We start from the raw sequence: 288358 nt of genomic DNA on the forward strand, positions 1-288358 counted from the left end.
CTTCCTCTTCTTCTTTGTTGTTATTCATTGCTAAGTTGCGTCCGACTCTCTGCAACCCCATGGACTGCAGCACATCAGTCTCCCCTGTTCCTCACTATCTCCCAGAGTTTGCTCAGATTCATGTCCATTGAGTCAATGATGCTATCTAACCATCTCATCCTCTGCCACCCCCTTCTCCTTTTGCCTTCAATCTTTCCCAGCATCAAGGTCTTTTCAATGAGTTGGCTCTTCACATAGGCAGCCAAAGAATTGGAACTTCAGCTTCAGCACTAGTCCTCCCAATGAATATTCAGGATTTATTTCCTGTAGGATTCACTGGTTTCATCTCCTCAAAGTCTAAGGGACTCTCAGCCTTCTTTATGGTCCGACTCTCACATCCGTCCGTACATGACTTCTGGAAACACCATGGTTTTGACTCTATGGACCCTTGTCAGCAAAGTGATGTCTCTGCTTTTTTAATACACTGTCTAGATTTTTCATAGCTTTCCTTCCAAGGAGCAAACATCTAATTTCTAGCTGCAGTCACTATCTGCAGTGATTTTGGAGCCCAAGAAAATAAAATCTGTCACTGCTTCCTCTTCTTCTTATAGCTCACTAAACCCCTAATGGGAAGGTATGCTGTAATTTAAAAATTATTGTAACTTAAAGTTTGAAATAAATTGTGGAGTGGAATTCCAAAGTACAACTTAGATGACCATACATTAAATAAAGCATTTATGGAAATTCCATATAATAAACAGAGAAAATGGAGATGCTGTATTAAAAACATTACAAAAGGCTCATCTTGATTTCCCTTTAAAAAAAATTCCCTAAAATATTATGATGTGTATTAGCCCAGGTTACCTAGAAAACAGAGTTTGAGACAAAGCTGATGTGTTATTAAGAAGTGCAAGCCCGAGTAATAAGAGTGAAGGAAAAAAGAGAAATGAAATCAGGAGGAAGGAAAGCAAATAAAAATCATTTGTTAACTAGTTGACTACAGATTCACGAAAAACATGGGCAGCTGTTCAGTCATGAGTGGATTCGTCTCCTGAGATGATGTCTGGAATCCCTGTGCCTTAAAATAATGATCAAAAGGAGAAAAGGAATGGGTTTATTTGTCAGCTCCTAGTTACTCCTGTATCTCTTAGTCAAAATTCATGCCATGGACACCTAGGTCATAATGTTTATGGGATGTGTTACCTGGCCATTTGAGCATCTATTGGAGAAATCCAGACCACATGTTTCTTAGTGTGGTCTGGTTGAACTGGACAGGAGCAGGCAAACTTGCTGTGCTTTCTCCAATGACAGGGGTCATTGAAGTGAGCCTAAATCCAGATTGCACTCTAGGGAAGACTGAGAGAGTGGTATTAAATTAAAGTGATGTGGCAGCAGCCAGGATTCCATTGTCAAGTGCAGAAGACCATGGAGTCAGTTAGTGCAGAATGAATCTAGGGAGTTTCATAGCCAGGTTCACTTAGAAGGTTATTCACATTTTAGAAATGCAATTTGTATGCCTCATTAACATTTCACAAGCCTTACTATTTTGGTTGTCTGTTATGACTTGAGTGAGAGATAGCCAGAAGTACTAATACCGATTAATTCATGTGCTTTGCTAATGCTTGGGCTAGGTGATCTGAGACTTGGAAGGCATAGAAAAGGAAGGTTGTTAACAAGCAAGTCTGGTGAACTTCTTGAAATGGGCACACACTGTGAAGATATTTGTTTTCAATGTTAATATCCACTGAAGAGTATTCGTTGTAGTGGCCAGGTAGACAAGATGACGTGTGCTATAATGGTGGGTCAGCTTCTTTCCCCAGCTGTTCTACTGTTTGTATAATGGGCCCATGGGAGTTTTGCCTCCTGTTCCTGGAACTTTGAGCTATGCTTCTTTGTAAATCTTAATCACCATGATATCAGAGGTAGAGGCTGTGCAAGGGCTCAATGTCATGGTGTCCCCTTACCAAGGCTGACCCGATGAATACAACTGCTGTGAGTACCTAATCTGCTGGTAGTGGAGACCAATACTGAGCTCTTGATTTGGTGCCATTTCTCATGGTTACCAGCTAGACCCTTCGTGGCAGATTAATTACGTTGGATCTTCCATCTTAAAGGGGGCAGAGATTTGTCTCTTGGAATAGACATCCTTTGGATATAGACTTACTGTTCCTGCCTATAAAGTTTCTTCCAGCACTGGGCTAACATAATGACTTGTCTTCTCTGTGGCATTACATACAGGATTATGTCTGAGCAAGGGCTCATTTGAAAGCAAAGGGAATGTTAATGATGGGCTCATGGTGATGGGATTAACTGACCTGACCTCACCCCCCATCACTCAGAAGTGACTGGCCTAATTAAGTGGTGAAACGGCTTAGTAAGCCAGTCAGTTATGGTGTGAGCTGCGAGACAGTACCCGGAAAGAATGGGGTTCTGTTTTACATGAAGCAGGATATGTACACAGTCAGTCAGAGACCATTATATGGGACTCTTTTCTACTAATAATTTATTCACACAAGTTTTGCCTCCTGTTCCTGAAACTTTGAGCTATGCTTTGTAAATCTTTTTTTTTGGGGGGGGGGTCCTTTTGTTTTTTATTTATTTATTTTTTTGCTTATTTTTTAAATTTTATTTTATTTTTAAACTTTACAATATTGTATTAGTTTTGCCAAATATCGAAATGAATCCGCCATAGGTATACCCGCGTTCCCCATCCTGAACCCTCCTCCCTCCTCCCTCCCCTACCCTCCCTCTGGGTCGTCCCAGTGCACCAGCCCCAAGCATCCCGTACCGTGCATCGAACCTGGACTGGCGACTCGTTTCATACATGATATTATACATGTTTCAATGCTATTCTCCCAAATCTCCCCACCCTCTCCCTCTCCCACAGAGTCCATAAGATTGATCTATACATCAGTGTCTCTTTTGCTGTCTCGTACACAGGGTTATTGTTACCATCTTTCTAAATTCCATATATATGCGTTAGTATACTGTACTGGTGTTTTTCTTTCTGGCTTACTTCACTCTGTATAATAGGCTCCAGTTTCATCCATCTCATTAGAACTGATTCAAATGTATTCTTTTTAATGGCTGAGTAATCACCGAAGAGCTTGAAAGTTAGGAGTGAGGAGTGGGGAATGCTTCCATTTGGGGGAATAATAATGATTCCCTTAAATTAGAAGATATGACTAACTCTTGATCATCTGGGCATTCTTAATCTACTGAAAAAAATAGATAAAGGGAAAAATGGATATTACTTTTCTGGTTAAGGTGACTGATTCCAGTCATCAAGGGGAAATAGGGTTGCTGTTGTACAATGCAGGTAAAGAGGATAGTGTATAAAATTCAGTTGATATCTGGGGTGCCTTTTAGTACCTTCATGCTCAGTAGTAAAATTCAATGGAAAACTACAGCAGTCACAAAGAGAGAGGACGCTTGAGAATTCAGAATCCTTAGGAACAGAAGCTTAGATTACCAGGTAAGGAACTATAACCAGCAGAGGTTCTGGCTCAGGGCAAGACAAATAAGGAATGAATAGTGAAAGGAGTCATAATATCAGTTATAGCTAATGATTAGTTACAGAAACAAGGGTCACAGTATCTTTATATGTTTTCTTTGCTTGTAAAACTTTTACATACTGACCATCTTCTCTATCCTTTCCATTTAATTTCATACAAGAGTTGGTGGAGATTATAATTTAGTCTTTGAGTAAACAGCATATGTAGTGGAATTATGACAGAACTTGAGGAATAATTGATATGGCCAGCAATGGATATGGTGACTGTTAGGAGTATGTCTCTCCTTATTTTGGTGTGTGTATACATGCTCAGTAGTGTCCGACTCTTCGTAACCCTTTGAACTATAGCCCACCAGGCTCCTCTGTCCATGGGATTTTCCAGGCAAGAATACTTGGGTAAGTGCCATCTCCTCCTCCAGGGGATATTTCAAGCCCAGGGATTAAAACCACGTCTCCTGCAATGCAGGCAGATTCTTTCCTTGCTGAGCCATCAGGGAAGCCTCTCCTTGTTTTGGGGGAAGGGTTAAAAGTCATCACTTGGATAGCTGCATCTTGTTAGGTAGAAATATAGAGTTGTATTCTTGTTGTATGGACGTTCAAATGCATTAGAAGAGTGCATGTGAAAACTGAGTAACTAGAAGGGTGGTCTGATGGTCTGTGACAATGGTCAATTTTTGCTTCGCAGTTTGAAATCCATCCTTCATTGCCTGCTTTGTGATAATGGAGATGGAGCCTCTAAGCATTTATCTTTTGCAGCAGATATATATTAAAATTTATCAGTAGAGGGCACTAGAGGAACATAAGCAGGAAGAAGGGCTCCCCTCCCTGGTTCTAATATGCCTTCAGATGCTGCTACTTGCTCCTAATGCTGGTTGCCAGTGGCACATATGGGAGACATCTAGTGGTACTTATTCCCATTGGCTTCAGGGGCAGTCTTGGGACGGCTTCTTGTCAAGTTACATAGGCACGTTCAAGGATAGACTCCTGTGAGTTTTGTAAACACTCCAGCAGTCACATTTCATACCTGTGGTTCACCTGTACCTTGGAGTGACATTTCCTGCTTGCTGGTTCCAACTATAGTTCCCTGCTTGCCAGTATCAGCTCACCTGCACTCAGGAAAGGTATTTTGGCTTGACAATATCTGACTGCAGTTCCTTGTCTGCCAACTTCAGCTCCCTTGAAACCTAGAGGGGTGTTTCCTGATTATCTAGCAATCATGGATCAGCCTGGCCTGGGAACACTCAGTGAACATCTCTGGGGTTCAGTGGTTTCCAACCATACTTTTTTGGACAAAGTCTAAACTCAAATTCAGAGGCTCCTCTTGCAAATTGTTTCCTTCAATGAGTGACCTTCCTTATCAGGTATTTTTTTTTTTCTTTCACTTTTTATCCTGTTATAGTTAATTCTGGTTATAATCCTTATGTTAAACTGTCCCTGTTGAAATTACTTTGTGTTTCCTGTCTCATCACTCTGTTGTGACTAATCCACTACCTTATCTGTTAGATTTGAAAGAACTTTTGTATGTCTAGGAAGTTTTATTACAACTATCTTAGTGAATGTCATCCACTTGGGGATTCAATTCTTACTCCTGAATATGAACCATATGTCAGGGATACAGTAGAACTATAGATCAAATGGTATTCATCTTATAGGCACCACCAGGCTGGGCAACCACTGATCTGTGAGATGGTTTTCAGGAAGGAGAAAAGATTAAAATTCCCTTTAGCCATTTTATTTATAGATAAGAATTAGGTTTTGGATAGTTTGAGGAATCTTACTGGTTACTAGGAGTTTCCCAGGTGGTTTAGTGGTAAAGAATCCATCTTCCAAGGTAGGAGACGCAGAAGACATGGGTTTGATCACTGGGTTGGGAAGATCCCCTGGAGGAGGAAATGGCAGCCCAGTCCGGTATTCTTGTCTGGAAAATCCCATGGACAGAGGGGCTTGGAGGGCTACAGTCCATGGGGTCACAAAGAGTTGGACACAACTGAGCAATTGAGCATGTTTACTAGACCCAGTTAATGATGGGATTTCCTCTAATCAAGAACCTCAGGGATCACATGTTTTTTAGGTTATCCACATTGTTTTATGGAATTTGACAAGTTGAAAATCTCTGGGCAGTGGTCTGAGATTGATGCAAGTCTCTTTCTGATGTATCAGTGGTTAAGAGAAAGCCCAGGAGTACAACCCACCACATGAAAGATGTTCACAGGTTCTGAAGACCACAGGATCCCTCCATTGACCTTCATATCACGGTCTTTGTCAGAAAAGTGCTGTCTTGATGGTTACTCATGTCTCAAGAAGCTTCAGAGAAGACGAAGAAATCATGGAGATGGTGCTCCCTTTACCAATTATCTAAGAAAGATCTTAGGAAAATTGTCATGGGAAGCTTAGACAGAAAATATATGGCTCATGTCCTTCCCCCCTTAGACACACTTGTATAGATAATATTTGAAAAGTGGGTAATAGGGAAGTAATTTAATCTTTCAAACTATCTTGTTCTCTTTTTTTAATTGCATGTTTCCCACCCGTCCCCTCTTCATTAAATTATAAGCTTCATGAAAGCAAACATCTTTTCTGTCTTGTTCAGCAGTGCATTTCTTATAAGCTTATTATTTTCTCTGTGAGACAGGTTAACTGATATTCCACCAGTCCTGCTCCTTTAGGCTACTTCCAATGGTACTAAACCATAAAATATCAGTATATGTCTCTTGAATGATGACAGATATATTGTCCAACTTTTCATTTCATTGACTTTGTCGATTTAAATACTTAGTATTTCTCCATATCTGTTTCTTGGTAAAATATTATTTAGAGCACTGAAATTGTGATAGCTTGTTCCCATCACCGTGATACATTTCTAAGACAAAATTTTTAAATTAATAATTTTACCCTTCCATTTAAACATTCTATTGTTGCTCTTTAAAAATATAATGTAAGCAGTTTTTTTTTTAAAATAGGCTCAAAATACTAATTTAAAAGAATCTTTTAAAATACAATTAAGGATTTAAGCTAGATGGACATGTAAAAAGAAAACTTTACTGATATCTTTGGGGAAAAAGAAAGAGTAATTCATTTATGAACAGTAGGTAGCAGTTAAATCTTTAAAACAGACTTACTTAACGTGTTTTGAAAAACATAATTAAATGCATCAGTCGAACTTGCTTACCTATTGCTGAGGCAGTTTACAGTGTAGTAATAATCACAGCATGTGCTAGATGATGAGCTATGCACTTACCATGCATTCCTTCATTTGATAAATTAGTATACTTGTATAAATAATGCAAAAAGACCTTGAATGTGACTAAACTCACTAATCATTGGCTTATAAATTTATTACAGAGATTCACTTAGAATTCAAATTCCTCTGATCTAGAAATTTTGGGGTTTTTTTTTTCCTTATATGTCAGAATCACCCACTCTCAAGATAATCAAGGCTGGCTCAGTAGGTGCTACCTGAGTGACTGGGACCTGGATTTGGTTTCCTGAGGCAGAAGTAAGGCAAGAAGATTCCCACAGAAGGTCATGGGCTCTAGAGATCTGCAGTCACAGTCAAGTCAGGGGTATTAGAATGTTCAAACACCAATTACCCTGGTGCAGAGGTCAAATCTGAGGCTCTGATACTAAAGCCAGGAGTTCACAGGTGAGTATGGTTTAGAAAGCAGTGGAAAACAGATTATGAACAAGTTCAGGCCTGGAAATGTTTGGATTGAGTATTGCAACTATCCATAGGTGTTTCAATAGTTCATCTGAATAGGTCCAGGAGAGAGTGGTGATTGTCTAGCTTAGGAAGACACACACAGGGAAGATCACTACTAGATGTGTACATAAGCATTTGATTGTTCACTTATAGGTCTTATTTTTTATAGATTTTCCTTTTGTCACCACTGAATTTGGGGGAATTTTACAACCTCCTCCCTGCATCTACCCCTCTCCCACCAATTTTTCATTCCAGTTTTCCCTGATATGGCTTCCTCACAATCTACATGTCCCAGTTTCTTTTGCATTTGCCATATTCTCCCAAATATCAACTTCGTAGGCAATTGTAACCTCCCTGGTGGCTCAGTGGTAAAGAATTCTCCTGCCAATGTAGAAGATGCAGGTTTGACCCCTGGGTTGGGAAGATTCCCTGTAGAAGGAAATGGCAACCCACTCCAGTATTCTTGTCTGGGAAATCCCATGGACAGAGTCCATGGGGTCACAAAGAGTTGGGCATGACTTAGCAACTAAACAACAACAACAAGTAGTTCTTATAGGAGACAACACTTCATGACTTGGAACCAGAGCATCTGAAAATAAGAAGGGACCTTACTAGATTATTCATCACCGTATTTTAATTTTAAAAGTCCACTCATTCAGTACTATTCATCGAGCACCTAAATGCACCAAGCACTCTTTCAGAACTGGGGAAATAAAGGTGAACAAAAGAGATTGAATCCTTGTCTTCATGGAACATACATTTGTGGAGATAATAAACAGATAAATATAGAAATGCAATATAAATTGTAGGTAAACAATACAAAAAAGTACAATAATGACATAGAGAATGATGGAAGGAAAGACATTGATTAAGAAAGACCTCTCTAAAAAGTGAAATTTGAAAGTGTGTGCATGCTAAGTCATTTCAGTCGTGTCCGACTCTTTGTGACCCCATGGACAACAGCCCGCCAGGCTCCTCTTTCCATGGGATTCTCTAGGCAACAATACTGGAGTGTGTGGCCCTCCTCCAGGGGATCTTCCTGACCCAGGGATCGAACCCATGTCTCTTATGCCTCCTGCATTGGCATGTGGGTTCTTTACCACCAGTGCCACCTGGGTAAAGTGAGGAGAAGATACTCACATTGCAGCTGTGAGGGAGTAGCATCTGAGGAAAAGGCGACAAATACAACATTGTAAAGCAGGAAATTATTTGAGGATCAGAAAGGGGGCTGGTAAGACTGAAAAGGAGTGAGAGAAGTGGAAAGAGGTGACATTAAAGAAACAGGGGCCAGATCACACAAGGCCCTAAAGGTCATGGTGAAAGATTCAGAATTGATTTGAGTGTAATAGGAAACCATTAAGATATGTTTATCAGGGAAAGATGTGTGACATACACTTTTAGAAAGTACATATGAATGAATAATGTACTGAAGAAGGGCAAGAGAGAATGCAAGAAGGCCTATTAGGAGGCTCCTGACATTGTCAAAGTGAGAGACGATTGCTTGGAAGAAGATGATGATACTGCAGTAGAAGTAATGAGAAGCAGTCATACCTGGGATGTATTCTGAAGCTGAAGTCAACAGGACCTTCAGCGGACTGTATAGAGAGTGTAGTAGGAATAAGAGAGGAGTCAAGTGTGGATGCAAGGTTTTGGACATGAGTGGCAGGATAGGTAATGTTTGCTGAGCTAAGAAAGACTAAGAAATAAAACATGTTTTGGTGGAAAGGACAGTAGTTCTAGTTTGGATGCCTCTTAGACCTTCAAGCAGAGTTGTCAAATAGGCAATGAATATAAAAATATGGGGGCTTCCCCAGTGGTGGTAGTCATAAAGAACCTGCCTGCCAACCCAGGAGACTTAAGAGACGTGGGTTCGATCCCTGGGTGGGGAAGATCCCTTGGAGGAGGGCACGACAACCCACTCCAAAATTCTTGCCTGGAGAATTCCTTCCACAGAGGAGGCTGAACAAAGTATCCATAGTATCACATAGAGTCGAACACAACTGAAGTGACTTAGCATGCACACACGCACGCACGCACGCACAAAAATATGGAGTTTGGGAGAGGTGAAGGATGGAGTTACCAAACTGAACCATTTGTTGTATGTTAATAGTATTTAAAACCATTGTAGAATCTGTTGCAAGTTAATAGTATTTAAAGCCACTGTATGTTAATAGTATTTTATCTGTTAAATTCTATTAACATATAGAATTTAAAACCAGAGGAAGAGATCACCTAGGGAGTAAGTGTAGAGAAGAGAAGAGGCTGAAGACTGAGTTCTAGAGCACATAAGTGTCTAGCAGTGGAAAAAGAAGAAAAACAAGCAAAGGAGATTTAGAAGTGGTCAGTGAAGTGGGAGGTAGACCGGTTAGTTTTCTAGAAGTGAAGTGAAAGTGTTTAAGAGAGAGATGAAGAACTAAAGTTTGGTTATTGGGTATGGCAAGGAATATGTTGTTGATGACCTTAAGTTAACATAAGTCATTTCAATGGAGGAATGAAAGTCTGACTAGACAAAATTCAAGAAGAATTGGGAAGTAAAGAAATACTTTAAAAAGTAGGAATAGTAGCCATAGATGTCAACTCTAGTAAGTGGTTTTTTTTTAAATGAGATATATTAGAAAATAGACTGACAGGAGTGATCTGTCATGGCTAGGCCTTTGAGTTTGAGAGGAGGATACATTGTCAGACTTTTATTTGTCAAAACAGATGAGCTTTGTGTCAGAAGAGGAGGCAGTTTTCTGTTGACATCTTCATTAGAATCAATAGCATTAGATATGAATAGCTCTAGACTTCCTCTTTTAAAGCAAACATAAATAACTTCCCAGGGCTTTCTCTGCCTTACACAGATTCCCAGGCATCTAGGCATGTGGCAGACCTGCCAAGCAGTATGTCTGGTCCTGTGTGATGGATTAGTGGGCTTTGATAAATAGCCCATGCCAGGCAGCACCATTAGAGCTGACTGACTCCGGCAAGATTAATTGTTTTAGATTGTACAGACATCTTTCAAGAGGGAAGTATTTCTGTTTATCTGTCTTCCGTCCATCACAAAAGGGTCCTTTGTAGCTCGTCATAATCCGTAAAAAGGAGCAAAACATTTTCATATACATCAAGGATACATCAAGGGTACTTTCAACTATTTCCTCAGTTCCTTTTACATCCTCAGTGTCAATACAAATATACTGATTTTCATTTGTAGTTTGTTAAACTTTCATTCTAAGTTATCCTTAGCACTACAGAAGAATGAAAATTAAAGCTAAAAATTTAAACTAAAAAGTCTAAAGAACAAAGTACACCATGAATCAATTTAGCTTGTTATCATGTAGCAACAATCTAATTTGCTTTCACACAGTAATTATCATATTGTAAATACTTGTCTGTATGTGTTAGCTCACTAGAGAGATACCATAGGGCCTGAAATGCATTAAGTATTCAATAAATGTTTGTTAGATTAATTTATGAGTGAGATACATAACACTATTTTAGGATTAATAGAACTTTAGAAGCATGTTAAGAAGACTGACATTTTTCTTAGAAGGAACAAATTGATAAGATATATTTCCAAGTGATATATATACTTGTTTAGTTACTCAGTCGTGTCTGACTCTTTTGCAGTTCTGTGGACTGTAGCCTGCCAGGCTCCTCTGTCCATGGGGTTTTCTAGGCAAGAATACTGAAGTGGGCTGCCATATCTTTGTCCAGGGGATCTTCCCAACCCAGGGATAAGACTCAAATCTCTTGCATTGTAGGTGGATTCTTTACCACTGAGCTACCAGAGAAGCCTGATGTAGATACACTTATTTAGTTATTAGTCAAACATTTATATGACAGGCCCAGTACTAATTGCTTTACAACTATTAATTCATTTAATTTCTTAAGTTGATATTGTTACCATTTTACACATGTGGAAACTGAGGTATGGAGAAATTAAGGAAGGTTAATAGCTAACAAAGCACAGAGCTGAGATTCAAACATAAGCATTTTGACTTCAGAACTATAAATTCAACCATATGGTTTTGCCAAATCATAATATTTGGCAGTTTCTTTAATGTAAAATATTTTTCAGAATCATTACTCTTCATTTGTTTTTTAGACTCTATGTATAAGTGAGATCATACTGTATTTGCCTTTCTGTGTCTGACATTTCACTTAACCTTAGTCAACCCATCTTGCTGATCTTGGAGATCCTCTTGGAGAGGCAGGAGGCAGGTAGGAATCCCCTTGGGAATGGAGACTCTAGTGGCAGTGATTGTTGGGAGGTTGTTATATTGCAGTAACCCTGGCACTTTGAAATGCCATTCTGGAATCCTCCTTCTAGCCTATTGGCACTGGGAGTCCAACCTTGCCTATTAATGGGCTAGAACCACCCCAAATCCCTGTCAGCCATGAAGCCTTCTTGCAGGAAGCCTACTCTGATCTGCAGTGGGCCGAGCATCCACCATACAAGGCAAGGCCTCTTAGCCAACCAAAGTGGGGGTGAGCCCTGCCTACCAGTACACCAACTGTAGTCAGCCCCACCATATCAGAAGAGCATACACAGTCCACATAGGGGGACCACTAGCTCTGGTGACCAGAAGAAAGCATGATACTGGGCCCCAAGGGATTTTTCCTACACAAGGCCGCTTCTCTAAGATCAGGAGACATAATCAACCTTCCTATCAAATAGAAATAAGCACTGAGGACTGGGTGAAATGAGGAGACAGAAGAATAAGTTCCAGATGAAGGAACAAGAGGTAACCTCTGAAAAAGAGCTGAATGAAGCGATCCATGCAGTCCATCCAATAAAGAGTTTAAGGTGATGATTATGAAGATGCTCACCAAACTCAGGAGCAGGATGGCTGGACACAGTCAGAAGTTCAACAAAGTTAGAAAATACAAAGAAGGACCAGACAGCCAAACATAAGAATACAATAAAATTAAAAACAAAACAAAAACGCCAGAAGCAATCAACAGCAGATTAGATAATGAAGAATGGCTCAGCAAACTGGAAGACAGAAAATCACCCAAGCATAGATTAAGAGAACTTTGGTACAACATCAAACATATTAACCCTTTCATTATAGGGGTCCCAAGATGACCATGTTTGCCATCTTTCTAGAATATGGTGCTATTTTAAATCAGCTTCTTGAATATCCAAATTCCAACAAGGAACACTTGATTGACACCTGACTAGACCATCCCTGTAGCACAAGGTAGGATGAATTTGGACATTAGATATAATATACATAAGGTTTCTGCTTTGACTGTGTGAATACATACTATTAATCCTCTGGACTACAAAGCCATATTCAAGATTATAGCCAGCTGATTTTCATCTCTGCTGAACACTGATTGAGACTAAGGAAGAGAAGTCATTCAAACACAGGAGGCCTGAAGATAACCCCTAAGGAGAGGGTAGGAAAACCCAACTCCCTCCAGAACTCTTGAGTTCAAATCCTGATGATGCACCTATTAACCTGTTTAAATTTGGGGAAATTATATATACTCATTGAACTTTAGTCTTTTCACTTCTAAAATACTTTTTTACTTGACTAGAAATATTGGGAGAAAAAAATACAAAAAATGCAGTGTTTTGGAGAGTTCCTATACAACTAGCAAATCACTTATTTAAATTATTTTTATTAAGTCTTTTCTAAATGTTACTTCTGTGGGGCTATGAAAACCAGTGGTGGATCTTCTTTGACCTTAGGGTTATATGCCACTGTTTAAAACTTTATCAGCAGGCCTTGAAGTGAAGACAAAAGGGAGAGGTCAGAAATACATTAGAAAGCACATTGTTGTATGATTGGAATAAGTATATTTTTAAATTGCTAAAATAAAATGACAACAAGACACCTGAGGGTTCTCTGACAAAGGAATGTAACAAAGATTTCTCTAACAAAGGCATAATAAACAGCCTAGTTGTTATTTCTTTTAAGGCAGACTTTTGTTGATGACACTGGTTCATTGTGGCTTCTATATTTGAGATGGCCAGACAGCCATCTGTCTCGGATGCTTCAGGTGTCATTTCGGCTGAATGGGAGACCAGATGACCTCTGAAACACCTTCTATGACTCCACTATTTTGTTGGGAAATAGCCTATCTTTAGAAAGTTGTATTATACTATTATATATTCACTATACTTTCCAAATAACTTTGTATATAATAGAATCTAAGAGTCAGTGGAATGGAAAAGCTCAAGTGGTCAAGACTTTCATACAAAAGTATATCACTGATGTAGAAGAGAGAGTGATAGAATAGGATATAAGGGGGTACAAGGTGCTGATATTTCTGGACAAGAGCTAAAGCCTTGTAAATGGATCAACTGGGAAATAGATAACCACTCAAAAATTCACCTTTGAAGCAGATAAGCTTTGGGGGAAAACTTGGGGCAAAGGGGTTGAAGCTAGGTAGTATAATTGTGTTCTACACCATTTTCACTCATTTAAGGTCCTTAGTCCTTGGATCTTGAACAGAAATAGGCACCCAGGTGTATAAAAATATCTAGAGCAGCATTCTGAAAGGTTTTCCTTTAAATATTGATTTTACAAAGAGCCCTCTGAAAACATAAATCATACTAAATGTTCAGTTCAGTTCAGTTGCTCAGTTGTGTCCGACTCTTTGTGGCCCATGAATCAGAGCACGCCAGGCCTCACTGTCCATCACCAACTCCTGGAGTTCACTCAGACTTACGTCCATTGAGTCAGTGATGCCATCCAGCCATCTCATCCTCGTCCCCTTCTCCTCCTGCCCCAAATCCCTCCCAGCATCAGAGTCTTTTCCAATGAGTCAACTCTTCGCATGAGATGGCCAAAGTACTGGAGTTTCAGCTTTAGCATCATTCCTTCCAAAGAAATCCCAGGGCTGATCTCCTTCAGAATGGACTGGTTGGATCTCCTTGCAGTCCAAAGGACTCTCAAGAGTCTTCTCCAACACCACAGTTCAAAAGCATCAATTCTTCGGTGCTCAGCCTTCTTCACAGTCCAACTCTCACATCCATACACGACCACAGGAAAAACCATAGCCGTGACTAGATGATCCTTTGTTGGCAAAGTAATGTCTCTGCTTTTCAATATGCTACGTAGGTTGGTCATAACTTTTCTTCAGAGGAGTAAGCGTCTTTTAATTTCAGTAATAACAAATAAATCATGTTAAATATGTTAAAAACACTGCAGGCTATAATATCCCTCTTGGAGGGTTGATGGGATATTAGTACAAAAAAGCGCTGATAAATACACAAAGCTTAGAAACCTACAAATTAATCCATAATCTGGTGTTTCTAGGTGACACTCAACCTTATCCTTTCATTTGCAAAAAGCTAACAATATGTTAGAGATAACTGGATATCTGACGTGAACCCAAGGTCTTTGAATCTAATGGTATGGGGTGAAAGTTAGTGCATCTAGAGGTGTCATGGATTCGTGTCCAGGTTTTAAGCAATTCTAATAATATTTGAGTGCCTGAAACTGGATAATCAAGTGACCAGAAGTACAATTTCCAATTATGTTAATGAATACAAGGTAGAACTAGAACCCCTGTTTAAAATCATGGAAGGATAAACTTACTAAACGTGAAGAGACAGAAAACTAAAAATAGAATTACCCATATGATCCAGCAATCCCATTCCTGGGCATATACCCAGACAAAATTATAATTTAAAAAGATACATACACTAATCATGTTTATAGCAGCACTATTCATAATAGCCAAAACAGAGAGACAACCTAAATGTCCATTGACAGATGAGTGGATAAAGAACATGTGTTGAAACTGTTAGTTACTCAGTTGTGTCTGACTCTTTGAGACCCCATGGACTGTAGCCCGCCAGGCTTCTCTGTCCATGGGATTTTCCAGGCAAGAGTACTGGAGTGTGTTGCCATTTCCTTCTCCAGTAAAGAACACATACATACAGGGGAATACCTACTGAGTCATAAAAGAGAACAAAATAACACCATTTGGCAACAACATGGATGCAACTAGAGATTCTCATACTAAGTGAAGTAAGTCAGAAAGAGAAAGGCAGATACCACATGATATCATTTGTACATGGACTCTCAAATATGGCGTAAATGAAACTATCTGCAAAACAGAAATTGACTCATAGACATAGAGATCAGACTTGCGGTTGCCAAGAGGGAAGGGGCTAGGGAGAGGTGTGGACTGGGAGTTTGGGGTTGGTAGATGCAAACTGTTAAATTTAGAATGCAGAAACAAGGTCCTGTGGTACAGCACAGGGAGCTATATCCAGTCTCCTAGGATAAACATAATGGAAAAGAATATTTTTAAAAGAATGTATATTTGTATATAACTGAGTCGCTTTGTTGTACAGCCAATATTGGCAGAACATTGTAAATCAACTATGCTTCGATTAAAAAATTAAATAAAACAGGAGCAAAGGAGTTTCATGTGTGAAATATAGCATTGTGTGATGTTTTAGAGTAAAGAGTTGTGCAAAGAATGAAAGAAGGGGCTTCCCTGGAGGCTCAGTGGTAAGGAGGCACCTGCCAGTGAAGGAGACACAGGTTTGATACCTAATCTGGGAGGATCCCACATGTCATGGAGCAACTAAGCCTGTGTGCCACAGCTACTGAGCCTGTGTGTTAGAGCCTGGGAGCCTTAGCTACTGAAGCCAGGGTACCCTAGAGCCTATGCTCTGAAAGAAAAGAAGCCACTGCAATGAGAAGTCTGCACACTGCGATTAGAGAGTAGGGAGCCCTTGCTTGCTGCACCTAGAGAAAAGCCCAGGCAGTAATGAAGACCCAGAGCAGCCAAAAAAAAAAAAAAGTGAATGAGTTTGCTTGGAAGAAATGAGCTAGACAAATGTTATCAACAAGCACATATTTCGTTAATGCAATTATTCTTAATTCCCTGTGCTACCTGTTACTATGGAGGCTGAAGAAATCGAAAGAATCTCTTTTCTAGTTTCAGTTGTATATTTGGCATTGATGTGACAGAGTAATGGCTAGTGAAATGTAAGGGGCAGTTGGGGAACTCGTGAGAAATATTTTACTGTTGTTCGACAGTAGAGAAAGTCTTGGTCTCTTGCAAATACTCTCTAGTTTTGCATCCTCTCTAAATGAGGCTTGCTACCAAGAAGTGAATAAACCAAGGACAAAATGATGATGGAGTCTCTGTTCTTGAGTGGCTGAATCAGTTACTAGTACTGCCTAAATATGATCTTTTATTAAAATAAAAACAACTTTAAGTTATTCTTAGTTAAGTTTCTGTTATTGAAGCCAAATACATCCTAATTAGTAAAGTGAGCATATTCTAAAGGTCATAGTATTAGACATTCTGTGAATGCTACAGTTTTTAATTTTTTTGAAAGTTGCTGAGTCATGTCCAACTCCTTGAGACCCCATGGACTGTATAGTCCATGGAATTTTCCAGGCCAGAATACTGGAATGGGTAGCCGTTCCATTCTCCAGAGGATCTTCCTAACCCAGGGATTGAACCTGGGTCTCCCGCATTGCAGGCATATTCTTTACCAGCTGAGCCACAAGGGAAGCCCATGGCCAGAAGAGCCTGGCAGGCTACAGTCCATGGGGTTGCAAAGAGTCAGAAATGACTGAGCAACTAACACTTTGACTTTGTTTATGTATTCTATATCCAGCACCATTCTAAAGATATAAAAGAAACGTAAGACTGTCTCTAGTCCTTAGAAACTTACACAGTAACAGGGATGGCAAGATTTAAATAAATAGCTGGAGAATCCCTAAGATATCAGTGTGTGTGTGCATGCATACAGAGTTGCTAAGTTGTGTCAGAGTCTGCAACCCAGTGGACTCTAGCCCGCCAGGCTCCTCTGTCCATGGGATTCTCCAGGCAAGAATACTGGAGTGGGTTGCCATGCCCTCCTCTAGGTGATCTTCCCCACCCAGGGATTGAACCAGTGTCTCCTGCATTGGCAGGCGAGTGCTTTACCACTGAATCACCAGGGAAGCCCATATTTATAGTATTTATAGTTTAAAACCCATATCCATGCTATAAACTATCAATTCTATAAACTTTCAGAAATGAGGAAAAAGTTTGTCTGGATCAAAAAGAGAGCAAAGAAAATCAAGATCTTTTTATCCCTTTTTCTTCTATAGAGCAGTGGCTGATGCTTAGTAGACATTCAATAAAAGTTTATTACATTGAAAAATGATTTCTGCAATCTTGAAGGAAGTGTAGAATATGGATGACATATAGAACAAGAAAATCATTCCTCTGGGGTCATATGAAGGTCCATCTAGTCAAAGCCATGGTTTTCCCAGTGGTCATGTATGGATGTGAGAGTTGGACTATAAAGAAAGCTGAGTGCAGAAGAATTGATGCTTTTGAACTGTGGTGTTGGAGAAGACTCTTGAGACTCCCTTCGACTACAAGGAAATCCAACCAGTCCATCCTAAAGGAAATCAGTCTTGAATATTCATTTGAAGGACTGATGCTGAAGCTGAAACTCCAATACTTTGGCCACCTGATGCAAAGAACTGACTCATTTGAAAAGTCCCTGATGCTGGGAAAGACAGAAGGCAGGAGGAGAAGGGGATAATAGAGGATGAGATGGTTGGATGGCATCACCGACTCAATGGACATGAGTTTGAATAAGCTCTGGGAGTTTGTGATGGACAGGGAAGACTGACATGCTGCACTCCATGGGGTCACAAAGAATCAGACATGACTGAGTGATTGAACTGAACTGAATATCAACTGGGTGTTGGAGAAGACTCTTGAGAGTCCCTTGGACTACAAGGAGATCCAACCAGTCCATCCTAAAGGAAATCAGTCCTGAGTATTCATTGGAAGCACTAATGTTAAGCTGAAACTCTAATACTTTGGCCACCTGATGTGAAGAACTGACTCATTGGAAAAGATCCTGATGCTGGGAAAGACAGAAGGTGGGAGGAGAAGGGGATGACACAGGATGAGATGATTGGATGGCATCACCAACTCGATGGACATGAGTTTGAATAAGCTCTGGGAGTTGGTGATGGACAGGGAAGCCTGGCATGCTGCAGTCTATGATGTTGCAAAGAGTCTAACGTGACTGACTGAACTGAACTGAACTTTAAATTCATGACCCCAGATCTGAGGTCAGTCTTAGTGCTATTTGGGATTCCTACTACATTTCCTTAGTCAATGTCTACTCTCATTCTTCTAAATACATTCTAATTTTCTCTCTCTTCAATCTTCCAACATGCCATACACTGTCTTCACTCTCGCTCTGTCTTCAGACATGAAACAGAAGGCAACAGAAAACAACCTCCACTTCCTCCCAGCAGTCTACTTTTCTACCCTAATCTGAGTTCATATACTCTGCCTCGCCAACACCTTACTTTAGATGTACTGTTCCTTCTCTTAAGTCAACACGTCTCATGCCCTAGATCAGCCCTATTTAAAGTGCAAACCACGGGCTGCTACTGGTTATGAACTGTTACCTGTTTGTGATGACACAAGTATAGAAATAGAGAATAACTGTGTATAGTTTCCGTAGAAACTTTTAGAACAACTTACAGAGTTGATTTTACATTTTTTGAATCTCAGACTTAAAAAAAAATGGGTCATATATAATGTGACTGTGTTTTCTAACTTTGTGAGTTTGACAATGCTTTGTATGTATTTTGTAAAAACACTGGACTTTGACAGTTGAAGGGGAAAACATGGTTTTTCGTCACCAGATAGGTTGAGAAACACTGAACTTCATCTTGTTCTCTTTGTCTCTCCTGCGATTGTCCCCTCTCTTGGAACATAAAACTTTTCCTTAAATCTGTATCATTTCCATCATTATACAAATAAGCTGTCCTAGCTCCCATGTGGAGAAGGCAATGGCACCCCACTCCAATACTCTTGTCTGGAAAATCCCGTGGACGGAGGACCCTGGTAGGCTGCAGTCCATGGGGTCGCTAAGAGTTGGACATGACTGAGCGGCTTCACTTTCATTTTTCTCTTCCATGCATTGGATAAGGAAATGGCAACCCACTCCAGTGTTCTTGCCTGGACAATCCCAGGGACGGGGGGAGCCTGGTGGGCTGCTGTATATGGGGTCGCACAGAGTCAGACATGACTGAAGCGACGCAGCAGCAGCAGCAGCTCCCATGTTAAAGTAAACTTCCCTTACCCTGTCATTCTCCTCATCTCCTACTCTTTCTTTGTTCCTTTTACAGCAAAACTACCTGAAAGTTTTAGTCCCTCAGCCGTGTCCGACTCTGCAACCCCATGGACTGTAGCCTGCAGTTCCTCTGTCCATGGGATTCTCCAGGCAAGAATACTGGAGTGGGTTGCCATTTCCTTCTCCAGGGGATCTTCCCTACTCAGCGATTGAACCTGGGGCCCCTGCATTGTAGGCTGATTTGTTACCACTGAGCCACCAGAGAAGCTCCTAAAACTGCCTGAAAGACTTGTTTTAATCTACCTCCCACATACTTTCTATTGTCTTTGCATCATTTCAGTGAGGCTAATCCACATCACTCCAAAATGCCTGGCACTGATCTTCACAAGGCCAGATCCAATGTTTAACTTATGTTTCTTGTATTTCTTAATCTATCATCAGCATTTGGCAACATTGTTAACTCCTCTTCCTCCTCTTCAAAACACCTTCAGTATTTAGTGGAGCAGTATTGATGCCTTTGAACTTGGTGTTGGAGAAGACTCTTGAGAGGCCCTTGAACTGCAAGGAGTTCCAACCAGTCCATCCTAAAGGAGATCAGTCCTGGATGTTCATTGGAAGGACTGATGTTAAGCTGAAACTCCAATACTTTGGCCACTGATGAGAAGACCTGACTCATTGGAAAAGACCCTGATGCTGGGAAAGATTGAGGGCAGGAGGAGAAGAGGATGACAGAGGATGAGGTGGTTGGATGGCATCACTGGCTCAATGGAGATGAGTTTGAGTAAACTCTGGGAGTTGGTGATGGACAGGGAGGCCTGGCATGCTGCAGTTCATGGGATCGCAAAGAGTTGGACACACTGAGTGACTGAAATGACTGATTCTTGTTTCTCTTGCTTCATTGGCCATTTCAGTCTCCTGTAATGGACCATTCTCACCTTTCTCTAGATGAGAGGACTCAAGATTTGTTTCACGGCTCAATCTTGGAACTTTTTCTTACCTACACCCACTTTCTAGATGATTCCATCCAGTTCCATGGCTTTTCTGACCATCTCTAGTCTGATAAGACCCCAGCCCCACCTTCTAATTGCTGGATCCCACTGATAAAGCCTCTCTGAATTCTGAATTTCATATTCATATATCTAGTTGCCTATTCAGCTTCTGTTTGAACATCTAATTGAAATTTCAAACTTAAAATATCTAAAGTAGGCTTCTTTTCTCCTCTAAACCTTTTCCTCTTCCAGCCTTCCTCATCTCAATGAATAGTAATCCCACCTGTCTAGTTGCTTGGGTTAAAATCTCTGTAGTCATCTTCATTCTTCTCCTTTTTAAAAACCATTGTTTTTGTTGTTCAGTTGCTAAGTCATGTCAACTCCTTGCTGAAGGAGTCCTTGGGCCTAGAAAAGAAAATAACTGTCTCAAAGGCCCTTGCTGAATCATCTAACTTCGGGAAAAACAAAACCGAACTTTAAGTCCTGCCCTGATAGTCCGGGCTGGTTGCATCTACCTGGGACTTATCACTCCCTGCCCAGAAACCTCTCACCCCCTACATCTGCCTAGGACTTATCACCCCATGCCCAGGGGACTTATCAACCCCTGCCGAAAACCTCCCACCCCCGTTTCAACTACAAATGCCATCTCAACTAAAGATTACCCAAAACGTCAGGCCTGACTAACCTTTCCCTTATCACTCCCACAAACCTCCCTTTAAATATGAAGCCTCCCTAATCCCTCTCACACTCAGCCTGGTCCTTAGGCCAACTGTCGCCCCTCCTGCCAAAAGAAAAGTAACCTTTCTCCATTGAGGTCGTCTCGCCTTCTTTTTGAAATCTCTTGGCCTGAACTATAGCTTACACTTGTGACCTCATGGACTACAGCTCGCCAGGCTTCTTCATCATCTCGCAGAGTTTGTTCAGACTCAAGATCATTGAGTTGGTGATTCCATCCAACCGTCTCATCCTCTGCTGCCTTTTTCTTCTCTTGCCCTCGGTCTTTCCCAGCATCAGGGTCTTTTCCAGTGAGTTTGCTCTTTGCATCAGGTGGCCAAAATGTTGGAGCTTCTGCATCAGTCCTTCTCTACATCCAATTTATCAGCAAATCCTGTTGGCTTTACCTTCAATTTATATTTCAAGTTGACCATTGTCCTCTACTTCTGCTAGTCTAACACCATCACCTTTCTTCTGGATTTCTTTGATAACCTCCAAACTAGTATTCTTGCTTCCGTTTTTGCTTCCTTACAATCCTTTCACCACACAGAAGCAGAACGGTTTCTTTTAAAACCTAGGCCAGCTAAGTCAACCCTCAGTGCAAAACCCTCCACTGACACCCCTCTCACTCAGAAGAATACTTCAAGCTGGACCATGGACTCCACCTGATCTGACCCTGCTCCTGCCAAGACTCACACCATCTCTCTCCCTCTAGCTTATTTTGTTCCATCCACAGGGCTTTTTTGCTGTTCCTGCACACACTAAGCCCTTTCCTGATTGAGCGCCTTTACATGAAGACCTCAGGTCCTTTGCATATGCTGTTGCTTCCGACTAAAATGCTTCTTCCAGATATATGCAGGGCTTTCTCCCTTACCTCATCAGATCTCAGCTCATGTCAGTTTATCAAGGGATCTTTCCTGACCAGGATTTACAAAACAGCACTAATCCCGCGACATCACTCTCTGTCCCCTAACCCTGCTCTGTCTTTCTTTAGAGCACTTTTCACCTACCTACTAAAACATCTTGTGTTTGTTCATTAATTGTTTCTCCCTTCTAGATTTTTGATTGTTATGATTAAAATCCATGTAAAAATTATCTTTTGTCCTTTAAATTAGTTGGGTCCATGCTTGTCCTTTTGCCTGTTGGGCTCACATTCCTCTCCTCCCCTTCTCGAGTGTCGGATGTGCCTTTCAGACATGACTCTCTCCCACCCACCTGCCCTCATCTCCACTTCTCCTGAGCATCCATTACACGGGCATTCAGTTTTATAACAGAGTGTGGGACTTGCAGGGCCTCTGCCAAAACCCTGCTCATCCAGAGTCATTTAGTGAAGGAGTCCATTATGCTCAGCACTTGCAGAGAGAAATCCCCCGCGATGGAGGCAGCTCGCAGCAGCAACCGTTCTCCACATAATGGCATTCTGCTCTGCCTGGCACGTGTCCTGATGGGGACTCTGCCCCCCTGGAAAAATGCCAAATCATATCGAAACATCCGATAATGACAACAACTGCTGCAATAAAAACTGAGTGTTCACAGGATGGCCTAAAGAGAGACAGAAAAAACAGGTTTTCAGTGGCTGTGGTGGTTTGGGTTTTTGCCCCCAGCATGGACCCCACTGCTGAGTCAGACACTTCAGGTCCTATGTGCTTTTGCAGTTGAGTGTGCTGGTTGCTCCAGACACCACGTTCATATAGAAACTGATGGTTTTACACACCCAACACTCAAGAATCCTTTTGTGTGGGGAAAAAAGAAATGTAAAAATACTTTCTTTCAGCTGAAGGCATCTGGGAAATTTTTCCAACAACCAGAGCAAGTAGTTTACATGTCTAGGCTGTAGGATGACCACAGAGGACCCCTCCCTTCCTGTTCTCTGTTAGCTCTGTCAGGTCATCCTTCATTTGGGAGTAGAAAGCAGGGACCAAGAGGAAGGGAAGTGTACATTTACTGAGAGCAAAATTAGGACTTCAGTCTTTCAACAAAGAATTATTCTATTGAACCAGTAAAGTGTTTTGGAATAACATATTCCAAAGATGATGAATTTCAAAACGCTTGAATAAAAAGCATATGAAAAGACAAAAAGCATCTTTTGTTAAATTATATGATAGAATAGCTAGAGTGGGAATAATTCAGTCACATATAAGGAAGCTTATATATTTAAATAAATAGGAATCCTTTGCATGCATGTTCAGTCATGTCCAACTCTTTGTGACCCCTTAGACTGTAGCCCACCAGGCTCCTCTGTCTGTGGAATTTTCCAGACAGGAATACTGGAGCAGGTTGCAATCTCCTACTCCAAGGGGTCTTCCTGACTCAGGAATAGAACCCATGTCTCTTGAGTCTCCTGCATTGGCAGGCAGATTCTTTACCACTGCACCACCTAGGAATCCTTTGAGTAGGTATAAATAATCAAAAGCATAGACCTATATCCCAAACTTCTTCCTGAAGAACTACTATTTATGTATTTTGACTTGGGGAAAGCTGTGAAAAATTTTAAAATAGACGTTTAAGAAGATGCAAAGTTATTACATATTAAGTGTGCTTTTATGCCACGGAGAACAGAATGAAGAAAATGAATGCCAGAAGTGGAGATTTGATCTTCGCTTGTAGCTCAGTCGGTAAAGAATCTGCCTGCAATGCAGGAGACCCAGGTTCGATTCCTGGGTCAGGAAGATCCCCTGGAGAAGGAAATGGCAACCTACTCCAGTATTCTTGCCTGGAAAATCCCATGGACAGAGGAGCCTGGCAGGCTACAGTCCATGAGGTCGCAAGAGTAGGACACAACTTAGTGACTAAACCACCACCAGTGGAGATTTAGGTAAAAGCTGGGTGAATTTTCAGAGAGTTAAGATTATTATTCTTCAGGAGAGACTAATAATAAAAGATAAACTGCTTTCTCAGTGGAATTCTAGAAATGCTGAAAGCCTTAAACATTCATTCAGACTCAACATTTGGACAAGTCATGGAATGTTTCTGAGTTTTTTAAACTGTAAAATAAAGAGGTAGATCCTTGTGCATGCCTAGGTGCTAAGTCACCTCAGTTGTATCTGACTCTGCGATCCTGTGGACCCTCTGTCCATGGGATTCTCCAGGCAAGGAGACCAGAATGGGTTGCCATGCCCTCCGCCAGGGGATCTTCCCCACCCAAGGATCCAACCCGCTTCTCCTGCGATTCTTCCATTGCAAGCGGATTTTTACTGCTAAGCCACTGGGGAAGCCCACAGGTAGATCCTTATAGATCCTATTATATCTAAGCATATACTTGCTTGGTGGCTAAGGGCTAGACTCTTTGAATGGTTGAGGTTTTCCCGGGTAGAAATTTCTTTATGAGAAATACCATAACTAGCTGGACCCTGACACAGCAGCTAGAGGGATAACTTCCGGTTTTGCATCCTTCTCTTCTGAGTGAAACAGACTTTAAGCGCCTCTGGTTGCTGGCATGACACCACATGAAAGGTTTATTTCCCCATCCCAGTGACTGGGAAGTGGCATGTGCATTAAGCCCTCAACAGCACTGAGGAGTTTTGGGGTGTGTGTCTTCAATACTGTGGGAGCTGACGTTTCCGTTGCTGTTTCCTAGGAGGAAACAGCAGCTTCTGCCTGCCATATGTTCATATAACACTGCATGCCAACTTGCATGCCATATCATGCCAGCCTGGAAACAAGTATGTTCACCAGTACTATATTAGCATCATTCTACTTGCAATCTAATTAATAATTAGCTGTCTTCCTGCAGCCCTTGAAGACAAATGTGAGAGCAACTTTGTCATGTTTATTAAGAATGTACTTATCTTATGGTCTTTTCATATGGACAGTGGCAAAGGAAAATTTCAGAATCTGTGGAACTTCGGTAAATCTGAGTGGAAGGTTCAAGGGACTCTGTATTGTTTTTGAAACTCCTAGGGAGTTTAAAATCATTTCAAGATAATTTTTTTTTTTAATCTATGATACCAACTCAAAGCTGCCTTCATGTATCAACAGAGTAATCAATAACATTTATAGTATCATTTCAGACATTTACAAAGTCCATGTCAGAAATGAAAACTCTGATTCCATTAGATCCTTACAGATCACTTTAATGCGGATGAGAGACTGAGTGAAAAGTTATGAGAAAGTGAATGACGAAGGTCAAGGATGTTGACCTTTCTCTACTTTTAATCCCATCCAAGGTTATCTTTAAATAATTTTTAATTGTACTCAAGATTGGGCTGTTGGTGAGTGAAGGCTCTGTGTTTTACTCCAATATGAATAATACATTGGACCATTTTGCAATTTTAAAAGAAAAACTAAAATGACTATTGGAGAAAGACATGGCAACCTACTCCAGTATTCTTGCCTGGAGAACCCTGTGGACAGAGGAGCCTGGTGGGCTGCTGTCCATGGGGTTGCACAGAGTTGGACACGACTGAAGCGACTTAGCAGCAGCAGCAAAGTAGCTATATATCTTAGATAGCTTTGAAGGTCTCTCAATGTAGCATTAAATAATTACATTATTCCTCTAAATGGAGCTATATTCATGAATAATTAAGGACTGAATTTTTCTCTGTAAAGAGAAAAAATGTTTCCTTCTCCACACCAAATGGTGTAATTTCTTGATATTTAAGAAAACTTAGGCTATTGCTAAATAATTGAATTTAATTAGGGGAAATATTCCTTTTCAACTTCGAGAGTGAGTTAATATTAGTACTTTAACATATAAAGTTATTATTAAGAGGGAAGTAGCTGGCTGTTTCCTAATTTAGCTACAAAATTAGACTAAAAAAAGAAAAAATATTATTTTAGTAATATTTAGATGTTAAATTTCTTATCAAGAATGCTGTGAAATAGGATTTAGGCCATATAAGTCCATTTGGTTAATGTGAAAGCAATAAGGAAGGTAAGAAAATATGGGAAGACTATATTAGAAAAATAAATTTTAGAAATGAAAGCAAACTCAAAATGTCATGCCAGTCTTTTGAGAAATAGGTAGCGGATAGGGTCAGGAGGCTGGAAAATCCAGAGTATCTATGTTCTAATGCAGTGAGCTTTTTATGACTGTTAAGCAGATATAAAGTGACTGGAAGAATGCGATCCATTTTTTAATATATATTATACTATTCCTCACCAAGCTTATATATATATGTGTGTGTGTGTGTGTGTGTGTGTATGTGTGTGTGTATAAACACGACATGACTGATGTGACAGCAGCAGGAGCAGCAGTGTATATACACACTTAAGTATATAATTTATGCTATATATACACATTTGTATCATAAAAGCAACATCTCTGTAAGCAGTACAAGCACTTCCTAAGGCTTCAGAACTAGTACTTTTCCTAATAGCTGCTGCTGCTAAGTCGCTTTAGTTGTATCCAACTCTGTGCAGCCCCATAGATGGCAGCCCACCAGGCTCCTCCGTCCCTGGGATTCTCCAGACAAGAATACAGGAGTGGGTTGCCATTTCCCTCTCCAATGCATGCATGCATGCATGCTAAGTCGCTTAAGTTGTGCCCGACTGTGTGCAACCCTATGGACAGCAACCCTCCAGGCTCCTCTGTCCACGGGATTCTCTAGGCAAGAATACTGGAGTGGGTTGCCGTTTCCTTCTCCATTTCCTAATAGCAACTACAGACTTACAACTGATGTCGTCAAAAGAGAATCTGTACAGTTTCCAAAATTTGTTGGAGTTTTATTAAAGAACCAAATTTCCTGGAAAGAAGTGATGACTTTATTCTAATTCAATCCAGCCTGTTGGATATATATTTAGATTGGAAAGTGAAGTGCAGTGATTTGAATTGATAACCCATGCAGTGGCAGAAACCTAAAATACATAACTGCTTATTTTATGGGCAAAATAGTAGAATAAAGCCCTCACTGATAGTGGAGTGAGACATGGATTCAATGAAAAAAGGAGTATGGTGCATTTTGAGCACTTACCTTTCTTCTTTTTGTTTCTTTTGATTAGAAACTACAATGATGTTTATTATATGACCTATGATTTCAGAGAAGGACTTCTCTCTTTATGTCATCTGTGTTGTGGAATGATGTTGAAGTATCAGAGATTCACGGCAAGTGGAGTGGGATGTGTTCCACTTCTAGCTGCCAGCTGCTGTAACATTTTTAAAAATTTGTTTATTTTTAGTTGAAGGATAACTGCTTTACAGTTTTGTGTTGGTTTCTGCCATACATCAGTGTGAAACAGCCATAGATACACATATGTCCCCTCCCTCGTGAACCTCCCTCCCACTCCACTAGGCTATCACAGAGCACCAGCCTGAGCTCCCTGAGTCATACAGCAAATTCCCACTGGCTGTCTATTTTACATATGGTAATGTATGGCAGTTGTTGTCAGTGGCTCAGTTGTGTCCGACTTTTTGTGACCCCCATGGACTGCAGCATACCAGGCCTCCCTCTCTTTCACTATCTCCCGGAGTTTGCTCAAACTCATGTCCATTGAATTGATGATGCCATCCAACTGTCTCATCCTCTATCACACCCTTTTCCTCATGACCCTAATCAGGTATTGTATGGTAAAATGGTAAAAAATTATTATGCTTATAATTCTGTAGGTCAGTAATTCAAGGACAGTCTGTCTCTACTCCATGGTATTTAGAGCCTTAACCAGGCTGGCTTAAACAGCTAGAATTGTTTGGAATGGTTGAGATCCTGGCATGTCCAAGTTGTTCATTTGCTCATGTGTCTGGCACCTGGATTGGGGTGTGTGGAACATCCTAGAGGAGGCTGTTAGCATCTTCTCTCCTTACAACCCCTCCACATAGCTACCCTAGGCTTCCTTCCAGCATGAGAATCTCGGGATCATAAGGGTTCTTCCATGGTACTTCCCTCAGAGCAAGAGTTTCAAGATAAGGGGAGCAGAAACTGCCAGTCCTCTTAAAAAATGAGGCCCAGAACTGGCCAAGTATCACTTCTGGCATAGTCTGATGGTTGAAGCAATTGGAAACCATCTCAGTTTCAAAGGACTCCAAAGATTTCACCTTGTGATGGGACAGTGGCATACAAATACAAGGATGGGGGGAATTAATAGCTCTAGAGACAAAATATCACAGCCAAAAGGAAATTCTTCAGTTTACATAGTTTTGTAGATAATCTGTTGTAGTTTAGTTGCTCAGTCGTGTCCAACTCTTTGTGACCCCATGGACTATAACCCACTAGGCTTCTCTGTCCATGGGATTTCTCAGGTAAGAATACTGGAGTGGATTGCCATTTCCTTCTCCAGGGGGTCTTCCCCACCCAGGAATCAAACCCACATCTCCTGCTTGGCAGGAAGATTCTTTACCACTGAGCCACCTGGGTGTCATGTAGCTTTAAATATTGGGTTGGCCTAAAAGTTGGTTGAATTTTTCTATAACATCTTATGGAAAAACTTGAATGAACTTTTTGGCCAACTCAATAGCTGATATTCTTATTTTTGTAGGTTGAAAAACCCATGGGTTAAAAAAATATGTATTTGAATGTATGAAAGACAATTTTAGATATAAATTCAGAGGTAGCTGGAAACAAAGTTGTATTGAGACACTGATAGAGTCTCCATGGGAAAGAAAAAATAGTAGAGACCAATTGCCTGAGTCACTTTAAACTAGGCTGGAAAAGGAAATAAACAACAACAATAAAACCCCATGTAGTATGGATCAATGTTGCATTGGCAAGGAGGTACTATTGGTGTTTTTAACTCCAAATATCTATGATGTGTTGTAATATTTGTATTCTTTTGTGCCCAATAAAACTATGTCATAAAGTTCACTGAACTGTTAACACTGTCTGTCCATTTGGGGGTATTATTTCCAAGCACGTGACCAGGTCCCCGGGATGCTACTGAATGTATAATCTGTCACCCAATGCAATGTGTTGGCGCATTAAAGGAAGTTAAGTACATTGCAGCTGCGAAACTCCTCTAAGCAGAACACTTCCTCCTCTTCTGTGGAAAAAAAAAAAAAAAGTGCAAAAATTCTTTCATCAGGCTATTTGCAAGTCCCCTGCTCCTCCGTGTCAGCTGCCCTTGGCTGCAAGATAACCATAAAACATTTACTGCAAAGCCATGAAGAATCCATATGTCCATTTGATGTGTCAGGCCACCAAGAAGCCAGAGCTTGTGGGGTAGCATAAGGATATCTGAAGGTGACACATGCTGTCAGTTGATGAACAGAGATGCAGAAGGGGTTTCTGGCAGCCTCTATCTTGGCCTTGACAACTTGTGATGGTGACCAGGTGGGGTGTGTTATCTTAATAGTCTGGAGCTCTTGTGAATTATTTGCTGATAGATGTAAACAGCTGTTATTCTTGGTAATGGAAAGCAATTAGAAACATCTGTACTCTTGGCTATGAGTAATGCCTCCTATCCTCACTGCTCCCAAGTGCCAATTGGAAATAACTACATCATCGGGATGGTGTTGGCAATTCTACACTGCATTATGGGCTGATGATTAGTACTGAGCTGTGAAGAACAAGAGGTGAAGTGCGGGAGAAAGAGCTTTTACCTGGGATTTACAAAGCAAGAGAGGAAACTTATTGCTTGATCTGTGCAATAGAAGGTAAGCGCCACAACTTTGGAAAAAGTATATTTGCATCAATCTCAGAACTATATCAATATAAACAGTCCCCAGTTCCTGAAGGAAACAATGTTGGTTTGTTCATGTGGCAAGTTTAACATAGTGAGGAAATATGGGGGACATGTTTGCATCCCAGCTTTGCTACCTATGTGACTTTGGGCAAGTTACTTAACTTCTCTTACCCTCAGTTTTTTCATCTGTAAAATGGGTACAATACCTACTGTATAGCATGGTTGTGAGAATCAAATGAATTAGTGCTTAGAACAGTGCACAGAAAATAATAAGTACCCAACCATCTTAGCTCTGAATGTTATTGGACATCTACTATGTGTTCGGCACTACTCAGCTCTGGACACAGCCTTGAGCAACACATTTGAGATTTGAGATGACTGTTCTCTTAGTGGTCACAGCCTTATGTAATATTAGTAAAAGTATTTAATCTGCAGCCCAGTACATAGAAGAAACTTAGCATAGTTTATTTCCCTTTTATTTCCCTTTCTAGGAAAAAGCTATATGTTAATTTCCTAAGGACTGAAAACTAGGACCAATGATGGATACTTGGTACTACTGCAGGGCCTAATTGTTGATGGTTTGAAAGAAATAGAATCTGTAAGTAGCTACCTTCAGGGTAGATAAGTTACTTAGAAGAATTTGGTTGCTAGATTTAAGTAATTATATTCTAATACTCATCCTCTGCTGCCCTTTTCTTCCTTTGCCTTCAATCTTTCCCAACATCAGAGTCTTTTCCAATGAGGTGGTTAGATAGCATCACTGACTCAATGGACATGAATTTGAGCAAACTCCAGCAGATAGTGAAGGACAGGGGAGCCTGGTGTGCTGTAGTCCATGGGGTCACAAAGTGCTGGACATGACTTAGCAACTGAACAACAGCAACATTCTAATATTCTCTCCTCACGGAGATTTCTGTAGATTTCTTCTGTCCAGTGCTCATTGTTGTACAGTACACACACATTGTCAAGTTGATATATAGTCTCATCTGTATCCTTCATCATTTGGGAAAGATAGAGACCAAGTTCTGTCCCTGCATACAATTGTCACAGTATATAGTTTAATGATGGAGATTTCTGAGGAAGATAAATGTTTGTCGTAGGGAGAGAAGATGAAGAATTTGAATGAATTCTATCATAAGGAAGGGAAACAATATTCTTCTACAAGTTGAGTATCATTTTAGGAATGATAGTCTACCAGACAGAGACTTTGTCTTAGGGTAAGATAATACTTAACTCCTTCATTTAATTAAAATATAATCAGCTTCTCTTTTGTCATGTACACCATAAAATGAATAAGATATAGACTTTGCAAAGTTACATTGATTTTTATACATTTTACTGATTTAGAATTTATATTTGATGTTTGCATAAAGATAGCAGATTCTCCTGAAATCTAAGCATGCAATCACAATCTCAAATTGTGAAAATATACTAGGATTCTAGTTTACTATGGACAAAGATTATAAAATTGAGATGTTTGAAAACCAATGGAAAGAAGTGAAAGGATTTCAGTAGAAGTGAGGAGATCCTCAAAGCTAGGTGATTTAGGATTTAAGAGGATATGCTATAGTAATATGTTATATTTACAGTAAGTCTGGCATTCTGTTCGATACTAGCAAATGCTTATTAATTTAACTAAGTTTAAGAACCTTGCAGTATAGGAAAAGGAGACCTTAAACCAATGCTTAATCACCTTGAGAATACATTAGATAGGTTTAAAAAGGACTAGAATATTTTATTACTTTTTTTGTCTTTTGCTAAAATTCCTTCAATGTCTTACTCAATTGTTTGTAGGAAGGGAAGACATTGAATTTTCTATTCCCATTTATCAGCTATAGAAACTGAGAGTTAGGGCATCTAATCCATTTTATAATAATTAATTAAAACGTTGACTTCCAATTTTCTTGCTTCTGCTGGGAAATCTTGCTCCTTTGATTTTGTTCTTGCTTGTAAGGAGAACATATTTAAAGTGCAAAAGTTGACTAAAAAGACAGTAAGAGTCAATGGAGGCTGGTAAGTTCTCAAAAACATATCCACAACCATCATGAAGAAAGAGACAGGTATATGACACCATGAGAGCAGCTAAGAGTGAACTCTTGTCTCGCCAAATATCCTGGACTGATTTATCTGCAAACTTTTCTGAGAGAAATTTGGCGGGCAGAAGCTTCCCTTTCTTTTGTTTCCATTTCTTGGACACCCCATGGCCATCTCCCCTACTAGCTTCAACCTGAACCCTATCCAGTTAACCATTTCTAGGGATTTTTCTTAGACATCTCCCAGTCCACTGCCTTATTTTGTCCCTTATTGTCTCGCACTTGGACTCTTGCAATAAGACTTCAACTGAAATCCCTATTCCTATTCTTATACTCTTCAAATTCATCTTCTACTCAGCTGCCAGGGATCTAGCCAATGGACATCTGATCACACTGTATTATTTCTTAAACACACCCTATTCATTCCCAGTGCTGCACTCAATATGCCAGCAAATTTGGAAAACTCAGCAGTGGCCACAGGACTGGAAAAGGTCAGTTTGCATTCCAATCCCAAAGAAAGGCAATGCCAAAGAATGCTCAAACTACCGCACAATTACACTCATCTCACACGCGAGTAAAGTCATGCTCAAAATTCTCCAAGCCAGGCTTCAGAAATATGTGAACTGTGAACTTCCTGATGTTCAAGCTGGTTTTAGAAAAGGCAGAGGAACCAGAGATCAAATTGCCAACATCCGCTGGATCATGGAAAAAGCAAGAGAGTTCCAGAAAAACATCTATTTCTGCTTTATTGACTATGCCAAAGCCTTTGACTGTGTGGATCACAATAACCTGTGGAAAATTCTTCAAGAGATGGGAATACCAGACCACCTGACCTGCCTCTTGAGAAATTTGTATGCAGGTCAGGAAGCATCAGTTAGAACTGGACATGGAACAACAGACTGGTTCCAAATAGGAAAAGGAGTACGTCAAGGCTGTATATTGTCACCCTGTCTATTTAACTTATACGCAGAGAACATCATGAGAAACGCTGGACTGGAAGAAACACAAGCTGGAATCAAGATTTCTGGGAGAAATATCAATAACCTCAGATATGTAGATGACACCACCCTTATGGCAGAAAGTGAAGACGAACTAAAAAGCCTCTTGATGAAAGTGAAAGTGGAGAGTGAAAAAGTTGGCTTAAACCTCAACATTCAGAAAACAAAGATCATGGCATCAGGTCCCACCACTTCATGGGAAATAGATGGGGAAACAGTGGAAACAGTGTCAGACTTTATTTTTCTGGGCTCCAAAATCACTGCAGATGGTGACTGCAGCCATGAAATTAAAAGACGCTTGCTCCTTGGAAGGAAAGTTATGACCAACCTAGATAGCATATTCAAAAGCAGAGACATTACTTTGCCAACAAAGGTTCATCTAGTCAAGGCTATGGTTTTTCCTGTGGTCATGTATGGATGTGAGAGTTGGACTGTGAAGAAGGCTGAGCACCGAAGAATTGATGCTTTTGAACTGTGGTGTTGGAGAAGACTCTTGAGAATCCCTTGGACTGCAAGGAGATCCAACCAGTCCATTCTGAAGGAGATCAGCCCTGGGATTTCTTTGGAAGGAATGATGCTAAAGCTGAAACTCCAGTACTTTGGCCACCTCATGCGAAGAGTTGACTCGTTGGAAAAGACTCTGATGCTGGGAGGGATTGGGGGCCAGAGGAGAAGGGGACAACAGAGGATGAGATGGCTGGATGGCATCACTGACTTGATGGACGTGAGTCTGAGTGAACTCCGGGAGTTGGTGATGGACAGGGAGGCCTGGCGTGCTGCGATTCATGGGGTCGCAAAGAGTTGGACACGACTGAGAGACTGATCTGATCTGAGCTGAACTGATTCGTTCCCATTGCCAAAAGACGAAGGTTCAAATTTCCTAACATACGAGGCCCTGAATTACCCCATTTCTATTTGTTCAACCTCATCTCTCAAAAACTGCTTATAATCACCCTGTGTGTATGTCTTTGTGCATACCATTCTCTTCGATGATAATATCCTGTTCATATTTCTTTGCCTGAAAAACTCCTAGATAATCCTATGGGATGTGTCCAGTTATTTCTGCTAGGAAGACTTCTGGACCTCTCAGGGCATAATAGAGGTGTTTTCCCTGTGGTTTTTGGTCTTATCACTACTATTTATATCTCATTGTTTTTAATGTATCTGCTTGAGATCTAGACTGTCAGACCCCAGTTTGATTCCTGGGTTGGGAAGGTCCTCTGGGGAAGGGATAGGCTACCCACTCCAGTATTCTTGGGCTTCACTTGTGGCTCAGCTGGTAAAGAATCCACTTGCAATGCAGGAGACCTGGTTTCAATCCCTGGGTTGGGAAGATCCCTTGGAGAAGGCAAAGGCTACCAACTCCAGTATTCTGGCCTGGAGAATTCTATGGAGTGTATAGTCCATAGGGTTGCAAAGAGTAGGACACAACTGAGCAACTTTCACTTTTTTCACATCCTTTATAGCATTAGTATTGATAGGTTCTCTTCTTTTCACAGCTATTTGTAAGGCCTCCCCAGACAGCCATTTTGCTTTTTCGCATTTCTTTTCCATGGGGATGGTCTTGATCCCTGTCTCCTGTACAATGTCACGAACCTCATTCCATAGCTCATCAGGCACCCTATCAGATCTAGGCCCTTAAATCTATTTCTCACTTTCACTGTATAATCATAAGGGATTTGATTTAGGTCATACCTGAATGGTCTAGTGGTTTTCCCTACTTTCTTCAGTTTAAGTCTGAATTTGGCAATAAGGAGTTCATGGTCTGAGCCACAGTCAGCTCCTGCTCTTGTTTTTGCTGACTGTATAGAGCTTCTCCATCTTTGGCTGCAAAGAATATAATCAATCTGATTTCGGTGTTGACCACCTGGTGATATCCAAGTATAGAGTCTTCTCTTGTTTTGTTGGAACAAGGTGTTTGCTATAACCAGTGCATTTTCTTGGCAAAACTCTATTAGTCTTTGCCCTGCTTCATTCTGTATTCCAAGGCCAAATTTGCCTGTTACTCCAGGTGTTTCTTGACTTCCTATTTTTGCATTCCAGTCCCCTATAATGAAAAAGACATCTTTTTTGGGTGTTAGTTCTAAAAGTTCTTGTAGGTCTTCATAGAACCATTCAACTTTAGCTTCTTCAGCATTACTGGTTGGGGCATAGACTTGGATTACTGAGATATTGAATGGTTTGCCTTGGAAACAACAGAGATCATTCTGTCATTTTTGAGATTGCATCCAAGTACTGCATTTTGGACTCTTTTGTTAACCATGATGGCTACTCCATTTCTTCTGAGGGATTCCTTCCCGCAGTAGTAGATATAATGGTCATCTGAGTTAAATTCACCCATTCCAGTCCATTTCAGTTTGCTGATTCCTAGAATGTCAACATTCACTCTTGCCATCTCTTGTTTGGCCACTTCCAATTTGCCTTGATTCATGGACCTGACATTCCAGGTTCCTATGCAATATTGCTCTTTACAGCATCGGACTTTGCTTCTATCACCAGTCACATCTACAGCTGGGTATTCTTTTTGCTTTGGCTCCATCCCTTCATTCTTTCTGGAGTTATTTCTCCACTGATCTCCAGTAGCATATTGGGCACCTACTGACCTGGGGAGTTTCTCTTTCAGTATCCTATCATTTTGGTACTCTTGCCTGGAAAATCCCGTGGATGGAGGAGCCTGGTAGGCTGCAGTCCATGGGGTCGCTACGAGTCAGACAGGACTGAGCGACTTCACTTTCACTTTTCACTTTCATGCATTGGAGAAGGCAATGGCAACCCACTCCGGTGTTCTTGCCTGGAGAATCCCAGGGACGGGAGACTGGGGGGCTGCCGTCTATGGGGTCGCACAGAGTTGGACACGACTGAAGCAACTTAGCAGCAGCAGCAGCAGAGAATAAGGGAACAGCAAAGGAGTGGCCAGGAAGGACAGGGGGAAAATTGAGCAGAGTGAAGTATCTTAGATTAAAAAACAGAGAGACTTTCCTGGACAGAATGGTCTGATGCTCCTGAGTGGGTATAAAGATGAGAACAGAAATGTTACTGCTGGATGAGAAAGCATGTGAATGACTGTTGATCTCAATGTGCAAGCTCAGTGGATGATGGCAGAAAGCCTGCTGGAACAGGATGAGGAAGCAAATGGGAGGTGAGGAAATAGAGGCAGAGAATATAGACAAATTTTTTAAGAAATTTTGCTGTGAAGGGGGTAGAATACTGGGGGAGCAGAGAGCAGAGTGTTAAGACTTTTATAATACACAAGACTAATGGTTCTTTGTATGCTAATGAGAACGATCCCAGGGAGATGGGATAACTGATAATGCAATCTAAAGAGAGTTCTAATAGCAGGAGGAAATTTTTTGAGAATCCTAGGGCTGAAATATGAAGGGTTCAGTAGAGACCTGGCTTTTGATCAGAGGGATCAGAGGTTCTGGTGAACTGGCATCACTGACTCAGTGGACACTGAGTAAACTCCAGGAGACAGTGAAGGACAGGAAGCCTGGTGTGCTGCAGTCCATGGGGTCACAAAGGGTCAGACACAACTGACTGAGCGACTGAAGAACAACTGGTAAACTGGTAGATTTAGTATTGGAAAGATGGAATTGTCTCACTGCTTCTATTTTAATCAAAAAAGCTGAGGCATGATTTCAAATCTGGATACTAGGAACACTCAAGAAAGTAGAAAATCGCCATGGGTATATGCAAACTTCCAGGATCTATGGAGAGAAACAGAGGCCTCAGAATAGACTTACGGTCATTTAATCTGTGTGTGATCAAAAGTGACCTCACTAGCTATGCATAATTTCCAAATGGTGGGACTTGGGGGTGAGGACACATAATTTTGTAAAATCTAAAAAGATTGGTTTTAATATGAGTACTAGGTAACTGGTTACAGTGGCATATTTGTATTTTTTGTAGAACCAGGGAACATATAAATAAATATATACTTAATCCTCAATTATGTTCATTGGAATCACGTTTTTTACTTACCATTGCAGCCCCATTAACTGCCCTAAAGCCTAGGGGCCTTTCACCAATATTTGTTGAATGAATGAGTGATATGATTTGAAGGACTTGGAAAGCAACGAATAACCTTTTCCCAGGATAGGTGGGATAGTACTTGAAAAAACAAAGCTTTCACAAATGTAATCTCTTGTTCCTGAACTTAAAATCAGAAAAGCTCAATTGAGAAGGAACAGAGCTAAAAGAGAAGCTCTTAGGATATTTAACTTGACTTTTATATCTCTCTGGAAATCACCAGAGTAACTTAAAAGGTTTCAGGAAAAGTTGTAACCCTAGGTTCCAATTTCATATCCTTTTCCTGGCAGTAGTATCCTCCAAAGTAATGAAAGGCAATATGAATTATTATAAAGGGGCCTCGTTCAAGAAGTATCTTTCTAGTTAGTTCTAAATAGAATCCTGACTGACATCAAGTATCTTTGTCTGTGGCAGGGCATACACCAAGTCTGAATCCGCGGTACCAGGTTCATTATGTGAAAAAATCTGTACTTAATCACTATAGGTAATAACATATAACCACAGATTCTAGTTATTTTCTTGAGGAATGGTGAATGCCTTTAAGAATGTGGAAATAACAAATTATTGATTAGAAAGTAAGAGACCAGTTTAGTAAATTCTTTGCAAGAGTGTAGATTTTTCAGTGGGGCACATTTAGAATCAGTTGCTTATGACACTGAGAGCTTTTGCAGCATTGGGCAGAGCCAGTAGATGGTGGTCTTAAGTTGCAAGTTGCTTTCACAGCAACACCTGTCAATATGGGAAAGAACAACCGCTCTCCACTAAATGCCAAAATTCACTTTCCACTCATCAGATACTGTAAATTGGAAGATGGCACAAGAGAGCTTTTTGAGGTAATGTGTTAACTGTTGTTTATTTTTCAAAAAGCATGCTTTTCTATTAAAAAGAAAAGTCATGACAGTACTTTAAAATTATGAAATGTTTTTGTCAGAATATGATATAAAGAACTTTATCCATTGTTTACTTCTTCTCAAGAATGAAAGAGCTTTTTAATTCCTTAATTAGAATGTTGTCTGTTGGGGTGCTGAAGAAGCAAGACCAACTCTAAGCTGCAGTATCTAAATAAGATATCCACTTAACATTCTCTATTGTTCAATGCACTTTAGAGATTCAATTGCAAGTGTATTATAATACCTTGTAATTATGCAGACTGACTAGAATTAAAGACTTTGGAAATTAATTTTGAGTTGAAATATTAAATTAAGTAGAATGTTTTATCATTATGGCATAATTTAAAACTAACTAAAAATAGCATTAATAATAATCATGATCACCCTCCTTTCATTAAAAGAAGAGATTTAGCACTAAATTATTAAATGATCAAATTTATGGTGCCCAAGTTAGTAAAGATTTTGTAGTAGTGTAAATCATGCTACATGATTTCTGTCCAGTGACTATGGCAAATTAGTCACTATAGTAAATTTCAGAGGGTATTAATAATACAAACACTTCAGTGTTGAAGGCTTTGGTTGAATGATACTGCCTGCATCTTTGGGCATTCAAATCCAAGCTCCATTTTTTTCCTTGCCGTAGTGTATTATACAACTGCCATGGGTAGTAGCAGGGATGGACAGTTATACCTTGAACAAAAGAAAAGAGTTAGCCTTTTATTTTTATAAGGCAACAATTTATGAGAAGTGATTTCTGCTTCCCAGTGTTAACCTTTGGCCTCTTTCTATTCATTAGTCTTCTGATTTTACTCTGAAATTATACTGTCTGTGTTCTAAGCAGAACATACGTTGCTCATTTTCTTTAATAATTCTCGGATCAACTCAATTTAACTCTACAAACTAAAAAAGGCAAGAAATGATTTGCTTTTAAACTTACTTAAAATCACCTTTATATGTGTGTGTGTGTGTATATTTTCATGCAGATTTTTTCATAATTAAATTAGCTGTACCAACATACCAGTTGCAAAATGAGTTCAGTTCAGTTCAGTTGCTCAGTCATGTCCGACTCTCCACAACCCCATGAATTGCAGCACAACAGGCCTCCCTGTCCATCACCAACTCCCAGAGTTCACTCAAACTCATGTGCATCGAGTCGGTGATGCCATTCAGCCATCTCATCCTCTGTCATCCCCTTCTCCTCCTGCCCCCAATCCCTCCCAGTATCAGGGTCTTTTCCAGTGAGTCAACTCTTCGCATGAGGTGGCCAAAGTACTGGAGTTTCTGCCTCAGCATCAGTCCTTCCAATGAACACCCAGGACTGGTCTCCTTTAGGATGGACTGGTTGAATCTCCTTGCAGTCCAAAGGACTCTCAAGAGTCTTCTCCAATACCACAGTTCAAAAGCATCAATTCTTTGGTGCTCAGCTTTCTTCACAGTCCAACTCTCACATCTGTACATGACCACTGGAAAAACCATAGCCTTGACTAGGCGGACCTTTGTTGGCAAAGTAATATCTCTGCTTTTGAATATGCTATCTAGGTTGGTCATAATTTTCCTTCCAAGAGCCAGACATCCTGGAATGTGAAGTCAAATGGGCCTTAGAAAGCATCACTACAAACAAAGCTAGTGGAGGGGATGGAATTCCAGTTGAGCTATTTCAAATCTTAAAAGATGATGCTGTGAAAGTGCTGCACTCAATATGCCAGCAAATTTGGAAAACTCAGCAGTGGCCACAGGACTGGAAAAGGTCAGTTTTCATTCCAACCCAAAAGAAAGGCAATGCCAAAGAATGCTCAAACTACCACACAATTGCACTCATCTCACACACTAGTAAAGTAATGGTCAAAATTGTCTAAGCCAGGCTTCAGCAATACGTGAACCATGAACTTCCAGATGTTCAAGCTGGTTTTAGAAAAGGCAGAGGAACCAGAGATCAAATTGCCAACATGTGCTGGATCATGGAAAAAGCAAGAGAGTTCCAGAAAAACATCTATTTCTGTTTTATTGACTATGCCAAACCAAAATGAGTAAGCAACCTAAAATATAAAGCAAATACATACTAACCTCTTGGGTGATGAGGGTGGAGTTAGTGATAAGGTAAAGAGGGGTTGGCTTTGTTTATTTTATCTGTTTCTTAAGGAAAGTTTTTGTAGATTTCCAAAGTATTTTCTAAATTTGTCTGTATTTAATATCTTTGAATGTTTCTTTCCTCTTTAGCCACAGATATGATTTTTAGTGGGCTTTCCAGGTAGCGCTAGTGGTAAAGAACCCTCCTGCTAATGCAGGAGACGTAAGAGATGCAGGTTTGATCCCTGGGTTAGGAAGATCCCATGAAGGAGGGCATGGTAACCCACTGTAGTATTCTTGCCTGAAGAATCCCCAAGGACAGAGGAGCCTGGCGTGCTATGGTCCAAAGGGTTGCAAAGAGTTGGATATGACTAAAGCAGCTTAGCATACACACATGCATGGTTTTTAACCCGTATTCTAGAAAGTTATCAGATATAGAAGTCATGTGATATTGTGACTGATTGTTACAGGTGTAAATGTGACTTATCCAAATCATTCTTTAGGACTATGCTTCTTTTCTAGTCTAAATATCAACCTCTATGGGTGTTTTGTACTATAAATACTGTGTATTACATACCTGTTAATACACAATTAGAAAACTGTGGGTAAATAAGTCACCTCACTAAATATACCATTATGGATTAATTTTTGAGAATATTAGCAGTATTTTGGGCCAAGAATGCTAATTTATCATAAACCAACCACTTGCTACTTTTCTTTTATATAGTGACATTTTGACTGTGAGTTTAGCCCATGTCTTGCTGCTGCTGCTGCTGCGTCACTTTAGTCATGTCCCACTCTGTGCGACCCCATAGATGGCAGCCCACCAGGCTTCCCCGTCCCTGGGATTCTCCAGGCAAGAACACTGGAGCGGGTTGCCATTTCCTTCTCCAATGCATGAAAGTGAAAAGTGAAAGTGAAGTCTCTCAGTCGTGTCCGACTCTAGCGACCCCATGGACTGCAGCCTACCAGGCTCCTCCGTCCATGGGATTTTCTAGGCAAAAGTACTGGAGTGGGGTGCCATTGCCTTCTCTGAGCCCATGTCTTAGCATTACCCATATTATTTTGGCCAAAGGGAACACACAGTGCTGCAGCAGATTCGCCTTGAAAACATGGATTGAAAATGGTGCAAAACCCAGATAAACATTCTCCTTTGCAGAGCTGTGGGGTATTGTTCACGAGAGTTATTAAGGTAGACTGTTCATTTGGTGGTTTGTGTAGCATGCTCATAGCATTGTAAAGTAACAGGTGAATGAAATGAACACAACTGGTATATCTATAGTCTCAATGTCACTATAGCTTAAGATAATTGTGCATATATATTTTTAACATATTCATTCAACAGCTGGGATATTCAGTAGAGAACTAAATACATCGATCTAAGACATTTAACTAGACTCAGGAGTCAGACACATCTGAAAACATCTATCGACTCATTAGTATTGTTTTAGTAACTGCTTTGGCTTTTATATAACTCAGGAAATAGGATATCATAACATCGTAAATAGTATTAACCTGAACCTATCTATGTAGCCAGAGCAATTTTAAGCCAATCATTTCTCATTAGGCTAATGCTAGTAAAGTTTCTTATTCAGATAAGTTTTTTTTAATTCTTTTTTCTTCTTTTGGCTATTCAGTGGCCAATGAGGTGTAATAAGTTTTAGCAAATTGGGGCCGAGGTCTCTTAGGTTAGTTTTATTCTTTGCTGTAAATTACAGCAGTTTTATAACTGCTTAACACAGCTCTTGAATCAAGAAATGTCACACCTGAATTTTTTTGTTCAGGCTGAATGACTGACATTAAGGGGAGAGAGAGAGAGAATGCTCAAGCTCTTAGAATTCAGGATTAAAATTGCTCCTTTCAGATTGTCAAACTGATTTATATTTTAACCGTTGAGCAGCTGAAATGGCAACTAAATAAAATTTGAATATACTAGCTTCTTATATTTTTCTCTTTGCAGATGATAACTTGGCAAAGTATTAAATTTTTGAATTGCAGTATGTGTACCTTCTTTTGTTAGCATTAAGACTTTGTATTTTAGATTTTATTGTGGAATTCAGGCTCAAAACAATGATATGACTTAGATTACTTGTTTCTGAGACTTCACATCTGTTATTTTAAGCACAAGAAAGCCAGTCATGGCTTATGAGAAGGGTCTTCCTTAGTAAGCAGCAGGCTTGCTTAAGAAGGTGCCGTGACAACAGAAGGGTTTAGAAGTATCTCTTCTCTGAGGGGCTTTCAATAGATCAGCAAATGTGACTCCTTTGCTGTTTTTCTGTTTTCCTCATTGACAGTTCACTACAAAATGAAGTAGGTGATTTTTTTTTTTCTGACTGGATGTAGCAAAAACAGAAAAGTAATTAATACGTAAAGTACCAAATATGAAATATTACTCTGCACAGAGACATTTCACACTTCATTGGTTTCATGAGTAGGCCAGAGGTGCCAGAACAATAATTAATATGTTGTAAGGGGAAAATTATTATGCAAGGTCAGCAGCATTTCAAGACTTTACAAAGAGGAGACATGAAAAGTTATTCTGAAACTGTTTCTTAAATTGAGTTTAAAATTGGTAGTTTTAAGGGAATATTTGAAGAAATACACACTTTTTTAATGAAAAGTCAGTAGGACTTTTTCATTTATTACTACAAGTATGCTTCTTTATGTAAATATATTGTATATTAATATACTGGCATTTGGGGGGAAAATATGAATAAATAATGTGTGGGTAGGTACGCGTGGACTTATACTTAGGTATATGGACATTATTATTTACATGTCCAAATTTTCAATGAACTAGAAAAAATTAGAATTCAAGCAAATTCACTTATATTTTTAAAAATTGCCAACCAATTCATATTCTGCAAAAAAAAAAATCATAATTTAAGTCTCAAAAAAGCAAAAGATAAACATAAAAATCAAATAAACCATTTGTGCTTCTATAAAGGTATTAATCTTTTGGCATGTATCCTTTTAATACTTTTTCTTTAGGAAATATATATATATATTAACATATTAATATATACATGAAGGAGATACTGAAATGTTGTTTTACTTTGTAGTTCAGTCTCTAAGCTGGTCTCTTTGAAAACCCGTGGACTGTAGCACGCCAAGCTTCCTTGTCCTTCACCATCTCCTGGAGCTTTTTCTACAATATTTTTAATGGCTACATAATGCTTCACTGTATATATTATAAAATATATATTTAAGCTATCTTCTCAGGATGCATACACATGCTTTCCAATTTTTAAAAAATTTAATTTTTTATTGGAGTATACTTGCTTTACAATGTTGTGTTAGTTTCTGTTGTGAATCAGTGAAGTGAATCAGCTACACGCATACATATATTCTCTCTTTTAGATTTCCTTCTCATTTAGGCCACCTCAGAGCATTAAGTAACGTTCCCTGTGCTATATATCAGCTTCTTATTAGTTATCAATTTTATAGATATTAATATATGTGTGTCAATTCCAAGCTTTCTAACTTTTAGCAAACTGCAGTGAATATCATTAGAGCCATATCTTGATCATGCCTTTTGGACTCATCTCTAGAAATGGAATTCTGATTGCTTTACAAGTATTATTACCAAATCATCCTCCAGAAAGGTCATCTCAGTTTACTCCCAACACAGTCTGTTTCAAATTCACTCTCAACTGTGATTTTTTAAAGCTCTTTCTACTCTGATGTCATGTAGTAAGTAATGGATTTTCCAGGATTAATTGAAGATTATTGAGAGAAAATCTCCTGAAAGAATTTCAAAAGCAAAATATTTCCAGCGATTATCTTAAGAGCAAAATAAGCGAGATCATTTAATATCATATTTTTATCCCAAATAGAAAACTACTAATAGCTATCATTTACTGAGAGCTTACCATCTATTAGTAATAACTTTGCAACAATTCTGTGTACTTTAATCAATCATGTCATGTTTCGTCATTTTACAGTTATTCTGTGAAAAAAGATATTTATGCTCCTTTTTAAAAAAGATGGAGCCCAAACTCAGGCAAATTATAGGTTGTCTAAAGTCACAGACCTAGTTGGTAGGTAGCCGAGATTTGAATCCAGAGCGGTATGAGTCACAAGATTATATTTCATCTACTATAGAAATCAGCAAAGATATTAAACTTGTGATTCTGAAAATATTGTAGCCCATTTGTAGATTTACAACAACTACCTTTTATCTCCTTTTATTGTCATTTTCATATTTTGATTGAAGGTGTCTACTTGGATAAACTATAGATTTTTACCACCTGGACCTGTGGAAGGAAACAGTGGGTCTCATTTCTGAAACCTGAGGTGCCAGGAAGGCTGGTGCCAGGTTGGCAAAGGAGGTTCTCACCCTTTCTTAGTGCATATGGCTCTCTAGTTTAGGAAGCCACCACTAGCCCTCTCCTTTTCTCTCCTCTGCCCACAAACTGGAGTCCACGTGATAGTATAACAAACCTCCCTTCTGTGGGTGAGTTTGAGGTGATGTAAAGAAGGAAAAAGGCAGAGCACGGAGAGCAGGGCAATTTTGAGTCTTCCTTGGGAAACTTTCCTTGGCATCAAAATATTGTTCCAAAATTGGACCAGCAGGGAGCAGCCTCTCTGATAGGATGTCTGTCTGATAACACAGTTCTGGCAGGGATAAGATGGGAAGAAGATATATTCCAGACAGCATCCAACCCCAAATGTAGTGGGAGTTTGTAAAGAGAAAGGACGAAGGTGTTCTCTGTTCTGGATATGAAGCTCCACCAAGTAACATAATTCGGGCCGGAAACCGTCCTGTTGTGGCCTTCCAAATGTATCCCGAGCCTCTGTCCTGCTCATTATGAATCTTTATCCTTTCCTCTCCCCCTGCTCCCTCGCTCATCAGCAGGCTAAAGAGAGGATACAACTCTAGCTTAAGCTTGGGGCTTTTTGGCACGAAGCTTGATTGTCTCGGTTTTCTCTTGGCAGATTTAAATTGTTAGAGAAATGAAACTCGTTTGAAAACAGTAGGTCCTGGCAGGCACTCTCCCAGGCATTGCCCAGGACTCCAGGAGCAGTTGTCGACTTGCTGCATGGCATTTGTCTAGGTTGGGTTTGATCTTATTCTCAGATCCCATATGGTAAGAAATAATTCAGTTTTAAAGTTTCGTGGGTTTTATGATTAGGGACTGAGGTCAGAAGAAAAAGAGAGGTTGCTGCATATGGAGTTTGCAAGTATTTTTTATATTGAGACTAAGATTTAATGAAGATGGAAGATTAAGGAAAATTGTTATCTTGTGTGCGTGATTATAGAGACAAAACCAAACAAGATATTTTTTGTTTTCTTTGAATATAAATCTCTATTTGATTATGGTGCCCTTGATGTTAAGGTATTTCTGTCATTATGGAAGGATAAGAGTGTTTACAACTAAGAGACATATATGGTGGGTTGGGGATGAGTAGCACATCATGCACAATACTTGGCTTGAAAAAGATTTTAGTATATAAATGGAGAAACAAAAGCAAATGGTACCATTTCTAGTAGTATTAGTTCTCATATGATCCAAGTTTTCCATTTACTTTGTAAGAGCATATACAGCACTATATAAAGAATCTACCGGTAGATAATTATATGATACTTGTACTGATGAAACACTTTCCAGCATATTTACAAGTTTTTCTTTAGATTTCCAACAGAACAGAGTAATAATAAATGGGGCAAAAGCAGCCCTCAAAATACTTGGGGTAAGTTTACAGATATGCATAGTTTTATAATCAATTCCTAGTGACCCCAATACCAATAATTATATAATTATGAATTTCATCTTCTTTCCTCTGTCTTTATACAACCACATGGGAAAAGAAATGAACACTTAACAGCTGGAGCTGTGAGCACAGAATGGATTTCAGAGCAACTCAATGTGTCTGCTGCTCCAAAGAACATTTTAGGCATCATAAATAGCCAGTGTTTTAAACCACTAAATCTTCTGTCTGCTACCTCTGTTTACATTGGCCACTCCACCACCATCAGTCCTTTGACACACAGTCTCTTCCTATTATTTCTGCATCTCACTGTGCCAAACATGAGGCACATTTCAGACTCATTCAGATGACTATTATACATGAAGATATGGGCTTCCCTGGGGACTCAAATGGTAAAAAATTTACCTGAAATGCAGGAGTTCAGATCAGCTCAGTTCAGTTGCTCAGTTGCGTCCGACTCTTTGTGACCCCATGGACTGCAGCATGCCAGGCTTTCCTGTCCATCACCAACTCCCGGAGTCTACCCAAACTCATGTCCATTGAGTCGGTGATGCCATTCAACCATCTCATCCTCTGTCATCCCCTTCTCCTCCTGCCTTCAATCTTTCCCAGCATCAGGTCTTTTCAAATGAGTCAGTTCTTTGCATCAGGTGGCCAAAGTATTGGAGTTTCAGCTTCAGTATCAGTCCTTCCAATGAATATTCAGGACTGATTTCCTTCAGGATGGACTGGTTGGATCTCCTTGCAGTCCAAGGGACTCTCAAGAGTCTTCTCCAACACCACAGTTCAAAAGCATCAATTCTTCAGTGCTCAGCTTTTTTTATAGTCCAACTCTCACATCCATACATGACTACTGGAAAAACCATGGCCTTGACTAGACGGACCTTTGTTGGCAAAGTAATGTCTCTGCTTTTGAATATGCTGTCTAGGTTGGTCATAACTTTTCTTCCAAGGAGCAAGTGTCTTTTAATTTCATGGCTGCAGTCACCATCTGCAGTGATTTTGGAGCCTAAAGAAATCAAGCCTATCACTGTTTCCACTGTTTCCCCATCTATTGCCATGAAGTGATGGGACCAGATGCCATGATCTTAGTTTTCTGAATGTTGAGTTTTAAGCCAATTTTTTCACTCTCCTCTTTCACCTTCATCAAGAGGCTCTTTAGTTCTTAACTTTCTGCCGTAAGGGTGGTGTCATCTGCATATCTGAGGTTATTGATATTTCTCCTGGCAATCTTGATCCCAGCTTGTGAGTCATCCAGTCCAGGATTTCTCATGATGTATTCTGCATATAAGTTTAATAAGCAGGGTGACAATATACAGCCTTGATGTATTCCTTTCCTGATTTGGAACCAGTCTGTTGTTCCATGTCCAGTTCTAACTGTTGCTTCTTGACCTGCATACAGATTTCTCAGGAGGCAGGTCAGGTGGCCTGGTATTCCCATCTTTTAAAGAATTTTCCAGAGTTTGTTGTGATCCACACAGTCAAAGGCTTTGACATAGTCAATAAAGCAGAAGTAGATGTTTTTCTGGAACTCTCTTGCTTTTAGACCTGGGTTCAATCCCTGGGTCAGAAAGGTCCCCTAGGGGATGGAATGGCAACCCACTCCAGTATTCATGGCTGGAGAATTCCATGGACAGAGCCTGGGTTCACAAACTGTCAGACATGATGGAGCAACTAACACTTTCACTTTCGCATGATGATACACACAAAACTATAAATGAAAACTTTGTCTTTAGTGTTTCATGGAGTTGAAATACAGTTTATCATTTGACACTTCAATCCTGAGTTTTGACCTGGATTTATTCCTTATATATCTGACCATGTACTTTAGTTAACCCAAGTTAGTAGAAGCTAAAACGGGATTGACTAGACCAGGGGTAGAGTACCAATCTGATTAAATCTAACAATTTGTACATCTGTGTCTGACTGTCATCACTTCTTATGATTGTATGTAAAGTACCTGCTGTTGAATGGGGGATTAAGCCCATTCCAATTACTGATGCTTTTTAACATTACAGATGTCAAAGGCATTCCTTCAAACCTGTTCATTTGCAGAGCAAGGCTTTTCCAGATGGGAATTAGAAAGCAAGATTTGACAAAATCTGCTTCTCTATTACTCAATACAAAGGAATATTACAGTAACGCTCCTGTTTCTGCTAATCCATTCATTTCAGGTTTGATTTACCTTTTTTGCCTTGATCTAAAAGCTCTGGGGCTTTATAGGATTATATATTGCTATATTCAGGTTTTGAATGAATCATAGAGTACGCATTTTAATATGATTTCTCAGATTCCAAAGCCAGGATTAACCTGTTGTTTTGATTAAAAAGATTTTATGTTTATATTTTAGAGGAAGAGTGTTAAGTTTCTCTAGTTATTCACTGATTTCCTTATTCATAAATAGAAGAAAGTATATCTGTTGGTTGTATTGATGAAAGGAGAAAATTATAATTTTATAAGGAGTTTAAAATATGAATACTTAATATAAACTGTTACATAAATGAATGTAAATTTTCTCAGTACTGAATTTTCTATTCCCCATGTTGATATCTTGCAAAGTTGAGACTACTGAAGTAGAATTAATTTGAACTATAGTAAAGAGAAATGTTGGTAGCTGGTTAGGTCATAGAAATTGGATGTAAAAAACTGGTTACTTTGGCACTTTAAAATATAAAAAGGTGCTGACTTTTTTGTTCGTTTCTGTAAGAATGGTCATGGAAAGTAGGAAAATGCAGTAGGGGTTCCTGATGTTATTTTGAGGAACAAAAGTATAGTAATAGCAAAGTCTCAGAGATCCTTAGAATGTGACAGGCAGTGTTCTATTAAAAATCCTTTACATATATAAATTCAGTTCATCTTCACAGTAGCTTTATGAGGTCAACACCATTATTTTCATTAAATAGACAAGGAAACTAAGATGAGAGGTAGAGAGGTGAGCAGAATTGTTGCAGCTTAGACGACTGGTAAATGGCAGAACCATGGTCCAAACCTGGGAAGTCCAGTTCCAGTGCATGTTCTTAAACTCTATACTAATTGTGTTTACATGGTCATGTGTCTAGATTCTGGCCCTCCCAAAAATTATGTAAAACAAATTGAAGTCAATCTAATGAGAACATGGTAAAGACCAAATGAGAAATTGAGTAAGCAACTGTTACATTTCTCTCTCCTGTACAGACTTCCTTTTTCAATGTAGAAATTCCAGATATACGCTCTACATCCCTAGATTTTAAGCACAGTCCATGTGCCATGTTGCTAAGGTTTTAGCCCATGATCCATAAGCCATTTTGGACTCATTACTGTGTAGTTTCCCTTTGATCTTTCCCTACACTTGGAGAATAGACATACAGAGTGAAGAAGAATTTAGTTGTTAAAACAATACCCAAACCATTGGTCAATGTTTGTGGAGGATAGACACCAATTTTCCTACATCTGGGATTGGGGAAGGTTTGAAGTTTATGTATTCTCAGACACTCAGTCATGTCTCAGTCGTGTGATTCCATGGACTTGCCCGCCAGGCTCCTCTGTCCATGGGGTTTCCCAGGCAGGAATACTGGAGTGGGTTGCCATTTCCTTCTCCAGGGGATCTTGCCCACCCAGAAATCAAACTTGGGTCTTCTGCATTGCAGGCGGATTCTTTAAAAACTGAGCCACAGGGAAGCCTTGAAGTTTATATACACATTGCTAAATAAAGGTAGAGACAGTATACTCCCAAATTGAATTTTGGCAAGCAGAAAAAGGGAACATTTATTGTACAAACATGTCTAAATGCAAACCAAGTAATTATTCTTTATTTTTAAAAAATGAACTTCATTTCATCTTAGCAATTTCTATTTACAGAAAGACTTCTTTCTTTTGCTTATATCTGGTGGCTTCATTCGAATCACTTTCTAAGATTCTTTTTTTACACAGTTTTTTCTCATTAAAAAATCAGATATTAATCTCTATCCTTAATGAAAGAGGATTTAAAGTTTAAATGTAAGCATTTCAATGTATCTGCAAAATAAAAATGAAGCTGAAGTGAAAGATTACAGGTCATAGATTTCTAGGGATACACAGTTCATGTACTCCTGTTTGCGTTTTCAGCTAGATTCCGAACTCCTCAAAGAAAATGCTTCCTATTGACTGCTGCTGCTGCTGCTAAGTTGCTTCCGACTCTTAGCGACCCCATGAACTGCAGCCCACCAGGCTCTTCAGTCCCTAGGATTCTCCAGGCAAGAACACTGGAGTGGGTTGCCATTGCCTTCTCCAATGCATGAAAGTGAAAAGTGAAAGTGAAGTTGCTCAGTCGTGTCTGACTCTTTGCGACCCCGTGGACTGTAGCCTGCCAGGCTCCTCTGTCCATGGGATTCTCCAGGCAAGAATACTGGAGTGGGTTACCATTTCCTTCTCCAGGGGATCTTCCCGACCCAGGGATCGAACCCGGGTCTCCCTCATTGGAGGAGACACTTTAACCTCTGAGCCACCAGGGAAGCGATGTGCATATAGTAGGTACATAATATTTGCTGTGTGAATCAGTTACTTTCCATCACTGAAGCTATTTTGAGGCTTGTTTCTCAAACAATAAAAGGGCTTATAAAAAATACAGGAGACAAGGTTTGAAACAGGATTTGAATGTAAATCAAGCATCTGTCTCCAGGTCTCTGATTTTCACTTCCTCCTGTTCGACTGTAGAGCAAATAGGCATGTCAGTGCTTCTTCTGTTGAAGGGGCTCAATAGGTGTCATGAGAAAGAAGAGGTGAGGTTGGAGCTTGCTTTCTGGCTGCAAGCGTTGCCTTTCAAGCACTAACTGAGCTGCAGCATAAGGTGTGAAATTAGGACAAATGTTCCAAGTCCTAGAAAACAAATTATTTTGTTTAACTCCATCCTGCTTAGAAAATTTGTTTCAGGATTACAGGCTTTCAGGAGACATTGGTGACTATGGAATATTCATTTGAAATGGAAAATCTTTGACAATGAAAGCTAAAATAAATGCTATAACAAATAGGCAGCTTTGATAATGATTTTTGTGTTTAGTTTCAGACCCATAAGGACACAAACTCCTAGGAGTTAGTTTATTGCCTAAAATTGAAAGGTTGTTGCTGAACCACGAAAAGATGCTGGGATTATTGGCCTCCAGAGGAGAAGAATTCAATCCGGGGCCATAGATGAGGCTTGATCGCTCAGAGCTTTTGTGTAATACAGTTTCATTAAAGTATAAAGGAGATAGAGAAAGCTTCTGACATAGGCATCAGAAGGGGACAGAAAGAGTACCCCCTTGCTAGTGTTAGCAATGGAGTTATATACTCTCCAATTAGTTATTACAGCAAATCAAAAGAATGTCTGGAGGTTGTAAAGACCTCAATAGACCTACTCCCATAATTTACATTTTAGGATCATAGGATTAGCCAGAAGGTTTTTTCCAGAGGCTGTCTTCAAGCAGGATACATTATTGTTATATAATCCTATGGAATGTAGAGGGGAAAAAAAAGTTTGTCCTTTCTTCTTCCTTGAAAATTCCAGACCCCTCTCTCCTTGGAGACCCCTGGACTTCTTATCAACCTGCCTAGAAAATGACTCTCTCAAAATCATAATATCCCCACTGTTAAACACTGGAAGTCTGTTACTCCAAGTTTCCAGGTTCTGTGGGTAAATTCAAGGTTTTCAGTATTGAGAAAGAGGCAACTCAGGTAGTATAGAGGGGGGCGATATGAGAGAAAAACTACTTGAAATGTTAGATGTTCTATGAATAGTATATGTAATCTTCAGTCGTAAAAGATCTTTCTTGTTTAATCAAAAAGGATGTTAGAAAAACTAGATAGTTGAGGATTAAATATTATGCTTTTCATCGTATTTTCTATCTCTGTCACTGATAAAGTAATGCAGAACAGATTGAATTATTACCACCATGAACTCTTGTTATTGATTTAATATAAAATATATAATTTGTTCTTCTGAGAGTTCTATTTCCCTGAAAGATAACATGTCTTTAAATTATTGCATTAGATGAAAGATCTAGTTGCTTGTACTCAGTCTTAAGCTGAGCTAATATTTCCAGATGGATTCTTAAAAGCCACTTTTAAGAGACTCCTTTTTCTTCTTGCTATTTGATTTTTTTTTAATTTTAATCAAAATTCCTCCTTTTTTTTTTGTTTGTTTTTAATTTTATTTTATTTTTAAACTTTACAATATTGTGTTAGTTTTGCCAAATATCAAAATGAATCCGCCACAGGTATACATGTGTTCCCCATCCTGAACCCTCCTCCCTCCTCCCTCCCCATACCCTCCCTCTGGGTCGTCCCAGTGCACCAGCCCCAAGCATCCAGTATCATGCATCGAACCTGGACTGGCAACTCGTTTCATACATGATATTATACATGCTTCAATGCCATTCTCCCAAATCTTCTCACCCTCTCCCTATCCCACAGAGTCCATAGGACTGTTCTATACATCAGTGTCCAGAATGGCTGCGATCCAAAAGTCTACAAGCAAAAAATGCTGGAGAGGGTGTGGAGAAAAGGGAACCCTCTTACACTGCTGGTGGGAATGCAAACTAGTAAAGCCATTCTGGAGAACAGTGTGGCGATTCCTTAAAAAACTGGAAATAAAACTACCTTATGATCCAGCAATCCCACTGCTGGGCATACACACTGAGGAAACCAGAAGGGAAAGAGACACGTGTACCCCAAAATTCCTCCTTCTAAAATTAATTCATTTTGTGTAATTTTAGGTAAAAGTATAAATAGCTACATATTGAATCTTTTGTTATATGGCAGGCAGAAAACGAAGATCATGGCATCCGGTCCCACCACTTCATGGGAAATAGATGGGGAAACAGTGGAAACAGCGTCAGACTTTCTTTTTCTGGGCTCCAAAATCACTACAGATGGTGACTGCAGCCATGAAATTAAAAGACGCTTACTCCTTGGAAGGAAAGTTATGACCAACCTAGATGGCATATTCAAAAGCAGAGACATTACTTTGCCAACAAAGGTTCATCTAGTCAAGGCTATGGTTTTTCCTGTGGTCATGTATGGATGTGAGAGTTGGACTGTGAAGAAGGCTGAGCGCCGAAGAATTGATGCTTTTGAACTGTGGTGTTGGAGAAGACTCTTGAGAGTCCCTTGGACTGCAAGGAGATCCAACCAGTCCAGTCTGAAGGTGATCAGCCCTGGGATTTCTTTGGAAGGAATGATGCTAAAGCTGAAACTCCAGTACTTTGGCCACCTCATGCGAAGAGTTGATTCATTGGAAAAGACCCTGATGCTGGGAGGGATTGGGGGCAGGAGGAGAAGGGGACGACAGAGGATGAGATGACTGGATGGCATCACTGACTCGATGGACGTGAGTCTGAGTGAACTCCGGAAGTTGGTGATGGACAGGGAGGCCTGGCATGCTTCGATTCATGGGGTCGCAAAGAGTCGGACACAACTGAGTGACTGATCTGATCTGAGGCAATGTTTGGCCACCTGATGTGAAGAGCCAACTCATTGGAAAAGACCCTGATGCTGGGAAAGATTGAGGGTAAGAGAAGGGAGCGACAGAGGATGAGATGGTTGGATGCCATCATCGACTCAATGGACATGAGTTTGAGCAAACTCTGGAAGATAGTGAAGGACAGGGAAGCCTGGTGTGCTGCAGTCCATGAGGTCACAAAGAGTTGGATACAACTGAGCAGCTAAAAAACAAATGAACTCACTTAAGCTTCATGGTAATGCCATGAGGAATGTTACTAACTATCCTCATTTCACAGATAAGGAAACTGCAGCATGGGGATTTTTAAAATTAACTTTTATTGGAGTATAATTGCTTTACAATTGTGTTATGTTAGTTTCCACTGTACAGCAAAGTGAATCAGCTATATGTATACATATATCCCCTCTTCTTTGGATTTCCTTCCCATTTGGGTCATCACAGAGCACTGAGTAGTTCCCTGAGCTATACAGTAGGTTCTTGCTGGTTATCTGTTTTATACATAGAGTCAATAATACATATAAGTCTGTCCCAGTCTCCCCATTCATCCCACCCCCCTGGCACAGGGATATTAAGCTATTTTCCCAGGGCCATATACTTTCTAAGTGTGAAACTGGGCTTCAACTTCTGGTGGTCCTCCTTTTAATCAATAAACTACATGCCATTCCTTTGTATTCCTATACCTTGGTACTCAGTGCTTAGTGTATAACAGACACTTACAAAATATGTGTAAAAGTGAATACTTCTGAGCTCTAAAATGTCCCTCTCATCATTTCCTTTCCTTTCCTTTCACTTCACTTCAGTTCTCATCTCTGCAGCCAGACCCATATCTTGTCCCTTTGTGTCTGGGTAAGAGTGCCTCATGAATATCCCCTATTCAGCCTTCAATTGACATCAAGGTAACATACATTTTTAAACTTTTCATTTCATTCTCTTGCTCAAAAATCTACCAAGGATCCTCGTTAGTTTTGAACTCCTGTGTCTGGCACTTAGGGCTCTCTATTCTTTTTCCAGCCTCCCTTCATTCTTTCCTCCCCCAGCCCTCCCCATGCATTCATTATGTCAAATTGTGCTACCCAGTGTTGTCATAGGGGACCCTGAGATTTAACATTGGTCCCCACCCATAGACTAGTGAATATTCCTCCTTCGCTATTGTGTGCCCCTGAGACTTTCACCCTCATCTAATTCTTCATCTATGATTACGGCTATTGATACTTCAAGGTCCAACTCATGTTAACACTTTAGTAACATGTTATATTCACTGATTTCCCTTAACTGTATTTCTTTCCTCTCTTGAACTCTCATAGTACTTTATTACATTCTGCTTTATATTAAATGTTTTTATCTTTTCCTCTTTAAAAATATATTTCCTTCTTTCTTGCTAGCTTATAAACCTTTGGAGATGAAAAATTACATCCTGCTCATCTTTATTAAGAACTGAGGGTGAAATAAACAAGAAAATCGGTGGATATAACTGACATACAGTCACCAATTTATCATTTTTCTTTCTTGAGTTCTATCTCAAGCAATTTGCGATCACAGAATCATTAAATTTTATACACTTGCAATGATTTCTTTACTTGACTTATTTTACCAATAAGAAAACTGATCTGTGGAGAAGTTGCATGCCACACCTAACCCTCATGATGACTTTAACTCAATCTTGAGCCCTATGTGTTCAGTCACTCAGTTGTGTCTGACTCTTTGTGACCCTATGAACTGTAGCCTGCCAGGCTCCTCTGTCCATGGAATTTTCCAGGCAAGGATACTGGAGTGGGTTGTCATTTCCTTCTCCAGGGTGTTTTTCTGACCCAGGGATTGAACCTGAGTCTCTTGTATCACCTGCATTAGCAGGTGAACTCTTTACTACTGAGCCACCTGGGAAGGCCTATCCTCTATATAATGTTGCCTCACTAGATTTTTGAAAGGTGAACAGTTTTATAACAACAGGATAAAGGACTTTGGAAATGTCCAGATGACCCCAGCTTATCTTTTCATAGACCCTTCAATGATCTGTCAGCAGAAAAAAATTGCAAAGTGTAGTAAGAATACTAAGGCCCCAGTGTAACTATGGTTAGAATTTTTAATCAAACTCTGATTAATGGTTTTTATAGAGATTAGTTATAAAAGATTTCCTTATGTTGAATCTTGGTTTATACTTTGACTTTTTATTTATCATTTTCTTTTTTTTTTTTTTTTGATCTTTTTATTTTTTATTGAGGTATAGCCAGTTAACTATGAGGTAATAGTTTCAGGTAAACCACAAAGGGACTCAGCTGTACATACACATGTATCCATTCTCCCCCAAACAGCCCCTCCCACCCAGGCTGCCACATAACAATGAGCAGAGTCCCATGTACTATACTGTAGGTCTTTGTTGGTTATCCATTTCAAATATAGCAATATGTACATGCCCATCCCAAACTCCCTAACTACCCCATCCCCTCATTCTTACCCCCAGCAACTGTAAGTTTGTCCTTTAAGTCTGTGAGTATCAGTTCAATTCAGTTCAGTTGCTCAGTTGTGTCCGACTCTTTGTGACCCCATGGACTGGAGCATGCCAGGCCTCCCTGTCCATCACCAACTCCTGGAGTTTATCCACACTCATGTCCACTGAGTTGGTGATGTCATCCAACCATCTCATTCTCTGCCATCCCCTTCTCCTCCCACCTTCAATCTTTCCTAGCATCAGGGTCTTTTCAAATGAGTCAGCTCTTCACATCAGGTGGCCAAAGTATTGGAGTTTCAGCTTCAACATCAGTCCTTCCAATGAACACCCAGGACTGATCTCCTTTAGGATGGACTGGTTGGATCTCCTTGCAGCCCAAGGGACTTTCAAGAGTTGTCAACATCAAAGTTCAAAAGCATCAGTTCTTCAGTGCTCAGCCTTCTTCACAGTCCAACTCTCACATCCATACATGACCACTGGAAAAACCATAGCCTTGACTAGATGGACCTTTGTTGACAAAGTAATGTCTCTGCTTTTGAATATGCTGTCTAGGTTTGTCATAACTTTCCTTCCAAGGAGTAAGTGTCTTTTAATTTTATGGCTGCAGTCACCATCTGCAGTGATTTTGGACCCCCAAAAATAAAGTCTGCCACAGTTTCCACTGTTTTCCCCCTGTGACTATACTTTAACTTTCTTGATATGCAGTATATCACTTGACACTCTCTTCCTTCAAAAAACAAAACAAAAACTGTCAGATGTCTTGTATAAGCATGGTTTACCATTTGAGTAAAGAAACTCAAAGGGAACAACTCTGTCAATATTAGGATTGTGACCTTAGCCAGGACGCTAGCCAGGAAGGATGCTGCTCTGACTGTGGACACCAGAGCATGCTTCTTCCTCATACCATGCTAAGTTGCTTCACACGTGTCAATCTCTGTTTGACACTATTGACTGTAGTCTCCCAGGCTCCCCTGTCCATGGGATTCTCCAGGCAAGAATACTGGCGTGGGTTGCCATTTCCCCCTCCAGTGCTTCTTCCTCAAGAGAAGGTAACACGAACCTCTGGATGTGACTCTGTGATATCCCATGTATAATTTTATTAGCAATAGAAACTGCAGGTGACTGGTACTAATAAGTCTGAATCCACACTACAGAACAAGCCATCACTACCAAAGAGCCGTGATGAGGTTGAGCTGGTTTCCCAATGCACTTTCAGGTGATGGAGATACCATGCTTTAACATGCCCAGTTATGCTACAAATGGCAATCTGTTGTACCTTCTTAAATGAGGCATTGATGCCCAGAGGAGCAAGCACTCCCAGAAACGGAGAGTGTAGAACTATTTTGGGAAGTTGTGATAATGATGTGGAATGACATTGAAAACTACTTCCCCTGAAAGATGTAGGCAGATGATTTTCCTGAGGTTGTGTGCAAACTATGTGCCCGTGATTATGTGTGGAAAGAAAATTTGCTATAGAGGAAGCAGTACAATAAAGTCGGGTTTCATAGCTTGCTGTATACTTCAACACGTGTTTCAGCACAAAGAGCATTTCAAGTTACAATCCAGACTTCTCAAGCTGCTGTCCAAGGTGCTCCCACAATCTTGCTACCTACCTTGGGACTTTGTCACCTGTTCCTTTCACACTCCACCAATTCAAGTAAACACAACATTGTTCAATGTTTACTATATGCTTGGAATTTTACTAGAAGCTAAATAAGAAAGGAGGAGGAGAAGTCATTGCTCTGTCCTTAAGTATTTGGAAATCTAGTGAGAAAGATAAGCAAATACATAAATGAAGCTGATATAAAATAGAATTAGCAATAGGGAAGGCAAAGCATGGAAAAGTAAATTGAGGTTATATGAGGACTTTAAAGAATTTGTTTAAGAAACAGATTCACAGACTTAGAGAATGAGATTACAGTTACCAGGGGGAAGGATGAGAGGGAAAGATAGTTAGGGAGTTTGGGATTGACATGTACATACTGCTATATTTGCTATATTTAAAATGGACAACCAACAAGAACCGACTGTATAGCACAGGGAACTCTGCTCAATGTTATGTGACAGCCTGGATAGGAATGAGTTTAGGGGAGAATGCGTACATGTATATGTATGGCTGAGTCCCTTTGCTGTCCACCTGAAACTATGGCACAATGTTAATTGGCTATACTCTCACACAAAATTAAAGGTAAAAAAAAGAGTTTGTGTGAGTGTGTCTGTTTAAAACAGTGGGAGTCCCTGAAAGATTATGAACTGGGACTGAATGATTAGAACATGGATGGGTGTTATGAAGATTAAAATGGAGAGACAGGTATTAAAATCAGGGAAACCACATGTTAAGTTGTAATAGCTGTTCATGTACGTTATGATAAGGACCTGAAATGTGATCACCAGCAGCAGAAGTGAGATGGAAGAGGTGGATTCCAAAAACATTGCAAAACATGGAAGACATGGTTTGCATCTTGTTCTGGCTGTATGTTAGCTTTGTCCCATTAAATGATGATTCAGTACCATCAGTAAATGAATCAGTAACATCATTATCCTTATAAATAAAATGATCTAGGCATCTGAATGAGAAGTGTGTTTTGAGTTCAATGAAATAATCCTTGAAAATGCCTGGCACAGAATAAGCACTCAATAAATGTTAATGATATTATTACTGTGGATGAGTTTTAGGGAAGATGGCTGAAGAATTTGACCAGAATATTCTCCTCCAACAGTTTTAACTTTAAAGTATTTCTGTCTACTTTCCTCTTTGCTTTGATGGAATCTGCCGAGCTCCATGGCATTTCCACCATGAGTTCCTTGAATAGTCCTGTGCATAGGGATCCTTCCTGTGTCTGAGTTCCTAAAACATTGATTATCTGTGCTAGTCATCATTTACCTACCATGCACCCTATTATGCTATTAAATATTTTGCTTTCTTCCTGATTTCAGTTAATTTATAAATTCCTTAGAGTTGGTGCTAGTTCTAATATTTGTGTCCTTCATTGCACCCACATCAGCTTACACTTTGACCATTATTAGAATTTGTTTATTGATTTTGACTAATATGTCAATTCCTGTCTATCAAAATTCAAATAAATTATAATGTAGATTAACCAGAGAAAGCAGTTTCACCTCAGGTCCAACTCACCTCTAGGTCCTCCACTCTAGGTCTTTAAAAGGATAGTAAAAGAAATATACTTCTGCACGGAGTGATGGTAAAGACTGGGTAGCAATGGAAAAGCAGAAGGGCTCTAACTTGGAGCCTTGCAGGCATGAAGGCTTGAGCCAGCTGATGGACAAGCAGGAAGCAGTTGTCTGAGGTCTGTTCTATAATAACCCACAATGAATATGTAAATTTGATTCTACTTTGTAGGACAAAGATACCCTTTCAATAGCAGTTAATTTTCATCCCATAACTTACTGTATTCTACCAGGCTTAAAATTAATTTGTCTAGAATGGGAAGACAGTCTCACTTTAAGGAGTCTCTAATTTCTTTGGAAAGTGGCAGATGCTAAGATGCTATACGTAGCAGACCTAGAGAAAAATTAAAGGTTGGCTGAACTAATTTCCTCTCAATCTATTGAGTCAGTTTATTTGGCCTTATACTAGCAGAACTACATATGTAATTTTACAAAACAACATATGGAATATGTTGAGAGCAGGAATGTGTATGTGGGCTACAAGGGTATGAGAGGAATTTTGCTTTGAAATATGGACTTTAATATAGATTGACAGCATGGAGTAGCATATCTTGAAATTACATTGCAGATGTCTGCTTTTAATAACCTGATGAAATTGTCACAAAATGATGTTAAGCATCATGCTTAACAAGTTATCGATGATGTTCTGTTGTTGTTCAATGTAGTATCTTTCTTCTATCTCATTTAGCATCTGTATTTTAAGACTCATTTGTAATTGTATAAGGAAGGATATCACATAAAAGGAATTCCATGTAAAATTGAGCTAGCATGGCTCCTGAGGTCATACTGAAATATCTTTCTATCTCCACTCTTCTGTCGGGCTCCCAATGTACTAATTTCCTATCCTATGAGAAGTGCTTTTAGTACTCTGATGCAACAAGATCCAAAGAAAATATGACTGACTTACTCCTGTTAAATTTGGGTTGCAAATGCCAAAAATCTAAAAACAATCAGAACAGTGGTAGGCCAAAATGAGAAGGGAAAAGCAGTTGATGACCAATGTCAGATTTAACAAACTTTAAGTATATTTCTATAAAAACACTCAAATACTTCATTACACCATACTACAGTCTCATTTTAGTAGTGTCATTGCATCATCTGGGATTATATAAATATATGTATATATAACATATATATCATTATATGTTTAGTATATTTGTATTGCATATGTGCATATATATGTGTGTATATATACACACACGTATATATACACACATATATATCATATGCCATATATCTCATATGTCATATCTATGGCATCGACTATCTCATAATAAGTGTTATGTGCAACTTCCAAATAACATGATTAAAGGAAGAAATTGCTTGCCTGCCACTTCATCTCTTCTTCTTATAAGCTAGAACTGGGACTAGATCCAGCCCTACCCAGTGCAGAGAAGAATATCCTAGGAAGTGGAAGAGTAACTGTAAAGAAACAACTTCCCCACTAGCTTGGAAATGGACACTGGACCTTTAACTAAGAAATAAATAAAATTCAATTTTGTTTGAGCCATTAAAATATAGGATCTTAATATATATATAGCTACTTAAAATATACCCAAAGTAACATGTCTGCCATCTTGACTTTTATATTTGCACACATTCTTCTCTTTTCAGTCCTGTTTTCTCAACCCTTTTTTCATATGCACCTTTCATCATTTTTTTTAAACATGCAAAATCATCCCTAATTTGTAAGGAGACAAGAGAGGTAAATTTATAGGTTAATTATTACTGATGACATAGATTACTGAAAAATCATTCCAAAGTCACTCAGTTTTCTCAAACTTTATTTTCAGATTTAAATCTGGTCATTTCTTCTTAACCTTAATTAATCAATGATGATGCTAAACATAATGTAGGAGGGAGCTTGTTGAAGTAGGACCTAATTTAAGGGAGAGGAAAGGGAGAAGATGGCTATTTAAATGTAGCTAGCCATTCTGTCTCTACAACTGAATTCAGGAAGGCTTCTTGTAGGAGGTAGACTTTGCTCTGAGAAAAATCATTTGGATGACATTTTAGAATTAAGTCAATAATGCTATCTCAACTGTTTTGGGGGAGAATATAATTGATGTTTTTTGACTTGGATAGTGAATGATACCTCTCTTTCATATTCCTTGCTTGGTTTAAAACTTGCTGGGGATAAGTTGGAAGATTTGCATAGAAATCAAGTAGCCTTTTAGGAGTAAGAGTATGATAATGCAGACTTTTTCACTCTAAGGATCAAAATGATTGAAATGTCTCTAATGAACCTAGATTGCCCAGACTAGAGGGAAATCTTCATATCTTCCCTGAGCTGTTTTATCTCCACATTATGATTTTGTTTTTAAGATATGCTCATTTATTTTTTTAAGTTTGTACTGACATATATGGTCATAATTGTCTTCTCTCCATGACATATTAGGGCTCCCCAGGTGGTGCTACTGGTGAAGAAGTCTCCTGCCAAAGCAGGAGACATAAGAGATACAGGTTCGATCCCTGGGTTGGGAAGATCCCCTGGAGAAGGGCGTGGCAACCCACTCTAGTATTCTTGCTAGCATCTTTTCTAACTAGAGTTTCATCTTTTCCAGATATACCATGGCATATATTTTCTTAGTGGGAGTTCTTCATCTATCATTCTCTTTTTCCCATTCTTATTTCTATTTTGTCTTTCAATTGTTAAAATACTTGGACTGTGATATTTATGTTTCTTGTTGTTGTTTAGTCGTTAAGTCATGTCCAACTCTTTTGTGGCCCCATGGACTGTAGCCTACCAGTCTCCCCTGTCCATGGGATTTCCCAGGAAAGAATGGAGTGGGTTGCCATTTTGTTCTCCAGGGGACATTTATATATTTTAATACAATTAAAATTGAGGTTTTCTTCTATTTATTAGAATTTTCTCAGATCTTATTGTCTCAGTACCTATAGATAGATAGTATTTTCCTGACTAAAAATATTATAGTCTATAGAGGAGTCTTGTTGAAAGATTGTTCACATCTTCCAGAAAAGCCAGCATGGAGCAAGCAAATGAACCTTCTTCCTAAGATGTACATCTGATTAGGTTGCTGGCCCGTGTTTGTTTCTTGTGAGTGATGTCCTGGTTTCCAAAGACTTTATTTCACTTTCTGTTCTCAAATGCTAGGAAGCAGTGAAATGGGGAAGCTTTTCATACAACCATAAAGACAAGGAGATGTGATATTATCATTTATTTATTCATTATAAGGACATTTAGGGAGATAGAATGTTTGATGGAAAAAAAAAGTCATTCTTCTTATGTGGATCTCAAATTAGGTCCCTTTCATTATTTTTTAGGTACTAGTGAAAGAATGAGGGGATTCTGTTGTGGATTCCATTCCAGTGTGGCTCAGTGATGAAGAATCTGCCTGCCAATGCAGGAGACACAGGAGACATGGGTTCTATCCCTGGGTTGAGAAGATCCCCTGAGTAGGAAATGTCAACCCATTCTGGTATTCTTGCCTGGAAAATCCCATTGATAGAGGAGCCTGGTGAGCTACAGTCTGGGGGGTTGCCAAGAGTCAGACATGACTGACCAACTGGGCACGTTAAAAGACTCTGAAATGTCACAACCCTGTAATCCTTGAAAAGCTTTTTTCCATCATTTTTTCCCTAGTAAGTTACACTTATCTCTTCTTTACATCCACTTTGAAATCAATTAGCATATACTACTTATATGTCTATTTCTTCCATTAGCTCATTGGTAACAGATTTTTTTTTTATGGGGAATACGGTTTCATGCTTTCTGTGTGCCCCACTCTGGCAAGCTCCTTTCCAACCAGTGACAACATTTCACTCTTCTTAGTAGAGAGCGTGTGATGGCAGAATATTCACAGCCAAAGTTTAAGCAATTAAGGGAACGTTGATTTCCATACGTAGCCACAGAAAGACGATGTTTACAGCAAGTGTCAGAATTTTGTCTGAACAAGGTAGAGGGAGCTTCCCTTGGGCCTTTCTGTCTTCATTTCTTTATTTACTTTTAAAAGAGAGCAGTGTGTTTGCTAGGTTTGCCACAGACTGGGTACCACAGGCCGGGTAGCTTCAACAAGGGAAATTTATTTTCTCACAGTTCTCAAACCAGAAGTGTGAAATCAAGGAGTCCTCAGGTTGGTTTCTTCTAAGGTCTCTCTTCATGGCTTGCAAATGGCCATCTTCTCCCCATGTAAGTCACCCAGCCTTCTCTCTATTGTGTCTGTGTTCTAATCTCCTCTTCTTACAAGGATTAGGGCACAGTCATATCAATTAGAGACAATTCTAATGACCTCATTTTAACTTAATTGCCTCTTTAAAGACTCTGTGTATAAACAGATTCTTATTCTGAGGTACGGTCATTTAGAATTTCAATATATGAATTGGAGGAGGGGGTGCATAATTCAGCCCTTAAGAGGAACCATGCCTATTGGCTTTTATAGTTCAATAACAGTACTTTAAAAAATGACATTGTTTCTCCTTCTTGCGCTTTAAAAGTAATGGAACATGTCTAAGATCGTAGGACATCTACATAGGTAAGTATAAATCTTGTTGGCATTTTAATTTTCTCACTGGAAATCTTGTTTCCATGTGCAAGTACTTAAGGTTCTGGGAGATTTTTTTCATTATTGCTCTCCTTATGAAAGCAGCTGTTCAATGAACACGGCATATTTTGTTACCTCATCAAGAAGCAGAGGAAGATTATGCTGTGATCGGGTTTTGTATGGCTATCGTCAATGCTGTTCTGATTGTCTGAACCCCAGTGATTGATTTAATAGGTCTACTCCAGGGCAGTTACTCATCTCTGATATTTGTCCAACTCAAAGCTCCATGTTATTTATGTAAACGATGCTTTATATGCCTTCCATGAAGATAAATCCAAGTTGCCAGAACTGTTTAAGAGATGAGTGTGCCTCCCAATTGGGATTACAGTCGCAGAATTTATCTTTATCAACTTTCCTGTTACTTCACTGGCACATTGGGAGCTTTGAAAGATAAGAGGATAAGATATGACTAGGAGAATCTATTTTCTGCTCTGAAGGTAGTATTTTGACATTTCAGGAGACTGTGCATCTAGGAAGATCTCAGAACACAAATAAAGAAAAACGGGCTTAGGAATGGATGATTTATCTTTGAAAAATGAAAACCCCTCTAAACCATAGGAGAAATCTGAAACCAGAGTCCTTTTAGAAGCTCAGCACTTGGAAAATATTTGTATGTGTTATGCGTTTTTAGCTTTGGCTAGGGATTTTTTTTCTTTTACGTGCTAGAACATGAGCATTAAGTGTTCTTTATATATGTAGTTGTTGGAAGATTAAAAGGGTATATGTGATTTCTGGTTTGAAAATGATGGAGTGAGGTCTGTGAATTCTTTTATAAGAATGTGGTTAGCAGCGCTGCAGTTTGCCAACCAAGAAGATGGGCACGGGCAACTCTGTCATTAGAATTGCTGGGAACCCGCAACACAGCCTGATCCACTCTGCCACCCAAACCTTCCTCAAATGGCTGATGGGGAGGTTGCTCATTTCAAAGATGAGGGATCATAATAGGAACAAGTAGAGGATTCAAACAAAGCTGTTACAGAGGGGGAAACAAAAGAGGTAAAGAAACAGGAAATGCTAATATCAAATGATGAAATTTCACCAAGAAAAATATTCCATGGAGGAGATAAAAATTATAGCCATATATGTCATCAAGAATTATTAAAAAAAAAAACACCTTAATGAGATGATTATAACTGAAAAAGAAAGGGGCACAGTACAGCAGAAGAGGTCAGGAAAGATACCCCTCCAGACCCACTCCTTACTCTTCTCTACCCTGATCCATCCCAGGAGGCTGACCTCTGAACCATTCAGTTCAAAAGGTTCTGTTTTCTGGCTTCTAGTTGGGCTTTGCCACTTGAGAGTACCAGCAAAAGAATGGAAAGGGAGAAGAGGGGTCAAGTTATTCTTTCTCTTGGGGCCCCCTGTGGGGTCATTCTGGGCTGGTTGGGTCCCTTGACTAAGGAAGGGGAGGTGTTTAAATGGCTCTCTCTTTGGGTTCCAGTTGCCACTCCCTCCCATTGTCCTTTTAGACCTACAGTGACCCCCAAGGGGTCCTGTACTCAGCCATGTGAGTTCCCTATATTCTGCCTTCACCTTTGTAAACAGTGCCTATATTAAAGCTCTTCAGTTTGAGTGTGCCCTCGATGTTCTGCCAAGATCCTAACTAAGATGATGAAACTGGCGAAGCTCAGAAATGAAGTAGAGGGAGAAAAAAATTAAATACTCTAGAAATGAACCAGATTGGAAACAGCACAAAGGAAAATAGGTTCTTCTGAAGACACAGGCACAATTAATGGTAGAAATTAGAAAAGATGTAACATAAAATAAAAATAAATAAGGCTTAAAAAGGCAAGAGAGAAAAGAATAGATATAGAAGACAGGCAAATCAGTGGCAGGGTCAAAGAGAACCAAAATAATGTAACCAAACAAATATTTAAAGATATAATTTGAGAACTTACCAAAAAAAAACCTTGAATCTATACATGGTATACATAGTCCTTATCCAAGAGAAAAAAATAAGAGAATGATCAACACCAAAATCCATCCTAGTAAAGTTGCATCGATTCGATATATATGGATATATAGTCTGCATCCAGATAAAAAGATCAAGAGACTTAAGGGGGAAAATGCAAGATAAACTCGCTGATGTTGTTCAGTCGCTCAGTCGTATCCGACTCTTAGCGATCCCACTGACTGCAGCACAGCAGATTCCCTGTCCTTCACTATTTTCCGGAGTTTGCTCAAACTCATGTCCATAATCTCAGACTTCTCTATATCAGTACTCTAAACAAGCTGTGGAACCAATGATGCCAATTAAGTCTTGAAAAAAGAGTGACTCAGGAATCTTTACACCTAGACAAACTGCAGTTCAACATAAAGGTAACAATTTTGAACACATAAAAATTCAAGGAATATAGTTTTTTGAGTTCTTTTTTAATTTCAACCTTCCTTTGATGAATGAAGAAATTAACAGCAAAAAGACTGTTTATGAGAATTGAATGCATTCTCCCTGGAACTAAGATTGAAACAGATGTGAAAATTATAGTCAAAGTTAGAAGGCAAATGTTAAAAATTGGCCAATATAAAAATTATATATCCGACCAAATGAGATGAGAAGGAGAGCAGTAAGAGGTGGAATAAACATACTGATCTCTTTTTATCGTAAGATGGATAACAATATTATTTAAAGCTTATATAGTAATAGAGATATAAGGATATCTACAGATAAAAAAGTGAATTGATTTTGGTGGTATCAGGGAACAGATAACACACTCGAGTGACGGAAGACAGAGAAAGACAAATACCATATCATATCACTTATATGTGGAATCAAAAAAAAAGATGCATGCATGCTTAGTCACTTCATTCTTGTCCCTACTCTTTGCAGCCCTATGGACTATAGCCTGCTAGGCTCCTCTGTTCATTGGGTTCTCCAGGCAAGAATACTGGACTGGGTTGCCATGCCCTTCTTCAGAGGATCTTCCCAACCCAGGGACTGAACCTGTATCTCCTACATCTCCTCCACTAGCAGGAGGGTTCTTTGCCACTACTGCCATCTGGGAAGCTTATTTACAGTTTGGAAACTGACTCACAGACTTTTGAAAACAAAATTATGGTTACTAATGGTGGGAGGAAGGGATAAATTAGGAGTTTGGGATTAAAGTATAAACATATGACTATATATAGAATAGATAGTCAAGAAGGACCTACTGTATAGCACAGGGAACTGTACTCAATATTCTGTAATGACCCATATGGGAAAAGAATCTGAAGCAGAATTGTTATATGTATGTATATAGCTGAATCACTTTGCTGTACAACTAAAACTAACATTATAAATCAACTATACTGCACTATAAAATTTAAAAAAAAAAAAAGGGTAACTGAAGAGAGTTTGTTGAGGGTCTGATTATAAAAGCCTGAGAAGAAAGAAAAGAGATGAACAAGGGACCATGTAGTAACATCAAGAAGCTACTACCATCCGTGGACATAAAGAGGCAAAGGGAGGAAGTTACTGTCAAATATGAAGAAAGAAGCACTGGTGGGGAGAGTGTCTGCTGGACGAGATCTGTCTCCATCAGTTCAGTTCAGTTCAGTCACTCTGTCGTGTCCAACTCTTTGTGACCCCATGAATCGCAGCACGCCAGGCCTCCCTGTCCATCACCAACTCCCAGAGTTCACTCAGACTCACGTCCATCGAGTCAGTGATGCCATCCAGCCTTCTCATCCTCTGTTGTCCCCTTCTCCTCCTGCCCCCAATCCCTCCCAGCATCAGTCTTTTCCAATGAGTCAACTCTTCGCATGAGATGGCCAAAGTACTGGAGTTTCATCTTTAGCATCATTCCTTCCAAAGAAATCCCAGGGCTGATCTCCTTCAGAATGGACTGGTTGGATCTCCTTGCAGTCCAAGGGACTCTCAACACCACAGTTCAAAAGCATCAATTCTTCAGCACTTAGCCTTCACAGTCCAACTCTCACATCCATACATGACCACAGGAAAAACCATAGCCTTGACTAGACAGACTTTTGTTGGCAAAGGAATGTCTCTGCTTTTCAATATGCTATCTATGTTGGTCATAACTTTTCTTCCAAGGAGTAAGCGTCTTTTAATTTCATGACTGCAGTCACCATCTGCAGTGATTTTGGAGCCCAGAAAAATAAAGTCTGATACTGTTTCTACTGTTTCTCCATCTATTTCCCATGAAGTGATGGGACCGAATGCCATGATCTTTGTTTTCTGAATGTTGAGCTTTAAGCCAACTTTTTCACTCTCCACTTTCACTTTCATCAAGAGGCTTTTTAGTTCGTCTTCACTTTCTGCCATAAGGGTGGTGTCATCTGCATATCTGAGGTTAATGATATTTAAATCAATCAACCCTCCAAATTTTGGCTGGAGAAGAAGGATTGGGGAATAGATACCCTGGTCTCTTTTCTCTTTCTACTTGGTTTCATTGGCCCATCTTAACTGGAAACTAAAGAGCAAACCAATCCAGTTAAGGTTATCCATAGGGGGTCAGCCTCCCATGATATAGAGCTGCCCATCTTAACCAGACACTCTTACACTATCCTCCTGTTTCCCTCTGCTTATCCACAGCAGGCTGAGTGCTTTACCTGGTTGTTGTTGTGTTCAGTTGCTCAGTTGTGTCCAGCTCTTTGTGACCTCATGAACTGCAGCACGCCAGGCTTCCCTATCCTTCACCATCTCCCGGTGTTTGCTCAGATTCATGTCTACTGAGTCAGTGATGTTATCTAACCATCTCATCCTCTGCCGCCCTGTTCTCCTTTTGCCTTCAATTTTCCCCAGCATCAGTCTTTTTCAGAGTTGACTTTACCTGGTAAGATGACTCAAACGTTTATGCTTGTAAGATCTGAGTCATTAAGTTACTGCAGTTTTGGGCTAGTAGTATTAAGCAAGAGAGTACGATGATTTGTCTCAGTAAAACTCCTGGGTTCTAGACATAGTCTTCTTTGCCTCAGTATGTGACAACAACTCGATTTTCCTTCTGGAAAATAGCATCAATCCTCCAGTTCAAAATGACTTCTAGTTTAGAGGCATGAAAGTGAGAAGTAAAAGTGTTAGTCGCTCAGTTGTGTCCGACTCTTTGTGACCCCACGAACTGCAGCCCACCAGGCTCTTCTGTCCATGGGACTCTCCAGGCAAGAATACTGGAGTGGATTGCCATTCCCTTCTCTAGGGGATTTTCCTGACGCAGGGATTGAATACAGGTATCCTGCATTGCAGGCTGATTCTTTACTGTCTGAGCCACCAGGGAAGAACTTAGAGGCATGAGGAACCCAAAATGGCCAGGGGCAGTCACAGGTTCTGATTTAAAACACCTGGTATAAACATTCCTCTCTAGAACACTAGGACTATTAAACCCACTGAAGCAAGACGGCAGGGTTGAGAAGCAGAAATTGCTTAAGTGAGTTATTAGGTGTAGTTGGTATGGACTACTACCACCCCTACCTCCTAGCTCCCAAACCTGTACATTTTGACTGTTGGAGATGTAACACTGTTTGCTGGCTCCTGGTTTAAGGCATATACTGTTTCTTACAAAAAGTTTTCCAAGGTTGAATACCACTGAGCTTTCAGTTCAGTTATTGTTTTATAGCAACCATATCTAGAAGCAAGGCATAGAGTAAAAACAGTGATTCTGCAGATAGGAGCCCATTGCTACATCTCCTTTGTTGTACAATGGGTTTCTTGTTCAGGGTTCCTCATATGTGTAGCAATGAATGCCTTGTTACTTGAATGAACAAAGAATTCTTAAGTTCACTAATAATGGTATTGGCAGAAGTGCTGCAGACTGGAATTGAAATTCCTATCCAGAATAAGTTTATATAAAGGCAAATTGCTACACTCTCCATGAGAGAAGGGATCCAATGTGATTAACGTGCTACCATATTGGGTGCTTGGTAATGGTGGGTGTCAAGTCAGATTTGGGGAGAGGAAAACTGTCTTGTTGAACTCATCCACAGCCTCCATCTCTGACACTATGAACACTTTGTACATGTACCTATTGAACATGTTTTTAGGTTACTGGAGAAATAGGCTGAATGACATAATTTAAATATATAATCCCTGTACGCAGCATATCACAACATTTTTGCATGTGAATTCAGTCTGATAATCCAGTTCTATTTATTGTGATATGTTGCATATTTGTATTTTTTTCTAGAAGGAATACATGTTCTGTTTGTGACCTTTGTTGTCTGTTTATATTAACTTTTTGTTTACTCTTACCACCCTAATTATTTGACATTAATGAATCTGCCTTCACACAGTCAGTCTCCAAGAATAGAAGAAGTCATTCCATCCAGCTATACCAAGCCTTACTATGTGATGTCTTGGCTTGGTTTCTAGGCCTGAGATTGAAGTTCCAGGGAAATTCTTCGTTTCCTATCATCCCAGAGGAAGCTTGTCTGCTACTGTCTGCTTCCGGACCTGTGGCTCATGCCTTTTGAGTTTCTGTCTTATTTTGGTCCACAAAGATATTTATCTTACCCCTGAGCCTGGCTAAGTTGTTTTGGTAATTCTCTCTTTTTATTTTTCAATTAATTTCTTTCGGAGTATAGTTGCTTTATAATGGTGTGCTAATTTCTACTGTACCGAAAATAGAATGAGCCATACCTTTGCATATATTTCCTCTTTTTGGGATTTATTTCCATTTAGGTCACCGCAGAGCACTGAGTAGAGTTCTCTATACTATATAGTAGGTTCTCACTAGTTACCTGTTTTAAATATGGTAGTGTAGACATGTCAGTCCCAATCTCCTAATTTATCCAAGCCCCCTTCACCCTTGGCATCCACACATTTGTACTGTATGCTTGTGTCTCTGTTTCTGCTTTGCAAATAAGATCATCTATACCATTTTTCTAAATTTGACATATAAGTGTTAATATACGATATTACTTTCGAAGGAATGATGCTAAAGCTGAAACTCCAGTACTTTGGCCACCTCATGCGAAGTTGACTCATTGAAAAAGACCCTGATGCTGGGAGGGATTGGGAGCAGGAGGAGAAGGGGACGACAGAGGATGAGATGGCTGGATGGCATCACCGACTCGATGGACGTGAGTCTGAGTGAACTCCGGGAGTTGGTGATGGACAGGGAGGCCTGGCGTGCTGCGATTCATGGGGTCGCAGAGTCGGAAACGACTGAGCGACTGATCTGATCTGATACGATATTTGTTTTTCTGACTTACTTCATTCACTCTGTATGATAGTGTCCAGGTCCATCTGCATCCCTACAATGACCTTATTTCATCTCTTTTTATGGTGGAATAATATTCCATTGCATACATGTACCACGTCTTCACTAGCAATCCCACTACTGGGCGTTTACCCAGAGAAAACTACAATTCAAAAGGGCGCATGCATTCTGTTGTTCATTGCAGCACTATTAACAATAGCTAGGACATGGAAGAAACCTAAATGTTCATCAACAGAGGAATGGTCATTCTTTTTTTTTAAATATATTTTATACATCCTCACTATCTATAGAGGAGAGGAGTATGCCAATAAATGAAACCCACTTTTAATGAATAAATCTTACCACTATCTACCAGTCAATGGTTAAAGAATAAAGAGATATATCTGAATATTTAAATATTTGTATTTATTGAACTTAAGAGCTACTTTAACTATCAATGATCATTGTGTATTGCATGTCCTCTGTTCCTTGTATTTAATTGCTATTAAAATAAAAAAATATATTGTTCACAATAATAATACTGTATTCTCCTATTTTGGCAAATTGTATACTGAATCGTATGTAAGATTTCTTGGTACTTATTACATGGGGAAGTGATGAATTAAAGTAATAAACTTAAATGGGGATAAAAGTAATTTTCTAGATTTTGGTTCAAAAATCCATGTACAGTAATAGAGGACAGCAGAGATTTGGCTAAATGGGAGCATACGTGGCAAGGACTTTGGTATTTTAGCAATAAAAGTTCTGTATGACTAACCAATATATGTCTGCCAAAAAATCTAATTCAAGTTAGACACAATAATAGAAATATAGTGGTGAGGAAAAGGTGGTTGAATATTCTCTCCCTGCTCACTACAGGTCATACTCTGTTGCTGTGTTAGTCACTCAGTCGTGTCCAAGTCTTTGTGACTGCGTGGACTATAGCCCATCAGGCTCTTCTGTTTATGGAATTCTCCAGAGAAGAATACTGGAGTGGCTTGCTATGCCCTTCTCCAGACAGGTCATACTAAGCATAGACTATTACTTTTGGTTCCAAATGCCACCCTATAAAAGGAACCAATTTGGTGCTTACCAGGAGAATAGAAATCAGGCCTTTAAAAGTTTTGAAAACTCTTATAAAGAAGGAGCATTTTTAAGCAACTGAGTTTTGAAGGACTTTATAAATGTCCTCAAATATTTCAATTAACATGAAAAGATTAATCATACTCTGTGCAGTTCAAGAAGACAGAACTAGAATGGATCAGTATATATGTTTTCTAGTTCAAAAAAATTAAAAAATTTTAGAAATATTCCAAACATGAGAATTTTGAAAATAAATTCAGTCTTTCATTGTAATGAGTTTCCAGTCATTGAAGTTGTTCAGGTAAATGCTAATGGATGTGATATTAGAGATTCAGGTGGCTCAGAGGTTAAAGCGTCTGCCTCCAATGCGGGAGACCAGGGTTCGATCCCTGGGTTGGGAAGATCCCCTGGAGAAGGAAATGGTAACCCACTCCAGTGTTCTTGCCTGAAAAATCCCATGGACAGAGAAGCCTGGTAGGCTACAGTCCACAGGGTCACAAAGAGTCGGACATGACTGAGCGATTTCACCTTCACCTTCAACTAAAGATTGTATCAGTATCTTTTCCTTTGAGGGTCTGCTACTGCTGCTGCCGCTAAGTCGCTTCAGTCATGTTTGACTCTGTACAACCCCGTAGACGGCAGCCCACCAGGCTCCCCTGTCCCTGGGATTCTCCAGGCAAGAACACTGCAGTGGGTTGCCATTTCCTTCTCCAATGCATGAAAGTGAAAAGTGAAAGTGTAGTCGCTCAGTCGTGTCCGACTCTTAGCAACCTCATGGACTGCAGCCTACCAGGCTCCTCTGTCCATGGGATTTTCCAGACAAGAGTACTGGAGTGGGGTGCCATTGCCTTCTCCCTTTGAGGGTCTACCATTTACCAAATAACACTTGGCCAGACTCATTCATTTTTGTAAACCCTTGTGAACTCCATTCATGTATTATGTGTCAAATTCCCTTTCATTTGCTCTGCCTTTACAAATGTTGTACTATCCCATTTTATCCATCACTGTCTCAGCTTTGCAAACCTCTTCATATCTTTAAATCTTAGCCTCAGTGTCCCTTCTTCCTGGAGGCCTTCTTGGGTTTGGGGTTTTTTTTTTTTTTGTTGTTGTTGTTACAAGTCTATCTCCCTACTAAGTCTGAATTTCTGGAGATAAAATACTGCATATCCTATCAATATATCTGCCACTCTACATAGTGCATAGTGCAGTGGATAGATGGATGGGTGGATTCATTAGTTAAGTATCATTCTAGCCTAAACAGAGACAAGACATATGGCAGCATTTCTGCAAAAGGAGGCAAGGTATGTAGAAAGAAAGTGGTGAATGTCAAGGCATATTATTTTTGGATCAGGAAATAAAGTAGCTGTAGAACAATAACAAAATAACAAAAGGACAACTTAAAATTTTTAAATGGAAAAGAAAAGCTGTAGAAACATTACTTGAGAGAAAAAAATGTGTGCTTATGAACAAATAATTTCCCCTCTGTGTATTACTTGTTTTCTTTGGTCAATTCAGCTCATAGAGTCTTTGATTATAATTTTGCATGAAGATTCAATTTTACTTATGATGTTAAAGACTAGAACAGTCTAGAGAGAAAATTTAATTTTATTGCTATATTGCTAAGATATATTGCTAGCATATTCAGTACAAGAGCTCTTACTTCTTTTACAATGTGAAAAGCATCTGCATTCTATATTGGAAATGTATGGGCCCGGTTTCTTTGTGACCAAATAAATCAGCAGTACGTTCTAGTTTGATAACCTTGCCCCTGTGTGATCCTACGGATAAGAAAGTATATATGGGAGACACCAAGATAATTGTTTTATGAAGGGAAACTAGTGTTCTCTCATGCCCTGTAGCCTTTAAAAAGATTAAAAAGAAGGGAAAAAAACACCTTATAATGCATGCTTGGAAAACAATTGCAGTCATTTTCGGGGCTGAAGATTAAATTATTGTACATTATAGTGTGCATGTCTATGATAAGTAGATTACGATAGATCATTCCAAGAGAACGTGGAGGGAAGATTGCACTAACATTAGCTTCTCTGGTATTTGCAGGTTGTAAATTTCTGTAAATGATAGATGTAAAGATGGAAGACAGATGGATAGAGGAAAAGACAGAATCAGATACTGAATGAATTAGTACTGCAGCCCGTGCTCCAGTGCTGTCTTATTACCATCAGGCCAGCAAGCATCAAAGTCCCCACATCCCCCACTCCCTCCCCCTGAAATGTACCGATTTATATGAAAATTAAGATTACAAATTAAAGCCTGGCTATCCTGGAGTTTTCCAGTTCATCAGCCATCCAATAAAAATGATGTCAAGCCTGTATGCATAATTCCCAGAAGATTACTTTGTCCTTACAGCTAAGCCCTGTCCCTGATATGAAAGATCTCTATCCACTTTTATTGAAATAAAGAACTAACATCATAATCCCAATATTGAGGTATAATCTTCATTATCTCCTGACCCTCTTGAGGTTCCCCCAATCTATATTACTTCAGATTTGTTTATTTATAATCCTTATGTATTTACCTTTATTGAGATAAGATTAAAAACTGAAAAAAACAAGCTCCCCCCCAAAAATCCTTATGATCTGATGATTGAGTTTCAGTTCACCAACAATCAACTAATGTGTTAGGCTGAGTTATTTTTTTTTTAAAGTAGCTCTTATAGTTGTCTAGCCTAAGCTTGAAAAGGCATTAATTGGTCCCCTGAGTGTCCCTGTTTCATTAAATGAATTATTTCCAATCCAACCTGGTTTGTGAAATGATGGCAGCATCCTCTTTTCCTGTTTACTAAAAAAGGTTGGGGAGGGGTATATAAAAAGATAGAATAAGCCAGAGAAACTTTTATCTCTTTTCTTAGGAAGTTTTGCTTCATAACTATGGTTAATTACTGGTAAACCACAATCCCCCAACCTTTTTTCCCCCCAAGAGCCTTAATGGCCTCTGGCTATGCCTCGGGCTGTTAACTATCACACTAGTCATTAATGCTGGTCAAGATGATTTCTTGGAGATTACTGCTCATTTATTAATTTTTTTTTTAAATAGAACAGACTGTTCTGCACAAAGAATGAAATGGTAGTCATTTTTTCCCTTTTCCAAAAGCATAAACACCTATGAAAACCACATTTTACTGTGATATTTTAAAAAACATTTCACATATCATTTTAGTTTTATTTGCAAAGTTAAAACTGGGTATGCAATGTCCTGGTTTTCACGAATTATCATGCTTTCTTACTTTTAATGAATTTTGGTTGTTGTATTTGGAGAAACACATCTTGAGGGATTTGCTAAGTGTTCTCAGTTATTTGCACCTCTTATTTTACCTTTTGGGGAAAGAAATATTAGGATAATATTATCTGGCTTTCAGATTTGAAAACAGAGGGAAAATAGAAATATTTTACTATTGGCATAGAACTGCACTGGAGTAGTTCTTCTTAAAATAACATTTATTCTTTGATTGCAAAGGGTTCTTGTCTTACCATTGTTTGATATAAAGTGGGGTTTTGTATGGGCTTCCCTGGTAGCTTAGCTGGTGAAGAATCCACCTGCAATGCAGGAAACCCGGTTCAATATCTGGGTCAGGAAGATCCCCCGGAGAAGGGATAGGCTACCCACTCCAGTATTCTTGGACTTCCCTGTTGGCTCAGAGGGGAAAGAATCTGCCTTCAATGCGTGAGACCTGGGTTCAATCCCTGGGTTGGGAAGATCCCCTGGAGGAGGACATGGCAATCCACTCCAGTATTCTTGCCTGGAGAATCCCCATGCACAGAGGAGCCTGGCAGGCTACAGACCATGGGGTCGCAGAGTCAGACATGACTGAGTGACACAGCACAGCACAGGGTTCTGTATAACCTTCATTGGCTCAGTTATTCCTCATCTGTGAATCCTTTCACTTCATTCATTCATGCCTTGAGCATCTGCTATTGCCTGGGCACACTCAGAGGTAAATCAGTAGAGAATGGAGAAGACACTGGAAGACAGAAACAGCTTATGATCACTAAATAATTTTTTGCATAAAATGATACTCAAATGTAAAGTCCTATATTAGAATTAAGGCTTTATTCAAATATTTATGCACAAATTAGAAGGGAAATAACTGGTACCGATACTTACTGTGCACCTGGGTGGGTGGGCACCTGGATGAATTTTTTACTTAACCCTTGTAATGACTTTGTAGTCCTTATAGCAACCCTACAATGATTTCTATTTTGTAGATGTATAAATTGGGATGTTAAGATTGTTGAAGATGTGGGAGAAAAAAGAATTGAAGGAACAATGCAAAAAAGAAAGCTTCAGGTCATAAAAAAACATTGTTTCTTAGTATTTCATTTGCTCATAAGTAAGAAATGCATTCTTCCTTTTTAAACAAAAACTGTGGCCCAAGGTGGCAGGCCACCCTGTGGAGCTCCAGTTTAGATCTTCCAGTAGATAAGATGAGAGTATCAATGAAGTAGGTTTATCCTACCAGTCAGATTCATTTGCATTAAATATAAATATTCTTTAGAGAGCAAGGCTGCCAGTAATGAATAATTTCATGTGAATTCTTAAAAATGCTTATTACCAGCCATGATGTAGGATCTATTTATCAATCTATCTATGGGAAGTGGGGACAGAAGGGGCAAAGGAATTTAAAAAGTGATATGATATAGGTTATTTTGAAGGAATTCCAGCATCGCTTAAGGGTGGAACTTAAGCCAGGAAAGAATAATAGGATATTGGGTATGAGGGATGAAAGAATAATTCAGGGTGGAAAAGGGAAAATTCATTTATGCCCTTGGATTATCCTAGCCCTGTCTGACATAAGACAGGGTGTACCATGTGCTGGAAAATGTTTATAACTTATAAAGCTTTGAATTCTGAGGGATAAGCCATGAATGACAGAGTGGTTCTAAAAGCTGTACATTCTGTGATAAGCCCTCTCTCTCTCTTTTTTTCTCATCAAAGACAGGAACCTATATTTTCACATGACTGACCAAGATATTTTAGAATCAGAATTGTACTGGTATACATAATTTTAAACTATAAATACAGCCTTCTTTCTTTATTCAGGGTGTCCAGTTATTCTGAAACTACCTCCTTTCATTGTGTAAGTTTTAGTAACAAACAAACAAAAGAACTTACTGGATACAAATTAATCTATCCACCCTGCTCCCTCTGACTCCCCAATTATAAAGAAGAGGATAAAATTAAAGAACATGTATGAAGTGGTGGAAAATATATCATGGATCATTGCTTTTCATCCTTTAGTACTTTATAAGGGATACACAGGCATTGAGTAATTTTCAGGGACTCAAAATCTGTTATCAGTTTCCAAGTGTACATTTTCCTAGGCTGATCTGCCTAAGAACCCTTCTGTTTTGTTGGTTCTTTTCTCAACTTCCCTTCACATGAATTGTTTTGCCACTTTTAAAAGAAAGGCATACCTCCAACTAACTGAGAATCTTACTAACTAGGGCATACTTACCAAGGATTTCCTGGCGGCTCAGATGGTAAAGAATCTGCCTGCAATGCAGGAGACCTGGGTTTGATCCCTGGGTTGGGAAGACCTCCTCCTGGAGTAGGGTGTGGCAAACCATTCCAGTATTCTTGCCTGAAGAATCCCCATGGACAGATGAGCTACAGTCCATGGAGTTGCAAAGAGCTGGACATGACTGAGTAACTAAGCACAGCACTTATACCAGTAGGCACAAAACTGTCTTGAATACCAAAGGAACAATAGAAATATTCATTTCCTAGAAGGCTCTTTACCTGAGGGAGTCCATAATTTTCCAAGATTCTTTACAACATCTATTATTTAACAAGCTTTAACTTTTGTACCTTCTTTCAGTAATGAAAGTAATGTACCTTGGGACTTGACACAGCTTTTTGCTCTGGTGATGCTTCAAAAAGTAGCCAGATTTAGATGCTTGTCCTAATGTATCACCATAGTTTACTTAAGATTTTGAATATGTGAAAACTTTGGTGATTTTTTTTAAGTCTCCTTTACTCAAAACCATGCAAATGGGAAAACAAGTACAATTTGATTCACACAAATAATCTTATTACATATGAATGCTTGGGTCATAAAGAGCAAGAGATAAACAACTTTGATTAAGCGTTTCCTTTTAAATGGATACATAGAGATTTGACTTGCTACATTTATAGGAATTCACTCCATTCGTCATACTTCATTCCTTAAAATCTTCACACACATGCACACAGTCATCACTGCAGAAATGCTGTTTTTTTTTTTTTTTCTGGATGGCTAGAGAGGAAAATTATCAATATTTCACACCAGTTTGAATCTGAGGATAAAAATCTCTGAAAGTAAAAACGTTAGTAATAACATTTACATGTCTTCTTACAAATTACAGTGCAGTTTTCCCTACAATACCTCATTACACAATAACTCAGAAGGTATGAAAGTTATTTTTCTCTATTTTATATATGAGAAAATTGACATGCCAGAGGATATCCAGGTAGTAATAAGCCAAACTAGGACTAAAATTTAAGCCTTTGGACTCAGGTCTGTGATTTCTCACTCTATTAAACCACTTCTTGTGACAATTACTTGCTAAGGACTGTGTTCTCTAAGTAAGGTCTTAAAATATGCAGTTGAGGTGATGACCTTACACAAAATCTATCTTAATTTTGGTGTGAAAGCAATATATGTATGATTTATAATGAAAGGACTTTTTTTTTGCAGAACTTCACAAAATTTAATCTTTATATCCATATAAGGGAACAAGCTGTTTAAATTACCTTTCAAGTGTGCCTCAAGGAAATGATCTGTGTCTTTTAAGATTTCAAAGAAGCATTCATGTCTAGGAAAAAGTATTAAGAAGGGCTGTGATAAGTCACTTGGTCTGTTTCATCAGGTTTTTGGCCAAGTACCGTTAATAACAGTTCTGACTCAGAATACCCAGATGATGAAAGGCTATGAGGAACGAATGACACAGGAGTAGAAGAGCCTGTGATTCCAGACTGGCCTGGTATCTGACTTGTAACTGGACATTGCAGTATTTTAGCTTCTTGTTCTGGAAAGAAATTAAGAAAATTTCAGTGAGAGTATCTGTGAATATTCTGATTCTGCACGTCTGTGCTATATGCCACTACTGCCAAACTACAGGTTATTGTTGGCTTGGAGACAAAAAACAAAGATAAAACTAGGAAAAGGGAGGGGACACTGATGTTGAAAAGGGAGGACTGGGGAAAGGATGGGCAGGCAAGTAATAGAAAGACAACAGCAAAATGCTTCTTTGAACAAATTAACTTAAATTTGGAGTGTCACCATGGGAAAATTGCCCTTCAAATTACCTTCATGATGAATTCAATGTCTTACTGCTGCTGCTAAGTCGCTTCAGTCGTGTCTGACTCTATGTGACCCCAGAGACGGCAGCCCACCAGGCTCCTCCGTCCCTGGGATTCTCCAGGCAAGAACACTAGAGTGGGTTGCCATTTCCTTCTCCAAAGCATGAAAGTGAAAAGTGAAAGTGAAGTCGCTCAGTCGTCTCTGACTCTTAGTGACCCCATGGATTGGAGCCTACCAGGCTCCTCCAGCCATGGGGTTTTCCAGGCAAGAGTACTGGAGTGGGGTGCCATTGCCTTCTCCACAATGTCTTACTAGTCAATGATTTTCAGGTGGCAGCATACAAAACAATCACCTGGAGGCTTGTTAAAAATACACAATCTGTTTTGTAAATTTGAGCTGGAGTGAAAGAAACTGTGTTTTTAACATAGCACCTGGGTGACTTTGATGAATTGTACTTTGAGAAAACCTGGGCTAGAAATTCTTATCCCTGGATGAGAAATTTTTTCTTGAAATTGTTTCCCACACCACTTCAACCCACATAAAGATCTCATATTCTCTTTTTTTAATGTGTTCATGTTCAAATTCTATGTCAAATATCAGCATGGGAAACATTCTTAGTGTCTGGAGTAATCTATGGATCAACAAACACAATAAATTGAGTGACAGTTCAAAAGTCTCATCTACCCAGTCATTTGTTTGGAAGTCAAAGATGAGGAAGGAAATATTAACATATCAAAGAAAGTGAAAGTTAGTCTCTTTGAGACCGTTTGACCCCATGAACTACACAGTCTATGGAATTCTCCAGGTCAGAATACTGGAGTGGGTAGCTGTTCCCTTCTCCAGGGAATCTTCCCAACCCAGGGATCAAACCCATGTCTCCCACGTTGCAGGCAGATTATTTACCAGCTGAGCCATCAAGGAAGCCCAAGAGTACTGGAGTGGGTAGCCTATCCCTTCTCCAGCAGATCTTCCTGAACCCGGACTTGAACAGGGGTCTCCCGCATTGCAGGCAGATTCTTTACCTGCTGAGCCTACCTTCTAATATAATAGAAGATGTCAATTATTATCACTATAGCTCATATACTGTATATATAAATTTTGCTTTACACATTTTGATGAAACAGGTTTGAAATTTTTATTGAAATCATTAGGTCATCAACCTCATATGACAAAATTCCTAAGACAAACAACATTTGCATGTGTATTTAAGAATGAGATTCTAAATTATTTGGAGTCTAATACAAACCAACCTACAGGCCAGTCACAGGTATTCTGGACTAGTTCCATATTTCGAGATAACTGTTAAGACATCTACAAGTCAAGGTGTGATACCTAGATCAGCAACATCAGCATTGCCCATTGTCCAGGAGCTAGTTAGAAATGCAGACACTCAGCATACCCCCGACCCCCACTTACGGAAACAAAATCTTCATTTTAACATGGTCCCCAATGACCCATCTGCGTGTAAAAGCTTGAGAAAACTTTCTTTCAGCTATTTCAGAGTCCTTATCCTTTCCTAGTTTACTCAGCTTTGGACTAACTTCCAGCACCCCTCTCTGCTCCTCCCACATATCTACTTCCCCATTATTGTTTCAGTCACTTTCGGTTCCTTATTCTTATCTCCAAAGGGAAAACACAGATTCCAACTAGGAAACTCACAGACTTCATTCACAAGTTTCTATTAGCCAGAGAAAACCCTGCATCTTGATGATTAGTGTTTCTGAACAATATGCTCACAGACCTTAGCCCACCCAGATAGTTTCTTTAAAGCAGCAAGTACAGGAGCCAGTGTGGGTCATTTCCTACAGCTAGTCCAAGGGTGTTCACCACGGACTCTCCTACATCCTTGTTTCAATGTCCTGCTTTGGCCTCTCTCGGTTTGTACGGGGTTGGCCAAAAAAACTTGGGTTTTTCCACAGCATCCTATGGAAAAACCCAAATGAAGCTTTTGGCCAACCCAATACTTAAGTAAAAAGCAGTCAGCCCATTAAATAATAATAAGCCCCATGTAAAAAGAACAATGCTATTACACAAAGCAGTATCCCAGGCTCCCACATTTTCTGTTGCAGAAAGCTATTGCTCCTGCTAAACCACGGTGATTACCCTGGAACCACCTGGGAATATGCTAATTTATGCCCAAAGCGATATTAGTTATTATTATTTTACTTTCATTATCTAAGTAGGCACAGTGCGAACCAGGTAGGTTGCTATAATTCTGTCTTCTCTTGGTATGAGACTGGGAAAAAGGATCTAACAGTAACATAAAAAAGCTGCCAACAGTTTTGGTAAACAACACTGCAAAAGTCAGGCATCATTTCTTATCTTCCAATTACTCCAGTTCCTATCATCAAGTTAGTAGAGACAGTCATGTGCCGGGTGCCGGAGAGAAATCATTCAGGTAAGCTGAGGCTACTCCTTCTGTTTCTCCATCTGCTAAGCTGTTAACACGAAGACATATTGACAAGGGCTCAAGGAAAACATGGAATATTTCACCAGTAAGATTATGCTGCCCTAGAGACAGATGTTAGAAAGCTGTAATATTTAAAAATAAAGAGATAAATACATGCTTGAGAGGAAGGAATAAAATAGTTTTAGAGTTGGGAGAGAAAATTAAAAAGAAAAACAGTAAAAATGGAAAGATGGATGAGAGGTTTGTATTGTCAAATCCTCATGTAGGAAAAAACTTTTATGTCTGCCTCAGGCAATCATTTCCTATTAGGCAGGCATTCTTTTTTTTCTTTTTTTTAGGCAGGCACTCTTAAGAGTACATTCTTAGAGTAGATTTGTAAGAAGAGCTTAGAAGGGCTAATTATGACTACAGAGAACAGATTTCTCTCTTGTCATCGGATGGTTAATGTCAGGGCTTTAACTTTAAACCATACACACTAGTTTTCATAAAAATTTAAACATGAGAAAAACTACACGCTATGGTAATTCACAGTGAATAGAAAAACATTAAGTAATGATAACTGGATTTTATCTGGTGACCTCTGCTGCACCTCATCACAAGTGGTCAAAATGTTTTGCCTTTACTTATTTTTACTGGGGAAAACAGTAAACAGGATTATAACAGTGGGTTATATAAATATTTACAAAAGACATATAGTTGTCACGTGTTAACACATTTTAAAACTCGATTCTCCCTTTTTTTTTGCTACTGTTTTCACACTTTTGTAAATAAAATGCAAAAAGGAGCAAGAGGAAAGTGAAAGGAATTTTGGCTTTGAATTCAAATAACTTGAGTTCAGGTCCTAGAAATTTACTTCGCCTCCTTGACTTCAGGTTCCCCATCTATAAAATAGGGATAATAATACTTACCTCCCACTTGCTGAGAGGATTAAATATACTGGTAATAAAGGCCCTAGTACTGTGCCTAAACATTATAGGTTCTCAATAAACAGCAAGTTATGTCACTAACCAAAAAAAAAAAAAAAAGACACTAACAAGCATATTAGATATTCCAATTTAATTACTGGTTGTCCTTTTCTTAAAATCTCCAAGTTCTGACTGCATAATAGAAGCCCTTACCACTTCTTCCCCCTGGGAAGGAGGAGAATACCTCTTCAAGAAAGGAGAGGACATGAGAGCGGACAGGTTCCTGGAGAAAGGAAGAGGAAACAGAATACTTCAACGAGAAGGGGTGAAAAAGGAAGAGGAAGGGGGCATGAGGTCTGACTTGATGGTCCTGACCACCCCTTCAAGAATGAAAACCCAGAGGAACAATGGCAAAAACTAAAAGCCTAGGAGCTTTGGAAGTCTTCCCTGTTTCCTGTTCTGTATTTTAGGAAGGGACAACCTTACAAGACAACCACACCCAACAAAGGACTACTACAAACACAATAAAATGGCAGGCATGGTGTGAGCAGGCCAGGAAAGGTTCGGTGATGGCAGGCCTCAAACTTCCTTGGCACTTGCACAGCAGGCTCTTGTGTCCACGTATTCCGTCATGATCCTGGTGGGGTGTGTGGAAGGTTGAGAGTGAGAAGCCATTGGAGTTGGCCTGAGATGACCCCAGAGCAGATGCTACAGAGTTCACGGGATAAGCCAGGACTCAGAGAGCAGATGTGGTTGAGACACGAGGACCTGCAATGCTGTTGAGAAGTGAAAAGAGAGCAAGTGAGCAAAGGAGGGCTATAGACTCCGAGAGAATAAAATCAGGGTTTAACCAGTAACAGATTCTGGCAGCAGATCAACAAGGCACTAACAGACAGTTTAGACTCGCTATATCTCCATGGGGGCCAGTGAGAATTCAGATGACAGCACAAAGAGCCACACGTGAATCTGAGGCTCTCTCCCCTCTCTGTGGTGAAGACACATGAACTTTTCTTGACATCTAAGTGAGGAGAAGGGGATGACAGAGGTTGAGATGGTTGGATGGCATCACTGACTCAACGGACAGGAGTTTTAGGTAAATTCTGGGAGTTGGTGATGGACAGTTAGGCCTGGTGTGCTGCAGTCCATGAGGTCGCAAAGAGTCAGACATAACTGAGCAACTGAACTGAACCGAAAAGCCATTTCTGCCAGGAGAGAGGGGAGTGGGGAGAACAATGAAAGGCTGAGATCTACCCCAAAGATCTTATTTTAAACCTGAAGAAATTATGACACTTTTGCTTGCCATCTTCAAATTCTACCCCATCCTACTCCACTCAAAAAGATACTTATCTCAAAAAAAAAAAAAAAAGAGAGAGGGAGAAAAAGGAAATTTATCTCAATTCAAATGAAATAGAAAGCCTTTTTAGCTCTTGATAGCTAGATGCAATGTGTCCAATTCTAGAAGTCATATTTTCTTTCTGTGAGACCTGGATATGAAAGCAAAATACCCATTATGTCTCTCTATTCATAACTTAAAAGCATTCTAATTACAATAGGTAATAGAAGGTAGTGCCTTAAGTACACTTTCTCTCCTTTTCATTTTTAAATTCTACATTGGTAATTTGGGCGGGTCCTTCCTTCTTTCAATGACTATATACTGAGAACTTACAATGAAGGAATAATGTGTCAAGAGTTAAGGAAATGAAGATAAATGGGACATGGTGGTTGTTGTTCAGTTGCTAAGTAATTTCTGACTCTTTGCAGTCCCATGGACTGCAGCATGCCAGGCTTCCCTGTCCTTCACTATCTCCTGGAATTTACTCAAACTCAAGTCTATTGAGTCAGTGATGCCATCCAACCATCTCATCCCCTTCTCCTTCTGCCTTCAATCTTTCCAATCATGAGGGTCTTTCCTGAAGAGTTGGTTCTTTGTATCAGGTGGCCAAAGTATTAGAGCTTCAGCATCAGTCCTTCCAATGAATATTCAGGATTGATTTCCTTTAGGATTGACTGGCTTGATCTCCATGCAGCCCAAGGGACTCTCAAGAGCCTTTTCCAGCACCACAGTTTTAAAGCATCAATTCTATGGCGCTCAGCCTTCTTTACAGTCCAATTCTCACATCCGTACATGACTACTGGAAAAACCATAGCTTTGACTATTTTTTAATCCACTGCCTAGGTTTGTCATAGCTTTTCTTCCAAGGAGCAAGCATCTTTTAATTTCATGGTGCAGTCACTGTCTGCAGTAATTTTGGAGTCCAAGGAACTGGGACATGGGCCCTATCCTTAATAAGGTAGAAAGGTTTGTGTGATATGTGAATGGAATATATAAGTTAAAGAAAAGCTAGTGGAGTATTGCTTCCCATTACTGAGTAGCTGCAAATAAAACAACAGCACAACCTTTAAGTTGTAAAGATGCATTGTTTTCCCATCTATCAGATGCACACAGAAGTTGTAAGATAAAGGCTATTAGGCACAGGCCAGTTAAAAAGCATTTTTGTACAAAATCACAATTTTATTAGAGAAGTCAGTTCCCAAAATAACAACAGTGAATCAAGCAGGACAGGCAGAGGCATATAATACAAAATGTTATTTTTGAAAAAAAGTGTATTTGCTGTCATGGAAGATGTGGGAGAATAGGCCAGAAAGTCTATCATCATTACCTTTTTAAATTTGTTTCAAACACTGTTAAAAGAGGCATGCAAAAGAAGTTATATAAAAACCAATTCTATAGTTCTTTTAGTTTTCTCAGTAAATATTGCTTGATACAATTAAGACGTTAAGATAAAATATGAATATTATTAGTCCTTAACTTATTAGCTTATTAAGTTCAAATTCTTACACTACTGGGATTACTTAAAGACAGGCAATGGCAGCCTGAGAAATAGGTTAATTGTTGACATGACTTTTCGAGAACAAAACAGAATTTTATGACGTGGAATTAAAAAAAAATCCTATGATAGTCTGAGGACTTCAGTCTTAGAACAGCACTGCAGAATATTTCAGGAAAGCTCTTTGAACCAGAGCCATTCACAGAATAACTGTTGTTATCGTCTCCTCCTTACCTCTTCCACCATAGAGCTCCTTAGCATGAAGGGTGTAACATTTAGGAAAAGCCTCTGTTTTTGTCAGTTACCTCTAACAAAGTTGGTATTTCAGTCATCCTAAATATATACATGGCACACTGACTGAAAAGTGACATTGTTAGAGATTATAAATAATTCAACAAATGATATCTATCTGATTAGTATTTCAAAACAATATTTTATCTCTTCCCACTTCCCCTCCCCTCTTTATCTTTATACAGTGCAGCAGCATTTGAAATCTATGGTTTCTGGCATATCTGGGGTAAGGTTATACTAGGAATTTACCAGACCTGTCAGTCTCTAACTTTCTTCCATATTTCATTATATCATTCCAGTTATAATTAGTTGTCTGGTAAAATTAAGAACAGTCTATTTCAGTGAATGCTCATGTGAACATTTAACAACTTTTTGTTAGGATGACAGCTTAGCGACAGAAAGAATAGACCAGAAAGGGAGAGTCACTCAAGTAACCTTGGTTAACTCAATATTGCCAGCTCAATGGAAAATTCTAAGATTCTGCATTTTTTCCCTTTTTGTTATTAATCATCCACATATTTCTTGTCAGGAGCATCAATTTGATGGCATTCCTGCCTTAACTAGCATGTTTTGAACTGACCTGTCTTCATTGCTATGGCTCCTTAGAAACTCTGCTGTTGACGAGCATTGATTCAGCTGAATGCTTTGACATTCAGCTTGTCAGTGAAAGCTATTTTAATCATTAAGATGCATCTCCCTTCCAAGGCTGCAAACTGTTGCTGCTCATACACAACATTCTATCACTTGATTACTGTGGAGAAGAAAAAGAGGCTGGATGGTTACTATCACTGCAGTTTGAAAGCAAAAATTTATAGAATAAGTAACTGTGTGTGAAGCATTGGGCTAAGCAATTTTCAGGCATTGTCCACTTAATCTTCACCCTGGTGGAGTCCCAGCATCTGAGTTTGCATCCCTGTTTTCCACTTACTGTCTGAATGACAGGCACTTCTCATCTGTAAAATGGAGCAATGCATTTTGCATGTGTGTGTGTGTGTGCCAAGTCACTTCAGTCATGTCTGACTCTGTGTGACTCTATGGATTTTAGCCCGCCAGGCCTCGCTGTCTGTGGGATGGATTCTCCAGGCAAGAATGCTGGAGTGGGTTGCCATTTCCTCCTCCAGGGGATGTGCCCAACCCAGGGATCGAACCTGCATCTCTTATGTCTCCTGCATTCGTAGGCAGGTTCTTTACAACTAGCACTACCTGGGTACCTACTTTAGAGGGATTTTAGGAGGATTAAGTGAGACAATTCACAAGTAGTCCCTATAATCGTACCTCTGACACAGTGTTCTCACAGTGTTCTCAGTGACTTTTATTACCATTTTGTAGAGGAAGACATCCGGTCTCCTTCACCAGCTGCCCTATTCACCATCATTTCTAAATCTTCTAACTCTGTCTCCATTGCCCAGACGCAAAATAAGATAAGGGAAAATGAAAGGTTATTTCTTTCAGGACTTTCTTCTGTAGGTATTCTAACTCCAGTTCCACAGGGGGAATGCCACAATTGTGGCTGGATAATACTTCTGTTGTATTAACCTTTTAATTTTTGTCTCTATTCTTTCTTTCCTCACAGAAGTCTTTTCCCATTCAGGCAGCTAAGTGTATGTCCTAATAAACCCCTGCTGAATGGGACAAAGGTGAGGGATGGTAAATGCAGCTTTAGACAATTCGGGGGATTTCCATGTAGAGGGGTCAATTCTTCCAGGCATAAAGGCACAAGAGGCATAAAGGCAGCAAGGTGGCAGGGTCCCAGTGTCCCATGCCGAGGTTTGTGCAGAAGACATGTGTGTCGTGTGACTAAGCAGACAGCTCAGACAGCCTGGCAGAATTTTCTGTGCCACGTTATGGAGAGGGAGGGGGCAGCAGAGAGACCCCAGGCTCCTAGCCGGGCATGGAAGCAGAACTTCTCAAAGTCCAGAGCACCACTGGGGTGGTTCCCACTGTTGCAGAAACGATATTGTGTGGTTACCAGAACTCATTCCTTTTCCTCCCAGGCATACAACTACACTGCACTATCTAATCTCCCCTGCAGGTAGTTAGGAAAATGAGACTGACTTTTAACACCTAGATAAACCTCCATGTGTATTATCTTCCCTTATCTGCAAGTTGAATGTATATGAACAAGTGGAGGACATATGATTCTAGAAAATGGCACTGTATCAGGGGTTTTTAGCCTGGGATCCATTAACTGAATTTGGGAGAACCATGAACTTGGATTTGGAACAACAACAAAAAATTCTGGATTTTCACTAGCCTCCAACTGAAGTTTAGCATTTCCTTCAATTATGAATATAGGCACTAAGGCACAGTAGTGTCTTACAGACCTTGTGACTTTATCACCAATACAAATCACAGGTTTTCATATTACACTACAGCTGCTGGAGGTATCTCCAAATTGCATTTACACTCAATTTTCCTTTAAATACATAAATAACACAAGACCCTGATGCTGGGGAAGATGGAAGGCAAAGGAGAAGGGGATGGCAGAGGATGAGATTGTTAGATTGCATCACCGACTCAATGGACATGAATTTGAGCAAACTCTGGGAGACAGTGAAGGACAGGGAAGCCTGGCATGCTGCAGTCCATGGGGTGGTAAGGAATCAGACACGACTTAGTGACTGAACAACAAAATAAGTTTATTTTAAAATAATTTGATAACAGTATTAATAAAAATTGGTTTCCTTTGCAATCGCACAGATTTTCAAGCCTTTAAAAGGCAGTTTTCGAGGTGTCCTTAGGTTTCACCAGATTCTTAAACAGGGCTAAGGAGCAGATAAGAGTCCTGAATGACTTCATGGAGAAGGGCCTTTCTTTTCCTCTCCCCTCCACATCCCTACCACATCGCTGACTCATACTGGACCGTGATGTGAGAAAATGTGTGTTACTGTTTTCAGTTATTGAGATTTGGAGATGAATTTTTAGAACAACTAGCCTACGCACATTAATACCCTTGCTACCAAAATTGCCCAAACATGGCAGAGAACACCTGAGACCTGAAGAGGACTCTGACTGGAAAGGACCCAGAAGGCGCTCATAAGGACCAAAGATTAGATGGAGCCAACGGAGCTGTCACAGCAGGTTCCAACATGGAAGGACACTGATGCTAAGTACAGGGAACACCTCTTTCATCTTAGAAATAAAGTCCGATTACAGTAATATAAAGAAACATTTCAGTTATTCCTGAATTTGGACACTGAGATTTATAACTGCCACACAATAATTTTCTTACAATTATTTATTATTTTCTCTTCCCCTGCTAAAGTGACAGTTATTTTTGTTTCTCATATCAGATATTAAGCAATCTCCAATTATCTTTGCTTACTTAAAATCTTACTCAGGTATACTATAACAACTGAAGAGAAGCTGATAACCACAAAGATAAGATGCTATATAATGTAAACATCAGCCTGTCCTAATCACTGGTGTATACCAAGCTCCAAGTCTCATGCCACGCATATACAAATTTTTACCAATGAGTAAATGAATCCAATGGCATTTAATTATATGCAGTGTGTCACTCATAACTGGACTTTGTTATGTGAAAGTTGCTGCCTTTTTCATATATAAGGGTAAGGTGACTAGAAGTTAAAGCTTCTAAATTGACCCTTCAAATTGTTAAGGTGTTACAACGTTCTTTAAGGGAAATTAAATAGTCTTTTAAAACTACTTTTCAGTGACTGATTAATGGGTAGTATGAAGAACAGTAATTGTTTTGTTCTTTGACTTTTCATGTTGATTTTCACACATTATAGAGTGAAAAAAACAGCATAATACATCCCCCAAGTACCCATTACCCAACTTCAACAATTATTACATGTCGTCATTCTTATTTTTTCTATTTCCCCCTCCATGACCTCTTTTGTGTGTGTGTGTGTGTGTGTGTGATTTTGCTGGAGTATTTTGAAGTAAATCCAAGGCCTCATATTATTTCAACTCTAATTACTTCAATATATATCCTTAGAAAAGACCCTGATGCTGGGAAAGACTGAAGGCAGGAGAAGGGGATGACAGAGGATAAAGTGGTTGGATGGCATCACCGACTCAATGGATGTGAGTTTGAGCAAGCTCCGGGAGTTGGTGATGGACAGGGAAGCCTGGCATACTGCAGTCCACGAGGTAGCAAAGAGTCGGACACGACTAAGCGACTGATCTGAACCAGTATCTTTAACAGATGAGGGCTTTTTAAAACAATACTACAATATCATTTAGCTCACTTAACCAAATTATTAACAATTCCTTAATAGGATACAATCTGTGTTCAAGTTCTGCCTAGTTGTGTCAAAATGTCTTATATTTAGTTTGTTTAAACCAAACAACCTCCATAACAGTTGTATATGGTTAGTATACCTCTACAACTTGTTTTAACTGATAAATTCCTCCTCTCTTTTTAAAAATGACATTCATTTGTTGGAGAAACCAGATCATTTGTTCTGTAGAAATTTTCTCATTCTGGATTTGGCTGATTGAAATTTAACATGTCCCTATGTTTTTTTTTTTCCTTAAAAAAATGTTAGATCCAGGGTCTTCTTTGGATTCAAGATACATTTTATACAGACACACAATATTTTCTTTGGGCAAGAATATTTCATAGCTGTCACTGTGCACTTCCTATTGGATTAGGAGGCACATAATATTTGTCTCCCTTATAGTGATGCTCAACCCTTGGTTGAGAAGATCCTCTGAAGGAGGGCATGGCAACCCACTCCAGTATTCTCGCCTGGAGAATCCACATGGACAGAGGAACCTGGTGAACAGTCCATGAGGTTGCAAAGAGTCAAACACCACTGAGCAACTAACCACAGCACAGCACATAGTGATGCTACACTTGACCAGTGACTTCAAGTGTTGCTAGCTTGATCCATCATTGCAAACAGTCCCAACTTTCACCTAATGGCATCATTCATTGATGACAACTGCCTGATCTATTGTTTCAAGAGTTTCAAAATGGCAACTTTATAATTCTAGCATTCTTTCTGCTTTTATTAGCTGTCATTCTATAAAGAAGAAATTTATTTCATAAACTATGTGGATATTCTGAAATACAATTGATATCGAAGACAGGATGTTGTTTATTTTACTGAATTTAATCTACTTTCAGCATGGAATCCTATTAACTTCCTATGATGAGCAATGAGTTTCCCCCAACCCACTCTACACTCCTATCCAAGGTCAACAGGGTGTTTTCACAGTGAAATCCATTGGGGCTAGAATGGGATGGACGCCGGCGACCCAAGTATGGTGCAGGAATTCAGGGGAGATAGGAACTGGGTCGAGGAAGTGAGAACACTTACCTTAAGCAGGCTCTAGGAGGTGGAGTTGGAGTCTTCTGAACTGTCCTGGGCATCGGGGCTTTCCGTGGATTCACTGGGTTCCTTGCTGTCACTCCCGCTACCATCAGTGGCCGGGTTCTTCTCTTGACAGGCCATTTTAGAACCAGGAAGTGTGCTACCCTGGGTCTCTTGGTTCTCCCTGGAGCCCAGCACCACATACCCGCCCTTCTTCAGCTGTAACTGCCTCCTCAGCTCATCTGCCATCTGCGACAAATCCCGCTTCATAGCATAAGCATCTTCTCCATCTGCATAGTATCTGGGTTCCACCTCACTAATCTGAAAGTTAAGAGTGTTAGAATAGAGGTGCAAGGCTGCCCGGTTACTCTTCCTGACATGCAGGGACACGTACTTGGCGCTAAAGTTCTCAATCATGGCCCTGGAGGCCTGGTCCATAAGCTTCTGGGCTAGGCCCAGGCGCCGGTGGGAACGCTTCACAGCCAGTGAGGTTATGTGTCCGTGAGGGACATCATCTGGGTCTTCCTCCATTTTGGCCAGGACGTAGCCCACAATCTTCCCGTCCTCGTCCTCAGCGATGTAAGAGAGCTGGGGCCAAGAAAGGCCATGGTAGAAATAGTATTTCATCTGGTAGTTCTCGGGAAGGCAAAGGAGGTTGCAGTGTTGCATGTTCATCAGGTCGTCTGGCCGAGCATTGCGGATGTTCATGATGGCGGCAAGCAGCGAGCCAGTTCTGACGGAGAAGACTGTGAGACAGGCTACAGCCGCCAAGCCCTGTTTGCCTTGGTGGAGTTTGAGTCCACGGGGCGGAAGCTGCCGGGCTGGCGAGTGCGGAGACTGGTTGGCGGGAAGGCGGGATGACCAGCAGACGGAAGGGGCGGTGCTAAGTGCTTCCGGAAGTGCGCACCTAGTCCCAGCCAATGAGGTTTTTCACTTCACTGTGCATGTGTGCACGCGTGGCTTAGGGGGTGGAGCAGTAGAGTTCCTTATGACCTCAATGATTTTAATACAATGTTTAATGTTTGATCTGTTGCTGACATTATTCTCTTATTTGTTCCAGCTGTAACTTTTTAATTTGGATATATCTGTATAAATATTCACAAACTGGATAAGCCCATGTAACCAGAGTTTAGAGCAAGAACTAGAACATTTTGCAATTGCAAGCACCCCAGGACACCTTGACACCACCCCTTTCCAGTTCTCCCTGTCCCATGTCCCAAGTGTAACTATGACCTAGATTACTAACAGTCTTTATATACATGAACTCACAGTGCAAACACTGTTTTTGTATCTCCCCCCCACCCCCACCCACCCCCACGAGCTTCCCTTGTGGCTCAACTGGTAATCCGTCTGCAATGCGGGAGACCTCAGTTCGGTCCCTGGATTGGGAAGCTCCCCTGGAGAAGGGAAAGGCTACCTGCTTCAGTGTTCTGGCCTAGAGAATTCCATGGACTGTATAGCCCATGGACTCTCAAAGAGTCGGACACGAGTGAGCGACGTTCACTCACTTTTTTTCCCCACTCAATACTTGTTTCAGCTATCTAGTTGTGTATAGTTGGGAGTTCCTTATACTTTTTCTTGTTTTATCTTCCCTTGCTCCAAAATATCACAGTTCATTCACCCATTGGACTGTTGCTGGCCATTTGTATTATTTTTAATTTGGGAATGGTATGAATAGTGTAACAAAATGTTTCGGAGCATGTTTTTTGTTGACACCTGCACATTTACCTAGGACTATAATTATTGGGTCAGAACAGACTGTGATGTTCAACTTTTGTATAAATACTGCCAAGCCTTTCGATATGGTTGCTGTACATTTTCATCAACGTTTGGTATTTCCCCATCTTTTTCATTTTAGCCATGGCATAGTGGGGTGAGGGGCTGGAGTGGAGTGGAGGGGCGGTTGGGTGGGGGGTGGTGGGAGGGTGGTAGTATTATATTGTTTTTTATTTTGCATTTATCTAATGAAGTTGAGCACCTTTTTTACATGCTTATTAGTCATACATTTTTTCTGTGAAGTGGTTGTTCAAGTCTTTTTTTTTTTTCATTTTTCTATTGGGTTGTGCATATTTTTCTCAATATTAAAGAGTTTAAAAATATATATATTATGAATATAAATCTTTTGTCAGAGATATTTATAATGAATAGCATCCTCCCCTATTGATTGATTTTTCATTCTCTTGTTATTTCTGACATCAAGTAGGAACTTTAACACTGTCTAATTTTCCACTTTTAAAATTTCATGGTTAATGCTTTCCATGCCCTGTTTAGGAAACTTTGTTAACTCCAAGGTCACAGAGACACTCTTCTGTGTTTTCTCCTGAAAGCTTTATTGTTTCACATTTTAGGTTTAGATAGGCAATCTATGTGTATATGTTGTGAGGAAGAAGTTCAGCTATTTTTTGCTTGCATGGATATTATATCCATCTAGCACAATTTATTGAAAAAAGTCACCTTTCCTCCACTGTGTTGCATTCCTGCCTTTGTCATAAATCCTAAATTGCATTTCTAAATAGACTTAAAAATTCTTATACCACCTTGATGTAGCAAGATTTGGGAGTACTTAATAGTGCAAAGAAGTCACATTTTATTAGTACCACTTGCATGTAACATGACTATAAGCCTTAGAATTATCTATGTACCTTATACAATCTTCCTTTCCCATTTCCTGGCATATCATTACCTGGACACTCAAACATTAGAATGTATTCTGTTGTGATTAGGTAGTCTCTTTTCTTATAGGTCATGGTTATACTCTAACTTATCTAGAAAATGTGTGCAGCATTCTTTCCAATAAGGATTCATACTCATTTACTAGTTAAAGTAATCTGGAGCCATGTGGTTTGTGTAACATAGCTTGAATAACTACTATTTTTTGTTGTAATTTAATAGTTGTGTTTTATTGATAAATTTTTAAGATTTATTATAATATTTTACATCCTTGATGTTTTAAGTGACTCTATCCATTGAAAAATTACTTCCTGGTATTATTTCTGTTCATAAATTTCTCTTTTATGTTATACCTCAGTCTGTGAACAAGGATGTTTTCAGATGACCTATCTCTAAAAGCATAATGCAGAGAGTCTATAGTTCTTCTGCAATAGGTTCTTCCTAAAAAACATGGACTACCAGAATTTGAGTTCCTTGTGTTCTTCTGTAGGAACACTGTATCTTTACTGGACTTGCTAAAGTATAGGCTTGAAAAATGGGGCAGGTGTGACAAAACAGATCAACTAAGAAGAACTCAGAACTCACATATCAATTATGTATCCATCACTTGTGTTGTCATTACTTTTGTTCAGGGCTTCCTTGCTGGCTGGTGGTAAAGAATCTGTCCGCCAATGCAGGAGATGAGGGTTCAATCCCTGGGTCAGAAGATCCCCTGTACAAGGAAATGGCAACTGATTCCAGTATTCTTGCTTGAGAAATCCCATGGACAGAGGAGCGTGTTAGGTTGCAGTCCATGGGGTCGCAAAGAGGCGGACACGACTTAGCAACTGAGCACATGTGTACATACTTTTTTTTTACCTTTTTCATTCCATAGGCCATGAAAGCAAGAAGAAGAAGGTCTTTGGGCCTGTACAGATGTGAGAAGAAGAGGCACCCTATGAGTCAGTAAATTTTGTTTGTTATTTTGTTTAATCTTGAATCTGAGAGGTAACAACACAAAGTTTTCAGAGGCAACTAGTTGGATCCAGAAAGTGAAAGTGGCCGTTGCTTTGGCTGTAGTGTGAGCCAAAGCATTTCCCTGTGCAAGTCATTTAGAGAACAAAACCCTTTATGGCAGCAATATGATAATGTATAGGAGGAGTAGTAGTAGTAGCAGTAATGCTCAGTTGTGTTTGGCTCTTTAGGACGACATGGACTGTAGTCTGCCAGGTTCTTCTGTCCATGGGATTTCCCACGCAAGATTATGGGAGTGAGTTGCCATTTCCGCCTCCTCCAGAGGATCTTCCAGACCCAGGAATCAAAACTGCATCTCCTGCATCTCTTGCATTGGCAGGCAGATTCTTTACCACTAGCACCACTTGGGAAGCCATGATAATGTATAACAGATCATAAATGAACAAATAAATGTTTTTATACTTAGGTGATGAACTCTTGTTTCCTTCATTGTCCATAACCATAAATAAGACCAAAAATAATAAATTCAGTCATGTGGGTAAGCAAGAATAGACAATAAGGAGGAATTTCTACTTCCCCATATTGCTGCATATTCTAAACCCACCTTTTTCTGGCCATTGACAGGGCATATCTACCTAAAGTATGAGGTAAATAGTTTGGGGGATAAAAAGGTTTTGCAGTTAGTAATGGGTTTGAACAGTGGGCAGGGGCTGTAAGACAGTCATGAAACTCCACTTGTATTGAAGTGGTAACAAACAGGTTGAGTTTACTATGAGCCCAGCCTTCTCTATTTGCAGAGAAGAATAAAATTGCATATTTTAAAGACACATTAGAATATGTCTTTAGGAATGCTGTGACCCTGTGGGGAATAGCTAAGTCAAAGAGATCTGGACAGAACTGACGCATATTAATGAGTGGGCCAGTCTTTGTCTTCATGAAGCTGTGTTCATACCTAAAATAGTTTCTTTTTCCTCACAACAAAAAATATATAGACTTACATTACCAAGAACACAGTTCTATGTTTCTCTACAAGATTTGTTTAAATCAGAAAAAAGATTATTTGGCTTCTTGTGACAAAGATCATGGCTCTAGGATGTTCATTTAAGCACGATGCAATAGAAGCTTTGGGCTTCCGAGGTGGCGCAGTGGTAAAGAATCCACCTGCCAATGCAGGAGATGCAAGAGATGGGGGTTTGAGCCCTGGGTTGGGAAGATCCCCTGGAGGAGGAAATGGCAACTCACTCCAGTATTCTTCCCTGAGAAATCCTATGGACAGAGGAGCCTGGTGGACTATAGTCCATGGTGTCACAAAGAGTCGGACATGATTGAACACTCACATACACACAAATAGAAGCTTTGAATAGAAGCATATTTGATATGCTATGTAAGCAATAGCTAAATATATCTAAGAGGGTGGACATTAGTGAAATTCAAGTGAGTCTTGGGACACTGAAATTAATTTTTATCCTAAAAGATGACCTCACTCCTATTGGTATAAACATGTCATGTCCTAAGTAATGAATCTGAGACAGGTGTCACCATGCATTTTTAGAGGCTTTGTAACATACGGTCTACAAAAGTGGTAAGATTTCAGTGAAGGAGTAGCTAACAGGTCATCAACATCTTGAATAAGGGCAGAATTTCCAGTATGTAAAATGTTATCCAAATCCCTTTCTGAATGTGGAAGATCAAGCAAAACCTTTCAACATCATCTCAAGGAATTTGGGTCAATGTGAATTGCAGGTCTATATGGTTCTTGGCTTGTACTGGAAAAGAAAGCAAATTAGAACAAAGTTCCACGGCTGTAAAATATTCAGTAGTATGTAGGAAGCAGGAGAGGATAGCAAGGGGACAGGGTTGGGAATGATGGAAAAAGAAGGTAATATCGTAGCATGCAGTGCTTGAAGATCTTTAACATTAAGATTATTTCTGTTAGGTTTCTTGCAATGCCAAGTGGATAGAAATGTTAGGGATTCTTCTTAGGCATTTTCTTAAAGTAAGCAGATGATTCAGCATTGTAATTGATTTGGACTGTGATATGTAAGCAATGCTTGTAATGATCGATGTGTCCACAGGCAAAAAGCCTGGGAAGACTTCAGACAAACATAGCATTTGCTTTGATTTTTTCTTATCTCTTCAGATTTGGCTCAAATATCCTCTCTTTTATTGATTCCTATCCTCCTGGGAAAATGAACTACTTTCTTATTTGTGTGCTCCTCTCAATCTTATCTATGTTTTATGTGTATCATTTATTTTTAGTTTCTGTCTTCTTTGTTTCTTGAAGATATGACCCTATCTTATGGAAATAGTTTTCTAGGAACTAGCCAATTATCTGCCACATAGTAGGTCTTGAGTGGATGCTTATATAATGAATATGTAATTAGAGGTATAAATATATTAAGACAAGCTAAGTGAATCTTTTCTTTGTGCAGTCTAACTAAATTGTATGATTATAGTACATATTTTTGTGTAATGACATCCATTATTGTTGTTTAAGTGTGTAATGAGAAAATATGACAGTACTTATGCTGCATCAGCTTCTATACTTAGCATTATTTTCCCTAACCAACTACATTATGTACCAAATGCTCTAATGTCTAGGCTACTCAGAGATATGCAGATCATTTTCATTATGTAAAAGAAAAGTAAATTGAACATAATTTAGCAATCAGTTTACAGCTCTAGATTTCTCTTTCATGCTTTGGGAAGTGGGTTGGTCATTGTCTATTGTACTAATGTTCATTTTGACCCCTCACCCATAAATCATGTGTCTCAGACTTGCTTTCCAACTAGCTTCCAGATAGATTTGGTCCATAGGCAACCTGGAAAGGGGTGGGTGGAGGGAGGTGGGAGAGAGGGGGGATAGGAGAAGCCAGAGTATTTGTCCCCTACTAGCTGATCCTCAGGAGAAGGCAATGGCACCCCACTCTAGTTCTCTTGCCTGGAAAATCCCATGGATGGCGAAGCCTAGTGAGCTGCAGTCCATGGGGTTGCAAAGAGTCGGATGGGACTGAGTGACTTCACTTTCACTTTTCACTTTCATGCATTGGAGAAGGAAATGGCAACCCACTTCAGTGTTCTTGCCTGGAGAATCCCAGGGACGGCGGGCCCTGGTGGGCTTCTGTCTATGGGGTTGCACAGAGTCGGACACGACTGAAGCGACTTAGCAGCAGCAGCAGCAGCAGCAGCTGATCCTCAGGTGCCATCTTTCTGCAGTGGCTGGTTTCCTCTGGGCTTTCAGCTCCCTGCTAGACAGCCTCTGCTTTTCCATCAGGCAATCATGGCTTCTAGTCTAGGGTAATAAGACTTCCCCCTTTATCCCTCCAGCTCCAGAATTGGTAGTGGTTTCCTGCCTTTGCTAATTTTTTGATTGCTTCACCATCCCCTGTTGGCTTCTCAGCTCTTCCCATCACTCAGTACCATGCATTAAATTGCCTCATTTTAAATTACCTGGAGTGGTTTGCTGGCTGGTCCCTGACTGACAGAAATTGTAGCAATCGACTATGTTTTTAATGTAAATTTAAATTTTATGTTATTTTTCTCAGTCTGACATATATTAGCTAAATACTGAAGCCACTTAGAATGATAATAAGGTGAAATACTCGGAGACAGTCATGGATTCACTGTTCTCAGATATGAGATGGGAGGACCTCTTTGCTGCTGCTGCTGCTAAGTCGCTTCAGTTGTGTCCGACTCTGTGCGACCCCAGAGACAGCAGCCCACCAGGCTCCCGTCCCTGGGATTCTCCAGGCAAGAACACCAGAGTGGGTTGCCATTTCCTTCTCCAATGCGTGAAAGTGAAAAGTGAAAGTGAAGTCGCTCAGTCGTATCCGACTCTTAGCGACCCCATGGACTGCAGCCTACCAGGCTCCTCCATCTATGGGATTTTCCAGGCAAGAGTACTGGAGGGAGGACCTCTTTAGATTAATAGAATTCCTGCTGGCAGAGATACTAGAAACCTATTCCATCAGTTCCACATTATTACCATGTAAGTGTCCCAGTTGTCTCTAAGTACCATTAGGAAGTCAAGCACTATAAGGGTTTGGAGATTGTCAGAAGTCACTTGTAGTTAGTACTGTGTCAGCAGCAATTTGTATACAAGCTTATAAACATCATTCGATGGAAATAGAAGTGGGAGTGAAGAGTGGCAGTAGAGGAGTAATGACTAGAGAATAGCTGATTTATCTAAAGAGAAGAGCTCTTTAAGAAATCATGCTGCACATAGTGAGAAGAAGCTTGACTTTCATTCTTGATTCAAGTATTTCTTTAGCTGTGATTTTGGTCAGGCCACAGGAGATTTTTCTATTCTCCTCTAGAGGATAGAAATCTGTATATCAACCCTGCTACTTTATTTTGAGAATGAAATGGGATAATGTATGTGAGACCTTCTTGCAGTAGACTATATGGAATAAGTTATTTTGAAGCCCTGAAAGTCCTGGCTGGTAGATACACTTGAGGAGAACAAAAATTGAGACAGGATGAAGGAAATACAGCAGATGCAGAATGACAGACATTATGAATAGGTTTCAAAATAATTAGAATAAGAAAAGTAATACTGGATTGACAAAAAAGTGTGAGAATACTAGTCCATAGGTTTTGAAAGGATACAGGAGGAAAACCTAATTTATCTCACATTTTCCCATTTAAATCTTGTAATATGTTCCATTGTTAGTTATAGAACTAGCCTTTTTTAAAACCTCACTGACATATTTTATTCCTTGATCCCTTTGGAGCAGTGGATACAACCAAATGCTCTCATCTGTATTGTGAAGCAGGAAGTAGAGTAATTAAGTAAGAGGAATAAAACTACTTGAGAAATTAGTCATAGAATTTTACAGAGAACTGAGGATGCCAAACTCCTACATAAATTGCTTTTGGTTTCCTGGTATACAACTAGTTGCCAACATTTATAAATGTCATTGCTTTGTAATCTCCATGCTGCATGGTCTGGTCACTTTGAAAGTAGCTGATTTAATTATTATTGTGTGTGTGTGTGTGTGTATGTGTGTGTGTGCGTGCAAGAATTCAGCTGCTTAAAGATGGAATTTTTCCTCAAACTCAAGGGGCTAATAAGCCTTCTCAATAATTATCTATGGGGACAGCTCAGTTTTAATTTTCTAATGTTTCTTTCAAAAAGAAATTTTAACAACCATGCCAAGTGTAGTTTTATCTTTGGGTTGAGCCACACGGTGTGTTAAATCTTGTCTGGTTCTAAAATTCTGTGACTTTAGTCTAGTACAGATGAATTTTTCTGGAGGAGTGGGCTAGTGGGAGTCAAAGAGGAGAGGGATGATGTGGTGACATGAAACTGATATGAAACTGAAATTCACTAAATGAAAATAATTTCTTCTAACCTATCAGGAATAACTATTCAAATGTTTGCATCAAAAGGGGAAAACTGAATAGATAATCTTTTTCTCCTTGTTAGTGAAAAATTTTTGTAGTAAATAATCTGCTGTATTTTTCAAACCACAACAGTACCGTATAAACAGTACCACCCTATTTACAACCAGTTCTGTAGTTCTAGGCTACAATTAATTTGTGAAGTAGAATATGTTAGAAATGTTCAATAATTTAGAAATTCTTTCTAACCAATTATGATAATTAACACTTTGTGGAATCTGATTAAGCATCACTTTGTTATACGTGATAAGTGTGTAAGAGACATGAGTATATCTACACAAAGTCTTACTGAGACGTGTAGTTCCCAACATAACTCTAGGAGTAATAATTGGCTTTAGCTACTGTTGTCATCAAATTCAGGACTAGCTTTGGAGAAGCAGAATTAGATTTTGAAAAACTAGTGTAAAATCAGAGAACTGGCTTACCTTTCAATATTTCACCAGGAAAAATCATAATTTCAGGTTTGATGAAGTTTCTCAGGACTCTTTGGTAATTTCCCTGATCCACCATTCAAGATGTGTAAGCAAAACAGCTCAATATTAGGAGCATAGGTTGTATGTTTCAATTGGATAAATAATTCATCCCTAATCAAGTTACAAGTTTAACAATGGTTTATGACTCAGTTTCTCATTAATTCAAGAAAAGTGAAACATATTTAGAATTTTTTCCTCTCCCTCAATTTTCTACCTCTGTGTCTTCCTCTCTCACTGTTATTAGCACTTGGGTTTTTCTCAGCTTCACTCACCCAACACAGCACAGATTGGACATGCAAAGCACACAACACAGAAGAAAGATGACACCTGGGTCATGAGTCTCCTGGCTCACTTCGCTGATCTGCCTCAACTGCCATCACTAATTAGGTTGAAGAGATGATGACGACCATGGCTGTTACTGCTGTTGCTGTATTTAAATGCACTTGGAGAGCCATACATAATTTTTTTCCACTTGATGAAATTATTACTCAATTTCTAATCTAGGAAGACAAGAGATTAACTTTCTAGAATTTGGGCACCTTTTTAAAGGATTATGTACTCAATGGTGAGTTATGTCTTCCATTTTAAAAGAGTGTTTATAACACATCTGGAGTTTGATAGATAACAAAATAAATACTCAGATACTCACTGCAGAACCTAAGAAGTAGGTTAGTGCCAATACCATTGAAACCACTTTTATAGTCCTCTCAAACATCTTTCTTCCCCAGAGGCAATCTCAACCTTAAGTATATAACATGAACAATTCCTCATTTATATCTGTCCTTAAATGACATATTATTTGATTTTTCCTATTTTAATAATTGTATTAGTAAAGTTGTAGTGTGTATACTTCTGATTTGCAATTTTTTTGCTCAACAAGTTTTTGAGATTCATCCATGCTGGTATATTTTATTTAATTTTATCATGGTCTACTATAATGGGCTTCCCTGGTGGCTCAGATGGTAAAGAATCCACCTGCAATGCAGGAGACCCTGGTTCTATCCCTGGGTCAGAAATATTCCTTGGAGAAGAGAATGGCAACCCACACCAGTATTCTTGCCTGGAGAATTCCATGGACAGAGGAGCCTGGCTGGGTCCCATATCTTTTGGGACCATGAGGTCCCAAAGAGTTGGACGTGACTGAGTGACTAACACTTTTACTTTTTCACACTGTAACATTGTATGACTACACTGCATTAATTTATTAATTCATTTGTATTAATTTATTCATTTGCCAATTTATTGACTATGCCAAAGCCTTTGACTGTGTGGATCACAATAAACTGCAGAAAATTCTGGAAGAGATGGGAATACCAGACCACCTGACCTGCCTCTTGAGAAACCTGTATGCAGGTCAGGAAGCAACAGTTAGAACTGGACATGGAACAACAGATGGTTCCAAATAAGAAAAGGAGTACATCAAGGCTGTATATTGCCACCCTGCTTATTTAACTTCTGTGCAGAGTACATCATGAGAAATGCTGGGCTGGAGGAAGCACAAGCTGGAATCCAGATTGCCGGGAGAAATATCAATAACCTCGGATATGCAGATGACACCACCCTTATGGCAGAAAGTGAAGAACTAATGAGCCTCTTGATGAAAGTGAAAGAGGAGAGTGAAAAAGTTGGCTTAAAGCTCAACATTCAGAAAACTAAGATCATGGCAAATAGTCCCATCACTTCATGGGAAATAGATGGGGAAACAGTGGAAACAGTGGCTGACTTTATTTTTCTGGGCTCCAAAATCACTGCAGGTGGTGACTGCAGCCATGAAATTAAAAGACGCTTTCTCCTTGGAAGGAAAGTTATGACCAACCTAGATAGCATATTCAAAAGCAAAGACATTACTTTGCTGACAAAGGTCCCTCAAGTCAAAGCTATGGTTTTTCCAGTAGCATGTATGGATGAGAGAGTTGGCCTATAAAGAAAGCTGAGCACTGAAGAATTGATGCTTTTGAACTGTGGTGTTGGAGAAGACTCTTGAGAGGCCCTTGGACTGCAAGGAGATCCAACCAGTCCATTCTGAAGGAAATCAGTCCTGGGTGTTCATTGGAAGGACTGATGTTGAAGGTGAAGCTCCAATACTTTGGCCACCTGATGTGAAGAGCTGACTCATTTGAAAAGACCCTGATGCTGGGAAAGATTGAGGGCAGGAGGAGCAGGGGATGACAGAGAATGAGATGGTTGGATGGCATCACCGACTCAATGGACATAGGTTTGGGTGAACTCTGGGAGTTGGTGATGGACAGGGCGGCCTGGTGTGCTGCAGTTCATGGAGTTGCAAAGAGTCGGACACAACTGAGCGACTGAACTGAACTGATTCATTTGCCACCCATAGACATTTGAGTTATTTCAAGATTTTTGTTGTTTCTTGCTATTACAAGCTGTTATTTTTCTGCAACTGCATAAGAAATATCCACAAACTTAGAGATGTAAAACAGCATAATTTGTCACAGTTTGTGAGCCTGAAGTCTGGGCACAGCCTGGCCCAGTTGGTTTTCTTTGCTTAGGATCCCGTAAAAGCAAAATAAAGGTGAGGGCTGCAGCCTCAGAGGCACACTGTCTTCTTCCAAGCTTATTTCAGTTGTTGTTGCAATTTAGTTCTTTGCAGTTGTTAGATTGAGGTCTCCACTTTCTTGCTGCCTGCCAATTGCAGACCTTTATCAGGTACAGGGACCACCCCTCCTTCCCTGGCATGTGAACCATTCAACAATATGGCATTTTGCTTATTCAAGGCCAGCAGACTTCACATCTTTAGTTTTGAATCTTTTCTACCTCTTGCCAAGGCTCCCTGATTAGGTCAGACTTACCAAGAGTGGCATTCATTTGAATTAACTCAAAGTTAACTAATCAGAGACATTAATTACTTCTGTGGAAGCCTTTCTGTCATATCACATAACATAACCATAGAGGTGATATATCATCATATTCACTAGTTCTACTCACACTTAAGGTGAGTGCTTTATACAGGAAACCAGAGAATGGAACTCTTGGGGGCCATTTTAGAATTCTGCCTACCACACAAACAATTCTGTATGTGAATCATCTTGAATATGTCTCCTTGAATATTTTCTACAGAAAAATAAATTTTCTGTAATTGTAGACTTTTTTTAAAATATGTTTTCTACCTCTTCTAAGTTTGGCTGAACTGTTTCAAAATGATTTTACCATACGGGGCCCCATTAAGAGAACTTCTTTTGTATACATGCTCAGTAACAATTCGAATTTACCAACTGAGCTATCAGAGTTATGCTTTGGTTTTTTTGGCCCCAAGGCATGTGAGATCTTAGCTCCCTGACCAGGAATCGAATCTATAGCCTCTACATGGGAAGGCAAAGTCTTAACCACTGGACCACAAGAGCAGACCCCCTAGATCATTTTTTTAATTGATATTATAATTCATGAATTACATTTACTAAATCTTTCTTACTAAAAACTTTTATGTATTAATAATATTCAGAGAACTCATTATATTATCTTACTCTTTTAGTAATTTGTAGGTTTTAAAATTTTTCCTATGAGGACAAATGTGTCATTTAACTAATAAAGACAAAATTTCCCCCTTTTTTATCCTGTTTGGTATTGCCTTTTCATGTTTTATTTAGCTGGGTATGTCCTCCATACAATGTGAGTAGAAGTAGTAATAAGCATTATCTTTATGACTTTGGAAGTAAAGCTTTTTTTAATACTAAGCCAACAAGTATAATACTTACTATGTTTGGGTGGATATCCTTTATCCTTGTCTTTGTCTTCACAAATTGATGTAAAAATTTAAAGGAATTCTAACAAAACCTCAATACAGACTTGGAGGAATTTGATAAGACGATTGTTAAATGTATATGAGCAAACAAAACATTCAGAATAACCAAGATATCACTGAAGAAAAAGAAAAATATGGGGGGACATGACCTACTAGATACCAAAACTGCTCATCAGACATAAAGAGGGCCACTTTATAATGATAAAAGATCAACTCATCAATAGGACAACAAGATAGAATTTCACAGGTTTATGCAACTAACAACAGAGCTCCAAAATGTATACATGAAGCAAAAACTGATAGAACTGAAATAGTTCTAACTGAAGATTTCACGATCTGGTCTCAGTAACTGATGAAACATACAGACAGCAAATCAGTAAGTATATAGAACACTTGAACAACTGCTGCTAGCAATCAATTTTAATTGAATTTATGGAACAATTTATCCTCAAACAGCAGAATTATAGTGCACATGCATAGTTACCAGAATAGGCCATGTTCTGGGCCATAAAACAACTCAATACATTTAAGAAGATTTAAAGTGTACAATGTATATTCTCTGACCATAGTCAAATTAAGTCAGAAATAAGTCACAGAAGATACTAGAAAATACCCAAATATTTGGAAACTGTACAGGATATTTCTAAATGTCTTACGGGTCAAGGAAAATATTACAAAGGCAATTAGGCAGTATTTTGAATTGAAAGTTTTACTACTTACAAAAACAGAGATGTCAATGATATTTGTAATGTTATTGCTAGATAGGGTGGTGGGTTCACAAGTGTTTGCTTTGTTATTATTCTTTAAGGCTTTAACATATGTTACATATATACTTTAGTTTATTAAAATTTTACAATTAAATGATAAATGTAAGTTTGTCTAAAATAAACATGTGGAAGATACTCTGAAGAAAGACTGTATAGACACAATTTAAAGTGAATTTAGTCTAGATATATCCATATGATAAATTCCAAGCTTTAAATAAAGAGAACATTAAATCTCAGGCTACATTACATGAAATCACTTGGTTGTTAATTGTTGCTGCTGTACTTCTAAAAACATTTGACCTTGAATAACACTTAAGAACATACCACATCCCATGCTTGTTGCAAGTTCAGGTTCTCTATAGTCTTTGTTGGGCTTCCCTGGTGGCTCAGAGGTTAAAGCGTCTGCCTGCAATGCGGGAGACCTGGGTTCGATCCCTGGGTTGGGAAGATCCCCTGGAAAAGGAAATGGCAACCCACTCCAATATTCTTGCCTGGGAAATCCCATGGATGCAGGAGCCTGGTGGCCTACAGTCCACGGGGTCGCAAAGAGTTGGACATGACTGAGCGACTTCACTTTCACTTTCATAGTCTTTGTTAAAGAACAGAAAAGGAACATATGTGCTCTGTGCAGTTGCTTGTATCATTAGGAAAAAAAAAAAAATCCACAGCATCTGCAATTCCTTGTTTAATTAGATCCTGAAGCAATGGCTGCAGCTGAGCCATTTATTGCTTCTGCAAACCAAAGCCAAAATAGGGAAGATGTTTTTCTGGAGATCACTTTTGAAAGGGGAATATGATGGTAACAGCATAGGTGGGACAACTCTGAGTAAAGAACTTAGGCTGACCTCTGCTGTAATGGCAACAACTACAGACAGGCGGCATGTTCAACATCTGGCAGCAAGGCATATGCGAGTGGGGACCAAAACTTACAGTGACATAAAAGCAGGAGAAACTCAGACTTTACTACAGTGACCAACCAAAGGATAACTGTCAGTAAATGTCAGCTCCTGTTTCAGTTTTTATCTTAATATGAATAAACACTTTCATTCTTAAGCCATATTTCAATTTAATATGAGCTATTTTTTGGAATTATGTGTATAAAAAATTTTCCTGAGGTACGCTCAATACAGGCTTCCCAGTTGCTAGTGGTAAAGAACCCACTTTCCAGTACAGGAGACAGAGGTGTGGGTTCGGTATCTGGGTGGGGAAGATCCTCTGAAGAAGGAGGTGGGCAACCCACTCCAGTATTCTTGCCTGGAGAATCCCATGGACAGAGGAGCCTGGAGGGTTATGGTCCGTGGGATCCCAAAGAGTTGTACTCAACTGAAGGGACTTAGGACAGACAGATGCTCAATACAAACACAGATTGAATTGTTGCGAGTTTATTAGATTTTCCCCTTGAAATGAATGGTTACATGTTTTCTGTTATTAATAATTTAAAATTATTTTTGGATAAAAAAATACAGCCTTCAGATACTAGGTTGGCCCAAAATTTTGTTGAGATTTTTCTATAATGACAAACAAAAAAAAACGAACAAACTTTTTGGCCAACACAAGAGCTATTCTTTCCCCAGGCAACTATTTACCATAACAAAATGTTTGTTGCTCAAAGTCGTTATATACATTTTCTTAGTCCTTGAAGATTAAAGTGTAAATAATCCTTCCTTCTCAATGTTGACAAACTTGTTTCTTAGATTCAAAGGTTGCTTTTTAGAAAAGATTATATCATAAAGCTTGTATAGAGTGTTTTCACTATTGGCCGTAAAATATATCTTTAAAAACTTTTAATTTTCACCGTCCCTCAGAACAACGACATTTTTATAATATTAAATGGGACCAGGAAAGCATGTCAGATTTATAAAACTGTTTGTTCCCACAAAACTATAAGAGTGGAAGGCTTTTAAAAAGGGCTGGCATAAGGCACTTCATTATTTTGAATGCCCGATTAATGTTCATAGTTTTCCGTTGCTCACTTTATGTGGGGGTTGGTCTGAAAAGCAGTATATTATGCAATGGTTTTGTCATGTATCAGGGATGATATTAACAGTCTAATGCTAAACAGGTTCTGAGGAAATGAAGAGGGAAAAAAATGACTTACTATATTTACCCTGAAACAAGATTCAATCTGCCACTGTATTTAATGCTATATTTTTCATTATCTCACAAGCATATGTTGAAACCGCTACAGATGATGAAGTTAGCTGCTGGGCAGAGTTATCATCAATGCTTTCCATCTTTATTTTAATAAGAGGAAGGAACAAATTGTTTGTGACCTTTGTCAAGGGCTTCCTGGAAGATAGGATACCTAGCCGCAAAATCACTAGCCTGGAGCCCTACTGAATATTCAAAACCACTGTTCCTAGAATAAAACATCTTATAACAAAGCTGCGTGTTGTTTCTGATAGAGTCTTGTCTTGAACAAAAGGTCCAGAAGCTAAAGGTAAAATATATTTTCTTTTTTCCTTCTTTAAAAATAATACATGTGTAATATTTGTTAGTGGTTATATTGGGTCTGTAAGGAAAACCCATTTCCCTAAGGTCAACACACCCTTAAAAATAATGATGCCTGCTACCATGCAGGACACTGGAATCTTATTTAACCTTGACACATTTTGAAAGCCAAGCCTCTGAGGTTAGATGGAATCACCATATCTAAATAGCAATACGTAGTAGCATCTATTGAGTGCTTACCACTGTTACTGTGCTAAGCGCTTTACTCATATAATCCTTACTCTGGAGATAAATCCTGTGATTATCTCTGTTTTATAGATTGGTAAACTGCACAGAGAAAGACCAAGTAATTTGCCTAAGGTTACCCAGTCATTGTTGGAGATCAGACAATAAAGCTGAGACCCAGTGCATCTGATTCTGGGTGCCTCATTACTGTGCTTGGAGAAGGAAATGGAAGCCCACTCCAGTATTCTTGCCTGGAGAATCCTGTGGATGGAGGAGCCTGGTGGGCTGCTATCCATAGGGTCGCACAGAGTCAGACACAACTGAGGTGACTTAGCATGCATGCATGCATTGGAGAAGGAAATGGCAACCCACTCCAGTGTTCTTGCCTGGAGAATCTCAGGGACAGAGGAGCCTGGTGGGCTGCCGTCTATGGGGTCGCACAGAGTCGGACACGACTGAAGCGACTTAGCAGCAGCAGCAGCGTTACTGTGCTACACTGGAGGCTCCTGAATTTCTCAAATTGCTGTCTTTTAGGATGATCACAGTTATTATTTAAACGATATATGGGGTATTTCTGTCAATTAAAGGATCAAAGCGTGTGAGAAGTCTTTGGCTTCTGTGGCACACACTCAATTATCCTACTAAATTTGAAAGAGCAATGGATAACCTATGTTTCCCTGTAGGACTACTGCATTTCCGTCGTATAGTTATCATAACCCACCTCTATCTTCAAAATGTTTTAGTCATATATTTAGTCCTATCTGGAGACCAAAATATCTTAAAAAATGACATTCATTTTATTGCCATGGACTAAATGTCTCCTCATCTTTGGAAAGTGATTAGGTTTGATGAGGTCATGAGAGTAGAATCCTCATGATGAAATTATTGTCTTTGTGAACTAAGTCTCTGTGTTTCTCCCCCTCCCCCTCTCTGTATCATGTGAGGAGGCAGCTGTCTGCAAGACAAAAAGATGACCCTCACTAGGCAATGAGTCTACTAGCACATTGATTTTAGACTTCTCAGCCTCCAGAACTGAGAGAAATAAATGTTTGCTCTTTGAGCCACCCATCCTATGTTATTCTGTTATAGCAGCCTGAACTGAATAAGACAAATGCCATTCACTTTATTGTCATCACACAAGCGAGAAAATCTGAGGTAATATAAGCAGGGATTTACAGAACTGACTCATTGGAAAAGACCCTGATGCTGGGACAGATTGAAGGCAAAAGGAGAAGAGGATAGCAGAGGATGAGATGGTTGGATAGCTTCACCAACTCAATGCACATGAACCTGGGCAAACTCTGGGAGAAAGTGAGGGACAGGGAGGCCTGGCATGCTGCAGTCCACGGGGTCGCACAGAGTCAGACACAACTGAAGAACTGAACGACAACCACAGGCTAACACTAAGAACTCTGAATGAGGCGTCCCCAAGACATGACTTGGTTTCTTCTTTCATTGAAGAGCCATGTATTGCTCACTCAATTTCCTTATGAATTGATTTCTTAAAAAAACAAAGAAGATCACTTTTCATTTAAAGAGTAAATCATAGTAATTTCTTTTTTAAATATTCACGTAAAATATCCTTTTAAATGCACTGAACACTTTCATATCACTGTTTCATAGAAACTCCACTCTCTCATTATTAAATAAATATTTCAAGAATTATATTATGAACCAGTGCCTTGAATTTGCCCAAACTAAATGACTAAAGCCCCTGACACTGAATTTCAATCATATAATTTTATGTACGTACATCTGTTAGTTGAAAAATTGAATATACACTGTCAAAATTTTTAAACTGAAAGCTGTTTTGTAACATATTTTAAATGGAAAAAATGGAATACAGTGTTATTCTCCTAGCTTGTTTCATTCTTGTTTGTTTTTTTTTTTTTAGCTTTAGCAAAGAATTCTTGTCACAACATTAAAGAAATATGGACAGTCTTCAGCAATGAAATTGATAATGAACAAAAATGAAAATAAAACCATGGTTAATCATAAAAGAGTGAGAAGAGCAAAATTAGGGTTTGGAAGTGATGAAAATCTTTAAGAAGCAACTTTTTAAGAGTTATATAATTAGAACAACGTTGTCTACTCCAACATGACAATCCTTTAAGTGATGACATGTCAGTGCTGCCTACTGATTCAGGTCCTCTTTACAGGGTTAGTCCTGAATGGCTTGACCTAATTTGAACATGACATTGCTTTTTAGCTGTCAAATCTCTCCGATCAATTTTTTTTTTAATTGATAATTTATTCAGTTCTTATCTGGCCTAGCCTCTTAGGGGCTACACATGAATTTTTCTTCCAGTGACCTCACTCTCAGGAGCACATTCATGGAAGAACAGGAAAAATATCTGCCCTAATATGAACTGACTCACAGGGTGGCATGCCCACATGCTTTGCCTTGAACTGATGGTCAGGACTCAAACAGATGTGTTAGGAATTCTCATTGCTGTTTCATTGATTGATGCTGATTGATTTAATACCATGTGTCTGCTATACGAAGTTTGCAAGGAAAATACGTTTTTGAAGATAATAATATTCATGGACTCTAAACTTTCGTAAGAAAAATTTGAGAGAAGGAATGTTACCTAAAAGTGGTCTCCTACTTGTATGTCCTTTTTTTTTTTTTTAATTGAAGTATAGTTGACTTACAATATCAGTTTCAGTTGTGTGTGTGTGTTAGTCACTCAGTCGTGTCTGACTATTTATGACCCCGTGGACTGTAGCCTGCCAGGTTCCTCTGTCCATGGGATTCTCCAGACAAGAATACTGGAGCCGGTTGCCATTTCCTACTCCAGGGGATTTTAAGACAGAATTAAACCCATGTTTCTTGCGTCTCCTGCATTGCCAGGCCATCAGGGAAGCCCATTCAGTTGTACAAGAGTGATTTAATATTTTTATAGCATACAGTCTTTGTTTTCCTCTGTCTTGCTTATTACATATCATACAGAGTGATTACAATGCTATTGACTGTATTGCCTATGCTGTACATTACATCCTTGTGACTTACATATTTCATCACTGGTAGTTTGCAGCTCTTAATCTCGTTCACATATTTCCTCCCTCCCCCACCACCCTTCCCTCTGGCAACTGCTAGTTTGTTCTTTGTGAGTCAGTTTCTGTATTGTTTTGTTTGTTCACTTGTTTTATTTTTTCAATTCCACATGTAAGTGAAAAATTTCACTAAGCATGATACCCTCCAGGTCCATTCATGTTGTTACAAATGTCAAGATTTCATTCTTTTTTATAGCTAATATTCCATTGTATGTATGTGTAGCCCGTATATATGTATATATGTACACATATATATGTATGTATGTATGAGTGACTGAGTGACCATGTGACCACCAGGGAAGTGCATGTGTGTGTGTGTGTATATGAATATAATTAATAATATAAAATATATGTTTATATGTAAAAATATGTGTATATATATAAATCTATACACACATGGGCTTCCCTGGTGGCTCAGTGGTAAAGAATCTGCTTGCAGTGCAGGAGAAACAGGAGACATGGGTTTGACCCCTGGATCAGGAAGATCCCCTGGAGGAGGGCATGGCAACCCACTCCAGTATTCTTGCCTGGAGAATCCCATGGACAGAGGAGCCTGGTGGGCTACAATCCATAGGGTCGCACAGAATTGGACGCAACTGAAGCGACTTAGCATGCATGCAAGCATGCATATATACACACGCATATAAGTTTGTATGTGTGTACATACACACATATATATTTGTATACAAATATATGTGTGTCTGTGTGTGTATATATATTTATCTCTCACAATGTTTTATCCATTCATCTGCCTTCTTCTGTTATCATATACTTAACTAACTCTGTCTTTCGCTGTTGGGATTGTAGTTTGTTCACACTAAGTTAGAAACCATTATTAAAGAAGTTAAAATGATGTAAAAGAAATGGAGTGGAATTTGGAGTAAGGAAGACTAATTCCAGGCTATCCATTGGGAAGGCACAGAAAAACCTCTCTCTGAGATATTCATGGTTAGATGTCTGCAAAACAGAGTTCTTAATCCCTATTTCACAATATACTTTTTAACATTAGAAAAAAATACATTAAAGACAGCATAGATCTTAATAGACATTGAGTAATCAACTAATGCTTGAGAATGTTTTCATCTAGATGCAAATGTATTTATTCTTATTTTATACATGTAATCCTGATTTCCTGTAATATACTGAAACCACTGCTAATCCTAAAATGAGGGTCACACCTATTCATTCATTCATTCACATTGCATATTCAGAATATATGAAAAGTGTGCATAGGAACACCCACATCCATATTTGCCTCTAAATTAAGATGCTTTATGGAGTCCCCGAGCCCATTTAGTTTTTTTCTCTTCTACGTCCACAAATCCTAGGATAAGACATTGTGATTCAGAGCCTCTATTCCATGGCATTTGTTTGGATGATTAAATTGGTAGAGCAGCACTAATAATGCTATCTGCCAAATGGTTCTGCATTCCTTTGTCTTCTTTGATTATGCCACTGTTGGCTAAAGAATCAGGGAAGAAACTTCTAAAATTCGATTTTCTTTTGTAGAAGCTGATTGGCTGTATTCCAAGGGAACAAAGCCAGATTGTCTTTGGAAATTGAAACCAAAACCCTGGACTTGAGATCAGAGACCTTAGTGCTATCATTCATTAATACTGTTTTGATATCCAGCTCTTGAAAAATCCTCTGTATGAACAATTGGGGAGTCTAGCAAAATAGTTTTGACATTTTGCTAACATTAGTGCTTCAACACTGAACCATCTGCTGGAGAGTTCTGAGTCTGAACGAAAGGTGTAAACCTGGATTAGCATCGATATGGTTTTCTATCAAGTTTGGCTTATTCTCATCTCACTGGATGTTTTCCAGGTCCCTTTGGAAGCCAAGATTGCCACTGTAGAGTGTAATGCCATATGTTAAGATTCATATGACATATTACCTAAAAGTCATGAATTATCATACCGTGTCTCTTTATGGAGCTGTGATTAGAAATGTTTATGTAAATGCACCTCCAAAGAAAAATGGTACCCACTGTTAGGTAACATAATGCATGGTAAAAATGACAAGATTCTCTGACTCAGTATATATTGAAAATAGTCTAATCCTGAGATAATGAAATATCAAAATCACAAGCCTTTTCCCAAATATACTGATCTTAAAGGGGGGAAGATAGATCAGAGAAGTCCTTGGGAATAAGCCAGAAACTTCTCTGAAACAATAAAATCACCAAGAATAGTGATTCTAAATGACTCTAAAAGCTAAATGCTAAATTATATGTCTGGGGTGTGTGTGTGTGTGTGTGTGCACGTGCACCATTGTGTCCGAAAATTCTTTGCAACCCCCTGGACTGTAGCCTACCAGGTTTCTCTGCCCATGTGATTCTCCAGGCAAGAATACTGGAGCGGGTCGCCATATCCTACTCCAGGGGATCTTCTTGAGACAGAGATCAAACCCACATTTCTCACATCTCCTGCATTGGCAGGTGGATTCTTTACCATTGTGCTACCTGGGAAGCCTTAGCTTTATGTCTAAGGGCAAGTTAAAAATTGCAGAACATACTGTGTTTCGCAAGAAAACATAAAGATGAATGTTTTGTTCTGTTGACTATTTCAAAATGTTATATTTATATATGTATGTGTATATATATACGCACACATATTTATCCACACATTCAAACATACACATAGTATTTTCTGGTTGTTAATAAAAGATTCTGCAGGTTACAAGTAGACCTTGACACTCTTTTCTAATGCTATTGAAGAAATGGATAAATGGAGCTCATCTTGGGATCTAAAAATATGACACAATATTATGACTTTTAAGACTTTGGAGCTAAGAGCTGTGTATTTCTTTGTGCACAAATAGAAAGTAACTATGTCAAGCTACTATTGCTACTAGTAGAAACAATAGACTTCGAAAGCTTCAATCATATCTCCTATTCTAGTCCCTTGCTGTGAAACTTATTAAGGCATAAGGATTAAACTAACTTTGAGCATAGAGAATGCCTCTATATTCTAACCAATGTTCTGTATTTTATATTTTAACTAATTAATGTTCATAGACATTTACTGACAGACCTACATTTATACTTTTCTTAGGGCATCTGGAATAGTATAGTTTTTTGATTAATGCCAAATGTTAAAATACCAATCATTGTAAGAGACAAAGATAAATCCTTGAGAACAAAAAATCAGGCTTGTTTAACCTCTGGATGTATAACATTGATTTTTTTTTCTATACATGAATTAATCATGAAAGATTAATTAAGGTTGGTAATTCTCTATATCAGCTGTAGAAGAGATATACATTTCTGAGGAGTTAGTCACTCAGTTGTGTCCGACATTTTGCAACCCTATGGACTGTAGCCCACCAGGTTCCTCTGTTCATGGAGTTCTCTAGGCAAGAATACTGGAGTGAGTAGCCAATTCCCTTCTTCAAGGGATCTTTCCAACCCAGGGATTGAACCCAGGTATCCTGCGTTGCTGCTGCTGCTAAGTCGCTTCAGTCGTGTCCGACTCTGTGCGACCCCATAGACGGCAGCCCACCAGGCTCCCGTCCCTGGGATTCTCCAGGCAAGAATACTGGAGTGGATTGCCATTTCCTTCTCCAATGCCTGAAAGTGAAAAGTGAAAGTAAAGTCGCTCAGTTGTGTCTGACTCTCAGTGACCCCATTGACTGCAGCCTACCAGGCTCCTCCACCCATGGGATTTTCCAGGCAAGAGTACTGGAGTGGGATGCCATTGCCTTCTCCGATCCTGCATTGCAGGCAAATTCTTTACCATCTGAGCCAGCTGTAGGAGAAATATACATTTCTATATATAACAATAAGTAGTTAATTTTGTCCATAACATTTTCTAGGTATATTTTAAGTGATCTAATAAATTTGACATTCAAATGTAAGGAATGTTCCCACATATAACTAGTCCAAATTCTAAAAGTCCCAAATCTTTAGGGAATTGTATGGAGCAAGATATTCGTATACAAACATGCATAAAAATACACGCATTTCATGTAGTTACAAAATGAATAGCTACCCCAAAACTTGCTGGCCCATATTTTCTTCGCTCCAATCAGACTTAGTGGGCATATACTCAGGGTTCAGTGTCACTGTGGGATCAGCATGATCGGCTGTCACTGGTTTCCCTGACATCTGTCCCTACAGTGAGACAAGCTGCAGCATGAATTATTGAAGACATACGCATGCAGATCTGTGTCATGATCACGCCAAATAATACACGTTGCCACACTCAAGAGCTGAAAGTAGTCATGGCCGACATCGTCTTTAACCTCTTTGACAATCTGCTACTGGGTTACAGATTTAAAAGAAAATCACATCATTACGTTTCATGATTGGCTTTTCAGGTTAAGTAAAAAAAAATCTTCTCCCCTGCCCCACCAAAGAGTTTTTATCTGCTCTCTTCAGCAGATATTTGCCAAATAGTTTGAACATGCACATTTTGTTAAATCTTTCTGTTTCATCAGATGATTAATATTCTATAGTTAAATGATAAAAACAGAATTAGTTTCCTCATTTGTAAAGAGATTTCAATTTGGCAGATTAGTACATTTCTTCACTAACAAGGTGTCTTTAATAGGGGGATCTTGAAGCAGCTTACGAAAAATAATGCCTGTATTGGTCATCTTTTCTAAAATTAATGTGGAATTTAAACAAGAACTTGGTTGATATTCTTATCCAACACAAAATATACTCCAGAATAACAGCTCAAGGGTCCTTCAGTTGAATATTTTATACTGCAGTGAAGGAGTGCCATTATAATACAACCCCCCAAATCCTCACAAAATTATATCTAGCTCTCACATTTTTATGTATTATTTGTTATAGCTTTATGTTTATCTATTAAAGGCTGAATGATATATAAATATTTATAATTCTGGAGCAAATGTTATTGCTATATTACTAATGATTTTACTGTTTAATTGAATGATTCAACTATAACTCATGTTGTTATGTTTTAACAAGTTGCTTAATCTCTCTGTGTCTCAGATTCATTGTTATTAAATGGCATACTTGCCTGCTGTGCAGAGTTGTTATATAGGTAGAATAAACCAGTAGATCTAAAAATGCACTTCACAAATTGAGAACACTGCTATTGTATTTAATATCTATAATAGCTGTTTATAAGCTAAAGCTGTTATGACATTCCTCCAGATATATTTATTTGTATTTTAACAAGAAAATCTCAGAAATGTCTCAATAATTCTAGCCATTCTGTCTTACTTTCTACTCCATTCTTATTTCTGTTTCCAAGTTGATTGTCAACCACTCAGGAACTCATATGGTGTCTGTGGCTCTCAGAAATAAATTTCTGGAATGCTGCTTGTATGTGTGTGTGCTTAGTCACTTCAGTCATATCCAACTCTCTGCGACCCTATGGACCATGGCCTTCCAGGCTCCTCTGTCCATGGGATTCTCCAGGCAAGAATACTGGAGTGGGGTGCCATTTCCTTCTCCTGGAATGGTGCTTAGAAGATTGGAATTGGATATCACTGGGAGAAAATTCCTATTGGTTCTCTCATGTTTCTGCACATCTTTTGAGAAGAGGAACTGACTGCCTTTGTTCTGGACTATTATTTAAAGTATATTTCCACAGTGAACAGACTTGGAAGATAACATTTTCCTCCAGAGCAGTGAACATACATACTAACTGTCTAGTGTAAAATATTTGGGTTTTCTGAGCTCAGAGTTCCTGTCTATAATGCGTCCAACTGCACATGAGGGTATCATCTGGCCCTTTTGTTGTGGCCCCATTGGAACTGGGGTTCAGCACAAATGATAATTCTATGACTACTGCTGTGGTTGTAATAAACCATTCTTCATCTTTGACCGAGAATGCTTTTGCTAGTATGCCTGAAACTGTAGTGAGCTAACTTGTTAGACTGCAAGGACAGTAAAATCTCAGACCCTTCACAATTCTTGGTAGATACTTCTAGGAAAAAATCCCCGCTGCATCCCTGTTCCAAAGTATTTATCTCTTTCATGATGAGAGTAGAGCGGCCAGGGGAACAGGCAAGCAGGGAAACTAACTTTGAAATAAAGGAATTACAAGGCAAGAAAGAAAGAATGGAGAGAAGTTCACTACTCATTCCTGCTGGTGCCAGGTTGTCAATAAAAGAAAGTTTAAATGTAGTGCAAACCTGATGATATTGGAAATAGCTGTTGCTTGTGGATAGGTATGGGTGATAAATTCCTGAATCTGTACCTTTAACCTGTCTTCACCCACCACATGGTCAATGCCTTCTGACCATAAACCAAAACAGCTCCGATGCAGTTCACAGCTGTTGCCCTGAAAGTTGCTTGTTCCGCTCCTGACCTTCTCCCATCCAGTTCCTAGATCTTGACATTATTATCTAGTTAATTTCCTGTTTCTTCAGTTTGAACCTGGTTTTTCTGACTGTGAACATCAGCATATTTTGGTTAAGAAGGGAGCTTTCATTTCTTTCTTGGATAAAAGGGTAGAAATTGTTGGGTTTTGTTTTGTTTTCTTTTTTATGTTGTTTGTTTGTTTTGATAGCTGGTATATTTTTCTTTGTGCAATTCTCTCTCTCTCTCTTTAATGGTAAAAATACCACAAAGTTTCTTCTTATTCTCAACATCATGGTTGCATCAGATCAGTTCTGTTCCAAGTTCCTTTGGTGAAATTAATAAGCATATTTTACCCTTCTCGTTCTACACAAGGATTTCCCTTGTGGCTCAGCTGGTAAAGAATCCGCCTGCAATGCGGAAGTCCAGGGTTAGATCCCTGGGTTGGGAAGATCTCCTGGAGAAAGGAAAAGCTACCCATTCCAGGATACTGGCCTAGAGAATTCCATGAACTGTATAGTCCATGGGATGGCAAAGAGTTGGACATGATGGAGTGACTTTCACTTTCACTTTCTTTCACCCTTTTCTACACTGATTTCAAGATGGACACATAACTTAACCTGTCCATTAATCTCAAGTATTTTGCTGGTTAGTCTAAGTAGGATCTTGATGGATCTGAACAAGGAGACACAGTTTTGGTTGCTGCAGCAGCCATAAACAGACATGAAGGGACAGAGGAGACAAATAGAAAGAGATTTCTCGTTATATAGTTTTTTATTCCGGATCAAGGCCTGTTGTTTGATGCTATTGATGGACTTTTCATTCAAATAACATCATAGCATTCCTTTTTTGGGGGATTGGGTTTTCTGATAAAAGCAATGGGAAGTATCCTAAGAAAGAAAATATACACTGCCCTGGATTAAATCCTTTGGGACTCAGTTGTTAATATTGGCAGAATCATTGTTCTGGTTGTGCTTATATAGATCCTTCTAAAAAGGTATTCACAATATTCTGGAGAAAGTTTTTTTTATAAAATGGAAATAAGAAAAGAGTATTGGTAAAAACTTGTTTGGGAATGCAAGTTGACCCAGTCAATTCATGTTGCCTCTGACTGGTTTGAGTAAAATTTTGAAGCCAATTAAGTTGGTCCTATGAATTCAGTATGTTTTTTATGTGTCCTCTTTGTCTCTTAGAATTATGGAAACTTTGTCTCCTGATACCTTGCTTAGTTGCCAGGAACCTTATATGCTTTCTTTTCAGATCCCTGTCCAATCCTGTTTCAAAAACTTCACTCACACTGAAGTGTTTGTATGTGTGTGTGTGTGTATATGTGTGTGAACTCCCTAGAAAATATGCCAAAATCGATGAATCCTTTGCCCCTAAATGTTCACACAAATTCATTTAAACAAAAATGAGCATCTAGTTTAAGAGGGTTTATTATTTTTCTAAATCTTGTCTAGGTTCAGGGGTCCTAGGTTAAGGATCCATTCATTAAGTTATAAATAACAGATAATAGCTTTATGGACTAACCCCTGCCCCAAATATATTTATTAAGCAACAGTTAAAAATCTTAAATAAAAGATACATTTCTAATTGTGTGACTCTGTGCACTGGTGGTTGGTTTTAGGTAATTTGGGTGAAGGCATCTTCCTGTCTTTCCTGAAACTGCATTGGGTCAAGACCTTATGTACTTTATTCTCACTGGTCTAGCTGAATAAACTGGGCATTAATGGGAATCAGGGAGCTAGTTTCTAGTCATTATACTAGAGTAATAGTCTAGTAATAGTAGTAATAGTAATGCAGTAATGTAATAATGTGCTACATTAAGAATGTAATAATGCTGCCTCTGCAGCCAGCAGGTTTGACAGTTGTCTACTGGGAGTAACTATCTCATTGTGCTCCATTATTCCCAGGGCTAGTTTCAGGCTGAATAAACATTGGAGAAGGTTAGTTCCCTCTCAAACTAAAAGAGCTGAGGCACACAGTTAATTAAATTAAAAAAATCATAATGCACTTCTAAGTACTTGACTGGAGTGTGTGAATTACCAAATTCGCATTAAGTAAGGTTACTAAAATTGCAGAAAATTGTTTTGTGCCAGGGTAAGAGAAAAAGATTTGGATCTACCTTACTCTATATGTCTTCATATGTCTTATAATCCAGGGTGCTGTGCTGCGCTTAGTCACTCAGTCATGTCGGACTCCTTGCAGCCCTGTGGATTGCAGCCTGCCTGGTTCTTCTGTCCATGGGGATTCTTCAGGCAAGAATGTTGGAGTGGGTTGCCATTTCCTTCTCCAGGGAATCTTCCTGACCCAGGGGTCAAACCCGGGTCTCCCACATTGCAGGCAGAATCTTTACCATCTGAGCCACGAGGGAATCCCTGAACTACCAGGGAAGCCCATAATCCAGGGTATGCATCTGCAACTATAAAATTTCTTTTTGAGTCTATCATATATGGCTCACTTTCAACATTATTTACATATAGCTCCAATGTAGTTCATTTCTGAATATTGAGACAATTTGGGCTAACTTTGGATTCCTGAGGGCAGGATAAAGAAAACTGAGAGGGAAAAATATTTATAAAGAATTCATAGTCTCATTTAAAAGGTGATTGAATGGGGAAAACATTGTTTTTCAAAAAAATCTATAGTTCTCTGCTCTAAGCCAATTATAAAAAAGATATACAGAAAATACTTGCATTGTTTGCAGTTGATATACTTGTCCCCCCAATGTTAACTTATTTATGAGTATGCAAATTTTATGCAGATTAGGATACTCCCTGGGGGTATAGCATTCTTCTGTCAGCAAGATATTCCAAAAACAGATGTTTTAATATAGTTCTTTAGGATTTGATGAGGGAAATTATGAAGTGCTATGTGAAGTCAGTTTTTGTAATCTGAAAAATTTTCAAAAGCATATTGATGCAGTCTTCCTTAGAGCAGATATACAAGCCCTTTTTACTAGTAGTCAGAACACAAAAGGATTTAGTATGGAAAAAAATAATAAATATGTGCCATCTGAAAGGACTTTTCAGAATTCAGGCATTTCTTTTCTTTTACAACTATGATTATATTCAGCTTTTGGGGTGTTCTGTACCAAAATTCTGTACAAATTTGAGCTTTGTGAGAATGGATTATTTGTTAAAACATACTCCAGACAATAGTTTAGCTTGCATAAAGAAAGTTAGAATTACAGACTCTTCATAATTTTCAGAGACTGAGAACGTTTGTATAATTACTGTTAGTTTAACAATAGAATAAAATCATTTCTTTAAAATGGAACAGAAAGCCCACTGATTTGATATCTCTTTCTCTAGACCTCACTTAATTATGGAAATAAACAAAAAGCTTTTCTCATTTCATTTCACAGAAATTCGTAATAGTGGCTTGACATATGGCATATCAGGTGTGAGGGACAGTTGCCACTTCACCTTCTATTCCCATTTCCCACCCATCCATTCCCTACCTCTCCAGCTAATTTCTTAAAGGTACAGAAATATGTTCAATAAGGCGAATTAGGTCAAATACACCAGAGTTGCTAATTTTTGTGAGCTTCTCTAGCATGAAATATATAATGTTGTATTGGTATCATTTGTAGCCATAAAATTCTGATAAAGAAATGAAGACTCTTTTAAAGAGCTACAGCACAGTAGGCTTGTGAGAAGGACCTTTTCCCCCCAACTATATATTTCTGTTTAAAAAAAAAAATCTGGGCTTTTGGCTCTCAATACCAATTTGCATACTGTTTTGCATATATTTACATATGACATTCCCAAGACCCTAATTCCAAATATGCAAAATAAAATAAAATAAAATAGGGTGCATGACTACAGTTGAATTCCAACTCAATGGGAAGGGCATGGCGCGTGCGCGCACGTGCTCATGCACACACACACACACACACACACACAATACATAACAGATTTAAAAATCAATCATTCTAATTTCATTCCAGATGAAGAGGCAGTAACCCTGAAGCTGAAGAGGGCTATGCCTCAGCTCTTCTTGGCAGAGGGTTTGCCTGGGACTCCTTTGGCTTATCTTGCCTTTCTGATCCTCCTAGTCACACTTATTAGAGGTCACATCATCATCATTATCATCAGTCTGCATTTTTAACATTTGTACATCTACATAGGTGATGTCTTTTGATGCTCACAGAAACCCTCTAAGGGAAACAAAAAGAAATTGTTCTCCTTAATTCAGAAATGTAGAACCTGAGGGCAGGAGAGGTTAAATCATTTCCCTAGCAATATATTTGTAGCAAGCAGCAGTGAAAGTGAAAGTCATTCAGTCGTGTCCCACTCTGTGACCCCATGGATCATAGCCTGCCAGGCTCCCCTGTCCATGGGATTCTCCAGGCAAGAATACTGGAGTGGGTAGCCATTTCCTTCTCCAGGGGATCTCCCCAACCCAGGGATCAAACCCAGGTCTCCTGCTTTGCAGGTGGATTCTTTACCAGCTGAGCAAGCAGCAGAGCTGGGGGGGGGGGCGGGGGTGGAAATCTGAGATAGTCTACAGTTTACTCCAAATTTAATGTTCTTTCCTCTACTCCAAGATGCTTTCCTTGTCTCCTGCATCCTAGTTTTATAAATTAGATCATAGCTGCTTAGTCTTTCTTTTTGTATTTATTATCCCTTTCCCCAGGCTCTTCTGGGGCTCTTTTATCTAGCCTTTTTTCCTCCATCATCTCAGATCCTTAATATTTTAATATTTTCTCCATTTTATTTCTTTGACTTGTTTTAAGAAAAAGAGCTTATAAACTCATCTGTGTTCCAATATTTATGATTTAACTACACTACAAAATAATCTTACTTCAGCAAACCTAATTAACATGTATTTGTGAATTTATTGAGAATCTATTATATGCCAAGCACTTCTCTAGATTATGGGTACAAGAGCACGGAACAGAACAATAAAAATGTATTGCCTTCAGGGAACTTAAATTTCAGGGTCAGGTGAAGTGGAGATGAAGAAGGAAATGGCAACCTACTCCAGTATTTTGCCTGAAGAATCCCTTAGACAAAGGAACCTGGAGAGCTACTGTCCATGGGATCACAAAGAGTCAGACACGACTGAGCAATTTAGGCAATAAATAAATTATACAGCGTATTAAGTGATTATAATGCTATAGAAAAAAGGAAAGAAGATAGGGAATACCAGATTTTGATTAGGAGAGATTGGTTCAATTTTAAATAAGGTATTCGAGGAATGCCTTAATGAGCAAGTGACATTTACGTGATGACATGGGGAGGTTGTAAGTGAGCTCTCTAAACATCTGGGTGAAGATTCTTCTGGTCAGATACAAGAGCAAACGAAGTTTCTGAGGCAGGAGTAAAACTAGCATATTTAAAGAACAGCAAGGAGACCATGGTAGCCTTTGAGAGGGCTTGTGAGATGGAAAACTATTGGAGAATGGAATGAAGGAGTGTACTGACTTATCACTTGTGCCAGATTGAAAAAAACTGACCACAGCATCTGTAAGCCTTCCCAGCAAGAGGTGGAATCTTGTCAGGGTCTTGTGAGGAGACAGAAATCATATTAGTTACTTGAAAGAACTGTATATAATGAAATGCTTATAATCAGGTACAAAAGCCTAACATAGTCACTGAAGGATGAAGAAGATAATTTTAAATTGTCACCAAAAGAGGAAAGCATCCATACCCTGTAGGGCTGGGAAAAAAGGAAAGAGGTTGGAATATTTCAACTACTTCAGAGTTAGAGGAGGTATATCATGGAGTTGAAAGAATCAGACCTCTAGAGTGAGAACTGAGGCCAGCTTTAGCTGGTATCTCTGAGAGATCATGACAAGACTGATGATAAATGCTGGGAAAACTGCTCATTGGATTGGGTTCTTCATCTGGGAAAGAGCTGCTACCAGGGGTGAAGAAGTGATGATGGGGTGATGCTTACATGAACCACAAGCAGGGAGGAACCAAGTAGGGAGGAGCTAGTTCCTTCTTCCTCTGGCAGTCTTGCTTTAGCAAGCTCTCTCCCCTACTGACCAAATCTAGCATCATCATCTGGTACATTCCTACTCTATCATCATAAAGTGGAGTATAGAGGAATGAGTTTGAATCTGAGAAAAAAAATTGCCATGAACACAACTCTTTCTTCACCCTTGAGGCTGGGCTGGCTACCTGACTTGCTTGATCAATAAAATTTAGCAAGTTGCATTATTTGATCTTCAAGGGTAGTCTCAAGAGGCAGCTGTTACTTTTACTCACTTTGTTTGCTACCTTGAGATCACCATGTACTGAAGTCATTCTAAAGTCTTGGAGGAAGAGAAGCCACATGAAGGAGAGCCAAGGCATCACAGAGGCCATCTTGGATCTGCCAGATCCCATTGGGAACGAGAGGTATGTGCTCAGCTATATTGCCAGATCGCTACAAATGAGGACTGCTACACACTTTATGTTATTCCCCTAATGAAAAGGAGTGTCTAATGTAGTGGTCCTATCTCTAGCTCACCATCATATGTTGGGTGCAGGAGAAACAGAATAACTTGTCTTTTTAGTAAACAGATCTCTGGATCACAAGGAATGCAGTTAAGGAGTCATGTCGATACCTGGACCAGGTGCTGCTGCTGGGGCTGCTAAGTCGCTTCCGTCCTGTCGGACTCTGTGCGACCCCATAGATGGCAGCCCACCAGGCTCCCCCATCCCTGGGATTCTCCAGGCAAGAACACCGGAGTGGGTTGCCATTTCCTTCTCCAATGCATGAAAGTGAAAGGTGGAAGTGAAGCCGCTCAGTCGTGTCTGACTCTTCGCGACCCCATGGACTTCAGCATACCAGGCTCCTCCGTCTGTGGGATTTTCCAAGCCAGAGTACTGGAGTGGGGTGCCATTGACCAGGTGCAGATTGTATTATAGTGGAGTTTGAGCCTGTTTCTGTAGCAGGATGAGAACTGGAGGAGAGGGGTGAGCAATTTATTATTATTTTTTTGCCTATGTAAGGAATGGAAATCACTGTAACCAGAGGGTAAACTGTGATCATTTGAAAAGCATGGCTGCATTATTTTGTATCTTTTTTCATCAAAATGTGTGGTCTAGCTAGTCCAGACTCCTGGAGAATGAAAGACTGTGTAGAAAACTGAGGTTCTCTAGTCAATAGCCAAGTCAGACCTATGAGTAAGGCTCTCTTGGATCTTCCAGCCCAACTTAGCCTCCAGACAAATGCAGCTGCAGGAGTAAGCCCAGATGAAACCATCAGAGGAGCAGCTTAGCTAATCTGAAGAATCAGGAGAAATAGATAAATCATCATTGTTTTAAGTCACTAAGTTTTGGGATGATTTGATTCACAATGACAGCTCTAGTTATTTTGTTCAAGGTTGTCTATAAGTGGCAAGAATGGGGAAAATAGTGGCTCAGACAGTAAAGGATCTTCCTGCAATGAGGGAGACCCAGGTTCGATCCCTGGGTTGGGAAGATTCCCTGGAGAAAGGAATGACTACTCACTCCAGTATTCTTATCTGGAGAGTTCTATGAATAGAGGAGCCCAGCAGGCTATAGTGCATGGGGTTGCAAAGAGTCAGACATTACTGAGTGACTAACACACAACACACACACTGGAGAAGATAGACGGCTTCCGGGTGCTTCCGTGGTAAAGAACCTACATGTCACTGCAGAAGACGCAGATGAGGAAGGAGATGTGCGTTTGATCTCTGGGTTGGGAAGATCCCTGGAGGAGGAGATGGCAACCCACTCCGGTATTCTTGCCTGAAGAATCCCATGGACAAAGGAGCCTGGTGGGCCACAGTCCATGGGGGTCTCAAAAGAGTCAGACACTGCTAAGTGACTGAGTGCTCATGCATGCACCGAGAAGGTAGAGAAGCCTAAAGACAAATCAAACATAATGTCTTCCCTCAAGCTGAAACTATAAATTTAATTTTAAAAAATACACAAGACTTGGACTTTCCTGGTGGTACGGTGAAAAAGAATCTGCTTGCCAATGCAAGGGACACAGATTCGATCCCTGGTCTGGGAAGATTCCATATGCTGTGGGCAACTAAAGCCTGTGCTCCACAGCTACCGAGCCCACGCTATAGGGCCCAGGAGCCACAGCTACTGAGGCCCGCGTGCCCTAGAGCCAGTACTCAGCATCAAGAGAAGCCACTTCAGTGAGAGGCACAATGAAGTGTAACTGCCACTTTTTGCAAGTAGAAATTGCAATGTGCACAGCAATGAAGACCCAGTGTGACCAAGTATATAGATATAATTTAATTAAAAAAAATATATATACAGGACTTACAGCAAAGAAACAAACCTATGATGGCAAATACTAAGGCAACAAAATATGAATAAGAAAAGGTGATTTTTAAAGCCAGGATCATTACCCTTTACTCAAAATCATACAATGCATAAACTATGCCTATAGTCTGCCAAATAATAACATAATAATAATATCACTTATAAAGAATACAAACAAATAAAGTATAAGCATTCCAAAAAATCAAAGCAAAATAGATATCATTTAAATGTATTAAGTCATTTAATCCTCACAATAACCTTAAATGAATGAGTATACTATTATTCCCATTTTATAGATGAAGAAATATGAGGATAACTATATCATAGCTAGTAAGAGTTGGAGCTGAAGTTCAATCTCAAGCAGACATGAAATTATAGAGTCTATGCTCTGAACCACTCACTATGCTATATATTAAAAAGTCAAAGATCAACTTTGGGGAAAGTCTTAGTTGAGTAACTGACTTTTATTGAATTTTATTTTTTTTGGATTCCTATTAAGCATATTACATTTTATTGGATTCTTGATGTGTAGTTACAATCTTTTTGTTTATTGTGCTTAAAAATTGTCATTTTATATAGTTAAGCCTTTTTTTTTTAGTTTTCTGTTTCAGTTTTTTAAAATATAAATTTATTTATTTTAATTGGAAGTTAATTACTTTACAATATTGTATTGGTTTTGCCATACATCAACATGAATCCACCCCAGGTATACACGTGTTCCCCATCCCGAACCCCCCTCCCATCTCCCTCCCCGTACCATCCCTCTGGGTCGTCCCAGTGCACCAGCCCCAAGCATCCTGTATCATGCATCAAACCTGGACTGGTGATTCATTTCATATATGATATTATACATGTTTCAATGCCATTCTCCCTAATCATCCCACCCTCTCCCTCTCCCATAGAGTCCAAAAGACTGTTCTATACATCTGTGTCTCTTTTGCTGTCTCGCTTACAGGGTTATCATTACCATCTTTCTAAATTCCATATATATGCGTTAGTATACTGCATTGGTGTTTTTCTTTCTGGCTTACTTCACTCTGTATAATAGGCTCCAGTATCATCCACCTCATTAGAACTGATACAAATGTATTCTTTTTAATGGCTGAGTAATACTTCATTGTGTATATGTACCACAGCTTTCTTATCCATTCATCTGCTGATGGACATCTAGGCTGCTATATAGTTAAATCTTAAGTTCAGTCTACCTATGACGGATTAAAAAAGTGAGGAAAAATTTTCTAAAGCAGATGATACTTAAGTTAGGTATTATAGAAAGAACAAGAGAAAAATATGTCTCAAACCTCTGTGCCTGTTCAAATCCTATTTAGATTTTAAATCCTATATAGAAATTCTTTTCCATAAAGGCATTTCTGATTTTTTCCACCTTAAAGTAAATGCTTTTCCTCTGAATTTCCTGAACAATAAATATGTCTCTTAGAGTATATTTGCTGTCATATCCAACATTTGCTTATAGATATGCTGTATCATTTTCCAGATGGAATCCAGGTCTGATTTATGTTTGTATTTCTTTTGTTGACAGTGGTATGAGTGGATAGATGGGTGGGAGAATGAATGTATGACTGGATGGATGGCTGGTTGGATGAACAAATGTCATGCCTTTGAACAAATTCACGCTCTTAACCCATGTTTTCAACATCCCTAAAGGAATATTTTCTGTGAAAATGTTTTTCTAATGTGTTAAGATAAATCATTCTCTTAGTCATGTCTGACTCTTTGTGATCCCATGGACTGTGGCCCTCTAGGGTCCTCTGTCCATGGAATTCTCCAGGGAAGAATTCTGGAATGGGTAGCTATTCCCTTCTCCAGGCAATCTTCCCAAAGCAGGGATCGAATCTGGGTCTTCTCCACTGCAGGCGGATTCTTTACCATCTGAGCCACCAGGGAAGCCCAAGATGAATTAATGGGAAATTACTGAAATGTATCCCAAGATTTTGCATGTAGAACGAATATGCCATAATTTTTGGCTTGATTACTTATCTTTTCACAGTACCTACTTAGTAATTATTCTCTTCCATTTCAAAATTAAGCTTCCCTTGTAGCTCAGTCAGTAAAGAATCTACCTGCAATGCAGGAGACCTGGGTTTGATTCCTGGGTCAGGAAGATCCTCTGAAGAAGGAAATGGCTACCCATTATAGTATTCTTGCCTGGAGAATCCCATGGACAGAGGAGCCTGGCAGGCAAGAGTTGGACACGACTTAGCAATTAAACCACTGCCCATATCAAAATTACCATTACTTATCCATAATGGATATATACACACACACACACACACACACACGCTTTTATATTATATATATATATATATATATATATATATATATATATATAGTCTGTTTGTTTCTGGGCATCTATTTGAGTGCCCATATGTAAGGCACTATTTTACTGAAAGGCAAGGGCTTATTTCTTCCTAATTTCTAAAAGGAGACCACTTCAGATATTTTAAAAAGGTAAACGAGTTACCCAGGACTATCATATAATTTTCAGGGTCCAGTGTAAAATGAAAATATGAGTCACTTGTTTAAAAATGAATTTTTCCAGATGGTGACAGGAGAGCTTTCAACCAAGTTTAGGGCCCTCCTAAGTGAATATGTAAGGGTACAGGTGGTTTCATATGCATGAAGTGGGCCCTGGCGTTGCCCACAGTCTTTTCATTTGTAGCCTTAACAAATAGCTCTTTTATCACGTAGGAAGAGTGAAAGATCTATCTTCCTAGTTAGGGGAAGAAACTTTCCCACTTCTCACTTCCCACCGAGGGGAAGAAACATTTGATGATAACCACAAAGTGTCACCAAACATGCACATTGGGGGTGATTGCATATATGCTCTGGTCTGAAATACTAGGACTTGACCAAATCCATTTCTATTGGGTTGAAGACAGGGAGTGGAGTTGCTAAGTCATGGGCATTCTTATATTCAACTTCAATAGATATTGTCAAATGGTTTTTCAGAGTCATACAAATGTATACTTACCAGCAGCATGTGAGAGTTCTGACTGCTCCACATCCTTGCCAACACTTGATATTAAAGCCTTTTTCAGGTTAGCTGTTCTGATATGTGTGTATTAGTATCACATTGTGGTTTTAATGTTCACTTCTTGGATGACTTATACAATTGAACATTTCTCCACATGTTTGGGCTTTTAGTCCTTTTGTCGAAGTGTCTGTATAAGTCTTTTGACCACTTTTCTACTGTGTTGCCAATATTTTTCTTATTTACTTATAAGAAGTCTTTATATATCTGGAGATATGGGCCCCTTCTTGGATATATGTGTTAATATCTTCTCTCTTTGGGTTGCCTTTTTATTCTCTTAATGGTGCTTTTTGATGAATACTCATTCATATTTTTAAAACATATCTTTTTAATGATTTTTATTTAAAAAATTATTTTTCATTGGAGGATAATTGCTTTACAGTATTGTGTTGGTTTCTGCCATATATCAGCATAAATCAGCCGTAAGTGTATGTATGTCCTCTCCCTCTTGAAACACCCTCCCACCTCCCACCTCCATCCCACCCCTCTAGGTTGTCACAGAGCACCAGTCTGAGCTCCCTGTGTCCTACAGCAAATTCCCACTGGCTATCTATTTTACATATGGTAATGTATATGTTTCTATTCTGCTCTCTTAATTCATCCCATCCTTTCCTTCCCTCGCTGTGTCCACAAGCCTGTTCTCTGTATCTGTGTCTCCATTGCTGCAAATATCTTCATCAGTTCCATCTTTTTAGATTCTATGTATATATGCATTAATATATGTTTGTGTGACTAACTTCTCTCTGTATAATAGGCTCTAGCTTCATCCACATCATTAGAACTGACTCCAGTGCATTCCTTTTTATAAATAAAGTGAAGTCGCTCAGTCGTGTCCGACTCTTTGTGACCCCATGGACTGTAGCCTATCAGACTCCTCCGTCCATGGGATTTTCCAGGCAAGAGTGCTGGAGTGGATTGCCATTTCCTTCTCCAGGGGACCTTCCCGACCCAGGAATTGAACCCGAGTCTCCCGCATTGCAGGCAGATGCTTTACCGTCTGAGCCACCAGGGAAGCCCATTCCTTTTTATGGCTGAATAATATTCATATATATATGTACCACAACTTTATCCATTCATCTCTCAGTGGACATCTAGGTTGCTTTCATGTCCTAGCTATTGTAAATAGTGCTGCGATGAACATTGGGTCACATGTGTGTTTTTCAATTATGATTTCCTCAGGGTATAGGTCCAGTAGTGGAATTGTTGGGTCATATGATAGTTTTATTCCTAGGTTTTTAAGGAATCTCCATACTATAGTTTCTATAGTGGTTAAATCAATTTACATTCCCTCCAACTCCAGCATTTATTGTTTGCAGATTTTTTGATGATGGTCATTCTGACTGGTGTGAAGTGATACCTCATTGTAGTTTTGATTTGCATTTCTCTAGTAATGAGTGATGCTGAGCATCTGTTCATAAAACATATCTCCTAATGCACATTATATATAAAAAAGAACCTAAAAGGACAAAAAGACTATAAAAAACATAAATTAATATTTATGCAAGTGATATTGAATGGATAATGATAAAGCTAAAAGTAATAGAAATGTATAGCTAAACAACAAGAATAATACTGACCATTCATTAAAAGCAAAATCAAAGAACTCTGGAAATTGTGGGAACTCTATTTGCACATGTATGCACAGTAGGAGCTTTGTGATGTTGCCAAATGCTGTGTGACAGCAGACTTCTTAGCAGCATACTAAACGATCAATAAATTCTAATAACACTCTAATTTTGATTCATGAATACTAAAGTTTAATAACACTTCTTTTTTTTTTCTTTTTGATTGTGGGATGCTTGACTCTCAAGCCAGTTTATTGCCATTTATTGCGGGTCTACTTATTAAGAAGGTTATTAGTATTTAGACCTTTGGTAGGCTGCAGTCCATGGGGTGGCGAAGAGTCGGACACGACTGAGTGACTTCACTTTCACTTTTCACTTTCATGCATTGGAGAAGGAAACGGCAACCCACTCCAGTGTTCTTGCCTGGAGAATCCCAGGAACGGGGGAGCCTGGTGGGCTGCCGTCTATGGGGTCGCACAGAGTTGGACACGACTGAAGCAATTTAGCAGCAGCAGCAGCAGCATACTTAGGAGTCTCTAAGATAGGTCTGATTAATTCTGAATAATGAATAACAAATGCAAGTTTATTTCTGGCTTTTTATCTACATTCAAATTTGCCTGTGGTCAACTATAACTTTCAGACTTTTTTCTTCTACAAAAACTTGTGTTAACCAGTCTCCTCCAAATATATTTGTATTATTGCTTATTGTCCTCTAACATAATACAAACTTATATACTTTTCATAAACATCTATATTTTGTTATCAAAGGGTATAATTTTGTTTGCTGGCTGTTTGTCTTCATTCATTCATTTTTTCATCTATTCATTTTATAAATTCTAGAAATATTCTATAAATATAGAACATTTTATAAATATTAGTTGTGCATCTGCTAGATACTAGGCAATCAGCTGTGAACCAAACAGACAAAAATCCTTGCCTACATGAAGCTTGCATTCCAATGGAAGAGAGACAGATAGGATTATATCTATCTACCTACTACCTACCTATCTGTCTACCTATCATCTATCTAGAGAACAATGAATGAAAAGAAATACCATGGAGAAAAATAATTTAGAGAATGGGGATGGATAGTAGGAATCGTTCGCAATTTTCGTTATTGTGGTCAGAAAAGACCTCATTGGGAAGGTAATTTTTCAGTAGAGTTCTGAGAAGTGAGACAAGAGTCCTGGTTATATACAAAAAAACAGGGCTTAGACCTGGAGACAGGGGAGTACTTAGATGGAGCTGACATCAGTGTTGTTATTTTTGATGACTGCAAGTTGACCCTGAGATATAGCATCCTTGTAATCAAGGTCACAATTTGGCAATTAGCAGGTGTGACCCAGGAACTTTGACTGGAAATAGATCTGAAAATAATATCACTTACCTGAGAGACATATTGTGCAGCTCTGATCATTAGAAATTAAAGACAGCACATTTATTAGATGTTGAAAGAATTCTATGATGATTTTGAGACAATTTGAGATTGTAGGCAAAGTTGTGACCTGTGATTGGGAATGAGAAATAAATTGTATCTGCCTTTACACACACACACACACACACACACAAATTGGGGGATTACTTTATTTCCTGGGCATTGAGTTATTCATCGTTTAAAATTAAGAAAGTAATTGTATCAAGGACTGTTAAGAATTTGTTGCATTAATATTCCAAAGGGCACAAAGGAGGCAAAAAGCCCCCTGCTGAGTGTGGTGGCCTAGACACAGACAGATGGATGTTACCCAGCATTTTAGGTCCCAAAGTTCTTCTCTCAGTGTTCTTTTTCATATCTTTATTATTTGGATAAATGGATAAGCAATTAACAAAATCAGGTATTTGTTCAATTGATATAATTGGGTATGTTAACAAATATGACATTCATAAAGAAAGAATAAAACTAATGGTCAGGACTTTATAAACCACTTATATCACCTTGAAGTTGGGGTTTTTGAAAATGATCATGTCTATATCATTGATATTAATCTAGCTCACAGCTACTTTTCACTATTCTTCTAAAAGCATAATGATTTTCTGAGAATTTCAATAAAAATATTTCCATAAATGTTTACAGGAGTGATTATGAAAAATGTCAGAAGTACTACAGTGATTACTTAAATATACCATGATGAAAATCAGTTAGCAAGAGTTATTAGAACAGTTTGAGAAAAATCCACCTGCCTAAACAGAAAAACAAGGCATCAGATTCACTAAAGTCATTGTTCTTTTTTTTTTATTGAATTCATTGAATATTGAATTCTTATTTTATTAATAGTCCAATAAGTCTCAACAAATTGTACGTGTTGTCATTTATCTATGAAGGTATTTTTTTCACTCCTAGTATATTTATATATCCTGCCTTCCTTCTCTTTTCCCCTCCTATTCCCCCTCCCAGCCTCATTTCTTTCTTTTCTGCCTTTTTTCTTTCTATTATGTGTTTATATCTTTATCTTTGCAACACATCTGATTTGTCTAACCTCCAGGAGAGTTGGACCATAAACTAGGATGAGCACTGAAAAATTGATGCTTTCAAATTGTGCTGCTAGAGATGACTCTTGAGAGTCCCTTAGACAGAAGGAGAGCAAACCAGTCAATCCTAAAGGAAATCAACCCTGAATATTCATTGGAAGGGCTGATGCTAAAGCTGAAGCTCTAATACTTTGGCCACCTATGCAAAGAGCCGACTCATTAGAAGAGACTATGCTGGGAAAGATTGAAGGCAGGAGGAAAAAGGGACAACAGAGGATGAGATGGTTGGATGGCATCACTGACAATTGATATGAGTTTGAGCAAACTCTGGGAGATATGAAGGACAGGGACGTCTGGCCTGCTGCAGTCCATCAGGTCTCAAACAGTCAGATATGACTTAGCAATTGAACAACAACCAGCAGGGCAGCTATATGAATACCAGTCTCGTTTGACATACACACACTTCAGCATTGTGTGCTTAACAATATTATATGATGTCCTGAGAGCAGTATCCCACAGGAGGTGGCTAGGCAGTTACTAACTGTGGCCTCCAGTGTTGGTGACTCTAGTTCATGACTTAATATTTGTTTTAGATATTTTCCACCACTGAAATTGGGGCATTCCAGGTAGCTCAGTAGTAAAGAACCTGCCTGCCAATGCAGGAGATGTGGGTTGGATCCCTGGGTTGGGAAGATTCCCTGGAGAAGGAAATGGCTACCCACTCCAGCATTCTTGCCTGGAAAATCTCATGGACAGAAGGAGTCTGGTGGGCTACAGTCCATGGGGTTGCAAAAGAGGAGGAAATGACTTAGCAACTAAAAGAACAACAACCATTGATATTGTTAAACTAAATGAAATCACAATTTTCAGTGATTCAAACCAGATGACTGCTGACAACTTCACTTGGTTTGGTTTGCATATTACCATTTGTTATACGGATCCTAAAAGATCTCTTGTAGTAACTAGATTTTTTGGAGAATATATTAAAGAGCATAGATTTATTTTGAATATTATTTGAAATCTCAACTTTTGAAAGTCTTGATGTTTCAGAGAAAAGGGTCTATATGGAAATATTTTTACCCAATTGCAGATCATGAAATTATGGAAGGGAATTATGCATAGTTTTCATATTTTTGTTACACTAGTGCATCAAAATTCCAGCATTAAAACATTAAAAAAAATAGACTGTTCTGAAATAGTTTTACTATTTCCAAATATGATATTTTTAATGCAGTATAAAATGTTTTTGAGGTTCTATGGTATTAATTAGTTCAAAATTATTATTTTCCTTCTTTTCTTTCCATTTCTACTTTATGTTATTATTTCTTTGTTTCCTAGAAATCATCTCACTATAAGTATACTGTAATCATGTAGGGAGCTATTGAAAGATAGATTTTGAATTTCAGTTTCGTAAAATTGGTATCAACTGAATCAGAATCTTTAAAGCTTGAAAAAACTTCAGCCATAAAAAAGAATGAGATAATGTCATTTGCCACAACATGGATTGACCTAGAGACTATTATACTAAGTGAAGTAAGTCAAAAAAAGTAAAACAAATACCATATGATATCACTTATATGTGGAATGTAAAAAATGACACAAATGTACTATCTATGAAGCAGAGATCAGACTTGTTACCAAGTGGGAGGGGGTATGGAGGAGAGATGGATTGGAAGGTTGGGATTAGCAGATGCAAGCTATTCTATATAAAATTAATAAAAAATAAGATCCTACTTTATAGCACAGGGAAATATATTCATATCCTATGATAAACCATAATGGAAAAGAATATAAAAAATATACATAATGTATATGCTGCTGCTGCTGCTTCTGCTAAGTCACTTCAGTCATGTCCGACTCCATGTGACTCCATAGACAGCAGCCCACCAGGCTCCCCCGTCCCTGGGATTCTCCAGGCAAGAACACTGGAGTGGGTTTCCATTTCCTTCTCCAATGCATGAAAGGAAAAGTGAAAGTGAAGTCGCTCAGTCATGTCCAACTCTTAGTGACCCCATGGACCACCAGCCTCCTCTATCCATGGGATTTTCCAGGCAAGAGTACTGGAATGGGGTGCCATTGCCTTCTCCAATAGCAGCTATAGATGACACCAAAAAACTTGCTTTACCACCTCAAAATGTAAAGATATTTGTATGTCTGCACTTATAAAAATAAAAACATGCTATATTATGGAATGTATATTTCTAAAACTAAGTGCCTGAAAGTTAAATTCCAAAAAAAAAAAAGGAATAATTCTTCCCAGAGAAATTCTCTACAGTCAATTTTACTGTTATATACCAACAATTAAAAAAGAAAAATAAACTGGAATACAATTATAGCAATAATTGTCGTGTGGTTTGTAGTGGATGCACTTTGCAAAGTTTGTAGTGGATGGACTTTGCAAAGTGCTTTCATGTACATTCTTGGATTTTTGTTGCATTATTTACATTTAGACTAATTCTTGCTTGTATTCAGTTTAATTTCTTACTTGCTTATGAAATCATTCATGGTTTTATTAAACTTGTGTTCATATTAAATTTCTTTGGCTAACAGACATTGTTAACATTTGACCAAATCTCAACTGAGAAAATGAGTTTTAAGTTAAAGTAGATAAAGGATATTGTGATTTCTACTTCTGACTCTTTAGAAAACTTAACCTTTATTTGCAGTCTCTGTGTTTGGCTAGGGAAAGCCATTTTATCAATGAAAACATTCAGAAGTCACCTAAAATGAATTCTTGGAAAGCTGTAACTTTGGACTGTGATGGCCACCTTTCACCAGCCAAGAAGAGCACAACAGCTAAGGTTTTTATAAAGATTAATATAAGCAAACAAACAAAAAACCAAAAAACTATAAACCTGTGATTGCATCTTCTCCCAGGAAGTCCTTGTGGTAATACATGAATCATGGATACAAGACTCAATGATTCATGTGTTGTTGTTGTTCAGCTGCTAAGTCGTGTCTGACTCTTTGTGACCCCGTGGACTGTAGACTGCCAGGCTCCTCTGTCCTCCTCTACCTCCCAGAGTTTGCTCATATTCATGTCCATTGAGTTGGTGATGCTATCAAACCATCTCATCCTTGCCGCCTCCTTCTTCTTTTGCCTTCAACATTTCCCGGCATCAGGGTCTTTTCCAACGAGTTGATTCTTTGCATCAGGTGGTCAAAGTCCTAATAGAGATTTATACTAATAGGGAGTTCCACCTCACCAACTTTTTCTTAAGACATGATCTTTCCTTTCTTTAGGGATCATTTCCAGTGGCATTTGAATCAGTGGTGCAAGTCAGTCTTAGGATTTAGTTGATCCTGCACCATAGAGATTTTTTCCCGAAAAGTCCTCAAGACTTCCATTGTCTTAACAAATGTCTTCCCCTCATTTTAGTTTCATAATTTGTGGGCTCTCTTAATGATAATATCTTTTCCTTGTAATAGGTATTCACTTAAAAAGCCTTCAAAATATTAACCAGTCGCTGAAGGTTCTTTGAAGAAAAATATGACTGCTCGTGTAAACAATTAATGGTTGTTAAGCATGGCAGTGTATATTATGACAAACAACACATGCTACATTATGCCAGCTGGTGTAATGATGTGATAATGGCTGACTCATTAACTCTGGCACACAGTTTACGATGCCCTTCTATGACAGGATTAATTGATTCACACATACATTAAAACAAAAATAACTACACTGAAATTCAGCTGGAAGCCTGGCTCCTCATTTGTCATAAACCCTGCCATTGGTGATAGCTGACAAAGACCCTAATGCTGAATGGTTGAGGTTCCCTTACTGACCTCACCTTTGATTCTGACTGAGAGCAAGAGCTCTGGAAGCACACCAGCATGCTTTAAGGTACAGGCTTTCCCTAGAAAAGAGTTCACATATGAGTAGAATACATACACACATACAGTGAAATGGTTCAACATATTTTTTCTAAAGCAAATTCAGCAACAAAACAACCATTATTAAAGGGTGTCTTATCTACTAGAAATATAGTTTTGACGCTTCTCTCAAATTATTAGATATTTAAAGAGTTTCTTTCAGATACCTAATCAAATACTTCTCAGAGTGTTTCTGGAACTGTAATGAATTCTGACTTATATTAGGCAGCAATAAACAGAGCACTCACCAGGGTGCTAACTTTTATCCTTTGCCTCAGCTGTCAATTTTATGTCTTCATTGAATGTGAGAATTGGCAATGCTTAAAAATTGAGCCTAGGCAACTATTCTCACCTAAAAGCTGAAAATGTAGTAACAGTCTCATTACATTGGAAGGCTCACTCATTTTAATGTAAAATCTACATTTATTATTATTTGAAGGCACTTTCAACTCAGAACTAAATTATTTTACTAAATGATTTTTTTTCAACTGAGACTTTTTATACTCAATTTAATTATTTCTAGTTGGGGTATTCCTGGTGGCCTAGATGGAAGAGAATCTGCTTGCAATGTGGGAGACCTGGGTTTCATTAAATTAAAACTAAATTGTATAATATGATTTTCATTTCAGAAGTGCCTTAGACATACTACATTTATTATTATTGGTATTGTTATTATTACTAGCAATTATGGCATAAATGTTGGAGGATATAGAAAACACAGGAGTTTACCTGCATATATTTTATCCAGTATGCTGCTGCTGCTGCTAAGTTGCTTCGGTCGTGTCCGACTCTGTACTGAAACTTAAAATGTAATAGAGGAAAAATGTGCTAACTTAAAAAATTATAATTCCTCTAATTATTTTCATTAATTTTATTCATTTTACCATTTTTGTTTTCAGACATAAAGGAGGCATGTCCCATCTTTACATTGAGACTAAATAATCTTCTATCTGGTCAAGTAACAAAGTAATTGGTTAAGGTTAATGAGAGTTATGGAGAAGGCAAGAGTACTCCAGTACTCTTGCCTGGAAAATCCCATGGATGGAGGAGCCTGGAAGGCTGAAGTCCATGGGGTTGCTGAGGGTCGGACACGACTGAGCGACTTCATCTTTAAATTTTCACTTTCACGCATTGGAGAAGGAAATGGCAACCCACTCCAGTGTTATTGCCTGGAGAATCCCAGGGACAGCGGAGCCTGGTGGGCTGCCGTCTATGGGGTCGCACAGAGTCAGACACGACTGAAGCGACTTAGCAGCAGCAGCAGCAGCAATGAGAGTTAAAGCCTAAAGAGAAACCCAGGAGTCATTTTGGAAGAAAAAAATGGCACAATCAACTTGCCTTTCTTTTTACCTTGCTAATTACCATTATAGAATTAAGGAAGTAATTCCAAACTTTTTCATTATCAAGGGCTATGTTTTCTTCTATAGATGACTTTTTGTAAATTTTTGTATCTTTATTATAAAACCCATGTCTAATAGCAACAACTAAGAGGATTCAATGAAAACATAAAGAAAAAAATTAGAGATTATTCTTAATTTCATAACCCAGAGATAATCACAATTAACAGACTAACGTATTCTTGTCAGAGTTGCTTTATATATAGATTATATATTTTTTCTAAAATTGAGATATTATAAATATGATTTTGTATCTATTTTTCTTTCTTCTTATGATTACATCCTGAACATTTTATATTTTATTAAATGTTTTAAAACCAATATTTTTCATGGCTTTTAACACTTGCTTCAGTACCTCAGTATTGCTGGATGTTTACACTGATTTTAAACTTTCTTTATAATAATATATGCTGTAATGAATAGAGGTCCTATTTTTGAGAAGTTTGATCTATAAAACAAATTAAATTTGTCAACAAATAATTTAGATGCTACACCATTTAAAAGTTAATCAAAATCATAGTAATTGTGGTCCAGATTTTCAGATCAACATTAGAAATCAGTGTTGTTGCCCCAAATTATTAACATTTCATCCAAAGTAGACAGGAAAGGTTATGTTTATTTGTTACTATATAGTTTGTCAGGAAAGCTCACAATCTACCTTTCATGTGTTGATGTAAGAAAAACTGATCTGAGATCTACAAACTGACAACTACTTCACTAGCTGATTAACACTTAGTCACACTTTACAGGATACGTAGAATTGATAGCTAGTTTTATTTATTCTCTGTACCTTAAGATTAAGAAAATATGTTCTTCCAAAGAGGTGAGTATGATTAAGTAAATCACAGCAGTAAGAAGAGAATTCACTGAAGAATTTTTTTAATAAGTGGATAGGTAAATATAAAGACAGGTAGATTATTGGCTATGCCTTCAAAATGGGATATTCATTTTGTGGCAAGAACTGTGTCCAGCTCGAGGTCAGAGATGTGCTGTCTTGCATCTTTGTATGCTGTCTCTGCTTCTTGAACCTTCTCAGTGTTTGGCTGGTATGCTTAGTAGTTTGTAGTATATCAGTGGTACCTTTCTTATTTTATTGAGATGAGTGTGTTTTCTCTATATTTCATACTTTTAGTTTATGATTTTGTTTTGTATGTATGTGTATGTCATTTATCTTTTTGTTTGTAACTGTTATTTCTAGTGGAGTTTGACTAATAAAATTGAGCAAAATGTCTTAATATGTACTCTTTAAAATACTTTTTTAGATGTAAAAAATAGATTGGCTTATCAAAGCTGTTATAGTTGTAATGTCTATGTTTCTCGTCCTTCAGTTTGCAATTCCTGGTCTAAAATAGATCTTGGTTGACAAAAGAAGGATGAGTGATGAAGTTGTCACTGCTAGAAATGTGATAGAGTAAGGGGGAAGAAGAAATTCATGAGGACCAAGTTGCAATAGATATACAGTGCTTTTCTGCGTATAACACAGGCTGCAAGGACACCAGAGGGAAATGTTTCCACCATATAAGAGAATCTGTTTTAAGAGAAAGTGTTGGGGCCAAGAAGCTCAGTAGAATCTGTTGGCAACTTCAGCTTCTCTGCAATTCCGTCATGGCCACAAGACTTTAAAATCTCCTGTAAGTGACCTGTCCCATTTCTTCAAACTTGATTAATAATCAGAAAGAAATGTGAAGGAAGAAGGAGAAGATGAATATGCTATGCTAAGTCACTTCAGTAGTGGCCGACTTTGTGCGGCCCCATAGACGGCAGCCCACTAGGCTTCCCCGTCCCTGGGATTCTCCAGGCAAGAACACTGGAGTGGGTTGCCATTTCCTTCTCCAATGCATGAAAGTGAAAAGTGAAACTGAAGTTGCTCAGTCATGTCCGATTCTTAGCGACCCCATGGACTGCAGCCCACCAGGCTCCTCCATCCATGGGATTTTCTAGGCAAGAGTACTGGAGTGGGGTGCCATTGCCTTCTTGGAGAAGATGGATAAGGAGAAGAATAATAAGTAGTAGAAGAAGGAGGAGGAGGGGGAGGAAGAAGGGGAGAGTAACATATGCAAAGCAAATGAAGCACTAACATTAAATGAGATAATTAGCATCAAGGGCTTAGAACTATGTCTGCAAATAACAAATATTCACCAATGTTAGACATACATTACAAGAGTAGTTATCTAAAAAACACAGACAACTCTCTGACAAATAATCATCTATACTCTCTCTCAAATAGACAGATAGATATTGCTTCTATGGCCTTTATGTTTGTGTTCCACCAAAAAATTCATATGTTGAAATCCTAATGCCCAATGTGCTGGTATTAGGAGGCAGGGCCTATGGGACCTTATATTGCTGTTGTTGTTCAGTTGCTCATTCGTGTCTGACTCTTTGCAACTCCATGGACTGCTGCATGCCAGGCTTCCCTGTCCTTCACCATCTCCCAGAGCTTGATCAAACTCATGTCCATTGAGTTGGTGATGCCATCCAACCATCTCATCCTCTTCTCATCGTCCCCTTCTCCTCCTGCCTTCAATCTCTCCCAGCATCAGGGTCTTTTCTAATGAGTCGGCGCTTCGCATCAGGTGGCCAAAGTATTGGAGCTTCAGCTTTAGCATCAGTCCTTCCAATAGATATTTGGGACTGATTTCCTTTAGGATTGACCGGTTTGATCTCCTTGCAGTCCAAGGGACCTCAAGAGTTTTATCCAACATCATAATTCAAAAGCATCAATTCTTCAGTGCTCAGTCTTCTTTATGGCTCAGCTTTCACATCCATATATGACTACTGGAAAAACCATAGCTTTGATTATATGGATCTTTGTTGGCAAAGTAATGTCTCTGATATTTAATATGCTTTCTAGGTTTGTTATAGCTTTTCTTCCAAGGAGCAATCATCTTTTAATTTCATGGCTGCAGTCACCATCTGTAGTAATTTTGAAGACCAAGAAAATAAACTTTGTCACTGTTTTCATTGTTTCCCCATCTATTTTCCATGAAGTGATGGGACCAGATGCCATGATCTTCATTTTTTGAATGTTGAGTTTTAAGCCAGCTTTTTCACCCTCTTCTTTCACCTTCATCAAGAGGCTTTCAGTTCCTCTTCACTCTCTGCCATAAGGATGGTGTTATCTGAATATCTGAGGTTATTGATATTTCTCCCGGCAATCTTGATTCCAGCTTGTGCTTCATCTAGCCTGGCATTTCACATGATATACTCTGCATATAAGTTAAATAAGCAGGATGACAATATATAGCCTTGACATACTTCTTTCCTAATTTTGAACCAGTCCATTGTTCCATGTCCAGTTCTAAGTGTTGTTTCTTGATCTGCATACAGGTTTCTCAAGAGGCAAATAAGGTACATAATATTAGAGCCTCCATAAAGGGGACCCTAGAGAACTCTCATTCCTTCCCTTTCTGCCACATGAGGGTATAAAAAGAAGTTTGCAGTCTTGCAACCCACAAGAGGACCCTTACCAGACCATGCAAGCACCATTATCTGGGACTTCTAGTTTCCAAAACTGTGATAAATAAAATTATGTTGTTTATAAGCTACCCAGTCTGTGTATTTTTTAATAGCAACCTGAACAGACTAAAATATATATCCTTATATATACACACCCACACAGAGAAAGAGAGCTGAAAAAGGAGATGCAATGTTACAAAGGAGATAAAAAAGCAGCAAAAAGAGATGAAAAGTTATGAAGCAGAGCTTAAAATAGAAATGGAAGCCAAAATAAGCATGACTAAAAATATGAAAGTATGTTGGAAACACCAAAAAACTAGAATAAATGGGACTTGGAAAATGTGTTGACACAAAGCATGGGTGGACTTGAGGAACTCACTGAAAACATAATTGAGACAAGAAAGCTTTATCATACATGAGCTATCTTGCAAGCATCAGAAAACTAAACACTAATAAAACAATGTCAAGGACTCAAATAGGCTCGAAGGGAATAGACTTGAGGAAGTCACTCAAAACAACACTGGCAGGATAAGAACATGAAAACGACTGAAACGTTGACAATAAAAATACACATCCATTGACAGGGATCCAGTGAATGTATAGTTGATACCCCAGAAGAAGAGGACAAAATAAATAAAGACAAGCTGTCATGCAAACAAATGTCTTTTTAAAAAAGACTCTAATTAGCAGATAAAACAACATACAATGCCCTTAGGAAAAACTGATATCTAGTGTTGTACACCCAATTGTATTTTGGTGAATTTAATAACCTAAAAGAATAAAGAAAACAGTCATGAAAGCATTATAGAAAATGGGAACTTGCAAAGCAAGTCCGATCAGACAAATAAATGTGATTGGTCTGAGACGTTACTCAGCACTCCATTCAATGCCAGAAGACAAAGAAGTAATATCTACAAAGTTTTGAGGAAAAAGAAAGTATAACTCAAGAATCTCATACCTAGCCAATATGTCCTTCAAGTTTAAATGAAAAGAGAGATGTTATCAAGAATGCAAAAACTTAGAACAGGGAGTTTGTTATTTAAAGTAAAAGAATAAAAAAAAGAAGGATATGTTTCTATGCCAAAATTCAGCTGCCAAAAGATGGATGAATTAGTTTAGGCATGGAGACGCTGTGATTGATAGACTGCTGAAAACTGTGGGAATTATGTACAAGTTATAAAATTTGGCGCTATAAAACTGATAACACACCTAACAAACAGTTGGGATGAGACTCTGGGAGCTGTAAAGCACCTATAAGTTTGCTGAATCCCATCTGTCTAAACATCCAGTCAAAAGATACCATTTAAAGTTTGAACTTGTAGTTAAAACAAAACATCAACTCTGATCTCTTACCTAATAGTCTTTCCTTGAGAGAAATCTTTTGGAAAATGAAACGTTTTGTCATGGAGAAACACCTGAATCTCATCATCTCTCCAGTTGCACTTAATTATTTTTCCACACAATTCAAATTAAGTGAATTTCATACAGACCAAGAGCTCACAGCTCCCCAGCGCTTACCCTCTGTTTCGTCTTGATTAAACTTTAGTGAGGCCTGTCTCTTTCCTGTCAGTTCTGCTCATCTCCAAGCCTGAGTGAACACTAAAAACCAGACGTGCTAAGTCACTTCAGTTGTGGCAGTCCCTTCGTGATGCCATGGACCATGCCCTGCCAGTACGCTGTGTCCATGGGATTCTCCAGGTATGAATACTGGAGTGAGTGGCCATTTCCTTCTCTAGGGATCAAGCCTGCGTCTCCTCCTACGTCTCCTGCATTAGCAGGCAGGTTCTTTATCAGCCCACTCCAAGAACTGGCTGACACAGCAGGGCACTTTTCCTCTCAGACCTCCTGGTCATTTCCACTTGTTTGCCCGGCTTCCTCTTAAAAATTCCTGCTAATCTTTCATATTCTCTGTATTCATTTTTTTTAAAACTTTCAGTCACAAGTTATCATAAACTAGATGACTTAAAACAATAGAAATTTATTCTCTTACAGTTGTGGAGGCTGGAAGTTTGAAAGTTCTTCAAGGTGTCAGCAAGTCCACATTCCCTTTGAGACTCTACGTGTCTAGCTTCTGGCCCCTGCCTCTGCCTAGCTTCTGGGGGTGGCCGTTAATCATGGGCATTTTTGGGTTTGTAGCTACTTGACTCCAACATCTGCCTCCATCTTTACATGGCATTCTTCCCTCATATTTTCACAGTCTTCATATTGGCAGGTTGGATTAAGAGCCCATCCTCCTCCAGTATGACTTCCTCTGAACTTCTGAAGTAGCTCTGTTTCCAAATAAAGTCACATGCTGAGGTATTGGGGATAGGATTTCAATATATCTTTTTGGAAGACACAGTTCAACTCTTAACACTTCCCCTTACCTTACAAAAGAAAGACTTTCTGTTTGATGTTGAGATGCTTGAAGATTTCTGAGATTGGAAGCTGTTTCAATAGCTTTCTTCTAAACAAAGCTTCTCATTATGTAAATCCAGATTTGTGTTTATTTGACAATATTTTATGGTGATATAGTATGATTCCATGTTTAAATAAAAATTGTTCAATAACCTTTCTATTAATCCATGCAGGATTAATATTCAAGAAAATTTTTTGTTTTCAATGATAATGTGTTGTTTTCACAAAACATATAAAAGTTATTTTTTTGGACTAAAACCCTTATGAGAAAACAAGTATTTTCTTCCTCTTTCTTACATAAAAGACAGAAAGAAAGACAGCTGGCAGTGAAATGCTTAGCAAGTTACTGGCAATATAAAACTGGAGCCTACATCATAATTGGCTAATTGAGACAGGGCTGACTTTAAAATTAGACACTATTCATATGGAAATTAAAAATTCAGCCAATCATCTCTATGATTGACTTTGGTTTAATAACAGTAAACCCAAATCTGTGAGTCTAATAATCTACACTGTATAGAAGACATCAGAATGTTTTACTCTTTGTCCAAATATTTGTTACTATATAAACTTTCGGTTTTAAAATGATTTCCTCTAGAATTTATAATATATTGTGAGAAGTCAAGTTAGAATACAGAAATCTTGAGGAGCCCGGAAATGAGCCTTTAACATACAGTCTTTGGAAAGAAGTAATATTAAACAGAAGTGGACATGGAACAGACTGGTTCAAAATTGGGAAAGGAGTACATTAAGGCTGTATATTGTCACCCTGCTTATTTAACTTATATGCAAAGTACATCATGTGAAATGCCAGGCTGGATGAATCAAAAGCTAGAATCAAGATTGCAGGGAGAAATATCAACAATCTCATATATGCAGATGATAACTACCCTAATAGTAGAAAGTAAAGAGGAAGTAAGAGCCTTTTGATGAAGGTGAAACAGGGGAATGAAAAAGCTGACTTGAAACTCAACATTCAAAAAACTAAGACATGGCATCTGGTCCCATCACTTCATGGCAAATAGATGGGTAAAAAGTGGAAGCAGTGACAGATTTTATTTTCTTGGTCTCCAAAATCACTGCAGATGGTGACTGCAGCCATGAAATTAAAAGATGCTTGCTTTTTGGAAGAAAAGCTATGACAAACCTAGACAGTGTATTAAAAAGCAGAGACATTACTTTGCCAACAAAGGTCCATCTAGTCAAAGCTATGGTTTTTCCAGTAGTCATTTATGGATGTGAGAGCTGGGCCATAAAGAAGGCTGAGCATCGAAGAATTGATGATTTCGAAATGTGGTGTTGCATAAGACTCTTGAGAGTCCCTTGGACTGTAAGGAGATCAAACCAGTCAATCCTAAAGGAAACCAGTCAATCCTAAAAGAAATCAGTCCTGACTATCCATTGGAAGGACAGATGTTGCAGCTGAAGCTCCAATATTTTGGCCACCTGATGTGAAGTGCCAGGTCATTAGAAAAGACACTGATGCTGGGAAAGATTAAAGTCAAAGGGAGAAGAGGGTGGCAGATGATGGTTGGATGGTATCACTGACTCAATGAACAGGAGTTTGAGCAAACTCCAGGAGATAGTGAAGGACAGAGAAACCTGACATGTTGCACTCTATGGGGTCGCAAAGAGTTAAACACAATCTGAGTGCTTTACATATTATGCCATGCTGACTAGTGGCTTATTTATGAAGAAAACCGCTTAAAATGTGTATTTTGTGAGACAAAACAAGAATTCTAGTACTATATGTCTGCCCAGTATGACATCATCCTGTAATGTTTTACTTTATTCATTAATACATTCATTCACTCATCCTGAAACATTCACCAAGATACTTATTGCTTACTACTGAAGCAATAATTTATAATTGCTTACTACTATTTATTTATAAATAAATAGCAGCACACCAGGCCTCCCTATCCATCACCAACCCCTGGAGTTCACTCAGACTCACGTCCATCGAGTCAGTGATGCCATCCAGCCATCTCATCCTCTGTCATCCCCTTCTCCTCCTGCCTCCAATCCCTCCCAGCATCAGAGTCTTTTCCAATGAGTCAACTCTTCGTATGAGGTGGCCAAAGTACTGGAGTTTCAGCTTTAGCATCATTCCTTCCAAAGAAATCCCAGGGCTGATCTCCTTCAGAATGGACTGGTTGGATCTCCTTGCAGCCCAAGGGACTCTCAAGAGTCTTCTCTAACACCACAGTTCAAAAGCATCAATTCTTCGGCGCTCAGCCTTCTTCACAGTCCAACTTTCACATCCATACATGACCATAGGAAAAACCATAGCCTTGACTAGATGGACCTTTGTTGGCAAAGTAATGTCTCTGCTTTTGAATATGCTATCTAGGTTGGTCATAACTTTCCTTCCAAGGAGTAAGCATCTTTTAATTTCATGGCTGCAGTCACCATCTGCAGTGATTTAGTTAGTTAGTTAGGAGGCTATTAAAGGAAATATCTTTAAAAAGGGAAGGAATTGAAAAAATATCTGGTGAGAAACTGATAGTTTGAAGTAAGTATTGGTAGAAGAACTAGAAATATGCAAATGGATTTAGGAAATGTTTATGATCTAAGGTTGGCAAGATTTTATGAAAATTGATGAATGATCTAGACAGCAATGAATTTGTAATAGGATGAGGGAGAGATGTCAAACAAGACTATCAAGTAACTGAGTTTGGAGGCTGCATCTTCACACAAACAACTGATAGGAAATATTATAAAAGGATCATGTGAGGGAGTAAAGCTATTGGATTGTGTCTAATCTTATAATCCATCTTTGTCCCGTACCCAAAGTTTGCAATACGTTATTGCTTCTATCATTTTTGGCTAGATTTTCTCTATTATAAAAATAATCCAGGCTATTTCTTTTAACAAAGGAAAGAAAGAGAACTATAGAAAAAGACAAAGTAATTATTTATTCTATCAATTTTAATTAAAAATTTGTGAAAAATATTGGCTAGATAGTATATGAATATTTTACTTGAGATTTAAGTCTTTATGAGAGTATATCTGCTTTCAATCTAACTTTCTTAAAGGAGTCTAAAGTGTAAATCCAGGATAAATTTAAGATGTAATGGCTACAAGTTAGAAAAAGTTCTAGTTAACCTTAAAATTGGTTAACAATCATTGTATTAGAATTTTCTAGTCAATTGGAGCAAGAGGGACTACCATGAGTTATTTTCAGAGCTTCTCTATTCATTCACATCTATTTTTCACACCATATATATTTGATTGCAGCTGGCCTTCTGAGAGGTAATCATGATTGTTTCAGCAGAGAGATGACATAGTAGGATGCATGAAGACTTTTTTCTAGGTTTTAATGTGAGAGAATTTACTCTTTGGGATTTTAAATTGCAGACAAGACCCCTGCTATAATGTTTCCCTGTTCAATAGCTTCAGCTTTATTAGGTAATACTGACTTTTCCAAATATGATATTTTATACACAATGGTTCTTTAATGTAATCACAAACTGTGTCATTAAGGAAATGTGCTGTGTCTTGAATAAGGATATTCAGACAAAAATAAATACAGATATAACAAACAAATTATATAATCATCATTCTTCTGTTCTATGGCTGACCAGAGTTTGAGCAATTTCATTGACCTTTTAGCTATAAACTGAGAAAGACTAACAGAAAGCTTATTCAGTGATAGGTATAATTCTTCATAACATGCAATGTTTACAGTGGTTAAACGTTAGTGTCTTTAGAATTATAGGCTTAGGTGTTATTTTTCAAACTGTGTCTCATATCTGATTTAAAATAGTGCCAATTTCTGACAGGTATTCAGTTCTATAAGGTACTGAATACATTACAGTAGGTGGGTGGGATCGCTAAATGATATTTCATATACATTGTTGATATGCTGAGAAATATGAGTATTATTCTTAAAATCTGAATTAAAAGAGTTTCTCAGAGACATGTAAGACTTTGGATATTATTTCTGTTGAAGAAAGAATATAAAAACTGTTGGGGGCCAGAGTGAGGTACTCCGCCCATGGCAAAGGTCATGAGGAAGGAGGCTCGACATACGCAAAGGCGGGATCGAGCCTCAGGAGTCCCCTGGAAATCCTCGAGCGTCTACCCCATAACCAGAGCCTGCCTACTTTACTACTTTGTGCTCTTACCTACACCTCTGACTTTACGGGGGCTGTCCCCACCACCTCTTTCGGAGAAGGAGTCAACCTAGAGCTCCAGTCAATAAAAACTCTTGGGAGTGACAAGAGTGTTTTAACCTACAAACTCCTCTGAAGGTTCTCTAGCCTGCCTGACAGGCTTGTCCGGCCACATGTGATTGCTCACAGCCTCCCAACCGTGACAGGCACAAGATGCTTTAAACCCTCTAAAAACAGGTTCTTTAGAAGTTAGAAAACTATAAGTATAGTGGGCTAATTAGAAATTGTGTTGGTGAAGGGTTTTTCATTTGTTGAGCCAATGTTTGTTGCTAAGTCTCCATACCCCCTGCCCTTACACACATTAATGAATGTATAGAAGAAATAAGTATTAACCTTTGATATTAATCACGTTAGACCTTAGGCTAAGTAAATTCTTTCCTTAACTAAAACCCACTACACCGTCACCCTATAGGAATGTATCTTTATTTGGGTGGTGTCTGTTTTGAGAATAATCAGCCCTGGAGAAATAAGTGTCCTGATTGACTGACCGCTGTCACAAGGAGAGGGTCAGAATTGTCAGCAGGCCCCCTGGCCAGAAGATGATGTAACACCCTAAGACCTCTGTATACATTTGTATGAAGCACCTGACTTTGATAAAAGTCAGGACTGCTGACCCCAGCGTGACTTTGTATAACATCTCAGTGTATAAAAACAGACTCTGGAAAATAAAGATTTGGGATCAGTTTCTAAATACTGGTCTCCCCATGTCGCTCTCTCTCCCACTCTGGCTGAGTCTCCATCTGGAGCGCGGAACCCACCATGCTTACTAATTATGCCTGGGCTTCTAAGATCCGACCGGGAGGCCTCAGTGTCTCCTCTCCTTCGGAGAACGGAAGGACGCGCCTGCGGCCTACAGTGGTGCAAACTTCTTGTCTTGAAGTTTTAGTAAAACCAAGCTACTCAGCCTCTTTTCTCCACTGAATTTTCCTACTGAGCTATCCTCATTCTATCACTCTTTATATCCTTAATTAACCAGAATACCCTGGATCAGCCAGGGCTGGTCCCCGGCAAAAAACTTTAAACAGGAGGAAAATATTCATCTTTTACGTCAGTTCAGTGCAGGTCAGTTGCTCAGTCGTGTCCAACTCTTTGTGACCCCATGGACTGCAGCACACCGGACTTCTCTGTCCATCCTTTTAAAGGAATACATTTTAACTGCTAATCTCTACTCAGTTTCAGTTCAGTTTAGACACTCAGTCATGTCCAACTCTTCGTGAGCCCATGGACTGCAGCACGCCAGGCCTTCCTGTCCATCACCAACACCCCAAATCTACCCAAACCCATGTCCGTTGAGTGGGTGATGCCATCCAAACATCTCATTCTCTGTCGTTCCCTTCTCCACCTGCCCTCAATCCTTCCAAGCATCAGAGTCTTTTCCAGTGAGTCAGCTCTTTGTATCAAGTGGCCAAAGTATTGGAGTTTCACCTTCGACATCAGTCCTTCCAATGAACATCCAGGACTGATCTCCTTTAGGATAGACTGGTTGGATCTCCTTGCAGTCCAAGGGCCTCTCAAGAGTCTTCTCCAACACCACAGTTCAAAAGCATCAATTCTTCAGTGCTCAGCTTTCTTTATAGGCCAACTCTCACATGCATACATGACTACTGGAGAAACCATAGCTTTGACTAGATGAACCTTTGTTGGAGAAGTAATGTCTCTTTTTTAAAATATGTTTTCTAGGTTGGGTCATAACTTGCCTTCCAAGGAGTAAGCGTCTTTTAATTTCATGGCTGCAGTCACCATCTGCAGTGATTTTGGAGCCCCCCAAAATAAAGTCTGACACTGTTTCCTCATCTATTGCCCATGAAGTGATGGGGCCAGATGCCATGATTTTAGTTTTCTGAATGTTGAGCTTTAAGCTGACTTTTTCACTCTCCTCTTTCACTTTCATTAAGAGGCTCTTTAGTTCTTCTTAACTTTCTGCCATAAGGGTGGTGTTATCTGCATATCTGAGGTTATTGATATTTCTCCCAGCAATCAGGATTCCAGCTTGTGCTTCATCCAGCCCAGCTTTTCTCATGATGTACTCTGCATATAGGTTAAATAAGCAGGGTGGCGATATACAGCCTTGATGTACTCCTTTTCCTATTTGGAACCAGTCTGTTGTTCCATGTCCAGTTCTAACTGTTGCTTCCTGACTTGCATATAGATTTCTCAAGAGGCAGGTCAGGTGGTCTGGTATTGCCATCTCTTTCAGAATTCTCCACAGTTTATTGTGATCCACGCAGTCAAGGCTTTGGCATAGTCAATAAAGCAGAAATCTATACTACCAGTGAAAAGAAAGGAAAAAAAAATGACAGAGCTCCTACCTTAAAGAAGCTTGTAATCTAGTAGACAAAAGAGGCAATCAAACACATAATTAAGATGGAATTTATTAATTGCTCCTAGAGGCATGTACAACATTTTAGAAGAACTCCAAAGAGGTGGGCAAAATTCAGCGTGGGAAGGAACAGCTATTAATAGCCAGGAGTCTTTTCAGTTGCATGTGATAGAATTTCAACTTAGGCTTAGCCAGACCTGGATTTATTTGCTCACATAACTGAGCAATTGCTGTTGCATCTACTTGGGATGGAGTACTCCTATCAAGTATTAGGAATTGTGGAGAGATGGAGATGAGGTGCCACCTTCCATTTTAGTAGACCTGAGGGATGTGGAAGTATCTCACTTCAGTCTCTTTCTTGCCCTGTTGAGAAGGAATTTCAGAGCCCAAAAGCAAAGGATGGAAAACCCAGGAAGCAGATGTCCTTCCCATGAGTTGAGGCTCAGGAGTAGTCTCATATAGTACAGAGACTACTTACCTACAGAAGAAAGGGTACAACTGAGATTGTGTAAAGAACAGTGGGCAGTGTATATATGTCAATTTTAATCTCTCAATCTGTCCCACCCTCCAAAACAGGTAGCTAGTTGAATAGCATAGGGAGCTTGGCTTGATGCTCTGTGGTGACCTAGAGGGGTAGGATGTGGGGGAATGAGGGTGGTCTAAGTGGGAGGGGATATATGTATACAAATAGCTGATTCACTTTGTTGTACAGCAGAAACTAATACAACACTGTAAAGCAGTTATACTCCAATTAAAAAAAAAGCAGTGGGCAAAGCAATGGCATTATTGTGAATCAACACCCCTCATCATGTTTTGCTCTAAGACAGTAACCTCAGTATGAAGCCAGGAACAGCCCTGTGATGACCAGAGGGTAAGGCTTGGGGAGTCGGCATTTCATTAGACATCTTCAAGAAATGACATTTACTTGAATTATTGTACCTTTGATTTTTATCCCCAGTCTGATGTGGTTTCCCTGGTGGTTCAGTTGGTAAAGAACACGCCTGCAATGCAGGAGACCTGAGTTCGATCTCTGGGTCAGGAAGACCCCCTGGAGAAGGAAATGGCAACCTACTCCAGTATTCTTGCCTGGAGAAGTCCATGGACAGAGGAGCCTGGTGGGCTACAGTCTGGGAGTCACAAAAACACAAGTGAGCATCTGAGCATATTATACCATAGTATTCTGATGTAGCCTCAGGGGAAATAGCTATCATATTTTTACAGTTATTAGCTTGTGCTGCACGATAATGCATTCTGCAAAAGTAAAGTATCTTATTTATCTCTGTGCTCCCACTGCATAGTGGACACCGTACACTGGACACTCAATGCATGACAATTAGATTCAATGAATCTAGTGAGGTCACAGCAGTAGCTAAAGTTTTCTATCTTGTGGTTATTTGGATTTATTGGAGATCCTGTCGAATTTTCTATTTGGAGAAACAGAAGTACTTAAAAATAATGCGGTGTCCCTGGTGGCTCAGTTGGTAAGGTATCCACCTGCAATGCAGGAAACCCAGGTTCAGTCCCTGGGTAGGGAATACCCGCTGGAGAAGGAAATAGCAACCCACTCCAGTATTCTTGCCTGGAGAATCCCATGGCCAGAGGAACCTCGTAGGTTACAATCCATGGGATCATAAACAGTGGGATACGACTGAGTGTCTGAGCATATTATTATATTATCATCAAAAACTGTACTTCTATAATATTTCTGCTTTAAGAGGTAACAACTCAGAAGCAAGCTAAAATTCCAGATGAGCCAGAATATATCTGGGAATAAAAACAATAAATTTCATATCTCTGCTTACTCATTTAGGGCATCTAAACAAACAAACAAAAAATCCAGTTCAACAAATTTTTCTGTTGCATATTTTAAAACTGGCCCTGTGATTACATTCTAGAAGGGAATCAACGGGAAAAATGTCTTTTCATATAGCTTATATATTCTGTTTAAAACATTCATGAAAAATAATAACCTCTGAAATATCAGCACATTAGGAAAGGTCAAGATTAAAATGCCATATTTGTTGGAAATTTGACATGTTTTGTTTTTTGTTGGCTGGAATTCATCTTTAAAAATGTCCATTTTGATAGCAGGTCTAATATCAAATGCATTTTTTTTCCTGGCAGAGTTTTCTACATTTTCTCTCATTATAAAGGTTCTGTATTCAGACAAGGGCAATTCTTTTGAGGACACATAAGGCAGAAGCTTGTAATGCGGTTACTTGTCCAAAGAGTTCTTGGCTCTGTCGTGTTGAAAATAACAGAAATGAATTTGGACATCCCAAACCCAGTCAGATATGACTAGGAAGACAATGAAAGGAACAGATGGGTATCTTTGCAAAGCAACAAACTCAGAGCCACACTTGGGGTCATGCCCATCTATTCAGGAGCTGTGAGAAAGGGAATAGAGGGTCAGGGAGAAGGACTTAAATCTTTCTGTGGTGAGAAATCTCTCTTCAGAGTCTTAAAGACACTGGAAACTAAAATGCATATTGTTCAGATTTATTATGCAGAGAATACCGACCTTTTGAACTATTGCTTTATGGATAATACACCATGTTTAAAGGCGTACAAGCTAACAAGTTTTTGAATGTGTATTTCAGTACATAAAATGCAAGTTCTTCATTATTAGGATATGTTTTCCTAGAAAAGAAGACAAAGAATCTTTGAAACAGCATAACGAACCCTATGTCCTAATATTGCTTTGGGTACATGCTAATGAGGATCCTACCATGGACCACTCAATCGTTCTCCTTTGTTGTTCTCTGATTTTTCATAATCAGCCATATTTTCATATCAATGCAACTAAATGAGGATGCCAATATAACACAGGAGTGGTGAGAGAAGTTCACTTGGTCTATAGGTTATTGGTTTCAAAAGTTTTCAGGGCAGCTGTAGACACTATGGACAACAGTATGGAGGTTTCTTAAAGAAGTAAAAATAGAGTTACCACATGATCCTGCAATATCATTCCTGAGCATATGTCTAGAGAAAACTCTAATTAGAAAACATACAGGAACACTGGGGAATGTTGATAGCATCACTATTTGCAATAGCCTAGACATGGAAGCAACCTAAATGCCCATTGACAGATAACAGATAAAGAAGAAGCAGTTCATATACACAATGCAGTATTACTCAGATATCATATATCTGTCTTGGGATCTAAAAAATGATACAAATGAATTTATTTACCAAACAGAAATAGACTTGCATACATAGAAAACAAACTTATGGGGACATTTCCTATCAAAGGGGATGGTGGTAGTGAGGGATAAATTAGGAGTCTGGGATTAACAGATACAAACTACTACATATAAATAGATAAACAACAAGGTTCTACTTTATAACAAAGGGAACTTTATTCAATATCTTGTAATAAACAATGATGAAAATGAATATATATACATAAATATACATATAATAATATATATATATATATATATGTGTGTGTATATATATAACTGGATCCTCTTGCTGTACACCAAAAACTAAGACAACATTGTAAAGCAACTAAAATTTTTTTTAAAAATGTGTTTGGCAAATCAAATGCCTGTAAACCTTGTTATTTGGGAAAAAGGACATTTCAATAAAAACAATGATAACCAAAGGGCATATATGAATTTGGAGCGAGGAAATAATTTACTTAGAAACTGTCAGCATAATGATAATTTGTAAGTTATATGTTACATAAGAAGTGTGATGCACTTCTTATTGTAAGTTACTTAACTCAGATCTAGATGGTTGATAACCATAGAAAAGCAAAGATTTTTGTGTGTGTGTGTGAAATATACATAATATTAAACTTCCTGTTAAGTGTTCAATTCAGTGGCATTAATACATTCACACTGTTGTACAACTGTTGATACTGTACATCTCTAGAACTTTTTCTTTATCCCAAACTGAACTCTGTGCCCATTAAACAATTTCTTCATTACTCCCTTTCCCCAGCCTCTAGTAACCAGTATTTTCTGCTTTCTATTTCTACAAATGTTGACTCTCCTGTGATTTTTATATAAGTAGTGTTAGTCGCTCAGTCGTGCCCAACTCTTTGCGACCCCATGGACTGCAGCCCACCAGGCTTCTCTGTCCATGGGACTTTCTAGGCACGGGTACTGGAGTGGGTTACATAAGTGGAGCCATACAATATGTTAAATTTGGGGTCTCACTTATTTCACTTAGCATAATGTTTTCAAGTTTCATCTATACTATAGCGTGTATCAGAACCCCATCCCCATTTGCACTGAATGATGCTCCACTGCATGGACATACTGCATTGCTTATTCATCATCTGTCACTGGACATTTAGGTTGTTTCCTCCTTTAGGCACTGTGCATACTGCTGCTGTGAACACTGGTGTGCATCCATCTATTCGAGTCTCTGCTTTCAGAGATTCTTTTGGGTATATTCCTAGAATTGGCATTGGAGGATCATACAGTAATTTTATGTTTTCTTTTTTGAGGAAACATCATACTGTTTCCCACAGCACCTGCACCATTTGACATTCCTACCAGCAGTGTATAAGTGTTCCAGTATCTCTACATCCTTGCCAATACTTCTTTTTCTTTTTCCTTGATAATAGCCATCTTAATGGGTGTGAAATGATATCTTTTTGCAGTTTTCATTTTCATTTCCCTCATGACTAGCAGTGTTGAGCACCTTTTCATGTGCTCATTGGCCATTTGTATATCTTTTCTGGATAATTGTCTGTTAAGCCCAATTTTTAATTGGGTTGTTTTTTTGGGGTTTTGCTTTTATTGAGTGGTAGTTTTATATATTCCAGATATTAATTCCTTATCAGATATATTATTTTCAAATATTTTCCTCCATTTTATGTATTATTTTTTCACTCTTTTGATAGTGTCATTTGATACAAAGAAGTTTTCAATTTTGATGTCTCAATTAATTTATTTTTTCTTTTTTTGCCTATGCATTTTGTGTTATAGCCAGAAATTGTTGCCAAATCCAATGTAAGAATCTTTTTGAATGTATTCTCATAGTCTAGAAACCTTGATTTTATAACATCTCTTTCCATTCTTTAGTTGCACTTTTCACATCCTCTTATCACACAAAGGACAAATAGGACTATCATCTAGGTTGCCAAAAATACTTAATGTATAAGCCTACGCTTGTAATACACATAATTAAACCTGTGCTAGTTTATGATTCGTCTTTCCCTTTTTTAGGAACTCTTTTGAGATTTAATTTTAAAGGTATAGAAACAAAAGAATCACCCAACTCTTCTGTCCTATTTGGCAACAGTTATACAGTTGGCTTAAAGCTCAACATTCAGAAAACTAAGATCATGGCATCTGGTCCCATCACTTCATGGGAAATAGATGGAGAAACAGTGGAAACAGTGTCAGATTTTATTTTGGGGGGGGTGCTCCAAAATCACTGCAGATAGTGATTGCAGCCATGAAATTAAAAGACGCTTACTCCTTGGAAGGAAAGTTATGACCAACCTAGACAGCATATTCAAAAGCAGAGAAATTACTTTGCCAACAAATAATCTAGTCAAGGCTATGGTTTTTCCTGTGGTCATGTATGGATGTGAGAGTTGGACTGTGAAGAAGGCTGAGCGCCGAAGAATTGATGCTTTTGAACTGTGGTGTTGGAGAAGACTCTTGAGAGTCCCTTGGGCTGCAAGGAGATCCAACCAGTCCATTCTGAAGGAGATCAGCCCTGGGATTTCTTTGGAAGGAATGATGCTAAAGCTGAAACTCCAGTACTTTGGCCACCTCATACGAAGAGTTGACTCATTGGAAAAGACTCTGATGCTGGGAGGGATTGGGGGCAGGAGGAGAAGGGGACGACAGAGGATGAGATGGCTGGATGGCATCACTGACTCGATGGACGTGAGTCTGAGTGAACTCCGGTGATGACAGTTGGTAATGGACACAGAGGCCTGGCGCGCTGCGATTCATGGGGTCGCAGAGTCGGACATGACTGAGCGACTGAACTGAACTGAACTGAAGTGACTAACCATAAGTGGGACTTTCACACTTCTGAAAATTGATCTAAGCTCTTTGCATACATTAATTCATTTGTTCCTCAAACAATTCATTTATTCCTCACAACTATCATTATCATTATCACCATCCTCATCTTCAGTTTAGAGTTGAAAAAACGGAAGTATAGAAAGGTTGATTAACTTGGCAAAGGTCTCACGGTAAGTGATAGAGCCCAGATCTGAAGCCAGAAGTCCTTGCCCTTACTGCTCTCCATGTACTCCATGCACACTTCCAATAATGAGAGTTAGGAGTCTAGGAGGGATAGACACGAGAGTTTTATCATGATATTTACCTCGATATAAACCTTCTGTGAACCTCTAGTTCCCAAAGGGTAAATAAAAGACCTAGGTTCTTAGCATGATATTTAACATTCTTCAAAATCTGGCTCCAGCTTTTGTTTCCCTCTTCTTTGTAACATTATCACACTCTGTTTAAACAGATAAGCTTAAAAACTGTGAGGCTTGTCTCTAATGCCATTACTTATATCATTCCCCACAAGTGGGTTTATTTTCATCTCACCATCCTTATCTGTTGGCATTCTATCCATCTTAGAAGTCTGGTTCACATCTTAGGAGGCTGATCCTGCCATAATTATTTTTCTTTTAATTTCAAATACAAGTGTCCTTTCCCTTCTGTATCACCTACCACATATGCAGTCCACTCATTTACACTTTCATTCATTCACTAAATAGTACTTTTCAAATATTGCTGTACTTCATGGCCATTTCTGAATATAACATACTGCCAATATCAGATTTTAAAATCTTGGAAAGCAGATACCATATAGTTCCCACTTTTATATTCCCCATGGTACTTAGCATAGGAGGAACTTAATAAATATAGATTCATTCACTGATTAGCTGAGTTATATGACCAAACTTAAGCTGGCAATCTGATTTTTATGAGATTATTACTATAAGGATAAGCTCTCTTTATTTAGAAACTTCTGTCGTGATCAGTGAGAAACTAAGGATTAGAAAAAACTCACATATGAAAGAACTATTATATACCAAACTAAATGTCAAACTGTGCGTGAGTGTTCAGTCATTCAGTCGTGACCGACTCTTTGCAACCCTATTGACTGTAGCCTGCTAGGCTCCTCTGTCCATGGAATTTTCCAGGCAAGAATGCTGAAGCAGGTTGCCATTTCCTTTTCCAGGGGATCAAACCCTTCTCTGAAATCTCCTACATTGGCAAGCTGATTCTTTACCACTAGTGTCATCTGGGAAGCCTCTAAGGACTTTTTTCTAAGTTAAGGAAAGTTGATAAATCTGACAGTAGAGTTATTTTTAGAATAATGCAGTAGAGTTAAGTGAAATGAATTAATGAAAAGCAATACACAGACTAGTATGATTTAAAATGGAAATAATTAGATATTTAGAAGTTTTTGAAAAATCATAATGAAATAATTGATTTCTAGGAGAGGTTAATGACCGTACTTCTCAGACCTTTAAATCTCACCAAGAATCCCTTTTTTCATCCCTAAATAATGAAGATAACATCTTTTTAAGATGAAAGAATGATATGCATCTTGTAAAGGGGAAAACACCATAAACAGTCTTATTTTACATCTCTAATTTTTTCTGTCTAGAAAAAGTACAGAGATTTCTCTTTAATTTGACAGCTTCCAGGAAAACCGACCGAGTCACCTGGTCAGTGAAAAGATAAGACAAGTGAAGTGAAACTAGAACAAGTAGAAGACAGAACATAGGTATTCAAACCTTAGATGCCAGGCTACTTAGCTTACCTGTGAAATGATTGCAATGAGCACATTTAAAGCGATAAGGTGAAATGGACAGATTTTTGTTTTCAAGAGACATGTAGCTCAGATATGCAGATGACACCACCCTTACGGCAGAAAGTGAAGAGGAACTGAAGAACCTCTAGGTGAAAGTGAAAGAGGAGAGTGAAAAAGCTGGCTTAAAACTCAACATTAAAAAAACTAAGATCATGGCATCTGGTCCCATCACTTCAGGCAAATAGATGGGGAAACAATGGAAACAGTGGAAGATTTCATTTTCTTGGGCTCCAAAATCACTGCAGATGGCGACTGTAGCCATGAAATTAAAAGACATTTTCTCCTTGGAAGAAAAGCTATGATCAACCTAGACAGTATATTAAAAAGCGGAGACTACTTTGCCGACAAAGGTTGGTCTAGTCAAAGCCATGGTTTTTCCAATAGTCATGTATGGATGTGAGAGTTGTACTATAAAGACAGCTGAGTGCCGAAAAATTGATGCTTTCAAAATATGGTGTTGGAGAGGACTCTTGAGAGTCCCTTGGACTGCAAGGAGATCAAACTAGTTCATCCTAAAGGAAATCAGTCCTGGGTGTTCATTGGAAGGACTGATGCTGAAGCTGAAACTCCAATACTTTGGCCACCTGATGTGAAGAACTGACTCATTGGAAAAGATCCTGATGTTGGGAAAGACTGAAGGCAGGAGGAGAAGGGGTCCACAGAGGATGAGATGGTTGGATGGCATCACCTACTCGGTGGACATGAGTTTGAGCAATCTCTGGAAGCTCGTGATGGACAGGGAAGCCTGGAGTGCTGCAGTCCATGGGGTCGCAAAGAGTCAGACATGACTGAGCAACTGAACTGAACTGTAGCTTTGTTGACACCACGGTCACAGGGCAGCACCGAAAAGCCCAAGTGGCAGCGAAGGTCTGAGGAGTCACGTGGCCTTTGCTGGCCACCGTAGGGCACCGATCCAGGGGCTCTGAGGTCTAATCCATCCATTTCAAACACTAGCCCAGAATCAGGTGTGCCGCGGGTCCAGCCTGGTGGGTGACTTCTACGTGGTTCCAAAACCCCAGACCATCTCTGAAATGAGAGTTGACTTGTCTAGACTCTGGTCTTTGGAGATGCGAATAGGAATATGTAGCTGGAAATCAGATGTGAGGAGCTGGTGAACAAGGTCGCAGCAGAATTTGAAGGGCCCTTGAGGCTTGAATTGTTGCCCTGACAATCCGGATCCACAGTTATTAGGAATCCGTGTGGCAAGGTCAAAGATCAGAGCCCATAAACATTGGTTGATGTTGAGCTAGAGGAAGAAGCTCAAGGAACGTTTCTAAGAACAGCCAGGGGGTTATTGAGAGAACAAGGAGCTGGAGATCTGCTTCTCTTTCCTCTTTGTGCCTTCGAACAGCTCCTCCCTGGAGGTAAGAAGACCAGGTGGCTCCTTATGGGGGTTGGTGTGGGAGGCTTTCCAAAAGGTCTAGGGTGCTGGAAAAGAAACAATAAATTATGTAAAATCAGAGATAGAGGTGGGAAAGGAACAGGAAGAACCACAATGAAAACGTAGAGGGTAAATTTGAGAGACGGGACAGGAAAAGTTAGGTTGGGTGATGCTGAGTCACTTCAGTCATGCCCAACTCTTTATGACACCATGGACTGTACCCTGCCAGGCTCCTCTGTCCATGGGATTCTCCAGGCAAGAATACTGGAGTGAGTAGCCATGCCCTCCTCCAGGGGATCTTCCTGACCCAGCAATTGAACCCAGGTCACTTATGTCTCCTGCATTGGCAGGCATGTTCTTTACCACTAGTGCTACCTGGGAAGCCCAAAAGTGAGGTTTAGTCAGTTCAGTCGCTCAGTCATGTCCAACTCTTTGCTACCACATGGACTGCAGCATACCAGGCTTCCCTGTCCATCACTAACTCCCAGAGCTTGCTCAAACTCACTTGAGTCGGTGATGCCATCCAACCATCTCATCCTTTGTTGTCCCTTCTCCTCCCACTTTCAGTCTTTCCCAGCATCAGGGTCTTTTCAATTGAGTCAGTTCTTCGCATCAGGTGGTCAAAGTATTGGAGTTTCAGCTTCAGCATCAGTCCTTCCAATGAACATTCAAGATTGATTTCCTTTAGGATTGACTAGTTGGATCTCCTTGCAGTCCAAGGGACTCTCAAGAGTCTTCTCCAACACCACAATTCAAAGGTATCAATTGTTTGGTGCTCAGCTTTCTTTATGGTCCAGCTCTCATATCCATACATGACTACTGGGAAAAGCATAACTTTGACTTTACAGACCTTTGTCAGCAAAGTGATATTTCTGCTTTTAAATATGATGTCTTAGGTTGGTCATAGCTTTTCTTCCAAGGACCATCTGCAGTGAATATGGAGCCCAAGAAAATAAAGTTGTCACTGTTTCCATTGTTTCCCTATCTATTTGCCATGAAGTGATGGGACCTGATGCCATGATGTTCATTTTTTTTTTTTTTTGAGTGTTGAGTTTTAAGCCAGCTTTTTCATTCTCCTCTTTCACTTTCATCAAGAGGCTCTTTGGTTCCTCTTCACTTTCTGCCATAAGGGTGGTGTCACTGAATATCTGAGGTTATTGATGTTTCTCCTGGCAATCTTGATTCCAGCTTGTGTTTCATAAATCTGGCACTGTTAGTGGTCATGCCTCGACTGAAAGAGCGTGAAGGAAGAAACCGAGAGAAGAGGGCTTTTAAAATCAGTTCCGATGAGGTGGTTCCCTGGGAATTCTGAATGTTGATGGGAACATGCTAAGAAATTACCACTGCATTTCTAAATATTTCTATATCTGATCTAGAGAAAACCAACAGTTTTTATGTTTAAAATTGAAATCTTCCAAGAAAATTTGGCATACATATAGAAGAAATTTTGCCTAGATTCTAATTCCGACATTTCCAGGTCCAGAACAGCCCTGAAATCTTGGACTGTCACCACCTCTGGAACCCAGTTTCTAAATATTTAAAAGTAGGGGCCTGACATACAATATCTCTAATCTCTATCTGAAATTCATTAGGGATCCTTTTTAAATTTAAATGTTTTACTCTCTGTATGCATGCCAAGTTGCTTCAGTTGTGTCTGACTCTTTGCGATCCCATGGACTGTAGCCTGTCAGACTCCTCTGTCCATGGGATTCCCCTGAAAAGAAAACTGGAGTGGGTTGCTGTGCCCTCCTTCAAGTCATCTTCCCCATCCAGGGATGGAACCCATGTCTCTTATGTCTGTCTTCTGCTTTGGCAGGCAGGTTCTTTACCACTAGCATCATGTGGGAAACCCTTTTCTCTGTAAGCCTTAGGTTATCTTCTTATAGCCGTCTCTAACATCCGGAAAATGCAGAGTAAATGTTTCCATTCTCTACTGACATGACAAAATGAAACCTGAGGAAATGCTGTAGAAACTTTTGTAAAGGTTTATACCCTTTTTGTCCATGTTCTTTTTATTTGTAGGCATTGTATAGTTCATATATATGTATGTATGTATACACACACACACACATTGGGGCTAGTATGAGAAGGTAAAACTGTAGTGAACTTATAGTAACAAACGGAAGAGGAACAGACATATAAACAGGCAAAGAATGTATTGACAGCAATAGAGCTGAAGTGTAGAAGCTGTGAGGGGATGAATGAAAGAAAAATGATGTTCCAAGTACTCATCCAGGCAAACATTTGGCGCATGATTTGTTTTTGATACAGTTGTAATGAAATTCCATTCTTCTCTATGGAACAACAGGCCAGATCTTTAGCGCATTGCTGCCTGGTGCCCAGTGGGCAGCGAGTGCCTGATTGCCAGTACCACTTTTTAGCGCATGTTCATCTGCAGGATATTAAACAGATTGCCGTCCTTTTGATGTTTGTGAATATGAGTAGTAAATACCATATTGATATGACTCAATGGATTTGTTTCAGGAAAAAGAAAAAGACAAAGAGGAGGGCGAAGAAAGGAAGAAGGAAGAGAAGGTGGAAGGAAAAGAAATTCACATTGCTCCCTGCAATGAAGGGATGAATTAGATAAGTCTGAAAGTGTATCAGTTGTTTGGAGGTGAGTAGCACACTCTGTACCTAAAAAGAAATGGTACCTCTTCCAGTTCATTGCCAATTTAATGAGTAAGGGAATGGCTCCCCAAAGAGTCTGCAAATATTTTTTTTTTCAGAAATAGCAAATGAAGAATAACAAATGTGTTTTATTACAGTTCAGAATTTTCCAGAATGTGCCTTAAATGGCCATAAACAAGGTATGTGTGTATGAGTATGTGAGTATGCACCATATTATTTGCTATGTTTATAAGAAATTCATAAGTTATTATTAGCTTTACTTTCCATTTTATAAAAAGTCATAACAGAGTTGTTTGAGGTAGACAAAGTTCAAGTAAAACCTTACCAGTTGGATAAAGCTAAAGGAACATTAGAGTATAAAAATTAGATTGTAATTTTATTCCCACCATCTTTTTAATGGCATCTAGTAAGTTATTTTAAATTTTCACTTCTTTTATATTAAAAGATGTTGAGCTAGGTGCTCTCTCAAGCCCTGTCCATCCACAGGCTTTACATCATACAGGTGGTCTCGGAGTTTTCACTGGGAACATTGTTTTTGAAAATAGTAAATTCTAGGCAAGTAATCATATTCTCCTGATGAGTTATCTCCTAAATTCTAAAACTATACCCTTTTTGGATTGGGAAAGTGATTTTCTTATTCTTCATCTCATTATTCTCAACTGTGAAGCTGAGATAATGGCATATGGTGGTGATGGTGGTTTAGTTGCTAAGTTGTGTCCTACCCTTATGACCCCATGGACTGTAGCCTACTAGGCTCCTCTGTCCATGGGATTTTCCTGGCAAGAATTCTGGAGTGGGTTGCCATTTCCTTCTCCAGGCGATCTTCCCGACCTAGGAATTGAATCCGGGTCTCCTGTACTGAAGGCAGATCCTTAACCAACTGAGCCACCAGGGAAGCCAATTGTAGTATCTGTGGCCTACTTGAAAGAGACCTGGGAAGAAGTGGTCAGTTCATTTGGTAAAATGTACGTGAGGTCGGACAAACCTTATCTTGCAATGAGAGACAGAGAGAAACAGAAAGAGAAACACACTAATTAGAGCTTCCTGTTCCAGGTGTCTATTCATCCCCTGCTCTGGTCACTTTGTTAAAGCCATACAAAAGTAGAAACAGGGACATGCAATTACGCAGATTGCCTACTTCAGGTTCAGAGCTATCTTCAGCCGTAATCTTTAGAACATTGCTATCTTGGTTTTTGCCTAGCTCTCTTTTGAAGCTCCTAGTGTAGACGTATCTTCCCTGGTGGCTCAGATGGTTAAGAATCTGCCTGCAATGCAGGAGACCTGAGTTTAATTTCTGGGTCTGGAAGATCCCCTGGAGAAGAGAACAGCAACGCGCTCCAGTATTCTGCCCTGGCGAAACCCATGGACCTAGGAACCTGGCGGGCTACCGTCCATGGGATTACAGAGAGTGGGACATAGCTGAGTGACTAACATTTTCACTTTCAGTATAGACATAAACTGTCTTTTCACTGGTTTTGCAAATACTTTTCAAGCTTGGATTTTCTGTGACACTTAACATCCTACAATAACTGAACATAAGAAAGATTTGTGGATTGTTTACAATGAACTGAACTCATAGATGGGCTTCCCAGGTGGCCCTAGTGGTAAAAAAAATCTGCCTGCCAGTATAGGAGATATAAGAGATGTGGGTTCGATCCCTGGGTCATGAAGATCTCCTAGAGCAGGGCGTGGCAACCTACTCCAGTATTCTTGTCTGGAGAATCTCATGGACAGAGGAGCCTGGTAGGCTACAGTCTGCTGTTGCTGCTAAGTTGTTTCAGTCGTGTCTGACTCTGTGCGACCCCGTAGACGGCAGCATGACAGGACAGGCTTCCCCGTCCCTGGGATTCTCCAGGCAAGAACACTGGAGTGGGTTGCCATTTTCTTCTCCAATGCATGAAAGTGAAAAGTGAAAGGGAAGTTGCTCAATCGTGTCCAACTCCTAGCGACCCCATGGACTGCAGCCTACCAGGCTCCTCCGTCCATGGGATTTGCCAGGCAAGAGTGCTGGAGTGGGGTGCCATTGCCTTCTCTAAGGCTACCATCTATAGGTATGAAAAGAGTCGGACACAACTGAAGCAATTTAGCACATACAAACTCATAGATAGCTTAATGTAAGGTTATTAACAATCTTATTACCCTCTACTTTTTCCCCACCAAAGGTCAAGGCCTTCCTTTCTTTTCTTTTTGTAAAATAAATCAATTTATTGAGAGCTGATGTAATAATGAACTGTCATATATGCTAAACACATAGCAGACAAGGATCCCATGCAGTTTCTCCAAGGCTCAGATAAATCAGGCTGTAAAGGTTGTTGATGGAAACTATGGAGGGATATTTAAATATTAACTTTACTAAGTTTATTTATTTTGTTTTGATTGAAACCATCAGAATGGACTATAGAACTGTCATTTCAGTGTGAGGATAAAGTAGATGGCTGTGTGAGATGTTATTGTATTTACTCTAGACTTTGCTGCAAAATTACTCTCGAGAATCTTATTAGTTCTGAATAAAAAGAAAATGGCATGGAAACACATTTTCCATATCTAACAGTCATAGAGTAGGTTTATAATGTTCCACCTAAATAAGGATTGTTTAATGTAACATTTATACTGATGTATTGAGAACAAGGGCTTACCAGTGAGTGAATCAATAGCTTCCCTTTGAGTTTATGGCTTTCAATATCAAAACAATCATATAAGTACCAGATATTAGTCACAGACAGATAATAATTAGGATTATTACCAGGTGAGGAGAGAAAGATGCTTATCCCTCTAAGTCTGATGTCCATTGCTGTTACTCCTAGAGCTGCTTGGACATGGGTACCACACAGGATGTCTCCAGTTAGATTTAATAGTACAGCTTGTTTCTCTTTGAAAGTGTTAGTCGTTCAGTAATGTCCAACTCTTTGCAAACCCATGGACTGTAGCCCGCCAGGCTCCTCTAACCATGGGATTTTCCAGGCAAAAATAACTAGAGAGGGTAGCCACTTCCTTCTCCAGGGGATCTTTCCGGCACGAGGCTCAAACCCGCATCTCTTGCATTGTGGGCAGATTCTTTACCTTCTGAGCCACAAAAGAAGTTTCTCTTTGGATACCTTTAAAACCCCTTTCCCTTCATGGCCTTCTTTGTTTCTTCTCTCTCTTCCTTACCCAACCTTTTCCCTCTCAGCTATGACTTCCTTGTTTTAATTCACAAATTGTTATTGTTGTTCAGTCTCTAATTCATGTCTGACTCTTTTGAAAACTCATGGACTGTAGCCTGCCAGGCTCCTCTGTCCATGGGGTTCTCCAGGCAAGACTACTGGAATGGGTTGCCATTTCTTCCTTCAGGGGTTCTTCCTGTCTCTAGATGTTGGCAGGCAGATTTTTTACCACTGAGCCACAGGGTAGCCCTCACAACCTGTACCTTTGGAAAACAGTATCAGAATTAGATGTTTTTCTTTCTCCTGGTTAGTGTTTGAGCTCCTGCTCTCCCACTCACACATATGCCTGACATTAAATGATGACTTGCTGTTTCATAACATGTATGTGATGAGACGCCATCATCATAATTTAACCATGTAGTTCTGCTTAGTGGCAATATAGAGAAATTATTCATTAGCTAATTTTATGATAGAATATACAGAAGCTCCTTAATAGCCTTGGGACAAAGTACTATAATTTATCAATACCATAATAGGTTAAATTATGAAAATGAGACTTATAAAGCCAAAGGTATTTTAAAAAAAAGCTGATAACCACATGAGTATAACATTCAGAAGTGAGGAAGAATGAGATACTGAGTTTGAAGACTTTTAGTCTGATTTTCTTACGGCGTCTTTGTTTGTGACTTTTCATAAGGTCATTTGCTGCAGGTCCCAGACTGAGAATTATGAACAGATAAATGAAATGGGAAATTAATTTGGTTTAAATGATACTAGACATTATCATGTACTTCTCCAGCCTAATCACACAAATGACTTCAAATAAAGCTGATAGACCTTCTAGAGACAGGAAGTAGCACACTCCATACTAGCAGACTATAGAAGCAGAGGATGCATCAGTATGCTTAATAGAAAACAGCCAAGATCAACTAACTGAGCAAACTTTGGTTATATTCCTTCAGAATTTGAGGTGATTATTTTTCTTTATTAAAACTTTTTTTGAGGTATAATTGATGTATAATAATCTGCACATATTTAAAGTGTTCAATTTTGACATAGTCACCTTTTATATGTCACCATAATTAATAAATGAACATATTCACTCCTTCCTGTTTTGCTTTGTGACTCTTTTAATCATTTTTCCTACCCGCTTCTGCCCACTCTTCATTCCGATCCTCCTCGTGCCTCCTGCCTTCTATTTTCTATACCACTGATTATTGTACCCTATTTTATTTTCTTATACTTTATATTGAATTTGTTATTCTATTTCCAGTTTCTTAAGATTGAAGCTGAGGTCACTGATTTGAAACTTTGTCTCTCTTCTAGGCCTTTAGTCCTAGAAATTTCTAAGTGCTGCTTTAGTGATATGTCAAATTTTGTTATGATGTATCTTCATTTTCATTATGTCCCAAATATTTTTTATTTTTCTTCTGTATCTTTTCAACTTGGGGATTGTTTAAAACTTTTCAACTTAGTGTCCAAATATTTCGACATTTAGAAAAACATTTTATTGATTTATAATTCCATTGTTCTCACACGGCATACTTTATGTGAAATCCTTTTAAATTTATTGAAGATTGGTTGATGGCCTAAATAAGATATGTCTTGGTAAATATTTCATAGGCACTTGAAATGAATATGTATTCTCTTACTGTGTTATGGTATATGAATGTCAATTAAATTATTTGATAGTAAAATTTGAACAATCTATAGTATTGTTCAAATCATTGGTTTTTCTACTTGTTCTGTCAAATGATGAAGAGATATTGAAATCTCTTACTATAATTGTAGATTTATCTACTTTTTCTTTCAGTTCTATCAGATTTTGCTTTATGTATTTTGAAGCTTTGTTAGGTATATAAATATTTAGGATTGTTATATATCTTTAGTGAATTGATCTTTTATCACTGCAAAATGACTTTGTCTATCACTGGTAATACTTTTTGCTTTGAAATTTACTTTGTTATTAATAATCACTTTAGCTTCCTTTCCATTAATATGAGTATGGTATGTTTTTAAAATCCTTTTTCTTTTTTGACTATTTTGTTCCTCTTTTTATGAAGTATGTTTTTTGGAGGCGGTATGTATTTGAGTCTTCTTTATATGACAATCTTGCTTTCTAATTGAGGTGTTTAGACCATTTACATTTAATGTTCTTATTGTTATGGTTAGGCTTAAATATATTTTCCTGTTATTATTTTTCATTTTTCTATCTTTTCTTTTTTCCTTTTTCATCTCTTTTTTGCCTTCTTTTGGGTCAAATGAATATTTTTATAGTTCTGGCCTATGCACTAAATTTAATTTTTTGTTTTGTTATTTTAGGATTTAGAGTATTGACAGTGTAACTTCAAGTGATATATTATTTCCCATATAGTATATGAACCTTATAATATTTTACATTTCCATCTATCTACTTTCAACTTGCTTGCTATTTTTGTTTTATATATGCTTAACTCGTAGTGTATTATTAGTTTTGTTTGAACAATCAGTTTTTTTCTGCTAGAAAATAATGCTTACTGTAGTATTCCACAGTTTTCCCCTTTTGTTTCTGACATATATCTAGCTAAGGCAATTAAATTAAAAGGTAATTGTAAGAAATATTGTTGAAACCATAATATACTGTTTTATATCAATATAAAACACATACTAAAATAATAAATACCAGTTATTTAAAAAACTTTCTACTGATAATAGTATGTGTATTCGTTGCTCTAAATATATATGTGTATATGTTTACCCTAAAATATTTATTGTGGTGGTCCACATAAGACTATCCTTCTTATAAACTTCATCAGTGGGTTCTCTATATGAAGAATATAAGCATATATGTTATACATACCAAGTAGAGTACATAAAAATGGAGATATGAAAATAAAAAGTAAAACATGCCCTTCTCCCTATATGATCTACATAGAAAAGTAGTGTAATTGGTGAGGCATGTAAAATGTCTGAAGAATTTTGACAAATATATTTTAGGAAAATATCTAGGCTATGAGAATGCTACATTTCTATTATAAAAACTAATGTTTCCCTTAAACATTCAGTAAAGGTATTGTAGCCTCCCTAATATGTGCAAAAGAGGACTTCGGGATCCATTATAAACAGCAACAGTTACAACAAGATATCCCTCAGTTTTAACAAGGTAGTTACACCTCTTAATCAAGTGTGTGTAGCACAGAGAGCCAAATCCTAGTCCTAAAGGTTAGAAAATGTATGATGAAAAATTCCATAGACAGAATCTCAGTGTTCTGTATTTTAGAGGGAGTGAAGTAGGATTTTATGACAGTGGAGGGGTTGACTCCTAGTGGTTGGTCTGACCTTAACTGCCGATGTTAAAAAACACACCAAATATTTCTGCAGCATTTTCTGCTGTAATTTATTTATTTCCAGCCAAAAGTCTACTTCTAGGGTTCTTTTAAGTCATGAAGTTAAGTGTTCAATGAGTGAAGTTAGAGTCTGTTATAGCGTCATCACACTAAAAGGCAGAATTGCTGGATTTATTTCATTTTGTGAAAAGCTCACATCTTGAGAGTCCATGCTTGGTATTATGAAAATATACTTGAGATGTATCTTGCTCCAATTAACATTATCATGCTAGTCACTATAAAAAAACCCAAGGGCAGACTAGAGAAGTTGTTAGCTTCACTACTTTCAGAAGGCTGACCTGTAACCCAACCCATTGACTTCATCACAGCTTTCTTCCATGTAGAATAACGAATTTCACTTTCTGTGGCTTTGATCTGTGGTTCAAACCGTTCCATCATGATGGTTGACAAATCCTCAGGTTTCAGGCTCCAGACGTTCACCCCTTCTGCAGCTCCTGCTGCCATGGCAGCTCCCAGTGCCATTGTTTCAGGCATGGAGGCTTTTATTACTGGAATATGCAGAATGTCTGCTTGCAGTTGCATAAGAACTTTGTTGTTCGTCATTTCTCCATCCACCTGCAAATGACTGAGCGGAATTCCACAGTCACGGTTCATGGCATCCAGAATCTCTCGGGTTTGGAAACAAATAGCTTCCAATGCGGCAAAAGCAATATGACTCTTATTGGTGAACTGAGTGAGCCCACAGATGATCCCTCTTGCAGTGGGCTCCCAATAAGGTGCATATAACCCTGAAAAGGCTGGGATGAAGTAGCAGCCATAAGAAGTACCTACTTCTTTAGCAAGTTTTTCACTTTCTTCTGAGGTTTTTATAATTCCAAGATTGTCTCTCAGCCAGTGAATAACAGCACCGCCTATGGCCACAGAACCTTCCAGTGCATAAAAAACGGGCTTGTTTTTGCCTAGCTTGTAAGCCACTGTGGTCAGGAGGCCACATTCAGAAAACACGCATTTATGACCTGTATTACATAGTAAGAAGCAGCCTGTCCCATACGTGTTTTTGGCTTGTCCTTCCTGGAAGCACATTTGTCCTACTAATGCAGCAGACTGGTCCCCCAAGCATCCAGATATTGGCACACCTTCCAGGGTCCCAGTTTTCACTCGTCCATAGATCTCAGAAGAACTCCAGATATTTGGAAGAATGTCCATTGGAATTTCAAAAAAATCACACAGCTCTTTATCCCATTCTAAAGAATGGATGTTGAAGAGCATCGTCCTGCTCGCATTTGTTACATCTGTGCAATGGATACCTCCATCAACTCCTCCCGTCAGACTCCAGATAAGCCATGAATCAACAGTACCAAAAAGAGCTCTGCCTTCTTCAACAGCCTTTTGAGCTTTTCTCACATTGTCAAGAATCCAACGAAGTTTCACTGCGCTGAAGTAAGTGCTAAGTGGAAGACCTGTCTTGGACTTGACGAAGTTATTATTTCCTGGAATTTTTTTACTAAGAGTCTCAACAGTAGACTGGGTTCTTACATCAAGCCACATCACAGCATTATAGAGCGGCTCACCGGTTAATTTGTCCCAGACCACGGTGGTTTCCCTCTGATTGCTGACACCTATAGCCTTTATGTTGGATATATCAATATTCAGTTCTTGAAGTTTCTCACATGTTTTCTCTATACATTCATTAACAGACTGAAGAATTTGCTTAGGGTCTTGTTCTATCCATCCTTCTTTTGGGACCTCTTGGGTTAATTCCACTCGATGGTGACTAAGTACTTCTGATGTTTTTGAATTGAAAACCATAAAATTAGAGTAGTCCGTACCCTGGACCAAAGCCCCCACCAACGGACCCCCAGCTGCTGTCTTTGGAGCTGCCATGAAACTAGTGGGTCGGCTCAGCTGCTCTGGTGCCGTTTCTCGTTTCCCTGGTGATGGAGGTGTTGGTCGGGGAGGGGCACGCAGGACGTCAACAGCGTCAGGCTCATCATAAGGCGCCGGCGCCATTGACTGCCCGCTGCTCAAGGATACCTTTGCAGTGAAACCAGCGCTGCCTTTCTCACTTGATTCCTTTGGCCCAGGCTCAACCACCAGCCTCTCAATTATTGTTTAAGGAGATTTAAACTTTGAAGAGTAAGATATTTACCCACAGAATTATTGTACTTGTGCTCATCACTGTATTGCATGGATCCACATTAATGTTAACCATTTTCTTTCTGCCTCTAAGAGTTCCCTCATTATTGTAGTGTGGGTTTGTTGGAAATGCATTTTTTATTATTTTTGAATATCTGAAGAGGATTTAATCTACTATTTAAAGATATTTTCTATGGGTATAGAATTCTTAGCTACTTTTTTTTCTTAAATTTCAGAGTCTTGAAACTGTTGCGCCACCCTCTTTTGTGTTGTTTCAGGTGTAAAGTTCATTGTTAAACATTTTTAAAATGTCTGAAGCCCATGGGCCACAGCGAGAGATGCTGCAGGCCACAATTAAGACCGATTCAACTAAATATATTTGGGCTTCCTCCTAGCTCGGGTGGTAAACAATCCGCCTGCAATGCAGGAGACTCGGATTCTATCGCTAGGTCAGGAATATCCCCTGGAATAGAAAATGGCAACCCACTCCAGTATTCTTGCTTGGAGAATCCCCATGGACAGAGGAACCTGGCAGGCTACAGTCCACTGCATTGCAGAGTGGACACAGCTGAGTGACTAAGCACAGTTCTTCTCTTACTGTCTTTAAGAGTTTTTTTCTCTTTATCAATGGTTTTGGTCAGTTTTATGATGATACTACTTAGTATAGTTTTCTTATTTTCTGTGCTTGCTGCTCATTGAACTATTTGGGTCTATGGATTATGGATTTCATCAAATTTGGAAAACTTTGGGCCATTATTTCTATAAATATGCTTTATTTTCCCTTTCTTCTCTGCTTTAGGGACTCCCATGACATATATTGGTGTTATTCCAGAGTTTACTGATGCTATACTCATTATTATAATTATATTCTCTTTCTGTGGTTCATTTTAGAGAGTTCCCACCGCTATGTTTTCAAATTTACTAGTCTTTTCTTCTCTTGTTTAATCTGCTGCTAATTCATCAAGTGTATTTTTCACCTCACACGCTGTCGTTTTCATTACTAGAAGTTCAATTGGATTTTAAAAAATATTTACTTAGGTTTTTGAACACATGGAATACAGTTAGAATAAATTTAATTTCAGTTTCTGCTAATCCTAACATCTGTGTCAGTTCTGGTTCAATTTTGACTGATTAATTTTTATCCTCATTATATCTTGTATTTTTCTGCTTCTTTGCATGCTTGATAATTTTTGATTAGGTGCCAAACATTGTGAATTGTTTGGATTGGATTGGTTGGTTTGCTGGTTATGTCTGTATTCCTATAGGCCTCAAGCTTTGTTTTGCGATGCAGTTAAGTTACATGGAAACAGTTTGATTCTTTTGAATCCTGTCTTTTAGATTTGCTATTAATAGGTGAAGTAGGACAGTACTTAATCTGGGACTAATTATTCCCCTTACCTCTGATAAGATCCTTCAGGGTACTTGAGCCAAGGCCCATGAAAAATGATATTTTTTTGGCCGGTGGAAATAGTCTCTATTCCCAGGCATGGGTAAATGCTGGATACTGTTGCCTTTAGTCTTTTAATATGCGTCTTTCCCCGGCCTCATGTAGCTTCTTTATACACATGTGCACTGATCAATACTCAACTGAATACTCAAAGGGGACATGCTGAAGGTCTCCCGAGTGCTCTTCCTGTGTAACTCTTTTCTTTCTGGTACCATGTCCTGCAACTCTAGCTGCCTTTGTCTCTCTGAATGCTCAGCTGTATCTCCTTACTACAGAGTTTACACTGAGCTTCACCTGGGTTTCCCTTCCCAGTGCTGTGGCCTCAAATTTCTCTTAAGTAACTAGGCTGGGGAAGTCATAGTATTCATGCTATTTGTTTCTTGCCTCTCAGAGATCACTATCCTTCATGGCCTGGTAGTCAGCATCTTATAAACTGCTGTTATGTAATTTCTGACTTATACGAATTGTTTCAAGTGTTTTATTCATTTTTAATTGTTTCAAATGATAAATGAAGATAAATCTAATCTCTATTACACCATCATTACAGGAGTGGAAGTCCACTTAATAGAAGCTGAAAGTTTCAGATCAATTGTAAAGTTGGTGAATAAATATTTATATGTTCATTAATTTAAATTTATGAAATGTCCAGTCCCTGGTGGCTCAGCGGGTAGAGAGTCTGCCTGCAATGCAGGAGACCTAAGTTCGATCCCTTGATCGGGAAGATCCCCTGGAGAAGAAAATGACAACCCACTCCCGTATTCTTGCCTGGAAAATCCCACTGACAGAGGACCCTGGGGGCTACAATCCATAGTCACAAACAGTCGGACACAACTGAGCGACGTCACTTTCAATCCATGAATGACAGTTTTTTGCATTGTGCCATAGGCTATACTTTTAAGTTAGCTCGAGGATGCAACTCATTTATTCTTAGTGAATCCAGCAGAACTAATAGAAAATACCATAAAAATCAGCAGCAATATTGTTATTTTACTATTTTAACTGGATCACATTTTTCTTTTAAGTAAACTATTTTAAGGAAATCAGAAAAACAAAATTAGCAACCAGACTTAATTTGAATGGTAGGGGATTGAAATAATCAGAAGGTGGCACAGATTTTCTTGATAATATCTTTAAGTTTTAAAAATCAACCAGAGCTTTTCTAAGCAAAAATGTAGAGACAACACTTACTAGTATGCTTATTTACCATACAATGTTTTAATTCACATGGAACAGATTAAATTTTTTCTTCCTAAATATTTGGCAATAGTAGACCTTCTGTATGTAGATTAATACATTCAATAAAAAAAAATTTGACCCAAAGTTTCTTCTCTGGTTTTTCTCTCTCCTACCACTTCAGTATATACACACAAATATCCCAGTCATATTAGTTTTTGAGCGTGGTATACTTTAAGCATTTTGTGTTTAAGTAACTTACATAAAGTCATCAGTTCTGTCTGTAAAGAACTTTGTTTGCATACTAGTTCCACTGTTAATAAATTACAGCTACTAAATAATCAGATAATAAGTATCTCAAATTAGTTTAGAAAGGAAAGTTGACCAGATTGATTTAACTTTCTTAGAGTAGTTATAAACTATTGGTGGATTTAACCAAAGTTGACTAGCAATGCTTTTTGTTTGCTTAAACTAACGCCATTCTTTTTCCGTTAAAAACATAAAAACTTGATTATTAGTCTGTAATAGCCTCCCTACATTTTAATTTAAACACCTCTGAAATGATCATTGGCACAACCTTATTTCTGAGGACGTTATACTTTACTAGGAAATTACTTCACTTTGCATCATATTCATACAAACGCAACTCCTGTAGTGGTAGACATACTATTTAGAATAGTCCCCCCAAACCAGATATGTCTTGAAAAAGTCTTTTGATGTAAGATTGCTACAATTAAAGTTGTTAAATGAACTGACTTCCTATTATTATTTATTTACCTTTAAGGTCTTGAATAGTGCATGCTCAGTCACTTCAGTCATGTCCAAAACTTTGCGGTCGCTGCCAGGCTCCTCTACCCGTGGAATTCTCCAGGCAAGAATACTGGAGTTGGTTGCCTTCTCCTTCTCCACTTCTATAGTGCAGTTACTTCTTAATACAAAATCTTTTAAATGATGTCCATGCTGTAAAATTTAAAATTTATTTGTAGTATGACAGCTATCTTATGAGAGGCTGCTACATATGGGCTCTTTTTTAGACAATATTATAGTGACACAGGAAACATTCTTCCTAACCTTATTACAACGTCTAAGTTAAGAATAATCTTGACTACTTGTCTATGTTGGCATATCTTCCTTTGTACAAATCATTTTTAGAGAGCCATTCATTTAATTATTATTTTTCCCCTGTCAGTCCCACTAAATTATAAGTTCAATGAGGGCAGGTATTTTGGCTGTCTTCAGCATTTAGAACAGTGCCTGACCCTAAGCAAAAACTCAAGAAATACTTATTGAATGACTTAATGAGCACCACTATTTATGGTTCTCACTTTAATTAGCATAAACACAAGTTAATTTTAATTTTGGTTGCTGGATGGTTATTGGTTATTCATTTTGAAATCTAACATAATAGATTGATGAATAGATAAAAGAACAGGTAAATGAAAAGATACATAGTAAAATAAGTATCATAACATATTAATTGTAGAATCTGTGTGGTAGACAAAATGTTGGTTCTTTCAACTTTTCTATGTTTGCCAATTTTTATAATAAAGTATTAATTTTCCCTCTTAGCTCAGTCGGTAAAGAATCTGTCTGCAATGCAGAAGACCTGGGTTAGATTCCTGGGTCCGGAAGATCCCCTGGAGAACGAAATGGCAACACACTCCAGTATTCTTGCCTGGAGAATCCCATGGACAGAGGAGCCTGGCAAAATATAGTCCATGGGGTCCCAAGAGTTGGACATGACTTATCAACTAAACCACTGCCATAACAAAATATTCAGTTCAGTTCAGTTCAATCGCTCAGTCGTGTCCGACTCTTTGTGACCCCATGAATCGCAGCATGCCAGGCCTCCCTGTCCATCACCAACTCCTGGAGTTCACTGGGAAATGTAATACAAATAAAAAGCTGCAAAACAGTTAATAGAGATCTGTTTCTTACAGGTTCTTTGTTTGGAGGGATAATTGAAGAAAATAAAAGAGTCAATGCCAAGTTTATGTTAATCTGAGAGATTCTGTGGTGGCATAATCTACTTATAGTTGTTTGTCTCAAGGCAACTGTTAATTGTGAATCATTTTTTTGTTAAAATATTAGCACTTTTATTGTAGGAATTTTCTTCTGCTAGGAATTTTCTTCTGCTTTTTATAAACCTTATAAATCTTAGGAAGCCAGCTGCAGGTTTAACGCTTTGTTTGGTTATAACAAGAAATAACAGTCATTGAAGAGTGCTCATTGAAGAGTACTCTTTATAGTCTCTAGTGAATGAGAATCCGTTTTGGAAGTTTTGGTTTTACCGAATTTGCATGTATCTCATCTTGCATTTGAGAGTGTGCACCCTGATGGTAAGGACACTGAATTATATCGATTGTGGCTAGAAAATTTAACATTTTTTAGGTTGTGTCATAACCAATGCATCATCACAGTTGGTAATCTTCAAAACACTGACGCATTTTTCTACATGCTGTTCCCAAATGTGCTGGACCAGCTGTTGAGAGCCGCACCATCCAATCGCCTGGAAGACCTCTTCTTGGACCACAGATCACCGAACATACTATACCTCTTTGTTCTAAGAAAGAATGGAAAAATTAAAGAAGGCTACCATGGTTTATTACTCATGTTTTCTCTGTTAAGCACGGGCTATGGGAGTCACTGCATCCACATTAGGAGGTCTTGGCATTCTAGGTAAGCACTCATAACAGACGAGCCAGTGGGTTTAATATTCACAGCTATGAAAGTGATTGTATGAATACTTGAATTTTGAAATTTTTGATTGTGTGTGTGTGTATGTGTGTGAGTTCTTTGTCATTTTCCCAGTGAAAATTGCCCTGACACTGATCTCAATGTTAATGTATTCCTGCTTACATTTGACTTTGGAATATGTTATGGCTAATTATCATTACACAGGATGAAAGATCAGAGCCCTGAGTGAGGTGCTTGGGTTTAGGAACAAAGGGAGGCCAATTCAGCAACCTGGCTGTAGGCCCAACAATTGTAATCAAACATCTTGAAACTGGTGGGGTCTTTGCCTCTATTTTTTTTTCCTTTTTCTTCCTCACTTTTTGAAAGGGGATAGTGGAAGGGGGTTAAGGGTTTGAAGGGGCTGAAATTTCCCCTTGAACATGATGTCAATATGTTGGCATGTCTCCTTTTATTAAGATGCCATCCAACTGATAACAAGTCCTGCTGTGTTTTACCAACATAAAAAATTAGACTGGAGACCGAGGAGCGGCAGGTGGCTTTTGGCACCAAGAAATAATCACACTTGATGTGGAAAGTAAAGTAAAAGGAGCCATCTGTTCACTGCAGGAGGACGTGAAAAATCACATTAACATATTGTCACTAACATCATGAAATACACAGTTAATAATAAATTTAGTTATCATGGCAAGTCGTGTTGGATACTTTCTCTGAAAATGTAGAATGTGAAAGATTCTCTGTCTTGCCCACCCCATCTTTTTTTTTTTTTTTAGAAAAAAAATAGACATTCAATCTTTACTTGGGATGTGTGTATATGTGACAGAGTTGAAGGGAAGAAAGTGTTTCATTTTAAAGCCTGGCTGTCATTGATTGTTGCTGACTAAGTGAGCAAGAGTCTTTCATGCAAATGGAATGAATCACTTATTTGATTCTGTCCGCTTATCATCTACCATGTTCTTCTGGATGTTACCTGGATGGAGAAAAAGAGATGTAGGCAAGAAATTGGCTGCTTTTGATGTCACTTGCACAAGACCCAGAGCTTTGCAAACCTTTCTATGAAAGGCACAGAGGTGGCAGAGTGCTGCCTGAGAGGAGAATCAGAGGCCGCCACCTTCTCTTGAATGTCTAATGGGCATCTGAATCGGTCTTTGGTCAGTAGAGTGTTCTGCTGCGTACTGTCAGAGTGGATTTTATGTGTGATGCCTATACATATTTTACAAGAGAACAAATGTATTAAAGCACCACGATGGCAAAGTTTTCTTGCACTTTTTCTGTGCGTGTGTGGTTTACATAGGTCAACAAAATAAAGAAGCTGCAGAGGCTTGAGGTCAAACTAAACTTGAGCAAATTGGCGTCATTGTTGCTGAGTCATTGTTAGAGCCACCGTGTGTTCACACACCTTTTGCTGTGGCCGTGTGCTGTCTAGCCTCTTATAGCCATTGTTCACCATCACTGCAAATCTGTGACTCATCCACATTATTAGTAGCATTACTAATCTAATGATCTCAGTCTCACTATTTACAAAATTATACTTGTCATATAATAGGATTCTAATGAATAACTTGACCAAGAGTTTTTCTCTAGGTATGGTTGGTTGTTTATATCCAGTCATTATCACTTTTGCTAGAGAGTGGCAATATATATAGATAATTTTAAGAACATCTATATGTAATTGTGTAAAGAGAATTAGAATAAAAATCAGGATTTTAGTTCCAGCTCTGACTCTAACTAGCTTTAGGATGTTTTGCAAGTTAAATTATCTCCTAGGCCCCTTTTTTCTTAGGGATAAAATTTAGGAACTCTAAAAAGGAACTTGTCCCTTCAAAAATTTAAAGATTTTAGAATATGTTGTCCAGTGAAACTTGATTTTTATTTTAAGTTAATAGAAAATGGTGTACAGTGAGCAGTCAGTTTGGTCATAAATGTGTGTGCTAAGTTGCTTCAGTCATGTCCAACTCTGTGCGACCCCATGTATTCGAGGCTCCTCTGTCCATGGGATTCTCCAGGCAGGAATACTGGAGTGGGTTGCCACTTCCTCCTCCAGGGATCTTCCTAACCTAGGGATGGAACCTGTGTCTCTTACCTTTCCTACACTGGCAGGCAGGTTCTTTACCATTCACTCCAGCTGGGAAGTCCTTGGTCATACATATTTACTCATACAACCCAAATGACCCTGGAAGGTAATGTGTAAATTTGGGTTGGCAGCTTTTATCCATTCAGTTGTGATGGCATTTGGAGAGAGATCTGCTTTGTTGAGGGGGAGGTGGTTGTGGACTTGTCTGTTACATAGGTGATAGTCTATCACCAAAGGTAAATGTTACCCTGTATTCCTGACTTAGGTATAGACTCTGCCTCCTCACATAAGTCATCAGCGTGTCTCATGAATGGACACTTTTATCCCTCAGAAATGTTTCTTTAAAATGATACAATTTCTGTTATTTCAGTTAGAGGATCTGGGCACAGAATCCACTTAATTCTCTCCACTGGTCTTGAATCACATGCTGGTTCACCTTCCTGGACATCCTTCCTTCTCTCCTATACCACCTACCAAAAGGTCAACTCATTTTTCGGCTTCATGGAAACCTTTCTGACCCCTTAGCCTTAGTTTAGTCCCCCTGTACCTTATACTTCTCTTTTTCTAACAGCCATTGCTCTTGAATGAATTGTTTGCTGTATGCCATCTCTTCTGAACTATAAGCCTGGAAGATAGCCCCCGTCTCTCTATTATGGTCACCAGTATATACCAGGCATTATTGCTGTTTAGTCACTAAGTCATGTCCGACTCTGCAAGCCCCATGAACTGCAGCATGTCAGGCTTCCCTGTCCTTCACCATCTCCCATAGTTTGCTCAAACTCATCGAGTCAGTGATGCCATCCAACCGTCTCATCCTTTCATCCCTTCTCCTTCTGCCCTCAATTTTCCCCAGCATCAGCATCTTTCCCAGTGAATTGGCTCTTCATACCAGGTGGCCAAAGTATTGGAGCTTCAGCTTCAGCATCAGTCCTTTCAATGAATATTCAGGGTTGATTTTCTTTAGGATTGAGTGGCTTGATCTCCTTGCAGTCCAAGAGACTCTCAAGAGTCTTCTTCAGCACCACAATTTGAAGGCATATATAGAGCATTTAATAAGTATCATTTTATTGATTGATAGTTGGTTACTCAGGTTTTATCAGGTTTAAGGGAATGAGTTTTTGGCATTAACATTATCCTGTATTTATCCCGAAAGTCTCTGACAAACTTTAGACTGCTGTTCCAGGGGTTATCTGTGCCTATGGAGACACAGATAGAGCTAGACACTGTTTTAGGGTCCTTCTGAAGCAATTAGAATGTCTAAAGGACATCCTGGCCTAGACATCAAAATAGTTCATGGCTCTTCCAAGGCTCTTGGATTCATTTTTATAATAGCCTGAAATCATATATGGAACGAGTCACCAGTCCAGGTTCGATGCACGATATTGGATGCTTGGGGCTGGTGCACTGGGACGACCCAGAGGGATGGTATGGGGAGGGAGGAGGGAGGAGGGTTCAGGATGGGGAATACATGTATACCTGTGGCGGATTCATTTTGATATTTGGCAAAACCAATACAATATTGTAAAGTTTAAAAATAAAAGAAAATGAAAAAAAAAAAAAAAGAAGTTGGACTATGTACTTAATAAATTCTCAGCTGGTCATGGAGCTGATCCAGTAGTCTGACTCTTCCAAAGCATTTAAATCTTACCTGGACAAGAATTCTTCAGTAGACTGGAATCCATCATTTTACCAAATCTTATTTGGCTTGGGAGAAACAAATAAGTTTAATTTTATGACCTGAAAACTACCAGAAAAATATGTTTTATAATGTCAAGTAAAAACTATGTATCTCTTCATGTGTTACCTTGCCATAATATTTAGAATGAAATGAATTTGCCAAGTGACTAAGTATGTGAAATGATAAAATGAGTTACTGGTGTTCTCCCAAATTATTGTTAGAACTGATATTTAGATAAAGTCATGCATTTATTACATGGGAAATACACGCTTAACTCATCTATTTATCATTTTAATACATATTTACTGAAACATGTTTATCATTAAATGATATCAATAGTAGGAAACATACTTACTGCTCTATTGCTTTATTAACTGAAAATCTAATAAAAAAAGAGCCACTAAGAAGGAAAGTGAATAACCTTTCCTGTGATAGTCATCTAAAAAGGTAGATAAAACCAGGAAATCATAGTCAATGATACTTAATTATACTCTCTAGAAAGTTGCCAAATGTTTAGACTTAGGCTGGGACTACTTTACCACAATGCATAAAAATTACCTCAGACCCTCAGAGGCAGTGCACACTGACACGCATTTTCAGAATTGACAGTCTCCCTTACCCAGTAGATATTTCATTCCCTGCATGCTGGGCTGCTTTGCAGTTGTTGAATACCAAGGCAGATGGGCACTCCAGTCAGCCTGAGGGGACAGGAATAGCACACTTCAGAGCACTGGGTGCCATGAGATACCTTTTCATCAGACAGGCTAATAGACCCATGGAGGCCAGGAGTTCAGTGGTATCCTAGAGGGGATTGCAGGTGGTCATCATTGAAGTGCCTGGTAGGCTTCCTGCTGACCCCTGATTTCACAGAGAGTGTTGAAAGTATAGCTCTTTCACTGTGACAGCCAGGCTTTGACATGAAATAGCATATTAGAGAAACTCCGATGGTTTTGCAGTATGGAAAACATTCAGAGGTTGATGCTGATGAAGCATTCTCGTGTTTCTCTCTCTCTCTCTCTTTATTAGGATAAGAACCCTTAATGTGATATCTACCTTCTTAGCAAACTTTTAAGTGTAAATTCTGTATTGTTATCTTCAGGCACAATGTTGTAACTTAGATCTGTAGAACTTATTCATCTTGCGTAACTGAACTTTTATACACATTGATCCAACTCTACATTTCTCTCTCCCCTCAGCCCCTGGAAACCACCATCCTGTTCTTTGCTTCTATGAGTTTGACTGTATTTGATAACTCATATTGGTGGAATCACACAGTATTTGTCTTTCTGTGACTGGTTTCTTTTCTGGTTTTGCTGGCTATTTCTGCACATCCTTAGAAATTGCATCTGTCAATAAGTACTCTTTGCTCTTCCTTCTCTGAAATTCTGAGGCATGCAGTGACTCTTGATACAGCACTGTCCATTCTTTTTCTTTGATTACAGTGTAAGCTACCTAAGAGGACAAGATTGTTTGAGTCATTCTATAGTCTCAGTAGTGTCTTGCACATAAGAATAATAAATAGTTTATACTTTTGCAGTTCTTTTCCCTTCCTTCATTATTCAAGAACTGTTTACCAGGTATCAACTATTTAATAAGTTCTGGGATAGCCTTGGGATAAAACTGGGAACTAGACAGACATGGTCCTTGTCCTTGTGAGGTTCTAGTGGTGAAGGGGGCAAAAACCGAGTAAATGAAGGTAAGCGAACTGCCAATTGTAGTAAGTGTTAATAAATGGCTAAAGCTGAATATAACTAGGGGTGGGAGAGGTGACTGGGTTTTCTGTTTTTCTTGGGATTTTTCTTTCCCATTTTTATCTCAGCTGTCCTGTCTTCCAAGTCAAATATTCCCAATTTCTTCTTTCAGGTGGAGGTATGTCTATAGAATAAGAACTATGAAAGGCTAACTACTGTTTTTATTTTCTCTTTCCACTATACCTCTCCAGGGTGTGTATAAGGAGATTGCCTGCAAATAAGAAAGAGACCATGGCTTTTCAGTAACCAGGTGCAGTATGCCCTACCGAGTACTACACATTCATATAGTATAATTCCAAATAGAATCACATTCTAATGTACTGTGGATTAGGATTTCAACATATGAATGTGGGAGGGGGGGCACAAACCCATATGTGTGTGTGTGCTCAGTTGTGTCTGAATCTTTGTGACCCTGTGGATTATAGACTGCCAGGCTTCTCAGTACATGGGGTTTTCCAGGCAAAAATACTAGAGGAGGTTGCCATTTCCTTCTCCAGGGGATATTCCAAACACAGGGATAGAAACCCCATCTCCTGAGTCTCCTGCAATGGCAGGAAGATTCTTTTTTTACTAAGCCACATTGGAAGCATCAGTTCAGTTCAGTCACTCAGTCGTGTCCGACTCTTTGCGACCCCATGAATCGCAGCACGCCAGGCCTCCTTGTCCATCACCAACTCCCGGAGTTCACTCAGACTCAAGTCCATCGAGTCAGTGATGCCATCCAGCCATCTCATCCTCTGTCGTCCCCTTCTCCTCCTGCCCCCAGTCCCTCCCAGCATCAGAGTCTTTTCCAATGAGTCAACTCGTTGCATGAGGTGGCCAAAGTACTGGAATTTGAGCTTTAGCATCATTCCTTCCAAAGAAATCCCAGGGCTGATCTCCTTCAGAATGGACCGCTTGGATCTCCTTGCAGTCCAAGGGACTCTCAAGAGTCTTCTCCAGCACCACAGTTCAAAAGCATCAATTCTTCGGCGCTCAGCCTTCTTCACAGTCCAACTCTCACATCCATACATGACCAGGAAAAACCATAGCCTTGACTAGACGGGCCTTTGTTGGCAAAGTAATTTCTCTGCTTTTGAATATGCTATCTATGTTGGTCATAACTTTGCTTCCAAGGAGTAAGCGTCTTTTAATTTCATGGCTGCAATCACCATCTGCAGTGATTTTAGAGCCCCCCAAAATAAAGTCTGACACTGTTTCCACTGTTTCCCCATCTGTCTGCCATGAAATGATGGGACTGGATGCCATGATCTTCGTTTTCCGAATGTTGAGCTTTAAGCCAACTTTTTCACTCTCCACTTTAACTTTCGTCAAGAGGCTTTTGAGTTCCTCTTCACTTTCTGCCATAAGGGTGGTGTCATCTGCATATCTGAGGTTATTGATATTTCTCCTGGCAATCTTGATTCCAGCTTGTGCTTCTTCCAACCCAGTGTTTCTCATGATGTACACTGCATAGAAGTTAAATAAGCAGGGTGACAATATAAAGCCTTGACGTACTCCTTTTCCTATTTGGAACCAGTCTGTTGTTCCATGTCCAGTTCTAACTGTTGCTTTCTGACCTGCATATAGGTTTCTCAAGAGGCAGGTCAGGTGGTCTGGTGTTCCCATCTCTTTCAGAATTTTCCACAGTTTATTGTAATCCACACAGTCAAAGGCTTTGGCATAGTCAATAAAGCAGAAATAGATGTTTTTCTGGAACTCTCTTGCTTTTTCCATGATCCAGCGGATGTTGGCAATTTGATTTCTGGTTCCTCTGCCTTTTCTAAAACCAGCTTGAACATCAGGAAGTTCACAGTTCACGTATTGCTGAAGCCTGGCTTGGAGAATTTTGAGCATGACTTTACTAGCATGTGAGATGAGTAAAATTGTGTGGTAGTTTGAGCATTCTTTGGCATTGCCTTTCTTTGGGATTGGAATGAAAACTGACCTTTTCCAGTCCTGTGGCCACTGCTGAGTTTTCCAAGTTTGCTGGCATATTGAGTACAGCACTTTCACAGCATCATCTTTCAGGATTTGAAATAGCTCAAGTGGAATTCCATCACCTCCACTAGCTTTGTTCGTAGTGATGCTTTCTAAGGCCCACTTGACTTCACATTCCAGGATGTCTGGCTCTAGGTGAGTGATCACACCATCATGATTATCTGGGTCGTGAAGATATTTTTTGTACAGTTCTTCTGTCTATTGTTGCCACCTCTTCTAAATATCTTCTGCTTCTGTTAGGTCCATACCATTTCTGTCCTTTATCGAGCCCATCTTTGCATGAAATGTTCCCTTGGTAGCTCTGATTTTCTTGAAGAGATCTCTAGTCTTTCCCATTCTGTTGTTTTCCTCTATTTCTTTGCATTGATCGATGAGGAAGGCTTTTTTATTTCTTCTTGCTGTTCTTTGGAACTCTGCATTTAGATGCTTATATCTTTCCTTTTCTCCTTTGCTTTTCACTTCTCTTCTTTTCACAGCTATTTGTAAGGCCTCCCTAGACAGTCATTTTGCTTTTTTGCATTTCTTTTCCATGTGGATTGTCTTGATCCCTGTCTCCTGTACCATGTCATGAACCTCATTCCATAGTTCATCAGGCACTCTATCTATCAGATCTAGGCCCTTAAATCTATTTCTCACTTCCACTGTATAATCATAAAGGATTTGATTTAGGTCATACCTTTATGGTCCAGTGATTTTCCCTACTTTCTTCAATTTAAGTCTGAATTTGGTAACATGGAGTTCATGATCTGAGCCCCAGTCATCTCCCAGTCTTGTATTTGTTGACTGTATAGAGCTTCTCTATCTTTGGCTGCAAAGAACATAATCAATCTAATTTTGGTCTTGACCATCTGGTGATGTCCATGTGTAGAGTCTTCTCTTGTGTTGTTGGAAGAGGGTGTTTACTATGACCAGTGCATTCTTGGCAAAACTCTATTAGTCTTTGCCCTGCTTCATTCTGTATTCCAAGGCCAAATTTGCCTGTTACCCCAGGTGTTTCTTGACTTCCTACTTTTGCATTCCAGTCCCCTATAATGAAAAGGACATCTTTTTTGGGTGTTAGTTCTAAAAGGTCTTGTAGGTCTTCATAGAACCATTCAACTTCAGCTTCTTCAGCTGAAGAAGTTGGGGCATAGACTTGGATTATTGTGATATTGAATGGTTTGCCTTGGAAACGAACAGAGATCATTCTGTTGTTTTTGAGATTGCATCCAAGTACTGCATTACGGACTCTTTTGTTGACCATGATGGCTACCCCATTTCTTCTGAGGGATTCCTGTCCGCAGTAGTAGATATAATGGTCATCTGAGTTAAATTCACCCATTTTAGTCCATTGAGTTCGCTGATTCCTAGAATATTGACATTCATTCTTGCCATCTCTTGTTTGACCACTTCCAATTTGCTTTGATTCATGGACCTGACATTCCAGGTTCCTATGCAATATTGCTCTTTATAGCATTGAACCTTGCTTCTATCACCAGTCACATCCACAACTGGGTATTGTTTTTGCTTTGGCTTCATCCCTTCATTCTTTCTGGAATTATTTCTCCACTGATCTCCACTAGCATATTGGGCACCTACTGACCTGGGGAGTTCCTCTTTCAGTATCCAGCTACTAAAATAGCTGGATTTTTACTGCATAAGTCAGGGTTAGGGTCTAAACAGGAAAATGAAGACCACTTCGGTTATTTGCAACAGAGGGAATTTGAAACAAGACATTGATTCCAAAGATGATAGAAAGGTTGCAAACCCAAACAAGGTAGTGAGGCAACCCAAGGATTAGAAAGTAGGAAATTCCTTTGTATATTCTTGCTTCCTTTTTCTTATACTGACTGACCATGTGTTTGTGGGTTTATTTCTGGGTTCTCTATTCTTTTCCATTGATCTATGTGTCTGTTTTGGGGCCAGCACCATATGGTTTGGTTACTATAACTTTGAGCTTAGTCTGTTATTTCATTGTTAGTGTACATAAATGCAACAGATTTCTACATATTAATTTTATATACTACAAGTTTATCAAATTTCTTGATGAACTCTAGTAGTTTTCTGGTGGCATCTTTAGAACTTTCTACGTATAGTATCATGTTATCTGCAAACAGTGACAGTTTTACTTCTTCCTTTTCAATTTGGATTCCTTTTATTTCTTCTCTGACTACTATGGCTAGAAGTTCCAAAAATATGTTGAATAAAAATGGTGAGAGTGATGGTACGGGGAGGGATGTGGGAGGGGGGTTCAGAATGGGGAACACGTGTATACCCGTGGTGGATTCATGTTGATATATGGCAAAACCAATACAATATTGTAAAGTAATTAGCCTCCAATTAAAATAAATACATTTATATTTTTAAAAAATGGTGAGAGTGGGCATCCTTGTCTTGTTCCTGATCTTAGAGGAAATGCTTTCAGCTTTTTTACTCTTGAATATTATGTTGGACATGAGTTTCAGCAAACTTCAGGGGATAGTGAAGGACAGGGAAACCTGGCATGCTGCAGTCCATGGGGTCACAAAGAGTCAGATACAACTGAGCGACTGAAAAACAGCAACAAATTATGTTAGCTGTGTGTTTATCATATATGGGCTTTATATTGAAATGTATTTCTTTTATGCCCACTTTCTGGAGAGTTTTTATTATAAATAATCATTGAATTTTGTACAAAGCTTTTTCTGCAAGTATTGAAATGATCATGTGGTTTTTATTCTTTAGTTTGCTAATGTGGTGTATTACACTGATTTATTTGCAGATACTGAAAAATCCTTGCATCCCATTTGATTACAATGTATGGTCTTTTAATGTAATGTTGGATGAAGTTTGATAATATTTTGTTGAAGTTTTTTGTATATGTGTTCATCAATTTTGTTTGTATGTGAGATACCTTTGACTGATTTTGGTATCAGGGTAATGCTGATCGCATAGAATGAATTCAGAAGTGTTCTTTCATCTACAATTTTTTATTTTATTTTATTTTTAAACTTTACATAATTGTATTAGTTTTGCCAAATCTTTTGAACATTTTAAGAAGGATCAGTTCAGTTCAGTTCAGTTTTTCAGTCATGTCCGACATCTTTGTGACCCCATGGATCACAGCACGCCAAGCCTCCTTGTCCATTATCATCTCCCAGAGTTCACCCAAACTCATGTCCATCGAGTCGGTGATGCCATCCAGCCATCTCATTCCTCTGTCTCCCCTTCTCCTCCTGCCCCCAATCCCTCCCAGCATCAGGGTCTTTTCCAATGAGTCAACTCTTCGCATGAGGTGGCCAAAGTACTGGAGTTTCAGCTTTAGCATCAGTCCTTCCAAAGAACACCCAGGACTGATCTCCTTCAGACTGGACTGGTTGGATCTCCTTGCAGTCCAAGGGACTCTCAAGAGTCTTCAACACCACAGTTCAAAAGCATCAATTCTTCGGCACTCAGCTTCCTTTACAGTCCAACTCTCACATCCATACATGACTACTGGAAAAATCATAGCCTTGACTAGACAGACCTTTGTTAGCAGAGTAATGTCTCTGTTTTTCAATATGCTATCTAGGTTGGTCATAACTTTCCTGCCAAGTAGTAAGCGTCTTTTAATTTCATGGCTGCAATCATCTGCAGTGATTTTGGAGCCCCCAAAAATAGTCTGACACTGTTTCCACTGTTTCCCCATCTATTTGCCATGAAGTGATGGGACCAGATGCCATGATCTTCGTTTTCTGAATGTTGAGCTTTAAGCCAACTTTTTCACTCTCCTCTTTCACCTTCATCAAAAGGCTTTTTAGTTCCTCTTCCCTTTCTGCCATAAGGGTGGTGTCATCTGCATATCTGAGGTTATTGATATTTCTCCCGGCAATCTTGATTCCAGCTTGTGTTTCTTCCAGCCCAGCATTTCTCATGATGTACTCTGCATAGAAGTTAAATAAGCGGGGTGACAATATACAGCCTTGACATGCTCCTTTTCCTATTTGGAACCAGTCTGTTGTTGCATGTCCAGTTCTAACTGTTGCTTCCTGACCTGCTTATAGGTTTCTCAAGAGGCAGGTCAGGTGGTCTGGTGTTCCCATCTATTTCAGAATTTTCCACAGTTTATTGTGATCCATACAGTCAAAGGCTTTGGCATAGTCAATAAAGCAGAAATAGATGTTTTTCTGGAACTCTCTTGCTTTTTTGATGATCCAGCAGATGTTAGCAATTTGATCTCTGGTTTCTCTGTCTTTTCTAAAACCTGCTTGAACATCTGGAAGTTTGCAGTTCACATATTGCTGAAGCCTGGTTGGAGAATTTTGAGCATTACTTTACTAGCGTGTGAAATGAGTGCAACTGTGCGGTAGTTTGAGCATTCTTTGGCATTGCCTTTCTTTGGGATTGGAATGAAAACTGACCTTTGCCAGTCCTGTGGCCACTGCTGAGTTTTCCAAGTTTGCTGGCATATTGAGTACAGCACTTTCACAGCATCATCTTTCAGGATTTGAAATAGCTCAAGTGGAATTCCATCACCTCCACTAGCTTTGTTCGTAGTGATGCTTTCTAAGGCCCACTTGACTTCACATTCCAGGATGTCTGGCTCTAGGTGAGTGATCACACCAATGTGATTATCTGTCGTGAAGCTCTTTTTTGTACAGTTCTTCTGTGTATTCTTGCCACCTCTTCTTAATATCTTATGCTTCTGTTAGGTCCATACCATTTCTGTCCTTTATCAAGCCCATCTTTGCATGAAATGTTCCCTTGAAGAGATCTCTGGTCTTTCCCATTCTGTTGTTTTCCTCTATTTCTTTGCATTGATCGATGAGGAAGGCTTTTTTATCTCTTCTTGCTATTCTTTGGAACTCTGCATTCAAATGCTTATATCTTTCCTTTTCTCCTTTGCTTTTCTCTTCTCTTCTTTTCATAGCTATTTGTAAGGCCTCCCTAGACAGTCATTTTGCTTTTTTGCATTTCTTTTCCATGGGAATGGTCTTTATTCCTATCTCCTGTACAATGTCACGAACCTCAGTCCATAGTTAGTTAGGCACTCTATCTATCAGATCTAGGCCCTTAAATCTATTTCTCACTTCCACTGTGTAATCATAAGGTTTTTAATTTAGGTCATACCTGAATGGTCTAGTGGTTTTCCCTACTTTCTTCAATTTAAGTCTGAATTTGGCAATAAGGAGTTCATGATCTGAGCCACAGTCAGCTCCTGGTCTTGTTTTTGCTGACTGTATAGAGGTTTTCCATTTTTTGCTGCAAAGAATATAATCAGGCTGATGTCGGTGTTGACCATCTGGTGATGTCCATGTGTAGAGTCTTCTCTTGTGTTGTTGGAAGAGGGTGTTTGCTATGACCAGTGCATTTTCTTGGCAAAACTATATTAGCCTTTGCCCTGCTACATTCCGTATTCCAAGGCCAAATTTCCCGTTACCCCAGGTGTTTCTTGACTTCCTACTTTTGCATTCCAGTCCCCTATAATGAAAAGGACATCTTTTTTGGGTGTTAGTTCTAAAAGGTCTTGTAGGTCTTCATAGAACCGTTCAATTTCAGCTTCTTAAGCATTGCTGGTTGGAGCATAGACTTGGATTACTGTGGTACTGAATGGTTTGCCTTGGAAACGAACAGAGATCATTCTGTCGTTTTTGAGATTGCATCCAAGTACTGCATTATGGACTCTTGTTGACCATGATGCCTACTCCATTTCTTCTAAGGGATTCCTGCCCACAGTAGTAGATATAATGGTCATCTGAGTTAAATTCACCCATTCCAGTCCATCTTATTTCGCTCATTCCTAGAATGTTCACGTTCACTCTTGCCATCTCCTGTTTGACCACTTCCAATTTCCCTTGATTCCATTCCAGGAGCATTCCAGGTTCCTATGCCATATTGCTCTTACAGCATCAGACCTTGTTTCTATCACCAGTCACATCCACAACTGGGTATTATTTTTGCTTTGGCTCTATCCCTTCATTCTTTCTGGAGTTATTTCTCCACTGATCTCCAGTAGCATATTGGGCACCTACTGACCTGGGGAGTTCCTCTTTCAGTATCCTATCATTTTGCCTTTTCATACTGCTCATGGGGTCTCAAGGCAACAATACTGAAGTGGTTTGCCATTCCCTTCTCCAGTGGACCACATTCTGTCAGACCTCTCCACCATGACCTGCCTGTCTTGGGTGGCCCCACATGGCATGGCTTAGTTTCACTGAGTTAGACAAAGCTGTGGTCCGTGTGATTAGACTGACTAGTTTTCTGTGAGTATGGTTTCAGTGTGTCTGCCCTCTGATGCCTCTTGCAACATCTACCATCATACTTGGGTTTCTCTTACCTTGGACGTGGGTGGGGTATCTCTTCACGGCTGCTCCAGAAAAGTGCAGCCGCTGCTCCATACCTTGGATGAGGGGTATCTCCTCACAGCTGCCACTCCTGACCTTGAATGTGGAGTGGCTCCTCTTGGCCCTCCTGTGCCCTCGCAGCCACTGCTCCTTGGACGTGGGGTTACTCCTCTCAGCTGCCACCCCTGACCTTGGATGTGGGGTAGCTCCTCTAACCCACCCCCACGGAGAAGGATAGGTGTTAACTATTCTCTAAAATAATGAAGGAGAAGGCAATGGCACCCCACTCCAGTGTTCTTGCATGGAGAATCCCAGGGATGGGGAAGCCTGGTGGGCTGCCATCTATGGGGTCACACAGAGTCGGACACGACTGAAGCAACTTAGCAGCAGCAGCAGCAAAATAATGAAATTAGGAATTCTCTAATACCATATACAAAAAAAAACTCAGTGGATTCATCAGCTAAATGTAAGACTGGATACTATAAAGTTCCTCGAGGAAACTATAAGCAGAACACTGTTTGACATAAATCATAGTGATGTTTTTTGATTTTTTTTTTTGGCTCTGTCTCCTAAACGAAAGGAAATAAAAGTAAAAATGAAGAAATACAGCTAATTAGACTTAAAAATTTTTGCATAGAAAAGGAAATCAGCCTTGAAACAAAAAGACAACCTACTGAATTGGAGAAAATATTTGCAAATGATATGACCAAAAAAGGTCCATCTAGTCAAAGCTATGGTTTTTCCAGTGGTCATGTATGGATATGAGAGTTGGACTATAAAGAAAGCTGAGTGCCGAAGAATTGATGCTTTCGAACTGTGGTGTTGGAGAAGACTCTTGAGAGTCCTTTGGACTGCAAGGGGATCCAACCAGTCCATCCTAAAGGAAATCAATCCTGAATATTCATTGGAAGGACTGCTGTTAAAGCTGAAACTCCAATACTTTGGCCACCTGATGTGAAGAACTGACTCATTTTAAAAGGCCCTGATGCTGGGAAAGATTGAAGGCAGGAGGAGAAGGGGATGACAGGATGAGATGGCTGGATGGCATAACCGACTCAATGGACATGGGTTTGAGTAAACTCTGGGAGTTGGTGATGGACAGGGAGGCTTGGCGTGCTGCAGTCCATGGGGTTGCAAAGAGTTGGACATGACTGAGAGACTGAACTGAACTTAACTGATTACCAATAAAGGATTAATATTCAACATGTATAAACAAAGCATACAACTCAACATCAAAAAAACAAACAACCTGATCAAAAAATGGGCAGAAGAACTGAATTGATATTTTTCCAAAGAGTAAATACACATAGCCAACAAGCACATGAAAAAATGCTCAGTATCACTGATCATTAGAGAAATGGAGCTCACAACCATAGTGAGACATCACCTCACACCCATCAGAATGTCTATCATCAAGAAGACCACAGATAACAAATATTGACAAGGGTGTAAAAAATGGGACCCCTTGTACACTGCTGGTGGGAATGTAAATTGGTGCAGCCGCTGTGGAAGACAGTATGGAGGTTTCTCCAAAAGCTAAAAATAGAACTGCTCTGTGACACAACAGTTCCACTCATGGGAAGAGCAAAAAACACTAATTCAAAAAGATACATTTACCCCAGTGTTTATAGCAGCATTATTTACAGTAGCCAAGATATGGGAACAACCTCAGTGTCCATCAGCAGAAGAATGGATAAAAACTTTTGGTATATATATACAATGGAATATTACTCAGCCATAAAAAGAAATGAAGTTTTGTCATTTTTAGCAATATGGATGAACTTAGAGGGCATTAGGCTAAGCAAAGTAAATCAGACAGAGAAAGACAAATATTGTATGATGTCACTTATATGGGAAATCTAAAAAATACAGCAAACTAGTGAGTAAAACAAAGATGAGGCAGACTCATAGAGAACAGCATTACCAGTGGGGGAAGGGAAGGAGGGAGGGACAATATAGGGGTAGAAGAGTAAGAGGTGCAAACTATTGAGTATAAAATATGCTAGGAAGATATATTGTATAACACAGGGAATATAGGCAATATTTTATACTAAATGTAAATGAAACATAACTTTAAAAGTTGTGAATGACTGTATTGTACACCTGTAATGTATAATGTTTGCATCAACTATATGGTTGATAAAATTTTTTTAAATATGTAATTTTTTTTCAAAAAAGAAAATGTAGGAAACTCTGTATAAGCCTAGAATAGAAGGACAAAAGGAAGAAGGAATACTGGCAGAGGCAGGAATGGGCTGGTGGAAGCTGGAACCACATACAGCCTGGAAACAATGAAGCCCCCAAAGAAGAATGGGTGCTGCCAGAGACAGTGCTCAAGACAGAGAGAGAGGGAAGAATTCTCGGTTTCCTCCCTTCTTCTCACTCTCCAGTTTTCTGCCAGGGCCCCTTAATGGCCAACCCTGGACAGGAGCCTGGCAATTACAGCTTGCTGGGCTCTGTCCTGCATTACAGACAAAACAGTAGGAAGGAAAGGAGGGAATCTGAGGCCAGAAAAGCCTAAGCTTGGCAATGTGTTAAAACATAGAGCATTATAAAGTGATTCAAAAAGGTCCTTCAAATTAATGAAGGCAGATTTACATATTTATATTTATGGTAGTGGGAGAAGGAAATGGCACCCCACTCTAGTACTCTTGCCTGGAAAATCCCATGGACAGAGGAGCCTGGTAGGCTGCAGTCCATGGGGTCGCAAAGAGCCGGGCACGACTGAGCGACTTCACTTTTACTTTTCACTTTCATGCATTGGAGAACGAAATGGCAACCCACTCCAGTGTTCTTGCCTGGAGAATCCCAGGGATAGGGGAGCCTGGTGGGCTGCCATTTATGGGGTCGCACAGAGTCGGACACGACTGAAGTGACGTAGCAGCAGCAGCAGCAGCATTTATGGTTCAGTTCAGTTCAGTTCAGTCGCTCAGTCGTGTCCAACTCTTTGTGACCCCATGAATCGCAGCATGCCAGGCCTCCCTGTCCATCACCAACTCCCGGAGTTCACCCAGACTCACGTCCATCGAGTCAGTGATGCCATCCAGCCATCTCATCCTCTGTCGTCCCCTTCTCCTCCTGCCCCGAATCCCTCCCAGCATCAGAGTCTTTTCCAATGAGTCAACTCTTCACATCAGGTGGCCCAAATACTGGAGTTTCAGCTTTAGCATCATTCCTTCCAAAGAAATCCCAGGGCTGATCTCCTTCAGAATGGACTGGTTGGATCTCCTTGCAGTCCAAGGGACTCTGAAGAGTCTTCTGCAACACCACAGTTCAAAAGCATCAGTTCTTCGGCACTCAGCTTTCTTCACAGTCCAACTCTCACATCCATACATGACCACAGGAAAAACCATAGCCTTGACTAGACAGACCTTTGTTGGCAAAGTAATGTCTCTGCTTTTGAATATGCTATCTATGTTGGTCATAACTTTTCTTCCAAGGAGTAAGTGTCTTTTAATTTCATGGCTGCAGTCACCATCTGCAGTGATTTTGGAGCCCCCAAAAATAAAGTCTGACACTGTTTCCACTGTTTCCCCATCTATTTGCCATGAAGTGATGGGACCAGATGCCATGATCTTCATTTTCTGAATGTTGAGCTTTAAGCCAACTTTTTCACTCTCCTCTTTCACCTTCATCAAGAAGCTTTTTAGTTCCTCTTCACTTTCTGCCATAAGGGTGGTGTCATCTGCATATCTGAGGTTATTGATATTTCTCCTGGCAATCTTGATTGCTTGTGCTTCTTCCAGCCCAGCATTACTCATGATGTACTCTGCATATAAGTTAAATAAGCATTTATGGTTAGTGACTGTTATATAAATCTACTCATGACTGCCCAGACAAGACTTGCTTTATTTAGTTCCTGTGATTTCTTCAAAAATATTTCTTTTCTTCTTTGCCTAGAAGATCCATTCCCCCCTCCAAGCCCACAATCTGTGGATTTCTAAATTCTAAACATTGTGTAAAGCCTTGCTTAAATTCTCCTTGAAGTCTCCCAAGTTATTCTCTCCTCTTCTTAATATTGGTTTCTGACACTTAGAACTTTTCCATTATATGAGCAACTATTTATATACTCAGTATGCAGTTTTTAAGATCAGGGCCTATAGTCTTTTTATTTCATATAGTTTTTAATATTGCAGCTTGCATGTCATTAAAGATCAATAAGTTTATCTAGTGAATAGTTGTATTTAAGAAAACTCATAATACTGGCATTATTACCAATTCATATTTATAATCTTGCTATCTTTTCTATAATTTTTCCATTCTCTTTACCATCCTGTACAACAAAGCCAATAAAACACAAGCATTTTTTTTTTCTTTTTGACTCCTTTTTTGAGGGAAGGTATATTTCATTTTATGATTATGTAGATGAGAATTCTCAGGCTTCCCAGGTGGTACAGTGGTAAGGAATCCATCTGCCAGTGTAGGAAACGCAGGAGACACGGGTTCTATCCCTGGGTCAGGAAGATCCCCTGGAGGAGGAAATGGCAACCCACTCCAGTATTCTTGGCTGAAAAATCCCATGAACAGAGGGGCCTGGTTGGCTACAGTCCATAGGGTCGCCAAGAGAGGGACACGACTGAGCAACTGAGCACACACACCCAGATGAGAATGCTTAGTCTGGGGTTCAGAGAAGTTGCCATCTTGTCTCATCTGAATATCAAAAGGTGCATGAGATTTTGAATGCATATTCTAAGTTAATAGATCTTTTCTATTATTTTACCCCCTTTTCTGCATGGTCACTTTTGTAGATCTTGAAATAAATCCACTAACATGTAAAGACTATGAGCCTACCACAGGCATTTGAAATATGTCAGGAAACAGACAATTTTGAATAACAATAAGCATAAAAGGCAAATTGTAAGTTCATTGGAGGTGATATATGAGGGGAAAACATATATATATATATATGTGTGTGTGTGTGTGTGTGAGTGTGTGTGTGTATAAAACAGTCACTTTGCTGAAATTAAAACATTGTAAATCATTTACACGTCAATAAAATTTAAAAAAACCTCACCTTGGTTGAGGTGATAGGATGTGGTTGAACTTTGGATGTATTTTGAAGGTAGAGCTGGTAGGATATGTTAATGGATTAGATGTGAACTATGAGGGAAAAGAGAGGAATCAAGGATGACTTAGAATTTGGGGCTGAGAAACTGGAAGAGTGGAGTTGTCAAGAGAGGAAGAGTGGGCTTCAGGAAAGCAGTCATGGGAGCTTCATTCTAGACATGTTGACTTTCAGGTATTAGACATGAAAATAGGCAGCTGGGTTTATGAGTACGATGCTCAGAAGGGAGACGTAGGATGAAAATGTGCTTTGGCCTGTTAAGAGATGCACAGATGGTATATCAAGTCTTGAAGTTAGATGAGATCTTCTAGAGAATGAATGGAGATGGGGGAGAGAAATGATCCAAAGACTGAACCTTGGGATTCTAATATGGATAGGTTTGGGGCAAAAGAAAGAACTAGAATGTGAATTTTAAAAGTTAGGGGAAAAACCAAGACAGTGTGGTATTCTGAAAGCCCAGTGAAAAGCAGATCATCTACTTTGTCTAATACTGTAGAGAGGCCAATAAAGACAAATAAATAAAATGCAGCTTGGTAAATATTTCAGTAAACTCAAGAGTGAAATTCTCTTTTTTAACTAAATAACTGGTGCGACTGTGGGACCTGTCAATCAGTGTGAAACTGCTAATAGACCTTTCTATTGAGAATGAGAAAAATCAGATCTGCAGTTCTGATTTTAGAGTCTATTAGCAGTATCTAAGGATTGATGCTGAAACTGAAGCTCCAATACTTTGGCCACCTGATGCAAAGAACTGACTCATTGGGAATGACCCTGAGGCTAGGAAAGGTTGCAGGCAGGAGGAGAAGGGGACAACAGAGTACAAGATGGTTGGATGGCAGCATTTATTCAATGAACAAGAGTTTGAGCATAGTCTGGGAGATGGTGAAGGACAGGGAAGCCTGGCGTGCTGCAGTCCATGGGGTCGCAAAGAGTCGTACATGACTTAGCAACTGAACAGCAAGAAGTGATAGGCTATAGGAGTTTTAAAACAAAATAGAAAATTGTTCAACCTTAAGAAAGCTAATTAAAAGTAATCAGAGTAATCTTGATAGACAAAATTTGTTTTCAATTTTAAAAATTGGCAAGAGAAATATGTTTGGGATCCAGTGCTGTTTTTGCATAGTGACTTAATACATATCAAGTGATGCTGAACATTTGCAGAACATCTGGTAAAAGCAGGTAGCAGCTTCCTTTTCAATATGTTTTAAATGCCAATTTGATAAAGCTGGAAAATAATTTTAGTGTTCATTTAAACTTGACTTTGCAAAGAAGCAGTTTTATTTTATTTGCTGTAACTGCTTGAGTTAGTTTCTTCACTTCAAAATTTCCTTAATTAAGTTTGATAGAAAATGTTAAATTACATTTCATCATTGTGAAGCAAAACCTCAGCTATCTCACTTTCTTACTGAAACTTTCTATTGTCAACAGCTCACCTGTCCTTTATTCTTAATGGCTCCATTATTTGACCCCATGAAGATTGTAATTACTGTGATTTCTGTATGTTCTCAAAGTCAAACAGACCCCCTTTTGTTTCTCTCTGTCCTCTCCGGCCTGAATCTTATGACTGATAATCTGAACTATACTTTCACTGGCTGTATCAATCTGGCTTCAGTTAAGAAAACAGAGCCACATTAGATATTTAAAATACATTGACAGTTGCTCAGTCGTGTCCTACTCTTTGTGACCTCATGGATTATAGCCCACCAGGCTCCGCTGTCCATGGGATTCTCCTGGCAAGAATACTGGAGTGGGTTGCCATTCCCTTCTCCAGGAAATCTTCCTGACCCAGGGATCAACTCCAGATCTCCTGCATTGCAGGCAGGTTCTTTACAATACAATCTGAGCCACCAGAGAAGCCCTAAAACACATTGAATTTAATATAAAGAATTAATGACCTGTGATGGACGAGCAGAAAACCTAATAGAGGATGGTGAGAAAAGTTCAGAGATTGGCAAAAATAGGAAATTGCTACTGTCCCCAGGGTGAAAGAGAAAGCTCAAAAAGGTATCATTCTCATAGTCCAGAGGTGGAGGCTTACTGAAGGGTGCTAGGATTATGGTGAGAACTGCTTGGGGGCCACTGGTATCAGTGAGAGAGCATGTGTGCAAAGAGCTGGAGGAGATATAACTGTTTTCAGAAAGACATATCAAAGCAGAGTAATGGGGATTAAACAGACCTGATGTGTCTATCATTGAATCTGGCTATAACAAGGGAAACCACAAAAATTATTACTATTGTGATCATCATGATTATTATTTACAAGTACACAAAATTTGTGAATGAGCAGATTGTGGCAAGACAAGGCTTTAAACTATAAGCCTGTATAGTAGAAAAGGCCCACTGAATCAAAGGCAGAGCTGTGAATAAGAAATCTTTGATTCTTAAATAGGTATCCACAAATAAAGCTTTATTGGAATACCACCATGATTTTAAATTGGCAGGTTGTCTACGGTTGATTCCACATACAAAAGCAGAGTTGAGTAAGTGTAAAAAAGAGACCAGATAACCCACCTAGGCCCTGTCTTTGCTATTTGGCTAATCACAGAAAAAGTTTGCCCACCTCTGCTTTATCAGTTCAGTTCAGTCGCTCAGTTGTGTCCGACTCTTTATGACCCCATGGACTGTAGCACACCAGGCTTCCCTGTCCAGCACCAACTCCCAGAACTTACTCAAGCTCATGTCCATAGAGTTGGTGATGCCATCCAACCATCTCATCCTCTGTTGTCCCCTTCTCCTCTCACCTTCAATTTTCCCAGCATCAGGGTCTTTTCCAATGAGTCAGTTCTTCACATCAGGTGGCCAAAGTATTAGAGTTTTCAGCTTCAGCATCAGTCCTTCCAATGAACATTCAGGACTGATTTCCTTTAGGATGAACTGGTTGGATATCCTTGCAGCCCAAGGGACTCTCAAGAGTCTTCTCCAACACCACAGTTCAAACGCATCAATTCTTCAGCACTCAGCTTTCTTCACAGTCCAACTCTCACATCCTACATGACTACTGGAAAAACCATAGCTTTGACTAGATGGACCTTTGTCCGCAAAGTAATGTCACTGCTTTTTAATATGCCATCTAGTTTGGTCATAGCTTTTCTTCCAAGGAACAGGCATCTTTTAATTCCATGGCGCAGTCACCATCTGCAGTGATTTTGGAGCCCCTCAAAATAAAGTTTCTTAACATTTCCATTGTTTCCCTATCTATTTGCCATGAACTGATGGGAACTTAGTTTTCTGAATGTTGAGTTTTAAGCCAACTTTTTCACTGTCCTCTTTCACCTTCATCAAAAGGCTCTTTAGTTTTTCTTCACTTTCTGCCATAAGGGTGGTGTCATCTGCATATCTGAAGTTATTGATATTTCTCCCTACAATCTTGATTGCAGATTGTGCTTCATCCAGCATTTCTCATGATATACTCTGTATATAAGTTAGATAAATAGGGTGACAATATACAGTGTTGGCATACTCCTTTCCCAATTTGGAACCAGTCTGATGGGGCTTCCCCAGTGGCTCAGTGGTAAAGAATTCACCTTCAATGCAGGAGATGCCTCTGCTTTATACCCACTCAAAAATCATACTGGTAGAAATCATACAGGCATGCTGATTAGTATTCACTTTTAAGGCCATGAGTTTTTTCCTTAATGTATGTATTTTATTGAACTATAGTTGACTTACATGTTTTCAGTGCATACCAAGGTGATTCAGTTTTACATATACACATATTAGTTTTGAAATTATTTTCCATTATATGTTATTACCTAGACAGTGTATTAAAAAGCAGAGACATTATTTTGCCAACAAAGGTCCGTCTAGTCAAGACTATGGTTTTTCTAGTAGTCATGTATGGATGTGCAAGTTGGACTATAAAGAAAGCTGAGCACCAAAGAATTGGTGCTTTTGAACTGTGGTGTTGGAGAAGACTCTTGAGAGTCCCTTGGGCTGCCAGGAGATCCAACCAGTCCATCCTAAAGGAGATCAGTCCTAAGTGTTCACTGGAAGGACTGATGCTGAAACTGAAACTCCAATACTTTGGCCACCTGATGTGAAGAACAGACTCATTGGAAAAGACCCTGATGCTGGGAAAGATTGAGGGTGGCAGGAGAAGGGGACAACACAGGATGAGATGGTTGAATGGCATCACCAACTCTATGGACATGAACTTGAGTAAGCTCTGAAAGTTGGTGATGGACAGGGAGTACTGGCGTGCTGCAGTCCATGGGGTCTCAAAGAGTCGGAGACAACTGAGCTACTGAACTGAACTGAACTGAGGTTATTACAAGATACTGATTATAGTTCCCTGTGCTGTACAGTAAACCTTTGTTGTTTGTTGCATATGTATTTTTTAAAAATAGAAATATGGCATTCTAATGCCCAGGTGATGCTTTTTTCCTCCAGAGCTCCAAGTATGTTTCTGATGAGAAGTCATGTTTAAAAACAACTGGACTATATGATGATCTTTTACTTTTATCTAGTTTGTTTCACCTTTTCTATTTCATATTCAGTGCTCCCATTTTATTTAGTTTATGTGTTCTAATTTCTCCATCTCTTCTTTTTTATGTTCTTTCTCAAACCTTTATCAAATGTAGTAGAAAAGCTTTTGTATACACATATATAAATAATATGTATAATATATATATTTTAGAAAAGTTATGAATTTTTGCCTAACTAAAAAATTTGTGATATTTTTATTCTGGTTGTTTGACAATATGAATATAATACCATTAGTTTTTCTTATGGAGAAGGCAATGGCACCCCACTGCAGTACTCTTGCCTGGAAAATCCCATGGATGGAGGAGCCTGGTGGGCTGCAGTCCATGGGGTCACTGGGAGTCGGACACAACTGAGCGACTTCACTTTCACTTTTCACTTTGATGCACTGGAGGAGGAAATGGCAACCCACTCCAGTGTTCTTGCCTGGAGAATCCCAGGGATGGGGGAACCTGGTAGGCTGCCGTCTATGGGGTCGCACAGAGTCAGACACGACTGAAACGACTTAGCAGCAGTAGCAGTAGCAGCAGTTTTTCTTAAATTTGAACTTGGTCAATTCTCAGCATTTTAGCAGATCTTTATCTAGTTTCTACTCAGCATTCACGCCGTTTCTCCCAGCTATGGACTGTGTTCTGTCACTTTATTGATAAAATTCGGATAAAAAGAAAGTGTCTTTTCTTAGTTCCTGCTTGAGAGCTACAAGCATATGTATTTCCAAAGTCTGCCTTTCTTTATACCTGCTAGTCTCAGAAGTGAGCTCTCCTAGGTACCCATTTCACCCCTCCTCTTGATCTCATCCCATCCCACCTACTCCTTTACCATCAATCCAACTGATATTGTCAATCTCTGTCACCCTTCTAAGACATTACAGAGTAGTGAATAGGAACTTTTAAATCTGGCCAGCTAGACTCTGATTCTACCTTTACTCTTACTGATTATGTGACCATTAGCAGTTTCTTTTCATCTTTATCACTCTTAGCATGTTCTCTGCAAAAATAACTATTCATAGAATTTTTGTAACATTAAAATCCTACATGTAAACACGTGGTGCAGTGCCTAGCATTTAATGTATTTAATATAGTCTAGATAGCTTCAAAGTAACACTAAATTTTTACCACCACCACTTCAACCTCTAAAAAATTCAATCCTCTCTCAACCTAAAATGAAAAAAAGCAGTCCCTCCAATCCTGTGCCCCCTTTTGTTACTACTGTTCTAAATTTCCCCTTTTCCTTGAAATCCAACCCCCAAGTAGTCTTACTGTTTCACTATTTTAATCTTTTCATTTTACTCTTTATTTTCTCCTTTAACTGGTCTTCTGAAAATGCTCTTGGAAAGATCAACAATGATGTCTTAATTCACAAATCCACTGATACTCCCCAGTCTGTATTATTTTATCTCTCGGGAGTGTTCAGTCTTGTTAATTGCTTACTCCTTTTGGGAGTTTCCTATCTGTGGTTTCCAGCACATTGCAGTTTTCTGATTTCTCTTTCTTGAGTATTTCCTCATCTATCCATGCTTGAGGTTTTATCTGTCCTCACTGCTCATGTCATATCATGTATTTACTGGTTGATTTTCTCCAGTCTCAGCATTTCTAATTGATATTCATATGCATACAAAACTGTAACTACAAGCCAGACCTTGCCCAAGATCAAGCATGATATAACTGCCTGCCTATTGTACTTTCATTCAGTATGATCTAGTTTTAAGTTCAATATAACCAAAGATTTATATTCTTTCTAAACCTGATGCCCTTTCTTCTCTTTTTTGGCACAGTCATGGCTAGAATCACTCAGTCAGAAAGTTCTGAGTCATTCTTAACTCTTCCTTTTCATAAAAAAATATATATATATATATATAATAGTGTAATAATTTTGAGGTAAGTGTTATTATTGAGGCAAGTACTATTATTATCCCCATTTTATAGATGAAGAAACTGAGACACAGAGAGGTTATATAATTTGTTCAGTCAGGATCACACAGTAGGTAGGGGGAGCTTATAATGGAACCTGGGCAATCTGGTTTCAGAGCCCAGGTTCTTAGTCATCTAATTAAAGTGGCTCTCCAAAGGTATTTAACGAATATTTACTGGATAAATGAATTAAAAATACATTTCTGTGATATAAGTAGTCACTTAACATGTTATCGATTAGTTTATGCTTTGGGGTATCTGAAAATATAGATGTCATTAGTAAATTCTGTATGGGGCTTCCCTGGTAGCTCAGATGGTAAAGAATCTGCCTGCAATGCGGGAGACCCAGGTTCGATCCCTGGCTTAGAAAGATCCCCTGGAGAAAGGAATGGCAACCTAGTCCAGTCTTCTTGCCTGGAGAATTCCATGGACAGGGTGGCCTGGTGGGCTACAGTTCATGGGGTTGCAAAGTCAGACACGTCTGAGTGACTAACACACACACAATAATTTCTAGTAAACTTTTTTTATTTCAGAATAAATTTTAGGAAAATGGATGAGTAATTTTAAAATTTGCCTATTAGAAGATATTTATTCTTGATTTTTCCTCTTATATTTGGGAGAAAGCTCATGATTATGAGTTTCTGCATCTGCATTCTTACTTCTCACTTACCTGCACTTCTTGGCCCAAGCTGATGATTTCTTTATGAAGATGCTAAGGGAAGCATTATCATTCTTATTGCAAAAATGAATTAACAGAGGCTCAGAGAAGTTCTAGGGATTTATTCAAGTTCAGATATCCTACGTGATTCTTCTTTCCACTAAGCACCTTAAAGACACTGATATTAAAACCCATAGGGAAATGTACATTAGACATATCTTAATGTGGAATTCCCTACATTAAACAAATCTGATAAAAGGAATTCTACAAAACAAGTAAATATTTAGAGTTCTGCCGCCCTTTTGAGCAACATTCTAAATTAGTTCCATTTTTCTGCAAATTCTTTGGAAAATTCCTCAGCCCCTTCATGCATCCATTTATAGACGTACTGTCATTCAACTCCCTTGGATGGTCATTTTTTATAACGTTCTCCTTAAAGCACCCCGACAAGAAAAAAATATAAGCTCTTTCACATAGGGGGAGGTGCAGCTGGGAGAATGTAGCCCACCGGTATTTCCAGGATACGTCCTCGCGTGATACAGTAAATACAGTCAGTGCATGGAGAGACACAATGTAAACTGTTACTGTGAAACGCTCGCTTTTGGCACAACTTCCTCACAGGCGTTTTACAATTTACAAAGCAGTATGGAGTAACGTTGACAACTTCTGTGTTTACAAATTCACTGGTTTCTCTTTACTCAAGGCAGGGTTTTTGGTCTTGGCAACTTTTCAGATGTTCGTCATTTCTTCCCAATGTTTTTGCATCTATTAGTCTTTATTAACATAGATATCATTTATCTCAAGCTGAATAGGCCTCTTTAAGGGCGTATGACTTAAGAGAGGAAATATGTGTTATCCAGCTGGATCTGGTGTACGGTTCTAGCAAAATGCATTTAATACATCAAAGGAAGGATTTTATTTTAGGGATGACTGAAAAGCAGGAAAGTGTGAATTGTGATTTTATTTTATTTATTTTTCAGCATTAACAGTTAATATATATTATAAGCTTTTATATCTGTCTAATATTTTTACAATCCAGATACACCATCGTTAAATACAAGTTACAGAAATGTGTAGATGCCATTAGTTAGAGGGGTACTTATTGCTTACGTCAGCAAGCAGCAAATAAGGGCACAGGATTTGAACTGAAGGGAACTACTTTCTATCACCAGTGGCATTAAGATATAACACTGCATTTCACAAAGCACTGCTTTTTATCTAATTGATAGACAGACTCAAGAGCAGCGTATGTCAGACCAATAACCACTACTTTAATATGTATTATAGAATTTTAAAGGACTTACAAGTGGTACCTAACTACTCTATAAATATGCATATTGTGAACAAATGAATAGTTGCTAATTTGTACATTATTGGCTTATAACATGACCACACTAGAACTACTTTTATTTTCTAGAGGGCTCCTGGTATGAGAAATGGAGTTACCACTGCTTATGTAGTTACACCTACAAAATTCAGACCCTTAAAGATGCCTGTTACTCCCAGTTTCCAGCCATTTTTCCCACTGAAGAAAACCTATCACTTGACTTGTACCTTCTTTCACCTTCTTTATTCTAATCAAAATCATTAGCAGTGGACAACTATAGAAGAATCTTTTAAAAAATGTTTTGACTTGGCTGAGTGCTTTGGACTATTGTACATACCAATGTTCTGCTGCCTGTTTTCTTGTTTCCCTAGATAATACGATTTGAAACTGACACTGCACCTGATGGGTTGTTAACATGATCTAGGCTTCAGAAAATGACCAGTGTGAGTGAGGCACATGGATGGGGGTAAAGCCTCGGGATGGTGAAAAGACTGGTGCGATGGCTGGATTCATGTGTACCCCCTCCTTCTCAGCCATGTGTCACAAGACTTGAGAAGAGAAGAAATGACTTCAAAAAAGAAAAAGACTGAAAATCTCTACTTACATCCAAATTTTAAAAAATAAAACCTGTTGATTAACAATCTGTTGCTGAAATGCATCTTTTATTTATTTGCTATAGCTACCCTGGCACCCCAAAATACGCTACAGTCCCCCTCTGTTTTTAAAATCCAGGAATTTTAGTCCTCCAGTCTGAGTCTGGGGAGCATAAAGTAGTTGTATTGTGCTGTGTGAGCCTCTCAGCAGGAGTATTCAGTGTCTCCTGACAGCACGAGGGAGCCAGTGGCTCCACGCCTGCCTGGGACAGGGCAGAATGTCCTGCGGAGGCATTTCATGATTCTCAGAACCAGGCTGCTACACTCAGCAGCAATTTTGAAATTGTCTGCTTTTTGCCATTTCTGCAGTTTCAAGTTGGAACCATATCTGCAACTAGAGGCAGCAGATAAACTAATAATCAGGTTAACTGAATTGTGATTTTAAATGATAATTTTCATCTTTTTCAATATGAGGTACTGAGAGAGCTTTTGAAAACAGTTTGTCACTTTTAAGAAATTAGGACATAATGAAAAGAGATCTAAAGCCGTTACCACATCAGTGTTAAGAAATACCTCTTTTAACATTTTTTTTAAGATTCCTGAGATAAATATCTCTAGGATGGTTAAAATGTTGCCACACCTGTAAACTGAATGAAGGATTAAGTATTTAGTAATTATTATTCTATTATAATAAAAATACTAGCAAGAATAACAACTATCTTATGCTGTGGGCTTATTCTGTGTCAGACAGTAGTCTAAAAGCTTCATGTAGATGAACTCATTTAACCCTCAAAACACCTTTATGACGTTTTCATTACCCCATTTTACACTATGAAAACCAGAACACAGAAAGTTTAAGTAATTTGCCCAAAGAGAGACAGCTAATAAGTGGCAAAGTTTGGAGTTCAACCCAGAAGTTGGTGCTAATTAGGTGTGAACTATTCATTGTGCTGTAGTTATGTGTTATCTGCCCTTAAGGGTTTATATCTTCCAGCAGAGAAAAGGCTGAAGGCAGTGTGTATATGGCAATGTAAGTAAGCAGTCTCTGTTGGTTTCCAAATAAATGAAGGGAAGTATCCAATTCATAGATCAGTTAGTGGAATATCATTATTTTCCCTATATTTATATGTAAATTCTTATAGGTTATTTTGAAGAAATAGACAGCTATGCAGGTCAGGAAGCAACAGTTAGAACTGGACATGGAACAACAGACTGGTTCCAAATAGGAAAAGGAGTACGTCAAGGCTATATATTGTCACCCTGCTTATTTAACTTCTATGCAGAGTACATCATGAGAAACGCTGGACTGGAAGAAACACAAGCTGGAATCAAGATTGCCGGGACAAATATCAATAACCTCAGATATGCAGATGACACCACCTTTATGGCAGAAAGTGAAGAGGAACTCAAAAGCCTCTTGATGAAAGTGAAAGTGGAGAGTGAAAAAGTTGGCTTAAAAGCTCAACATTAAGAAAACGAAGATCATGGCATCTGGTCCCATCACTTCATGGGAAATAGATGGGGAAACAGTGGAAACAGTGTCAGACTTTATTTTTCTGGGCTCCAAAATCACTACAGATGGTGACTGCAGCCATGAAATTAAAAGACGCTTACTCCTTGGAAGGAAAGTTATGACCAACCTAGATAGCATATTCAAAAGCAGAGAAATTACTTTGCCAACAAAGGTCTGTCTAGTCAAGGCTATGGTTTTTCCTGTGGTCATGTATGGATGTGAGAGTTGGACTGTAAAGAAGGCTGAGCGCTGAAGAATTGATGCTTTTGAACTGTGGTGTTGGAGAAGACTCTTGAGAGTCCCTTGGACTGCAAGGAGATCCAACCAGTCCATTCTGAAGGAGATCAGCCCTGGGATTTCTTTGGAAGGAATGATGCTAAAGCTGAAACTCCAGTACTTTGGCCACCTGATGCGAAGAGTTGACTCATTGGAAAGGACTCTGATGCTGGGAGGGATTGGGGGCAGGAGGCGAAGGGGATGACAGAGGATGAGATGGTTGGATGGCATCACTGACTCGATGGACGTGAGTCTGGGTGAACTCCGGGAGTTGGTGATGGACAGGGAGGCCTGGCGTGCTGCGATTCATGGGGTCGCAAAGAATCGGACACTACTGAGCGACTGAACTGAACTGAACTAAGTAAACAAGGTTTGTTTCTTATGGTTTTCAGTGACATTGCTATGTTCCCAAGAAAAGAAAGAAAGAAAGTGAAGTCGCTCAGTTGTGTCTGACTCTTTGTGACCCCATGGATTGTAGCCTACCAGGCTCCTCTGTCCATGGGATTTTCCAGGCAAGAATACTGGAGTAGGTTGCCATTTCCTTCTCCAGGAGATCTTCCCAACCCAGGGACTGAACCCAGATCTCCCACATTGTAGGCAGACGCTTTACCGTCTGAGCCACGAGGGAAGTCTTACGTTCCCAAGGTGAATGACGGACGTCAACATTTTGTGTGTGTGTGTGAAACTTACGTTCCTTATCAGCCTTCCTTAGTAAAAGATATAGTTCTAATTTTTCATTACAATGAATTCTGGGTTTTTTGAGTCCATGAGTGCTGAAGAGTTCGATTTGGAATATAAATGCTTACCAAAAAGAATGTTTGTAGATTTAAACTTACAGTGATCACAGAACTACTGTAGCAAAAGGGTATATATTATATCCATGTTGTTCTATAGAAATTTCGGCAGTGATGGAAATGTTCTGTACCACATTGACCAATGCTGTAGGTTGTTAGCTAGATGTGGCACTTGAGATGGGGCTAAGTGATTGAGAAACTGATTTGTTAACTTAATTTTAATTAATTTAAATTTAAATAATCATGGCTAGCAACTCTGTTGGGCTGCACCACTCTATACTCTCAACAACAGTCTTACTCAACCTTTATTTCCTCTACACATTGTAGTCACAGGCCAGTTGCATACACGAGAAACCAGTACCTTTCCTCTGACTTGATCTACTCGTGACCTGATAGTTTCCTGCCTCTTTGAGATTGTGACGTGGTCCACAGAACAACTGGATAGAATGCTAAGTGAACACATACCTGTTGCAGCCATGTCAAACACTTTTCCCACTACCATCCAAGACCAGAAGGCATTAGCTGTCTCTGGTGTTAGAGTTTCAACCTAAACTCTTTCCCTGTGAGTGGTCTGTATATTGTCCTTGAAAGGGAGCTCTTTGCTGTATTGCATGTAGAAAATAGTGGAGATTCTAGTTACTACTGTACACCTTTTAGGTTTAAGCATAGTGTTGCTGAACATGCCTCTCACAAACTGTCATGGCAAGAACTAGATTTATAAGCCATCTTGCTTCATTTTATGCATCTATTAATAACTACTTATTTTTGAAAGTATAAAATTCAGGGAAAATACTAACCTGGCTGGATGCCTAGACAGTATGGTATAATCTGGGACTGTCCCAGCAAAATGGAAATATATGGCTAAAGGATAAGACATTGTCTTGCTTCAAACAAAAATTCAGTTGTAGATAAAAAGAAATAAAACATAAGGAATTTATAATTGGGACAAAAATACTAGAAAATTTAAAAAATCTTAAAAGAGGTAAAATGCACTTAAATTATTGCTTTTTGGGCAAAATCTGCTGCCAAATTATCATCTGTTCACTCAAAATAGAGTGAAAAAATTAAATTTATGTGAAATTCACAGTTGAAAATAATTTGTTTCTTATAAGACAACAGTTTCTATTAAAAGTGCAGCCAAGTCTTTCATCTGTGATTAAAAGAAAATTTCTAGAGTTTCTGGAAATCAGAGCAAAAAAGAAAAGATATTAAATATTTCTACTTGTGAATTCATAGTTTATTCCTGAAAAGTATTCAATTTTTTTTAAAATTTTATTTTATTTTTAAACTTTACATAATTGTATTAGTTTTGCCAAATATCAAAATGAATCTGCCACAGGTATACATGTGTTCCCCATCCTGAATCCTCCTCCCTCCTCCCTCCCCATACCATCCCTCTGGGTCATCCCAGTGCACTAGCCCCAAGCATCCAGTATCGTGCATCGAACCTGGACTGGCATCTCGTTTCATACATGATATTTTACATGTTTCAATGCCATTCTCCCAAATCTTCCCACCCTCTCCCTCTCCCATAGAGTCTATAAGACTGTTCTATACATCAGTGTCTCTTTTGCTGTCTCATATACAGGGTTATTGTTACCAACTTTCTAAATTCCATATATATGCGTTAGTATACTGTATTGGTGTTTTTCCTTCTGGCTTACTTCACTCTGTATAATAGGCTCCAGTTTCATCCACCTCATTAGAACTGATTCAAATGTTTTCTTTTTAATGGCTGAGTAATACTCCATTGTGTATATGTACCATAGCTTTCTCAAACTAAATATTTGAAATAATAAAGAAGTAAATCTTTTAAGACATAAGTTTTTAATGAGATCAGGGTATCCTTAGCTTATTTGGTAATAAGTAATGAAACAAGCAACTGATCCTACAATAAAATAATAGTTACTATGTAAAAATATCAGTTAAATTGATATTTTTGAGTTTTATTGATTTTTTATCACATATCTCAGTCCACCTTGCGTAGTTATAAAATGCATCTTCAATAAATATTTCTACATAAACTCATCTGCCTAAAATGAAAGTTCTGACACCATCAAATTAGTGGGAAATTTAATGGAATTAAAGCAAAAATTAAGAAGGAAAATGAGTGAGCATTCTACATACTTAGTCATTTTCATCTTGTGAATTTAATAATGATGAAGATTTGTAGTGAATTGAAAAAAGTCTAAGATGCTATCACTATTTTTATCTAAGTCACATATTCCTGAAAAAATGGGCAAGTTTACAGAGTATCTAGGTAGAGCAAATGCATTAATTTCAGGGGCCTGCACGTGTCTAACACACACTGTACCCATCCTGCATTATTGGTGATGATGGCAGAGATCCAAGAGGTAAACAATTGTATTGGAAGCTTCTTGAACACTCAGATGGCCAAGGAATCAAGAGGTATGTGGATACTAATTTCCAAATTTGAATTTACCTTAGTTTAAAATTTCTTAATAGTAAAGAAAACGTTGTAGGAAATCTTTACAAAAATACAAGAACAAACGACAACTTCAGAACTGTTTTTCCTTCTGAAAAGAAAAAAGTGTGTAAAACAGATAACAGATTAAAGAGTAATTTTAAATACATTTTATTAGAATAACAAGAATGTGCTCGTATTTAAAATTTATTTTTCTATTTTAATTTATATACAATGCAATTTGGAATGACCATTTAATTGGGAAAAATATTTTTGGTAAGTATGTATTCAAGAATTTTATGCTCTTAAGATGACTTAATATGTAAACTTAAGATACCATATGATTTAACATAAAACTTAATTTTATCTTACTTATGGATAAGTTCATCAAAGCTGCTTCATCATCTCAGTACTGTGTTCATGCTATGTTGCTTTCAAAGTCATACTACTCTCACCCTTCAGATATTATGTATTGCTTCAGTTCAGTTCAATTCAGTTCAGTCACTCAATCGTGTCCAACTCTTTGCGACCCCATGAACCGCAGCATGCCAGGCCTCCCTGCACCAACTCTCAGAGTTCACTCAAACTCAGGTACATCGAGTTGGTGATGCCATCCAGCCATCGCATCCTCTGTCGTTCCTTTCTCCTCCTGCCCCCAATCCCTCCAGCATCAGGGTCTTTCCAGTGAGTCAACTTTTTGCATGAGGTGGCCAAAGTACTGGAGTTTCAGCTTTAGTATCAGTCCTTCCAATGAATACCCAGGACTGATCTCCTTTAGGATGAACTGGATGGACCTCCTTGCAGTCCAAGGGTCTCTCAAGAGTCTTCTCCAGCACCACAGTTCAAAAGCATCAATTCTTAGGTGCTCAGCTTTCTTCACAGTCCAACTCTCACATCCATACATGACCACTGGAAAAACCATAGCCTTGACTAGACAGACTTTTGTTGGCAAAGTAATATCTCTGCTTTTTAATATGCTATCTATGTTGGTCATAACTTTTCTTCTAAGGAGTAAGCGTCTTTTAATTTCATGGCTGCAATCACCATCTGCAGTGATTTTGGAGAAATCACTGCAGAAAAATAAAAAATCACTCCAGAAAAATAAAGTCTGACACTGTTTCCCCATCTATTTTCCATGAAGTGATGGGACCAGATGCCATGATCTTAGTTTTCTCAATGTTGAGCTTTAAGCCAACTTTTTCACTCTCCTCTTTCACTTTCATCAAGAGGCTTTTTAGTTCCTCTTCACTTTCTGCCATAAGGGTGGTGTCATCTGCATATCTGAGGTTATTGATATTTGTCCCGGCAATCTTGATTCCAGCTTGTGCTTCTTCCAGCCCAGTGTTTCTCATGATGTACTCTGCATAGAAGTTAAATAAGCAGGGTGACAATATACAGCCTTGACATGCTCCTTTTCCTATTTGGAACCAGTCTGTTGCTCATGTCCAGTTCTAACTGTTGCTTCCTGACCTGCATATAGGTTTCTCAAGAGACAGGTCAGGTGGTCTGGTATTCCCACCTCTTTCAGAATTTTCCACAGTTTATTGTGATCCACACAGTCAAAGGCTTTGGCATAGTCAATAAAGCAGAAATAGATGTTTTTCTGGAACTCTCTTGCTTTTTCCACGATCCAGCGGATGTTGGCAATTTGATCTCTGGTTCCTCTGCCTTTTCTAAAACCAGCTTGAACATCTGGAAGTTCATGGTTCACATATTGTTGAAGCCTGGCTTGGAGAATTTTGAGCATTACTTTACTAGCGTGTGAGATGAGTGCAATTGTGCGGTAATATGAGCATTCTTTGGCATTGTCTTCCTTTGGGATTGGGAATGAAAACTGACCTTTTCCAGTTCTGTGGCCACTGCTGAGATTTCCAAATTTGTTGGCATATTGAGTGCAGCACTTTGACAGCATCATCTTTCAGGATTTGAAATAGCTCAACTGGAATTCCATCACCTCCACTAGATTTGGCTAATTACTTCACCTTTGTTCCAGCCCTGCTTCATCACATTCATATTTTAAACTTTGGAACCAAAGTCAAGGTTTCTTCTGCTCTTAGACTCCTTGGAATGCTAACATCTTATTTGTTTTTATTTGGTATTTGAAACTGATAGCATTTTTAATTTCAAAACCTACTATTTCAAATATGTTTTATTTTTAAATCATTTTTTCCATTATTTGGAATATCCTAAATCACTTTAAAAAATAGCTACAGGTTCATCATACCTTTCCTGAAATGAAAACAGTTGCAAATTATTTTGACATGTACTTAGTGCTTTTTGTGTCTCTGAAGGTAGCATCTCATCCTTTTTTAAAATGGATTGATTAATTAATTTGTATCTTGTGTCTCTTATTTTGTTTCTTAAAATTTTTATTGGAGAACAGTTGACTTACAGTGACTTACAGTGTTGTGTTTCAGGTGTACAGCAAAGTGAATCAGACACTCAGACGCACTCACACATATCAATTCCTTCCCAGACTCTCCCTCCACACAGATTATTACAGAAATTTGAGTAGAGTTCCATGTGCTATACTGTAAGTCCTTATTAGTTATCTATTTTATACATAGTATTGTACATACGGGGCTTCCCTGGTAGCTCAGTAGTAAAGAATCTGCCTGCAATGCAGGAGACATAAGAGATGTGAGTTTGGTCTCTGGATTGGGAAGATCCCCTAATGGCAGCCCATTCCAGTATTCTTGCTTGGACACTTGCATGGACAGAGGAGCCTGGCAGATTACACTCTGTGAAGTTGCAAAGACTCAGACATGACTGAGCAACTGAGAACACACACACACACACACTCACACACACGCCCACACACCCACACACCCACACACGCCGCACGGTGTGCATATGCCAATCCCAACCACCCAGTCAGTCACTTTCCCCCATGTTTTCCCTTTGGTTGCCATAAGTTTGATTTCAAGATCTGCAAATCTGTTTCTGTTTCTTACTTAAGGTCATTTGTATCATTTTTAATAGATTCCATATCTAAGCGATATCAAATGATATTTATCCTTCTCTGTCTGACTTTACTCAGTATGATAATCTCTAGGTCCAGCCATCTTGCTGCAAATAGCATTGTTTCATTCTTTTCCTATGGCTAATAGTCTAGTGTGTGTGTGTGTGTGTGTGTGTGTGTGTGTATATACAACCTGTGTATATACATTATCCATTCCTCTGCTGACAGGCATTTGAGTTGTTTCCATGTCTTTTTATGGCTTAGTAATAGTCCATTTTGTGTGTGTGTGTTTGTGTATACACCACATCTTCTTTATCCATTCTCTGTTACTTCTGTTGATGGATGTTTAGGTTACTTCCATGTCTTGGCAGTTATAAATAGTTGCAGTATTGCAACTATTGGGACATAGAACATTGGGAGTGCCGGTATCTTTTTAAATTATGGTTTTCTCCAGATACATGCCCAGAAGTGGGATTGCTGGGTCATATGGTATTGTTTTTCTCTGATTTCTTTACAAACCTCTAATTCTCCACCAAAATTATCAACCATTTCATGATTTAGAAAATGTTCGCTCTCTTCAAAAGTTTTGTAAAATAAAAGCTAGCTATTTTTATAAAGAAGATTGTCATGGGACCTCTTGGGAAAAATATATCTACTATGATAATATCTGAAAAGTTTTATATCCTAGTACTATAAGGGTACCTGTTGACAGAAAACATTGTTTGTGAAACAAAAGGTACTACTGAAATGCAAGATTCTGATTAGTCATTGCCTTTGTAATACCACCCTCATTCTTAACCACATTCTTAATTTCTATAATTTTTTTTTCCTGCTACATTTCTCATTCAGTTTTTTGGATGAACTTATTTTGTAATCAAATGGCAATTTTGGTAACATTATCTGGTGTTTGGCCAACAGGGAAATTTTGCGTGTATCTAGTCTTATCCACGGAGAAGGCAATGGCACCCCGCTCCAGTACTCTTGCCTGGAAAATCCCATGGACAGAGGAACCTGGTAGGCTGCAGTCCATGGGGTCGCGAAGAGTCTGATACGACTAGCGACTTCACTTTCACTTTTCACTTTCATGCATTGGAGAAGGAAATGGCAACGCACTCCAGTGTTCTTGCCTGGAGAATCCCAGGGACGGGGGAGCCTCATGGGCTGCCGTCCATGGGGTCGCACAGAGTCGGACACGACTAAAGCGACTTAGCAGCAGCAGCAGCAGCAGCAGTCTTATCCAAGTGTTCAGATACCTGTCTCTGAAACTTCAATAATTCTATGATGATATTTGCAATATATTCATATTTTAAAGAAAATTATTCTCCATATCCTGAGTGATAAGACACTAAGATGAAAAAATGTCAAAAGATTTATTTGATTACCCTTGTACCTAAATGGGTTGCTAGGTTGGTAACTAGGATAATTTGCTCTTTGTAAGTTAGCTCGAGAAACAGCATACTTTCAATGCATGCTCTCTTGCTCTCAAAATATCCTGTCAAAAGACCTCGCTGAAATTAATGGCTTAGAACTGATGCTAAGCTTTCAGGGATGCTGCAGTGATTTATTGAGTGGTGCCAGTCTCTGTCTTCGTTGGGTGGAGAGCACTTGTCTTCACGTAACAGGGCTAATATTACTTCAAGCTGTTGTCAGTTGACTTGGTAAAATTGCTTAGCTACACTCCCCATGCAGTTAGCTAGCGATGATTACCCTTAAGTATTCACAGAGCAGAAGCCCTGGGGAAACACTAATTAGCCACCCGCAAGGAAGATGTTCCAGCCTCTCAAACAGTCTCCTGAAGTCTCGGGGCTGTAATGAGGACCAAGCCCCAGTGACAAGGCCTGCTTGGCGCTGTGCTACTGCATCAAGGTTCAGCAATTTTCAAGGAGAAAGTGATTGGAGTCAGGCCCAGGACTGCACGGAGTCTACTAATCACCACATAGAGACTTCGGGTGCTCTGAAGCCATGGGAAGGAATCGGCTCCTATGAGCTAGAGGAGACATGGGCATATGTTATTGAGGAGTCAGGGAGGAGGAAATCTGCTTAAATATTTATAGATTCAGGGTACATTGAGATCCCTTCAGTCCTTGTGTAGTTAGTACCTTGATCTCTTTCTTTTAATTGAAACAAAAAGTATAGTTTCACCCCACCTGGCTAGTGACTTTGCTAATACCTGTTTCTGTTTGTAGCTTCCCTCTTCTTTCTCCTCCATCTAGAGAGCAGTGATCAGTTCGACAATAAAGAAAGGCTGGCACGAGGTGTGTTCGGTGCGTGGGTGTAATGTGTGGGTCTGTCAGTATGTGGCTTCACAGCAGGAATGGGACTGGATCTACATTAGAGATGAGTACCCTTTCTCAAGTCTCCAGAATGGAGAACTTTGGGGATTCAGAAGCTAATGGAAGCAGAACAGATAATCCTCCCTTATTTCCTAATAATCATAAAAGGTAGGAGAAAGAGAAATGTATGCATTCTTAAAATGTTTGCTAGGCGAGAACTGAGACTTGATCCATCTCTCAATTCTTAGCACCAGAAGAAAGTGGTCCGAGCTTCCTCTGGCTAAAAATTGAAAACTGAAACAGTGAAGATGAGGTGCATGAAGAAAGACCATGAATACCCACTAATGTCTAAAATAAACTTGGACCCTTTATTTATAGTAAGCAAAGGGAAATTTTCACTTCCACATGGGAAAGCAAGGATTTCTAACTTCTTGGTATGTAGTGGAATTTGTCTCCTGATGGCAGTTCTAACTTGTTCTTCTGTTGGCACCACAGCAAATATGACTCAATTGTTAATTTCATGTCAAAGTCCCCAAGAAAGCCAGGAAGTTTTGCATATGAGAAATAAATATGAGGATTTTTTCTGTACCACAAATTGTGGAGCTTATATATTATCTACATTTGGAAAGTTCAGAATAAATGTATTGGGAGCAATATGCTAGAAGTGGCTATATTATCCATGTGGTATTGGTATACTTACAGGATTTTGATTATAGTGCTACAATGTAAGGGGAAGAGAAACCAAAAGTAGAGTAACATAGGCCCACAGTGAAAGCACTGAGTTTTTTTGTCAATGAGAAGAAGAGAAAATAATTTCTATATAGGATATTTACTAATACTGAATAGTAAATATTAATATTTTGGTAAGTAAAATCCTTATTAATAAAGTTCAGCAGGTATCCTTTGTTGCAGCTTTGCAGAATCAGATTCTTGAGTGTGTTTGAAAATTTATGCAAAGAATCCCATAGTGTCAAATTTTCTCAGGACATCTTGCTCTCAACTACATTTTTTGATTGTGCTATCCTGAGTTTTTTAATTTTATACAATGGAAATATCTTTCAGGAGTGAAATATTTTGTTCTAATTTCATGAAATATATTTTACACTAATTAAGTCAAACCAGTTTTACTCAGAGCCTTAAAATCTGATTTTATCACCCTTCTGCAAAATGTAAGTTTGAAAGATGTTCTTCAGGGTACTTTTAAAGAAAAATGGCACTGCATGGAGTTAAAAAGGCAAGGATGACTTTATTGAAGACCATGATGATTGTAATAAGAGTCAAAAATATCTCAATAGAAAAGAGAGATTGAATTCAACTCCTTTGAAACAAAAAGCAGAAAAGTTTATAAGTGTGGGGGTAAGCTAATGGAAAAGTCCTGGAGAATATTAAGGGCGGCGGTTGGTCAAAGTGTTTAGGTCATCTATGCTTGCTAGTTAGTACTTATGCATTTCTGCCCTCCCACAAAGATGACAGATAGGAGCCTTATCTTTCCTTATGATTACATTTCAAAGGGATGAGGACTTCCCAGGTGGTGCTACTGGTGAGGAACCCACCTGCCAATGCAGGAGTTGTAAGAGCCCTGGGTTCAATCTCTGGGTTGGGAAGATCCCCCTGGAGGAGAGCATGGCAACCCATTCCTGGAGGATCCCATGGACAGAGGAGCCTGGTGGGCTACAGTCCATGGGGACTGTACTACTCTTAAAGAGTCAGACATGACTTCGAGACTAAAAAAGAACAACAAAATACTGTTATTATTTCTCATTCTAATATCTTCTTGGTTTTTCATCACACATCATGCTAGTTCCCTTATAACTAAATGTAAACTAAAAGGAAGTTATAAGATTGTTCTCAGGGCTTCTTTTTTTCCCTAAGGAGTGGCAAGTCAGCCAGTTACTATGTTTTTTACTCTTATACCAAAACTTGTAAAAAGAGTAGCAGTGAATAGCACTAATAGCTACTTTATTATATTCTAAATGGCTTCTTTTCTGCCTTATATTTACATTTAATAACAACAGCAGCTTAGGGTATGCATCAAAGTTCTATTTTCCTTAACATTCTTATTGTTCCTAAAAGTGCTGAAAGATCTTATATTTTATATGGATCCTGTTAAAGACCTACGTATGTTTATCAGTGAAGCTTTCTTCACATAATCCTTGAACTTGACTATATTTATTAGGTCTTAATTAAGACCTATTGTTACTAATGTGTGTGTGTGGGTGGTGTGTAAGGGGGTTAATTAACCACACAGGTCAGGCTGTTATTTTCATTTCATTTTAATTTAATTTAATGTGATCGATCAATTAGTTGGTTGCTTTCTGGTGCAGATAAGAGGGTCTGAGAACAAAACTTTCAACAGTATCATATCAGAACTCTCAACTAAGGCTCTCCTCATTTATTTCTACTGTTGATATTGCCTAATTACTTTGGTCTACTAATATATGCTGCTGCTGCTGCTGCTACGTCGCTTCAGTCGTGTCCGACTCTGTGCGACCCCATGGACGGCAGCCCAACAGGCTCCCCTGTCCCTGGGATTCTCCAGGCAAGAACACTGGAGTGGGTTGCCATTTCCTTCTCCAATGCATGACAGGGAAAAGTGAAAGTGAAGTCACTCAGTCATGTCCAACTCTTAGCGACCCCATGGACTGCAGCCCACCAGGCTCCTCCATCCATGGGATTTTCCAGGCAAGAGTGCTGGAGTGGGGTGCCATTGTGTGATTATCTACAGAAATGGGTGAAAGTATTTAGAAAGCAGAAAGAAAAGAGAGTTTTGAGGAGGCTCTATGCTGAATATCAAATAGCTGGATCATATAAACTTTTAAAATGAAAACAAAGGATTAAGTTGGTGCATGCTTTTTTTCATATATTCTAGTACAATAGACAATAGCATCAGACTATTGTGACAGACATCTATTATGGCAGACAGTTATAGGCAAAACTGTTAGAATTTTTCTCAGAGCAAGAGCTAGCCACCCACACGAAATGCTTCTCTCCCACAAAGTACAGGATGTTGTATGGGATGCTGTTAATTTCCTATGTTCTGACTGTGAATGGGCAAGTTGAGTGAGTGAATCAGTGCTGATGCTCAAAGACTTTCCAGCCTAAGAAGTTCTTAGGCTATTTAACACGTTCCATGTAATCCACTTAATTGCACACATAAGCTTGTCAGGAGAACTTCCAGTGAAAAGAATCAATAATGTATTCCGAGCACAGTTGGAAGACACTGATAATGGAGGTTTCAGCTTTCCAGAGTATGCTGGCTAATTCACTTGTGAGTCTTGGTGGCCTGGTCAATCATTAGGCCAATAGCTTCTGGAGCTTGCTGGTCAGGATTTGAGACTCTGATTAAGTGACAGTGGGAGTAAATTAGAAGTCCAGCTGCCATATATTACAGCCTAAATTACAATGAGGGAATCTTCTAGTCTAGTCTGTTGATTATGAAACCCATAGCCTTAACTCCAGAAATACTCATTAATGTCCAAAAGTATTACATAAAAAAGCATAAGGTGACTTTTTACATTATATAAAACATATATGTAACTGTTGAGCAAACTCCTAAATGAAAAGTAGGCCATGCATTGCTTTTCTGCACTTATTGAGACTGCTTTTTTATACTTTTTCATTCTTGCCATTTAAAAATGAGAGTTGTCCATGATGTTGGACGACTGTCTTTATCTCTCTCTGTTGTCACTTGCTCTTTCTCTCTCTATTCTTCTGTTCTACCACATCTAATTCCAGTTGTTTTGTGATGCCACATTTACTTTATTTTTTGTGCATTTTCCCATTATAATTCTATTATAATAAGGTGAAGTCCCATCTGAGGGACTAATCTTGAAAGTTTTATGTGTCGTTTTCAGTCTTCTAAAGTCTTACCATTATCTGGTTAAAATCCCAATGGACTCTTGGCTTACTTCACTCCCCACATTTTCTTTTTTTTTTTTAATTTAATTTTATTTTTAAACTTTACAATATTGTATTAGTTTTGCCAAATATCAAAATGAATCCGCCACAGGTATACATGTGTTCCCCATCCTGAACCCTCCTCCCTTCTCCCTCCCCATACCATCCCTCTGGGTCGTCCCAGTGCACCAGCCCCAAGCATCCAGTATCGTGCATCTGTTTTGGTATAAAGAAAAACGTTTTTACCTCTATGTTAGCTTACATTGAAATTTTCTCACTGTCTAGAAATATTTAGAAAAATATCACAGAAGATAATTAGAATGGCATTAGGAATATGGAAGGCCAATGTAATATAAATTATATTTGTATGTGGTCCTAATAATAATATGTATTCAAATTCCTAATGTGAGGCAATGAATTAGATGCTTACTGATTGTTCCAGATTGATTTGTGTAAGGCAACAAAACTCTCACAAAAGTTGCCTTTTTGTTATTGAAGATTTTATTTCTGTTTACATATATGTAAATTTCAGTTGATTTGGGCTTACGTTAAAGAAAAGGAACTCATTGAATCCACAAGTATTTGTGAGGTATCACAGGTACAGAACGCACAAGGTCGCTGCTTGTGTCACATGCTAGCAGGGTGAGATACAGGAAATGATACACACAAGCGTACATGGATTAATAGATACACACTGCAGAAATAAGTTAATAGAATTTCAGATCATAAAACATGTTAATATCAAGAAACAAGTAATGAGGGGTATGGGATCAACTTTTGATAGAAAAGTCAGAGAAACCCTCTATAAAGAACTGACATTATGACCTGAGATTTCAGTGATGAGAAGGAGCCAACCATAAAAAGATCCAGTTCCCACATAAAGGCTCTGAGGAGGGAGAAGGATGACCATCAAGATGATGGGAAAGAGTAATGGGATTACAAGATCAGAAACACAGACCAGTTCCCAACTTAAATAAGCTTGTAGATGTCTGTGAAAGGTTTCTCTTGTTGATAACAGTGCTAGGACATAGTAGGGATTCAATAAGTACTCACTAAATGAATAAATGGATAAGAAACAAATCTCTTAAGTGACAGTAGTATATATTTCTGAAGTTTCTGATGGACTTAATATTGTTAACAACTGACCATTCTTGTCAAAAAAGAAAAATAACACAAATCGACATTATGATGCGTATGTGTGTGTGTGCTGAGTTGCTTCAGTCATGTCTGACTCTTTGCGACCCCATGGATTGTAGCACACCAAGCTCCTCTGTCCATGGGGATTCTCCAGGCAAGAATACTGGAGTGGGTTGCCATGTCCTCCTCCAGGGGATCTTCCCGACCCAGGAATCAAACCAGTGTCTCTTATGGCTCTCGTACGGACAGGCAAATTCTTTACCAGTAGCACCACCTGAGAAGCCTGATGTTATGACACCATACTTAATTATCCGAGTTCCAATCCACTAAGCAAGAATTACATTACAGAAAATTTGTCACTTGCCTGAAAATGAAATTTTAAAATGATGGAATACATGTAAAAAAAAGAATCATAGAACCAGCAAATAGGAAACCTACAGAAACATCAGAAATCGTCTAAACTCTCTTGCTGCTTGAGATTTGGTTCAAGGACTAGCAGCATCAGCAACACCCTGGAGCTTAGAAGAAATGTAGAACCTCAACCCCCAGCGCTACCTCACAAATGGGAATTTACACTGAACCAAGATCCTAAAGTGATTGATTTTCAGACACATTGAAGTATGAGTGGTACCGCTCTAGAAGGGTAATTTCCTAATCCTAGATTTCTCACTCCTTACATGCAATCACTTGAAGTAAGAATTTTTTATTTTTAGGTAACTGGGTCCCAACCCCTGAATAGTAAAATTCTGGGTTAGTAACGTAGGTATTAAACAAAGATGTCTAGTTTATTCTAATTTCTTCATTTGTAGGGTTGCTAGATTTAGGACATAATGCAACATACTTACATTAAAAATTATTTGTTGTTTATCTGAAATTCAAATTTAATTCAGGATCCTGCATTTCATTTGGCAGTTTTGTTCATTTAACATATTAGCAGAGTTCCAATTTAAATACCTTTTATAAAAATCCCATTACTAAACATATGTGAGCAAGGATTCAAGCTGAGGTCTCTGGAGTGCAAGAGTTCTTTGTCAACTATAGATGCATAAACTCTAAGGCATTGATACCTGTGTCAATTAAATGATAATTTTATTCACGTTGTTAATGTGTTGATAGTCTTATGCAGCCCAGCATTGTAAATCAGCTATCATAGATGTCACATAAAAAAGTGTGTCTCTAAATTCATGAAAACCAAATAAAATGTCTTACAGTATGGTTATTTCCTCCTGAATAACCCAGTAGTTTCACTTAAAGAGAAAAGTCAGTTACCGGAGGTTTGTTGGTTTTAATCCTTCTTTAGTAATACCTGTAACTTGGGGTTTTCTGTTAACTTATTGACAAATTTGAACAAAAATTAGCCATAACCATATTACCAGAAGATAATCACTCTAATGATGAAACATATTATTTGCCAAATAGCTTTCCCTGTAAATATTTCTTGTTTGTTTTTCATAGTTGTAATAATATTGTACCATGTTATATTTTGCTATTGGACTTCACATTATATCATAAGAATTTTTCTTATTATTACAAATAATGCTTCATTTAAATATCTAATTGAGTATATATGCCCAAATTTTATTTTTCACCTCAATTTTTCTGAGTTTGGGAAGTACTGTACAAATTCCAGCCCTTTCTTAATTATACTGTAGAGGACTCACAGCAAAGCAGAAGAAAATATGGCCTCTCTATTCATCTAGGCTCTTATCACCTCTTCAAACTTGGGAGAACCGAAGAGAGTGCCCCCCGGGAAAGGGCAGGGCCTCGGTTCCTGAGCAGTGACCCCAGCTTCCTGTTATTTGAAAAATAACAGAATTTAAACTGGCCCCTACATATAAGAACTCTGAAGGTTCAGTGAAATTGAACCACGGCTGTCACTTCTGTGTGAGTAAGACTAAATTTAATTTGTTGGGTGGAAAGAGTTAAATGAACTTTAACTGAAAAGCTCTCTTTCTCTTCCTCTCAGGGTAGAAAATAGCCAAGGGCAACAGCGGATGACTAATGTGTAGAATATTGCAATTAGTATAGCAAGGTACTTACAGGGATCAAATTAAAAAATTCATTAACGTACGCACTTAATTAAGAAACACTTTTCAGTTTACATGATAAATTATGACACCTATTAAATCTTCCAGTACAAGCTGTAATGGCTTCTTTGCTCCCGGGTAGAGAACTATCGCCTTTGAGGTCCTCTGAAACTCCCCAAGGACCAGAAGCATCAGTTACAAGTGTATTAAAAACAATGCTTTCTTCCTGCAAGGTGCTTGAGCATCTTTATTGGAAACTAATTTAAACTTAAAAAAGCACCAGGGAGCAGGAGGCTATCATGCTGCAAGCCAAGGATAACAAACATGGAATGACCTTGAAAAGGAAATAGGCTTTGCTCCCCAACATTCCCAAAAAGGAAGTGGCAAGAATGAGGTCTGTTTTTTGTTTGCTTTTGAATCTTTTGTTTTGTCTCTGTCCTTCTCCTCCTTGCTTTAAGAATAAATGTTACCAATGGAGGAAGAGCATAATAGAAGTAAATTACCTAAGTCAGTGGTAAATATGCTTTTTCTGTTTTCATTCAGTGGGAAGAACTAGAAGAGAAGGAAGGAAGAGAGTAAGGGAGGTTGAGAGGGATGAAAATAAACTCAAGAATAAATGTGTAAGGCAATCAGATATATCACCCTGAATCTAATGGTATCTAGGCCTTTTTTTATTGTAGAAAGTATGGATCTATAGTGATAATAAAACTACATTTCTATTATTTTCTTCAGAATCTCTCCTTTGTCTTTTAAAATATTCTTTATAATTCTGTAATTAGCAGAGCAAGTGAGGACAGCTAGAGAATCAAATTGCCTTTTCAGAGTCAAACATACTCATGCTATCTGACACAGTTCTCTTTTCTCCAGACTACAAAGTCTTTACAAAGAAGATTAATGCTTTAATGGACCCAGATACCACTTGATGGGCTTCCCAAGTGGCTCAGTGGTAAAGAATCTGCCTGCCAGTGTAGGAGATGTGGGTTCAATCCATGGGTTGGGAATGTCTCCTGGAGAAGGAAATGGCAACCCACTCCAGTATTCTTGCCTGGAGAATCCCATGGACAGAAGAGCCTTGCAGGCTACAATCCATGTAATTGCAAAAGAGTCAGACATGACTTAGTGACTAAACACACACACACCACTTGATTGTTTGGACACATTTGTTTTCCTGCTGTATTTAACCTCATTGTGTCCCACTGGTAGTGCTAGATAGAGAACTCCAACCATCGACTCACCTCTCTGGTTTCTGTGAGGCACCTGAACCATTCCCATTTGTAGAAAGGGGGATTCCAGGGAGGAAGTTGTGGAGCAGAAATCATAAGAATCTGGGGCATAAGAGGCACCATTGACAGAGCATTGCCTCTCCTGGCTCAATTCTCCCTGAACCTATCCCCATTGGAAGTTATGCTTTGGGGTCATAGGTTCAATTACTTAAAGCAGCCCCAACTTCTGATTTATAACCTGTAGACCGTACTGTCTTTATGTATTCTCTTTCAGCACTGTTTCAGTTCAGTTCAGTTAAGTCCAGTCGCTCAGTCGTGTCCGACTCTTTGTGACTCTATGAACTGCAGCACACCAGGCCTCCCTGTCCATCACCAACTCCCAGAGTCCACCCAAACCCATGTCCATTGAGTCAGTGATGCCATCTAACCATCTCATCCTCTGTTGTCCTCTTCTCCTCCCACCCTCAATCTTTCCGAGCAACCAGGTCTTTTCAAATGAGTCAGCTCTTCGCATCAGGTGGCCAAAGTATTGGAGTTTCAGCTTCAACATCAGTCCTTCCAATGAACACCCAGGACTGATCTCCTTTAGGATTGACTGGTTAGATCTCCTTGCAGTCCAAGGGACTCTCAAGAGTCTTCTCCAATACCACAGTTCAAAAGCATCAATTCTTTTGCACTCAGCTTTCTTTATAATCCAACTCTCACATCCATACATGACCCCTGGAAAAACCATAGCCTTACTAGACGGACCTTTTATCACCCTTTAATTTTTTGTTCTTATGTCTATTATAGAAGCAATATGCAAACAACCTTAAGGAAAATTTTGAAAAAAAAAAAGTAAAATAAGCTCTAGCACAATTTAGAAAACATATTTGTTTAATTGGAGGATAATTACTTTACAATATTGTAAATGTGATGACTTCTGCCCTACATCCACATGAATTGGCCATAGGCATACTTATGGCTCCTCCCTCCTAAACCCCTCTCCCTCTTCCCTCCCCATCCCATCCCTCCAGGCTGGCACACAGGACCAGCTTTGGATTCCCTGCATCATACATCAAACTCCCCCTGGCTGTTTTACATGTGGTAATGCATATGCTTCAATGCTATTCAGTTAAAACATCCCATCCTCTCCTTCTCCCACTGTGTACAAAAGTCTGTTCTTTCTGTCTATGTTCTCTTTGCTGCCCTGTACATAGGATCATCAGTAGTGTCTTTCTTTTAGCACAGTTATTTTCCTTTATACATCTAAACAGAAGCTACTTCAGCCTGCGTTATCACAATCTGAAATTACCAAGTGCTATAGCAAGAATTTTAATGGATGAGTAAAGTAGGATACAAGAGATATATGGAAGGAAGTAGAACTTGAAATGGTTCTCGTGGTTCTGATCCTTCTCTCCTGTTTGAGACCTGGTGTATAACAGATGAATGGCTGTTAAACTTTTGGGAACTGAAACCCAGAGTAAAAACAAACAAATAAAATGTTACATTGATCTACACATATACATAGGTAAGTGCATATTGCCACGTTCTGAGTAAGAGACAAGTGTGTGTCTACCAGCCACTGAGACAAGGATCCGCCTCTGTGGCATGGCCTTTGGTTTATAATTGTGGCAGACGCCAGATCTATCTGACTCCAAAACTGCGGAAATAGAGTGAGCCATTCTTCTTCTTCTTGTTCAATCGCTAAGTTGTGTCTGACACTTTGTGACCCCATGGACTGCAGCACGCCGGGCTTCCCTGTCCTTCAGTGTCTCCTGGAGTTTTTTCAAATTCACGTCCATTGAGTCGGTGATGATATCTGTCTTATCCTCTGTTGCCCCCTTCTATTCCTTCACTCAATCTTTTCCAGCATCAGAGTCTTTTCCACTGACGTGGCTGTTCGAATCAAGTAGCCTAAGTATTGGAGCTTCAGCATCAGTTCCTCCCAATGAATACTCAGGGTTAATTTCCTTTTGGATATACTGGTTTGATCTCCTCGAGTCCAAGGGACTCTCAAGAGTCTTCTCCAGCCCCACAATTCCAAAGCATTAATTCTTTGGTGCTCATCTTTCTCTATGGTCCAACTCTCACATCCCTACATGACTACCAGAAAAATGATAGCTTTGACTATATGGACTTTTATCAACAAAGTGATGTCTCTGCTTTTTAATATGCTGTCCCTGGTGGCTCAGACATTAAAGAATCCTCCTGCAATGCAGGAAACCTGGGTTCGATCTCTGGGTTGGGAAGATCCCCTGGAGGAGGGCATGGCAACCCATTCCAGTATTCTTGCCTGGAGAGTCCCCATGGACAGAGGAGCCTGGTGGGCTGCAGTCCATGGGGTCACAAAGAGTCAGACACTACTGAGCGACTAAGCACAGCACACAGGTTTGTCATAGCTTTCCTTCCCAGGAGCAAATGTCTTTTAATTTTGTGGCTGCAGTCACCATCTGCAGTGATTTTGGAACCAAAGAAAATAAAATCTGTCACTGCTTCCACTTTTCCCCTTCTATTTGCAGTGAATTCATGGGACTGGATGCCATGATCTGAGTTTTTTGAATGTTGAGTTTTAAGCCGGCTCTTTCACTCTCCTCTTTCACCCTCATCAAGAGGTTCTTTAGTTCCTCTTCACTCTCTGCCTTTAGAATGGTATCATCTACATATCTGAGGTTACTGGTATTTTTCTTGATCATCTTGATTCCAACTTGTGAGTCATCTAGCTCAGCATTTTGCATGACTTACTCAACATATAAGTTAAATAAACAGGGTGACAGTACATAGCCTTGTCATACTTCTTTCCCAATTTTGAACCAGTCAGTTGTTTCATGTAAGGTTCGAACTGTTGCTTCTTAACCCACATACAGGTTTCTCAGGAGACAGGTAAGGTGGTCTGGTATTCCCATCTCTTTAAGAATTTTCCACATTCTTTTGTGATACACATAGTCAAAGGCTTTCAAATAGTCAATGAAGCAGATATTTTGGAATTCCCTTGCTTTCTCTGTGATCCAACAAATGTTGGAAATTTGATCTCTGGTTCCTCTGCCTTTTGCAAGCCCACCTTGTACATCTGGAAGTTCTCAGTTCACATACTGCTGAAACCTAGCTTAAAGAATTTTGAGCATAACCTTATTAGCATGTGAAATGAGTGCATTCCAATCCCCTATGATAAAAAGGACATCTTTTTTTGGTGTTAGTTCTAGAAGGTCTTGTAGGTCTTCATAGAACTAATCAATTTCAGCTTCTTTGGTATCAGTGCTTGGGGCATAGACTTGGATTACTGTGATGTTGAATTACTTGCCTTGGAGATAAACTGAGATCATTCTGTCATTTCTGAGATTGCACCCAAGGACTGCATTTCAGAATCTTTTGTTAACTATGAGACCTACTCCATTTATAAGGGATTCTTGCCCACAGTAGTAGAGATAATGTTCATCTGAATTATATTCGTCCATTCCTATCCATTTTAGTTCAATGATTCCTAAGATGTAGATGTTCACTCTTGCCATTTCCTGTGTGACCACATCCAATTTACCTTGGTTCATAAACCTAACATTCCTGGTTTCTATGCAATATTGTTCTTTACAGCATCAGACTCTACTTTCACCACCAGACACATCCACATCTGAGCATCATTTCTGCTTTGACCCAGCCACTTCATTCTTTCTGAAACTATTAACAATTCCCTCTGTTTCTCCCCAGAGCTCTTCTTAGGATGGCCCTAGCCAGAATGCAAGGCCAGTGTTCAAGTTGAAGTCGTGAGTCTGGTACAGTCTGTTTCCTGAACTACTTAGTTCTGCTCACCCTCTAACAGTATCTGAATCTTGTCTACAATCAGGATGACCTCCTTGTTTCCACCATTGAAGTCCAGTCCTTCAAGTCCACATCCTGAAGTGTAATCCAGTCCTTCAAGAAGAATATCATTTCCTGACCGCTCAAAATATTCAGAGTTAACAAATGAAGTTGTCAGACCGTTGCGTCTGACCCTGAATATGTAATTGGTATTATTACCTTCCTCTTCAAGTGCCATCAAAGGTTTTCTTACCCCAGGCCAGCATTTCAGTGGGTCAGAGTAACTGGCTTGGAGGAATAAACCCCAATTTGTATTCTCAAAGGAATTTTTGTTAATCCTTGTCTGGCTTTGGTTGCTACAGTTACTTTTACTGTAATCACTGGGAATGAAACAGCAAAATGTTTTAAAAGCACTTATATTTTGGTCATACTCCTCCTTGTTTCCGTTGTGTAGCAGCAGGCCTAGCTTGTTATGATAACCCATGTAGATTATCCCCACCAGTACAATAATTCCATTCTTTGCCTGTCAGTCCACTACCAGCTAATGGAGCCCAGAGTGACCCAAGTAATTAGAAGCTTCCTTGAAGCTCCGCTACTTTGGCCAGCTGATGCAAAGAACTGACTCACTGGAAAAGACCATGATGCTGGGAAAGATTGGAAGCAGGAGGAGAAGGGGATGGCAGAGGATGAGATGGTTGGATGGCATCACTGATTCAATAGACATGAGTTTGAGCAAGCTCAGGGAGTTGGTGTTGGACAGGGAATCCTGGCGTGCTGCAGTCCATGGGGTTGCAAAGAGTCGGACACAACTGAGCGACTGAACTGAACTGAACTGATGTTAAATAGAACCCTTCCTTGTGATTCCAGCAGAAAGAATATTTCCAGGAACCCAAATCTCTGAGCTTTGGGTGCAAGAAACAAATTCTGCAGGTGAGACAATGGGAGTAATAATGACATGGGACCAATCCAACTTGTTTCTTGGTTCTTACATATTTTAGTGTTTAGTGTGCAGGCAGTACCACTCTGATGGCAGAAAGTGAAGAGGAACTAAAGAGCCTCTTGATGAGGCTGAAAGAGGAGAGCAAAGAAGCTGGCTTGAAACTCAGTATTAAAAAAACTGAGATCATGGCATCTAGTATCATCAGTTCATGGCAAATAGAAGTAGTGACAGATTTTATTCTCTTGGGCTCCAAAATTTAAAAAATGTTTGTTCCTTAGAAGGAAAGCTATGACAAACCTAGATAGTGTATTTAAAAGCAGAGCCATTACTTTGCTGACAAATGTCTATATGGTGAAAGCTATGGTTTTTCCAGTAGTCATGTAGGGATTTGAGAGTTGGAACATAAAGGAGGCTGAGCATCAAAGAAATGATGCTTTCAGACTGTGGTGTTGGAGAAGACTCTTGAGAATCCCTTGGATTTCAAGGAGATCAAACCAGTCAATCCTATGAGAATCCCTTGGACTTCAGGGAGATCAAACCAGTCAATCCTAAAGGAAATCAACTCTGAATATTCATTGGAAGGATTGATACTGATGCTGAAGCTCCAATACTTTGGCTACGTGATGCGAAGAGCCCATTCATTGGAAGACACCCTGATGCTGGGAAAGGTTGAAGGCAAAAGGAGAAGGGGGCAACAGAGGATGAGATGGTTGGATGGCATCACTGACTCAATGGACATTAATTTGAACAAACTTCAGAGATAGTGAAGGACAGGGAAGTCTGGTGTAGTGCAGTTCATGGAGTTGCAAGCTGCATGGTTCTGCAGTTCACGACTTAGCGACTGAACAACAATATAATCAAAAGCAGTAGCCCCCACACACATTTCTTATAATTATTATTTCCCTCAAACTGATTGTCTTAGTTTGGATTTTCCCAGAAGCAGACCCTGAGACCAGCACTGAGTGCTCTGATCCTACTCAGAAAGTACATGTTATACCAGTAAAGAAATGGATAAAATAAAAGATGCATTATTCAGCCAACTAACACAGTAGGCATTTGGAGCTTAATCCCACAGGCAGCCTTTGGAAAACTTCAAAACCTGTGCCTCAAAATTAGTCCACCCATGGACAAGGGAGCTGAGGTAGTTACATGCCAGCTCCCAAGAGTCTTTAGTTGAAGGTTTCTGATAGGAGTGTTAATTCCTTGACACTTTCAATCTGCTATGTGGTTTTGAGGTTTTCTATTCTAGGAGAAAAGCATTTAGAATCACAAGTGTAGCTATTGTCTCTTAAAAGACAGCAGAGAACCCTCAGACAGAAAATCTAAGGGTGAGATGCTGATGGTGTTTGGTAGACTCTGTAGATATCTGTGCTTTATAGATATATTATAGGTAAGAAGGAAAAGATGAGAGAGAATGGGGAGAAATAGCCTCCTTTGGAAGATAGCTTAATGTTACCTATAATGCAATTTTAGAAATAAAGAAACTAATACTTTCATTTTTATTTTTAAATAAAATATTTTAAAATTAAATTATTAAAAAAAATTCACACCCTTATCCCTCCATTTATTTTACGGCATTGGAATAATGTTATTTTCAATAGCAGTATATGTGACTATATGAGAAAGATACACAGGTGAGATTTGCTCATGTATTACTAAATTTTACTGACTTTCTTTTGCTGCAGAGTGAAAATTCCAAATAAAATTATTCAATTTCAAAGTCAGATATTTTTATGGAGTCTGTTTGCTCCAATGGTATCTGGTGTTTTAAAATATAAAAGAGATACAGATTTTAAAGGATCTTGAAACTTTTTAAATAAATCATTAAGTGGAAATGTCAGTACGAGGCTATTTTTTGTCAGATGACAATGTACTCAGTCATAGATCATCCTTATTAGTGATTTTCTTTGCAGATTGTTTTTTGGTGAAATAAGATCCCTTATGAATGCTCCCAAACAGCCTGTAATGGCTGCTAATCACCCAAGTGTCAGAGCTTATAGCTTCAATATATCTTCCTCAAACTACATCAGAAGACAGTAACAATTTCAAGAAATAGTGCTTAAAACTGCCATCAAATAAATTCTCAGTCCCATTTCACCTAAATGCACATTTCTATTTATGACAGAGGAGGGCAGTTGTCCTTAGTCATGAAGAAATTCTCATTGAAATCTGACTTTCAACTTTTTCTAAAATAAAAAAAAAAAAAGGAGTCTCTTCTATTGGGAAAGCATGGTTCAAGTAGGTGGTGTGATCTCTGCGCAGAACGCGGAAAGGTCTTCTCTCAGCTTTTGTGTGTGTGTTGTGTTACTTTGCTAAAGCTGAAGCTCCAGTATTTTGGCCACTTGATGCGAAGAGTTGACTCATTGGAAAAGACTCTGATGCTGGGAGGGATTGGGGCAGGAGGAGAAGGGGATGACAGAGGATGAGATGGCTGGGTGGCATCACTGACTCGATGGACGTGAGTCTGGGTAAACTCCAGAAGTTGGTGATGGACAGGGAGGCCTGGCGTGCTGCAATTTATGGAGTCGCAAAGAGTCGGACACGACTGAGCAACTGAACTGAACTGAACTGAACTGTTACTTTGCATAACAAAGTTGTGTTGTGTTACTTTGTGCATGCTAAGTTTCTTCAGTCATGTCTGACTCTTTGCAACCCCATGGCCTGTAGCCTGCCAGACTCCTCTGTCCATGGGATTCTCCAGGCAAAAATACTGGAGTACGTTGCCATGCCCTCCTCCAGGGAATCTTCCAGATAAAGGGAATCTAACCCATGTCTCATGTCTTCTGCATTGGCAGGCAGACACTTTGGCAAGCCCAGGTATCACCTTGGGCTGAGTGTTTTTCTGCTTCTATACCACCGTTTCTTCCCTGACCAATAGAATTAGTGTTTTCTGCTCCAGTTTGTCAGTTCCTGCTTCTATTTTGATTGTCGCCGTAGTCACTGGCTTGATCTCACGCTAGCTGTGATTTTCCACTTACATTTGTGATTGAAGACAGTTGCTTTCATCACAGAAATAAATAAAGATTCTTGTACTGAACTTCCACTGGGTTTATTACCAGTGCCTTAATCCTGGTGCTTGCTTTGGCCTGAGCTGAGATACTTGAATCTGTGGTTTCCTTCATTGTTCTGCAACATGATATAAAGAGCATTTTAGTTGTCTGTGGGATTTGATTTCTTTGATCCTCTCTCTTGCCTATCTATGGACTGACTTGCCCGCATTTTGTTTTTTTTAGCTATTATTTTTGTTGTTGTTATTGTTGACGTGTAATTGATTTATAATGCTGTATTCATTTCAGGTGTACAGCAAAGTGATTTCGTTATACATACTGTGGTTTTTCCAGTGGTCATGTATGGATGTGAGAGTTGGACTGTGAATAAAGCTGAGTGCCGAAGAATTGATGCTTTTGAACTGTGGTGTTGGAGAAGACTCTTGAGAGTTCCCTGGACTGCAAGGAGGTCCAACCAGTCCATCCTAAAGGAGATCAGTCCTGGGTATTCATTGGAAGGACTGATGCTGAAGCTGAAACTCCAATACTTTGGGCACCCGATGCGAAGAGTTGACTCATTGGAAAAGACCCTGATGCTGGGAAGGATTGGGGGCAGGAGGAGAAGGGGACCACAGAGGATGAGATGGCTGAATAGCATCACTGACTCGATGGAAATGAGTTTGAGTGAACTCCGGGAGTTGGTGATGGACAGGGAGGCCTGGCGTGCTGCGATTCATGGGGTCGCAAAGAGTCAGGCATGACTGAGCGGCTGAACTGAAGTGAACATATTAATATATATATATTCTTTTTCAAATTCTCTCCCATAATAGCTTATTACAATATGTTGAATATAGTTCCTGGTACTATAGATCTTTGTTGTTTATCTATTTTATACCTAGTATTGTGTACCTGTTAATCCCAAACTCCTAGTAACAGGTGGCTTTATTTTGGCTCTTGTTCACTTGAGCTGTGTGAAAGAAACAATCCTGAGTGTGTGTGCATGCTCAGTTATTGTTGACTCTTTGCAACCCCATGGACTGTAGCCTGCCAGGCTTCTCAGTCCATGGAATTTTCTAGTCGAGAATACTGGAGTGGGTTGCCATTTCCTACTCCAGGGGATCTTCCTGACCCAGGAATCAAACCCACATCTCTGAGTCTCCTGTGTCTCCTGTGGGCAGATTCTTTACTGCTTAGCCACCTGGGAACCAATTTAAATATCCTTTCTAGTTCTTATCCTGAGCTACGTTGGATTTAGTTGTTGAATTATTTCTGATTTCCAATGACTATATTAAAATAAAATGCATTTTCAAACTATCATGGGAATGCTTAGATGTCAAGGCTCTGGTAATGATGGGTTTTAAACACGAACAATGCAAATCAATAGTACTTCTCTCCAAGACTGAGAGAACTTAATGATATAGCAAGAGAAACAGACAAAATGAACCACTTTGGTCTTTTTTCCCCCAAATACACACTACATAAAATCAAGTGTCATACCATTTTTTCTCAAAACTTTCACTATAACAAAACTGAATTGCAAAATCAAATAATGATCAACCCCAGGGTAAAACGGTTTCCAGTGTTCGTTTATCTTGAATGGAAATTGACACACATATCACTTTGAAAAATTATGATTTATGTCACTGGTTCATTTTTTTTCCTTCTGCTACCATTACCCAAGACTGCCTTCTGTTTGAGGGCAAACCCAGTACCAAACACCTGTGTGGCAGCTACGGTCTCTGCTTCCCTTTCAGATGATGTTAGCCTGATCCATCTGCAGGATGAGTCTGTGTGCCAATTCTGATTATTCAGGTGGGACTAGACTCTTCAGAAATTTTCAAGAATCTAAGAAACATTAAAGAAGTAGCTTTTCTTCTCCCACCAGCTTTCTTTGATCTAAGAGTCTTGTCATTTCATTTCCTGTCTTCTCTCTGATAGTAGTGGTCTTGCATATCACTGAGGCTTTCCTTGATCCAGGGCCAACCAGTCCTTGTGTGGTAATTAATTGGCAGATTGATTGGCAAAAACCCAGCCCAAATTTTTGTAGGTGATTTTTGGCACAGGTAATTGTCTACTTGTGAATAATTTTTAAAATTGTGATTAGCAGAAGGTAAGTGATATTTTGATTCTGAACCAGCTTATGGATTACTACATAAAATTAAAATACCAGGAAGTGTAACTTTTAAATATTTTTTATTAACTTTATTCTGAAACAAGGAAAACTGTTTTTGAGTATTTAAGATGCTTATGGTATAGTGTGACAAAGCTGTAATTTTTACTTCAGATATGGAAGTTTTATTATTTCTCTTCTTTGCTAACAATGAAGTGATAGCATGGAAACATTTTTGTGGGCTTATTAATTTATTTAAAAACTATTTATTCAAACTATACAATATACAAACAATGATATGAGAAGTAATTGGGGCTTATTCTTTGATGCATAGAATATTATCTATAAAATCACAGATGACAAAGGCTTACAAAATTAATTTAATCAAGAAGCAACTATTAAACTCATTGAATTGTACAGTTAATTTGCATGCATTTTACTGTATATAAATTTCATTTTACTATATATAAATTATACTTCAATAAACCTGACTTTAAATAAGAGAAGAATTTGAGCATCTATAAAATGACCAAAATCATGCTGATCACTGGAGCTAAAGAAATGACAGGGATTTAGTCCCAGTTTTCAAAAGCTCACCATCAAATAAAGAATATGATTCATAGGAAAGATAACCACTTGGCAGTACAAAATGCAGCAATAGAAGTGTGTTGAAGGAAGAGGATATAGTATATAATGAGCTGCTGCTGCTGCTAAGTTGCTTCAGTCATGTCCGACTCTGTGCTACCCCATGGACTGCAGCCCACCAGGCTCCTCCATCCATGGGATTTTCCAGGCAAGAGTACTGGAGTGGGGTGCCAGTGCCTTCTCCAATATAATAAACATTCAACTAGTTTTTGGAAGATAGAAGAGAGAGATGTGTAAGGAGAAAAAATTTAAAAGTAAACTTCTTGAAGTATGTTAGTCATCTCACTCATTCATGTCTTACTTTTGACAGGCCATTTCCAGAACATCTTCCCTGAATCCTTTAAATGGCCAGTGGCCCTTCTCACAGAATTCTGGACATGGTGCTGCCATGGAATTTTTTTTTACCATGCTTTATTAGATCATTAGTTTCTTCAGAAGAAATTTCCATGCCTGGCCTAAGGAAATTGATCCACATGTATTTACTTACTTGAACTAAACTGAATAGAAATGATAGCAAAGGTGGATAGTCAAGGAGCTTTTTGGGTTTGGGGGGAATGGAACTTATAGCAGAGAGGGTTGTTTATCCTGAAATAAACTGTGTTCAGGCAATCATAAATAACTGGATAGTGTCAAGGGCAGGGGCCAGGAGTAGAAGAAGGAAAATAATTTGAAGAGACAAAACTGGAGAATATACAAGGGCTTGGGGGGGGGTGGTCTTTCTTTTAAGAAAGTTATTAGTATTTTTTTTTTTTTAACCTGTAAGTGCTCAGAGTCATTTAAGAATTTTAGACAGTGTTGTAACATGATCAGGTTCCTCTTTGAGATAATTCACTCTCCTAAGAATGACATTTAGAGGATAATTATGGAAGCAGGAATTTGGTCAGGAGGTAATGAAGTAATTAAAGCAGGAGGTAATGTGGGCTGTGACTAGGACAGAGATGATAAGAACACTGGACAAAGCCTGGATACAAGAGACAGAATTGTCCAGCCTTTGATGACTAGTCGGTTATGGTTCTTAAAGAAGAGAAATTGTCACGGGATAACAATGCATTTCATTTTGCACATGCTCTGTTTGAAGCAGAGATTCTAGTAAGCAATTAGATACATGAGTTTTGGATTCAGAATGAAACTGTTGGTGCAAACAATAGGGGTGTGAGATCCTAACTAGAGAAGACACAGAGTAAGAGGAGAAGAGAGCAGAAAACAAGCTCTTAATTAAGCATTGTCTCAATTTATTGTGTCTACAAAAGGAAATCTAGTGGAAGAAATTCAAGGTGTTTGGAGATGAAGAAAGAGGTCCAAACAGAATGACAGTGAAAAATCAACTTAAAGTAGCCCAAATATCTTCTCACAGTTTTTATGGCTCAGGAATATGAGCTTGGCTTTTCTGGATTTTTCTTCGTAGTGGCTAACAAGGTTTCTGTCAAGGTGTCGACCAGGACTGAGTTTCATATGAAAGTTCAACCGGGGAAGAATTCACTTCCAAACTCACATGGTTGTTGGTAGGATTTAGTTCTTCATGGGTTATTGGAATGAGGACCTCACTTCTTTTCTGACTGTTAGCCAGAAGCTGCTGTCAGTTCCTTGCCACATGGGCCTCTTTAACATTGCAGCTTGTTTCTTCAAACCATGGGGGCCATAGCAGTGCAAGGTTGTTGTTGAATCATGCAAAGACACCGGGATTCTTGGCCCCCAGAGGAGAAGAATTCAATCCGGGGCCAGAGACGAGGCTTGATCGCTCAGAGTTTTTGTGTAATAAAGTTTTATTAAAGTATAAGGAGATAGAGAAAGCTTCTGACATAGGTATCAGAAGTGGGCAGAAGAGTACCCCTCTGCTAGTCTTCAGCTGGATGTTATATAGTCACTAGCAGTCTGTTAATGAAAGAAAGGAATGTCTTAAAATTCAGAATGGCACCAGGCCCCTCACCCATAAGATGCATTTTGGGATAATCTTGGCACCAAATGGTTTATCCTGGGCCATAAAATGATTAACTTGAATCTTGAAGAAGGGCAGACCATACAAATAGTTTCATTTACATAGATTAGGGAAACAATATCTGAGTATAACATACTGGTTTGTCAAATAGGTTCTGAGGGAACTGGAACGACTTGAAGACAGAGTTTGGGGGTAAATGCATAGTACATTAGCATAGCTTAAGACAAACATTTCCATGAGAAAAAGACATTGGTTAACTTCAGGTGAAACCAGGTGTCATTATGACAACACAGTATTTTAAGGGAAACCTCCTTTTAAATTTGTATAGAGAAGGAAAAAAATATCACTAGTTTGTTTCCTCCCGCCGCTTAAGAGAGAGAAAAATGTCTGACACTTGCAGGCTGTTTCCTCGGTTTGGAGACCCCTGGCCTTCCTGCCTGTTACGCTCTCAGCAGCAATATAGAGAGTTTGCTAGCAAGGGAGAAAACACAGTCTTTTGAAACCTAGTGAGGGAAGTGACATCCTTTTACCTTCACAGTATCCTATTGGGTAGCACAATGTCACCCTGGGAGGGAGGGGATCCCACAGGGCACCAATACCAGAAGGTGGGGATCATTGCGGGTGGAAAGAAAGAAAGATAGCGCTAAGTCGTGTCCAACTTTTGCGACCCTGTGGACTGTAGCCTTCTAGGTTCCTCTGTCCATGGGATTCTCCAGGCAAGAATATTGGAATGGGTTGCCATTTCCTTCTCCAGGGGATCTTCCCAACCCAGGAAATGAACCCAGGTCTCCAGCGTTGCTGGCAGATTCTTTACCAACGGAGCTATGCAGGAAGCCCATTGGGGGTAGGTATCGTACAAATCTGGTTACCAAAATTGGTGACCTTTCGCAAGACAGTGTTTAGAAGAGTTTGAGTGGAATATTTCTGCAGAAACCAGATCCCAGTGTTTAGCAACAAATATCCAATAAGCAAGTGGATACAGGTGTGTAGACACCTGTCTTAAGAAGCTTGGCTGATGAAGGAGAGTCAGGAGATTGGAACAAGGAAAGGCTTTCTAAGAGTAGGATAGAATTGGATGGGCCTGTAAGATGATGTGCTTCCTTCGGGGCTCAGAGGTAAAGAATCTGCCTGCAATGCAGGAGCTGCACAAGATGTGGGTTTGATCCCCGGGTTGGGAAGACCCCTGGAGGAGGGCAAAGCAACCCACTCCAGTATTCTTGCCTGGAGAATCCCACAGACAGAGGAACCTGGAGAGACTATAGTCCACAGGGTCTCAATAAACAGGCAGAGGGAAAGCAAATAATTGTGGTCAATGTAAGTATGTTTGTAAGGGGAGAACTTTGACCTGAGTCATGCCTGAGTCATTTCCTGCTAAGGTAGGAAGAGGGGTGAGAAATAATCTGTTTTGTTCTAAGGCTCGGAGATGTGCATAATGTCAAGGAGGGTAACAGTTAAGAACAGCAACTGGGCTGGTTGCGGGAAGGTAGGAATAACTGAAGATGGTACCTAGTTACATCTGAGTGTATTTCCTATGTATAAGCTGTGCGTAATGTGTAATAGTCAATAAGACTTTAACCTTTTGACTATGAGAATGGCATTATGAAGAAACTGTTTAAAGAATAGCCTGGCTATGCTGTAAATAGCTAAGTTAGAGATGAGAGACCTTGGCCTTATGAACACTGTGGCTGTAATTCATGCAAGAGACAGTAAGTTTCCAGGCCCACATGGGAAGGTTAAGAAAAGTGATATTTAAACAAACAAAAAACAAAAATAATTTCACTGGAGTGAGATAGATGATCACTCAGGTAGTGTGAGGATGAGAAAGAGGAGGCATGTATTGATAGATTGGAATGATAAGTTGTCAGTGTCTAAGTACTGAGCTCTGTGTCTCAAAAAAGTAACTTTGTTGATTTTAGAGATCCCGGCTCCTCTGTCCATGGGATTTTCTAGAGTGGGTTGCCATTCCCTTCTCCAGGTGATCTCCCCAACCCAAGGATCAAACCTGTGTCTCCTGCATTGCAGGCAGGTTCTTTAGGGACTAAGCCACTAGGGAAGCCCGTAACATCCTTCAGCTTATTCTGTTACCCCAACCAGCTGTTACTCTAATAAAACAAAAAGCACCCACAGATTGCAATTTAAAAGATAAAATTCATTCACCAATAAATAAGGGAGTTCTTTGGAATATACAGGTATCATAAAAATTAGGTTACCACAATATTCTTAAATGTGAAATTGTCTCAGGGTAAGGGGAAAATTGAATATTTCCTGAGCGATTTTCTAAGAGAACCAACTAGGCTGCCATGATACATGGGAACTAAGAGTTCAACTCACTATGAAATCCCTTGTCATACAGCATTGTTGTTGCTCAGTTGCTCAGTTGTGTCCGACTCTTTGCAAACCCATGGACTGCAGCATGTCAGGCTTCCCTGTCCTTCACTATCTCCTAGAATTTGCTCAAACTCATGACCATTGAGTCAGTGTTGTTATCCAACCATTTCATCCTCTGTTTTCCCTTTCTCCTCCTGCCTTCAATCTTTCCCAGCATCAGGGTCTTTTCCATAAGTTGGCTCTTCCCATTAGGTGGCCAAAGAATTGGAGCTTCAGCATCAGTCCTTCCAATGAATATACAATGTTGATTTCTTTTAGGATTGGCTGGTTTGATCTTGCTATCCAACGGACTCCCAAGAGTCTTCTCCAGCATCACAATTCAAAGGCATCAATTCTTCTATGCTCAACCTTTTTTATTGTCCAGCTCTCACATCCATATATGACTACTGGAAAAACCATAGCCTTGACTAGATGAACCTTTGTTGGCAAAGTAATGTCTCTGCTTTTTAATATGCTGTCTAGATTGGTCATAGCTTTTCTTCCAAGGAGCAAGAGTCTTTTAGTTTCATGGGTGCAGTCAACTTCCACAGTGATTTTGGAGCCCAAGAAAATAAAGTCTGTCACTGTTTCCATTGTTTCCCCAGCTATTTGCCATGAAACGGTGGGACTGGATGCCATAATCTTTGTTTTTTGAATGTTGAGCTTAAAGCCAACTTTTTCACTCTCGTCATCAAGAGACTCTTTAATTGCTCTTCACTTTCTGCCATAAGGGTGGTGTCATCTACATATCTGAAGTTATTGATATTTCTCCTGGCAATCTTGATTCCAGTTTGTGCTTCATCCAGCCCAACATTTCGCATGATGTACTCTGCATATAAGTTAAACAAACAGAGTGACAACATACAGCTTTGACATACTCCTTTCCCAATTTACAGCAGTCTGTTGTTCCATGTCCAATTCTAACTGTTGCTTCTTGACAGGAAGAGTGTTTTAGCCTAGTTCAGGACACAACAAGCATGGAACATGAGTAGGGTAGTTTTGATTTTTAATAGATTAGGAAGAAAGGTAGAATCATTGAAAGATGCAAAATGAAAATATAGAGAAACTTACAATCCATCAGTATCTGAAAGACTAATTTAAATTTGCACTAGCCAACATTTAAGAATCAACCGCTTAGGCTTTCATTTTCTGTAAGTGGGCTGGACTGCCTGGTGGCAGGTCAAAATTGTAAATACCAAGCCTGCACCTCCAAACCATTCTAAGGCTGCCAGAGACTGAATGCTTAATTTATGGTTAACACATGATTAAATGTTAAATGGCAGTCAGAGGGACTTTCTGAGATTATCTGATTAGCTTTTAGCACCCAGAGATCTCTTCTCAGTGGAATTTGTGTTCTGTAATTAAGACCCAGTAGTATAAATGTCTGGTGGAGAATTTTGATTCATGTATGAACAACACACTCACCAAGGGCAAGTAATCAGCATTTAAGAAAGGATTTGAATATCTAGTGAGTTTTTCTTGAAGAAAACCTTTCATTATTATTAATTATATAAAATTTAATGTCTGACCTTGGGATGATAACGAAATGTCTTCATTTTGTTGTTTTAAAAAGTAGAACATTAAAATACATTTGATTATTTAAAAATGACTGGTTTTAAGTAGATGTGTGTTTATGCCTGGCTCCAGTCACTACTGAGCTATTCTAGGAATGCATTATGTCAGAAACCTCCAAGTTTGAATGATCAAAACTAGAATATATAACTGGAGTTAATTTTGACATAATTTATTTGGATTTTACATACAAGAATTTACATATCAGGAATTAGATATTTCAGTTGTGTAACAACTAAATTATAAGTTTTAGAGGTAAAAAAATACCAGAAATTTCCTTTCTGTATGTTTTTATCAAAACATATTTTTAAGATGTTTGTAACCTTCCTTGAAGAGAATTTTATGGGTAAACAAAGTTCTGCTTGTCTTTTTTTCTGAATGATTTTTCTGAATGATTAATGTTGCCATATATTATATGTCATAAAGAAGGCTGCTTTATCAGATATTCATATACTGAGCCCTGCATGGAACTCATCTGGGACACAATTATTTGTTCAGCTCCTGTAGTTTACAGATGAAATAACTAAAGCCTGTATTTATTTAGTGACAGATGCAAAAGGCATAACAACAAAGTTCTGAGTTTTATCCCTACTGTCTTCTTTTATCCCTACTTCTCCATGCTAAGAGTGGATCTCTCAAATGTTCTAATAAACAATATCTTTTGATAAATGTATACTAAACTTCTAAATTAGTTGTTCAGGTTAAGTCTCTTTGAAATTCAAAAGTCAGTATCAAGCCATGGGTTTTCTGTTAGATGACACATATACCACAACCATTTCAAATTATTTTTTGTCATAAAATAGGGCTTAAGCAGCTTTTCAGTTAAAAGGAAATGAATTATTTATTAAGGAGATGATATATTTTTATGAGATGACTCATGAAAGCCTTGGTTTAAATAATATATATGTGCTATACCTTTTTTAAAAGTGAAAGGATAATAAGTTGCCTATAAATATATAAACAATAAACTGCCTTTAAAATACTTCTCTGTTTTGTGCTTTTCCCCTTTCAATTGAATCTGTAATAATACAATTCTGTTATGTTCCTAAATATATCTGCTTGAAGAACAATCCTTTCTTAATCATCTCACTTGCAGGAACACATATTAACACATATTGACAGGTTTGTAGGCTGGAGCATTGCCATATGACCTTTCTGTAGCACACAGAATGCTGGATGCTGGCCGGTGGATGTTAGTTTGAAAAGAAGGCAAAGAAAAGCATTTAACTTTTCATTTCAAGTTAAAGCAAAAAAAGCTGTATATTTCAAGGAGGTCAGAACAGTCAACCAAAACACTGATGTGTGAACTTGCCACCAACATTCTTTGTTCATCAAGACAATAACCTATTTCCAAAATAATTAAAATCATATCTGAAAAATACTTTACTACACAGATCACCTGCCTTTGTCATCTTTAATATGATCATGATTTCTCAGTTCTTTCAGTGAGACTTCTAAATCACTTCATACTTTCACAAACCTTACCAACATTATCACACAGAAAAATTGTTATGTTCTCTCACCTCTGTTTAGTAAAGGTTGATAATTTAATTCCTAAATTAATAAGTTAATTGCTTCTTTCTCTAAAAAGAATTCTTTCAAAATCCTCAAATGTTTTTTATTTTTGCCAATTAAAATTTTTCTTGTTCTAAATTTATGACCTTACTTTTCTTTTTCAAGGATGCTAATTATCTTCTCTTTTGAAGTTATAGCCTAATAACCAGTTAATTTTGTTCTAAAATTTCAGGAATGTGTTGTTCTTGGAATAGTCTTGGGTTTGTGCAAAGCACAGGTGGATAAAGTGTAGACCTCATGCTGCTGCTGCTTCTGTTACTGCACTTTAAACAGAAATACTAAATACAGCAATTAGAAAAAAGCCATCAAATGAAGATGAATAATTAAAATTATCAAAAGTTTATAAAACTTAGGAAGCTTTGTAAATTATATAAAAATGACTAAATTCCTACTTTAATTCAAAATATGCTCACACTAGTTATAATGAAGCACCAGACTTTTTTTTTTTTTTTTAGCACAGTCTTTGTTCTTGGCCAGAGCTCAATATGAGTTGTCCTTTAACCCCATCCATAAGGATGTGAATACAGGAACATAAAAGGAATCTTATGAAGGATATTAAAGTGAGTTACCTTAAGGGATCTAAATTGCATTTGCTTACTCATAATTCTGTGCCAAATAAATAAGAGATAACAATTAAACATCCCAGAAAACTGTGTTTGCAGATATTAACCTTAGAAGAAAAGATGTACATTTTGAGTATATACTAAAACTCCCTATATTTCTGCATATAGCCTGTAAAGCAAAATTCACGAAAACTATACCTAAAATAATTTTATACATTATTAACATCACTACTCTAGTGGAACAGAAATTATGTCAGAGTATACTTTTCTTTCTTCCCTTCTCTTCTCCATGAACGTGTCCTTTCTCCCCATCCCCCTTTTCTTTTATCCTTATCTTTCATATTTTCCTCACTCCATCTTCACTTTTCTGATTTCCTTCTCCATTCCTCTTTCCTTTCTCTTCCCCAGAGACTCATCACTTCCTCTCAGAGTCCTACTTCAAACTGAGAATTGTCGTCTCCAGATAGGTACGTAAATAGATGCAAAATTCTATGATTTTTTTTGGAATTTCTCTAAGATCAGTCAGTTCTTGGATTTGTTAGCATAAAGCTGGGACATTCACTGAACAGATGTCAATTAGATTTCTAGTGAATTCCCTGCAGCTTCCAGATTCTCTTTCCTCTTAAAAAAAAAAAACTTAAAAAAGGACTTTATTGGATAGTTCACTAAAAAGGAAGGTAAAAACGATTATCAATTATAAAAGGAATATCAATTATAAAAAGATGCTCCATGTTACTTGTGACTAAAGAAATGCAAAAGAAACCATTAGTAAGGTACATTTTAAATATCCAGTATTAACTGTAAATCTTTAAGCAATAGATAGATTTAAAAAGAAGAAAAAAGTAACTTCATTTTTTATAAGTATTCTTGACATGAAGTACTGCTGTTGGAACAACTGACTTTTGTATCTCCCCAAAGTTATGTTGAAATCTAATCCTCAGTGTGTTGATATTAGGGAAGTGGGACTTTGGAGAGGTGATTAGGTCATGAGGATCAAGTTGTTAGGAATGGGATTAGTGCCCTTATAACAGAGACCCCAGAAATCTCCCTTGTCTCTTCCACCATGTGAGGACACTGGGAGGAGAGACTCATCTATGAACCATGAAACGGATTCTCACTGGACACTGAATCTCCTGGTGCTTTGATATTGGACTTCCTAGTCTTTGGAACTATGAGAAATAAACATGTGTTGTTTATAATCCAGTTTATGGTATTTGTTTTATATCAGCTCAGATGGACTAAGACGGGCTTCCCTTGTGGCTCAACTGGTAAAAAAATCCATCTGCAATGTGGGATACCTGGGTTTAGTCCCTGGATTAGGAAGATCCCCTGGAGAAGCGAAAGGCTACCCACTCCAATATTCTGGCCTGGAGAATTCCATGGACTGTAGTCCATGGTGTCACAAAGAGTCAGACACAACTGAGTGACTTTCATTTTCTTTCTTTCAGATGGACTAAGACAAGTACTTTAGTACATATAAAGCAAAAGATCATTTTGAGACTGCAGGGTATCTGAGAATCACTTACTTCATAAATTCTTTCTGTATTTATGATATAAAAATAATTACTTTCCTTTCTGATAACTGGTAATACTCTGTATCTTTACTCTGTATCCTTACTGTGATAGCTCTCATTTCTACTGCGTGTGTCTTGTCTCTTTCAGTTATCGGATTCTAAGAGGCAGAGAAGCTTCCACATTACCCAGCATGAACCCTCTTTGTCTTTCAGTTCAGTTCAGTTCAGTCACTCAGTCGTGTCCAACTCTTTGCAACCCCATGAATCGCAGCACGCCAGGCCTCCCTGTCCATCACCATCTCCCAGAGTTCACTCAGACCCACGTCCATCGAGTCAGTGATGCCACCCAGCCATCTCATCCTCTGTCGTCCCCTTCTCCTCCTGCCGCCAATCTCTCCCAGCATCAAAGTCTTTTCCAATGAGTCAACTCTTCACATGAGGTGGCCAAAGTACTGGAGTTTCAGCTTTAGCATCATTCCTTCCAAAGAAATCCCAGGGCTGATCTCCTTCAGAATGGACTGGTTGGATCTCTTTGCTGTACAAGGGACTCTCAGGAGTCTTCTCCAACACCACAGTTCAAAAGCATCAATTCTTCGGCACTCAGCTTTATTCACAGTCCAACTCTCACATCCATACATGACCACAGGAAAAACCATAGCCTTGACTAGACGGACCTTTGTTGGCAAAGTAATGTCTCTGCTTTTCAATATGCTATCTAGGTTGGTCATAACTTTCCTTCCAAGGAGTAAGCATCTTTTAATTTCATGGCTGCAGTCACCATCTGCAGTGATTTTGGAACCCCAAAAAATAAAGTTAGCCATGTTTCCACTGTTTCCCCATCTGTTTTTCCCATGAAGTGATGGGACCAGATGCCATGATATTCATTTTCTGAATGTTGAGCTTTAAGCCAACTTTTTCACTCTCCTCTTTCACTCTCATCAAGAGGCTTTTTAGTTCCTCTTCACTTTCTGCCATAAGGGTGGTATCATCTGCATATCTGAGGTTATTGATATTTCTCCTGGCAATCAATAATGATATTGAATGAACTACAAGAGATCATTATAGACTAAGGAAGAGATCAGTGTGTAAACTGGACTTTGAGCCTAAGGTTTAGTGGAGTTGAAAGTTGCACATCTAAAAGGTGATGCCAAATGTTGCTTATGCTCAGAAAGTTTCACCTACCAAGGACTGACTCAATATGGGGAATCCCCAAATTAATTGCCTCTTTAGATCTGAAGATTGAGAACACTGGAAAAAGAATAAGTACATTTTTCTGGAAAGAATCACTATAATGTCATCTTTCATTCATAATTGAACCCAATTTAACTTAGATTAATCTAGGCAGAAGGAGGCCAGGCTAGTTTACCTTGAGGATTATGGAAAAAATTGGGTGAAAGACCAGGAAAGATCTATGGTTTATCAGTGTTGGAGAGAATATGGATGAATTTTCAGGACACTGGGATGGGCATGGGGAAGAGGTTGGAATGGGCCCTGCGTTTGAGTTAATGCATGACATATTAGGGATTATTTACTAGAGGTAGAGTGTGGCCCAAAGAGAAGAGTTAAGAAAGAACATATGGTCAACTTAATTTCACACACACAAAAAGTCTTATGCTTTGGGTTATAAGCATAATTTCTTATGCTGGGAAGAAAAAAAGGGGTCAGAGAACTGTTCTTATCTAGACTCTGCTGGCCTCTGAAGTTTTATGGAGCTTATTATCTGGTATCTCTTTCCCTCCATCTGTGAAAATAAGTTAATATATACTGTCTATATTGCTAAAGGGTGACATGTAACTACAAATGTTATTATTAGAATTAGTGAGTTTTAAAATACAAAGCTCTATTAATAACTAAACAAATTTTTTAAAATCTTATTTATTTTTAATTGAAGGATAATTGCTTTATAGTATTGTGTTGGTTTCTGCCAAACATCAACTTGAATCACCCATAGGTATACATATATCCCCTCCCTCTTGAATCTCCCTCCCAGCTCCCTCCCCATCCCACCCCTCTAGATTGTTACAGAGCCCTGGTTTGAGTTCCCTGAGTCATACAGTAAATTCACGCTTTTTAAAAATTGTTATTTTATTTTTAATTGGAGGATAATTATGATATTGTGATGGTTTCTGCCATGCATCAACATGAATCAGCCATAGTTATACATACGTCTCCTCCCTCTTAAGCCTCCCTCCAACCTTCCTCCCCATCCTACCCCTCTCAGTTCAGTTCAGTTCAGTCGCTCAGTCATGTCCAAATCTGTGCAACCCCATGAATCGCAGCACACCAGACCTCCCTGTCCATCACCATATCCCAGAGTTCACTCAGACCCACGTCCATCGAGTCAGTGATGCCATCCAGCCATCTCATCCTCTGTCGTCCCCTTCTCCTCCTGCCCACAATCCCTCCCAGCATCACAGTCTTTTCCAATGAGTCAACTCTTCGCATGAGGTGGCCAAAGTACTGGAGTTTCAGCTTTAGCATGAAAGCTGAAACCTTCCAAAGAAATCCCAGGACTGATCTCCTTCAGAATGGACTGGTTGGATCTCCTTGCAGTCCAAGGGACTCTCAGGAGTCTTCTCCAACACCACAGTTCAAAAGCATCAATTCTTCGGTGCTCAGCCTTCTTCACAGTCCAACTCTCACATTCATATGTGACCACAGGAAAAACCATAGCCTTGACTAGATGGACCTCTAGGTTGTCACAAAGCACCAGCTTTGGGTTCCCTATATCAAACTAAACACCCTTTCAAAAATTGTGGCAAAATATACACAACATAAAGTTTACCACTGTAACCATTTTTAAGTGTCTAGTTCAGCAGCAACAAATTTGCTTGTATTGTTGTGCAACCATCACCACCATCCATCTCTAGAACTCTTCCATTTTTAAAATTGGAACTCTGTACCCATAAAAGAATAACTTCTCATTTCTCCTTCCCCTAACCTCAGCAACCACATTCTTCTTTTAGTCTGTATGAATTTGACCACTCTTATGAGGTACCTCGTATAAGTGGAATCAATCACATTTATTCCTTTGGTGTCTGACTTATTTTACTTGGCATAATGTCTTCAAAGTCTATCTATTCTGTAGCATGGACCAGAACTTCATTTCTTGAAGAAAATAATTTCTATTTTTATGTATATACCACATTTTATTCATATATTTATCTACCAATGGACTTTTGAGTTGTTTCCAACCTTTGGCAATTGTAAATAATGCTGCTGCTGAGAACATCACCATACTGCTGCTGCTGCTGCTGCTGCTAAGTCGCTTCAGTCATGTCCGACTCTGTGTGATCCCATATACGGCAGCCCACCAGGCTCCTCCGTCCTTGGGATTTTCCTTCTGGAAATGGGTTGCCATTTCCTTCTCCAATGCATGAAAGTGAAAAGTGAAAGTAAAGTTGCTCAGTAATGTCTGACTCTTCATGACCCCATGGACTGCAGCCTACGAGGCTCCTCCGTCCATGGGAGTTTCCAGGCAAGAGTACTGGAGTGGGGTGCCATTGCCTTCTTCATCACCTTACTAAACACACTCTATATTTTTAGAAGAATTAATATTTTAGTTAATAAAACATACTACCTGGAACAGGTTTGGTAGAAATAAGTATAAATTATTCAAATGGATTTTATATAATATCACTAATAAGCACCAGATTTAGTATCCAAGATTTTAAAAAAATGCAAATTGAGTGTTTGAACAGCCCAAGTGATAGTAGCACTTAGGCTTTTGCAACATAACATTTGGGCTCCATCATGTACAAATTATATAGAAACATCAAATGCCAGAAACTGATTGGGTTTTTCTAATTATCTTTATTCCTCTTAAAAATTACTTTTAAAGACTTTTTTCTAACCCTCTTTGTACACTTTCATTCAGTAAGTTTCTTGCTCTTCTCAGTGCCTTACTTTAAAGCTTGGAGCTTGAAGGGAGCACATGTGATTGCATAATGTGATGTTTAAAGTGAGATTTTCATAAATGAATGTTTGGTTCGGAACAAAATCTCTACTTTCTGATGGATAGAAATATATCTCTGAAGACTGATGTAGTTTTTGGTCAAGTTATGATTTACTCAGTTCTTGGGGAACAGTTGGAAGTGACTGGTGGAGAGAGGGAAACTTCAGAGAGAATAGGGCATCAAAGTCAGAATGAAGCAGTTCTCTGTCTTTCAGCGAAGAAAAGACCAAGAAAACAAAAGGTGTGAGGGATAACATTCTTTGGTGGAATCATTTGGTGCCTTTCAAGTAGCTTCCGGAATCATTACCACAACTTGGCCAGGTTGACAAAATTGAGATATGAAACAAAGGGAGAAGACATTATTAGGCATGACTTGTTTTCTTCTGTGATAATAAATATGTGTCAAAAAAAGAATAAAGAATCTATAGTGTAGTTATTTACTGAATCCTCCATTTACTCAAAACTGAAACAATGTGATCTAACGTTAAAAATGGAATTAGTGGAGAAAGAGAATTCTGCTTTCCGTTTCTGAGTTGAACTTTCCAGATGCTCCTCTACGTGCTGTCTTTAATCAGAGGCAGCTCTAGGGAAATTCTAGACTAAAGGAAATGAAGCCCAGAAAGTGCGCTCAAGTTTTTCAAACAGATCTCTGTGTCTGGCTGAGCTGGATGGAGGTTTGATTCTGGAATTAAAATCTTAACTTGACGTCTTGATTTGTGACCTCACCACCCAGGTAGCTCAGTGGTAAAGAATCCCCCTGCTAGTGCAGGAGACGTGGGTTCTATCTCTGGGTTGGGAAGATTCCCTGGAGGAGGAAATGGCAACCCACTCCAGTATTCTCACCTGGAGAACCCATGGACAGAGGAGCCTGGCGGGCTACAGTCCATGGGGTCGCAAAGAGTCAGACACGACTGAGCCACTGAGCACTCACACAGGTTACATTACGTGACCTTGCATGGTAGAGAAATCATGTGCTGTATGTTGATAGTTTTGAGGTTGCTCAACTGTTTTAGAGATGGTTAAATAGTTTTGCCACATTGTGGCATCAAAATTAACCAAAAGGCTTTTGAGCTTTTTGAGAAAGTTTTATGCTGACTCATTTTGGCCTCTTCTCAAAACTCTTTATTGAATTCTTCAGAGCAAAACAAAATTTTAAATGTACTTTCAGGCATTTGGGGAATTGACTTTGTATACAATGTTTCAGCAGTTCTATAATCAGCCAGGACACTTCCCTCTGGGTGATAAATATGTTAGTATGCTTTTATAGAGATGATAAATCAGGAAAAATGATAATAGTAAGGAAAAAAAAAAAAGCCGTGTCCATAAGTAACTTTAGATTGCAGTTTATGTAATGACATCACACCTCTTCTTTAACTAAAGAACAGAGGTCTCATTTACCTGCTAGTCTGATAAACACTAAACATTTTTTCATGGTGAAATTTAATATAGGCACATAATATATGACATTTGCATTCAAAAGAGATGATGAATTGCTTGTATATTTTTGAGATTAGTTGTTTGTCAGTTGCTTCATTTGCTATTATTTTCTCCCATTCTGAAGGCTGTCTTTTCACCTTGCTTATAGTTTCCTTTGTTGTGCAGAAGCTTTTAAGTTTAATTAGGTCCCATTTCTTTATTTTTGCTTTTATTTCCAATATTCTGGGAGGTGGGTCATAGAGGATCCTGCTGTGATGTATGTCGGAGAGTGTTTTGCCTATGTTCTCCTCTAAGAGTTTTATAGTTTCTGATCTTACATTTAGATCTTTAATCCATTTTGAGTTTATTTTTGTGTATGGTGTTAGAAAGTGTTCTAGTTTCATTCTTTTACAAGTGGTTGACCAGTTTTTCCAGCACCGCTTGTTAAAGAGATTGTCTTTAATCCATTGTATATTCTTGCCTCCTTTGTCAAAGATAAGGTGTCCATATGTGCGTGGATTTATCTCTGGGCTTTCTATTTTGTTCCATTGATCTATATTTCTGTCTTTGTGCCAGTACCATACTGTCTTGATAACTGTGGCTTTGTAGTAGAGCCTGAAGTCAGGTAGGTTGATTCTTCCAGTTCCATTCTTCTTTCTCAAGATAGCTTTGGCTATTCGAGGTTTTTTGTATTTCCATACAAATTGTGACATTATTTGTTCTAGCTCTGTGAAGAATACCGTTGGTAGCTTGATAGGGACTGCATTGAATCTATAAATTGCTTTGGGTAGTATACTCATTTTCACTATATTGATTCTTCCAATCCATGAACATGGTATATTTCTCCATCTACTAGTGTCCTCTTTGATTTCTTTCACCAGTGTTTTATAGTTTTATATATATAGGTCTTTCGTTTCTTTAGGTAGATATATTCCTAAGTATTTTATTCTTTCCGTTGCAATGGTGAATGGAATTGTTTCCTTAATTTCTCTTTCTGTTTTCTCATTATTAGTGTATAGGAATGCAAGGGATTTCTGTGTGTTGATTTTATATCCTGCAACTTTAGTCATTGATTAGTTCCAGTAATTTTCTAGTGGAGTCTTTAGGGTTTTCTATGTAGAGGATCATGTCATCTGCAAACAGTGAGAGTTTTACTTCTTCTTTTCCAATTTGGATTCCTTTCATTTCTTTTTCTGCTCTGATTGCTGTGGCCAAAACTTCCAAAACTATGTTGAATAGTAGTGATGAACGTGGGCACCCTTGTCTATTCCTGACTTTAGAGGAAATGCTTTCAATTTTTCACCATTGAGGATAATGTTTGCTGTGGGTTTGTCATATATCTTTTATTATGTTGAGGTATGTTCCTTCTATTCCTGCTTTTTGGAGAGTTTTTATCATAAATGGGTATTGAATTTTGTCAAAGGCTTTCTCTGCATCTATTGAGATAATCATATGGTTTTTATTTTTCAATGTGTTAATGTGGTGTATTACATTGATTGATTTGCAGATATTGAAGAATCCTTGCATCCCTGGGATAAAGCCCACTTGATCATGGTGTATAATCTTTTTAATGTGTTGTTGGATTCTGATTGCTAAAATTTTGCTAAGGATTTTTGCATCTATGCTCATCAGTGATACCCAATCAAAAAATGGGCCAAAGAACTAAATAGACATTTCTCCAAAGAAGACATAGAGATGGCTAACAAACACATGAAAAGATGCTCAACATCACTCATTATCAGAGAAATGCAAATCAAAACCACTATGAGGTACCATTTTACGCCAGTCAGAATGGCTGAGATCCTAAAGTCTACAAGCAATAAATGCTGGAGAGGGTGTGGAGAAAAGGGAACCCTCTTACACTGTTGGTGGGAATGCAAACTAGTACAGCCACTATGGAGAACAGTGTGGAGATTCCTTAAAAAACTGGAAATAGAACTGCCTTATGACCCAGCAATCCTACTGCTGGGCATACACACTGAAGAAACCAGAAGGGAAAGAGACACGTGTACCCCAATGTTCATTGCAGCACTGTTTATAATAGCCAGGACATGGAAGCAACCTAGATGTCCATCAACACATGAATGAATAAGAAAGCTGTGGTACATTATACACAATGGAGTATTACTCAGCCATTAAAAAGAATACATTTGAATCAGTTCTGATGAGGTGGATGAAACTGGAGCCTATTATACAGAGTGAAGTAAGCCAGAAAGAAAAACACCAATACAGTATACTAACGCATATATATGGAATTTAGAAAGATGGTAACAATAACCCTGTATACGAGACAGCAAAAGAGACACTGATGTATAGAACAGTCTTTTGGACTCTGTGGGAGAGGGAGAGGGTGGGATGATTTGGCAGAATGGCATTGAAATACGTATAATATCATATATGGAATGAGTCGCCAGTCCAGGTTCAATGCGCGATACTGGATGCCTGGGGCTAGTGCACTGGGATGACCCAGAGGGATGGTATGGGGAGGGAGGAGGGTTCAGGATGGGGAACACATGTATACCTGTGGCGGATTCATTTCGATATTTGGCAAAACCAATAAAATATTGTAAAGTTTAAAAATAAAATAAAATTAAAAAAAAAAAAGATATTACTATTCAACTTAAAAAAAAAACAAAAAAACAAAATAACATGAGAGAAACCAAACCTTTAAAATTCAATTTAAGTATCTAAATAAATGGAAAGTCCAAGTGTTTTGACAAAAAAAAAATTATGAAGAGAAGATGAAGAACTGATAAACAAATGATATGATAATATATGCCATATAATAGGGAAGACAGAGGGTGGACAGATGACAGAACTGCATTTCTTTTTTAGACATAGTTCTGTGAATTTTGCTGCAACTACCTTTCCGGACAATGCTGCTGCTGCTGCTAAGTCGCTTCAGTCGTGTCCGACTCTGTGTGACCCCATAGACGGCAGCCCACCAGGCTCCCCTGTCCCTGGGACTCTCCAAATGGAGACAGATCAAAACTCAACTGGTGATAAGAGAGCTTACAGCTCAGATTTTAGTGTCTTCTATCCACGAATATTTATCACAGCAACACCACCTAGAACACAATCATTTGCTGTACATGGCATGGTAGTTAAAAAGTTTTTTAACTTTTTCTGCTTTTTCAGGTTTTCTGCTTCGAGGCTTACTGTTTTGTGACTTAAAACATCTATGTGCCTGAATAAATGCTGCCTTTAATTAGGTTGAGATGAGGAACAACTTTTGACTTTTATAACCACATTTTGTGACTTTTAAGATGGTTGTTCCTTTACTGTCAGTTTAAACTTGAAATCAACTTAATCTTTTTTAAATTAAATTGAACAATTGTTAAATTGTAAAATTAAATCTCTTTCTAACCTGATATACTTATTTTTTTCTAAGGTATCTATATTTATGTCTACATATAACAATTCACATGCAGTTATTTTTTTTATCTCTTCCACAAAACATCCAAACTTGATCTAGAGACCAGATTTGACTTGCTGCTGCTGCTGCTGCTGCTGCTAAGTTGCTTCAGTCGTGTCCGACTCTGTGCAACCCCATAGATGGCAGCCCACCAGGCTCCCCCGTCCCTGGGATTCTGCAGGCAAGAACACTGGAGTGGGTTGCCGTTTCCTTCTCCAATGCATGAAACTGAAAAGTGAAAGTGAAGTCACTCAGTCTTAGAGACCCCATGGACTGCAGCCTACCAGGCTCCTCCGTCCATGAGATTTTCCAGGCAAGAGTATTTGACTTAGTCAAACAAAAACCCTAAAGATGTTTGGTGTAGTTGTTATAAATAAAAGCTATATAAATTTGCTCCACAGAAACTATTGTGAAATTAGAACTCACAAATGTAAAGTGACCAGCTCTGTGTTGATTTGTGCATATCAATATATGATTTATAAATATGTATTTATAAAATATCTGTCACGTTATCAGCTTTCATGTTTATCTCAAATGCAGTGACTATTACAATTCTAATTGCCATTTGTTTTGAAATATTCATAATCACATTTTGTTGCCAAATTGGTTATTATAGAATTGGCTGATTTCTGCAGTGATAATAAGACACAATCATAATTAAGGAGATTGTCCAATATAGGAATTTCTTTAGTCCTTATAGAGAATTATTTATAGTAATTAATTATAAATTATACTAAATAACTTACATTGATTTTTTCAAAGTTAGAGTTGAGAAAATGTGATATTTCATTGAAAACAGAACAATTCTTCCTAAGTTTCCTGATTATTCTCTCTTCTCAGGGCCAAACCTTTCATTAGATCAGTTTTTAAAAACTGCAGTGACACACTGCTGTATTCTAAATGGATAGCCAACAAGGAACTACTGTATAGCACGGGGAACTGTGTTCAATGTTATTCGTCAACCTGGATGAGAGTAAAGTTTGGGGGAGAATGGAGGCATGTATATGTATGTCTGAGCCCCTTCGTTATTCACTTGAAACTGTCACAACATTGTTAATCAGCTATGCTGCTGCTGCTAAGTCGCTTCAGTCGTGTCCGGCTCTGTGCAACCCCATAGACAGCAGCCCACCAGGCTCCCCAGTCCCTGGGATTCTCCAGGCAAGAACACTGGAGTGGGTTGCCATTTCCTTCTCCAATGCATAAAAGTGAAAACTGAAAGTGAAGTCGCTCATTCGCGTCCGACTCTTAGTGACCCCATGGACTGCAGCCCACCAGGCTCCTCCGTCCATGGGGTTTTCCAGGCAAGAGAACTGGAGTGGGGGGTGCCATACAAAATAAAAAGTTAAAAAAATTGTAGTGAAAACTATAATTAAATCATGTTTAAAATCTTATGATGATAACTGTTCCTCTTCTCAATATGTTAACTTATTTAACAAATGTTAACTTATACCTGAAAGAGTGGACTTGTGAATGTTAAAATAATCAAGAAACTAAAATTTCTTAAAATAAAAGGTCCATCTAGACAAGGCTATGGTTTTCCCAGTGGTCATGTATGGATGTGAGAGTTGGACTGTGAAGAAAGCTGAGTGCTGAAGAACTGATGCTTTTGAACTGTGGTGTTGGAGAAGACTCTTGAGAGTCCCTTGGACTGCAAGGAGATCCAACCAGTCCATCCTAGAGGAGATCAGTCCTGGGTGTTCTTTGGAAGGACTGATGCTGAAGCTGAAACTCCAGTACTTTGGCCACCTCATGTGAAGTGTTGACTCATTGGAAAGGACTCTGATGCTGGGAGGGATTGGCGGCAGGAGGAAAAGGGGACGACAGAGGATGAGATGGCTGGATGGCATCACCGACTCGATGGACATGAGTTTGGGTGAACTCCGGGAGTTGGTGATGGACAGGGAGGCCTGGCGTGCTGCAATTCATGAGGTCGCAAACAGTTGGACACGACTGAGCGACTGAACTGAACTGAACAATTAAAAATTAAACCTTAGTGATTTCAGCTCTTCTAGATCTGGCTATCAATATTAAATAAAAATTGGAGGCAGTAAAAATAAAAACCCCTAGGTGCAAGAGGTGCTTGCTATTAGAAATCTAGTTTTCAGGGCTAATGTTTCTTACAAATGAGTTGTGAAAGAAGATTTAGTGATGAGGTTTTGTTCTGTGCTCTGTCTTTGCTCTCAAGGAAAGCCATAGCTGCCTTGGCTTCTGTGTGTGAATTGTGATATAGAATGTGACACAGCTATGTATGTGTGGGGACATCAAAAGTTACTGGAAAGAGGTTTTTAGATAATTCCTCAGAGGTGATATTCTTCTACATACACTCAACATCTATTTTTCCCTGAATGTGTGTATGTATTTATTTTATATGTCTGTTTACTTATTGTCTATTTAAATCGGTAAGATGCTCTGTGAAGATAGTGGTCACTTTGTGTATTGTTAATTGCTATATTTCTTACATAGAATAATCCCTGGCACAGTGTAGGTACAATTCAGTTATAATAAATGATTACATTCATATATTTTTATGTTAAATAGGAGAAATAGTTTTTAATTCAGTATAAAATGAATGAATAATAATGAAGAGTAATAAATATCATTGAATATTCAGCTATAACATTACATGAATGTATAGTATTCTACCATATGAACATACTGTATTTATAAAAAATAACTTCTTGTTTTCATTTTGAAACTGTAGATAAAGGAGAAGAGCATTCTTGAAGGTCATGTTTTATTCAACTATTCAAAGATCCTTATAATAAACTTATAGAAGTGGAATTGGTGGATCATCTTTCATTTTTGGTTTTGATCCAGGGAAGCCTGGCATGCTGCAGTCCATGGGGTCACAAAAAGTCAGACATGACCGAGTGACTGAACTGAACTGAAATATTTCAAAAAATCTGTATAAAAATATGCACAAATTTACTCTCCAGCTGGCCTGTTTGCTACTTATAATTACCAGATATTAACAATTCAGAACAAAAAAGCTTTGACATTTTATGGGTGAAAATAATATAACATGCTTTTATTTAACCTTCTTTAACTGCTAGTAAGTTTGAGTATTTGGAGTAAATTTTTGAATACGATTTCCGTTCTTTTCTCTACATATTGATTTCCTTACTTTTGTTCCTTTGAAATAATTTTCTTTTATATTTTTCCTAGAAAATAATCTATTTTATCAACAAATTTATATTTACTGGAAAATAGTTTTTTAAAAAGTTATCTTTTTAATTTTTAAATTTCCATTACCCTTACACTTATATATCAATTGTTTTGTGGATTGTTATATTCCTTCTATCTCTTCTCTCACATAGCATTATATCAACCTGCTTTATTGATCCTTAAATAATATAGCTCTTGGGTTTATTGATAAAGTCTACTTTTTCTTTTTTTAAAATCTATTTATTAGTTTTTTAAATCTCAGTTTTCTTGAGTTTAAAAAATTTCACCTTTATTGAGTGTTAAATGTTTGTTTCTGCATTATTGAGACTTGTCTTAATATTTGTCTAATTTTTCATGTTAAATTTTCCATTTGTCTCTAGTCTTTTTTGAATAATATTATAATCATGTATGACTAGGAATTTTACTATGAATAGCGTCTTAGCTATATGTCATTAGAGGAAACATTATTTTTTAAATTGTGTTCAGTATCTACATTGTATGTCTCTTCTAAGAGTTCTTTAGGTAGGAGTGTGCCATTTAAAAATCTGGAAATGGTTTTGTATTTTCATTTAAATTTTTAAAAATTAATTTGTAGCTTAATTAAATTGTAGTCTGAGACAGTGATTTGTATAAATGTCCCTTTGGAACACATTAACACTTATTTAATTTGCCTGACTCAAATTTTAATATTAAAGACTTTTATCATGTCTCACCTAATTTGTTCTAAACATTCACAATAATTTTTTGCTTCTTACTTTTTGCTGTCTTAATAATATCCAGCTTTTATATTTTCCATTCTGTAAATTTTTATCTTGTATTATATATTATTGTTGCTATTCTTGGTTTATTTGTATTTATATGATATACTTTTGCAATTTAAAAAATTTAGTACTTCTATGTCATTTACCTTTTGAGTGTTTTCTGTTAAAAGGACTTAAAAAAACCTTTCAGTTTGAGTGTCTTTACCTTTAGTTGAGCTGTTAAAGATTTTTACATTAATTATGACAGTGTTCTGCCATATATCGAAATGAATCCGCCACAGGCATACATGTGTTCCCCATCCTGAACCCATATTGTAAAGTTTAAAAAAAAAAAATTATGACAATGTTACTATTTTTACTTACCTTGTCAGTGATTTCTGTTTTGCTTCTCTTTCCTTTGGTGTAGTGGTAAAGAATCTGCCTGCCAAATGCAGGAGACACAGGAGACGCAAGTTGAATCCCTGGGTCAGGGAGATGCCTTGGAGGAGGAAATGGCAATCCACTCCAGTATTGTTGTCTGCCTGGAAAATCCCATGGACAGAGGAGCCTGGTGGGCTACAGTCCATAGGGTAACAAAGAGTTGGACACGGCTGGTCAACTGAGCACTACTACACCTTTCCGCCTGCTGTCTAAAGTATATACTACATTTAAATTTATTTTTTTCTATAGAGATTTGGGAAGTGTGTACAGAAAGCCTGATTTGCTTAATTCTAAGTGTTTTAAAACTTACTTGAATCCATTTTTCTCTTATCATCGATGAAAATAGCAAAACTGTACCTACTATTATTCATACCCCCTGATTCAGATGATATATTTACCATGCTTTTCTGGTTTCTAACTATCCCTCACATTATAGTTTTGCTGATATTAACCTCAGATTTTGAGTCTAGCTTATTAATTATTAGTTTAATATTATGTACTTTATTTTGATAGTACTGTGTTTAAATTCTAAATAACTATTTTCTTACTTGTATTTATTTCTTAGTTGATTTAAGTATATACTTAAGTAAATTTTTTTTCACAAAGAATTTAGGGTTACATTGTGATTCTAACATATCTGAAAATATTTATAGACCTATGATCTCAATCTCTCCCCCTTCAGAACTCTGTAAGCAATTTTCTTAGCATTTAATTTTGGAAAGAAAAAGTCTAATCTGAATTCATTCTGCTTTTTGGCTGTTTATGGTTTATGGAATTATGGGGCCTGATGACTAAGAAAAGTATACCTAACTGCAGATGTTTACATTAGCAGTAGTAATTTTCACACCTTTTCCTGATATTATTATTTGTAGGAAAGGATGAAATTTTAGTCTGCTCGTCATACAGTCCATGTAACAAAAATTAATTAACAAAAAAATAATAACAACAAAAAGATTAATTAACAAGAGAAAAAAAGTTTATTAATGTGTATCATGCAATTAACACATGGGAGTACCCCAGAGATAAGTAGCTCAAAGACATGCCTTAGTTCTGTCTTATATAGAATCTTCTGCAAAGAACAATAAATTTATAGGGAAATGACAGGACAGAGGTTCAGGTTTCTAGGGGCGGCAGACTATGGGAAGGTAACCATATTGGAAGAAAGTGAAAAAGGAGTAAGATTTGTTTGCACATTTCTCTGGTGTGATCTCTGGACTAACAGTCAAGTCCTCCCTAGGAAAGGAAAATTCTATCCTGTCATTAAGCATAAAACGGGGAGGGTAGAGGATGCTTTTCCTGCATTTGCCATTTCTTAATTGCCTTCAGCTCAAAATAATTTTTATGTCAAAGACATATGTTTTGGGTGACATATTCTGGATTTATTCAGTTCCTTTCACAATATTGCCCTTCTCACGTTAATATTTTTCATGGGGATGGCAGAAGAATTTATCATGGCAGCTCTTTGCTTATTTCATTCATCTGCTCGTGCAGGAACCCTGATGACCACGTAGGCTCTCTGGCAGTCTTGCCTATCTACCTGATGGATAATTTGCCATTAGTCTTGCAGTTGAAGGACCCAATATTGTATCATGTCCGCTACTCTTCTCCAATGCTGATCTTCTATGAAGAGGAAAATAGTGACTTGGTTCTCTAGCTTTCTGACAAATCTTCCATGTCAGTGTAAGATCCAGCAGAGATTCTTTAAATTCCTTACATGTGAGTGATGCTTTTCATAGCTTTCCAGAGATGATGCAAGCTTTCTCTTGTTTTGATATTTGTTTACCTGTTTCCAAGGAAAAAAATGTGGGAATTGTGCTCAGAGCTTCATTCTACTAATAATTCCAGCACTTTGGGGCTGATATTTTTGAGTCTGATAAAATTTGGGAAGGGAAGAAGAAAAGCTGCATGTTTTCTGGGAGAAAGAAGCCTGACAGAAATGATATCCAGGATGTTTAAAGGGTCAGGTGGTACACTATTAGTATGTAAAACCTTGCTTCACATGAATGGCTGGCAGTGTGAATGAGAGAGAGAGAGAAACCTACTCTTGGACCCAGCATTTTGGCTGCTTAGAGGAAACCTTTCAACCAAACCCTTTGAGTCTGATCCTCTTCGTTTCTCTGGCTAGCTGTATGATGTCTTGCACAGCGCATCCTCCCTTTTTTTTTTTTTTTCCTGTGGCTCTTTGACACCCCCACCTCCCTGCCAGCCTGGTGTGGCTGATCAAGCTGTTCAAACAACTGGAAGACATCAGAAGTTAAACACTCATTATTTTAATTTGATGCTAATCATGTGTTAATGAGACTAATCCTTGCAATGATTCAGGTAATTTGCTTAATGGCTGCCCAGAGTACAGATTACAGCAATCAGTCACGTCTGATAAGATGTCTGTTGTGGAGAAGGCTGTCAGGTGAATGAGGTGGGAAAAGACTCCAGAGTAAGGGTCTGATGTCAGGCATGTTCTGAGTTGGAGGGTGGGGGCTGAGGGAAGAAGACAGCTTGGAAACCCAAATATCAACTGGAAACGAGAATCCTAACTTTAGGAAGAAGTTAGTGTTGACAAACTCTCTCCTCTTACAATGACACACGTGGAAATAAGCGTGAACATTTGAGGAGAATTGGATACACTCTTCGTTTTGTTCTAGAGAAATGATTAACTCAGTATAATATCTATCAGTGGTAGGCATATTCCTCTGCTGAGTTAAAATCTCTTAACAAAATGTCAAAGAAAGAAAGAAAATGGATTCCCTCAGAGCAAGAAAGAGATTTTCCTCTCTCACACACAGGAAATACAGGCTAAAAGCAAACGCCTAAACTGAAGCCTTATGGATTGAAGTTCTAAAACATTCTCTTATAGAAGTTCTATTACATTCAAGTATTGTGAGTCCACAAGGCCATGTAGATATAATCACTGATGTGCTCAGAATTATCAGTAAATGTTAGGTTGGGGACATCTTGCCCTCTACAAATTGCTAGGTTGAATCATGACTTTTTTTTTTTTCCCTCTTAAAATGAAGGAATTTAATAAATGTCTAAATACAGATATATAGAAACAGCAGAGCATTTGTAAACTAGCAGGTTCAAAAATGCTGCTAATTACTTGCTTTGGTTTAACTTTGACATGAGCTTCTTAGGTGGCACTAGTGATAAAGAATCTACCTGCCAATGCAGGAGACATAAGAGATGCAAGTTTGGTTCCTGGATTGAGAAGATGCCCTGGAGGAGGGCATGGCAACCCACTCCAATATTCTTGCTTGGAGAACCCCATGGACAGAGGAGCCTGGCAGGCTATAGTCCACAGTGTCACAAAGAGTTGGACAGTACTGAAGTGACTTAGCACGGCACAGTCCTATTCATGAGGGCTCCACCCTCATGACTTAATCACTGCCCACAGGCCCCACCTCCAAATACCATCACAATGAGGATTAGATTCCACTTGTAAGTTTGGTGAGTGTGGGAGCACAAACAGTCAGTCCCTAGCAATTATCTTCCAAGAGCTGTCTGTTTACTAGGAGAAGAGGGACAAGGACCATTCTGAGAAACAAAGGGTGAAAATACAAGTAATGGACTAGCAGAAATATTTGGAAAGCTATTTATCTCATGAAGGACTTACATCTAAAACATGTAAAGAATTCTCAAAAGTCAAAAGTAAGAAATGAAAAATTTATGTAGAAACAGGAAAAGTTTATATAAAAACAGGAAGAAAACATGAACAGTCATTTCCCTGAAGAGGATATAGTGTTGACAAATAAGTACAGGAAAATATTCAGCTTCATTAGCTGTTAGGGAAATGCAAATTAAAATCACAGGGACATATACCCACAAACCAATTAGAATGGCTAAAATGAAAAATTGTGACAGCACTAAATGCTAGCAGGGGTACAGAGAAACTAGATAAACTTGTGTAAACATAAAATGGCAGAGCAACTGTGGGAAAAAGTTTGAGAGTTTCTCAAAAACTAAACATGCAATTGCCATAAAACCTGGCAATTATACTCCTGGTTATTGATTCCAGGGAAATGTAAACTAAGATAAAAATCTGTACACTGATGCTTATAACAACTTGATTCAGGATGCATAAAACCAGATGTCCTTCAATGGATGAATGCTTAAATAAGCTGTGGTACATCCTTACCATGGCATATGACTCAGCAATGACATTAAAATAACCTTGATACATCTCCAGAGAGTAATGATGACCTAAAATAAAGCCAATGTAATTTATGTTATGACACTGTTTATATGCCATCGTTGAAATTATAAAATTAGAGAAACGTAGAGCAGATTGGTGATTACCAGGGATTGAGGGGATTGGGCGGGAGAGAAGTGGGTGCGGGTGTGAAAGTACAACATGAAGATTCCTGTGACAATGGAAGTTTCTGTAGTGTCTTGACTCCATCAGTATCAGTATCCTGGTTGTGATGTTGCATTGTAGTTTTTCAAGATATTATTATTGAATATCATTATCATATTATTGAAGGCTTCCCTGGTGGCTCATATGGTAAAGCATCTGCCCACGATGCGGGAGACCCGGATTCAACCCCTGGGCTGGGAAGATCTCCTGGAGAAGGAAATGGCAACTCACTCCAGCATTGCCTGGAACATCCCATGGACGGAGGAATCTGGTAGGCTACAGTCCATGGGGTCGCAAAGAGTCGGACATGACCGAGTGACTTCACTTTCACTTTTCAAGATATTATCATTGGAAAACATAGGGAAAGCTGAGTGTGATTTTTTCTAAATTATTTCTTGGAACTACACGTGAATCTACAATTATTTCAAAATAAAAATTTTAGTTTAAGAAAAAAAAAGCTAGTTTCCAACAGATCTCAAATTCACTCTCAACTCCTAAAACACAAACCCTTTTTTCTATGGGATGTTTGCATTTTGGTAAGTTGAAGTAAAGTGTTAAATATCCAAGAAACAGTTCTCAGGGAACATTTGTGTTCTAGACTGATCATTGAGTATTTTATTATTCTTCTATTTCCATTGTCCAATGCTTCTAAATAATACTTGAAATTTTAAAAATGCTCCCTCTTTGGAACAGCCATTACATTCAGACATCACTCTTTCTTTATGGTTTATGCATATTTTAGCATTGTAAACAGGATGAAATTCTACATGTTTTTCACACATGTATTATACACCATATTGATATTAAATGTCTTTAAGAACTCCAATTCAAATCCTCTTTTACCTGCCAGTTATAAGATGTAAGCTTTTCTATGTTCCGGCAAAAGTTAGGGCAAAATTCCAACTTTTTCAAAATTTGGCAATTTGGATTCATTAGGGAATTATTAAACAATTTAGGGGCAATTTCCCTCACATTTTCCTCACATGTAATGGAAAGTTTTACTATTCAGTTTTCTTTCCAACTTCTATTCCTAAGTATCCCTTACTTATTTTACCCTTTCCTCTCAAGTACTGTTTCCTTCTCTTTCTTGTATTTTTACCCTTCTCAATTTTTTCTTCATTGTTATTCTTTATCTCAAAAATATATCAAAAGGAAAGACTCATTGGATCCCACAGAAACAACTCAAAATGTCCCTGAGAGTGTTAAAGGCTGTAGATCTAAGTCAGAAGTGCTGTGTTTCCCAATTAATTTTAAGGAAAAGTTTTACAAGATGTCTCAGAATGATTGCCTTTCTCCATATAGTTTTTGCCAGTAGGCTAAAGATGGAGAATGGACCTCAGAGGACATCTGAGGTCAAATACATTTACCTAAACCCAAGACGCTGGAGAAGGCAATGGCAACTCACTCCAGTACTCTTGCCAGGAAAATCCCAAGGGCAGAGGAGCCTGGTAGGCTGCAGTCCATGGGGTCGCTAAGAGTCAGACACGACTGAATGACTTCACTTTCACTTTTCACTTTTATGCATTGGATAAGGCAATGGCAACCCACTCCAGTGTTCTTGCCTGGAGAATCCCAGGGACGGGGGAGCCTGGTGGGCTGCCGACTATGGGGTCGCACAGAGTCGGACACGACTGAAACAACGCAGGAGCAGCAGCAATCCTGAGACACATGTCTGTCTTTATTTTTAGACGGATGATTTCACAAATATCACTTCTGTTTTGAATCTACTTCGTATGGCCAATTTTGCTTATTCATGTGTGTTTAAACTTGAGGTTTGTGCTGTATGTATTTGAAACTCAAGCTGGCATATCTCCTGGAAAAGAAGGGATGACTCCTTTCCAGAGAAGAAAAGAGAGAGCCTGACATTTTTTGCTGAAGGTCTTTGGCACTAGACAGAAATTTATATTAGTATCAAACTGCTGTAGCTCTGAAAGGCTTTTAGTCCCCACCTTCCTTTTAGAAGAGACATTGTCAGCTTAAAATTAATTACTAAAATGTGAAACAAATCAAAAGACAAAACAAATCAGGCTGTTAAGACAAACATTAAAAATCAAATTATACTCTCAAAATAGGCAATTTACAGCTTGGAAGGGTAATTGGCAAACCTGAAATGCATACAAATAGTCGACATTACTGACTCAAGTGGTATATTACCTATTGGAGGGTATAATGTGACAATGACTCTTGAAGAAGGGTAGAGATTCTATCATTTTTCATGATTTACCAGCAAAATATGGTATAATACTCTGTTTAAAAGAGTCTGAAGGAGGATTAAATTGAAGAAAGAGCTTTGGCTGAAAGAGAAATGGATGTTGAAGCTATATGTCAGGAAGAAGCATGGATTGGTTTTAAATTTTTACAGTCCGGTGTTAAATGAACACTTTCTCTGGAGGCAACCGCTGACCACAGTGTTTCGTAAATCATTTAAATAGATTTACCTTACTGGTTTCGGAAAATAGGACACGAAGCACCCAATCTGACAGCTGAGCTATCTAATGTGGTGTTTAAAATCATCTCAGGGATAAAGTTCCGATAACATTTATATGTTTTTCCACCAAATCCCACTTCAAATTCTAAAACAAGGAAGTCATTTTATGCAAATCTAGGCACTTTCATATTTGCAACATATTCCTATGTACATTGGGGAAAAAAACAAAACCCTTGTTTTCTTGAAATGGCAATATTTACCTTTTGGACAGCAGCAACGTGAGAGCGGGAGACAGCAAAGATGATACAGAGCATGATTTTAAGTATCAGGACTAGGGCCAATCTCTGTGTTTCTGATAGACATTATTTTTCTTTGGGGCCTCCTACCTATTCTGTTACCTCTAGTCCACTATTATCTTCTAACTATGGATGTTTTTTTAACCATGTCATTGAATATCCCCTTCTCAGGGCATATGTTTTTCTACCCTGCAAACAGATTCAAGTCACAATCAGATTTTCTCAGCTTGAGCTTGTGAATAGTCTTATGATTATTAGTAAGGTCACTAGTTTTCATGTGTTTGATATAACCTAGACCAGAAGAGAGGTTTTTTAACAGCTTTGTTGAGGTATGACTAACATGCAATGAACTGTCCATATTTTATTTTTATTTTTAATATAAATTTATTTATTTTAATTGGAGGCTAATTACTTTACAATATTGTATTGGCTTTGCCATACATCAACATGAATCCGCCACGGGTGTACACGTGTTCCCCATCCTGAAGCCCCCTCCCACTTCCCTCCCCGTACCAGCCCTCTGGGTCATCCCGGTGCACCAGCCCCGAGCATCCAGTATCATGCATCGAACCTGGACTGGCGATTCGTTTCATATACGATATTATACATGTTTCAATGCTATTCTCCCAAATCATCCCACCCTCTCCCTCTCCCACAGAGTCCAAAAGACTATTCTATACATCTGTGTCATATTTTTAAAAATACAGTTTAAAAAGTTTTGACAAATGTTTACATCTGTGAAACAATCATTACAGTCCAGATAAGAATGTATCACATCACTCTCAAATTTTCCTGGTATCTCTTTCAAATCCTTTCTTTTCATTCTTCTCACTCTTTCTCACCAGGAAGCCACCAAGAAAAATCTTTATTGCTGTAGATTAGTTTGTTGTTTCTACAGTTTTGGGGCTTCCCTGGTGGCTCAAACGGTAAAGAATCTGCCTGCAGTGCATGAGACCCAGCTTCATTCCCTGGGTCAGGAAGATCCCCTGGAGAAGAGAATGGCAATCCACTCCAGTATTCTTGCATAGAGAATCCCATGGGCAGAGCAGTCTGATGGGCTACAGTCCATGAGGTCACAAAGAGTTGGACACAACCGAGTGAGTAAGCACATCACATCATGTCTAGAGTTTTATGTAAACAGAACCATACAGTGGATGGGCTTCCCAGGCGGCACTAGTGGTCGAGAACCCGCCTGCCAATGCAGGAGACATAAGACATGCAGGTTAGTTCCATAGGTCAGGAAGATCCTCTGGAAGAGGGCACGGCAACCCACTCTAGTATTTTTTCCTGGAGAATCCCATGTAAAGAGGAGCCTTGTAGGCTGAAGTCCATAGGGTCGCAGAGAGCCAGATCTGACTAAAGCAACTTAGCACACACACATACAGTGGATGCTCTTGTCTTTTCTGTTATTCTTTCAGTCAGCATAATTATTTTGAGATTATTCCTTTTTATTGAGTAGCATTTTGTTACATGAAAATACCATAGTCTGTCCATCTGTTCATCTGTCAATGTATACTTGAGGGGTTTCCAGTTTTGGACTATTAAAAATAAAGCTGCTTTGAACATTTATGTACAGTTCTTTCTATTGATGTATGCTTTCTATTCTCTTGGAAAATATCTAGAAGTGGAATGATTGGATCATATAGTAGTTATCTTTTTAACTTTTTAAGAAACTGACAAACTGTTTTCCAAAGTCGTTTTTACTGTTTTACATTTCCATCAGCAGTGTATGGAAGTTCAAATTTCTCTATATCTTCTCCAAGACTTAGTATGATTAGTTTTAAAAATTTTAGCCATTTTAATTGGTGTGTGGTGGTAGTTTGTAAAAGTCCCTCACTTGTGTCTGACTCTTTGCAACCCCATGGACTACACAGTCCTTGGAGTTCTCCAGGTCAGAATACTAGAATACTGGAGTGGGTAGCTGTTCCGTTCTCCAGGGGCTCTTCCCAAAGCAGGGATTGAACCCAGGTCTCCTGCATTGCAGGCGAATTCTTTTCCAGCTGAGCCACCAGGGATGCCCATGAATACTGGAGTAGGTAGCCTATCCCTTCTTCAGCAGATCTTCCCGACCCAGGAGTTGAACCGGAGTATCCTACGTTGCAGGTGGATTCTTTTTACCAGCTGAGCCACCAGAGAAACCCATGATGGTAGTTTAGCATTGCTGTAATTTGCATTTTTCTACTGATTAATCATTTTGAACAGCTTTTCATGTTCTTATTTGACATTCTTATATTTTCTTTAGTAATATGGCTGTTAAATCTGTTGCCCATTTTAAAATTGGATTGTTGTCTTATTGTTGAGTTTTGAGAGTTGTTTATATATTCTGGAAGCATGTTCTTTTATCATATATATTCTTTGCAAATATTTTCTTTCATTCTCTGGCTTACTTTTTGTTCTTCGAAAGCTATCTTCTCAAGAGCAGAAATTATTCATTGTGATGAGATCCAAAATATCAATTCAATTTTTCTGCATCACTCTTTTTGCATAATATTGAAAAAATTTACCCAAAGTGAAGTTTCTCTGATGGATCTAGTGGTAAAGGATCCGCCTGCCAGTTAGGAGACCTGAGTTTGATCCCTAGGTAAGGAAGATCCTCTGGAGAACGTAATGACATGCCACTCCACTATTTTTGCTGGGAAATTGCATGGACAAAGGAGCCTGTGGGGCTACAGTCCATGGGGTTGCAAAGGGTTGGACATGTCCGAGCAACTGAGCACAAAAAACAAACCAAAGGCACAAATATTTTTCACTTAAGTTTTCTTCTCAAAATTTTATCATTTGCAGTTTTACATTCAAATCCATAATTTGTTTTTAGTCAATTTGTGTGTGTGGTATAAGGTAAAATTTGAAGGTTTTTTTTTTTAATTTTTGTTTATGGATGTCTAATTATATCAACACCACTTGATAAAAAGATTGTCCTTTTCTCCCCAAATTGCCTTCTTATCAGAGTTCCTAATGAGAACTCACAGCCAAAAGATATTCACTAAATAATATCCATATTTTAGTATAAATTTTAAATAGAGTATAAAAGAAGTGTTTATAGGTCTACTGTGTAAGAATAAGTTTAACTTGACCATCAAAACTTCAACAAGTGTCCTCTAGCATAATCAGCACTTGGAAAATGTTTGTGGAAAAGTGAATGAATAAATGCACAAATAACTGACCTAGTAGAATGTGTAAGTCATTTTTCTTAGTTCTGCTGTCTAAACCTATAATTCCTTTGTCTTATAGCTGCTTATTTCAATTGACATGGCATTTGAAGTTTATCAAGTTTTTCCATAGGGACTGAGAGTCTAGGGTTTCTATAGAATTTAATCACTTTCTTTGTAATTTTTGACCCCATATTTTACAATGTTCCTAAGTATGTCCCCAGCAGGATTGAGTCCCGGTTGCCAATGATCACAAAGAGCTAGTTAGTATACATGTATGGGTTTATTTTATCATTCCTTCCTCACTTTTCCTATTCCTTCTATTTTGCTTCCTGGATAGTCCAAAATAAACTACCTTAATGTAAGTTCTGGTCTTAGGATCTGTTTTGGGTCCACCCAAAGTTCATGGATGAATTACTGGCAAATTTTTCCTAAAAAGCTGCCAAATCCTGACTATGAATTGAAGGATTTAATTAATTGGCAAGCTGATGAAAACTTAGCTTAACTTCAATTTTGTAATATTGATTTTAGACAAAATTAAAAACAGTCTTTTATACAAACTATGATACTTAGAATGTTTTATTTGTATTGAATGTGAATCTTTGGAACGTATTGCTGTTGTTCGGTCTCTAAGTCGTGTCTGATGCTTTGCGACCCTATATACTGCAACATGGCTTCCCTGGTAGCTCAGATGGTAAAGAATCTGCATGCAATGTGGGTGACCCAGGTTTTATCCCTCGGTTGGGAAGATCCCTGGAGAAGGAACTGGCAACCCACTCCAGTACTCTTGCTCGCAGACTCCCAAGGACGGAGGAGCCTAGCAGGCTACAGTTCACAGGGTTGCAAAGAGTCAGACACGACTGAACAACTAACACACACACACTGCAGCATTCCAGGCTCCTCTGTCTTCCACTGTCTCCTGGAGTTTGCTCAAAACCATGTTCATTGTGTCGGTGACGCATCTAACAGTCTTATCCTCTGCCACCCCTTATCCTTTTGCCTTCAGTCTTTTCTCGCATCAGGATCTTTTCCAATGAGTTGGCTCTTTGCAACAGATGGCCAAAGTATTGGAGCTTCAATTTCAGCATCAGTCCTTCCAATGAATATTCAGGGTTCATTTCATTTAGGATTACTGGTTTGATCTCCTTTCTGTCCAAGGGACTCTCAAGACTCTTAAGTCTCAAGAGTCTTCTCCAACACCACAGTTCAAAGCATCAATTCTTTGATGCCCAAGCTTCTTTATGGTCCAACTCTCACATCCATACATGACTACTGGAAAAACCATAGTTTTGGCTATACAGAGCTTGGTTGGCAAAGTGATGTCTCTGCTTTTTAATATACTGTCTAGGTTTGTCATAGCCTTTCTTCCAAGAAGCAAGTGTCTTATGATGTCATGGTTTTGGTCACCATCCACAGGGATTTTGGAGCCCAAGAAAATAAAATCTGTCACTTCTATTTCCTATTTTCCCCTTTATATTTTCCATGAAATGATGGGATCAGATGCAATGATCTTAGTTTTTTGAATGCTGAGTTACAAGCCAGCTTTTTCACTCTCCTCTTTCACCCTCATCAGGAGGCTCTTTAGGTACTCTTCACTTTCTGCCCTTAGAGTGGCATCATTTGCATATTTGATGTTGATATTGTCTAAGACGTAGAAATATTAAGAATTATACAGCAAGTAGCAATATAGGATTTTCACACCAAAGATAATTTTGTTTTTAATATTACCATTTTTAGTCTTATTATTTTTTATTTAGTACTTATCATATTTTTTCCACTGGATCATGGAAAAAGCAAGAGAGTTCCAGAAAAACATCTATTTCTGCTTTATTGACTATGCCAAAGCCTTTGACTGTGTGGATCACAATAAACTGTGGAAAATTCTGAAAGAGATGGAAATACCAGACCACATGATTTGCCTCTTGAGAAACCTATATGCAGGTCAGGAAAGCAACAGTTAGAACTGGACATGGAACAACAGACTGGTTCCAAATAGGAAAAGGAGTCCATCAAGGCTGTATATTGTCACCCTGCTTGTTTAACTTATACGCAGAGTACATCATGAGAAACGCTGGGCTGGAAGAAGCACAGGCTGGAATCAAGATTGCCGGGAGAAATATCAATAACCTCAGATATGCAGATGACACCACCCTTATGGCAGAAAGTAAAATGCGTCTTAATGAAAGTGAAAGAGGAAAGTGAAAAAGTTGGCTTAAAGCTCAACATTCAGAAAACTAAGATCATGGTATCTGGTCCCATCACTTCATAGGAAAAATAGATGGGGAAACAGTGGAAATGTGGCTAACTTTATTTTTTGGGGTTCCAAAATCACTGCAGATGGTGATTGCAGCCATGAAATTAAAAGACGCTTACTCCTTGGAAGGAAGGTTATGACCAACCTAGACAGCATATTAAAAAGCAGAGACATTACTTTGTCAACAAAGGTCTGTCTAGTCAAGGCTATAGTTTTTCCAGTAGTCATGTATGGATGTGAGAGTTGGGCTATAAAGAAAGCTGAGCACCGAAGAATTGATGCTTTTGAACTGTGGTGTTGGAGAAGACTTGAGAGTCCCTTGGACTGCAAGGAGATCCAACCAGTCCATCCTAAAGGAAATCAGTCCTGGGTGTTCATTGGAAGGACTGATGTTAAGCTGAAACTCCAATACTTTGGTCACCTGATGCAAAGAACTGACTCATTTGAAAAGACCCTGATGCTGGGAAAGATTGAGGGCAGGAGGAGAAGAGGAGGACAGAGGATGAGATGGTTGGATGGCATCACCGACTCAATGGACATGGGTTTGGATGGACTCCAGAAGTTGGTGATGGACAGGGAAGCCTGGTGTGCTGCGGTTCATGGGGTCTCAAAGAGTCGGACATGACTGAGTGACTGAACTGAACTGATCATGTTTTTTTTTTTAATTTAAGTAGAGTTGATATGCAATGTTATATAGGATGCATGCATGCTCATTCTCTTCAGTCATGTCTGACTCTTTGCGACCCCATGGACTGTAGCCCACTGGGCTTCTCTGTCCGTGGGGATTCTCCAGGCAAGAATATTGGAGTAGGTTGTCATTTCCTACTCCAATTATATAGGATACAGGTAGGGCTTCCCAGTGTAGCTCAGCTGGTAAAGAATCTGCCTACAATGCAGGAGACCCCAGTTCGATTTCTGGTCAGCAAGATCTCCTAGAGAAGGGATAGGCTACCCACTCCAGTATTCATGAGCTTCACTGGTAGCTTAAATGGTAAAAAATCCACCTGCAGTGCGGGAGACCCGGGTTTAATCCCTGGATTGGGAAGATCCCCTGGAGGAGGACATGGCAACTCACTCCAGTATTCTTGCCTGGAGAATCCCCATGGACTGAGGTGCCTGGTGGGCTACAGTCCAAAGAGTCACAAAGTGCTGGGCATGACCGAGTGACTAAGCACAGCACATAAAAATAGAGATTCACAATTTTTAAAGATTATATTCCACTGATAGTTATTATAAAATATTGGCTATATTTGTGTTATTTTAAGACTAGAGAAGGTGCATATCAACTATACTTAAATACAAAAAAAAACTGATAAGTTCTCAACAAAAGAATAGTAATACTAAAATGTAAGATTAAGAACAAAATTCTCTTTAGTGTGAAGATGTTATATCGTTATTTGCTTTATTTTTCCTATTATTTCTGGGTCATAGAGAATATCTTGAACAAATTCTATAGATACAGACTTTAACAAAAACCAAGTTAAAAAGAAAAGACATTGAATGGAATCGCATAGAAACTAATAGATAACAGATATAACACATACTGGGTTTCCCCAGTGGCTCAGAGGTAAAGAATCCACCTGCAATGCAGGAGCTGCAGGAGATGTGGGTTCGATCCCTGAATCAAGAAGATTCCTTGGAGGAAGGCATGGCAACCCACTCGAGTATTCTTGCCTGGAGAATCCCACAGACAGAAGAGCCTGGTGGGCTACAGTCCATAGGGTTGCACAGAGTCAGACATGACTGAAGCGACTGAGCACACCGCAGCACATAACACATGGTAAATTGCTTATATATTTGTAGTTTTGCTTTAATGTGTAATATCTATTACATAGTTTGAGTTTCTTAAACGTATGATTGATTCTCATGCCCACATCATGGTTTTTCCATTGACTTTGCTGAAGAGACAAGAGTTGATTTCTTGTGTCATCTGCCTATCCCTGTAATATAATAATGCTCCCCAAACTTGGATTTCAACTTATCTCCACTTGGGTCTTATGGTTTAATTATAACTGTTGATTTTTTTGAATGTGGTTTTGCTCATTTTATATTCTTTTTTGTTTAGTTGATAACATTGTCATTGGTTTGTTCACTCCTCAGTTTTTCCAATTATTTTTATGTACTTTGTGTTTAATCAATTAATTTTCCAAGCTGTAAATTATCCATTTTGAGATTGTAATTTGTTTGTAATGTATGTCTTAACACCATGATTTGTTTCATGTTTATAATTAATTTTGAGCTTTGAAAATAAAATTGCATGACAAATCATTATGGGCAAAGCCACCACCACAGACAGCAAAGATGAAATTTGTCATATAAGCAAACTTTCTTTTTATTTTGATGATTTTTAAGAAAGTTTTCTCAGTTAAAAAAGAGTGAGATCAAATCATGTTGGTCAAGATAAATAGCAAGCACATTTGTATAGTAAAGCAACACTATTAATATCTACAGCACATACCACACAGTGATTTGCAGATTTGGGCTTCCCTCTTGGCTCAGATGGTAAAGAATCTGCGTGCAATGCAGGAGACTTGGGTTCGATCCCTGGGTTGGAAAGATCCCCTGGAGGAGGACATGGCAACCCACTCCAGTATTCTTGCCTGAAGAATCCCCATGGACAGAGAAGCCTGGTGGGATACAGTCCAGGGGGTCGCAGAGTTGGGCACGACTGAGCAACTAAGCACACATTAATATCTAAGTAACTGGAATGATTGATGCTAAAGCCGAAGCTCTTTACTTATGCCACCTGATGCAAAGAGCCGACTCATTGGAAAAGACCCTGATGCTGGGAAAGATTGAGGGTAAGAGGAGAAGGGAGTGACAGAGGATGAGTTGGTTGGATGGCATCACTGACTCAATGGACATGAGTCTGAGCAAACTCCAGGAGACAGTGAAGGACAGGGAAGGCCTGGCGTGCTGCAGGCACGCAGTGTGAGGTCTGACCATGAGGTCACAAAGAGTCAGGCACCACTTCCTGACTGAACAACAGCAATTGTATGTGCTGTATCAGTTATCTGTTACTGTATAGCAAATCTCTTCAAAACCTGGATGCTTAAAACAGTAACAATCTATTATTTTTCATAAGTCTGTGGGTCAGATGGGTGGGCTGTGGTACTATTCAGGGCTGGGCCTAGTTGATCTTGACTGGCTTTGCCCATACTTCTATGTTAAACTGACAGGTTAGCTTGGTGGATTGACTTCCAGGAGTTGGCTGATTATTGGCTAAAGCAATGACACCACTGTGCTGCATCTCTCTTAACAACCAGCAGGCTAGCCAGGGCTTGCTCATATAGCATTTGCCAGGTTTGAAGGCAGAATCAAGAGCAGAATCATGGATAAAACCCTTGGAAACCTAGTCTTAGAATTAGCCCCTAATTTCCTCCACATTCTATCGGCCAAATGAAGTTATGAGGACAGCTCAGATACAAAGGGTGGAAAAATAAGAGTTCTCTTGATGGAAAGAGCGGTGGGTTATTTTGTGAGGGACTCAATTCAGGGAGGGGAAATATTGTGGCCATTGTTTCAATCTTCTCTTTTCAAATAAGTGTGATCCCCCAACCAACCTTTCAGTTTTCAAGCTTTTCAAGAATATTCTTTTCCTACCTCTTATCTCCATCTCATTCATAAAGTATATATTTGAAAATCAATATTCTGTGCCTACAGATATATTATTTATTATTTTTAATATTTCAGAGATACTTATATTATTAAGTTACTTATATTTTCCTTGTGAATATTAATGGCCGTCAGAACAGTACATAATAAGAAAGTTTTAATATATAACTTTGTGACCTTTTTGAGATGATAAACACATGTTAATATCTAATATGGAGCTAAAATTTGTCATGTAAACTTGAAACTTGTTCACTCTCAGATTTAGATTTCATTGACTCAAATGCCACTCTATCACTTACTGCCTGCATAATCTTGGGCAGATTTTTTATCCTTTTTGTATCTGAATTTACTCATCTTTAAAATGGATTAAAATAGTATTTGCCATATACTTTTGTTTTAGGGATTAAAACATGTTAAACACTGAGAACAGTGCCTGACATATAGAAATACTCAATATATGAAAGATATTCTTCTGATTGTTAACAAAAGGACTATTATCAACTGATCATCCCTTTTTATTTTATATTTTGTGGTTTCTGTAGCAGAATGTAACTCATTAGGGGAAAAAAATGTTTTGGAATTCAGAAACAGTACTGACTGGGAAAATTAGACTCATAAAATGCTCAATTTATATTTCCAAATTGAAATGTAAACAATTAAATTCAGTGCCACAGGTACAATACCATTTCCTGCTGTGTGAGTCCTTGTGATAAATGCTGCTGATATAAGCAGAAGTAATACATGATCCCAGCTCTAAACGAGCAGAAAGATGCCCCATAATCTTCTTTCCCCAGGGTACCAGATTGACCATAGTATTTCTTTTTAAAGTGGTTCCTGGGCATAGTTTATGGTCATATGTGAACAGCACTATTTTAAATTACTTTTTTTCCTGTTGCCAATAGGGGAGAAAGGTGACATTGTAAAATCTGGGATAGGTTGTTATGTGGGAGCTGAAGGTGGGCCGTGTGTTGAACAGATTGCAAGAAACTTTTTGGTTCCTCTGAGGAGTGTTTCCCCAGATATCTGTGGTGCATGGCAATGAAGGGCAAGGATTTAGGAGTAAGAAAGAGTACCAGCCAGTCAACAGGAAGGACAGTGAGAGACAAAGTGAGAATAAACATCTGAATTTAAGTTGGGAAGGGAGTGGAAGGAGGGCTGGTTGATGATAGAGATGTGTTCTGTTTTCTAGAATATGAATGAGAGAAATATAGTGTGCCGACTCTTACATGTGTGTATTAGCTTCAGAGAAAACTATAGAACATTTCCAAGAAAATCTAGGAAAGCAAAGTTAAGGGCTAACTGAGTTATTCTAAACCACAGAATAATTAAAAGCGCTTTTGAGATTTCTTGAACATTCTAAAACCCTGAGTCTCCCCAAGTGTTCATTTAGTAATTATTATTAATCATCACTACAATATGTTATTAGCATAATTAATGAAATACATTAAATTTCTTTTAGTTTTTCATTTTATTTTTGGCCGCACCACGCAGCACATGGGATGTTATTCTTCCAACCAGGGATTGAGCCCACACCTGCTGTCTTGGAAGTGTGGAGTCCCAACCACTGGACCACAAGGCACATCCAACACATTAAAGTTCGGTAACAGTCCTAGGTTACAAACCGCATGCTCAGTAGCCTAGTTTGATGCTAATCCCAGGTTGTTTCTCAGTTGAGATCAAACATAGAATTAATTCCCCAAAGAAAAAGAGCACATATGCTTTTGTTGGGAGGTGTGGCTTCCACCACCAATTCTAAGGGTAAAAGAAGCCCAAGGCTTAGAAACATAATGCGAATATTCTGTTCAATAATAGATAACCATTTCCCACATATGTGATATTATGATTTTGCAACAAATTCAATCACAAGAGAAACAAAATCTAAAGTATTATACCTATATTTGAAAGGATTGACATACATATGTGTTTCTTCTTATTTTTGCTCCATTTTTTAATAATAAACTTGAAACAAAAATTGTATCACAAGAAAATAATAGTTGCCTTATTTAGTCACTTTTTAAATTGTTCACTCACTAAGTCAGAGCTTTATTTAAATATTGTTAAATGGGCTATTTAAGTGAGATATTTTTGATGTGAGAATTTGATAGCATATTATATATTTGACAGGGTGGTAGCATATTTAGGGGCATTAGAAAGTGATTTTTAATCAGATCTATACTATTATATTCAGTCAGTTCAGTTCAGTCGCTCAGTCATGTTCAACTCTGCGACCCCATGGATTGCAGCACGCCAAGCTTCCCTTTTCGCCACCAAAACTCAGCAGCTGTTCAAACTCATGTCCATTGAGTCAGTGATGCCATCCAACCATCTCATACTCTGTCATTCCTTTCTCCTCCTGCCTTCAATCTTTCCCATTAACTATTATGTTAATGTCCTCTAAGATTCCATTAGGAAAAGATTTTAAAAATGGATAAGAAATAGACGATGGTAGGGGAAAGTTGAGAGAGATTGAGAGAGGCTAGCTATCCAATTTTAGCTTGTAGATATACAATTTATAGTTTTATTTTGATAAAATGCCATCTTTAGTACTCAATTTTTCTTTCAACAACAACCAAAGATAGTGTTCACTTTGCTATAATTCTCCTCACTTGCCTTATCTACGTTATCTTTCTCTACCACACATTTATGTCAGGCAGCTTAGACTTACTACAAAATAGAAATACATTTCTTAGCAGCTGTTACCATAATTCTAAAAATACACTTTTTTCTTACAGAATTTCAAACCTTCTGGGCTTCTTCCCAGTGCTAATTCCTGTCGACTGGATTTACTAGGATGAGGAGAGAAAGAATGTTATATTTTAAAATAATTTCTTTTCTAAACACCCAGAAAGGTAATAATTCTGGCATCTTACAAAGCATGTCGATTAGCTTCCTTAATGCTTTCTCCCAAATGTTTGTTCTCCAGTTTTATCTTAGCTTTCACCTTGCATATTCATGCTTTCATTACTGGGGATCATGAACTCACTGGAAAGCATATATTCAGAACTAAAAAGTTGTGGATGTCTTTGCACAGGACAAATCTGAACAGCAGTCTCAGTTTTGCTAAGCTGAACTTCTGATCAGGCTCCCAAGAGAGAGTAATTTCTGCCCAGAAAAAGCTCAGCCTCTGCTAGAGTTTAATGTTATACCACTAAGCCTAGCATATTGTTTTGCTTTTCCAAAATAGCAAGTGTTTTCCTAATTACCTATGATGTAATGATAAGTCCTAGGAAATAGCATCCTTCTGGACACTTTCTCTGACAGCCAGCAATTGCACAATGGAAGCATTGTGGAGAAATGAAAGAAGACTCTTACCTCCACCTCACCTCCACAAAACTCTTTCCCCAACACACACACACACACACACACACACACACACACATCATTCTGGCTATACCTATGGCACGTACCCTTATTGGACTTCTATTTTTACAGGACACAGATAATTGGACTTTAGGTAGTTGGCAATTAAACTCCTTTTTTTTTTTCAAAGAGCTTTCTTTTTCTCTCTTCACTCTCCATCAGTTAATCTGAGCTTTTTGTTGTTGTTCTGTTAAAGGCAGATAAGGGGGGAAAATGTTTCTCAGCTCTGTTTAATCACTGGCAAACCAACATTGGAACTCCTGCTTCATGAAGACTGCCAAAAACATGACCTAGTTATTGCTCCTTTTTGTGGCATCTTACCGTGTGGTTTGTGGCACTTTGGAACACAAATTCACAGTTACCAGAAGTTAGGTTTATCGCTGTTGCAAAGCCACTGAGTTCTGATCCAGAAGCTCACAAACTGGTGCGTGCCCACGCAGATCTAGCCTGTCCAGATAGACTGAACAGGAGGAAAAATGCAGTGCCAAGAAGGAAGAAACTGGGTCTTAATTAATCAGAAACAAGTCATTTTAATGGTGATGTTGAAGGAGATAGAAATTATTCTTATGGGAACCCTATGTTCCACCAGGATGACACTGTGAAATTATTATTCTGCCAGTTTATTGTCACGGAGTTGTGGAATACTGAAAAACAGATGAGTCATTTGGAGTGTGTTCTTATTTTTTGTTTTTATATTTTAATGCACTTCAAGATGTAGGACAGCTTCATGGTCTCTTTTATTTTTCTTTTTCCTTACACTCAATTTCAAAATGATCCTTGATTTAGCACATGAGTGGATATGGAATAAATATCCATTTTATCTGCAGAAATCACTTATATAAAGGTGACAAATTGCATTCAACATGCAAAAAGTTTAGGAGACTTTAAAGTGTGGAAGTCCAACTCATTGCCAAAGTTTTTGTAAATATAGAGATTTGACTGTCACAGGACTATTCTGTTCAGTAAATATTTATTAAGCATTTGCACTTTTCTGTCTCGGTTGCTCATTTTATTTCTGCTGCCTGAAATAATCTTCACCCACTGCCTTCCCTGGAAGACCAAACCCTAGTATCATCTATGTCCTAAAGCTTTAACTGCCTTTCTCTTCTAACCTTTCAGACCATCTGTCTCTTTTCACCAAAATATTCACTGCTTTATTTTCTCATCCATCTTAAAAATACATCACATGCTACCATTCTTAAATCTTCTCCACCTTTGAGTGTTAGGCTCCTCTTAGTCACCTGTGTGTGTGTGTGTGTGTGTGTGTGTGTGTGTGTGTCCTTCTCCACCTTTGAGTGTTAGGCTCCTCTTAGTCACGTGTGTGTGTGTGTGTGTGGGTCCTTCTCCACCTTTGAGTGTTAGGCTCCTCTTAGTCACCTCTGTGTGTGTGTGTGTGTGTGTGTGTGTGTGTTTACAGTGTACTGAATCTAGTAGTGGCTTAAGAAAATATTATGTTGAATTTTTGATCGGTGTTCTATTTCCAACTTTTCAGCACCTTGTTGAACACTCTGGCATGCTAAAAATGGATCACATATTTTCCTTGCAAACAGTTTAAAATTTGCATTTTTAACGAGTCAGAGATGATGGAATTGTGACAGGACATGAAATTATTTGGTGGGTTCAGAATGAAGCTATTAATAGCTTGTCATATAATTTATTGCTAAGTGGCTATAGGACCTTCACTAAATAATAAAGAAGTTGGGAATTTTCAAAGGAAATAATATCATATAATGATGGATATTTCTGATGGACTAGAAATAACAACTTTCAGAGAGCTTTTTTAGCAAAGAGACTTTACCACAAATGGTACAAAAGAGTCAACCTGTCTCTTTCTTTTTATATTATGTTATGGAATTGGTTGTTTTTTATTCTTATTTTTTGTCAGAGAATTATATTAGGACAATATGGACAGCAGTAGTGGAGAATTTCATGGGAAAATCTGGAAATTTTTTTATTAGTGTAATGCTTGCATTAGCTTTCAGACTATCCAAAAGAAAAAAATAACCATTTCAGAAAAAAAGAAAAGAATCGTATTCAGAGAAAGAAATAGTAGGAATTATCTGAAATTAGAGAATAAAAACTACAGTATGAAAAACTTAAAACTGGACAGGTTTGTTTAAGAAGAAAAAAATGAATGATTGAATCTATGATTGGATCTTCTTTAGGATTTGTTTGGTAGAAATATTTTTGTGACTTCCTCACATAGGACATTAACTGGCATTCAACCTAATACATATTTTCAACTACCAAATAGAATCTATGAGTAATTTGTATTTTTGTTTCCATAATATTTATGAATTTTGGCAACTTTATTGCCAGGCTCACAAATAAATGGTTGTTAAATAACATGATAAATATATTAAAATGAAAGGCATTTTAAAATAAGCTTTCTATTCTCTTAATACTTACACTGTATTATCACTTTATTGTATTTATTTTTATATATTCATTTGTGTTTTTTTATAAATCTATCTCCCTATCTATCTGTAATTTATCTCTTTATATAGCATACTCAGTATACAGTATACAAAGCAGATGCTGTGTTCTAGTACATTTTATATCATAAAGAGATGCTCAATAAGTATTAAGTTAAACAAGTAAATATAGAAGAGTATTGAGTTTAGACAGACCTAAATATAGTTTCACATCAGAAGATGAGCTATGTGAAAAATAATGAATGAGATCTCCGGTGACAGTCTCAATTTTCCTAATAAACAAATACTTGAACAATAACAATTTTTAAGGGACATTAAAAATAAGCGTTTTACCTTTTTTTAACTAACATGAACTAAAATCTTGAAAGAAAACTTACATGGATGAAATTATCAACTCTCCACATCTGTTTCCTGGATTTCTAATCTAATCATTCAATGATTAACGTGAAACACAAGCCCTATCTCTAGTTTAGTTTGTATCCTGCAGTATACTTCTTCAGCTGTCTAGGAGTTACACAACTTTGGCTCTACCGTAGTGGTATATTTTCCTTACATTCGTTCAAAAGGACTCTAGTGATCTCAATCCAGCTAGGAGACATTTGTTATTGCAGTTGCAAGCTGAGAACTACAATTTAATAATCAATAACTTGCAGAGGAAAATAATTTTTTAAAATCTCCAAATAAATGATTTAACTAAGAAAAATAAGCCAAAAAAATGACAAAATAAATCCCAGAATAACTTAGAGTTAAAAAATAAAATGAACACATCTCAAGTAGCATGTTTAAACTTGGAGTAGGGTTGAGAAGACCTTACTTGCTTCTTGTTCTTGGGCATGTCATGGGCCTTGGTATGACTATCCTGTTCTGTTTTCAAATGCAGGTACATAGCAACACATAGGGGACGTTATATCGGCATGGTGATTTGTTTAATACCTTTCTTATAGTAGCACACTTTTTGTATAGTGTCTTGGGTTTAGGATACCAAGAGAACATGTGATAATAAAAGCACAATGAAAATCTGTACCAGAGTCTTGTGCTGAGTTCTGTGTAATTTGTTCCCAGAAGATATGAGACTAGTAAGAAATTCTGATGGTATATTAGTAAAAAATGATGAATATTCTTAATATAAAACCTTTACCATGCCCACAAGTGGACCCCAGAGAGGTGATAGGACTCACAGTCCTTGTTCCTCTGTATCAATTCTCTCCAGATATTCCCCAGAGTTTTAGAATAAAACACACATTAAATGAATGGCAGATTATTGTGACACACCGTGTCCACTAGAGCCACGTGATGAAGGAAATCGAGAATTGGAATTAAATCATGCTTGAATCTTACAGGTATTGATTATTGGATGAAGGGTTATTGTTCAAATTGTTGTGGATTCAAACATAGGAGGTTCCACAGACTCTGACTTTTATACACCTAAAATAATTCTACAATCATCTATAGGAAAAGGACTAAGTGTATCTGAAAAAAACTGTCTCAAACTGCCTTATGATCCAGCAGTCCCACTGCTGGGCATACACACTGAGGAAACCAGAAGGGAAAGAGACACGTGTACCCCAATGTTCATCGCAGCACTGTTTATGATAGCCAGGACATGGAAGCAACCTAGATGTCCATCAACAGATGAATGGATAAGAAAGCTGTGGTACATATACACAATGGAGTATTACTCAGCCATTAAAAAGAATACATTTGAATCAGTTCTAATGAGGTGGATGAAACTGGAGCTGATTATACAGAGTGAAGTAAGCCAGAAGGAAAAACACCAATACAGTATACTAACGCATATATATGGAATATAGAAAGATGGTAACAATAACCCTGTATACGAGACAGCAAAAGAGACACTGATGTATAGAACAGTCTTTTGGACTCTGTGGGAGAGGGAGAGGGTGGGATGATTTGGGAGAATGGCATTGAAACATGTATAATATCATGTATGAAACGAGATGCCAGTCCAGGTTCGATGCACGATACTGGATGCTTGGGCCTGGTGCACTGGGACGACCAGAGGGATGGTATGGGGAGGGAGGAGGGAGGAGGGTTCAGGATAGGGAACACATGTATACCTGTGGCAAATTCATTTTGATATATGGCAAAACCAATACAATATTGTAAAGTTAAAAAAAAAAAAAAAAACTGTCTCGAAGATTTCCATTAGAAAATGTTTAGTTCCAGGTTCAGTTCAGTTCAGTTCAGTTGTTCAGTCGTGTCCAACTCTTTGTGACCCCATGAATCACAGCACGCCAGGCCTCCCTGTCCACCACCAACTCCTGGAGTTCACTCAAACTCACGTCCATTGAGTCGATGATGCCATCCAGCCATCTCATCCTCTGTCATCCCCTTCTCCTCCTGCCCCCAATGCCTCCCAGCATCAGTCTTTTCCAATGAGTCAACTCTTCGCATGAGGTGGCCAAAGAATTGGAATTTCAGCTTCCACATCAGTCCCTCCAACGAAGACCCAGGACTGATCTCCTTTAGGATGGACTGGTTGGATCTCCTTGCAGTCTAAGGAACTCTCAAGAGTCTTCTCCAACACCACAGTTCAAAAGCATCAATTCTTCGGCACTCAGCCTTCACAGTCCAACTCTCACATCCATACATGACCACTGGAAAAACCATAGCCTTGACTAGACGGACCTTTGTTGACAAAGTAACATCTCTGCTTTTGAATATGCTATCTAGGTTGGTCATAACTTTCTTTCCAAGGAGTAAGCATCTTTTAATTTCATGGCTGCAATCACCATCTGCCGTGATTTTGGAACCCAAAAAAACAAAGTCTGACACTGTTTCCACTGTTTCCCCATCTATTTCCCATGAAGTGATGGGACCAGATGCCATGATCTTCGTTTTCTGAATGTTGAGCTTTAAGCCAACTTTTTCACTCTCCTCTTTCACTCTCATCAAGAGGCTTTTTAGTTCCTCTTCACTTTCTGCCATAAGGGTAGTGTCATCTGCATATCTGAGGTTATTGATATTTCTCCTGGCATCTTGAGTCCAGCTTGTGCTTCTTCCAGCCCAGCGTTTCTCATGATGTACTCTGCATAGAAGTTAAATAAACAGGGTGACAATATACAGCCTTGATGTACTCCTTTTCCTATTTGGAACCAGTCTGTTGTTCCATGTCCAGTTCTAACTGTTGCTTCCTGACCTGCATATAGGTTTCTCAAGAGGCAGGTCAGGTGGTCTGGTATTCCCATCTCTTTCAGAATTTTCCACAGTTTATTGTGATCCACACGGTCAAAGGCTTTGACATAGTCAATAAAGCGGAAACAGATGTTTTCTGGAACTCTCTTGCCTTTTCCATGATCCAGCGGATGTTGGCAATTTGATCTCTGGTTCCTTTGCCTTTTCTAAAACCAGCTTAAACATCTGGAAGTTCACAATTCATGTATTGCTGAAGCCTGGCTTGGAGAATTTTGAGCATTACTTTACTAGCATAGTTCCAGGTTGCTAACCTCCAAAGGAAAGGAAAATTGCAAGCACTTTGTTTTGCTAGGTTCCCTGGGCCTGATCTTCACAGTTTTGTCTTGAAGAAGTTTTCTATCATGATTTGAGATATTCTTTCTTCCTTTGTCTTTACTGTGTGTGTGTGTGTGTGAAACATTGGTGAGTGCACAGAGGGACTATAGGTATATATGCATTACATATATATAAGTATGCGATTTCAGAGTGTGCTTTTATGAGATTTAGAACCAAAGCAAGAAGAGATAGCTAATACATGGTTGGGGTGGCGGTGTTGGAGTATAGGGAAGATAGTAGAACTAGGAAGGGGAGAAAGCAGAAAATTACCCAGTGGAAAGCAGCATTTATGTGGGAGGGGGTGTGTGAAAACAAGTACTGACCATTGTGGTTGTTTTTAACTATATTATGGCTCCTCTGCTTTGATCAACCATAGTTGTCTCATGAGGACAGAGCAATCAAGACCAAGATGCTTTTGTGGCACGTGATCTGAAGCAATTTTACTGTCAGGAAAGTCTTGTTCTACACAAGAAATATCTGACATGTCGTGTCCATGTTCATCCCATTGTTGGGTTTTGAAGGCTAACCACATGCGAATTGGTTCAAAAGCATTAGTAGTAGCAATATGTTTACTTTTTTTCAGGAAGCAGAGATGTTGATTTCTTCTGAATAGAGTTCTGAAGAGTTCTGAAGTAATTGTCTTGCTGTGAACCTGGGGTTGGTGGGTGGGAATAAAATGGGATTTACCCTGGAAGGAGAAGATATTCCCACCATCTATCACCTCGAACTGGGATAGATTAAAGAATAGGATGCAGGATCAGGTCCCACCCAGGGTAGGTAAATTCTCCTTTCAGCCAATATGTTTAATGTTTTACTTTTTCTTCCAGCCCCAGTATCCCCACAGCACACATTCCTAATTTACCACGTTGAGTTCTGAGTGGACAGGATGGTACAAATGGTACCTGCTCTGATAAAAAAAAAAAAAAAAACCATGTCTGATAATGTGGGGACATTCTACAGATATAAGGAACCTAAACTTCATTCATCCTGCCTGACCCTTTGTTCCTTGGCTGATGTATATTTTTTATTGAAGCATAGTTTCAACAATTTTTTTAAAAGGAAGCAGTGTTTCAGGTGTACAGCAAAGTGATTCAGCTGTATATATGCATTCTGTTGTTGTCATTAGTCTCTAAGTGGTGTCCGACTCTTTTGCGACCTCACAGACTGTAGCCCAAACTCCTCTGTCCATGGATTTTCCCAGGCAAGATTACTGGAGTGGGTTGCCATTTCCTTCTCTATGGGATCTTCTAGACCCAGGGATCAAACCTGCATCTCCTGCATTGCAGGTGGATACTTTCCCACTGGGCCAGTTGGGAAGTCCATAACCTATAATGGAATAGAATCTGGAAAAGAATATAGGTATATATTCATACACATCATATATATCATATATGATATATACCTATATTCTTTTCCAGATTCTATTCCATTATAGGTTATTACTAGATATAGATTATAATTCCCTGTACTGTTGACTGATTTTATAAATATTCTCCAGAGCCTGCAATTTCCCATTTTGTTTGATGATACAAAACCAGGAAATAACCACTTCTGCTTCTCTGGTGTTGAAGTCCACTCAGTAAATAGCATCACCACTCTTTCTCTGCTGTCTGGACTTTGCAGGAGCAATGGGTATTATATGCTTGGATTGACCAAGGTGTAAGTGACTGGGGTCATTTCCAAGAACATGATTAGTCCTCTACAAAAAACAAGTATGATCTACATAACAAAACAAGTTGGAATTCTCAGGATGAAGACTGTGCCTTCAGATAGAAATCCTGCTATCAAGATATTTCAGTTGTACCTGTCTAGACAATAGGGGGGTTGCCTGGTTCAGTGGTAAAGAATCTGCCTGCTTATGCAGGAGACATGGGTTTGATCCCTGGGTCAGGAAGATCCCCTGGAGAAGGAAATAGCAACCCACTCCAGTGTTCTTGGACATTTAATAAAGTATGTCCAATTTGATTACATATTAAATAATTTAAAGGTATTAAACAGTGATTCTAGATATCCTCCTGGAGAAGAAAATGCCTGGAAAATCCCATGGACAGAGGAGCCTCATGGCTACAGTCCATGGGATCACAAGAGTAGGACACAACTTAGCGACTAAACCACCACTACCACCTAGATATCTTACTGAAAGTATAATTATCACTTGTCAAAAGGATAAGGACGTGATTCAACAGTAGTTTCCATCAACATATTTCCCTAACTCCACATTACACTAGCAGCATGTTCTTTTTTAGGACTTGGAAGAAATACCTGATGTAAAACTAGAAACTATAATAATTTTTTTAAAAGCACTATAATTGGCATTCAGTCAATTTAAGAATTCTATATAGGCACAGAATAAAAATGAGCAGTCATATAAGTAAAGAATAATGTGTAATCCTTTGATACTAGTGCACTTTATTTTGCATGAAAATATCTCCACAACAACAAAGGCTGTTATGCTAATGGTGCAGCTGGAAAAGAAGTCACATACATATTTTCTCCCTAAATTATTTGTAGTTCAGCATTCGCTACACTACTCAATTGTTGTTTTTTTCTTTTTTTTGAGGGGTGGTTACTTCTCATTTGCAGTTTATTGATCTTTATGTCTATTTTTAAATTAATTTATTTTTTATTGAAGGATAACTGCTTTACAGTATTTTGCTGTTTTCTGTCAAACCTCAACATGAATCAGCCATAGGAATACATATATCCCCTCCCTTTTACATTTACACTACTCAATTGTTTTTTAAATGCTTTCTTATCAAAAGCAGCATTCTTCAAGGCCCTGCTATAAAGCATGCCCTATTGCCTTCAAAGATCTTAAAATCTATTCCAGCAAGCGTTTTATTCTTTGATTACTTAGAAAGGTCAACTGATCACCTCTGTTATAGAGGATTCTCTGGAGAAAGCAAGTGCACAGATCTCAATCTTGACCAGCTCATGTACTGTTCTTATTTTTTCAAACAATTTCACATATCTCATTTTTTGATTTGTTTCAGGATTCTTGTGATGTAAGCAGGATAAATATCTTAAGAGAGAAACAGATACCTGGAACATTTAAAATATCAAGGTTTACAACTAATTAGCAGAAATGTAGCTCTAGTCAGAAAGAACCTGCCAGCCAGTGCAGGAGATGTAAGAGATGCGGTTTCAATCCCTGGGTCAAGAAGATCACGGCAACCCACTCCACTCTTCTTGGCTGGAGAGCTTCATGGACAGAAGAGTCTGGCAGACTATAGTCCATGGGATTGCAAAGGTCCAGATGACTGAAGTGACTTGGCAAAGCATTAAAAACAGGAAGGAGGTAGCCTCACTGGGCTAGAATTTTTTCCACTGTTTTAGTTTATCTCTCATCAATAACATTTCTTTGGGTAGAGAATAAACTATAAAAAATTTATTTTGAATATACATAGACCAAAATATATTAAAAAAAAAAAAAAAACCATGTATGGAAAGCTAAAGATCAAGCAGCTAGAAGCAGCTTTGTCTCAGATCAGATCAGTCGCTCAGTCGTGTCCGACTCTTTGCGACCCCATGAATCGCAGCAAGCCAGGCCTCCCTGTCCATCACCAACTCCCGGAGTTCACCCAGATTCACGTCCATCGAGTCAGTGACGCCATCCAGCCATCTCATCCTCTGTCGTCCCCTTCTCCTCCTGCCCCCAATCCCTCCCAGCATCAGAGTCTTTTCCAATGAGTCAACTCTTCACATGAGGTGGCCAAAGTACTGGAGTTTCAGTTTTAGCATCATTCCTTCCAAAGAAATCCCAGGGCTGATCTCCTTCAGAATGGACTGGTTGGATCTCCTTGCAGTCCAAGGGACTCTCAAGAGTCTTCTCCAACACCACAGTTCAAAAGCATCAATTCTTTGGCGCTCAGCCTTCTTCACAGTCCAACTCTCATACCCAGTAATCTGTTGGTCTCGGTAGTTGTACCAAAATTATCTTTAGTGTAGACACATAAGAGTGTCCTGTTTTTATGGTACAGTTGTAATACAGATCTGAAAGTGTTAATCATTGAAATTATGTAATAAAATGCAACAGTTGATTTAAACAAGACAATTCTTTCATAATTTTTTCAGAATTGTTCAATAGCCCCCATAATAGAGTTTGGTCAAATTTCCCAGTGGGCATCACAAGCATGTGTTTAAGTCATCAACAAAGTAGGGACACTAAGAAGAATTTTTTTAAAGAATTTAATATTTCAAAAAGAAAAGACAAATTGGAAACTTATGTGGGAGAAACAGAGTGCTGAGTAACTTCTTCACCCTCATTTTATCTTTTAGTATTACTTTCTTTTTCGTATATAATTTTATTTATTTATTTTTAGCTGTGCTGGGTCTTCATTGCTATGTAGGCTTTCTCTGGTGGTGGCAAGCGGGAGCTACTCTCTAGCTGTAGTGCACAGGCTTCTCATTGCAGTGGCTTCTCTTGTGGAGCACGGGCTCTAGGCATGTGGGCTTCAGTAGTTGCAGCACGTGGGTTCATGAGTTCTGGCTCTGGGACTCTAGAGCACAGGCTACATAGATGTGGCACATGGGCTCAGTTGCTCTGCAGCATATGGGATCTTCCTGGATCAGGGAACGAACCTGTGTCTCCTGCATTGGGTGGACTCTTTATCACTGAGCCACCAGGGAAGCCCAGTTTTAATTTCTTAATTAACTGTTTTGTAGTGGGTAGTACTTCTTGGTCTCTTCCATCTTTGTGTTTTTCTATGGGTCCTAATATCATCCTGCAAATAGTTTGGATATGTAAGTCTCATAGAAGACATCAGGTGCAAAGAGGAGTCCAGGAATACTCAGACATGCAAAACTAGAAAAGTGAGGCACAGAAGCAGGCAGAGATCCTGGTAAATAGGCATTGTCCAGAATGCTTATATGTGAATGGACTCTAGTAAAACCGATCTCTTCTTCAGTCCCAACTTTATCAAGCACAGTTCTGTGACTTTGGGAAGCTTACCTAATGCACTTCAGTCAGATTCCTCATCTGTAAAATGAGAAACAACTTAAAGGATCCTATTAAGAATGAAATAAAATAATGTACATAAAGCAGTTCATTCTTGGGACGTAGTAACTGTTCAGTGCAGCTTATCTACCAAGTTTATCGCTACTAAGGCCTACTGCATTCTGTCTCCATGCCCTGTGTGCCCCAGACGACAGAGTTTTCTCTTAAAGCTTATTAATATTTAAAATAAATCTTATCCTGAATTGGAGCAAAAAAGATTACAAATAAATCACCTTCTATCAGCAATTGCTCTTTATAAAATTTATTTATTTATTTATAATGTATTTGGCTGCGTTGAGTCTTAGTTGCAGCATGCAGGATCTTCATTGCATCATGCGAGATCTTTTGTTGAGCCACACGGACTCTCAAGTTGTGGCCTGCGGCTCAGGAGTGACAGCACGTGGGCTTGGTTGCCCTTTGGCATGTGGGATCTTAGTTCCCAGACCAGGTATTGAACTCATGTCGTCTTCATTTCAAGGAGGATTCTTAACCACTGGACCACTAGGGAAGTCCCCAGCAATTGTTTATCAATTGAAATTATGCTCCCTTATCATTTGCTTATTTATATGAAAATGCTTACTAGTGTTCATATCCCTCCATTATTTTCACATATGCAACTATTGTTTATCTGTGAAGTTGGGGACATTAATAAATAATAAAAGAAAATCCAGAAATTAGCACTCAATCCCTCCTATAGTTAATAGTTTTAATCTCACTCCCCCACTAGTATCTTCTGTAGGAAATAGCTGCTATCAAGGAAAATGTGGTTTCTGCCCTCACTGAGTTTATACTGGAGCTAATTAATAATCCATACATCTACCTTAAGTTCAGTCACAAACAGCATAGTTTGCAGGCTTCTGAAAAATAATGGTCAAAAAAAGCACCTACTGGAAGTTGTCTTCTAATTATTTTTGCAATTTTTATTTCCAAAATGTAGGAAAGTTAACACAGTTTCAGAGATTTCCCTGTCTCTCTTTTTTTTCTTCAGAAATCTTTTCTGGCAGTTACAAGTTCAGAATGCTTTTGTGCATTCCAAGCAGTCTTGCCCAGATTCTGCCACCTGTTCCATCATTCTGGGTATATTTAGGGTATAGTTCTTTTCCATATGGGCAGTGTAATTCCATTAAGTAGCAATCCAGCACAGTTACTTTTTTTTTTTTTTAACGTTAAACCTCGAGAGTTAATCGTCCATCTGTGTGTAATCATCAATTCCATTAAGCCTTATGGCCTTGTCAGATTATCAAACATTTTAAACAGTACTCCTTTCTTCACAGGAAACACGTTGGATAATTAAGGGCATGATGGAATCTAAGATTTGGAGTCTGACTCCAAGGACCAACAGTAGTTTGTGTTAATCCTGGGTCAGATTTTATCTCCACTAGATCACTGAGCTTTGATTATGACAGCAAGAGACTCAGTGAGATCAAGTCAGTCAGATTTCTGAGGAAAAAAGATACGATGTTCAGACGTTCAGATGGTGAAGATGAATCAGATGTTTCACTGGTTTTGTGCAAGGCTTATCTTCAAGTTTCTCGTCACAATGACTACATCACAATGGGTATTGATGAGAACCATCCTCAGGTATAGGTAATGTGTGAAACAAACCAGGAGTTTCTCTTGTTGTTTTTAAAGATTTCTGTTGCCTTTTGTTCTCTCAGAGACAAAACTATCAAAATCCAGATACTTTCACTGAGAAACTTTATAGAAGAAAGTAGTGTGGACAGATTTCTTAACAAACAGAATTTGAAGTTTGATTTTTTGAATGGAGTGAAAAATACTAATAACTGTCCAGAAAATATTACCTATTTTCAGTATTTTTGTCCTTATTCTGTTAATCAAGTATGAATGACAGTGAATCCAATGAACAGAGGTAGAGAAAATTAAAATCAAGAATTCTGTACTCTAGGTGACAAAGTACAAGGGGAGCGGTTGATGGGGATCTCAAGAGGGTTATTTTCTCATTCCTTTGGCATGATTTTGAATACAGTACTTATAATCAGCATATCAAAAGTCTTTCATTAAAATAATACAATGAAAACACAGCCCGTACGCTGCTGGAGACATGATTTGTTGTACAGTTGACTGATTGATTGTAAGTTTTTTTTAAAATAAAAATTAAAAAAAATTTTTGTTTTCTCCAGTCTAAATCTTAGAGACTAGTTCTGTTTTCTGTTTCATTTATTTTCATTTGAAAATATTTCCAGTTTGGGTCCACTCAAATCTAAGAATCTAATTTCTATTAGATTGTATATTGTACTTCCAAAAACAGCACAAAGACTTTCTCAGAGGTCTGGAGGGTGTCTGGACCCAGGCAGAGTAGGCTTTGTACGGTCTGCTGGCTGGAGAACTAGGCACACAGAGGGAGAATCTTGGCCTTTGTGGAACAGCAGGTCTGGACAGCTTAGTCCACTGCACAGCCAACTTTAGAAGCCCCGACGGAGTAAATCTGGCCCAGAAGGCTGCACATATTTTTGCCTGGATAGACCCCTTCATGTTCAACAGGAGCCTCTGCAGCGATGAGGCGGTCCTCCATATTGCTCACACAAAGCTACAGTATGGGACAGGGAGTCTGGCTTTTTAACCCTCTGGCTGCTGCACATGACTGTTTGGCTAGCAAAGCAGAGAAATGTCGACAGCCTAAGGTTTAAATGATTAGTAACAGGTTTTTGAGTGATTTTCCCAGAATGTGCTAGTATAAATAGAGGACTGTGAAAGTGTGATTTGAGGGATTTTTTTTTTTCTTCCTTTTGGTATTGTGATTTGTTTGTTTCCGTTTCTTTTCATGACACATTCCCTTTTATGACTGTATACACCCAGCCCAATATCCAAATGCAGACTGAAGGGAAGGTGCTCACCTCCCACTGCTTCTTTATCAGAGTCAGAAAAGACTGTTAGAACATTGTGGTAATGAGAGATTTGAGGACCTTTCTTTTTTAAATGAATAATAAGCCACTTAGGCAGAGAAGGCAATGGCACCCCACTCCAGTACTCTTGCCTGGAAAATCCCATGGACGGAGGAGCCTGGTAGGCTGCAATCCATGGGGTCGCTGAGGGTCGGACATGACTGAGCGACTTCACTTTCACTTTTCCCTTTCATGCATTGGAGAAGGAAATGGCAACCCACTCCAGTGTTCTTGCCTGGAGAATCCCAGGGACAGGGGAGCCTGGTGGGCTGCCGTCTATGGGATCACACAAAGTCGGACATAACTGAAGTGACTTAGCAGCAGCAGCAGCAGCAAGCCACTTAGGGGACTTCCCTGGTGGCTTAGATGGTAAAGAATCTGCCTGCAGTGCAGGAAACCCAGGCTCGATCCCTGGGTCAGAAAGATTCCCTGAAGGAAATAGCAACCCACTCCAGTATTCTTGCCTGGGAAATCCCATGGACAGAGGAGCTTGGTGGACTACAGTCCATGGGATCACAAATACATATGAAGCAGTGTTGTTCGTTGCCTTCTAAATTTTCTTTTCCGTATTTGTTGTTGACACCTTTAGAGAAAGATAAAACTGACAGGTATGCATGTCCAAGTGGCTCTTTCAATGTTACTTGCACATTGTAATAAAAGGGTGAAAAAAATGACATCTAATCAGTAGAACTGTCACCAACTAATGCAAAGCTTTGAGCTTAGTTTATTGAAATAAATA

The 288358-nt window shown here is 38.8% G+C and overlaps 2 protein-coding genes and 1 long non-coding RNA gene across 4 annotated transcripts; 1 reads left to right on the forward strand and 2 right to left on the reverse strand.

The window, feature by feature from the left end:
• The first annotated feature begins 29370 nt into the window (after positions 1-29370).
• Positions 29371-202693, forward strand: LOC138988317 (uncharacterized). 2 transcript variants are annotated; one of them, XR_011464627.1, is made up of 5 exons: positions 29371-29484; positions 160798-160930; positions 174652-174848; positions 180558-180616; positions 202441-202693. It is a non-coding gene; the product is annotated as an uncharacterized lncRNA (long non-coding RNA). The 2 variants fall into 2 exon arrangements; XR_011464626.1 differs by lacking the exon at positions 180558-180616.
• Positions 90149-90851, reverse strand: NAA11 (N-alpha-acetyltransferase 11, NatA catalytic subunit). Its single transcript, XM_005904221.3, has one exon. The coding sequence runs from the start codon at positions 90836-90838 to the stop codon at positions 90149-90151; it is 690 nt and encodes a 229-aa protein (XP_005904283.1). The 5' UTR covers positions 90839-90851.
• GK2 (glycerol kinase 2) lies at positions 167633-169297 on the reverse strand. The gene has a single exon (XM_005904220.3). It carries the CDS (start codon positions 169295-169297, stop codon positions 167633-167635), a length of 1665 nt encoding a protein of 554 aa, XP_005904282.1.
• Positions 202694-288358: the final 85665 nt, after the last annotated feature.

The sequence above is a fragment of the Bos mutus genome, chromosome 6 (genome assembly GCF_027580195.1).
Source record: "Bos mutus isolate GX-2022 chromosome 6, NWIPB_WYAK_1.1, whole genome shotgun sequence".
Lineage (NCBI taxonomy): Eukaryota > Metazoa > Chordata > Mammalia > Artiodactyla > Bovidae > Bos > Bos mutus.

Coding starts and splice junctions, on each gene's coding strand:
- GK2 (XM_005904220.3), bottom strand. CDS start 169,297: ATGGCAGCTCCAAAGACAGCAGCTGGGGGTCCGTTGGTGGGGGCTTTG.
- NAA11 (XM_005904221.3), bottom strand. CDS start 90,838: ATGAACATCCGCAATGCTCGGCCAGACGACCTGATGAACATGCAACAC.